Below are 247,852 nucleotides of genomic sequence, written 5' to 3'. Positions count from 1 at the left end.
TAAAAGTAGGGAGGTCTTGCTGCAGCTGTATAGGGCATTGGTGAGGCCGCAGCTGGAGTACTGTGTGCAGTTTTGGGCGCCGCACCTGCGCAAGGATATTTTGGCCTTGGAGGGAGTGCAGAGGAGGTTTACTAGGCTGATACCGGAGTTGAGGGGGTTGAGCTATGAGGAGAGGCTGAATAAACTGGGCTTGTACTCGTTGGAGTTTAGAAGAATGAGGGGAGATCTCATTGAGACGTATAAGATGATGAATGGGATGGATAGGATAGAGGTGGAGAGACTCTTCCCGCTCAGAAAAGACAGTAGGACTAGGGGGCACAGCCTCAAGATAAAGGGGGGGCGGTTTAGAACGGAGTTGAGGAAGAACTTCTTCACTCAAAGGGTGGTGAATCTCTGGAATTCTCTGCCCGTTGAAGTGGTGGAGGCTGCCTCGCTAAATATTTTTAAGACGCGGGTTGATGGGTTTTTGATAAGAGAGGGGATTAAGGGTTATGGGGAGAGGGCGGGAAAGTGGAACTGAGCCACGACAGATCAGCCATGATCTTATTGAATGGCGGGGCAGGCTCGAAGGGCTAGATGGCCTACTCCTGCTCCTATTTCTTAATAACAAATGTAATAACAGCTGCCGGAGGCTGCAGACACTCCAGTTTCACACCCTGGCACGGACAAACACGGCGTGTCACAGATCGAGCCTTTTTTTTTGCCTTACGTCGAGCTGGCTACACTTTCCTTCCGCTCCTCAAACACGCTGCCAACCCCTCAACACGAGACTCCGGCAGGGAGGCTACAGCACCACCTGGTGTATGAGAGAGAATCAGCAGCAGCAAGGGAGAGCCAAGTACTGCAGCCACTGAAAGCCAGAAGCCCCAGTCTACTTTCTTATTATTAAAGACCATAAGACATAGGAATAGAATTAGGCCATTCAGTCCATCAAATCTGCTTCACCATTCAATCATGGCTGATAGGATTATCCTCACTCTCCCACCTTCTCCCCATAACCCCTGATCCCCTTATTGACCAAGAGCCTATCGATCTCTGTCTCAATGATCTGCCCTCCACTGCCCTCTGTGGCAAAGAGTTCCACAGATTCACCACCCTCTGGCTGAAGGAGTCGCTTAGAAAGGACAGCAGGACTCGAGGGCACAGCCTCAAGATAAAGGGGGGGTGGGGTGCAGTTTAGAACGGAGTTGAGGAGGAACTTCTTCACTCAAAGGGTGGTGAATCTCTGGAATTCTCTGCCCGTTGAAGTGGTGGAGGCTGCCTCGCTAAATATATTTAAGTCACGGGTAGGTAGGTTTCTGACAGACAGGGGAATTAAGGGAGAAAGCGGGAAAGTGGAACTGATCCACTTCAGATCAGCCATGATCTTATTGAATGGTGGGGCAGGCTCGAAGGGCTAGATGGCCTACTCCTGCTCCTATTTCTTGTGTTCTTAAGGAATGCCTCGTCTCTGTTTTAAAGGAGCGTCCCTTCACTCTGAGGCTGTGCCCTCGAGTTCTAGCCTCTCCCATTAGTGGAAACATCCTGTCCGTGTCCCACTCTATCCAGGCCTCACAGTATTCTGTAAGTTTCAATTAGATCCCCACTTCATGCTTCTAAACTCCATCGAGTATCGACCCAGAGTCCTCAACTGCTCCTCATACGACAATCCCTTCATTCCAGGGATCATTCTTGTGAACCTCCTCTGGACCCTTTCCAAGGCCAGCATATCCTTCCTTAGGTACGGGACCCACGACTTGCTCACAATACTACAAAATGGTCTGACCAGCCTCAGAACTACACCCCTGCTCTTGTATTCTAGCCCTCTCCACATGAATGCTAACATTGCATTTGCCGTCTAACTGCCGACTGAACCTGCACATTAAAAGATCTACCAAAGTGCACAACCTCATATTTTCCCACGTTATATTCCATCTGCTACTCCTTTAACCAAGAAGGGCTGCCCCAGTTACATCGACAGGAAACCAATATTCAATAGGGCCCTCTTTTTAAAAAAGGGGCTATCACTGGTGTGGACTCAATGGGCTGAATGGCCTTCTTCTGCACCTTCCATGATTCAAGGACTGATAGAAAGAAACTGGAAACAAACAAAACTAAAACAATGGCTGGAATTTTCCAGCCTCTCCGGCTGATGAGATCTTCCAGTCCCGCTGAAATTAATAGACATTTGAACATGGGCATATGAAATAGAAGCAGACAGAGGCCATTCAGCCCCTCCAACCTGCCCAGCCGTTCAATACCATCATTTAAAATTTAAAATCTATTGATTAGTGTCACAAGTAGGCCTACATTAACACTGCAATGAAGTGAAAATCCCCAAGTCACCACACTCCGGCGCCTGTTCGGGTACACTGAGGGAGAATTTAGCATGGCCACTGCATCTAACCAGCACATCTTTTGGAACTGTGGGTGGAAACCAGAACACCTGGAGGAAACCCACACAGAGACAGGGAGAATGTGCAGACTCCACACAGACAGTGACCCAAGCCAGGAATCGAACCCGGGTCCCTGGCGCTGTGAGGCAGCAGCGCTAACCGCTTGCCACCGTTATGTTTCAAATTCCACATTCCCAACTACTCCCAATAATCTTTGATTCTCTCTGCCTCTGCCTTAAAAACGTTCGGGGTCATTGAATTTCAAGATCAGGTTAAAAAACGACAAGTGGCAGTAACATTAGCGCCACACAGCAGCCAGGCAATGAACATTACCAATAAGAGAGTCTCTAACCACCGTCCCTTAACATTCAATATAGTAAACATCACTGAATCCCCCACTGTCAACACCCTTGTGGTTACCATTGACCAGAATCTCAACTGGACTCACCACATAAACACAGTGGCTACAAGACCAGGTCGGAGGCTGGGAATACTGCAGTGAGTAACTCATCTCCTGACTCCCCAAAGCTTGTCCACCATCTACAAGGCACAGGTCAGGAGTGTAATGGAATATTCCCCACTTGCCTGGATGGGTGCAGCTCCAACAACACTCGAGAAGCTCAACACCACCCAGGACAAAGTAGCCCTCTTGATTGGCACCATATCCACAAACATCCACTCCCTCCACCACCGATGCTCAGTAGTAGCAGTGTGTACCATCTACAAGATGTACTGCAGCAATTCACCAAAGATCCTTAGGCAGCACCTTCCAAACCCACCACCACTTCCATCTAGAAGGACAAGGGCAGCAGATACATGGGGACACCACCTGTGAGTTCCCCTCCAAGCCACTCACCATCCTGACTTGGAAATATATCAGCCGTTCCTTCACAGTCGCTGGGTCAAAATCCTGGAATTCCCTCCCGAACGGTATTGTGGGTCAACCCACAGAACTTACCACATTCTCTTTATAAAACTGAGCAAACCAAACCAGCCACACTGGAAGTGAATTGGATTGTCACTCTGTCAGCCACCTTTAATTCCAAATAAGAATCCCGCGGGATTTCCATCTCTTCAGATTCCGCCCAGTGTAAAAGTCTCACGCAACCGTCAACATTGTTTTTAGCTGTAGGCATAAGATTGGCAAAGCAGGTGGCACAGTGGTTAGCACTGCTGCCTCACAGTCCCAGGGACCCAGGTTCAATTCCGGTCTCCGGTCACTGTCTGTGTGGAGTCTACATACTCTCCCCGTGTCTGCGTGGGTCCCCTCTGTGTGCTCCGGTTCCCTCCCACAATCCAAGGATATGTAGGTTAGGTTGATTGATCATTGCTAAATTGCCCCTTAGTGTCAGGGGGGGAATAGCAAGGGTAAAAGTGTGGGGTTACGGGACTTAGGGCCTGGATGAGATTGTGGTTGGTGCAGACTTGATGGGCTGAATGGCCTCGTTCTGCACTGTAGAGATTCTATGATTCGGTAAATGGGCCAAGCTGTGCCACCTTCACTTGCTCCACTGGGCAGTAAACAGCTGTGGTAACGTCCAGGTTGTGAACCAATTCACCCTGGTCCACTCTGGGTGAGGAATATACATCCCACGTTCCTCTCTAGATCCTGACCGAAGCCAGCGGGGAACCTAAGCTCGAGGTGAGGTACAATCAGAACACTGTAGAGGGTGGCATAACCATCAGTGTATGATGGGCAGAGCGGAGGGGATGGGAAACCTCAGCAATGGAAAGATCTGCATTTCTATAGCGCCTTCCATGACCAAAATGTTTTACAGCAAACTCAGTACTTGCAAGTGTTGTCACTGTTTTGATGTGTGAAGCACGGCAGCCAACTTGCGCAGAGCAAGTTCCCACTAACAGTAATGAAGAGATGACCTGTTTCTCAAATGATTTTGATTGAAGGATTGATATTGGTCAGAACACCAGGGAAACTCCCCTAATCTTCCTCAAATTAGTGACCCTGTGACCTGTTCACCCACTTGAGAGAGGCTTGGGGCGCGATCTTACCAGCCGTTCACACCACATTCCCATTGTAGTAAACCATGGGGAGGCAATGGCCTAGTGGTATTATCACTAGACTATTAATCCTGAAACTCAGTTAATGTCCTGGGGACCAGGGTTCGAATCCCGCCACAGCAGATGGTGGAGTTCAAATTTAAAAAAAAATCTGGCACTGAGAATCTACTGATGGCCATGAAATCATTGTCGATTGTCAGGAAAAATCCCATCTGTTTCCACTAACGTCCTTTAGGGAAGGGAAATCTGCCATCCTTACCTGGTCTGGCCTATGTGTGAGTCCAGAGCCACAGCAATGTGGCTGACTCTCAACTACCCTCTGAAATAGACGAGCAAATCACTCAGTTCAAGGATGATGAGGAATGGGCAATAAATACTGGCCAGTCTGCGCCGCCATTGTTCCACTAATTAATTTTACATTTTTAAAAAGGCTGGGAAATTTGGCAGCGAGCCAAATCTCTGTTCACTACCAGCTATGGTTGAATGGCAGCGCAGACTCGATGGGCTACAAAGTGTCATCAATGTAGCCCAGTCCATCACGCAAACCAGCCCCCCATCTATTGACTCTGTCTACACTTCCCGTTGCCTCAGAAAAGCAGCCAATATAGTTAAGGGCCCCACGCACCCCGGATATTCTCTCTTCCACCTTCTTCCGTCAGGAAAAAGATACAAAATCCTGAGGTCACGTACCAGCCGACTCAAGAACAGCTTCTTCCCTGCAGCTGTCAGACTTTTGAATGGACTTATCTCACATTAAGTTAATCTTTCTCTACACCCTAGCTATGACTGTAACACTACTCTCTCCTTTCCTTCTCTATGAACGGTATGCTTTGTCTGTATAGCGTGCAAGAAACAATACTTTTCACAGTATACTAATACACGTGCCAATAATTATAAGGCTCGGGTCACTGTCTGTGCGGAGTCTGCATGTTCTCCCCGTGTCTGCATGGGTTTCCTCCGGGTGCTCCGGTTTCCTCCCCCCGTCCGAAAGACGTGCCGATTAGGTGGATCGGCCGTGCTAAATTGCCCCTTGGCACCGGGGGGGGCTAGCTAGGGTAAATGCATGGGGTTGTGGGGATGGGACTGGGTGGGATTGTGGTCAGTGCAGACCCAATGGGCCAAAGGGCCTCAAGTTGCCTAATTCTGCTCCTATGATTGGGAAAATCCTGCCGGCATGAACAGTTAATATATAGAAACCCTACAGTGCAGAAAGAGGCCATTCAGCCCATCGAGTCTGCACTGATGGAAGATCTTGATTTAAATCCTCATCTAAAACTGGGATTTCCAAACAGGCGGTGCTCCTTCAGGGGTATCAGCCGAGGGTTTCTGTGCTCAGGTTTCCAGACTGAGATTTCAACACAAAACCCCCTGAGGTGATAAGCCCGACCTGCTGAGCCCCAGCTAACACTGAGGCTCACACGTTGCTGCGTTTTCATGGCTCTCTCACAGGCCTGGCTGGAATGATTATCCTGAGTAAATCAAACAACTGGGCAGTGAAAAGTCAAACATTGATTCCCCAGAAGAAATGGCAAGTGCTCCCGCTTCCCCCCCAATCCCATCCCGTTTCCCACCACCCCCCCCCCCCATCCCGACCCCTCCCCCTGGGCACTTTGTCCCATTTTAAACAAGTTACAGTGTTATATTCCACACAAATCGCTGCAGTGATGGTCCAGCACCTAGCTCGTGTGTGCTCCCGGGTGCACAGGATTGCTCCATAAGCTCCACTCCATCGGCTTCCCACGGTGTGAGGAGGGGATAATCGGTACGAATGGAACCGGGAGAGGAGGGAACGCTCACCGGAAAAGCAGTCACGGTTTGTCCTCGTTAACCTCGTCTAAGGATCGTCCAGCTTTTTAACCGGGCAGTCTGTGGGGCTGGCAGCAACCAGGCAGTGAGTCTGAAAGCAAATTTCATTCAGTCTGAGTATGACCCTTCCTGAATACCAAACGAGGTTCTCCAATTGTCCCGTTACCCAGCTGTAATAGACTGACTTTTCTTTGTACCCTCTGGAGCTAGACTGTAATGGTCCAGTTGGGAGGATGAAGCTCTGTGGAACTAGGTGTGTTCCCTGAAGGCCAACGTTGTAGAACATGCTACTTATTCATTTGTTCGTTAGTGTCACTAGTAGGTTTACATTAACACTGCTGCCTCACAGCGAGCCAATTCCTGGCTTGGGTCACTCACTGCCTGAGTGGAGTTTGCACATTCTCCCAGTGTCTGCGTGGGTTTCCTCCACGTACTCCGGTTTCCTCCCACAGTCTGAAAGGTGCATTGATCCGAACAGTGCTGGAGTGTGGCGACTAGGGGAATTTCGCAGTAACTTCATTAATGTAAGCCTTACTTGTGACTGATAAAGATACGTTAACTTCAATTTTAACTTTTAAGTTAGATGACGGGGAGGCGACTGATATTATCGCTACACTATTAATCCAGAAACTCAGCTAATAATGTTCTGGGGACCCGGGTTCAAATCCCACCACAGCAGATGGTGGAATTTGAATTCAATTTAAAACTCTGAAGTTAAGAATCTAATGATGGCCATGAAACCATTGTCAATTGTCGGAAGTCTGGTTCACTAATGTCCTTTAGGGAAGGAAATCTGCCGTCCTTACCTGGTCTGGCCTACATGTGACTCCAGAGCCACAGCAATGTGGTTCTCAACTGCCCTCTGGACAAGTGCAACTAGGGATGGGCAATAAATACTGGCCCAGCCAGCAACACCCACGTACCATGAATAAATAAAAATACAACGAAAATCCCCTAGTCGCCACACTCCGGCGCCTGTTCAGGTACACTGAGGGAGAATTTAGCACGGTCAATGCACCCTAACCAGCACGTCTTTCAGACTGTGGGAGGAAATCAGAGCAGCCAGAGGAAGCCCACACAGACATGGGGAGAATGTGCAAACTCCACACAGACAGTGGCCCAAGCCAGGAACGAAACCCAGGTCCCTGGTGTTGTGAGGTAGCAGTGCTAACCACTGTGTCACTGTGCCAAACTGCTGGAGGACATTTAAGAGCCCCCCCCTGCCCCCACAAACCCACAAACTACTTCCACCAATCAGTGAGACTGTGGCTGTCTAGGGGGCACAGCCTCAAGATAAAGGGGAGGCGGTTTAGAACGGAGTTGAGGAGGAACTTCTTCACTCAAAGGGTGGTGAATCTCTGGAATTCTCTGCCCGTTGAAGTGGTGGAGGCTGCCTCGCTAAATATTTTTAAGAAGCGGGTTGATGGGTTCTTGATAAGAGAGGGGATTAAGGGTTATGGGGAGAGGGCGGGAAAGTGGAACTGAGCCACAACAGATCAGCCATGATCTTATTGAATGGCGGGGCAGGCTCGAAGGGCTGGATGGCCTACTCCTGCTCCTATTTCTTATGTTCTTATGTTATGTTCTTATAACCGCACCTTTGCCACAAATCTCTTAATACCGTCAGATAACAACAATCTATCAATCTCAGGGTTAAAGTAATAAAGGAGCCAGTATCAACTGTCCCTTTGTGGGTAAAGAGTTCCAAACTTCTGCCATACTTTATCAATAGAGGTGTCCTTTTTTTTCACCTGAGTTACCCCCAAAACAAAGGGAGTAGTCATTGACTTCAGGAAGTGTAAAGGAGAACACACCGCTGTCTACATCAATGGGGTAAAGTAGAAATGATCAAGAACTTCAACTTTTTAGGTGTCCAGATCACCAACAACCTGTCCTGGTTCCCCCCATGCTGACACTATAATTAAGAAAGCCCCACCAATGCCTCTACTTTCTCAGAAGACTAAGGAAATTTGGCATGTCCGTTACGACTCCCACCAACTTTTACAGGTGCACCATAGAAAGCATTCTTTCTGGTTGTATCACAGCTTGGTACGGGCTCCTGCTCTGCCCAAGACCGCAAGGAACTAAAAAAGATCATGAATGTAGCCCCATCCATCTCACAAACCAGCCTCCCATCCACTGACTCTGTCTACACTTCCTGCTGCCTTGGAAAAGCAGCCGGTATAATTAAGAACCCCACTCACCCCGGACATTCTCTCTTCCACCTTCTTCCGTCAGGAAAAAGCTACAAAAGTCTGAGGTCACGCACCAACTGACTCAAGAACAGCTTCTTCCCTGCTGCTGTCAGACTTTTGAATGGACCTACCTCGCATTAAGTTGATCGTTCTCTACACCCTAGCTGTGACTGTAACACTACATTCTGCACTCTCTCCTTTCCTTCTCTATGAACGGTATGCTTTGTCTGTACAGCGTGCAAGAAACAACACTTTTCACTATATGCTAATAGATATGGCAATAATAAGTCAAATCAAATCAAAGTTCCAGACATCACATTTTAGGGTGGTATCTTTTAGAAAGGGCGCAGCGGAGATTTACCAAAATTTCCTGGGATGAGAGATTTTAAATACAAGGTTAGGATTGGAGAAGCTTGGATTGTTCTCCTTGGAGCAAAGGAGATTGAGGGGAGATCTGATAGGATTAGATAGACAAGGAAACATTATTCTCATTAGGTCTTGGTGCAAGGACTTGAGGAAGACAGGTTAAAGGTTGTGAGCAAGAGATACAGGTGGGAAATGTGCGGAAAATCTTTTTTTACAGTGAGTGGTAATGACCTGGAAATCGCTGCCCGTGATAGTGATGGGAGAAGGAGACGGTTAATAATTTCAAAGGAAATTGGATGGACAATTGAAGGAAATAAACCTGCAGGGCTACTGGGACAGACTGAGGAAACGGGGACTGGTGGGTCAGGAAACATAGTGTAGAACATGCCCCTGTCTATATCAATCGGGGTTAAATGTCCTCCTGCTGTTCGGCACTGCGGCACAGTGGTTAGCACTGCTACCTCACAGTGCCAGGGACCCCAGTTCGATCCCCAGCTTAGGTCACTGTCTGCATGGAGTTTGTACGTTCTCCCCCGTAACTGTGTGGGTTTCCTTCAGCTGCTCCAGCTTCCTCCCACAGTGCGAAAGACGCGCCGATTAGATGGATTGGCCATGCTAAATTCTCCCTCAGTGTACCCAAACAGGTGCCGGAGTGTTGGCGACTAGGGGATTTTCACAGCAACTTCATTGCGGTGTTAATGTAAGCCTACTTGTGACGGTAAAAAATAAACAAACTTAAAACTAAATAGAGGAACCACATAAGCTGTTCTCCAGTTCTCTATCACCTCCCCCATGATGTGGAGATGCCAGTGTTGGATTGGAGTAAACACAGTGAGAAGTCTCACAACACCAGGTTAAATCCAACAGGTTTATTTGGTAGTAAACGTCACTAGCTTTCAGAACGCTGTTCCTTCATCAGGTGAGTGGACAATTCTGATCACAAACAGGGCATATAAAGGCACACACAGTTTACAGAATACTGCAAACTAGGGAGCAATTTAATATGGCCAATCCATCTAACTCACACGCATCTTTGGACTGTGGGAGGAAAGTTTAAAGTTTATTTATCAGTGCCACAAGTAAGGCTTACATTAACGCTGCAATGAAGTTACTGTGAAATTCCCCTAGTCGTCACACTCCGGCACCTGTTCGGGTCAATGCACCCTAACCAGCGCATCTTCTGGACTCTGCGAGGAAACAGGAACACCTGGAGGAAACCCACACAGACATGGGGAGAACGTGCAAACTGGCACTGTGAGGCAGCAGCGCTAACCACTGTGCCATCCCATGACTTCTGTAATATCATCCATCCCTACAGCCTTCCAAATCCCCAAACTCTCCAGGAATATGTACGGCTTTTATTGTATTAAGAATGAATAAGCAAACACCAGAAGCAGTTGTCCCATGGGTTTTCCGAGAGATGAATAGACCAATTTTAACTCAGTCCAAGTGACTGCGTTTTGACTGAGTTATTAACGGAGTCCATTCAAAATGTTTGCTTATCTGAAGAGTTTGTCCCTTTACAACATCCAAGGAAAAGTCAGTCGGGGAGTAAATTGTGATTTTTCTTTAGTTCCGGCCAGTTTTGGGGCATCTCTTTAATTGGGGATTAGAATCAGTACACAACCCCCTGAAACTGGAATAGTTGGAAAAGGAACTATTTCCCCGATGGGGGGAAGTGCTTAAAGCTTTCACTGTGTGGATCACACAAGTGCTTCATGGAGACACCGGAAATAGGAGCAGATCCCACATCCCTGTGCCTCAGAACTCCCCAATCTATCGCTGTTATATCTTTCACCCTGGATGCCACTGGTATCTCCTCTAAACAGGCATCCTTCACCTCGAATTAATCCCAAACTCTACTGCCCGCATCCTAGATCTTACCAAATCCCATTCACCCATCAGCTCCAGCCCATGTTCCCAGCCCTCTGCTCACTGAAACAAACTGGCTTAAATACACTCAATGCCCCTGCATTCCTCTGTAGCAATGAATCCCACGGATTTACCTCCCTCTAGGTGAAGAAATTCCTCCTCATCTCGGTTCTAAAGGATCATCCCTTTACTCTGAGCCTGTACCCTCAGATCCTAGTCTCACCCACTAATGGAAACATCTTCCCCGTGTCCACTCTATCCAGGCCTTTCAGTATCCTGTAAGTTTCAATAAGATCCCCCCTCCCATCCTTCTCAACTCCATCGAATACAGACCCAGAGTCCTCAAACACTCCTTGTGCGTCAAGCCAGCGATTCCAGGGATCATTCCTGTGAACCTCCTCTGGACTCTCTCCCAGGCCAGCGCATCCTTGTTGAGATACGGAGCCCAAAACTGCTCACGATACGCCAAATGGGGTCTGACCAGGGCCTAATAAAGTCTCCACGGTACTTCCTACTTTCCTAGGGCGGCACGGTAGCACAGTGGTTAGCACTACTGTTTCATAGCGCCAGGGTCCTGGGTTCGATTCCCGGCTCGGGTCACTGTCTGTGCGGAGTTTGCTCATGTCTGCGTGGGTTTCCTTTGGGTACTCAGGTTTCCTCCCACAGTCCAAAGATGTGTGGGTTAGGTTGGTTGGCTGTGCTAAGAAATTGCCCCTTAGTGTCCAGGGAGGTGTGGATTAGTGGGTATGATAGAGGGGGGTAGGGCCTGGGTGGGATTGGGCTGGAGGGTCTCTTTCTGCACTGTAGGGTTCTATGATTCATTACCTGCACAAGCTACTGTTATTCAATGGCTGGAATCTGTAGTAAGGAGAGCTGCTGTGGCACTGTTTACTGAAAGGAAAATACATCTAAATCTGGGACTGGTATTTACCTGTTCCTGATCTTAGCAAGACAGCCCAAGAGAATTTCAGTCAAAGAGAGGGTTTAAATAAAAACAGGAAAATCCTGTAACCGTCTCAGCCGCTCTAGCAAAAGATCATGGACTTGAAAAGTTAATCCAGCTTCACCGACGCTGTCAGATCTGCTGCATTTTCTCTTTTGGTTTAATGCAGATAAAGTGTTTTGCTTTCTGTTCTGAAGTTTTCACTGTCACCAGCAGGTGGTAGTATGCTCATTATCTGTGGTCAGTGCCTGGTTAGTTTTACCCTGCTCCTTTCCAGGGACAGGTTGGTGTTGGCTGCAGCTCCCATCAGTGACGCTAGCTCACCCGTATCTCTCCCAGATGGAGGTCCTTCCTTTCTCAGCTTGAATTAATGAGCCAACTTGGCTTGGGGAGGGGGCACTGACCGGTGGGTTTAAGCTTAGTTAGTTATTAGTCACAAGTAGGCTTACATTAACACTGCAATGAAGTTATTGTGAAAATCCCCTAGTCGCTACACTCTGGTGCCTGTTCAGGTACACTGAGGGAGAATTTAGCATGCACCCTAACCAGCACGTCTTTCGGACTGTGGGAGGAAAATTTAAAGTTTATTTATTAGTGCCACAAGTCAGGCTTACATTGACACTGCAGTGAAGTTACTGTGAAATTCCCCTAGTCGCCACACTCCGACATCTGTTCGGGTCAATGCACCCAAACCAGCACGTCATCTGGACTGTGGGAGGAAACTGGAGCACCCGGAGGAAACCCACACAGACAACGTACAAACTCCGCACAGACAGGGACCCGAGCCAGGAATCGAACCCAGATCCCTGGCACTGTAAGGCAGCAGTGCTAACCACTGCACCACCCTACCTCTGAGCCAGGAGCTCTGGGTTTGAGTCAGGATTTGATGGTCAAGGACTTCATAACAAGGCGAAGCAGGTCAATTACCCCCCCAGTAAATCCCAGCACTGTGCCTGTGGCAGGGAGTGAGAGACGCAGTGTCCTGGTCAGCCACGTTTGATGCAGGCTGGCATCAGCGAGTGTCCCTGGCGACAGACTGGTGTTCTGTGAGTGCCTGCTTTGTCTGCCTCACTCGGGATGGGAATTCTTCTGAATCTTTGTATGTAGGGGGTGGGGGGGGTGAAATTCATTATGGATGATTGAACATGTTCAGCCCCTTTGCCTTTCTCACCTCCAGCACGCTCCCTCATAGGAACAGGAGGAGGCCATTCAGCCCCTCGAGCCCACTCCGCCATTCAGTAAGATCATGGCTGATCTATGGCCTAACTCCATGTTCCTACTCGAGGCCCATAACACTTGATACCCGGCTCAATAATAATGTGCCTATCTCGGACATTTCCACTGCTATTTGGGAGAAGCGATTTCCAAAGCTTCACCACTCTCTGTGTTCTCTCCTGAATCACTTGGCCTTAACTTTTAGATAATGGCCCCTGGTTCTACATCATTTAACTAGAGAAAACAGTTTATCCTTGTCCACCCTGTCCATATTTTGTAGACTGCTATCCGATCACACCTCAATCTGCTTCTTTTTTTTCATTAATTCATGGGCGGGAATGTGGAACTGAGCCACGACAGATCAGCCATGATCTTATTGAATGGCGGGGCAGGCTCGAAGGGCTAGATGGCCTACTCCTGCTCCTATTTCTTATGTTCTTATGTTCTTATGACATGGGCATCGCTAGCAGACTCCGCACAGACAGTGAGCTGAACCGGGGATCGAACCCAGGTCCCTGGCACTCTGAGGCAGCAGTGCTAACCACTGTGCCACCGTGCTGCCCCCAGTCATTTGCCAGTCAAGCTACATCTTCATGTTATAATTCTCATCGCCAGCAGCACCCCCCCCCAAAATAAAACCACGAGCTCTAGAATTCCCTGTCCATCTCTTCACCTTGCTTTTCTTTAAACCACTCCACAAAACCCACCAAACTTTTGATCATCAAACCTAACATCCCCTTATGTGGTGAGTTTATCATGCTCCTGTGACATGTCTTTTGATATTAATTATGTTAAAGGCGCTATACAAATGCAAGTTACTGTTTTATGCTCCACCTGATTCTCTTTCACACACCATCGAATCGTAGAAACATTGCAGCGCAGAAGGAGGCCATTCAGCCCATCTTGTTCATGCCAGATGCACAGGAGCCCTTTCTAATCCCACCTTCCTGCAGCCAACCAATGGCCCTGTAGCTTCCAGCACTTAGGGTCCAGATCCAGGCACTTTTTCGAAGAGTTTAGGGTCTCTGCCTCCAGCACCAACTCAGGGAGTGAACTCCAGATGCCCACCACCTTCTAACTTTGTCCTCAGGTCCCTTCTACACCTACTGCCACTTATCTTGGGTCTATATTCCCTGGTTCTAGAATTCTCCACAAAGGGAAAGTTTTTTATCCTGCTCATCTTTATCTCTTCTCCTCATAATTTTGTACATCTCCATCAAATCAGCCCCTCAGCCTTCTTTGTCCCAAGGAAAATAACCCCAACCTATCCAATCGCTCCTCATAGCTACACTTTTCCAGCCCTGGAAACATTTTTGTAAACGTCCTTTGGCCTCTCTCCAGAGAAATTACATCCTTCCTGTAATATGGTGACCAGAACGCACACAATATTCCACATGTGACCTTACCAGTGTTTTATACAATTCCAACATCATATCCTGGCTTTTGTATTTTATGCTTCTGCCAAGGAAGGAGAGAATTCCTTATGCCTTCTTTACAACCCTGACTACCCGGACTGCTGCCTTTAGGGAGCTGTGCACTTGTACGCCAAGATCTCTCACTTCTTAGTATATTCCCATTTATTGTGTATCCTATAACTGGTAGATTTGATTTATTATTGTCACATGTATTAGTGTACAGTGAAAAGTATTGTTTCTTGCGCGACGAAGCATACCATTCATAGAGAAAGAAAGGAGAGAGGAGAAAGGCGAAAAGCTGCAGCATGCTACGGTGCAGAGGGACCTGGGGGTCCTTGTGCACGAATCGCAAAAACCCAGTCTGCAGGTGCAGCAGATGATCAAGAAGGCGAATGGGATGCTGGCCTTTATAGCGAGGGGGATAGAATATAAAAGCAGGGAGGTCTTGCTGCAACCGTACAGGGTACTGGTGAGGCCGCAGCTGGAGTACCGTGTGCAGTTTTGGTCGCCGCACTTGCGAAAGGATATATTGGCCTTGGAGGGAGTGCAGAGGAGGTTCACTAGGCTGATACCGGAGATGAGGGGGTTGGACTATGAAGAGAGACTAAATAGACTGGGTCTGTACTCGTTGGAGTTTAGAAGAATGAGGGGGGATCTTATAGAGAAATATAAGATAATGAAGGGGATGGATAGGGTAGAGGTAGAGAGATTCTTCCCACTTAGAAAGGATAGCAGGACTAGAGGGCACAGCCTCAAGATAAGGGGGGGGCAGTTTAGATCGGAGTTGAGGAGGAACTTCTTCACTCAAAGGGTGGTGAATCTCTGGAACTCTCTGCCTGTTGAAGTGGTGGAGGCTGCCTCGCTAAATATATTTAAGTCACGGGTAGATAGGTTTCTGATAGACAAGGGAATTAAGGGTTATGGGGAGAAAGCGGGAAAGTGGAACTGATCCACTTCAGATCAGCCATGATCTTATTGAATGGCGGGGCAGGCTCGAAGGGCTAGATGGCCTACTCCTGCTCCTATTTCTTATGTTCTTATGAATGTTGTGTTACGGCCATAGCTAGGGTGTAGAGAAAGATCAACTTAATGCGAGGTAGGTCCATTCAAAAATCAGCAGGGAAGAAGCAGTTCTTGAGTCGGTTTCAGACTTTTGTATCTTTTGATCTCTGTAAATGCATTCACTCACACTTCTCTCTCTGCTAAAATCCATCTGCTACTTCACTGCTCACTCCACCAAACCATCCATATCATTTTGAAGATTGTAACTATCCTCTACACAATCCACTACCTGACCAATCTTTGTGTCGGCTGTAAATATTTCCCTCTGCACCTTCCACCCAATAAGAATTTCTCCGCATTTAAATTCAAACCACCCCATGACTCTCTCCTCTGACACACAGACTCTGTAATTATATTAATGATATTCCACAGTGTTGGCAGTGGCTAGCACTCGTGCCGATGAGTCAGAAGGTTGTGAGTTCACATCCTAATTCCAAAGGTTTGAGCAGAAAATCTTAGCTGACACGTAGGACACTGCACCGGGGGAGTAGCACCCCACCCCTAATACAGTGGCTACACTACGAGACTACTTCATTGGCTGGAAGGAAACTGTAAAAGGTGCTACAGAAATGCAAACGTTTGCAAACGCAATTGTCTTCTTTTGGATGAGGTGTTAAAACCGTGGACTCGGCTGCTCTCTGAGGCAGATGTAAAATATCCCAGGGCACTCTCTGAGGAAGAGCCACCCCAATGTCCCAGCCAGTATTTATTCCCCAACCAACATCATTACAAAAAGGAACAGAGACTTGGTCGTTATCTCAGGGAGTTTGTTCTGGTTGTCATTTGGGTGGCGTGGTGGCACAGTGGTCAGCACTGTTACCTCACAGAGCCAGGGACCTGAGTTTGATTCCCGACTTGGGTCACTGTCTGTGCGGCGTCTGCACGTTCTCCCCATCTCTGCGTGGGTTTTCTCCGGGTGCTCCAGTTACCTCCCACAGTTCGAAAGATGTGCTGGTTAGATGCATCGGCCGTGCTAAATTCTCCCTCTGTGTACCTGAACAGGCACCAGAGTGTGGCGTCTAGGGGATTTTCACAGTAATTTCATTGTTAATGTAAGCCCACTTGTGGTACTAATAAATAAATAAACTTTATTATATGTTAACTGTATTCTTAAATAAACTTTGATAAAAGCTCCCTAGTGAGTCATTTGAATCCGAAGTGGAGTGAAACAGCTCATGATTATCCCAGCCAAATTTAAAATGCAAAACTTCTGATCTAGGCTAACTTCATAAAGTACGTTGGAGTTTCTGAGCTGGATTATAACACCATCCCTAATTACCCTTTAGAAGGTTTTTTTCCAGCAACGCTCACATCCCATGAAAGAATAATAAGGAAAGATTACACTTCAGAGATACTTCATTGGTTGGAAATAAATATAGTTTTATTTCTTTGTGGGACATAAGTGTCACAGGCTGGGCCAGCATTTATTGCCCATCCCTAATTGCCCTTGAACTGAATGTCTCATTTGGCCATTTCAGAGTCAACCACATTTCTGTGACTCTGGAGTCACATGTAGGCCAGACAGGGTAAGGACAGCAGATTTCCTTCCCTAAAGGACATTAGTGAACCAGATGGTTTTTTTCCGACAATCGACAGTGATTTCATGGTCATCAGTAGATTCTTAATTCCAGATTTTTTTTTACTCCACCATCTGCCACGGTGGGATTCGAACCCGGGGTCCCCAGAACATTAGCTCAGTTTCAAGATTAATAGTCTAGCGATAATACCACCAGGCCATCACATGGCCATTTGCGTTGCTCGCTAGCCATGTCACCGAACCCACTGTTAGGGTCAGTTTCAGCAGGTCTGAAAGATCCCACTGGCACGACAATCCTGCCCTAAGGCTGGAATTTTCCAGTTCTGCCACGGCGGATACAGGGGGCCATCGAAACTTCCATTCACTTCAACGGGACTGGAAGATCCCATTGGTGGTGGTGGGGGGGTGGTCCAGCAAGAGTCAGATCATGCAAAAACTCTCTCTCGTCCTCTCCCATTGGGCCACCCTGTTTTTAAGTTTTGCTATATCATTATTGCAATCTCTCCCCAGCTCCCACCAATCACTGTCCCTGCTGTTCCATCCCCTCTTATAACATTTATCACATTATTCCCTCTCTTTAGTTCCGAAGAAGGGTGACGTGGACTCAAAACTTTACCTCTGTTCGCTCAGTCATAAGACATAGGAGCAAAATTAGGCCACTCGGCCCATCGAGTCTGCTCCGCCATTCAATCATGGCTGATATTTTTCTCATCCCCATTCTCCTGCCTTTTCCCCATAACCCCTGATCCCCTTATGAATCAGGAACCTATCTATCTCTGTCTTAAAGACACTCAGTGACCTGGCCTCCTCTGCGGCAAAGAGTTCCACAGATTCCCCACTCTCTGGCTGAAGAAATTCCTCCTCATCTCCGTTTTAAAGGATCGTCCCTTTAGCCTGACTCTGGTTCTAGTTTTTCCTATTAGTGGAGACATCCTCTCCCCATTCACTCTATCCAGGCCTCGCGGTATCCTGTAAGTTTCAATAAGATTCCCCCACTCCTGCCAGACCTGCTGAGCTTTTCCAGCATTCCCTGTTTGTTTCACATGCGGAATCTTTCAGACAAACATCTCATGTGGTAGGGAGGAGGATTTAAGGAATGTTTTAGAGGAGAAAAGAGAGACAGAGAGCTTCTCCGGAGTTCTACCGCCACAGAATTGGAGTGGGCAGAGACCGGACAACGGAAGTGTCCGTTGATTTCGGGTGAGAATTTCCAGACTCGCCTGGGTGAGGCCATGAAATCCCGTCCATTGGCCGAAAATCTACCAGCTCACCCACCCCGGAATCAGAGCAGGCGAGACCCAGACAACAGGAATGTCCATAGATTCCCGGAACGTAAATCTCTGTCGGCTTTGGACGGGATTTTGTGATCTTGCCCCCGGCGAGGCTGTAAAATCCCACCCTTCCCTCTGTCCTTCCCTCTCTCGTCCAAATTATTTTAACAATAAGACCGCTTCAGCTTGAAATAAAGCCGTTTGTTGCCCAATAGCTTTGTTCCTTTCAAAAAATATTTACATTTAATTTGCAAATTAACCAACAATCTACGTGTTTTTCAAGTCTGTAAAATATTATGAGATGATTTTATTTCCTCTGGAGGATCCTGGTGGAATGTCAATCAACTCATTTCCCTCGCTCACTGAATCTATTTTAAACAAATGAGGTCATGATTGCTGCAGTTATTGAACGAATACACGTTTCAGTAAATTAATCCCACTGGAACCCGATGTAATAAATCAGGAGTGACAGAGCCAGCCTTGGTTCAACCTGACATTGCCTATTCCAGAGGTACACTGTGACAATGGGCTACGGTACTCTCGGCATTCCGCCCAATTCCTCCGGGAACAAACCCCAGCAGCTCGGTTGAGAAATTAACATTTTTCTTTTCTGACTCTCCACGTCATGCATATTCCACAGTACGCATTTGCTATGGCTCACTGCCTCTCTGCAACTTGGAACAATTAATCCTGAGCAGAAGCCAGAAGGGAAAGTAGAGACCAGTCTTATTTTTGATTCCACTTGGAGGTGGCACGGTGGGTTAGCACTGCTGCCTCACAGCGCCAGGGTCCTGGGTTCGATTCCCGGCTCGGGTCACTGTCTGTGTGGAGTCTGCGCGTTCTCCCCGTGTCTGCGTGGGTTTCCTCCGGGTGCTCTGGTTTCCTCCCAGAGTCCGAAAGACGTACTGGTTAGGTTCATTGGCCGTGCTAAATTCTCCCTCAGTGTACGCAGAGAGGCAACTAGGAGATTTTCACTTCATTGCAGTGTTAATGGAAGCCTGATTGTGACGTTAATAAATAAACTGAAATCCTATCTGAAAGGCAGTGAACAAAGGAGACTGAAAGACAATTTGACGGAGTTGGACAAGATCCTGACAGGTTTAGATCATAGCGGTTTACAGCATGGAAACAGGCCCTTCAGTCCATCTTATCTATGCTGCCCCTTTTTTAAACACCTAAGCTAGTCCCAATTGCCCGCATTTGGCCCATATCATTCAATACTGATCTTACCCATGTAACTGTCTAAATGCTTTTTAAAAGACAAAATTGTACTGGCCTCTGGCAGCTCATTCCAGACACTCACCACCCTCTGTGTGAAAAAATTGCCCCGCTGGACTCTCTTGTATCTCTCCCTTCTCACCTTAAACCTATGCCCTCTAGTTTTAGACTCCCCCACCTTTGGGAAAAGATATTGAATATCTAGAGCATGTAGATAAAGAGAAGTTGCTCCCATTGGCTGATGGTGCAAGGACTGGGGGCACAAATTTAAGGTTATGTACCTTAGAGACGGATGGGGTGGGCAGATGAGCAGATGGGGGAGTGGTGAGGGGGGGGGGTAACGTGGGGAAGAACGTATTTTACACAGTGAGCAGTGATGACCTGGAACTCACTGAATATTTGTGGCAACTTAACTTGCAGGAGAACATAAAGCGAGGGAATGGGATCGAATTGATCGTTCTTTAGAGAGCTAGCATGGAGTTGATGGGCTGAATGGCCTTTTTCATTCATTCGTGGGACACGGGCATTGTTGGCTAGGCCAGCATTTCTTGCCCATCCTTAATTGTCCTTGAGAAGGTCGTGGTGAGCTGCCTTCTTAGGGAAGTTCAGTGGCACAGTGGTTAGTGCTGCTGCCTCACAGCGCCAGAGTCCCAGGTTCAATTCCGGCCTCAGATCACTGTCTGTGTGGAGTTTGCACATTCTCCCCGTGTCTGCGTGGGTTTCCTCCGGGTGCTGCTGTTTCCTCTCACACTCCAAAGACGTGCGAGCTAGGTTGATTGGCCGTGCTAAATTGTCCTTTAGTGTCAGAGGGATTAGCAGGGTAGCTGCGTGGGGTTGCGGGAATAGGGCCTGAGTGGGACTGTGGTCGGTACGGACTCGATCGGCTGAATGGCCTCTTTCTGTACTATTGGGATTCTATGATTCTTGAACCGCTGCAGTCCACGTGCTGTGGGTTGGTTCACAATGCTGTTCGGGAGGGAATTCCAGGATTCCTCCTCTATGACTCTATTGGGATGCTCATTCCAGGTGAACACACAGGAATCAGGAGCAGAAGTAGGCCATTCAGCCCATCAAGCCTGCTCCTCCATTCAATAAGATCTTGACTCAACGGATTGCAGCCTTATCACCGCTGCGCTGTCTGCCACAGAGGCCCCGACCTCTTGTCGAGCAAATATCTCACTCAGCCGAGAATATATTCCATGAGCTTTTATCTTTACCATCTCTGCCTTTCTTTACCTTCAAGCTGAGCAGTGCTCTCAGAGTGGAGCCTGGTCATTGTTTGGCTGCAGGTCCATATGTCTACACCTTCTAGGCACCATTATTGAATAGGGATCAGCAGCTGGGGAACAGAGTGTTTCAAACCCCTCCCTTGCCTTAGGCACCAGTGAAAGTTGAGCATCAGTCAGTCAGCACACGCCCAGGGATCGAACCCAAACCTTATGCGCAACTCTAAATCATCAGCTACGTTTCCTCGCTGGGAAGTCCCTTCACTCGTCTCAAGCTTGGCAGTAAAACATCATTTAACACCCAGAGTGCAGGTTTCCGAGGAGAGTACAGAGCCCACGCAAATGTTCTGTTTTTAACAAGAGAATTGAGAGGTTTGACTCAGTCTCCACTTTCCGCTGCCTCAGAAAAACAGCCAGCGTAACCACGCACCCCAGACATTCTTCCTTCCATCTTCTTCCGTCGGGAAAAAGATACAAAAGTCTGAGGTCACGTATCAACCGACTCAAGAACTGCTTCTTCCCTGCTGCCGTCAGGCTTTTGAATGGACCCACCTCACACTAAGTTCATCTTTCTCTACACCCGAGCATTTCTGTTCGGGTACACTGACGGAGAATTTAGCAAGGCCAATGCACGTAGCCAGCACGTCTTTCAGACTGTGGGAGGAAACCCACGCAGACTCCACACAGACAGTGATCCGAGCCGGATCCCTGGCATTGTGAGGCAGCAGCACTTTGCCCTGGGATATTTCACATGTAGCTGGGAGGGGGCCCTGATATTACATTTCATCCGTAAAGCACCACCTGACAAGTGTGCAGCGTTCCCTCAGAACTGGAAACCTGCTCGTGCCACACCAAGTCTCTGGCCTGAGGATTTGACGCCACAGCCTTTGAAGTCAGAAGTGTGAGTGAGTCACCCTGACACAGGCTGAATCTGGACAGAAAAGCAAGTTGGAGATGTTCCAATGCTGGGTGAAGAACAGGACATTTGTGGGTCGGATTTTTGCTGGACTGTGTGATGTTCCATTGGTGCCAGGACTCAAGGGGGCAGCTGAACTCTGACCCTGGCCCTGGTCACCACCCAGCGACACCTACCCCAGGTGCAGGGAGGACTGAAGTTATTTTTGTCATCCGTTTTGACTGTCCAAAAGAATTCTGATAATGCACAGAGACTGCCTTGTCCAAATTTCCAAAACACAGTGGTATCACCTAGAACAGAGTCCCGACAATGCAGAAGGAGGCCACTCGGCCCATCAAGTCTGCCCCAACTCTCTAGAAGAGCATCTTACCCTATCCCCGCAACATCACATATTCACTCCACTAATCCTGAGACAGTAAGGGACAGTTTAGCATGGCCAATCCACCTGCACACCAGGGCAGCATGGTGACACAGTGGTTAGCGCTGCTGCCTCACAGCACCAGGGACCTGGGTTCGATTCCCAGCCCAGGTCACTGTCTGTGCAGAATCTGCACATTCTCCCCGGTCAGGATTTTACGACCTCGCTCAGTCAAGGCTCATAAAATCCCACCTGAAGCCGAAAGAGGATTCCTTTTTCCGGTAAAATTCTGGCCCCTGTGTCTGCATCGCTTTCCTCCAGGTTCTCCAATTTCCTCCCACACTCCAAATGTTTGCATATTAGGTAGATTGTTCATGCTAAACTGCCCCATAGTGTCAGGGGGATTAGCAGGCTTTATTGTTGGGGTTACGGGAATAGGGCCTGGATGGGATTAATGTCAGTGCAGACTCGATGGGCTGTTTGGCCTCCTTCTGCACAGTAGGAATTCTATGATTCAATAACTTCACCTTATTTTTCCTACTAGAATGAGTCACTTTAATTTACATCTACCCATTGTGCCAGTCTGTTAATGCCCTGCTGAAGTAAGGATAAGCAACTACACTTCTTCCACAATTATCCACAACAGTGGTGGCCACAGCCCCCTGCTGTACTCCTTATACACCTATGACTGTGTGGCCAAATTCTGCTCAAACTCCATTCTTAAGTTTGTTGATGACACCATTGTAGTTGATCGGATCTCAAACAGCGATGAGACGGAGTACAGGAAAGAGATAGAGAATCTGGAGAACTGGAGCGACGACAATAATCTATCCCTCAATGTCAGTAAAACGAAGGAGATTGTCATTGACTTCAGGAAGCGTATTGGAGAACATGCCCCTGTTTGCATCAATAGGGATGGAGTGGAAATGGTTGAGAGCTTCAAGTTTCTAGGTGTCTAGGTCACCAACAGCCTGTTCTGGTTCCCCCACGCTATAGTTAAGAAAGCCCACCAACACCTCCAGTTTCTCAGGAAGCTAAGGAAATTTGGCATGTCCACTCCAACTCTCATTAAATTTTACAGATGCATCATAGAAAACATTTTTTCTGGTTGCATCATAGCTTGGTATGGCTCTTGCTCAGACCAAGATCGTAAGAACTTACAAAGGGTTGTGAACAATGCCCAATCCATTACACAAAGCAGCCTCCCATCCATTGTCTCTGTCTACACTTCTGCTGCCTCGGGAAAACAGCCAGCATAATCAAGGCCCCCACGCATCCTGGACATTCTTCTTTCCACCTTCTTCTGTCAGGAAAAAGATACAAAAGTTGCACAAAGCAACCGACTCAAGAACAGCCTCTTCCCTGCTGCCATCGGACTTTTGAATGGACCTACCTTATTTTAAGCCGATTTTTCTCTACACCCTAGCTATGACTGCACTCTCTCCTTTCCTTCTCTGTGAACAATGTGTTTTGTCTGGTTAGCGCACAAGAAATAATACTTTTCACTGTATCCCACTACATGTGACAATAATAAATCAAGTCAAATCAATGCCATTGGACACCCAGATTGATTCTGGGGATGAAAAGTTGATGTATGAGGAGAGATTAAACAGTTTGGCCTCATACTCACTGGAGTTTAGAAGGATGACAGTGGATCTGGTCAAGTATATAAAACTTTAAAAGGGATTGATAAAGTAAATGTAGACCAAATGTTTCCTGTTATGGGGCAATCTCGAACAAGAGGTCACAAGTATAGGTTGAAAGGTGGTAGATTTAAAACTGAGTTAAGGAGAAACTACTTCTCACAGAGCGTGGTGAATTTGTGGAACTCACTGCCCAGAGCACGGTGGAATCTGAATCATTGAATGGTTTCAAGAAGGAGATAGATATATTTTTAATAAAGAGAGGGTTAAGGGGATATGGGGAAACAGGTGGGGAGGTGGATTTGAGACCAAGGAGAGATCAACCATGATCTGATTGAATGGTGGAGGAAGCGCAAAGGGCTGAATTTGCCTATTTCTGTGCCTAATTCCAATGTTTGCATGTTCCCATGTCCCTATATCCCCATGCTCCTAAGATCCCATGTTCTTATGCTCCCATGTTCCAATGCTCCCATGTTCCTATATTCCCACGTTTGCATGTTCCTATGTTACCTTGTTCCCATGCTTCCGTGTTCCTATATTCCTACATCCCTATATCTCCAGGTTCCTATGTTCCCATGTTTGATTGTTACCATGTTCTTACGTTCATATGTCCATGTTCCTATGTTCTTACATTCCCATGTTCCTATGTTCCCATGCTCCCCATTAATATATTTTCAAATGTTTATGTTCTCATGTTCCCATGTTCATATGTCCCCATGTTCTTATGTTACCATGTTTCCATGCTTCTGTGTTCCTATATTTCCATGTCCCTATATCCCCATGTTCCTGTGTTCTCATGTTTGTATGTTACCATGTTCCTATGCTCCCCTGTTCCTATGTCCCTATGTTCCCATGTTCTCATGTCCCTATGTTCTCATGCCCCTATGTTCCCATGTTCCCATGTCCCTATGTTCCCATGTCCCTATGTTCCTATGTTCCCATGTTCCTATGTTCCCATGTCCCTATGTTCCCATGTCCCTATGTCCCCATGTCCCTGTGTTCCTATGTTCCCATGTTCCTATGTTCCCATGTCCCTATGTTCCCATGTCCCTGTGTTCCTATGTTCCCATGTCCCTATGTTCCCATGTCCCTATGTCCCCATGTCCCTGTGTTCCTATCCTGTGCTCCCCACAGGTAAACTCAGAACTGATAAAGGAGCCTGGAAATCAACCAATCAGCTGCCAGACTGAGCTAACCAATCGGATCCCAGTGTCAGCTAGCCAATCAGCGGGCCGGCACTGCGTCCAACCAATCTGCTTCGCAATGTGAGGACACAGCGCGATGTCGGCCAATCGGCGACGGCCCTTTAACCTTTGCGGGGCAGACGGACCAATCAGAAGGGCCACTTCACCCGGAGCTCCACCCCCTGAGCCGGCGACCAATCATTGTTGACCGCTTGGTGAGGGTAGCCAATCCGGGGCGGCACGGCGCGGCCAATAGGCGTCGCGGGTTTGGCTGCGGGAGCGGAGAGGGGGGGACGGCGGTCCGGGAGAGCGGAGAACGGGGATCGAGGGTGAGCGGAGGCTGAGGCTGAGGGAGCCGCTGTGTGAGGAGGGGCAGCGTGTCCACATTCACCCCGGGACCCGGGCGAAGGATCCCCCCCCCCCCCCCGTCCCCGCTGAAGGAAGCCCTCCCCCCCCGGTTCGGAGCACCGCAGCTCGGCGCCCATGCCCGGCTCCCGGCGGCACGGATGCGGCCCGAGCGCCGAGCCCTGTGTCCCCGGGCCTGAGTCCCGTCCCCAGTCGGCGGCCCCGGGCTGCGCGCCGGCCTCGAGCCGCCGCGGGCCTGCGCCGTCCGGCTGCTGATCCTCCTCGTCCGCCGCTGTCCCTGTGCCGCTGCCGTTCACCCCCTTCCTCCCCCCCCCCCCGGTTTGAGCGGGAGGCGGCTCTCCCGCCCCCACCTCCCCCGGAGCCCATGGCTTTCATCATGAAGAAGAAGAAGTTCAAGTTCCAGACCTTCTTCAGCCTGGAGGAGCTGGCCGCTGTCCCCTTCGTCAACGGGGTGCTCTTCTGTAAAATCCGCCTCCTGGATGGGGGGGATTTCACCCAACTCTCCACCAGGTAAACAACCACCACCACCACCACTGCCTACACTCTATCCATTAGTCACTTTCATTTATTGTTGTCACACGCAAAGTATTACTTGTGTATTATACAGACGAAGCATTACTATTCATAGAGTACAGAGGGGGAAGGATTTATTATTGTCACATGTATTAACATACAGTGGGAAGTATTGTTTCTTTGCGCACTGTTACAGACAAAGCATACCGTTCACAGAGAAGGAAAGAAGAGGGTGCAGAGTATAGTGTTACAGTCATAGTTAGGGCGTAGAGAAAGATCAACATAATGCGAGGTGGGTCCATTCAAAAGTCTTGACAGCAGCAGGGAAGAAGCTGCTGTTAAGTCGGTTGGTACGTGACCTCAGATTTTTGTATCTTCTTCCTGACAGATGAAGGTGGAGGAGAGAATGGCCAGGGTGCGTGGGGTCCTTTGGTTTGATTTGATATATTGTTGTCACATGTATTAGCATACAGTGAAAAGTTTTTTTTTGTGCTATACAGACAAAACGCACCATTCTTAGAGGAGAGGGTGCAGAATGTGGTGTTATGGTCATAGTTAGGGTGTAGAGAAAGATCAACTTAATGCAAGGTAGGTCCAGTCAAAAGTCTGACAGCAGCAGGGAAGAAGCTGTTCTTGAGTCGGTTGGTATGTGACCTCAGGCTTTTGTATCTTTTTGCCGGCGGAAGAATGAATGTCCGGGGTGCATGGGATCCTTTGGTTTGATGTGATTTATTATTGTCATGTGTGTTAATATACAGTGAAAAGTATTGTTCCTTGCATGCTGTGCAGGCAAAACATTCCGTTCATAGAGGGGAAAAAAAGGAGAGGGTGCAGGATGTAGTGTTACAGTGAGAGCTAGGGTGTAGAGAAAGATCAACTTAGTGCGAGGTAGGTCCATTCAAAAGTCTGATGGTAGCAAGGAAGATAGCTGTTCTTGAGTCAATTCGTACATGACTTTAGACGTTTGTGTTCCATTTCCCGATGGAAGGTGGTGGAAGAAAGTATGTCTGGGAAGTGTGGAATGTTGTTGTCTGGGTTGGAGCATTTGAGCTCTTTTATCTCCTTACAGATGCTACCAGACCTGCTGAGGTTTTCCAACGTTTTCTGTTTTGGTTTCCGATTCCAGCATCCGGAGTAATTTGCTTTTATCACAAAACACAGATCATCTGATCATTCTCATGTTGCTGCTTGTGGGATCTTGCTGTGCACAACTGGTTTGCCACATTCTCTACATGATAACAATGGCTACAGTTCAAAAGCATTCCTTTGCCTCTATAAAATATATAGTGCCTTTTACAAGCGTAAAGCAGCCTTGATTTTTTTTTACCTGACAGAACTTTATCCCACAATGGTGCCCTTGCAAACTTACTTGATTCAAGTTATGCAAAGAATAAGAAATCCCTCAGGAAACATTTCTGCAGGGCTGGGTAATCCCACAGCTTCAGCTCTACAACTAGTTTGATTAATTTAAAGGTAATTGTTTTGCTTCTAATGGGTTTGGTTTCCACGTTGAACTCACTCTGAGCAGCTCCACTCCTCTTTTCACGTTGAGCATTTTGCTATTTGTTAATGCTTGTGCTCCCTTTCTTCATTTTTAAAGCTTGTTTGAAAGCTGCACAAATTGGACCTCAAAACCATTGCGGGGTAGTCTGGGAGACTGCAGTTTAGTCTGACCAAAATAAATAAGCAAAATCCCAATAAATTGTTTCAGAACTGTCCATACAATTGCACATGCAATGCAATGTCTGGAAAGGTTTTACATGTCATATTTTTGTGCGACACCAGTCTACAATCACAGCTAAAATGGAGAGCATTTCAATGCTTTTTATATATGTGGTTTTATCTGTGCTCTGACTGCAGAGGCTCACCATTATCAGTGACTTGCTGATACACTGATCGTACTACAGCAACACTCTTCCGATTCTGCCACTGATTTGCTTCAAGATGTCTCAAAGCCCTTTAAAACCAGTAGAGTAATTTTGGGGCATAACTTTGGTTGTCGTGTAGAAAATATGGTGGCTAATTTATGCACAGTAAGATCCAGCACTGTGGTAACCTGATTGTGACTAATGGTTCATATGACAATTCAGGTGTTATCTGAACATTTAAACAAGATTATCTAGAGCACCCCCAGATACCTCTTATCTATATATTCTGAAGAGGAATTTGTCTAATTATTAGTTCACTCACATTCGCAGGATTATTCTTTTGTACCTTCAGTTTCCTTGGCGTGTGTTTGGAATGTCGCCTTTCAGTTGAGAAGGTTGAAGGGATAACTTAAATTGAGATGAGGAGAATGTTTAATGGTAGACGCAGAGAAAATGTTTCTTCTTCTGGGAGAGACAAATCTGATTTGGGAAAACCTCCTTCATTCAGAGAGTGGTTGAAATGTGAACTCGCTGCCACAAGGTGTGATTGAGGCAAATGGTTTAGATGTGTTTAAGGGTAAACTTGAGGGACACGGGAGAGAAAAAGAATAGGAAGTTATGTCAATCAGATTCGATGAAGAAGATGGAATGAGGCTTGTATGGATCGTAAACACTAGCGTGGACCAGTGGAGCCATGTGGTGGCACGATGGCACAGTGGTTAGTGCTGCTACCTCACAACATCAGGACCCCGGTTCAGTTCTAGGCTTGGGTCACTATGTGAATCTGCACGTTTTCCTCGTGTCGTGGGTTTCCTCCGGTGGTGCAAAAGATGTGTTGGTTAGGTGCGTTAGCTGTGCTACATTCTCCCTCTGCACCCAATCAGGTGCCGGAATGTGGTGATTAGAGGATTTTCACAACTTTATTGCAGTATTAATGTAAGCCTACTTGTGACAAATAAATGTGGCCTATTTGTGCGTTCTGCTCTCTGTAAATTATACTCTGTTGGAAATCTGGCAGGTTTTTACAGATTGCAGTTGCACACATGGTATTATGTCATCTGTGTCAACTGGCAAGCGATATAGAGCTTTATGGGACTGCCTCCAAAACGTGAGTTGTTATTTATTTTTGACTTGGCTAGATCTGAACCCTCTCCCACCCACTTTTTTTTTAAAGATGGTGGTTTATTTTAGCAAAGGGCAACGCAATTTGTTAGATTTAGGAAACTGTTCGGTGATTATTCTTTATCTGTGAGTCTAGATGTTTAATTATTTGGCCATGAACACATCTCGGCAAAGCTCAGTCCTGATCCTCAGTTAACTGTGATTTATTTCCCTGCCCAGTTTCTGGGCATGATCAAACCAATCACAATACACACTGTTACCCCTTCAGCTGGTATAGCATTATTGTGTGAGTGAAGGCTGGGTCCTCCTGTTCTGGATGGCTCTGGGTGGCAATAACATTCACCCTCCATCCAGGATCTCCGAGAATGAAGCTGGACTAAGTGCTCTCTTACTTGTCACTGCAAATATTTTAGCGCCTTTTATACAGATTTGAGAGTTGCACTCAATGACAGTCTTGCATTTGCCTTTGAAAACATTGTTATGCAGATTTGAAGGAAGATTTTGAATCCACACTTATCTCCCATGTGACTTTGACCTTGAACCTGCGAATACTTCAAGTCTGATTTGATGAATTAGGTTTTGTCCTTAAATCCTTCGGCAATATGGTACCTTGCTTTGATTTTTTTTAGAATTCAGAAATGGCCTGATTTGAGTTATAGTTCATTTTTGTAGTTAGCAACAGAAGTCAGGTTACGTGACAGTATTATGTTCTGTTACAGTTATAAGGGCATCAGGGCTATTTGATATTACTCTTACAGCTTTTTTTATGCTGTGACCCAGAAAATAGAAGGTTTTGAATAACTTATTGAAATGTTTTGGAAAGGAACTCTCCTTGTCCTTGTTTCTACCCAGATTAATGTCCAGGAATGTAGACAAGAATGTTTCGCAGGCCAGAAATTCTCTGGTTAAATCTGGCAAATACAATTGCACTCTGAGTTTCTTAGTTGGTAATGGAATAAAACAGGTCATAGCAAATGATGTGGTCCTCTTTCCATGAGCCCTCAAATGGAAAAAGTTATGTGTCAGCAATATTGGCTTTGTTGGTTTTCATTGAATGACTTAGAGCAGTAATGAAGAAATGTGGTGCAGATGTTATTTCTGATGTGAAGCAAAGCAGTGGCGGAATCGGAAGAGTGTTGTTGTGTGATCAGTGTATCAGCAAGTCACTGATAATGATGAGCCTCTGCAGTCAGAGCGCAGATAAAACCACATATATAAAAAGCATTGAAATGCTCTCCATTTTAGCTGTGATTGTAGACTGGTGTCGCACAAAAATATGACATGTAAAACCTTTCTAGACATTGCACTGCATGTGTAATTGTATGGACAGCTCTGAAACAATTTATTGGGATTTTGCTTATTTATTTTGGTCAGACTAAATTGCAGTCTCCCAGACTTGTCCAATTTGTGCAGCTTTCAAACAAGCTTTAAAAATGGAGAAAGGGAGCACGAGCATTAACAAATAGCAAAACGCTCAACGTGAAAAGAGGAGTGGAGCTGCTCAGAGTGAGTTCAACGTGGAAACCAAACCCATCAGAAGCAAAACAATTACCCTTAAATTAATCAAACTAGTTGTAGAGCTGAAGCTGTGGGATTACCCAGCCCTGCAGAAATGTTTCCTGAGGGATTTCTTATTCTTTGCATAACTTGAATCAAGTAAGTTTGCAAGGACACCATTGTGGGATAAAGTTCTGTCAGGTTTAAAAAAAAATCAAGGCTGCTTTGTGCTTGTAAAAGGCACTATATATTTTATAGAGGCAAAGGAATGCTTTTAAACTGTAGCCATTGTTATCATGTAGAGAATGTGGCAAACCATTTGTGCACAGCAAGATCCCACAAGCAGCAACATGAGAATGATCAGATGATCTGTGTTTTGTGATAAAAGCAAATTATTCCAGATGCTGGAATTGGAAATGTTGGAAAGCCTCAGCAGGTCTGGCAGCATCTGTAAGGAGAGAAAAGAGCTGGCGTTTTGAGTTCAGATGACTTTTTCAAAGCTAAATTATCTCTATGGGGTGCCTTAGCACTTCTTAGCCTCCCCACTTGTTTTTGGGGAATGACTCATCTTTCATTCCCTCGCCGTGCAGTATAAATATCTCCCACTTTCTATGCCTTTAAGCTTTGACAAAGGGTCGTCCGGACTCAAAATGTCAGCTCTTCTCTCTCCTTACAGATGCTGCCAGATCTACTGAGATTTTCCTATGTTTTGTGATGTTTGAGGAAAAAGTATGGGTTGACGCACCCTGAAGAGTGCCTATGCTGTGTTTTTAAACAGTGCTTTGGGGTTTTTGCCCACTTGAGAGGACAGAGGGCCTGTGGTGGAATGTCTTAACAAAACACCTCTGAGGGGGCAGCCCTTCCGCAGTACAGCACTGAGCTGCATTAGAGTGGTTCAGTGATTCAGTTTCTCCTTCTACTAAATTCAGCATCAAACCTTGGCAGCAGCACAGCTTTCACTTGAAAATGAAGAAATTCGGAATGCAAGTCTCTTGCATTTGTCAGATTCGGACAGAAATTCAGACTTTTGACTCCCTTCGTTCATGGAGTGGAGAGCCTGGCTCATTGTGAGATCATTGTCTCTCTGACCCTCTGCATTTACTTCAAATGAACAATCCTTTAAAATGAGACTGCTGGATTTATATCCTTTAGATTTATTTACACCCATGCTGTCATTTTTATTTCTCTCTTGCCCGTACTTGTAAATTTATTTAATGATCTCCCAAACGGTCTCTTGCTCACCCAGCTGGACAGGTGTTTCCTCTGCTAATGTTTACTTTTGAATCAGCGGGAGGTTGGTTAGCTTTCTGAGATTTAAATTTTTTTTTCTTTTCACCTTCTTTAGGGAAAAGTACCTAGGTTGCTCAAATAGCTTTGGACTTGCTGTTGGTGGGGGCAGTGCGATTTAGATGTGTAAACGTGTAATTCATCATTTATCACAGCATGCTGGTACAATGCATTCCCCCTTTGACACTTTTTTTTTCAAAAACCAACAAGTGGGCGGCACAGCAGTCAGCACTGCTGCCTGTCAGTGCCAGAGACCTGGGTTCGATTCTGGGCTTGGGTCACTGTCTGATTCCAGCCTTGGGGAACTGTCTGTGTGGAGTTTGCATATTCTTCCCATGTCTGCATGGGTTTCCTCCCACAGATGAAGGATGTGCAAGTTTGATGGTTTGGCCACAGTAAATTGCCCCTCAGTGTCTCAAAATGTGTAGATTAGGGGAATTTGTGGAATAAAAATGTGGGGTTATGGGAATAGGACATGGGTAAAATGTTCCATACAGTACAAGAATGCATGCAGACCCGATGGGCCAAATGGTCTCCTTCAGCAATGTAGAGATTCTGATTCTAAGTGAATTTAATTTTGTGAGCCATTTGTTGATTTTGATTGCAGTTCATTTCAGGTTTGCAAAAGGTTGAGTAATGAAAGGATATAGAACACTACACAAACAGGCCCTTCGGCCCACGAGTTGCGCCGATCACATCAATACCTACCAATCCATAGACCTATCTATAACCCCCAATCCCATTAAATCCCATATACTCATCCAGAAGTCTTTTAAAAGACCCCAGCGAGTTCGCCACCACCACCACTGACGGCAGCCGATTCCATTCACTCACCACCCTCTGAGTGAAAAACTTACCTCTAACATCACTTCTGTACTTGCCTCCCCGCACCTTAAATCTGTGTCCTCTCGTAGCGACCATTTCAACCCGGGGAAATAGCCTCTGAGAATCCACCCTATCTATTCCTCTCAACATTTTATAAACCTCTATCAGGTCGCCTCTCAACCTTCGCCTCTCCAGGAAGAAGAGTCCCAGCTCCCTCAACCTATCTTCATAAGGCATGCCTCCCGTATCTGTATAAGTCACATGATGTAATAGTTACAGTCTGCAAAGCTGCCCATTACGTCAGGAGGTAGAGATTGCTTTAATGAAATTTGTGCAAGCTGAGTGAGTGGGCAGGTGCATGGCTGATGCAGTATAATGTCGATAAATGTGTGGTTATGCACTTTGGTAGCAGAAACAGGAAGGCAGATTATTATCTGAATGGCTACAAATTGTGAGGGGGGGAATGTGCAATGAGGCCTGGCTGTTCTCCCCTTGGCGGGGGCGAGCTGACTGGTGATGATTCAACCTGAGGATCACCACGCTTCAGGCAAGTGCAAGGTTGAGAAGGTGGGGGAGGAGGAGTGGTTTCATGGATAACCTCAGCCGGTAGGGGAATTGAACCTGCACTGTTGTCATCGCTCTGCATCACAAACCAGCCATCCAGCCAATTGATCTAAACCTGACCCTCAATATATAATGCATGGATTAATAATGCTTTTACAGAAACAGGTCTTTAATTTTGTGCCAATCTGTGTTTCGCTGTGTGCGCTCTCCTCTTATTCTGTCTGATGCTCATGGCAGCTGCATGCCACACTTCCAAAATTTTCAGAATGGTTGGCAAAGCCCCAGGAGTGGTGGACCCTAAATTGAGAATCCCTGTTCGAGTGCATGTGAAATTTATTGGTATGGATAGCGAATGTGTGGAGGTTAACCACTGGGCAGATTGGGGAAGTGAAAGTTGTGGCAATCTTTGGCTTTTGTTTTTAAGACATCCTATCAAGCATTTTAATTCTGGTGAGGCTCCTGATCAGAGTCTGTAAAACTGTTGAAATGATCAGTATGTTGTATCTTGTTCTTTTGTAACGAATCTTGTCCCATTAAACTTACTGTTAAATCAGCTAGGGTAATAGTTATAGCAGAATAACATTGCTCTTAGTTCACGGAATCAGTAAGAAGCCTCACAATACCAGGTTAAAGTCCAACAGATTTATTTGGTATCATGAGCTTTCAGAGCGTTGCTCCCTCATGACTCGCCCGATCAAGGAGCAGCGCTCCGAAAGCTCATGATACCAAATAAACCTGTTGGACTTTAACCTGGTGTTGAGACTTCTTACCGTGCCTACCCTAGTCCAACGCCGGCATCTCCACTTCATAGAATCTTACAATCTACAGTGCAGAAGGAGGCCATTTGGCCCATCGAGCCTGCACTGACAATTCCACCCAGGCCCCATCCCTGTAACCTTCCTAATTTACCCCCCTAATCCACCTGACACTAGGGGGCAATTTAACAAGGCCAATCAACCTAACCCGCACATCATTGGAGTGTGGGAGGAAACCGGAGCTACTGGACAAAACCCAAACAGATACTGGGAGAATGTGCAGACTCAGACAGTGACCCAAGCCAGGAATTAGGGGTCTCTGGCACTGAGGCAGCAGTGCTAACAACTGTGCCGCCCATGGCAGTTTACATAACTTTAAGCTTTTTATTACTTTAAATATACACACAGTGCCCTTTGTTTTATGGCCTTTTAGTTTCTAGAGTGAGTTCTGTTTCTGAACCCTGTTGAATTCACAGTAGATGCCACAGTACTGGACCATCAAAGCTGAAAATCCAGAGTCTGAATCCCATCCAGAGGAATAAACTTATCACAGGAGCTACTGCATTATCACCAGCTGGTTTATTGGCTTTCTTCAAGGAAAAGTACCTGCCAACAACAACCATCTGGCCTTAATGTGGCTCCAGTCCACACTTGCTTAAAGCCTTATGACCTAGTCAACCACTTACTCTTACAATCACTATGGAACATCACTATCTTCCCAGGGCAACTAGGAGGAGGCAATAAATGTGGCCTTGCCAGTGCCAGCAAGGACAACTTGGAGGAAAAAAAAGCCTTTCACAAGATGGCCAATTTCACATGCTGTCTGAGATCTGGCTTCAGCAGTGATCTTTGGAAAGTTAGAATCATTTGTTTGAACTTGTAATCAAGTGCCCTTGATCTATTTTTATGTTTTGATTTATTCCTTTTTCAATAACAGTTTTGTGTTGATCACAGACCTTGTGAATGTCACATACTGTTTCCTGATACGACTGATATACATTGCTTTAGGTTTGCATGTTACATCATGTTTTCATTTATTTCTTTTCCTGGTTACATAAAAATTATAATCTGTTTAACTATCAGTTTGGAAGAGCCATTCTTTTCCAATGGTGTTTGTCCAGTATGAAAGCAAGGCTTTGTTTGGAGTGAAAGATGGTTCCCTTTCTCTGAGAGAAAGTCTTGACATCATGCCTGAATGAAAGGATTTATTTCTCACAGCGGAGGCCATTCTAAATTTATATTTGCATTTTTAATTTATTAGTGTCCCAAGTAGGCTTACGTTACTGTGAAAATCCCCTAGTCACCACACTCCAGCCCCTCTTCAGGTACATTGAGAGAGAATTTAGCATGGCCAATACACCTAACCAGCACGTCTTTTGGACTATGGGAGGAAACTGGAGCCCCGGGGGAAACCCACGCAGACACGGGGAGAGTTTGCAGATTCTGCACAGTTACCCAAGCCAGGAATTGGACCCGAGTCCCTGGCACTGTGAGGCAGCAGTGCTAATTACTGTGCTTGCTCCTGTTCCTTCCATTTACCGTAAGGTATACAGATAAAAGCATAAATTTGCATTTCATTTGATTTTACATACCAAGCAGGTACACGTATTTGGTCCACAAAAGCAAGATGCTCTTGTAGAACCACTTCATGCACAATCCTACAAAACTTACAATTTTTATTTTCTGTTTTCCCTCTCTTGGTGCTAGCTCTTACTAAGGATGTGAGTATAGCAAAAAACTGCCTTGTTCAAATTGTTATCTTTTGTAAGTTTTGCTAGAGAATAATCACTGGCAGACTATCTGAGCCCCTGAATGTTTACGTACGTACAGACATTCAGGCCAGAGGCAATAAATAGCCATCAGTGTTGAAACCATGGCAAGGCCTATTCACTTCCTGCCCTGAGCCCAAGGGTGCGGAGAATACTTGGAGACATCTTCGCCGCTGTTACTGCTAATGTCGACTCTCTTCCCAGATGAAAGATTAAATTCTGTATGATGGAAGTTAGGACACTGACCCATGGATATAAATAGTTGCTAATAGTAATTCTCATCCTCAAAAACCAATAGAAGGAACTTGCATTTATACAGCACTTCCATGACCTCAGTGCTTTGCATCCAATGCAGTACATAAAGATATTCTTTTTTGTAACTGAGTGGTTTGCTTCCCTGTGTGTTTGAAAATATTTGGTAATGGAGTGTACGTGTTCAATCATTGCATATCTCTTAGTTCTTCAGAAGCTGAGGTTATTCCTGTACCACAAAACCACTGAGCAATGATGGGAAAGACAATGTTAATTCTGGAGCTTTTAGTGGACTGTCACACAAACCCTCCAGTCTGTTGAGGTACATAAGAACGTAACATAGAACATAAGAAATAGGAGCAGGAGTAGGCCATCTAGCCCCTTGAGCCTGCCCTGCCATACAGTAAGATCATGGCTGATCTGAAGTGGATCAGTTTCACTTTTCCGCTTTCTCGCCATAACCCTTAATTCCCTTGTCTATCAGAAATCTATCTACCTGTGACTTAAATATATTCAGCGAGGTAGCCTCCATCACTTCAATGGGCAGAGAATTCCAGAGATTCACCACTCTGAGTGAAGAAGTTCCTCCTCAACTCCGTTCTAAACTGCCCCCCTTATTTTGAGGCCGTGCCCTCTAGTTCTGCTATCCTTTCTAAGCGGGAAGAATCTCTCTACCTCTACCCTATCTAGCCCCTTCATTATCTTGTAAGTCTCTATAAGATTCCCCCTCAGCCTTCTAAACTCTAACGAGTACAGAACATAAGAACATAAGAAATAGGAGCAGGAGTAGGCCATCTAGCCCTTCGAGCCTGCCCCGCCATTCAGTAAGATCATGGCTGATCTGTCGTGGCTCAGTTCCACTTTCCCGCCCTCTCCCCATAACCCTTAATCCCCTTGCCTATCAAAAACCTATCTACCCGCGTCTTAAGTATATTTAGCGAGGCAGCTTCCATCACTTCAACGGGCAGAGAATTCCAGAGATTCACCATCCTTTGAGTGAAGAAGTTCCTCCTCAACTCCATTCTAAACCGCCCCCCCCTTATCTTGAGGCTGTGCCCTCTAGTCCTATTGTCCTTTCTGAGCGGGAAGAGCCTCTCCACCTCTATCCTATCCATCCCATTCATCATCTTATATGTCTCAATGAGATCTCCCCTCATTCTTCTAAACTCTAATGAGTACAAGCCTAGTTTATTCAGCCTCTCCTCATAGTTCAACCCCCTCAACTCCGGTATCAGCCTAGTAAAGACCCAGTCTATTCAATCTTTCTTCAGGTGTTGACTAAATGTTAAATTGGATGACCTAGCTTCTTGCAGTACTTTGCCTGCAGGTACAGTTTGTGTAGTGACTCAAGTTTAGGACTTGTGCTGTGTATTTTCTGCATGACCACAAGTGAATTATGATGGAGGATCCAAGTAACTAAACACAACGTGCCACCACTGTTTTAATCTACCAAAGTCCAGATCCAAGATGATTGCTGTATTCTATTCATGCAGTATTTTAATTTTTAAGTTCAAACCACTTGGATGAGCTGTAGTTAGCAGGTGTATTACTGAATCTAGTCTGCCAGCCAGTTTCTGTACATAAACCCCAGCCAGGATCTTTCTGAACACTGAATAATGCAAAATCTGTGCAATTTAAATTTGCTGGTATTTGTATTTCACATTTCAGGCAGTTTTGATGTTTGTAGTCATTGTGTTGTGTCGTTTCAGCCATTGTGCAAATATAGGAAAGAACTGCACAACTGACTGTGCCTTGTTCTATAACTATAGAGTTATAGAGTCCTACAGTGCAGAAAGAGGCTATTTTGCCCATTGAGTCTGCACTGACCACAGTCCCTCCCACCCTATCCACATAACCTCATGCATTTACCCTAGCTAGTTCCTGTAACACTAAGGGGCAATTTGGCATGGCCAATCAACCTGACCCATACATCCTTGGACTGTGGGAGGAAGCTGGAGCACCCAGAGGAGAATGTGCAAACTCTGCACTGACGGTGACCCAAGCCGGAATTGAACCCAAGTCCCTGACGCTGTGAGGCAGCAGTGCTAACTGCTGTGCTACCGTGCTGTTACAATAACCTTTTTGGTATTTTCACTGAACTTTCTTCAGTTACTGCCCATTTATGGTTTAGCTTGATTTAAAAGGCTGAAATTGGAAGCCATCTGTTGCAAAGGCAGATGGTTGAGTGCATCATGCCAGTAAGCCTTTTTACCACTTGTGTTAATAACAATCACATGTCTGTAAAAATGAATAAGGGTACTTCCAAAAGGTAACAGTCTGTCAGTCCTGACTCCACCCTCACAGTTAGTGCTGCGCTGTTAAACAGGCTGCCGGTTTTTTACTTGAATTAATTCACAAGTGAAATTTTTGACTAAGCATTTGTTTTAGGTTTGCTTTGTAAGACTTTTGACTGCAATTTTTATCTTGTGTGCTAAAGTTTTTTCTTTTTATTCTTTTAATTCTTAAAATTCTAAAGGTATTATTGGTGTCCTATGCACTTGAGGTCAGTAATTCTTTCTCGTTTTCACTATTTTAAAAAAGGCTTGTGATCAGCAAGGCAGATTTGACTCTGGGGTCTGGCTCGTTCAACAATAACATCAGCTATGGTCTTGATTATTCTAAAGAATTTCATTTTAGTTGAAGATTGTCTAACCTTCGTCTTTCCCTCGATTATTGCCTTGACACAATCATGGGGTGGGATGGGGGTAGGTTCTTTCAAATTTAAAGTTAAAGCTTTTAGCTCTCCCTCTCCTCATCACTTTGCAATTTTCTGTCATTATTCTAACATTTTGAAGAATGTGGGTAACCTGCAGTACCTCAACTTTCATCAGTGTTGTTTTGCCATCAGCCAGTTCAAATGCAGTGAGATAGGTAATGCTAGTTTTTTTTTCCAGTGTAATGTACAGTACTATATTCTGGGTGATTCGATGCCACAGTGGTCAGCACTGCTGTCTCATTGCACCAGTGACCAGGATTCAGTTCTCGGCCTTGGGTCACTGTGTGAAGTTTGCACGTTCTGCCTGTGTCTGTGTGAGTTTCCATGGGGTGCTCTGGTTTCTCCCCTCAGTCCGAAAGACGTGCTGGTTTAACCGTGCTAAATTCTGCCTCGTTACCCTAACAGGTGCCAGTGTATGGCCACTACGGCATTTTCACAGTAACTGCATTGTAGCGTTAATGTAAGTCTACTTGTGACACTAATAAATACACTTCAAACTTCAGTAAGCTTCAAAATTGAAGTCCAACTTGCATTTTTGAAGCTGAAGGAATGAAATCAAAATGATCGGTCAGTGCTCAACAACTCATTGTTAGATTATCCTAGTCAAATTGCTCAGAGAATTGTGGAAAAATCTTATGTGCTTGGAAGTTCTTTGGGAATTACTGCCTGTTTGGTTTATTTTAATATGTCCATATGTCGTTTGTCAAACAAAAGCTTGCGGTCAGCAGTGGAGGGAATAATTGAACCCAAGAAATGGAAATGTTTTTGAGAGCTTTGCAATGGCAGTGGAACAATTTATGCTGTTAACAGGAAAATTATCCTGGACAGAATCCAACATTTACGCTGCCTAAATGTCAGTCCCAGATGATTGCGAGGCTAGCAACTTTCAGAAACACTTTTCCATGTTTTAAAACTACCCCAGCTTCCTACTGCCCTGTCATGAGCTTGCCCCAGTGTAATTTCTGCATTTGGGAATGGGGTGTTTATTTTTGTTGATTAGGCTTAAGTTCAGACTTGGGGAGCAGGGAGTAAAATGCAGATATAATTTCCTGAAATTTTTATTGGACTGAGTGAAGGAATATTATAACTTAATTTAAACATTATGCACTATTTCTAAGAGTCATTTCATTTGTAAAACGGACTACTTAATTTGTTCAGTTGACCGTCACATAAGTTCATAGCTTAACATCATTTAAATGGTGTGCATGTGGAGGTTATGATAAGAGTTTGAATCAAAAAAAGGGAAGTGAGTTTGTTGATGGAACTGGAAAGATTTGTGGTATGAAATCCGAATGTTGTGCTGTGTGACCTTGCATTTACGCCTACTCAACTCCCATTAGATCTCGTATTAATAGAATCATAGAAACCCTACAATGCAGCAGGATGCCATTCAACCCATTGAGTCTGCACCGACAACAATTCCACCCAGGCCCTATCCCCGAAACCCCAAATATTTACCCTGTTAATCCCCCTAGCGCGCACATTCCAGGACACTAAGGGACAATTTAACATGGCCAATCAACCTAACGTGCACATCTTTGGACTTCTTATTTTATTTCTTGTTTTGTATTCTATGTTTTTTATGAATGACCTGAAACTGTGATGTACTGTCAGGAGCGTGGGCAATGCTTTGAAACAGCTCAGCTCCCCAGTGTGGAAATAATATTCCACATAGTCCACCTAAAGTAAAAGTCAAGTTTGTTAGTGTCACAACTATGCTTACATTGACATTGCAATGAAGTTGCTGCACTTTGGCATCTGTTTGGATCAATGCCCCTAACAGCACGTCTTTCAGACTGTGGGAGGAAATTGGAACACCTGGAGGAAACCCAGAGGGAGAACGTGCAGACTCCACACAGACAGTGACCCAAGCTGGGAATCGAACCCAGGTCCCTGGCACTGAGGCAGCTGTGCTAATCACTGTGCCACCCATAGCCACAACAGATGTGAATTTGAAAGACTGAATCTTGGAAATAACTTGTTCTCAATCTGCTTAAATGTTATCATATTTAAGGACATATTTTTGCACAGCCTAGAAGGTAGGAAGTGTAGTTTCATGATTCATTGAATGGCACGGAATAGGCTGGAGGGGCTGAATGGCCTCCTCCTGTTCTTATGAAATTGTTTGTTTATACGTTTCATAAATACCACTCCAGTTTGAATTCTGAAACTCCTAACCCTAAAGAGATATTTGTGTTAGCTAGGAGGGAAGTGGTGCAGTGGGATAGATATTTGAATTTTATTTTTGAATTGAACCTAAGGTGATGGAGCAAGAATCTCCTGACAGATGTCTTGTGTTTTAGATGAAATCAGCTTGCACAGTGGTAACTGACCTCCCAATGAATATGAATCCAATGCACAAAACAGTCCTTAACTTAGTAATAGCTGGAATCCAATTTGCAGTCTTAACCCAAAGGTAGGTGCCTGAGATAGAAAATTGTCAGCCTGCAGCTGGTGTATTTGTAGGGTGGAGTTTTAGTGGAGCTCTTACTTTGCATTTAATATACCCATCATTGGCTGTGATGGGTATATTACTCACCTGACGAAGGAGCAGCGCTCTGAAAGCTAGTGGTGTTTGCTACCAAATAAACCTGTAGGACTTTAACCTAGTGTTGTGAGACTTCTCACTATATTACGTTCCTGGCCAGGGAGGGGGAGGTGGTGGAATACATATTCAATCCTCAACGTTATCATCAATGATCTTTTCTTGTGAATAAAAAAGTAAATAAAGAACAAAGAAAATTACAGTGCAGGAACAGGCCCTTCGGCCCTCCAAGCCTGCATCGACCATGCTGCCCAACTGAACTAAAACCCCCTTCCAGGGGCCATATCCCCCCTCTCCCCATCCTATTTGTGGATTTGTCAAGATGCTCCTCAAAAGTCATTATCATATCTGCTTCCACAATCTCGCCCAGCAGTGAACTCCAGGCGCTCGCCACCTTATGTATTTCAAAAAACAAACTTGCCTCGTACATTTCCTTTAGACCTTGCCCCGTGCACCTTAAACCTATGCCACCTAGTAATTGATTCTTCCACCCTGGGAAAGAGCTTTGGGCTATCCACTCTGTCCACGCCCCTCATAATCTTGTAGACGTCTATCAGGTCTCCCCTCAACCTCTGTCGCTCCAGTGAGAACAAATCAAGTTTCTCCAACCTCTCCTCATAGCTAATGGCCTCCATACCAGGCAACATCCTGGTAAATCTTTTCTGTATCCTCTCCAGAGCTTCCACATCTTGTAGTGTGGTGACCGGAATTGAAGACTATATTCCACGTGCGGCCTAACTAATGTTCTATAAAGCTACAACATGACTTGCCAATTTTTAAACTCAGTACTCTGGCCGCTGAAGGCAAGCATGCACATGAGATCCTTAAACATTTTGTGAGTTAGATAAGTCGGTTTGAAATGTTTTAATTCAGAGACTATCTTATTCCAGGTTAAATATTTTGTGAGATTGTTTCTGGTTTATTTGTTTTTTTTCCTCTTTATTTCCATGCATATACCATGCCACTTCTATATTTTTGCTGATTGGTGGTTTGCAGAAATGGTCTGGGCATCTGTGCTTTATCTTGAACATGGAAATTCTCCCCTTGTTTCTGGGGTGGGGGCGCACAGAGACTTCTTGTTTAACTGCTCCTTCCTTTAGTATAACTGAAATTGGAAATGTGCCAAAGAGGGATGGTGGGCGTCAATTTAAACACTGATATGGTAAGTACATATTTTTCTCCAGAAATGTTTTCCTGTTGGTTTAAGATTGCAGTTGGATTAAATGGATTGAGGTTTAGGACGAAGGATGTTTGTGTTATGAATGCTCATGTAATAATTAGACTTGTACAATCGTGTTTTATGTTTGGACTCTGTGGCACTTTCAGAAGTTGATTTACCATCCCCTTGGCACAGACAATATCAGTAGTCCCTTTCCCACCTCCCTCAAAAGCATTGTGTTATCAGAAAGTCTGATAAAAGATGGCCATTACTGCTTGCTTGTAGTTAGATTTATTATTTTATTATTTTCTGTAACAGCAGTAGCATGCAAAATATGTATTTTGATTTGATTCATTATTGTCACATGTATTAATAAACACTGAAAAGTATTGTTTCTTCCCCACTATTCAGACAAAGCATACTTTCATAGAGAAGGGAAGGAGAGAGTGCAGAATGTAGTGTTACAGTCATAGCTAGGGTGTAGAGAAAAATCAACTTAATGCAGGGAAGGTCCATTCAGAAGTCTGATGGTAGCAGGGAAGAAGCTGTTCTTGAGTTGATTGGTGTGTGATCTCAGATTTTTGGCTCAGCCTATCCAGATCTCTGTAGACTTTCTGCGCCCTCCACGCAATTTGCTTTTCCACTCATCTTCGTGTCATCAGAAAGAATGCTTTCTATGGTGCATCTGTAAAAGTTGGTGACAGTTGTAGCTGACATGCCAAAATTCCTTAGTCTTCTGGTGGGCTTTCTTAACTATAGTGTCGGCGTGGGGAGACCATGACAGGTTGTTGGTGATCTGGACACCTAAGAACTTGAAGCTAGCAGCAGTAGCATGTAAGATATTTATTTAAATTGTCTGTTTGATAGCATCACTTTCATATGTAGTGGATTTGTTAGAACGTTTGCAGACAATCAAGTCCTTTTTAAATGGTTTGGGGAAGTGCAGAGTGTTCAGTGGGTCTTTTGGTTTGTAATTTCTGTATTTGTAGTACTCAGTAGGCTGTGAGTAGATTACAGCAGGATTGACATTTAAGCTATGCGCACAGAATTGATTATCTAATCTTGCAGAACAGCAGGTGCATAATAAAGATAACAGGCCAGATGGAAATAGTGACAGAACGGTTTAACCTCCTCCTAAAGGATTCTTCAAATCCTTCAAATTTTCTTTTCAAGCACCCGTATTTATCAGTGCATTAAGTTTCAAATCCCCTTTTCACTCGAGTTGCTAAAACTTGGTTTGTTTTCCATCTTGTGTGTCATCTCCATTCTTTTTTAATGAGGAATAGACAATGGGGTCTTGCGGGAGATCTGGTTTTACCCTTGGGAGCAAAATATCACAAAAACTGTACTGGAACAGAGAGCTGGGTTTAAAGAATGCTATAACCATTTCAACTTGCATTGTGTTGATGCATTGCTTGATCGTGACTTGAGCCATTCTTTTAATAGGTGTCACTGTTGTTAAAATGTTTTAAGTTGTGCTGCCCTGTAGTTAAAGCTGTTGATAAGGAGAAGTATTGGGCTGTCAAACCGCCTACCAAATCTCAAATGATTGGGATGAGGGATCTGGCCAGCCAGCATTGAGGACCCCATGTAACATAGGGAAAATCTGAGAGAGAAGGGAAAGGTGGTTAATAAGCCTGCTGAAAGGTTAGAAAGTAGGAATTTGTGAATTGGATTCTTTGCTATCTTTTCTCAAAAGGGTGGCATGGTGACACAGTGATTAGCACTGCTGTCTCACAGCGTCAGGGGTTCGATTCCTGGTTTGGGTCACTGTCTGTGTGGAGCCTTCATTTTCTCCCCTTGTCTGTGTGGGTTTCTTCCAGGTGCTCTGGTTTTCTGTCACAATCCAAACGTGCAGATTAGGTGGATTGGCCATGCTAAGTTGACTTTAGTGTCAGGGTGATTAGCAGGGTAAATGTTTGGGGTTATGGGAATAGAGCCTGGGTGGGATGTGGTCGGTACGGACTCGATGGGCCAAATGGCCACCTCCAACACTGTAGGGCTTCTGTGAAAAACTTTCTATGACCATAGAATCATAGAAACTGTACAGTGCAGAAGGAGGCCATTTGACCCATCAAGTCTACACTGACAACAATCCCACCCCATCCCCACAGCCCCATACATTTACCCTGCTAATGCCTTTAACCTACACATCCCGGAACACTAAGGGGTAATTTACTGTGGCCAATCAACCTAACCCACATTTTTTTGGACTGCAGGAGGAAACCAGAGCACCCGGAGGAAACCCGCACAGACATGGGGAGAGAGTGCAAACTCTGCACAGCCCGTGACCCAAGGCTGGAATTGAACCTGGGTCTCTGGCACTGAGGCAGCAGTGCTAACCACTGCCATTGTGCCGCCCCAAATGATTAATGTTTTTCAAAAACATAGCTGGGAGTATTCACTCAATCACTGGGACTGCTGCTGTGTATCTTCTAGTCAGTAAAAAGTCTGACAAAACCAGGTTTTAGTCCAACCTATTTATTTGATAATATACTCATAAGCTTTCGAGGGGACTGCCTCTTCATCAGGTGAATGGAGAGTTCTGGCCTCAGACAGAGCATATAAAGCACAGACAGTTTAGAGATTACTGATTAATAATCAGTAATCTCTAAACTGTCTGTGCTTTATATGCTCTGTCTGAGGCCAGAACTCTCCATTCACCTGATGAAGAGGCAGTCCCCTCGAAAGCTTGTGAGTATATTATCAAATAAATAGGTTGGACTAAAACCTGGTGTTGTCAGACTTTTTACTGTGTTTACGCCAGTCCAACGCCGGCATACCCACATCATATCTTCTAGTCAACAGAATAAAGGTTTTGTGTACCCCATCCATCAGTTGCACTGACTATATATAACTAACAGAGGTAGGTAACTATTTGCTGTTTCAGACAAGATATCTATATATGCTCAAGATTTATTTGAGCTTGCCTTGAAGTTTTAGTTTTTTTTTTGCCTTAATTTGTGATCAATAACTGGAGCTGAAAATCCTGTGGTAGGCCATCTTTCAGTTTCAGGCTGGTTTTAACAAACTTTTACTTTTACTTTTCTTTACTAGTGCAGCACAATGGTACTTATCTATATTTTTTGTACCAGTTTAAACTCGTATTCCCATGTCAGACAATTCAGCTGCAAGTAGCTTTTCAGGTGTTTACTCTCCTGTACAAGAATGAAGGGAAGAAATTCTTCCAAGGCTGTGGGAGGTTGCAAAGTGTTTAAACCAGTATTCTTGTCAGTTGTAACTGTGGAAAATGCAGCAGCTAACTTCTTAACGTCACTCTCCCACAATCAGCAATGAGATAAGTGACCATATTATCCGTTTTAGTGATATTGATTTGAAAGGCGAACGTTGGCATCGTCACCAAGGGAAGTGTCCTGTTCCTCTTTGAATTATTGTGTGGAGATGCTGATGGTGGACTGGGGCGGGCACAGTAAGAAGTCTCGCAACACCAGATTAAAGTCCAACATGAGCTTTCGGAGCACCGATCCTTCATCAGATAACTCGCCTGATGAAGGAGCAGCACTCAAGCTCGTGATTCCACATAAACCTGCTGGACTTTAACCTGGTGTTGTGAGACTTCTTCCTCTTGGAATTATAGCATGGAATGCATTTCATCATGTGAAAGGGCAGATGGGGACTCCGTTTAATAGCTCATCCAGTAATGCAGCTGTCTTTGCTACGTTTAGTACTGAATGTGCTGAAGTCTTGGTGTGGGGCTTGAACCTTCTGACTCAGAGGTCGCTGAGGCTATCCAACAGCTTCCCCACTAACACTTCTTGGATGCCTCCTTTTCAGAATTTGAGAATCCAAATCTTTCCAATCTGTCTTCCATTTCTACCCAACTCCCAAACCTTCTGTTACCGCAATTCTCAGTAATGCTGCAGTTAATTCCAGGCTTGACTATTCTCTCCATCAGCTCATCCAGAACCCTGTGCCCTATTTAATCCTGCTTGCCATCACTCCTGGGCCCATTGACCGAAATTAGCCTCCCGGTGCCTCAAAATTTACAGTTTGTCCCTTTGTTTGAATTTGTTCACGGTCCTTGTCTGTTGTTGATATTGGTTGGATGTGTGAGTCTGTCATCCTATTGAAGCTGCCATGTCTCTTCCAAATTGCTGCTTTACTGGATCACGGTCATTGATGTTGTAAATACATCAGCCATTTTTCTTGCTTGTGTACAGTTCTTCACGTGCATATTTTGTCTTGAATCATTTTGCTTTTTCAGATGTCTAGGCCCTGGACCCTCCCTATAGTTCTGTCCCTCTGCATTCTTTCTTTTCAGCACGTCTTCGAACCTCATCGCAAAGCATGATACTGAGGATGCTGTGCATCTAATAGAAAATGCTGCAGATGCATATTGGATCAGGCAGTAAGAAAGAAAAGTTAATGTATTGGTTCAATGTCCTTTCATCAGAGTTTAAAGCTTACCACTGACCAAAATTTTGGTCATCTGACCTAACCATACATGGCCCATTTTATCTTATAACGGTTGTGTGAAGCCCTGTGGAGCACTTTGGAGTGTTTTATTACATTTAAGGCACTTTATAAAGATAAGTATTTGTAGCCTAGTTTGTTCTTTAAATTTGCCCAATTTGTTTTTTCATTAGTGTCACAAGTAGGTTTACGTTAACACTGCAATGAAGTTACTGTGAAAGTCTGGCGCCTGTTCAGGTACACTGAGGGGGAATTTAGCATGGTTGATGCACCTAACCAGCATGTCTTTTAGACTGTGGGCGGAAACCGGAGCGCACAGAGGAAACCCACACAGACACGAGGAGAATGTGCAGAATCAGCATATACAGTGGCCTAAGCTGAGAATCGAATCCAGGTTCCTGGTGCTGTGAGGCAGCAGTGCTAACCACTGTGCCACCCCAGTTATGAAACTAAATAGTAATGGTAATTTTGAAACATTGAGCCAGTGATGTATATCTTCACTGTTAAATGTTAACTAACTTGTTTGCCAGATTCTTGTTTTCCCCCCCTCTCTCCTGAGCCCCACCTTCGATTCAAAACTATTATTTTACAATTTACTAATTTCCCTTTAACATTTTGTTTCAATTTCTGTTTAATTGGTTTGTGTCTCCACATGATGCATGAGATTTAAGTAAAGTTTATTCCTAATTGGATCAGAACATTTCACACCCTCACATCTGCATCCACTGATAGCATTGCTGGATGTAGAAGATATTAGCTGTTAGCAATTCCTTCCCAATAAAGAGCAATGAAGCTGCTGGAGTTACCTCACACTTAATCAAAGCTCCTGTGGCTTAACAATTCTAAGATGTACACACATCACTCAAAGCAGCGACCTGGGTTAATAACCCTATTTTAAGAAATAAATCATTAAAACACTATGTTCATTTCTAAAGAGAGAGAGAGAATTGAGATAGAATAGATACCATAAAAACTTGTATTTATATAGCGCCTCAATGTAATGAAATGTTTCACAGGAACATAAAGATGATCAAAAACTTGGTCAGAGGTTGGTTTTAGGGAGTGTCTTACAGCGCTAGGGACCCTGTTACAATTCCAGCCTGGGGGTAACTGTTTGCACGTTCTCCACTCTGTGTGGATTTCCTCTGTGTGCTACAGTTTCCTCCCACAGCCCAAAGATGTGAGGGTTAGGGGCATTGGCTGTGATAAATTGCCTCTTAACATCAGAAGGATTGACAAAGTTAATGTTTGGGGTTACAGGAATGGGTGGGACTGTGGTCAATGCAGACTTGATGGGCTGAATGGCCTCCTTCTGCACTGTAGGGATTCCATGATAAGGAGAAAAGTGAGTTGAAGAGGTGTGGGGAGAGCTCTCCAGTGCTTGGGGCCCAGGCAACTGAAGACGTGGCTACCGATGGTGGAACAAAATTTAGGATGCATGAGAGGCCAGAGTTAGAAGAATGCAAATACCTTGGAGGTTTGTGGAGCTGGAAGAGATTAGAGATAGGGAAGGGATGAGGCCACTGAGGGGTTTGAAAGCAAGAGTGAGAATTTTAAAATCCATGCCATGTATGATCAGGAGCCAGTGTTGGTCAGTCAGTTGTTATGGTACAACAGTTATATTTAGGCTGAAGTGAAGCAGTGCCTTTTTACCCGCCCATTCTGTATTTGTTGCATGAGTACATTTCAAATCTCGTATCAGCATACAACTGAAACTGAGGTGAAGCTGAGAGTCTGGCTGTACTTTGGAATGAAGCCAGCCTGACTCCAGATTCATACTCCTCAGTTTAATGGTGTTATAAAGTGCAAATCATGTGCATGTTATTGTCTGAACAGTGCACTATTACTACCTCCCGGCTTTTTGGGGGCCTCTGTCATTTGACAATATAATCTGGTGAAACTCTGGTTGTAATTAGCTATCCTGATCATTTTCCAGCAAGAACACTTGAGGATTTGGGGGCGGGGAGGAAGGAAAGTAGCTCTTGTAAAGTAGCCTGAAACGTGGCATTTATTTAGATAAAGATGGTGAGTTTGAAGCACAGATGTTTTCATTTGGCTCCATTGATTCCGTAAGCCACATAACTTCAGGCGGGTAAAACTTTGTTTTCCCACAGCCCTTTACTGTTCCACCCAGAGACATCTCAAAAAGAATTTGAGTGCAGCTCAATGGAAGTTAGTAACTGTAAAGTTTACAGAGAGGGATAAAAAATTGATTCATGTTCTGTGCAGTTATTTAATTTTATAACCATTTCCCTGCGGAAATAGTGCAGTATTGTGACTGTCTACCCAAAATTATTTTTGCTTATTTCAATGTACGTATTTCCTGAGCCGTTAAGAAAATACAATATTCCGCTCCTCCTAAAGCAGTAATAAATCGAAGTGAATAAAAAGCTGCAAGTGCTGGAAAAGCTTAACACAGTGCAGGAGACACAGCTAGTCGGTTAGTATTTGTGGAGAGAACGCACAAGTTGATACTCTGGTAGAGTTTTCATCAGAACAGTTCTGGTGATGGGGGTTACACCCAAAGTGTTCATGTCTCTCTGCTCCACCAATGCTGACTGATCAGTCATGAGTTTCTAGGACTCTGTTTTTGCTTAATGATTGTCCAAGAAAACTAGTTGCCGAGAGCCGCACGTGATTTAGAAGAAGTAACACTTTTTTTAAAGCTGTTATCCTTTCATTAAATGTGTTTTAATCAGCTTTTTCTTTAATTAAATCATGGAATCCGTACAATGCGGAAGACCGCCGTTTGGCCCATCACGTTGGCACCGACCAGAGTCCCACCCAGGCCTGATTCCCGTAACCCCACACATTTACCCTGTGAATCACCGACACTAGGGTCAATTTTTAGCATGGCCACCCAACCTAACCCACACATCTTTGGACTGTGGGAGGAAACCCACGCAGACATGGGGAGAATGTGCAAACTGCAAGCAAACAGTGACCCAAGGCAGGAATCAAACCCAGGTCCCTGGCACTGTGAGGGGCCACCTGTGAATGTTTCATTTAGCTTCATCTTCCTCTGACTTTTCCCTTAACAAATATCGAAAGAAGCGTGGTGTGCCTAGGGGTGAGCCATTTACTGCGTCTTGGGTGTCTCAACCCTGCTGTTAACTATGCAGTTGGGAATTTGGTTAGTTTGACCTACAAGCTTAAAAAAATCTATTGCACTAATTTGTGAATTGTGCTTCAAGCAACTCGAGCACCAAGGGTTCCTGCTCTTAGGGATTCTCCAGGGCTTTTGGGGCAGGGCTGATTTTTTTTTTGAAGCTGACATATTCCACAGAATGGCAGTGACGTGACCTTGCCGCTGCCCTATATTTGTAAACCAACAGTGGCAGATGTTTCCTTACTCGGCCCCGTTCTGTTCAGCACTGTCTGCACAGTGACCATAACCAGATGGGATGGCTGGAAAGCAGCAAGATACTGTGGTATCTCAAGCTCAGCTTTGTCTGCAATTGTTCCCCCCCAGACTGCCTGGGGAAGAGCAGTTGCATGAAAGATTATGTCCTGTATAGCTGATGCAGCGAGCATAAATATTCCACGCTTGAGTTACATTTTGAACTTATTTCACAAATTTCGATGGATAAATGTGTAATTTGATTGCAAGCGTCAGGGTGAAGTTTCAGTGTACAGCTAAGAATTTTACATTTTTTAAGATGAAATATTGGTTGTGTCGGATCTTTTGCTCAAAAGGTGTCCTTGATCTTCAAACATAATATTTTAAATTGAGCTATTAAGAGGCAGTGCTTTTTTTACGGATCTTGTTTCCCAGATGACACTGTTTCTTGGCTAGTGCCTAGAGCATGGTTCATTGTAACTGAGTTTTGTACAGCTACATGTTTCATTTTGTCTTTGCTGTTTCTTTGTTAATCGTGAGCAGGTGTTGCTTCAGGTCATAGTTCAAAGGTGGCAAGTGTCAGCAGATGCTAGAATTCTTATGGGTGCTGTTAGATGCTTGCAGTTTAGCGATTGAATAGCTAGTAGATATGTGCATATCTCATCCGAGGGTTCCCAGTCCTGCGCCCTTCAACAACATTCAAATCCTGATGTAAGGAAATCCAACAGGATTCAGCTGTACCAAGCAGCTGATGGTAGTGCCCTTCACTGGAAAATCTCTTTTGAAAGTCCAGACAAAGCACAGATACATCACCCTGCCTGTCCTAGAATTAGACTGAAAGTTGGTGCTCTGCAGTGCTTTGTACAGTGTGACTGCTGAGACTGCACTATTGTTTGATCGAGGGTGGAGAAATGATGCACAATAACATTGCATACAGTTCCTCTTTGTTTTTACAAGGCTCCCATGTGTTTCTGTCTTGAAAAGAATGTTTTTTGTGTTGCCAGTGATGCAGTGAATTTTGAGTGTTGCTCCGAGCGGCGGACCATGGGATAATGAGTAAACAGTTTAAGATTACACAGACTGGAAAGACTGCTTTCTTTGCAGGCAGCTTTTCCTTCTGATGACAAAACAGGTGATTTAACTGAGTGTCGAAAGGACCCGGAGATTACTGCAGAGCCAAACATTCTTTGTTTATTCAAAAAGTAAAATTAATCTGCAAGGGTCAAATGAGAAGAAACTCTGTGCAGCATGGTTGTTGTTTTAAAGTTTGTTCGTTCGTGTCACAAGTTGGCTTACATTAACAGTGCAGTGAAGTTACTGTAAAAGTCCCTGGGAGATCTTGCCTGGGATGTTCTGATCAACACACACAGTATTTGATTTGACAATCAGTGTTCCGGTCCTTTTGAATTATCTATGAATTTAATAAGCTTTTATTTTGTTTTGAGGCAGAAGTTTCATTGGAAAGATATTTTTGGGGTGGTGTTGTGGTCAGCACTGTTGCCTCACAGTACCAGGGACCTGGTTTCAATTCCGGCCTTGGGTGACTGTCTGTGTGGGGTTTGCACGTTCTCCCCATGTCAGCATGGGTTTCCTCCTACCGTCCAAAGATGTGCGGGTTAGATTAATCAACCATGCTAAATTGTGTCGGGGGATCAGCAGGACAAATATATGGGGTTACAGGGATAGGGCCTAGGTGGGATTGTGTCGGTGCAGGCTCAGTGGGCCGAATGGCGGCCTCTATGGATCCAAGATTCTATTGAAAGACTTGCATTTACATAACGCCCGGTCAGCCACTGGACAGTTGTCCCACACAGTGAAATGTTTGAAGTATAGTTACTATTTATAATGTTGGCAGCCAAGTTATGCATAGCAAGCTCCCACAATCAGCAATGTGATTGATATTAAAAACATAAGAACATAAGAAGTAGGAGCAGGAGTAGACCATCTAGCCCTTCGAGCCTGCCCTGCCATTCAATAAGATCATGGCTGATCTGAAGTGGCTCAGTTCCACTTTCCCGCTTTTTCCCCATAACCCTTAATTTCCTTGCTTACCAAAAGCCTATCTACCCGTGACTTAAATATATTCAGCCCACTTCAACGGGCAGAGAATTCCAGAGATTCACCACCCTTTGAGTGAAGAAGTTCCTCCTCAACTCCGTTCTAATCTGCCCCCACCCCACCACCACCACCACCACCTTATCTTGAGTCTGTGCCCTCTAGTCCTGCTGTCCTTTTTGAGCGGGAAGTATCTCTCTACCTCTACCCTTTCCATCCCCTTCATTATCTTTGGTTCTATGATGTTGATTTGAGGCGTAACTATTGGCCAGGGCACCAGGGATAACGCCACTGCTCTTGGAAATAATGTCCTAGGATATTTTACATCTTCCCTAAGCAAGCAAATAAGGCCTGGGTTTAATGTTTGAAAGTACTGAGTGTCAGCCATGATTCTGTGCCCAGTTTCTGAAGCAAAGCTTGAACCCATGACTTTCTGACTGTTCGTTGATACCTGGGTATCAAAGTTTGATTTTTTTTTTTAACTTCTCACTTTGCTCCCAATTTCCTGACTCAAGAACAACTTCTTCCCTGCTGCTGTCAGACTTTTGAATGGACCCTATCTTGCTCTAAGTTGCTCTTTCTCTACACCCTAGCTATGACTGCAACACTACATTCTGAACAGTAAGCTTTGTCTGTATATTGCAAGAAACAATATTTTTCCCTGTATACAAATATGTCTGACAAATCAGTAGAGACTGAATAATCAATGCTCGAGACTTTGGTTGATTTTTCTTTGGTTTGATATTTCTTTAAACTGAAGCTCTCAGTATTTTATATTTTGAGATAACCTTGGTGTCATAAATCACATTTTTCTTCCGCTCTATTATTTAAGAAATGAAAATGACCCAGTCAAGATTTAAAATGCATCATGATTGGTAAAAAACCACTTGGAAGTCATCTTCCTTGTTGGCATGATGCCGCTACATAACAGGAGTGAGATTAAAGTTTGATCTTTACTGGGATTAACAATGATTTATTTTCTTATCAGTTGTCTCATTTAATTTATTTTGACAACAATACAACACCCCGAGTCTGCAAAGTGCTATGGCCCATGTTTATGTGGAGTGCACTTGAGCATATAAAGTTCCAGTATTGATATAACCATCTGTAGAGTGCGATTTATGTCAAATGTTATCAATCCTGAGCAGTCCCTGTTGTAATCCCCGTTGGGATAGGGGAAGCATGCGGTTTCCTAATGAACTTGTGGTTGGGTCTGATGGTCGGTCAATCAGTAAAGTAGCCTTCAGGATGTTACTGTAGGCAAGGTTGATAAATGGTGCGGAAGTGATTCTGCAGACTTCACAATAAAGTTCCAGGTTAAAATTGCAGCAAAGACGCATGTTCCTTCAGTTACCAGATGTTGGATGTGCAGTTTGGGGATTTTTACATTTGGAGCCACAGGCAAAAAAGCTCTTCTGTTTTTGATTCTGTGCAAAACAAAAAGTAATGAAAGCTGCACGGAAGTGGTTTTGGGTTTAACACTGGAATGTATGGGAAAAGGAGAGAATGTGCCTCAGTTGAGGGTCAGACGAAAGTGCAGTCTAGCATGGGGGATGGGAATGGCTGGATTGGGTTACACTGAAGGGGACCTTTTATGGGGGAAGCACAATGCAGAATACTGACATTAACTGGACCATTGACATTTGTTTTGTGGCTTGGTTCAGTGGTTGCTGTGGTACTAAAAGAATGGATTGCAGCTGAGTGCGTGGCTGAGGAGGTTGGGGAATCTTTTGGTAGAAGTAAAGAATGCTTTAAACTCCAGAGATCAAAGCCCAAACGTAGGATCTGTTTTATGTATGTTTTGTTTTAAGTTGCTATGTACCAAAAATCTCTCCTTCCCCCTGTTATTCTCTTCCTTCATCTCCTCCTCCTCCTCCTCTCTCCCCCCGCCCCATCTCCTCCCCTGAAGGCAAGTGACTCAATCTGGGCACAGTTCAACAGATGTTGGCAGTCCCTGATAAAGCTCCAAAGTGGCCACTCTTCAGAAATGAAATGAAGCAGTAGTATCCAGGCTTTCGACTGGGCCATCGCTGCCAAGTCCTTGTCTAATGGCTGAAAGAATGTGCTTTTCCATTTGGGAAAAAAAAGAGAAAATACTTGCATTTGCGTAGCTCCTGTCACATCCACTCAACACTAAAGTGTTTCACAACCAAGATTAGTTTCTGCTGTTCATGTAGATAAACACAGCAGCCAGTTTACACTCAGAATTAGCCCACAAACAACACTGAGATGAATGACCAATTAATTTGTTTGTGGTGATTGATAATTTCCTGGGTCACCAGGAGGTGTCCCATGCTCCTTGGAATTGTATTGCATCCACTTGAACAGGTAGACTAACGGAATATCAAAAATAAATTTTATTTATTATTCACAAGTAGGCTTACATTAACAATGCAATGAAGTTACTGTGAAACTCTGGCACCTTTTGGGTACACTGAGGGAGAATTTAACACCTAATCAGCACTGAGGGGAAACCGGAGCACCTGGAGGAAACCCACACAGACACGGAGAACGTGCAAACTCCACACAGACAGTGACCCAAGCCGGGAATCAAACTCAGGATCCTGGCGCTGTGACGCAGCAGTGCTAACCACTGTGCCATCGTGCCGCCCCAGAAAGTTTGTATCTTCAAAACTGCAGGATCCTTTCTGCACTGAAGGATCAATGTATATATAGCATCTTGTCTCACACCAGGACTTAAACCTTCTGACTCGAGTAAGATCCATGAAGCTAATGCACTGCAGTTGGAAGTCGGAATTCTAGCTGTGTTTTCTGCTCTATCCTGTATGTTTTGCCTACTTACCATTTAATCGGAACTATGAGCTCTGTCAGTTTCCACAACACAGCCTAGGCTGGAAACATCAAACTCAGTAAGAAGTCTGGCAACACCAGGTTTAAGTCCAACCGATTTATTTGATAATAAACTCACAAGCTTTCGAGGTTTCCCTCTTTGTCAGGTGAATGGAGAGTACTGGCCTCAGACAGAACATATAACAGTACAGATATGCTCTGTCTGAGGTCGTACTCTCCATTCACCTGACGAAGAGGGAAACCTCAAGCTTGAGTTTACTATCAAATAAATTGGTTGGACTTAAACCTGGTGTTGCCAGACTTCTTACTGTGTTTACCCCAGTCCAACGCTGGCATCTCCACATCATAACATCAAACTCCACATTGTTGCAATTGGATAGGGTGTTGGTGAGACCACATCTGGAATATAGTGTCCAGTTTTGGTCTCCTTATTTGAGGAAGGATGTGGTGGCATTAGAGACAGTTCAGAGGAGGTTCACCAGATTGATTCCGGGGGTGAAAGGGTTGATGTATGAGAAGAGAGTAAACAGTTTGGGCTTATACTTGCTGGAGTTTAGGAGAATGAGAGGGGATCTGATCGAGGTTTTTTAAAGGGATTGATAAAGTAAATGTAGACTAAATGTTTTCCCCATGTGGGGCAATCTCAAACAAAAGGTAACAGGTATAGTTACGAGGCGGTAGATTTAAAACTGAGATGAGGAGGAGCTACTTCTTGCAGAGGGGAGGTGAATTTGTGGAACTCGCTGCCCCATAGCGTGGTGGAGTCTGAATCATTGAATGATTTCAAAAGGGAGATAGATATATTTCTAATTTTAAAAAAAGGGATATGAGGAATAGGTGGGGAGGTGGATTTGAGGCCAGGGAGAGATCAGCCACGATCTGATTGAATGGCAGAGCAGGCTCAAAGAGCTGAATTTGCCCACTTCTCCTAATTCCTATAAATTGATTGTATTGAGTTATTATTGCCAAATGTATTGGCTTATAGTGAACAGTATTGTTTCTTGCAATCAATACAGACAAAGCATACTGTTCATAGTGTACATAAGAGAGTAGGGAAGAATAGGGTGAAGAATATAGTGTTGCAATCCTACATAGGTTAAGTGTTGGACATGTAATATTCCCTGGTATGTATAGCTGAATATCACACCCCATGGTACATACTGCTCCCTGAGGCAGTGTGACTCCACCTGCTACTGCCCTCCATTCTGTGTGTGTCACAGTTCAGAATCCACATGTTTATCACTTGCAACGTGCGCTACTGGGATTTTCAATGGTTAAACACTGAAGCCCGGAAAACCATGACATTTCCTGAGAGAGCTGTGTCTCATTCCAGTAAATATTGTGTTTCAGAAGCTGGTGAAATTATGTATGATGCACAGAGCACAAACCACTTGTCAACTTGTTGAGTTATTGCTTTCTCAAGTTACTGTTAAGCGTATCTCGACAACATTTAGACTGATTTATGCTGGTTTTGGGCTGATCTCAACTAACCCAACCTGAAGTGCTTGTCCTGAGCGTGGGTATCATTAATCTTCATGTGCTCCTGAGTATCTGCTTGTCGAGACAAGTGAGCTTTTTTTATCTAATACAGTAAGTTCATTATGAAATAGAAATCTCTTTTTTGCCTTTTTGAGAGTTTAGAAAACACACCAGGTGCATACATGAGGCGGATACAATTCAGTAAAATAATTGTAAACGTCACAGGCCCATGCACCCCAGACATACTCTCCTCCACCACCTTCTGTCAGGAAAAAGATACAAAAGTCTGAGGTCACGTACCAACCGCTTTCAAGAACAGCTTCTTCCCTGCTGCCATCAGACTTTCGAACAGACCTACCTTGCATTAAGTTGATCTTTCTCTATACCCTAGCTATGACTGTCACACAACATTCTGCACTCTCTCCTTTCCTTCCCTATGTATGGTATGCTTTGTCTGTATAGCATGCAAAAAAAAATACTTTTCACTGTATGCTAATACATGTGACAATAATAAATCAAATCCAAATAAAATCAAAAATCAGGCTAATAACAGAACGAGCATTATGAGCATCTACGGATGCATTTCCCTTCACGTTCTAAATCCATGCTACGGTACATTTATTCCTTCGTAAAATTTAACTTTTTTAAATCTGCAAGCCTCATGATTGGTTATCTATCATCCATGTTGCTCATTTTACCCATCCCAGGTGCTTTGAGAAGACCATTTTAGGAGCCTCAGCCACCCAATATAGTAGCATTGTGAAGTCTGTTGTCAATTACAAACCAGAGTGCTGTCAGATGATCAAGTTCAGTTTGCAGTTAATGCACTATTGGGGCTAGTTGCTGGCTTCCGTCAGACCCTTTTTTTAGATGATCATCAGCTGGTTTCCATTTATACCTTATTTTCACCAGCGGTTTGGATTATGATCAGAAATAAGAGCCCGGCCTGATTTCCCCCACCCTTCAGCCCGGGGATTCTGGCATTACAATTTGGAGCTCCACACCTTTGTCCCCAAGGCTACCAGCAATCAGCACAGCCTACCAAAAAAGCTTCAAACTCCTTGTGGCTCTGAGATTGCTGTAACTGTATGCTGTGCACTTGCTGTCAATCATCTGGAGGTATAATTTTAAGTGGTTTGAGTGAGTCCCCTGTATCTGGGATTTTAAAGCTGTCGCTCGGATTGGATTCCTGGACTAACGGAATGCAGGATGACTGTGGGTGGAATCCAGTGCCTCTTCGGCAGAACTGGGGATTTGCAATTTGCGCTACTTGTACCATAGCATACAACATAACATGGTTCCGTTCACAACTTGTTAAACCACTAATGAGTTTGCCATCAGTTGTGTCAGTAATATTTCAGTGTAGTTTTGCATTTTGTTTTGAGTTTTGTTCTAACGAGTGATGTTGTAGTTTGGTGAGTGATTGCCAGCTGGTGCAGAAGTGGGACCGTTTTTCTTAAACACATGTCCACTCGGAGTTGGATTGAAACTGACCTTGCACGTTTCATATAGCCTACAGCAATGTGGTACGAAATTCCTGTCCCATTAGTTTGGAATGGGTTTAAATCCAAATCCCAGGAGTGAAAGGCCAGGGTCTGCCCCACTGAACCTTCTCCCATGCCCCCATTTAGACTGCATTCTTTTTTTTGGCAAAGAAGTCCTAGTTGTCCTCCTCTGTTAAGAAAGCCCCACCAATGCCTCTACTTTCTCAGAAGACTAAGGAAATTAGGCATGTCAGCTATGACTCTCACCAATTTTTACAGATGCACCGTAGAAAGCATTCTTTCTAGTTGTATCACAGCTTGCTCAACTCTGCAAGGAACAACAGAACGTCGTGAATGTAGTCCAATCCATCAAGTAAACCAATCTCCCATCTATTGACTCTGTTACACTTCCTGCTGCCTTGGCAAAGCAGCAAGCATAGTTAAGGAACCCACACACCCTGGACATTCTCTCTTCCACCTTCTTCCATCAGGAAAAGGATACAAAAGTCTGAGGCCACTTACCAACTGACTCAAGAAGAGCTTCTTCCCTGCTGCTGTCAGACTTTTGAATGGATTTAGCTTGCATAAAGTTGATTTTCTCTACACCCTACCTATGACTATAACACTACATCCTACACTTTCTCATTTTCTTCTCTGAACGGAATGTTTTGTCTGTATAGAAGCACAAGAAACAATACTTTATACTGTATTAATACATGGGACAATAATAAAATCAAATCAAAATCGATTCAAAATGGGAAGCAGTAAAGGTCTTGGAGGTGGTGCAGAAGAGATTTACAAGAATGGTTCTCAGGGTGAAAGGTTCCAGTATGAATTGGAGAAACTTAGGTTGTTTCCCGTGGAACAGAAAAGGTTAAGGAATGATTTGATAGAGATGTTTAATATTATGCCACGTTTAGATAAAATAAGCAAAGAGAAACTATTTCCATTGGCTGAAGGGCTGATAACCAAAGGGCATAGATTTATTTGATTGGCAAAGGAGCCATAGGTGACATGAAGGAAACATTTTATTTTTCCAGAACTGGTGTTTAGGATTTGGAATGTGCTGAGTTTAAGTTCATTTTGAGTGTCACAAGTAGGCTTACATTAACACTGCAATGAAGTTACTGTGTAAAACCCCTAGTTGTTACATCCCTGTGCCTGTTTGGGTATGCTGAGGGAGGATTTAGCATGGCCAGTAGACCTAACCTAGGGGATTTTTCACAGTAACTTCATTGCAGTGTTAATGTAAACCTACTTGTGACTAATAAATATAACTTTAACCAGCATGTCTTTCGGACTGTGGGAGAAAACCTGGAGGAAACTCACGCAGATACAAAGAGAACATGTAAACTCCACTCAGACAGTGACCTAAGCTGGGAATCCAACCCAGGTCCCTGGAGTTGAGAGGCAGCAGTGCTAACCACTGTCTCACCATACTGCCCCGCTGATAGGGTGTTGGATTCAATAGTCGCTTCCTAAAATGAATTCAGTAAATACTTGAAGTCAAAAGCTTGTCAGAAAGCGATCCAGAGTGGAATGAACTGGTTTCTTTTCATAAATCCAGACCTGATGGGCTGAATGGCCCCCTTCTAAGCTGCATTATTCTGTGTTGAATAGATGACAGAAATGCTTGGTTATTGTTTGGAGTTTGAGGGAACTGTACAAACTGGTAATGGTGACTGGTGATAATTCCTCCTTTACTCAGTTCCCCTGTTTCTTGATCTGTGTGGAAGGGATTAATGAGGTGCCAAATATAATTAGAAACTTTGTATAGAAGCTTTGGGCAATCTACTAAAGCAGTGTTTTGCATGTTGAAAATTTAGTATCTGTCTTTAGTTTAATTAGACAGAAGGATAAAATACATTGTGCACATTTTACAGATTCATCCATTAGTGAAAAATTGTGCTCCACTAGCGTTGGTCACTTTCTGACCTATTATTTTTACGAAATATTAAATCGTTGTCTTAACATACAGACACGAGTATAGAACACTGTGCGTTTATCTATTTGCTTTTAAATCTGTTGTTTTTTTTTGCCCAGTACAATCTCAGAATTCAAGCTTGCATACCATCTGCAAAAAGCAGTCTGCATCCATTTTGTGTCTATGATTTGAGTCTGTGAGCAAGTGGTATATTATGTGGCCACTTTATTGCTGAAGAGATGCTCAGATCAGAATGCTGTGTGGTGTTTGAAGTGATTCTTATGGGAAGTGTTGTGTGATGCATTTTAAAAGCAAGTACCAGCCCAAGGGGTGAAAAGAAGAAAAAAGTTGCTGAACGTAAAGAAAGTCTGCTTTGGGTGCCATTTGTTTGTTCCAGTGCAAAGAATCCTTTTGATCTGTTCCCTTTGAGGTAACAGAAATTCCAAGGAAAGTACAAAGGCAGCAGCTCTCCTGAGCTTTGCTCTGAAACAAAGCGAAGCTAAAGTTTTTGTTTGAAAATAGTTCATGGCCACATTGGATGAAAAGAAATAGCACTAGAAGCTGAATCTAAATCCTTTTTTATACACAGTCATTGTAAGAAGTGTGTTTTGAGAAAGAGATTTAAGACCCGGCAAAAACTGATACCCTCCTTGGTATTGTAGTGTGGTGCTGGTGACTGCACTTTTTTTCTGAAGTTCACCGAGAAATAAATGGTTAGTTTCTCATGCCCTCAGGCGCAATGGAAATCCAGGCAAATGTCAACTCTTGAATCATGTTGGAGGTGATCAATTCACCTTCAGCATAATTATCTGGTGCAGTTAGTTTCAGAAGTTCATCCCTCTAATGTCAAAAAATGATGAGTTCCACATTGTTACCACTCACTGTTTTTAAAAAAAGATCCTTCCTCGCTACATCTCGTATCCAGATTCTTATATACCAGTCTTTGTACCACCAGTTTTTGGGAAGAGTTTTTCCTCCTCTATGTTGTCATAATCCTGTACATCTCTATTAGATCTCCCTTCCATCGCCTTTGCTGTAAGGAGAACAACTCCATCTTTTCCGTCCTAATCTCATGGTGACACCAGTGGTGCCTCACAGCACCAAGGACCCAGTTCGATTCCTGGCTTGGGTCGCTGTCTGTGTGGAGTTTATGCATTCTCCCCATATCTGTGTGTGTTTCCTCTGGGTGCTCCGGTTTCCTCCCACAGTCCAAAGATGTGCAATTTAGGTGCATTAGCCATGCTAAATTTTCCTCTGTAACTGAACAGGCACCAGAGTGTGGCAACTAGGGGATTTTCATGGTAAATTCATTACAGTGTGAATGTAAGCCTGCTTATGACAGCGATAAACTTTTCACTTCATAATAAATCATTTCCTGAACCAGTATGTTAAACCTCCTCTGCTCCTCTCCAGGACCTTCACATCTTATGTAAAATTTGGCTTTGTTCTAATTGCTTTATATTTTTCAGCATGTTCATTCAGGCTATTTGATTTGTATCTCACTGAACATATGGTGTGTGATGTATCAGCTCAGCTTCTTACTCCTGGCTGAATGAACCATTGTTTTCCTTTCTTCAGCAGTTCATTTGCATTTCTGCTCGAAGGGAATACAGAAGTGTTTGAGCGAGAACTTGAGTAAATAGAATTTCACTTGCTATCTTTGTAGTGTTCACAACAGGGGAACTGTGCTGAGCAAATTACATAAAATACATTTATAGACCTGGAGCTCCAGGGGCTGATTTTATGGTTAGGCTTTCTGATAGTCTGGATGCTATCGTGAGCTAGGCAAATCTCAAATCGCATAGTGAGATTCATTTCAGAACAGCCTCCACTTGTCAATAACCATGGCCAAATGGCACATAACTTGATGCTAACCCACCTGCCCCTGCTGTAAATAAAGCTTGTGATTTTTGCGAGAGCAGCTTCCTTCTATGGCAGTGTCCTGCTACAGCCTTTTGAGTGTTCAATCTTCTGTGGGCAGCATAGTGGTTAGCACTGCAGCCTCACAGCGCCAGAGACCCAAGTTCGATTCCTGGCTTGGGTCACTGTGTGGAGTTTGCACGTTCTCCCCGTGTTTGTGTGGGTTTCCTCCCACAGTCCAAAGATGTGCAGATTAGTTGGATTAGCCATGCTAAATTGCCCCTTGCCCCTTAGGGGGATTAGCTAGGGTAAATGCAAGGGGTTGGGGGGGGGGGCATGGCTGGGATTGTGGTTGGTGCAGACTTGATGGGCTGAGTGGCCTCCTTCTGCACTGTAGGACTCTATGAAATCTGTGTTCACTCTGTCAGCATGTGCCACGTACAAGTTGAGAATCCAGATGTATAGCATTTCTGATTGGTAAATAAATGACTGACAGACACTTGAGCATATGACCTCAATTATTTAAAAACAAAATACTCTGGATGCTGGAATCTGAAACAAAAGCAGAGACAGTCAGCCTCTGTGGAGAGAGAATAGAGCCAACTTTTTGAGTCAGGATGACCCAAGGGGATTGGTAAGGATGACCCCAGGTTCAGCCAGACTCAGTGTTGGCTCAATTCTCTCCGCGGATGCTGAGACATGCTGAGATTTTCCTGCATTTTCTGTTCTTGATCTCCGATTATTTTATTGGCATGGCATAGAATCATAGAATTCCTACAAGTGCAGAAGGAGGCCTTTCGGCCCATTGAGCCTGCATCGACTACAATCCCATCCAAACCCTATTTCCATAGCCCCACACATTTACTCTGCTTAGCCCCCTGACACTAAGGGTCAGTTTACCATGGCCAATCTGCCTAACCCACCATCTTTGGATTGAGGGAGGATGTACATGGGTACTTGAGCATTTGTGTGTTTATTGAGAAAGTGGTAAGACTTTAAACCAAACAAGCCTTTTGTGATCATTGTGAGTGTGTTACTTTGTTGCTGAATGATAGTAGGTATTTGTCATATACATGAGTGAAGTGCACTTACCTGGATTGTATATGTAATATGTTTTCTATTGAAGTTGATGTGTGTGGTTTCAGATGGTGTAGCCACACTTTGGGACAGTCAGTGATTCCTGCTAACTTGCATTGGAGCCACTTGCTTTTATTTTAGCCTCTTCCAACTCTGGGTATGAAACTGGCATCAGCACTACGTACTAAAAGTTGACAGAACTGCTTGCTGCAGGGATCAGCTGTTGGTTTTTTGCCATACAGTTGAGAGTTTATTGGATGATTGTATTTTAAATGAGCATACACTCAATATATTGTGCCAGAAAGGTGAAATTCATTGGTCACTCTTGGTTGTTAACATTCTTTAATCAAGAAGCTGTTAATTGGTTTGGCATTCCATTTTTCTCAGATCGATTTAACCAGATCATTGAGCACACTGGTTAGCACTGCTGCCTGAGCGCCAGGGAGCTGGTTCCATTCCTGGCTCGGGTCACTGTCTGTGTGGAGCTTGCACGTTCTCCCTGTGCCTGTGTGGGTTCCCTCCGGGTGCTCCGGTTTCCTCCCACTGCCCAAAAATGTGCAGATTAGGTTGATTGGCCATACTAAATTGCCCCTTAGTGTCAGGGGATTAGCTAGGGTAAATATGTGGGGTTAGGGGGATAGGTGGGATTGCTATCATTGCAGGAGCAATGGCCTAATGGCCTCCTGTACTGTAGGGATTCTATGATTCTGTGGCCTCTCATAGGCTAAGATAGGCTAAGATATGAATGACTTACCCATGAAGTGATTTGATTACTGAAGAGAGACACCTCTTCAGGTTTGGCTTGTTTGCTTGAGGTTATGAGTGCAAGTCTTGTATTTTTGGTTCCCATGTACTGAGTTAGATAATTGCTATTTTGTGTTGCTTTCAATACTGGCATCTTGAACATTTTGTTAGCTTCTTTGAAAGCTGCCATGCATTTGGCAAGATTTTTATTATTGGTCAATAGAAGGGCACTCCTGTTAGCTTTGCAGAAAAGTTTATCCTGTATGGATGGCTGTTAAAGAGTTTAAAGTTTTAGTGTCACAAGTAGGCTTGCGTTAACACTGCATTGAAGTTACTGAAAATCCCCTGGTTGCCACACTTGGGCGCCTGTTGAAGGAGAATTTAGCATGGCCAATGCACGTCTTTCAGACTGTAGGAGAAAACCGAAGCACCCAGAGGTAACCCATGCAGACACAGGGAGAACACGCAGACTCCTCACAGACAGTGACCCAAGGCAGGAATTGAACCCATGTCCCTGGTGCTGTGAGGCAGCAGTGCTAACTGTAGTGCCACCATGCTGCCCCAACAGTGGGCAGCCTTTGGACAGGGGTAAAGTGGCCTAATTGGGTTCTGACTGCGGATCACAAGACATTCGTTGACCATTGTCTCCACGGGATTGCCGCATTCTGCTGATTTCTGTCCGTGTATTTTTCCTACTGGTGTGACTGAAGTGATCCGCACGTGAAGCAAAGACGAATGAAGTGAGAAGTGTGCTGGTTGCCCACAACATTGACTGAGAGCCATGCACTCCCTCCTTGTACAAAATGTAAAGATTTCTTTTGTTTTTACAATTTGAAGTTGATAGTTCTATTATATAACTAATCAAACATTTTCAATAAATTATGAAATATTTGACATGTATTAATTGTATTTAATCTTAGTCATGAGCCATGGTTAGTGAACAAGCCTGATTTCAGTCTTGCAGCCCACTGAGATGGAGAAGGGTAACTCATGCAGCCCACTCATCACTGCTCTTAAATCACAGCCATATATTTATGCTTGTTAGAAACATTGAGAATGAGTGAGTGTGTAGTGGATATGCAGCAGGGGATGTTTATATGCAAAATATATCTATATTGTAGTAGGTGGAAGAGAGGTATGATTTTTAACTTAAGTACTCGTACATACATCATTGATGCATATTTGTGGATTGCACTGTGCTGACCAGGCAGAAGAGATTGCGTTACCGATGTTTTTATTAACTATTGTGCGTTGCAGTGTATTCAAGATAACATTGCCAGTGACTTTGCCGGATGTGTTCCTTCATGCTGTAGTGTCATTTTGCTCTGAAAATCATAGTCAAATTAAATTGTAAACTGTGCTGACACAAAGAGCTTATTGTATCCTGTTTCTAAATTCATCCTCACTGAATGAGCTGCATCCAGGTGCTGGAAGTTTCCAATGTAACAGTGATGTAATGACATTGCGTACACCCATTTGATTCATTTTTCATTTGAGGATTGGGCTAAAATTTTAAAAAAGGTTGCCTTTTATCACAGGATGGTTTTTGGAGGTATATGCAGTATTTTCACACTGCTTGCCTTTTTGATTGCTTGATACTTCTGTATTAAGTAACACTTTTATAACATAACTGCATTTACCAAGAGTGCAGAAGCAAACATACGAAAATATATGACCATGAGAACGAGGAGCAGGAGTAGGCCATCTGGCCCCTCAAGCCTGCTCTGCCATTCAGTAAGATCATGGCTGATCTTTTATGGACTCCACTTCATTTACCCACCTGCTCACCATAACCCTTAATTCCTTTACTGTATGAAAATTTATCAATCCTTGCCTTAAAAACATTCAAGGAGGTAGCTTCAATTGCTTCACTGGGCAGGAAATGTATTGAGATAAATGTGCCAAACGCATCATTGGAAATTCTGTCCCAGTTATCGTAATACCACAGTCCTGCTGCCCTTTTGCAGAAGTAGAACTGGCTTTGTCATGTTTAAACCAGCTGTCCACAAATATTTTTACCATGGTCACGTAGGGGTTGTTTTTGAGTGTAAAGATAGGTAAAATCCATTCTCTGGTCAGATGTTCTGCCACTCAGTGGGCATTCTGTAACAGCTTTGATGAACAGTCAAAGATGCGGGTTAGGTGGATTGGCCAGGCTCAATTGCCTCTTAGTGCCCAAAGATGTGACGGTTAGGGGAAATTAGTGGGATAATGTATGAAGTTACAGGTATAGAGGCGGCTGGGGAGGGGTGTGCCCTGGGTAAGGTACACTGTCAGAGGGTCGGTGCAAACTCAATGGGCTGAATGGCCTCCTGCACTGTAATTCTGTGAAATGCTAACTCATCGGTGGAAGTCTCTTCAGCGATCATTGCCTGTAAAATTGGTATTATTAATATTATTATCAATACTAATGACGTTCATATTGAATTCTAGGTGAAATATTAAATCTTTAACCAACCTCTACTCTTTGGACTAATGTACATTAAGAGTGCAGTGAAAGTACTGTTTTAATTTTTGAGGATAGTAGTTTCACAATTAGCAGACCAATCTTTGTCTTTTTTTAATAAGTAGGCAGCTGATTTGAGACTTTTTCCAATCCAAGGGTAAATTCCCCTATACAAAATCATGTTCCATTCACTCTCGTTCTAAAGAATTCCTGTCCCGGCATAGTGATTAAATGTGCATTCCGGATTCTTGGCACAAGCTGTTACCCTAATTATTTTTTCAATGACTCTTGAGTCTATCACCTCTGTACACGCTGCATCTTTCACACGCATCCTTATGAAATATGGGCTATGTAACTGTTTGAATTTCCGTTTGATTGCAGCACACATGATTAAGTGGACTGCAGTACAATGGTTACACATTTGTTTTTAAGAAACAGGCTGCACAAATGCTGATCCAAGCAGAAAGTTTCCTGGCAAGCTCATTCTGCACTTATCCCAAATTCAGCTGGACTAGCCAGTCCAATTTTTCAATGAGGCCGATTGTTTCCAGCCAAAATATTGAATCTTGCTCTTGTCTCGTCAACAGCAGCTTTTGAACAGTACAAGAGTGAATATAAAAAGGTGTCTATCTTAATGTGGCACCAGACATCCCCAACACTGTGCAGCCACTATTAGTCTTATTCTCATTCCACTCACACTCATGTTAAACAAAAACTTCTTTGTACACAAGAACTCGAGCTCTGCCTAATTAACTCCTTTAGTGCTGATGTCTCCAGTTATCTAATAAACACTTTAATCATGTGGCACAGTGGTTAGCACTGCTGCCTCACAGCGCCAGGTTCCTAGATTCAATTCTTGGCTTGGATCACTGTCTGTGTGAAGTTTGCATGTTTTCTGTGTCTGCGTGGGTTTCCTCTGGGTGCTCTGGATTCCTCCCCCAGTCTGAAAGACGTACTAGTCTGGTGCATTGGCCATGCTAAATTCTCCTTCAGCATACCTGAACAGGCACCAGAGTGTAACAACTAAGGGATTTTCACAGTCACTGCATTGCAGTGTTAATGTAAGCTTACTTGTGACAAAAAATAAATAGTTGTAACATTCTGCGATTAAGAAGAATGTGAAAGTCCTGCTCTGTAGTGTCTGAGCATTCTGTGGTACAAATTGGTTTGCGTTTGGTCACCTAATCTAGAGCTTGTGTCATGCTGGTGTACCAAATTTGTGCTCCCTATCACAGTAAAATGTGTGCAAAATCATTGAGAAATACTTTTTTTTAAGATTTGCTGCAGAACTGCTTTTGTCATCAGCTAAAGAAATGTAAGCAGTGGTTTTAATGCAGTAGAGCTCTGGCACATCGTGAGTCTTGTGATTAGTGCATTTTAAAAGGAATGAATCTAGCATTATTTTGAGTTGTAGCTTGTGAAAATAAAGACCACCCTTCAAAGCGTTGACTTCATAGGTTTGTTACAGGCTAATGTGCATAAAACATTGAAATTAATAATTGCAAAATAGTCAGAAAGGGCTGGTTACATGGGATGGTAGAAATGGGCAGATAGCTTTATTAATTGAAAGAAGGAAAAGCTTGTACATTCTCCTAACTCTTGGATGCCTCAAATGCATCAGGCAAATCGAGGTATTGGCTGATTGCATAGTCCTATTTGTAATTTCTCCCAATGAAGCAGTCACATGCAACAAGGCCTGGGTGACATTTGGGCTTGGGCAGGGAAGTGTTTGGTGACATCGTGCCAGTGCCAGGCAAGAGCATCTCCAACATGTAAAGATCTAACCAGTCCTCTGGGCATTCAATGGCATTATCAAATCCCTCATCTTCAACACCCTGAAGGCCACTATTGACCAGAAACTTAACTGGGCAAACCATATAAATATTGTGGCTACTAGAGCACACCAAAAGCTACATGTTTTGCAGTAAGTGAATCTTGTGCTGACTCCCTGAGCCTGTCCACCATCTACAAGACACAGCAGGAGTGTGATACTCTTCATTTGCCTGAATGAGAGCAGCTCCAACAACACTCAAGAAGCTCAGCACCATCCAGGACAAAGCAACCCCGCTTGATCACCCATCCATCAGCGTAAACATTATGCACCAAATACTGGATGCACTGCAGCTACTTGTCAAAGCTTCTTTGGCAGCATTTTCCAATCCTCTGAACTCTACCATCTAGAAGGACAAAGGTAGCTGGTGGATGAGAATGCTACCACTTCCAAGTTACGGGCTGATTGTTCATCGTTGTGTTGCTAAGGCAAAATTCTGGAACTCCCTCTTAACAGACTTTAGTGGTGTCTTCACTAAAATGTCTTCACCCGCAACAGTTCAAGCAAGCAGTTTTCTCACTGGCAACTGAGAATGGGCAGTAAATATTGGCCATGCCAGCAATGTCCACATACGCTTTCTTTTGAACTGCCTAAACACCACCATCTACATTGTGAAGATAAGTAAGAGAGAAGTGACTTAAAAACTTTGATAAGAATTTACATCAGATGTTAGTTGTTAGGAATCTTCCTGAGTGCTTTCAGTTTGGAATTTTGCCATTACAGTGGAATGTTGAAGACATAGACTGGCTCCTGATTTCCTCGTCTTGATACTGATGTCTTTAACCTTTTAAATACCCAAAACAAGTTATAGCAAGGCAGTATTTCTGATCTACCCAATGACAGGGTGCTCTGAACTAAGTACTTACTTTCTGATAATTTAAGATAGGTTTTCTCGGAAGACTGAGGAAATTTGGCATGTCAGCTAAGACACGCACCAACTTTTACAGATGCATCATAGAAAGCGTTCTTTCTGGTTGTATCACAGCTTGGTATGGCTCTTGCGCTGCCCCAAGATTGCAAGGAACTACAAAGGGTAATGAATGTAGCCCAGTTCATCATGCAGATCAGCCTCTCATCCGTGTACAAGTCCCGCTACCTCGGAAAAGCAGCCAACAGAATTAAGAACCCCACCCACCCCAGACATTCTTCCACTTTCTTCCATTGAGAAAAAGATACAAAATTCTGAAGTCACATACCAATCGATTCGAGAACAGCTTCTTCCCTGCTGCCATCAGACTTTTGAATGGACCTACCTCACATTAAGTTGATCTTTCTCTACATCCTAGCTCCAACTGAAACACTACATTCTGCACTCTCTCCTTTCCTTCTCTATGAAGTGCGCAAGAAACAAAACTTTTCACTGTGTACTAATACATGTGACAAATCAAATCAAAGACCTGACATTGTAGTTTTAGAGAAATGAACAGAAATTCACATCAGCTTATAGCTTTTTACTGCTCCAGTTTTGGCTTGCTTAGGAATTCTACTTCTAAAATATTCAGCTGCGAGGTTGGGTATAAATGTGTTGTTTGAGTAGTAAGCAAACTTGGGTTAGTAGAGTTTAAAGGTGGTTGAAAAAGGAAGTTTGTAAGGAGAGGAATTTGCAAATGTGCAGTATAGTTGGTACAAAATGAGTGGTGATGGACTCGCTGCTGAATTTGACGTGGCGAATGCCAGATGGTTATGGAATCGATGGGGATTTAAGCTTCAAAATTTCTGAAGGATTTCATTTACAATGTGGGAAGAATGAAAGTCCTCCAACCTTCAGTTAAACCAAAGCACTGAATAATTCTTCAAAGAAAAGGAAAGCTCCCAGGCGAGTGCTGTAGCCTTGTCCAGCCAGCCACTTGAATGTATATCCTTATTTAGAACAGAGGCCTCATGATGCATTGATTTGAAAGGTAATTCCAGTGCTGCACGACTGCACCAACTTGACATTGCAGTTATTCCTAGCAGTGCCTTGAGCTCTTTTCCATTCAACGTCCCATGCTGCTAATAAATTCTGCCAGTTATATTCTCACTCAGCACTCGTACCTGTGCAGTTTGCTCAAGGGTCAGTGACTATTGGTCTGTTGCTTCCCAATCTCATTTTGTCTTGGGACAAAGCCCAGTTATATCGGGGCCACTGCTGTCCTGACTAACACATTGTCGGCAAGACGGCAAATTTTGTATCTGGTGCATTTAATCCACTGAGTCACCAGTGGAGTCCCCAGTCCAATCTGACTTTCCCTGAAAACAGGTGATGAAACTCAAAGTTATTAAATATACCATTTACAAAAAAGAAAATTTGAAAATATATATGAATGGCTCTGAAGAAGAGTCATACAGACTCGAAACGTTAACTTTGTTTCTTCCTCCATAGATCTTTATGCATATATTTGAATATTTAGTCTCTCCAATTAACAAGCTACCTGCTTGTGCCATTTTTGTAAATGCTGTGCACTTGTTGATGCAATATTCTGTGCACCTTGTGTTTTAACTAGGAATTTAGTCAGTCTGTGCCTGTCATGCTTTCTTTCTTAATCGCTATCGCAGGAATATGACCCTCTGGAGATGTTATGACTTGTATTTAACGTAGTCGACATTGCGCTTCTAGCCATAACAGAGTAATTGTTTCAATAAACCCTGCTTTTATTTAGTTACCTGCAAAGCACGTGAGGCATTTGTATTTTTGTCTCCGCATAATTGCTTTTCACTGCTGCACTGCAGCTGCAGTAAGTATTATCTACCAGGCGTGTTGTAGCAATTCACCAAGCCTACTTCCAAAAACATAGCCGGCTCCAAGAACTCAGCCTCTGAAAAATGTAAGGACAGCATTGTCAATTGAAGCGCCATCATCTCCCAAGTCACAAAGCACCCTGACCTGGAGTGATAATCACCATTCCCACAAATTCTTTACCTAACACCTATGATACATTTTTTTTGTAGCATTTCAAGAGCATGAGCTATCATTATTATCTCAAGGGGATGGGAGCTGGTCTCCCCAGTTTCACTGAGATTTCAAGAACAAAAATGTTTAAATCTTAATGTCAGCCATTTATTGTCAGCCTCTGAAGATTTTTTGCAGCAGCTGTGACTATGGGTGGGTCACAGAAAATTTAACATGCACCCATTAAAATGAGCAATTCATTTTTTTTTAAAGCATTGATCATTGCATTGAGTGGTTCCATTGTTGACCTTGTATTGTTTCAATCTCCATATTAAGGGAGAAGGGTGAAGCAAAATACTGTGAATGCTGGAATCTGAATCAAAAACAGAAAATGCTGGAAAATCTCAGCAGGTCTACAGCATCTGTGGGAGGAGAATAGAGCCAAGTTTCGAGTCTAGATGACCTTTTGTCAAAGCTCTGACCAAGGGTCATCTAGACTCAATGTTGGCTCTATTCTCTCCCCACAGATGCTCTCAGATATGTTGAGATTCTCCAGCATTTTCTGTTTGTGGAAGAGAGAGTAATATTGGGCACTAGTTACAGAACGTTGGCCATGCTAAATTCTCCCTCCATGTACCCGAACAAGCACTGGAGTGTGGTGACTAGGGGATTTTCACAGTAACTTCATTGCAGTGTTAATATAAGCCTGCTAATTAATAAATTTTTATAAATATTATTCGTCTTTTCTTGAAATAAATTGTCATGTTCAAATTCATCCTGAGCTTTACAAAGGGTCCGGAGGGGCAATTTTTTTTTACTCAGGGTGGTGAGTACCTGGAACAAGCTGCCAGAGGTAGCAATAGAGGCGAGTACAATTTTGTCTTTTAAAAAGCGTTTAGACGGTTACTGGGGTAAGATGGGTATAGAGGGATATGGGCAGTTGGGACTAGCTTAGTGGTTTCCGAAAAAAAAGGGGTGGCATGGACAAGTTGTGCTGAAGGGCCTATTTCCATGCTGCAGACCTCCATGACTCTATTACACAATATTGCTCTTGATCCATACCCAAATGTTGAGGCCAGTGGTTCAGTTACATTTGTTATTGCTACCTCATTAATATGGTAGTGAAGAGCAGCACCATGTAAAGTGGTCCAATCTCTTCCTATGGAGGAAGACATTTAGGGATAAAGATAAATATTTCTGGCAGCTGGAACTCTCAGGAGAATTTATTTGAGAATTTATATATTAGCCTACCAGCCCTTCCTGTGACTTCAGGGAAGTTCCAGAATTGGACAAACATGACTGTTGTACACTTTTACGCAAGAGCAGTTGTTTTGCTGTTGCTAAATATGCAAAACAGTATATATAGTTCACCCGCCTAAACTGGACAAAAACATGCCAAATGCCAGTGACCTAGCCTCAATTTAACCAGTTAAACCCTGGTATCATTCATTGTTACATGGACAAAAGGAGGTGATGGTGAATTAGTCCATGCTTATGATGGCTCTGAAAGAATTGTGCAGTTTTAGTCACACTCCCCAAACTTTTTCCCATAATGAAGATTAATCCTTACAGTATCCAAGATGAAGGACATGGACAGGGTGGCTAGGGAACAGCTGTTCCATTGAATTGAAGGGTCAGTAATGAGGGGACACAAGTTCAAGGTGAGGGGCAGGAGGTTTAGGGGGATGTGAGGCAAATCTTTGACCCAGACGTCTGAATGCGCTGCCTGGGAAGGTGGGGAGAAGTGGGTTGCCTCATGTCCTTTTAAAAAGTGCCTGAATGAGCGCACAACATTCGAGGCCATGGGCCAACTGTTGTAGCTGGAATTAGGTAGATGGGTCAGGTGTTCCTTTCATGTCGCTGCAAACTTAATGGTCCGAAGGACGTCTTCTGCACTGAAAGATTCTGTGAAATAAATATCCAATTGTTTTTTCATAATTCCTATAGAATTGGAATCTGCTATCCTTTTGAGTGGTGCATTCTTGCATGAAGTCCTTTCTCCCCATTTCCTTTCTAACCCTGTCATTATTTTAAATCTGTGACCTCTGTTTGCAGGCCCATGGTTAGCACTGCTGCCTCACAGCACCAGGGACTTGGGCTCAATTCCCAGCTTGGGTCACTGTGGAGTTTGCACGTTCTCCCTGTGTCTGCGTGGGTTTCCTCCTGGTGCCCCGGTTTCCCCCCACAGTCCAAAGATGTGCAGGTTAGATGTATTGACCGTGTTAAATTCTTCCTCAGTGTACCCGAACAGGTGCTGGAGTGTGGTGACTAGGGGATTTTCATAGTACCTTCATTACATTGTTAATGTAAACCTACTTATAAAATAAACTTTGCTTTACTTTGCAAATGGAAGTCGTTAATTCTGACTTGCTCTAGCAAAACCCTTCAATTTTGAATACTGCTGTTGAATCTCCACTCCTAGGAGAATAGAGACCAACACTTCTCCAAACCCTCCACATGATAATTTACTCATCTCTGGTATCATCTTTGGGAGAGCACAAAGGATTGCCATCACTGCAACATCAGTGTGTGGTACCTATAATTGTACGCACTACTCCAGATGTAGCCTAAGCAGAGATTTTGTAAAGGTTAACATGAAGGACTTCATCCTTGTTTTAATGTTCAATAGTTCTGTTTTCTACCACACTGCTGTTTCTGTTAATTTACATCACTTCACATTTATCTGCACTGTATGCATTTGCCAATCTCTTGAATCTGTACTTGTTTCAAAAATGCTGAACAAATGATTACCCTATCACACTTATAATGTGGCTTATTTATGCTTGCTAGAAGTGGCATATTCGTACAGGGGCCCATTCTCTGCAAGCAAAAAGAATTAGTTCAAGCCTTGCATCTTTGTTTTGATTTACCCAGGAACTTGGAGCTTATGATTGATTTTGCCATGGTGATGCCTCAGTCAATCAGTGTTAACTTGCTAACCAATCAGTACACTTCTGTAGTAAAAATTATGATTATTTGAAATCTGGCATCCTTGCATTTGTCCTGATGAGTGCAGCATGAAAAGCTTCAGCAACATGTCTCTTTTCAACAATGTTCGAGTTCTGTATGACCAAGCGACAATGTATCTACCCAAAGATACAATGCCCAATATTGAACTCTGTATTTCAAATGGAATCTGATCAAGACTGTACTATTGATGCATCACTACTTCACATTTGAGTTCAAATTCTTTTGAAATAACCAGCTTTCCATTTGCCATTTTTATTACTTTCTGTACTTTCGCACCATCTTTAGTGCACCTGAATAGACGTCCCTTTACTCAACATCTCCTAGTCTCTCACTGCTAAGAAAATATTTAATTTCTCTTTCTAGGGTCCAGAATGGTGTCATTACATTTACCCCATTGAACTCCATCTGCCTCAGTTTTTCCCACCCACATCTATCCTTTTGTAACTACTTACCCTTATCTACATGATACTCTGTGCCTCCTGATTTAATACCATCTGCAAACTTGTTTATGCATATTTGTCCAAGTCTTTAATATACAGTCTACCTTCAGTTTTAATTTCTAAAAAATTAAGCCTGAAGTGAAATGTACTTTATGAAAGTTTATGCAGCATACTCTGTGGCCAAGAAAAGCCTAGCTGTTTGACTGACTTTGCATTTTCTTTGAATATAGGTCAACCTTTTATCTCTTCCTTGCTCTAAAATCCACACCACTTTAGCTAGTCTATTTCAGACGGGCTAGATAATCTATCTTCCAAATGTTTTAGATTGTGGTTTGAGGGTTTTCTTTCAAGTTGTGAAGTTGTTTCCTCATTTGTCTCTCTCTCTTGTGTGTCTGTGTGTCTTTGTGTGTGTTTCAATTTATCATCTACCCAAGTGTGAACCAGATTATGCCATTTTTCAGAGTTGCATTGCAATTATGGCTAATGGACAGAAATTTCAATGAACATAAATACTGCAAACTTCAAAGATTTTTGCTTGTCTTCGTTGAGATCAATACCTCAGTGTGCAAAGATGATGATTTCCTCAATCAAGATAATAGCCTAGATTGCTACTGCTGATAGAATCACTGTGGTTCTGCCACAGTCACGAAAGTTGGCCACATCAGTGGAGGTAGCTGCATATTGCATGTGTCACTTAGGCGCACACAACAGGAGATTTTAGTTTCAGATTCTAGTCTGTTTGGTGCCTTAATTCAAGGACAAAATAGGGCCACCAAAATGATCCTTGGTATTCTTGGACTTAGGATGGGTAATATCAGCCAATCCACATTTGTGGAACTTGTGAAGATAGGCTCAACTTTGACTGACACTACTAATTCTGGCATAGGAATGGACATTTGAAGAGATGCTGAAGCATTCAGGGAATGTTGTCAAGGCCCATAGCCTTTGCAGCATCCTATGCCTTCAGCCGTTTTAAACTTTGGGTGGCACAGTGGTTAGCATTGCTGCCTCTCCGGGGATCCAGGCTCAATTCCAGCCTCGGGTCACTGTCTGTGTGGAGTTTGCACGTTCTCCCTATGTCTGCATGGGTTTCCTCCCACAATGTGGAGATGCCAGCATTGGACTGGGGTGAGCACAACAAGAAGTCTCGTAACACCAGATTAAAGTCCAATAGGTTTATTTGATAGCACAAGCCACAAGCTTTCAGAGTGCTGCTCCTTCACATTGTCTGTACCTTTTAAGACTTGATTACCTGTAAAGACTCGCATACCAACCTTTATCTTGTAAATTGAGTTTGTCTTTATATGCTCTGTTTGTGAGCATGACTCCCATCACCTGATGATGGAGCAGCGCTCTGAAAGCTTGTGGCTTGTGCTACCAAATGAACCTGTTTGGGCTTCAACCTGGTGTTGAGACTTCTCACTGTGCTTCTCTCACAATCCAAAGATGTGCAGGTTCTGTTAATTGCAATGTTAAATTGCCCCATAGTATCAGGGAAATTCGTGAGGTTACGGGTATAGAGCCTGGGAAGGATTATTGTTGGTGCAGACAGAATGGGCCGAACGGCCTCTTTCTGCACTACAGGGATTCTGTGATGCAGGGGAACTCTCCCTGGTGTCCTGACTGATGTTTAGTCCTCCAACACGACGTTAAAAATATTAGAATCCCAACGGTGTAGAAGCAGGCCATTGGTCTTGTCATTGTCCTATGCTGTTTGTGTACTGTGCACATTAGCTGCAGTTTTCCCTGTATTATAATGATACCTGCTCGGTAGAATGTACCTAGTTGGCTGCAAATTGCACTGGGGCATCCTGAAATTGTGAAAAGTGCTGTATAAATATTAGTTTGTTCTTTTGACATTTGGCCTACATGGAAATGAGGAGGAATTTATTTGGAGCTGGGTCACTGACCTTTTTTATACTGGAATATTCCAGTTTGATAACTTGACTTCCTACTTTTAAGAGTGAAGGGAAGGCATTTTTTTGGCCCTCAGCCCTGGAGTCTTGTGCACGCTATTGGTCATGGATTGGCTTGGAACAAATATTGTATTGCTCTGACTCTTCCTGTTTGCCTGTCGAGTATCCAAGCTTGACGTGCTTGTTTAATAACAGGCAAAGTGTTAGTGAGCTTCCTTTCACGAGTATCGCTTCGTTCTGATTTTCCTGTTTACTGTGTTCCAAGCAGCTTTACGACAATTATTTTTCTTCGGCTTCCATAAATAAAAGACCAGATTTTTCAAGCTAAGTACCTCAGAGATGCAGTGCAATATATCAAAGCACTAAAACTGTCGAGCTAAAGAATTTACTGCCACAAAGTAGTTGAGGCCAAAACATTGTTTGATTTTAAGAAGAAATTAGATATAGCTGTTGGGGCTAAAGGGATCAAGGGATATTGGGGGGTGGTATTAGTATATTGAATTTGATCAGCCATGATCAAAATGAATGGCAGAATAGGCTCAAGGCCGAATGGCCTACTCCTGTTTCTATCTATCAGCTTCTCAGTTTCTATATGTGCTGCAGTTTAACCTGTTAATACCCCGTGTAGCGGGTGACCAAAAGAAATCCTTCAGATGGTTCAGTCAAGGCATGGGAATCCTCTTAAATTTGCTGGTTTTATCTGAGAAATGTGATCTTTATGCAGCACAGATTGATTGCAAATGGTGCAAAAATGTCATTGTTGTTGACCTTTCCTGCAACATGATACAGTAGAAATGACATTTTTTAAACTCTTGTACATTTTGTTCTTGTTGGAGGGTGTTATCAGTGGTCCTCTTTATCCTCTTACCTCAACCTCCCCAACAATGTGTTCGCATTTTCAATGCAGAATCACATTCCATGCAATGGTTGGCTATTTGAACGGAGACAAAACAGAAGTTGACCTTAGGGCATGGTACATTATGTTAATTAACCAGTGGGATGCATCCCTGAGCTTTGAATTTTGAAATGCAGCCAATTTCAGGATTCTATGATCATGGTCAAAGTTAGAAGAAGCTTGTTGCTCTCAGTAGCAAAGTTTCTAATGATGAAGTCCGTGCTAACATCTCAATCTCAACAGAATGTAGATATTTGATGGTGAGGGTTCGTCAAGTCGCTGGCGAACTGTCAGTCCATTGTATGATAGATTTTATGATCATACAATCTCTAAAGTATGGAAGGAGGCCATTTGGCCCATCAAGTCTGCACTGACCACAATCCCACCCAGGCCCTATCCTCACAACCCCATATATTTGCTCTGCTAATCCCCCTAAGGGGCAATTTAGCATGGCCAATCCACCAAACCTGCACATTTTTTGGATTGTGGGAGAAAACAGGAGCACCCAGAGGAAACCCATGCAGACAAGGGGAGAACATGCAAACTCCACACAGTCACCCAAGCCAGGAATCAAACCTGGGTCCCTGGCACTGAGGCAGCAGGGCTAACCGCTATGCCACCATGCTGCCCCTTTTATTGTGCATTGCTGGACTTTGACCCCAATTTAGTTAATACTGGGCTCTTCAGATTGGAAATGTTAATGTGATAGACAGACGTGGGCAGTTATCCTGGAATCCCAGCAGTGCTGAAGAGGCATTTGACCCATTGAGTCTACACTGATTCTGACAATGTGATAGCCAGGCCTTCTCCCCGCTCTACCCTTTTTACCCAAGGCACTTTTTCCTGTTAGTGTTCCGTTTATATTTTGACTTGAGCAGCTACTCAAACTCTTAAAGTTCAGATTTTAATCAAAAAGCCTTTCTATTGAAAGGAGGCCATTTAGCCCATCGTGCTTGTGCCAGCTGTTTGAACGAGCGATCCACTTCATCCCATTCATTTGCTGTTTCCCTATGTTTTTACATATTTATGCACCCCTCTTTTTGGGAGTTCCTTCATCTGCTTGCATCATTGTTTCAGGCAGTGCGTTCCATATCATTGTAACTTGCTATACTAAAACTTCTCCTGATTGCCCCCTTTTACTGTCATCCTGCCCCCTCCTGAGTGAGAGGAATCCATTTGAACAGGCTCAGTTTTGTTTGATAATGAAACTTCTTTTATTGATGCCAATTGAAACTGGTTTTTCAGAAATGCAAGTCGATTCTTGCGGGTGAGATGCTGAATGGAATTCCCATCTGCCCTCCTAGATGGATGTAGAAGATCTTGTGCCTCTATTTTGAAGCAGAGCATCAGAGTTGCACCAGATCTTGGATTGTGTTTATTCCCCCTGACCAACATCACTAAAACAGATTGGCCATTGCTGTATCCAAATTGGCTGCTGTTTTCTAACAGTGGCTAAACTTCTAAGATCCTTCATTGGATATAAATTTCCATGGGACATTATGAAAGGCACAGCATGAATAGAAATCTTTGTTTTGCCCCCATTACAGCATCTGGATCCAACCTGCCTCCTGTAAAGTAGTTTCTTGCATACTACATTGTGTTTTTGTGCAGGAGCCAGATCGTAGTAATGTTGCAGTTTACCCGAGATGTGTGGTTTTACCCTCTAACTTCTTTGGACCGTTGAGCAGCTGATGTGGATTGTGTTCTGAATGGATCTTGGGGTGCAGTTAGTGGGGTCCATGCTCTGTCTGTCTGTGCCAGGACAGAAGCTTTTGATGTATTCTGGGACCACATTCAGTGTAATCAGTCTTGATCCTTTTACCAGATGAAAGGATTTTGTGGTGAGTTTAATCTAGCTCGCCCTTAAACTGAGATGTTGCGTGCAAATTGATATGCCATCAGAAATCTTATTTATGCTATACTACTTTGAAGCTCTTTTATTTCATCAAATAATGAAACCACAAATAACATAATAAATAGGCGGTGTTAGCACTGAAATTTAAAAATCAACTAAATCCTGCAGCTTTCCTTTATTTCTGAGATCTGTTGCAGAGTTGGTTTTAAATAGTGTAGCGAAGAGAGTAATGATGAAGAATGGGTCAGTAAGCTCTGCATTGTGTCTCCTTCAGGCTTCAGTTTGGTTTTTGGAATTGTGAAATGACCCCATTCAAGCTAGCACAAAGGGCTGTTTAGAATAGTTGGAGATAGTTTGCCAAGAGCTGAAGTGATTGGTGACTGTCAGGTTACTGTATCTTTCACTTTTCTGTACTGGTGACTGGTATGTTTTTAATTTTATGGAGTGGAGTGTGAGACCAGCATTTATTGCCCATTCCTAGTGACCCTTGAGAAGGTGGTGGTGAGCTGCTGCCTTGAACGCTGTAGCCCCTGAGGTATTGGTACACCGTAAAAAGTCTGACAACACCAGGTTTTAGTCCAACCTATTTATTTGATAATATTCTCACAAGCTTTCGAGGGGTTACCCTCTTCGTCAGGTGAATGGAGAGTTCTGGCCTCAGACAGAGCATATAAAGCACAGACAGTTTAGAGATTACTGATTAAAATGCGAATCCTTACACCTAACCTGCTGTTCAAGACCTGAAGTGGCTGACAATGTGAGTGGTACACCCACAGGACTGTTTGGGAGGGAGTTTCAGGGCTTTGACCCAGCAACAGTGAAGGAACAGTGATGTATTTCCAAGTCAGGATGTTGGTTGACTTGGAGAGGAATCCCCAGATGGTTCCCAAGTATCGTGGATGGATTTGAAAGTTGCTGCCTAAGAAACCTTGCTGAGTTTATGCACTGCATCTTGCAGATGGTACATGGTTGTCACCGTCAATAGTTGAGGGATAGAATGTTTGTGGAAGAGGTCGCAGTCAAGCTGCTTGAGTGTTATTTGCACTTCACGCTTTGCATGAAGATTATGGACTAAAATTGATCTGGGTTTCAGGTGAGGACAAATGTATGTTTAGATGCATCAATTTTTGCAGGCATGCCAAAAAGTGGAGAGTATTCCATCATGTACCTGACTTGTGCATTGTAGATGGTGGACAGGCTTTGGGGAGTTAGGAGGTGAGTTACTCACCACAGAATTCCTAGCCTTTGACTGTTCTTGTAGCCACAGTGTTTACATGGTTAATCCAATTCAGCCTCTGGTCATTGGTAGCCCCCAAGGTATTGATAATGGATGATAGAGTGATGGTAATGGCATTAAATGGGCAATAGTTCAATCCTTTCTTGTTGGAGGTAGTCATTACCTTACACTTGTGTGATAAAAATGTTACTGGCCACTTGTCAGCGCAAGCCTGGTTATTGTCCAGGTCTTACTACGTTTGGACATGGCCTGCTTCAGTATCTGAGAAGTCATGAACGATGCTGAACGTTGTGCAGTCATCTGCAAATATCCCTACTTCTGACCTTGTGATGGAAGGAAAGTGATTGGAGAAGCAACTGAAGTTGGTTGGGGCCTACGACACTATCCTGAGGAACTCCTGCAGTGATGTCCTGGAGCTGAGATGATTAACCTCCAATCACCATAACTATCTTCCTTTGTGCTGATACAACTCCAGACAGCAGAGGGTTTCCTCCCTGATTTCTGACTCCAGTTTTGCTTGGGGTCTTTGATGCCATATTCGGTCAAATGCTGCCTTGATGTCAAGGGCAGTCACTCTATTCTCCCCCCACCTCTGGCATCAGCTTCTTTGTCCATGGTTGAACCAAAGCTGTAATGAGGTCAGGAGTTCAGTGACCCTAGTGGAACCCAGACTGAGTGTTCATGAATGGGTTAAAGTGCTGTTGATGACCCTTTCCGTCACTTTACTGATTGATGGGCTGGTAATTGCCTGGGTTGGATTTGTCCTTTTTCTTGTATACAGGACATAGCTGGGCAATTTTCCACATTGCTGGGTAGATGCCAGAGTTGTAACTGTATTGGAACAGCTTGGCTAGGGACATGGCAAGTTCTGGAGCGCAAATCTTCAGCCTTATTGCTGGAATATTGTCAGGGCCCATAGCCCTCAGACCTTTCTTGGATCGAATTGGCTGGGGACAGCCGGAGAAAGCTGAGATGGATCATCCACTCGGCATTTCTGGCTGAAGATTGTGAAGATTGCAAATGCTTCAGCCTTGTCTTTTGCACAGATGTGTTCGGCTCCTGCATCGCTTGAGGATGGGGATATCTGTGGAGCCTCCTCCTCCTAGTGAATTGTTTAATTAACCAATTCTGGATTAATTAATTAATCCAGAATTAACACACAACTCCACCCCCACCCCGGTTAAAAACCTACATAAATCACCATTCAAAAACGGAAGACTATAAAACCAGGAGTTGTGTGTGTGAACGTGGCTGGCATTTGTAACTGTGAATTATAACCATGTATTTCAGAAAGAACTCTGTTTTACATGAGTTCACATTCTGAAAATTGTGCATGATCGTACATTCCTGTCTCCATGTAAAGTGGAATGAGATTTACCTGTTTGCAAGGATCGAATGCTCACTGAACACTTTTTTTATAGCACTTGGGTAACTGATCCCTCCCAGCCGGGTTTCAAGTTAAAAGCAAACTGTGGTTGTCCTCGTAACCTTCAAGCACAATATGTGCTTTGAAATCCCCTAAATACGACTGTTTTCTGCTTCATCCTATGTAAAAGACTATAAAACCATAAGACACTCAGCCCATCGAGTCTGCTCCATCATTCGATCATGGCTGATAATTTTTGTCATCCCCATTCTCTTGCCTTTTCCCCATAACTCCTGATCCTCTTACTAATCAAGAACCGATCTATCTTGGTCTTAAAGACGCTCAGTGACCTTCTGCAACAAAGAGTTCCACAGATTCACCACAGTCTGGCTGAAGAAATTCCTCCTCATCTCTGTTCTAAAGGATCATCCTTTAGCCTGAGGTTATGCCCTCTGGTTCTAGTTTTTCTGACTAGTGGAGACATCCTCTCCATGTCCACTCTATCCAGGCCTGTTGGTATCCTGTAAGTTTTTTAATAAGATCCCCTCTCATCCCTCTGAAGTCTGAGTACAGACCCAGAGTACTCATAAGAACATAAGAAATAGGAGCAGGAGTAGGCCATCTAGCCCTTCGAGCCTGCCCCGCCATTCAATAAGATCATGGCTGATCTGTCGTGGCTCAGTTCCACTTTCCCGCCTTCTCCCCATAACCCTTAATCCCCTTGCCTATCAAAAACCTATCTACCCGCGTCTTAAATATATTTAGCGGGGCAGCCTCCACCACTTCAACGGGCAGAGAATTCCAGAGATTCACCACCCTTTGAGTGAAGAAGTTCCTCCTCAACTCCGTTCTAAACTGCACCCCCCTTATCTTGAGGCTGTGCCCTCTAGTCCTCCTGTCCTTTCTGAGCGGGAAGAGCCTCTCCACCTCTATCCTATCCATCCCATTCATCATCATATACGTCTCAATGAGATCTCCCCTCATTCTTCTAAACTCTAACGAGTACAAGCCTAGTTTATTCAGCCTCTCCTCATAGCTCAACCCCCTCAACTCTGGTATCAGCCTAGTAAACCTCCTCTGCACTCCCTCCAAGGCCAAAATATCCTTGTGTAAGTGCGGCGCCCAAAACTGCACACAGTACTCCAGGTGCGGCCTCACCAGTGCCCTGTACAGTTGCAGCAAGACCTCCCTACTTTTATATTCAATCTCCCTCGCTATGAAGGCCAGCATCTCATTCGCCTTCCTGACCACCTGCTGCACCTGCAGGCTGGGTTTTTGCGACTCATGCACAAGGACCCCGAGGTCCCCCTGCACTGTAGCATGCTGCAGTTTTTCGCCATGTAAGTAATAGTCCTTCCTACCATTATTCCTACCAAAGTGGACAACTTCACACTTGCCAACATTAAATTCCATTTGCCAGTTCCTTGCCCATTCGCCCAGCCTATCTAGATCCCTCTGCAGACTTTCCACACCCTCCGCACAATTTGCCGTTCCACCAATCTTGGTGTCATCAGCAAATTTCGACACCATACACTCGGTTCTCTCCTCCAGATCATCTATATAAATGGTAAATAGCTGAGGCCCCGGCACCGATCCCTGGGGCATTCCACTAGTCACCAACCGCCAATCTGAATAGCACCCATTGACCCCCACTCTCTGCCTCCTATTTGACAGCCAATCCCCTATCCACGCTAACACCCTACCCCCAACTCCATGCCCCCAACTTTCTGTAACAACCTCTTGTGAGGCACTTTATCAAACGCCTTCTGAAAATCAAGAAACACCACATCTACCAGCTCTCCTCTATCCACCGCCCTAGACACATCCTCATAGAACTCCAATAAATTCGTCAGACACGACTTCCCCTTAACGAAACCGTGCTGCGTCTGCTCTATCAAACAATTCTCCTCAAGATGCCTCGCTATTTTCTCCTTGATTACTCAACCATTCCTTATATGACAAGCTGTCATACAATCCATGTTTTGCACATGTTTTATAAACAAAGCAATATTCCTACAATTTCAGCTTCATCTGACATTGAAAGAGATCTTTTGCTGATGCAGTTTGGTGCTGCTGCTGCAGAATTGCTCCTGACAGTGTTCTGTAGGAAGTGGCGCAGATAAATAATTGTCTTCAGAAAGCCAACACAGATGCAATGGGCTGAATGACCTCCTCCCATTCTAAGACTGACTTTGCACTTGTGTCCTAATGTGATACCATGCAGATAGCGCAGTCATTAATATTCACTGCCGCAAAGCTATCAGTTTGCTAATATTGATTTTAGAAATTAAAAATGCATTCTTGTGGACCTTGCTTTTTAATCCATGCAGGGTAAATGCCCTTTTGTTATTTTGTCATTGGAAAAGTGAATATTGTCTGGCATGCTTCACTTCAGGTGATGAGCTGCTTTGAAATGTTGCAGTCCACATTTGTGGCTTGACCCATAATGCCACTTAGAAGTTTGTTTATTAGTGCCACAAGTAGGCTTACATTCACAATGCAACTAAGTTACTGTGGAAATCTTCTAGTCGCCACACTCTGGCACCTGTTCGGGTACACTGAGCATGCCTTCATGCCAGCATGTCTTCCGGACTGTGGAAGGAAACTGGAGCACCTGGAGGAAACCCATGGAGAACATGCAGACTCCACACAGACAGTGACCCAAGCTGGGAATCAAATCAGGTCCCTGCTGCTGTGAGGCAGCAATGCTAACCACTGTGCCACCTCAATCATGCCTGCTTATTAATATAAGAATATGTGGCTGAAACTACCTGCCTCTCATTGGGAAAGGTTCCTGTTAATAGCCAGGGTTCCATGTTCTCTTCACCTCACCCAATAAAAAGGACCTTATCTGTCCATTTATAGTCAGTGGACAGTGAGTTCCATTGCACAGGGCAACACTGAGATGTACTTGTCAAAAAGGCCTTGTTGTGAGGGTGTCTTGACTATTGGTTCACATTACTGATGGTTATCAACTGACTTGATATGACAAGATATTGCTTGAGGACAGAGTCAGGCTCTTTTCCAATGGCTGTCACGGTCATTAAGCTCACAATCACGGGTGAAGAATGGCTGTGATATTGGCGGGCTGCCAGCATTCGGGAAAATGTACTCTGCGAGTCATAGCTGTCGGGAGAAAAGATGAGGAGAAAACTGGGGATTTAAAATAAAAACACTTCCATCTGTCTCATTGAGAACTGAAATGTTTAGGATCGAAATGACTTCGGGACGGCATTTATCCAGATCTTATTATCTGGAAATACTATTGGGTCCTTTTTCCCATTGTGACTCTAGTTTCCTGTTGTATTTCACTTGCCCCTTTAGTGCCTTACTGGCCAGCAATCAAGTTCTCTCAAGGCCACTTCAGGGAATGCATTGGATAGCCAACACAAGTTGTAAGGTCTTTGAATGGCAACAAAGCACTTGAGGTTCATTTTCCAGAGAATCAAATACAAAAGCAGGAAGGTTCATAGAATCCCTACAGTGCAGAAGGAGGCCATTTGGCCCATCAAATCTGCACTGACCACAATCCCACCCAGCCCCCATCCCTGTTGCCTCGTATATTAACCCTAATAGTCACCCTGACACTAAGTGGCAATTTAGCATGGCCAATCAACCTAACACATCTTTGGCTGTGTTAAATTTACATAGAAATCTCGGTCAGACCACACTTGGGAGTATTATCTGCAATTCTGCCTGCCACACTACAAGAAGAGATATTGAAGCATTGGAGAGTATGTTCCAGAACTGAGAGGATGCAATTATTGGGAGAGATTGAGTAGGCTGAAGGCACTGTTCTAGTTGAGGGAGAAGACTGAGGGCAACCGGATGAGAGATTTTTAAAATTAAGTAGGAATTTGATGGAATGAGCATGGAGAAACTGTTTCCACTTTAGTGGTCAGAGCTAGGGGATTTAAAAAATATGATATCCACCAACAGATCAAATGCAAAAAATTAGGAGGATATGTTAATATAGGAGAAAATTAAGACAGTGTAATGTCAATTATATTGTTGAGATTACTGAGAAACAGGATTCTGCTGCTTATGGGGACTGGGGTTCAGCACCCTCCCAAAATGACATTTTGGTTTAGTTAATTATGGTGGCACAGTGGTTAGCACTGCTGCCTCACAGAGCCAAGGATCCAGGTTTGATTCCTGGCTAGGGTCACTGTGCGGAGTCTGCATGTTCTCCCCATGTCTGTGTGGGTTCCATCTGGGAGCTCTGGTTTCCTCCCACAGTCCAAAAGATGTGCTGGTAGGAACTCCTAGCCACCTGACGAAGGGACAGGCTGTCCCGAAAGCTTGTGGCTTTTTTTTTCCAAAAATATACTTTATTCATAAAAATCTCAAGTAATCTATTACAGTGTACAGGGCTCTGAGTAGCAAAACAATGCGGAATCAAAACATGTTTGCAGATCTGTCCAAATTACAGTGTCTACATTTCAATACTTAAAAAAAAACTATATGCATGTCTCAAATATTTACATATTTGTACTAATTACAAGAATTACATTTCAGTTCTTAAAAATATATACATGCCTCAATAGATTTCTGTGTGCCGTTAGTGCTCAGATTGGCACACAGTTACGCAGGTCGAGGGTATTCTGCAGTTCCTGGGCCCTCGGTCTGCCTCCGTTAAAAGACCTTACAGCGTGGCCTTTCCCCATTGTGCCTTTGCGGCGGCTGCCCCAAGCTTCAGCCCGTCCCTTAGCGCGTCGTCCTGGACCTTGGAATGTGCCAGTCTGCAACACTCGGTCGAGGACAGTTCTTTCAGCTGGAAGATCAGCAAGTTTTGGGCGGACCAAAGTGCGTCCTTCACCGAGTTGATGACCTTCCAGCAGCAGTTGATATTTGTCTCGGTGTGCGTTCCCGGAAACAGCCCGTAGAGCACAGAGTCCTGCGTCACCAAGCTGCTCGGGACGAACCTCGACAAATACCACTGCATCTCGCTCCAGACCTTCTTTGCAAAGGCACATTCCAGAAGGAGGTGTGCGACTGTCTCATCAGCCCCGCAGCCGCTTCGAGGGCAGCGTGCGGTCATGTTGAGACCTCGAGCGTGCATAAAGGATCTGACGGGGAGTGCCCTTCTCACCACCAGCCAAGCCAGATCTTGGTGCTTGTTTGTCAGTTCTGGTGATGAGGCGTTCTGCCAGATGACACTGACAGTCTGCTCAGGGAACCATCCGACAGGATCCGCCGTCTCCTTTTCTCTCAGGGCCCCAAGGACGTTAGGCGCTGACCACTGCTTAATCGCCTTGTGGTCAAAGGTGTGTTTGCGGAAAAATTTCTCCACGAAGGACAGGTGCTGCGGTACGGTCCAACTACTCGGAGCGTTCCGCGGCAGTGTGGCCAGACCCATCCTTCGCAACACTCGGGACAGGTAGAACCTCAAAGTAGTGGCACTTGCTGTTGGTGTACCGAGGATCTACGCACAGCTTGATGCAGCCGCACACAAAGGTGGCCATCAGGATGAGGGCGGCGTTGGGAACGTCTTTCCCTCCGTTCTCTGGAGATTTGTGCATCGCCTCCCTCCGGACGCGATCCATCTTTGATCTCCAGATAAACTTGAAGATGGCCTGCGTCACTGCTGCAGCGCAGGATTTGGGGATAGGCCACACCTGCGCCACGTACAACAACACAGACAGCACCTCGCACCGGATCACCAGGTTTTTTCCTGTCATGGAGAGGGAGCGTTGCTCCCACAAGCCGAGTTTCTGCCTGGCTTTCGCGATGCGCTCCTCCCAGTTTTTGATGCATGCCCCTGCCGCTCCGAACCATATCCCCAGCACCTTCAGGTACTCTGCCCTGACGGTGAAGCGGACGAAGGATTTGTCGGCCCAGTTCCCAAAGAACATGGCCTCGCTCTTTCCCTGGTTGACTTTGGCTCCCGAGGCCAGCTCGAACTGCTCGCAGACCTGGAGGAGCCTGCGAACAGACGATGGGTCCGAGCAGAAGACAGCCACGTCATCCATGTACAGGGAGGCTTTGACCTGCGTGCCTCCGCTGCCTGGGATTGTCACCCCTTTGATGCCTGGGTCGCTTCTGAGGGCCTGGGCAAAGGGTTCAATGCAACACAAAAAGGACGGAGGAGAGAGGGCAGCCCTGTCTGACTCCAGACCTGATTTGGAAGCTATCTGTTTCCCACCCGTTGACTGAGACTGCGCTACTGATCTCTGTGTAGAGCAGCCGGATCCAATTGCGGATTCCCTCCCCAAAACCCATTTTGGAGAGCACGTCCATCATGTAGCTGTGTGATATTCTGTCAAACGCCTTCTCTTGGTCGAGGCTGATGAGGCACGTATCCACCTGCCTGTCCTGCACGTAGGCAATCGTATCCCTGAGTAGCGCCAGGCTGTCAGAGATCTTCCTGCCGGGTACAGCACAGGTTTGATCAGGATGGATTACTGACCCCAGAGCGAAAGCTTGTGGCTTTTGCTACAAATAAACCTGTTTGGACTTTAAAGTGGTGTTGTGGGATTTCTTTCTGTTTTACCCCAGTCCAACGCCGGCATCTCCACATCAAGGTGCCATTGGCCATGCTAAATTTTCCCTCAGTGTACCTGAACAGGTGCTGGAGTGTGGCGACTGGGGAATTTTTGCAGTAACTTTGTTGAAGTGTTAATGTAAACCTACTTGTGACACTAATGAATACATTTTTAATTAAGTTTCTTCTGAAGTTTTGATTTTTTTGTTATGGTGCTCAACCATAGGCTGTCACCTCTCTTTAGTCGTTCATTTTATTGATCGTTTGTTTAGTCAAGAGCGTAAATAGGGAATTCCCTGCCCGATGGGCACTACAGGGGCTGGAATGCATTGTAAGCCACTGGAACACAAGTTTAATTTAATTCATTAAGTTTCATTAAGTTAAGTTTTTGAAGTCAGTGCTCAATCAAGAGGTTGTCACCCCTTGAACTTAATTTATTTTATTGATTTTTGTTAGGAGTATAAATGAGATAGCTGAGACACTGGGATGTGTGGGGGGAATTGAGACTGAGCAAGTCAGTAACGAAAAGTTCTGACTTGGATTCGATTAACATGCAAAAATATGAGTAGACGTTACATGGAGTGGCAGATGCTCTCGAGGGAGCAGGAACAGAAGGTTACAGGGCAGGGTGGGAAGAGGTAATTAGTGTGGAATGAGATTTATCTGAAATAGAACCATCATGAATCGGTTGGGCTGAATGGCCTGTATGTACTGTGGATTCTCCACATTGCTCTGAGATGCCACAAATCTTAGGTTTTGCTGCTATTTAAAATCCCCTTTTCCCCACTAATCCTATTCATTTGAACTCCCTAAAATGGCAGTACTTGAATGCAGATGATAAGGAAAAAGGATGCTGTTGTGACAACTATATAACATTAGGCAAAGGCCTCATCACCCATGACCATTTCCAACTGATTCTTTCTCTTTTCAGTTGTATAATTGATCTCAAACTTGAGTACTAAATAGACTAATCAATGGTGGGTGTTTGTAGTTACAGGACAAAGAGGCCCCTTGGTCTGTAATATTTAACCTTGTCTAAGAGATTGCTTGCAGGAAGGAAATGATTGGGAGTTCCATCTGTTGCATTTCAACTCTATTTTCTGCATTTTGTTTAAACCACTTTAGAAACCCTCATTCTTATTTTCCTGCGTAAATATTCCCCAAGGGACTGCCATCACACTTTTTGGTCTGTCAATTAAATAATTTTATTCACAGTGTACTTCCAGGCTACGTTTTCCACACTTTTTTAAAAAAAAAATACATATTGTGCTTCCGGTTAGTTGTTTGGATTGGCCCAGAAGTGGAAGCAACAAAACAGCTGCTGAATTCAAATAGCCAGTTAACGGTTTCATGTTGAATGATACTAAACAGCAGCTCACAGGGTTGTCTGTCTGTTCATTACTAAAGCCTTGCTGTGTGCAATCTGGCTTTCACATTTACCCGCATGACATGAATGACTGCACTTCACAAACTGTTTGTAAAGTACTTTTACACATCCTGAGGATGTGAAAGACATTGCTTAAATGTGCTCCTTATGCATCCAGCTTGCAGATAAGCATGACTCATAAAATCAGAGACTCCTTCAGTGCAGAAGGAGGCTATTCAGCCCATCCAGCCTGCACTGGCCACAATCCCACCCAGGTCCTATCCTCAGAACCCCATGCATTTGCCCTAGCTAGTTCCCCTGGCACCCCTGAAGGGTAATTTAGCATGGCCAGTGCACCTAACTGCACATCTTTTGGACTGTGGGAAGAAACATTTGGAGGAAACCCATGCAGACACAGGGAGAATGTGCAAACTCCACACAGACAATGACCCAAGCCAGGAATCGAATTTGGGTCCCTGATGCTGGGAGGCAGCAGTGCTAACCACTGTGCCACCCCATCATATGGCCACTTGTGAACTAAATAAACTCTTCAATTTTCAATGTACCCCACGATATAATCTGAAACAAGTTGCCTACTTCCCTCTACAATTTTGTACATTAGTTCTGCTACTTATTTTGTCGTCTTTATGTAACCTTTACAACAGCACCTCCCAAGCTATTTTCAGATCCAACCCTATTTTAGTACTCGCAAATTAATACAACCCCAGGTGGCAACAAGAATAAAACAGTAATAACAACAATAACTTTGCATGTTGTAAATCAACATAACACCATATAAATATGAAAATCTGTTCTAAACTATTTTAGCAGATGTTATTTTATATACTCTGGTGCCCCTTAGTTCATCTGAGGTGCTATGTGGACCTTGACCAGGAAGCAGCAGACATGTAGTTGGAGGGTCTTGAGGTAGCTGAAGTTGGGGCCCAGCTTGTTCCCTAGCACCAGGATCAAAGTGTTGGGCTCAGTCGTAGTCTTAGGATAAGGGGTAGCAAATTTAAAACAGTTGAGGAGAAACTGCTTCTCCCAAAGGGTTGTGAATTCTGTGGAATTCGCTACCCCAAAGTGCAGTGGATGCTGGGACAGTGAGTAAATTTAAGGAGGAGTTTACATAAGAACATAAGAACATAAGAAATAGGAGCAGGAGTAGGCCATCCAGCCCTTCGAGCCTGCCCCGCCATTCAATAAGATCATGGCTGATCTGTCGCTGCTCAGTTCCACTTTCCCGCCCTCTCCCCATAACCCTTAATCCCCTCTCAGATTTTTAATTGGTAATGGGTTTGAGCGTTATGGGGAGAAGGCAGGAAAATGGGGAAAAGGAGCATAGTAAAAAGTCTGACAACACCAGGTTTTAGTCCAACCTATTTATTTGATAATATTCTCACAAGCTTTCGAGGGGTTACCCTCTTCGTCAGGTGAATGGAGAGTTCTGGCCTCAGAACTCTCCATTCACCTGACGAAGAGGGTAACCCCTCGAAAGCTTGTGAGAATATTATCAAATAAATAGGTTGGACTAAAACCTGGTGTTGTCAGACTTTTTACTGTGTTTACGCCAGTCCAACGCCGGCATACCCACATCATGAAAAGGAGCATATCAGCCATGATCGAATGGCAGAGCAGACTCGATGGGCTGAGTGGCTAACATAATTCTATGCCTGTATCTTATGAACTTAAGGTGGGCCCTGTTCAGCTGCCAGATTCATGCTTGGGGCCACGGTTTGAGGAAAATGGAGGTGTTTCTGAATAGCCACAGAGCGTAAGATATGACAGTTACATGTCAGTGAGGCTTCAGTCAAGTTAGTCATAATCCCAGGTGATGGAAGACTCAGTGAAGCGGACAGGGGCAGTGCTTAATGCCAGCTGGGCCGAGGTGCTGGTGTTGGGTGAAGATTTGGAGCAGTGAGGACTTGCAGCTCCATTCACTGTTTTAGGGACCCCCCCCCCGGTTACTGCTGCTCTATATTGTTATCTAAATTAATGATCACTTTCCTACATCACCAATGCACACAAATATATACAGATATACTTAGCTACTCTGACAGCTTAACCGACGGAATGTAACATGTGGTTCTACATCAACCGTTGGAAAGATGATTTTGGTCTGCAGTTTCTGGTGTTAGGGGTGATGGTGTTTTTTCTACACCAGAGACACAACACAATGCATAATGGTTCTGAAGACATTGAATTCTGCAGATTTTTCATTTATTTGATTGTTCTTTAGAGAAACTTGTTCTCCCTCCCTGCTGAGTGTTAATATTGCCATTAATGGTACATCAGGCTTGGTATTCAATGTCTTGTTTTCTTTCTGCTGGAAGTACAATTGACTGTATAGTTGAACAATAAATGCTGCACTGGATTGTGTTGTAACCTTGCAGATCTGTTGGTGCTTTCAATATTTTGTGATGAAGTTTAACCCTCCAAATATTGCACACTATTTGTATCTACACTGCATCTTACAACTTTTTCTCCTCTGATTGTAGCAATTCTTTGAGGTGGTTCCACATGAGGCTGTCGTGGTATCTTTGATTTCCACCCCCCTCCCCCGCCCCCCAATGCTTATACTAATGGGCCAACTAGCGAGAATGGGCTGGCTGTTTCTGGGAGCTTTTGCCACCAACCGTTACGGTTGGTCTTACAGGTCATTTGGCAATTAAGAATGGGAAGTTGGGTTGTTTTCCTCCATACCCCAAGGACAACTGTACGTCTTGTACTGCCAGTCATGCTACGATTAGGTAACTTGGGTCAGATAAGAGACTTCAGAAGTAATTCTTGGCTCGTACAAATAATGTGATGCACTTAGCCTGGCTGATACAAATCAACACAGCTTAACCTTGTGGTGTTCTCAACTTCCAAGGTGATCAAGCCCCTTTTAAAAATAGCACAACCTATATTGCTTCTGCAGAATTTTTGAAAATTTGACCTTTTTTTAAAGTGCAAAGTCATCGGCATGTCTGTCTACTGATTACGTTTTTGGCTGCTTTCCATTTCTAGTTTTTAACCTCTGCAAAAATGCGGCATAGCTCAAGGGCTCATAACCTTGAGTGAAATAGCTTATGTATAAAGAATGTTGGTGGCAAATAAGTTTGAACAGGAGGTGTACTTGGTTTCCTACTGCATTTCTTTTGAATACGCCCTGCATGAAGCAAATAATAAAATAAATTTAGCTACCACAATGACTCCAGAGTACACAATCTGTCAAATTGGTTTTTGAAAAGGACAGCTCCCATACTCTTGTCTCCCCCCGCCCACCCATGCAGGTCTTCACAAGTGTTGGGCTGGGTCAGTTCTGACTCAGTAGATGGATTCATTGTGACTTGTAAGCACCAGGCTGTTTATGGTCTCCAGATTTTTGTATAAAATGTGTGTGAATAACAGCAAATCAGGAGGCTGACTAGTTGTTTATTTTTCAAAATTGAAATATATATTTTAAAACACTTTGGTGTTAGCACACTGGAAAATGTTTAAAATTGTAGGAGAATATTTTGGTAAAGGACCAGTCTGGAACTGAGAACCAAGTGTACAAGGCTGGAAATGGTAACACCTCTGTATATTTGGTCTTGGTGCTTTCCTGCAGAGGAGGAAACTGGATGTATCTAGTGAGGAAACAAGACCAGGTATTGTCTTTAGGTAAAGTGGGATTAGAGATCTCCAAACATGTCTCCACATAGCCTTTTTCCCAGGGACGTAAAATTAGAGGACGCAGGTTAAAGGTGAGAGGGGAAAGATTGAAAACATACCTGAGGGGCAACTTATTCAGACAGAGGATGGTGCATGTTAGGGATGAGCCATCAGAGAAGGTAATTGAGGTAGGTACAACAGCAATGTTTAAAAAGCATTTGGGTAGCTACATGTATGGGAAAGGGTTAGAGGGATATGCACCAAAGTGGGCAGTTGGGACTAGCCGAAAGGGCACCATGGTTGGCGTGGACTGGTTGGGCTGAAGGGCCTTTTTCTATGCTATTATTGCTCTACGACTCTGTGGATTAAGTTGATTGGCCATGTTAAACTGCCCCTTCATGTCAGGGGGTTAGCAGGGTAAACACGTGGGATTACAGGGATGGGGCTTGGGTGGGATTGTTGTCAGTGCAGGCTCGATGGGCTGAATGGCCGCCTCCTGAACTGTAGGGATTTGGTGATCACTATGAATAATTTATCCACATTGCAAAGAAGTAATTCAGTCCCATTTTAAATTGATGCATTTTGATTCTTTTTTTTATATTTCCATTCTAAATATCTAGGTCCACACGTGTCATTGAAATTACCCGTGTAAATTTGGCAGGTTGGAGGTATAAGGGTGTAATTACAGGGACATATGGTGGGAGGTATAATTACAACGTGACAAGTTTACATAGGCAGCTTCCATTGTAAATGTAGATGCAGGAATTTATCATGGAGAAAAGTTGCCAGCAAGTGTCTCCAGCTGTAAATATATATAGATAATTATACATTTCAAGTTTCTTCGTTTTCCACAATGAGTTAGTGTGGTTTTTGGGACCCCCTTAAACAGAAATATTGTTGTCAGTGCTTTCATTTTCTGTAGATTTTGGCATGGCACTCTGTTTTGGAGGTGGGCAGGAAGAGAGCGATTCTTTTGTAACATTTCTTTAATTTTTCAGTGAACTTGCTCTTGTGCACCTGTTGCACCCAGATGTATCCTTGACAAAATGAAGCAGAATGAATTTTTCCATTGCAGGGATGCAGTTGAGAATATTAGGTCAATTAGTTCAGCCGTCAACAGGAGACTTCATTTCCACCCCTCTCCCCAGCATTATTAGTAAATATTATTAATAGGGCATTCGCTATTTTGTTAGTTTTCAACATGTCTTTAGTAACTTTGAGAAGGTTTCATTGATTTGATTTAAATTGTCACATGCATTAACATACTGTGAAAAGTATTGTTTCTTGCCTGCTATACAAAGCATACCATTCATAGAGAAGGGAAGGAGAGGGTGCAGAATGTCGTGTTACAGTCATAGCTAGGGTGTAGAGAAAGAACACCTTTAATGTGAGGCAGGTCCATTCAAAAGTCTGACAGCAGCAGGGAAGAAGCTGTTCTTGAATCGGTTAGTACGTGACCTCAGACTTTTGTATCTTTTTCGCGATGGAAGAAGATGGAGGAGAGAATGTCTGGGGTGCGCGGGCTTAATTATGCTGGGCTGCTTTTTCAAGGCAGTGGGAAGTGTAGACAGCACCTGCGTTGATAAGCGCTTTAAGAGTTTTGTTTTTTAAATTGAAATGGAACTAGCAGCTGATTTAAATTTTAAACACTGATACTTAAAAGTAACCAATTTTAGTGTTGATTTGAAATAATGCAACCAACACCTGAAACTCTGCCCTGGCGGAGAATTTCAATCCCACAAGCATAAGACCTCTACAGATGTTAAAAAAAATCAAAGAACCCTACGGAGCAGAAAGAGGCCCTTCAGCCCATCGAGTCTGCACCGACCACAATCCCACCCAGACCCTTATCTCTACATAGGTTAGAGAGATTAGCGGGTAACATAAGCATTGGAAGAATCTGTCCCGCAGCACAGTAGATGTGGCGGATGTAGAGGACATGTGTGATGCAAATGTTGACATTGCATTTACTGAGCAAACTGTTGAAGCTAAGCCTATCCTGATCCTCTGGATTCCCAGTGGCTTTGCTGCATGCGTGTAAACGGGGATTGGTGGGAGGAGAGGGGAAAGTTAGATCTGGTGGGAAGATAAGGGAGGGACAGGGTGCAATCTCGTATACCCCTACATTCCTTCAATCCTCTCATAAATGGAACTTCAGTCCTGTTGCGTTTGACTTCTCTCCATCTGACTTGAGTGTCAAACTGTTCAGGAGGCTGCTTGGGGGAGGGGTGGCATCGCGCAGATTTGTTAATTTTAAAACAAAATACATTTAATGAATTTTTGATTACCAAATGCAGCATTCACGCAGAGGATTTGAGGCTGCATTTCCTTTTCAGCTGTGGTCTTGGTGTCAGGCAGGCCAGTGCTGCAGTTCTAAGTCTGTCTGCTGCCTAATAAGGTGTTTGAGTCGTCTGCGAGTAATCTGAGGACATATTTTGGTGCAGACCCATTTTTTTTTGTTCCTGCACAGACAAGTCCTGCCTCAAATTGCAGAGAGACAAACTGTGGGGGACGGCGCTGGTTACAAAACTGTTCTACACTAATTTTCTATATATAGGGCTGAAAATCGTCGATTTTGCTCCACTCCTGTCAAAACAATATTGAAATAATTATTGCACCCACTTTGTAGTTATTTGGAAATGTCCAAATTTTTAAATTAGAAGTAAGTTGTGGAGGTTGAAGGGACTTGTCAGCTGTGAGTCGGGGCTGGTCAGCCTTCAGTACCCCTCAGCCTCTCCCTTTGCCTCCAACTGTGGCTGCTGATATTGGTCCCTGCAGCTCAGCTGGCTTATTCAGCTGAGACTTGAGGTTGAATTTACTTTCTTGGGCCTCTCAGTTCTGGCAGAACACCAGGGTTGTGACACTAAGGAATTTGGACTCTTTTGTTTCAGCCTAATCACATCAACGACTGTGACCCCACCCCCTCCCCTCCCTCAATCCTGTCCCACAGAATGTACACAATTACTGTGCTGTAGTAAGATTGTTGCCCATGAGAGAGTGCACCAGGGCGCTTCAATCCTTTAGAACAGGAGGTGAATTTTGTGTTAGAGGTGTTGATGCTGTGAAACAGGATTTTTTTTGACATGTTGTTGTATTCATGTTAACTTGGAACATTGCTAACTGAGGTTTACACAACCCTCCTGTGCTCTTTCCACTCTCGGTGCTGATAAGTAGAATATAGCTGAAGGCCCAGCCTTGTACTGTGCTGTAGTGTGTTTTCGTAGAACCTTAGCATCCCTACAGTGCAGAAAGAGGCCATTCGGCCCAAAAGAGCCTGCAGCAACAATAATCTCACTCAGGCTCTATCCTTGTAACCCCCATATATTTACCCTGCTTATCCCCTGACACTGAGGGTCAATTTAACATGGTCAATCAACCTAATCCGCATATCTTAAACTGAAAGGAAACCTGAGCACCTGGAGGAAACCCACAAGACATGGGGAGAACGTGCAAACTCTACACAGACAGTCACCCAAGGCCAGAATCAAATCTGGATCCCTGGCTCTGTGAGGCAGCAATGCTTGCCAGTGTGCTGCACCACAGTGACTGCTACATTGCCTGCTGGGTTTTTGGCTAGTTGCTTAATCCTGCTAATTCTTGGCTATAATTTATTGTATGGAAAGATTCCAAGATTGCAAGCTATCCTATGTTATAATCAACACCTTTAACTTCCTGAAGCAGCTTTGGGTTATGCTGCTGTCATCCAGTACCATGGATACTCCAGTAAAACTTTCACTATTTGTGTCTTTCAAGTGTTTTTAATGTTCTTGGGAAGATTGGTTTTATTCCTTTTTTAGGGAAGCCCCTCTTTCGAGCTGTCTACAAGAGCAGAATTTGTTATGTAAATTCAATTTTTACAAAGAGATTCAGTGGGGAATTCAGAAGAAGCTCCTCTGTCCAAAGGATGAAGATATGGAACTTGCTATTGAATGGCCTTTTCCTGTGCAGTAAATCAGTGTCACCAAAGCTCGTGATATTCATTGAACCACTGAAATTTTATTACCAAAATCATACAAAGAACAAAACAAAGGACAACAAAGACAATCATGTTACTGCTTTTTACAGAATGGCATCCTGGTCAAATTGCTGACATTCTACTTGACTGTTCCATGTCCTGCTCTGTAACCTCAAGCAACCCCACACCCCTCTGCACTCCTCCAACCCTGGCCTCTTGTATATGCATCCCTGACTTTATTGTTCCACTATTGGTTGCTGGGCGTCATTTGCTTTGGCATCAAGGTCTGTGATCCCCTCACCAGCCTCATTGAAATCCACTTGCCTTGGTGTTGAATTTTGTTTATGCTTCTGTGAAGCTCCATGGAATATTTTACGATGCTAAAGGCATTAAATAAACACAAGTTACTGTGATGTGCCTGAAGAAGAACATTAATTGGCATCAATGTGAAGTGCTTGACAGATGATTTGTATTCAGCATTCAAAATGATTTTTTAACTTTGTGAATGGGTAACTTGTCCAATTCTGAAATTCATCCTTGGACCGGTCGTGCCAGTGTTCTTTTATTTGGTAGCTTTCGGTACTTCACCTCTAATCAAAAAAGCCAATCCAAATCAAGTCCAATCGTAGTCCCCTACATGAAGGACAAACCAGATCCAAGCTTACAAGACACTGCATCCCATCTTCGGCTCGATCAAAAAAACATCCAAGCTGTCAGGATGAGGCATTACACCCCCTCCCAGGTTTGATCTAACTCTTCATTTCAGCCAGAAGGCTGAGATGGCTTTGAAAAATTACGTCAGGTAAAGCCTCAGTTTAATCTCTGGCTACCTTGATCCTTTACTCTAACCTGGGCAAACCAGCATCGCAGCCATCAGCACACCCCCAGTGCAATAGGCCAGCCTTGTCTCTCCCTCATCATGGGGAGAGTCTTGTCCCCTCCCTCACAACCGTATTCCCAATCTTAGCCTCCATTTTGCACCTCTTCAGAGTGTGACTATGAATTTAGGAAGAGGCAGCTGAGAAAGAACAAAATGAAGACTCTCCCAGCAGACTGGCCAGTTGTGTGAGGACTTTGGAGCTAGCCACAGACTGGACACTTGGCTGTTGGAGGGGTGCATTGGTAATTGTGGAAGGGAATCAGACAGTAAAGAAAGGGACAGGTGATTTATACACAGAGAAAAACACACGGGACGGAGCTTTCCGTTTTGGCATGCCTGATTTTAAAAACCATACTAGTAGGAAAAGATGATGCAAGCACAAAATAATAAATCTGTCATCTTTTTTGCAGAGAGGAAGTTCAGGAGAATTGTGTCCGTTGGAAGAAGAAATTTAACTTTGTCTGCAAGATGAGTGCAAATCCAGCAACTGGCGTACTGGATCCTTGTATCTGCAGAGTATCTGTACGTAAGGTGAGTATTTGGAACTCAGAACTTCGGTTTCGGATGTTTTTGCTCTGAATTTTATGAATGTCTGTTTTGCGAAATGACGCAACCACCACGTGTTGCACAGTGCGCATCACGAATGAATTTCAGACCAAGACAAAGGACTGTGTAGCAAAACATTCTTTACCAGAGCAGGTTTTTTTTCTTAGGGTCACAGAATCATACAGTGCAGAACAAAGCCATTCAGCCCATCGAGTCTGCACCGATCACAATACCACCCAGGCCCTATCCCCATAATCCCATGCATTTACCCTAGCTAGGCCCCCGGACACTAAGGGCAATTTAGCATGGCCAATCCACCTAACCCTCACATCTTTGGACTGTGGGAGGAAACTGGAGAATCCGGAGGAAACCCATGCAGACACAGGGAGAATGTGCAAACTCCGCACAGACATTGACCCAAGCCAGGAATCAAATTCGGGTCTCTAGCACTGAGGCAGCAGTGTTAACCACTGTGCCAACCTGTGCAAGGAATAAAAAAAAATTGAACATGCATTCCCAATAAGAAATATATTTGGGGGAAGTGGAGGAGGAGCAGCAAGCCATGTATTAGAAATTAACTAGCTGAAACACAATAGGGCGGCAGCAGTGCTAACCACTGTACTACCGTGCAACCCGTCCTGATGTGTTTTACTGTTTTCTTGGGGGAGAATTTCTAACCAAATGCAATTTTAATCCTGAACTTTACTGGAATACCTGTGTACTCACGGAAAAAGATTGTTCAATTGATCGAGAAGTATGGACAGTTTAATGCTGTCTCTTCTGTTCTTGAGCCTGATTTTACAATGGCCCAGATTTTGCTGTTATAGCAACTGAGAAGTTAATATCAGGGCAAGGATATTTAGGTGTAATTGTGTTTTAACAGCATTATTGATTACTGCAGCTCATTGGCGTTTAAAAATAACTTTACAAGTTTGGAGTTTCATATCCTGAAAATAACGTTGGAGGTAGTTTTGGATTTTCTTAGTTCTTTTTTTCCACTCTTTATGCCCCCATCTTATAGGTTTTTAGATAGGTTTTTGACAGACAAGGGAATTAAGGGTTATGGGGAGAAAGTGGGAAAGTGGAACTGATCACTTCAGATCAGCCATGATCTTATTGAATGGCGGAGCAGGCTCGAAGGGCTAGATGGCCTACTCCTGCTCCTATTTCTTATGTTCTTATCTTTACTTTGCTTCCTGTGCACAGATTTAAGTATAATTTGTATTTCCTATTTTGCACTAGATGTCAAGGAGAATTCTTTAATCTTATTGGTTAGAGATCATCCTGGTGCTTTTCCTGTTGACGTATATCCTCTGCAGGGAATGCTATATTGGATCAGTTGCAGGATTAGTAGAAATCTATGCTGACGAGTCTGTGACGTATCTCTGGACAACTGTCAACAAGGTGAATGGAGAAAGCTGTTCCCTTGTCCCTCATAGTAAAATTTGGACCATCCAAGAAAAGACGTGTCTGGGATAGATTAAGTCCCAGAGCTCTAAGGATTGTGTTCTAATAGCTGTTTCGCTCTTTTGTGTTTCAGCTAGTTAATTTCTAATACACAGCTTGCTCCTCCTCCTTCACTTCCCCCCCAAATATTTCTTATTGGGAATGTGTGTTGAATTTTCTTTTTTTTTATTCCTTGCACAAGATGACACAGTGGTTAGCAGTGCTGCCTCACAGCACCAGGGACCCAGGTTTGATTCCCGACCTCGGGTCACTGGTTTTGTGGAGTTTGCACGTTCTCCCCACGTCTGCGTGGTTTCCTCTAGGGGCTCCGGTTTCCTCCCACAATCCGAAAGATGTGCTGGTTAGGTGGATTGGCCATGCTGAATTGCCCCCTAGTGTCGGGGAGATAACTAGGTGAATGCATGGCATTATGGGGATAGGGCCTGGATGTGATTGTGGTCAATGCAGACTTGATGGGCTGAATGGCCTCCGACACTGTAGGATTTGATGAATAGAAATGGCCAACTAAATAAACTGAGTTGGGCACCACGTTAGACATTTTGGATTGTTGAAGTTGGAGGTAAATATTGTAAATGGATTCATGAGTTTTCCTGATCCGTTCAAGTTTCTGACCATATTTTTCTATTCCTTTTAAAGACTCAAAGTTATCTTTCAATTCCAGAGATGCCAGCATTGGACTAGGGTGGGCACAATAAGAAGTCTGTCAACATCAGTTTAAAATCCAACAGTTTTATCTGGAATCACGAGCTTTTGGCGCATTGCCCCTTCAGGTAAATCACCTGATGAAGGAGCAGTGCTCTGAACGCTCATAATTCTAGATAAACCTGTTGGACTTTAAATTGGTGTTGTGAGACTTCTTACTGTTTCTATTCCCGGCAGTTGTGGATGCAGGGATGAGAAATTTCTGCCATTTAGCAGAATTTTGATTTTTAGACATTGGTATTCTACTCTTTTGTTTCTAACCCACACCTCCCCTCATCCAACATCTAGTCAAAGACAAGAGGGAAGAGTCTCGGTCTGGAAAGTCTCCTGTCAGTGCTAGGCTTGGAAAGGGACTCAGGCAGCTACCATTTAGCCTTGAGTCAGCTCAGACCCAGCTACTGTCACTTGTCACACCGTAAGGGTGCTTTCTGCTGGCTGCTTGGTGGAGCCACAGGTTTGGTAGGCCTGGTGGGAGTGCAGGGGGCGGGAGTGGGCAGTAAGACCTGCTGGGTGATGTATGCGTAGTTTAGGGAGAGGAGGCACTGAGTAGAGTAGGTGGTGGCTATTGGGAAGAGGGGCTGCAGAGTGACGGGAGGGTGGTAGGGAAGGGGATTGCTTTGTGGGTTTAGGGCAGAGGGACTGATAGCTGTGTGTGTGTGCACTTGTATCTTTTTTTGATTTATTAATTCACCGGGTGTGGGTGTCATTGGCTAGACCACTATTCATTATCTATCCTTAATTGCCCTTGAGAAGATGATGAACAGCCACCTTGAACTATGGCAGTACCTGAATGTTACAATGCTACCTTTATTACTGTTTTTGCTGGTGTCTGGGCTCATCTTAATTTTCAAGAGTTTGTTTTTAATCTAAAGATAACATTTATCTAAAGATAAAAGATTTTTATCTTATCTAAAGATGCACAGGTTATGTTGATTTTGGCCATGCTAAATTGACCCTAGTGTCGGGGTAAATACATAGGATTGCCAGAGTGGGGTCTGGGTGGGGTTGTAGTCGATGCAGAGACAGTGGGCCGAATGACCACCTTCTGCACTGTGGACTTTCTATAATTTGCTTGGGGATGTGGGTGTAGCCAGCAAAGCGAGCATGTATTGCCCATCCCTATGTGCCTTTGAGATGGTGGTGATGAATTAAAATGGGGCCATATTGGAAAATAGATTGCCAAACACTGCCATAGACCTTGCTTCTCTTTCACATGTATATAATCCAGTAAGACCATGTTTTGTCAATAGTGTAAGTAATATAAGATGAAGCTCACACTAACTGCACTTAATGCTGAAATACTGAGGTCACTTTGATTTGGTCAAATTCATTGGGTCGCAGTCTCTGTCTGGAAGTTAAACATAGAACATAAGAACATAAGAAATAGGAGCAGGAGTAGGCCATCTGGCCCTTCGAGCCTGCCCCGCCATTCAATAAGATCATGGCTGATCTGTCGTGGCTCAGTTCCACTTTCCCGCCCTCTCCCCATAACCCTTAATCCCCTCTCTTATCAAAAACCCATCAACCCGCTTCTTAAAAATATTTAGCGAGGCAGCCTCCACCACTTCAACGGGCAGAGAATTCCAGAGATTCACCACCCTTTGAGTGAAGAAGTTCCTCCTCAACTCCGTTCTGAACCGCCCCCCCTTTATCTTGAGGCTGTGCCCCCTAGTCCTACTGTCTTTTTTGAGCGGGAAGAGTCTTTCCACCTCTATCCTATCCATCCCATTGTTTCTACCCACTTCATGTGGGTGAAATTGATCAGATTTCAAGTGACCTAGAAATATTTGCATTTTACTGCGGATCACAAGTACTATAATTGTATAATTCCTTGTCACACAGGATTTTCAGACATTTTAAGTCTTTAACCACTCTCAACCCTGATATACCGTAATTGTTCATTCTGTAATCTATGTAACAATACAATAGTTACAACAGTCCTATTCTTCCCGTCAATGTTTTTCAGATAGGGGCTTTGCAGAAATTGTTAAGAAATATATACTTCCCTTGTTTGAAGTCCTTCATGTAAAATTAAGTTGCAGTAAGAAGGGTACCTCCTGGAGCTCCTTCAAGCACATGGCAGTGCACTAGAGTAAATTTTCCATTTGAGAATCACATGAATTGCTAAGAATAGGGTTTGTGATTTTCATTGTTGCTTCTTCCTGTTTTGTAGGAACTAAAAGGCGGAAAGACATTCTCAAAGGTAAGATCACGTGTCTATATACAGAGAGTGACATGTATGTCATAGACTGAGTGTGAGATGTTGAGTTACGGATTTCCCATAGCCAGGATGTTTGCATGACATGTGACTGAAATAAGTCATAAGGAGTGGCAGGCTTGTCATACGGGGCAACACTAAGTCGGTTAGGATTAATTCACTAGCGTTTAGAAGAGTGAGAGAGGATAGAAACTTAAAAAATTCTAACAAGGTTAGACAGGGTTGATTCGGAAAGAATGCTCCTGATGGTGAGGGAGCCCAGAACTAGGGGTCATAATTTGAGGATAAGGAGTAAACCTTTTAGAATTGAGGTGAGGAGAAATTTCTTCACCCAGAATGGTGAATGTGTGGAATCCACCACCACAGAATGTAGTTGAGACGAACAGATATAGCTCTTGGGGCTAAAGGGGTGTGGGACGAAAGGTGGGGCAGGGGGGTGGTGGTGGGATGTGGAATCAGGATATTGAATGCGATAGTCAGCCATAATGAATAGCAGTACAGGCTTGAAGGGCCGAATGACCTCTTCCTAGTTTCTCTGTAACATCTGCCAAGAAGCCACTTTTTAATTCATTGAGCCAAGTCTCCCATCATTTTCATCAACTGTCCCTTCAGTCTAAATTTCATCTTTGCCAACCCAACCACACATACGGTTTCCTCACTGGAGAATGCAACTCTACCCAGACAAAGTAAACAGATCCAGATGCTGGAATTCTTCCCTGTGGTTGGATGTTAGTGAGATCATGTCTTGCGTGCCCCCCCCCCACCCCTAAGAACTTGCAAACATACTGCGCAGTGATATCATTTGAGATTAATCTGTGCACACTGTACTTGAACAGGTGCTGTCCTTTGGACAATGTTAAGGTTCAAGAGTTGGCAGAATCAGGATTAAGATATTCATTAAATATAAATCTGTGGTAAAGCTGTGTATCTGAGCCAATGATCCTCAATTAACCAACATTCATTCAAAAGAAAACAGATGAGGTCATTCATCCCCTTCCTGTTTATGGGATATAACTATGCAAGTTTATCTGCTTGTATGTATTCACAGTAATCGTATGTGAATTGCTTTGCAATGTATTTTCAGAATAATAAGCTTCACTTAAATGCTTCTTTGTTTCCTCACCATCATGACGGTGTGTAATTAAACAATGCAGTGGATTAGGAATATTGAACCTGCTGTCACTGCCTTTATGCCAAAAATTGAAGCTCCTTGTAACTTGGCTGCTTTGCATTGCAAACTGTACATATGTTGTATGTGTATGTCTTTGTAAGAGGGTATATTGGTGATCTAATAAAAATATTTTCCAGTGATGTTTGAATATGATCGATTGTCCCTGAAAGGAATAAACTGATCCTCTGGTCAATGCAGTCTTCAACAGTGACGTAATTTTTCCTAAAGAGTCAACAGTATGTAGCAGTTACAGTTGCCATGGTGAAACTGCAAGTTAACAGTCAATGCGAACACGTATTTTACTTCCAGCATGACCTCAGTTGGTTAGTGAATATGTCCCGGATTTATCATTGGGATATTATTAAATGTTATACTTTTAAGTAATCTCTTCCCAAGCCAATAGTTTCCAATCTGTAAATGGTTGAAAAATAACAAAAAAAAAATTGCAGTGTGTAACAGGCCAGAAGGGCTGAATGGTCTCTTTCTGCTCCTATCTTCTAATGTTTTTCTACGTTTAAGCTTGGTTGGCTGTGTTGGTAGCACTGTGTGGTTAAAGGAGGAAAGAGTTCCTATTGTATGCAATGTTTCCATGCTGAACAAGCATTTTAACTTCAGTATGTTAAGATGTTGAATATTCTGTGCCAGTCTAGACTGCATCTTCATTAACGCCAGACTTTTATGGTTTGTCTTGGTTTTTTTTAAACTTCTCAAATGTTTCATTCCCACACTTTTAACTTCTTTAAAAACCGCACAATCCTATTTTGCCGTCCTTACTCTGTTGGCTTTCAGAGTCAGCTGGTCTCTGCAGCATGGTCTGCTTCAACTTGCTCATTGGATAGGTGACTTTTACTTCTGCCACGCAGGGGGCATTCAGCAATGTCCTGGATCTGACACCTTGGCTCAAAAGTTCATGGATCATAGAACCCTACAGTGCAGAAAGAGGCCCTTCAGCCCATCGAGTCTGCACCAAACACAATCCCACCCAGGCCCCTACCCCCATATCCCTACATATTATACCCACTAATCCCTCTAACCTACGCATTCCTGACACTAAGGGGCAATTTCTTAGCATGGCCAATCAACCTAACTGGCACATCTTTAGACTAAAGATCTTTGGACAACAAGTTGGCTAAATCAGGACTAAGATGCCAGTTACATATCACAGTGGTAAAGCTGAGCTCCAGAACTCTTGTGCCTGAGCAGCCCACTTGCCAACTTTAAGTTCATGAGCTTTGAAGATTTGGATCTAGAACAAGATGCCAGAACAGCAGTTTGACCAAAGCGGGTGCTGGAAAATTGGATTAAAATAAGCAGCTAATTTCTTTCCTCTCTCATGATTTTGAGTTGATTTATTTTTGTCACATATATTTATAGTGAAAAGTATTGTTTCTTGTGCACTATACAGACAAAGCATACCAGTCATAGGACAGGAAAGGAGTGAGTGCAGAATGTAGTGTTATAGTCATAGCTAGGGCGTAGAAAAAAATCAACTTAATATAGGTCTATTCAAAAGTCTGACAGCAGCAGGGAAGAAGCTGTTCTTGAATTAGTTGGTATGTGACCTCAGACTTCTGTATCTTCCGACAGAAGAAGGTGGAAGAGAGAATGTCCGGGGTGCGTGGGGTCCTTAATTATGCTGGCTGCTTTTCCGAGGCAGTGGGAAGTGTAGACAGTCAGTGGATGGGAGGCTGATGGGCTGAATGACTTCTTTCTGCGTGGTAACCTTTGTATGGTTGAGTACCAGTTTGCCTTTTGATCCAAACTTTGGGCAATGAAAGAGGTGTTTGGCTTCACAGATACGTCAAATATTAAATGGGGATTACATTGTTCTTTCGCTTTTTTGAGCCCGCATCAATCTATGGAAGAAGACATTTGATCAGTTCACAATAATTATGCATTGTACCAGATCAAGTGTATTAAACAAAGTCAAAGGTCTTGCACCCAACCAAAATTATTTTAAAACCTCTCACTTTCTTTTTCCCTTTTCAATTATCTTAAACCTTTTCTCACTTTTCAACATATTAGAAGCAGGAAAAGGCCATTCTGCCCTTCAAGTGTGCTCAGCCATTCATTTTGATCATGGCTGATCATCAAATTCAATATCCTGATTCCCCCCCACTCTCCATATTCTTTGATCCCTTTAGCTCCACGAGCTATATCTGAATTCTTCTTTAGATTTTAACGTTTTGGCTTCAACTATATTCTTTGGTAATGAATTCCACACATTCACCATCCTCTGGGTGAAGAAATTTCACTGCACCTCAGTTCTTAAAGATGTACGCCTTATCCTCAAACTACGAGCCCTAGTTCTGGACTCCCCCATCGTTGGGAGCATTCTTTCTGAATCTATCCTGTTAGAATTTTATAAGTTTCTATGAGATCTCCCCTCACTCTTCTAAACTCCAGTGAAAATAATCCTAACCTCCTCTCCTCGTGACAGACCTACCATCCCAGCAATCAGCCTGATAAACTTTCACTGTTCTCCTCCTATTTTGCCTGTTTATCCCCTACACTATTTTCTGTTGAGCAGTTACACACTTCCAGGACATTAGCTCCAATGCTGCTTCCTTGATTAACTAACAGAAAGCACTACCAGTATGTTATTTCCATGTCTTTACATCCCACCGTTGGGAATACTTTGGCCCAAAATCCCAATTGTGAGTGGATCATTGTACAATTGTATTCCACATTCTTAGCATATTCTTGCCTTCAACCTCTTTCAGTATTCTGACAAATTGCAAGGTTTCCTCCCAGCACTTGCACGTCAAGTTTGAACATCAGTTATTGAATCTTTCTTCATTGGAGTGTGCTTGTTTCTTTTGAATGGCTAGAGACTGCCTCTAATTTAAGTTTATTTATTAGTCAGAAGTTACATTAACACTGCAATGAAGTTATGGTGAAAATCCCCTAATCGCCACATCCCGGTGTCTGTTCGGATACACAGAGAATTTAGCATGGCCAATGCACCCTCACCGCGTCTTTCAGACTGTGGGAGGAAACCGGAGCATCCGGAGGAAACCCACGCAGGCATGGGGAGAACATACAGACTACGCACGGACAGTAATCCAAGCCAGGAATTAAACCTGGGTCCCTGGCGCTGAGGCAGCAGTGCTAACCATTGTGAACCTAAGATGGAAATAATTGTGCAGCCAGTGATTACTGCACCCCTTTCCTTGCAAATTTAAATGTCAAGAAGCCACTTGACTTTAGTCTGTGCCAATGTCTGGACATTGACAGAACTGTTGAGCAACTTCTGTGTCATGCTGAAACGAATGCCATTCTTGTGCCTATATGGTGATTTTTCTGTGTGCTTCTGTCCACCTCTAATTACCAGACATGTGCCTCATACAGGGAGTATGAAATTTATGTTGCCCTTCCTGCAATTGATAAAGCAATGCTTTCACAAGTGGCAAGAAAAATGCTGACATCTTGTACTAGTTTGAGAAAATCTGAAAGCTTGAATTGTCCCTTACATTGTGAGTTACGAGGGAGCTGGATTTTCTAAAACAGTATTTACTGCTCTCTCATAATAGGTTCAGAAGAGACTGGCACAATGAGTTGCTTGTTTCAAACTGAAATAACCTCCTAAACAAAAGTGCATTGTCTAAATTAGTCAGTCTAATCAACAGTGTTAACAAGGGTATGCAATTAAACCTCTTTGGTGGCAAACACCTGCTTGTAGAACTGGGATAACCCATTAACTGGTATGTGCTGCCTCAGGACATTATACAGATGGTGTTTCTTTTAAAAGTAATGAGAACAGAATCTCCTCTGTGGATAATTTAAAGAAAGCATATCAGTTTACTACAATCACAATTATTTAGCCTTGCTGTATTAATGTTCAAGTATATATTTTTTCTCGTATTCTTTCATGGGATGGGAGTGTCACTGACAATGTGAACATTCTATTGCCCATCCCCAATTGTCCTTGAACTAAGCAGCTTAATGGGGCATTTCAGACGGTAGTTAAGAATCAACCACATTGCTGTGGGTCTGGAATCACATGTAGGCCAGACCAAGTGAGAACGTAGAAACATAGAAAATAAGAGCAGGAAGAGGCCATTTGGCCCTTCGAACTTGCTCTGTCATTCATCACGATCATGGCTGATTGTTCAACTCAATAGCCTAATCCTGCTTTCTCCCCATAACCTTTGATCCCATTCACCCCAAGTGCTATATCTAGCTGCCTCTTGAATATATTCAGTGTTTTGGCATCAAATACTTCCTGTGATAATGAATTCCACAGGCTCACCACTCTTTGGGTGAAGAAATCTCTCCTCACCTCCATTCTAAATCCTCAGATTGTGACTCCTGATTCTGGACACCACCCCCATTGGGAACATCCTCCCTGCATCTACCTTGTCAAATCCTGTTAGAATTTTAAAAGTCTCTACAAGATCTCCCTCATTCATCTGAACTCCAGCAAAAACAATCCTAACCTAGTTGTTTTCTCCTCATACATCAGTCCCACCATCCTGGGAATCAAGATTTATTTCTCTATTGAATATTAGTGAAACAGATGGGCTTCTGTGACAAATAACAGTAGTTTCATGATCACCATGAATTGAGAATTAATTTTTAATCAACTGAATTTAAATTCCACCATCTGCCACCAAGTTCCAACAGGATTTGAACCTGTGTATTGAGCAAACTACTTGACATGGGATGGCTTGAAGGTCAGGACCTCCTGGATCCAAAGCTGGCCTTGAAACTTTGCAAATGTCATCTTTCCTTTGAGTAAAGTGTATTAGTTTTCAAGTTTTTGTGCTAATATTTCCCATGACGTTTTGCCTCTCTTCGCAATGGACAGCAGAGGTAGTGATTGGGGTCCTGGAGGAGTGGGGACGGGAATCTTACTAAAATGCAAACAATCTGGGCTACATGTGTGACGGTAAACTCCTTTTTCCAGTTTATAATCCAGCATCTTTCCTTGCACCAAATTCCACTTACCTTGCTACAGTTTTCCATAATGCGACTTCAGTACATGTTTGGGGTGGGGGGGTGGCTGGTGGTGGTGGTGGTGCAAGAGAGAGAGGCATTGTGGGGGTGGGGGGGGTGGTGGCGGGCGGGGAGCGGGGGGAATGAACAATGATCAAGCAGCAGATGCTTGACAGCTACTAAAGAATTGATCACTCCAAATGACCTGCTTTGACCTACATGAATGCTTGTGTTATTCAGCACAGTGTAGATCAATTTGATAATAATGTCTATCGATGTTATATATGAAATGCCCTCTCCCAAAAATATTGACATACCCTCCCTGACTGTATATATAACGTACGGGCTGAATATTTGTTTTAGGCAACAACAATCTTTATTGAAAAATCTAGCTGATATTCTTCAATATAAGACACCAGCCACTCACCATGCTAATTGGCCAAACCATGGGATAGGTCACCTTCACCAGCGCTCTTGCTTCATTCCGATTTTCAAAATATTTTGTGAAAGCACATCTATTTTGTTAACGTGTTGATGCCTTTTAAGCATAGAAGTAGGAGCAGGAGTAGGCCATTCAGCCTTTCGAGCCTGCTGCGCCATTGATTTTGATCATTGCCGATCATCGAATTTAATATCCTGAACCTGCCTTCTCTACCTTTATCCCTTTTGATCCTGATAGAAAATACATTTTCATATATATGCTACTCAGATCCAGTGTGGTTTTTTTTTGGGGGGGGGGGGGGCGGTGGGGACAGGGGTATTTCAGTAACTGTTGGATCAGTTCTGACTTGTGCTTCAGAATTTGTTTGCACGCATGCAAGCAAGATAAATCCCTGCATTTTGATTCACACAAAACTTTGACGGAACAAGTTGTGCTGATGCCAAGAGGAAGGGATGGTTCACCTTTGTCACAGTGACACAGGATGTCTGAGAGTTGCCAACTATTATCCTACCAAAAACAAGCAACAAAATGCATTTGTATAGCCCTTCAATAGAACATCCGGCAGGTACTTCATGGGATTGTTATCAAATAAAATTTTACTTCAGCCACATTATATATTCAGGCAGATGACCAAAAGTTTAAGCCATGTCTTCATTGATGGACCAAAAGAGAGAGTACTGGAAAGTCTGAGCAGGTCTGGCAGCATCTGTAAGGAGAGAAAAGAGCTGACGTTTCAAATCCAGATGACCCTTTGTCAAAGCCCATTAGCTTTGACAAAGGGTCATCTGGACTCAAAACATCAGCTCTTTTCTCTCCTTACGGTTGCTGCCAGACCTGCTGAGATTTTCCAGCATTTTCTCTTTTGGTTTCAGATTCCAGCATCCACAATTATTTGCTTTTATTCTTCACTGGGGGAATTGGTAGCGAGATGGTGGGGTGTAGGGAGAAAATTCCAGAGTTTAGGAGCTAGGGAAGTCGGGGCTTGACCACCAGTGATGAAAATTGGAGATGTTCATAAGTCCTGAATTAGATAAGTGGCAAAAGTTGGAGGCTTGTGGGGCTTGAGGAGATTACAAAGGTGTGGAGGGACAAGATAATGAAGAGGTTTGAATATAAGGATAAGAGTTTTCATATTGTTGGTTCTTGCCATTGTACATTAGTAAGCACATGTGACAAGGTGATTAGAACTTGGTTTCAGTTAAGACACTGGCAGCAAAGTTTGGTTTGGATGACCCTCCCAAGTTTGCTGGAGGGTAAGATGTAGGTTAGCAGCCAGGAGTGTATAGTAATGACCAAGTTCAGTGGTATCCGAGGCATGAATGAATATCTAAACTCATCTGCAGGTTGAAAGAAACAAAGTTTGGTAATGTCACAGAGCTGGAAATGGGTGGTTTGTGCCAATGAGCAGAAGCTCATCTCTAGTTCATAAACAACTATAGGATTTCAGTCTGGTTCAGTCAGTGTTGCCAGAAAGATGGGATGGAATTGATAACTGGAAACATTGTAGAGGGGAATAAGTACAGCTTCATTCATCACAATATTTAATTGGAGAAAATTGCTGATCACCAGAATGGATATCTGATAAAGAGTCTGAGAGTTTGGGAACAGTGGGGGAGTCGCGAGAGGTATTGGTAAGGTAGAGCTGGGTGTTGTCAGTGTACACATGGAAAACAGTGCTCTCATTTGAGATGATGTGACAAAGCATGTTGGTAAGAAATAGATGGATGTCAAGGAAAGATCCTCGGGAACACCAGAGGTAACAGAGGAATTGGCTACATTTGGGTAAGAATGGAACCACATGAGAACAGTCGCAGCAAGGAGATATTGGTGCAGTAAACTGTGTGAAAGGTTGAAAAGGATGAGGAGGAAACAGTTCACCATTTTCACAGTCACACAGGATGTCATTTGCACCTTTGATATGAACCTATTTGGTTCTGTGGCAGGGACTGAAACCTAATTGGACAGATTCACTCATGGAGTTCCAGGAAAAATGGGCATGAATTTGGGATGTAACAACACATTCGGGCTGAATGTTGACCAGGAAGTGTTGAATCTCGAATTGAGCGAGGTGATGGTGAGAGAGAGCAAGCTGTCATAAACATTCGTGTGGAAACTGACACTTTCCACATGTACATTGACAAATGTTTAGAAGAAACCCATTTTCCAGCTGAATGCTGTCAAAGATTGTGATCTCAACTTTCTGTCGACAGTTTCCAGAAGTCAAATGTTTCACCTTCACACCTGACGCTTTTTGTGGTTCAGTGTAGCTTTAAAGTGTATAGGTCACCTTTCTCTGTTGTCATGCTTAGCCAGTCCTGCATGTTCAGTTTATTTTAATAGATGTTAGCCACTGCTACATAAGCATTGTTTCACCACTTTCTGGATAAGTCGTGCATGATTGTGTAGATATCTGTGCAATGGGATTTCTCTGCCGATGCAGCTTTCTTGGGGCCCAGGAATGGGTGGGTGTGTACAGAATATAAAGCTGAGCTTAATTCTTTACATTGTTGTCTAAAATAATAAAGACCTATACATTTCCATGTTCGTGTGTGTGTGTGTGTTCCAAGGCACTGGCTCCAGTTACTTTGGTAACTTTCTTAAATTTGATTTTGTTTTCCCCCACTTCCAGCTCGGATTCGCTGACCTCAACTTAGCGGAGTTTGCAGGTTCAGGCTCCACTGCACGCTGCTGTTTATTGGAGGGTTATGACACAAAGAATACTCGACAGGACAACTCTATCCTTAAGGTACTGTTGGGGAGTGAGAAGATTCTGAGGTTTCATTTACTTTTTAAATGAGATGTAACACTAAGGCTGTATTTACTTCCTGGCATGGATGTTAAGAACACTTTAAAAATCCTGTAGATTATTTGAACAGGGGTAAGAGAATTCTTCTGTTCTCCAGTTAATGTTAAATTAACAAAAACCAGCTCCCTTTATTAATAACTCTGTGGCAGCATCTGAAAAGGGGGAAACAGTTGATTGGTGAAACCTTCTCTTGAAATACGACCCAGGTTTGAGAGCATATCCAGGTGCTGACCCTGCTCTGATTGCTAGGGTGTCTGTCCAGGAGATCTTCTAATTAAGAAGCTACGGTAGCACAATAGTTAGCATAGTGCCAGAAAGCCGGGTTCGATCCTTGGTTTGGGTCACTGTCTGTGTGGAGTTTGCACGTTCTCCCCGTGTCTGCATGGGTTTCCTCCTGCAGTTGGAAAGATGTGTAGGTTGGATAAATTGGTCATAATAAATTCTCCCTCAGTGTACCTGAACAGGGGCTGGAATGTAATTTCACAGTAAGTTCATTGCAGTGTGAATGTGAGCCTACTTGTGATTTAATAAATAAATAAATAAACCTCTGGGCCTGCTGCCCAATTCAAGGTGGTGGATGGGTGTCTAAGGCTGCAGATCCAATCAGTGGATTTGCATCCTTGGAAGGACAGCATCCCATCCCTAGAGGTGGATACTTGGGGAGGGAGAATGTAAGCCCTCTGTGATCTGACCCCCTCGGGTTAAATTTCAATTAAGTGGTGACCACAACTGTAAGGCTACCCCTGTGGAGATGTTCATGCTCCTGCCACCTGTCAAGCTTGCCCCTCAGTGGGGGAGGCCTGTCTATCAGCAGCGTGCCCAGTTAGTCCACATACGGATGTTTAATTATGCAGATTAGATTGACTACCTACCTGCAAGCCTGTGCTAGCCCAGCATGCATTTCTGTAAAATTCCCCCCAATTTCAGGTTGGCGACCTTTTGTCAGTTTTTGGAGTTGAAATGTAACCCAGTTTCTCTCTCCTCAGATGTGACATGACCTGCTGAATATTTACAGCATTTTCTGCTTCTATTTTAGATTTTTCACAGTTTATTTTTCTTGGTGGGATCCAGTGATTGCTTGTTGCGTTTGCTTCTGCAACAACAGTGACCGCACTTGAGTAATAAATATCTTTTTTGGCTGTGAAAGACAGCCTTGTCTCTTGCAGTTTAAGTTTATGTTTAAGTTTATTTATTAGTGTCACAAGTAAGGCTTACATTAACATGACAGTGAAGTTACTGTGAAAATCCCCTAGTTGCCACACCCTAGTGCCTGTTCAGGTACACTGAGGGAGAATTTCACATGACCAATTTTGCATGAAAGACTATGGGAGGAAACCCATGCAGACACAGTGACAACTTCACAGAGACAGTGACCCAAGGCTGGGCATTGAACCTGAGTCCCTGGCACTCTAAGGCAGCAGTGCTAACCACTGTTACCGTGCTGCCCATAGACTGTATATAAGTTTATAATTGCTGGTTCTTCTTTTATAGGTAATTAGTCAAAACCTAGTATTCACTTAATAGATGTTAGTCATTGCTGTAATTCTCAAGAAGTTGCTTCATTTTGTTTGAAAGCAAAGGGGTTGCATTAATGCTCTCATGAAACTTCACCTATTTTTGTTTTTAAATGACTCACTGCAGATGGTTTACTGTGTGGATCGTGTACTACAGACCCACTGATAATATACTGCACTGTAGTCAGCTACAGATCTCCATGCCACCATCAGAATACAAGCAACATGCCTTCAAATTTGCAAAGATACTATCAAAATAATGGAGAGTAGGCGTTTGAAGTAATTACAGGGTTGCGATGTTATCTTTGGAATTTAGATGACTTCTAACCTTTTGGTTTGAGCTTCTCTAAACCCTGGATGAAATCACTGCCTTTAACTATTCGTGATTTAATTTTATGGAAATTTCCCTTGCCTTCTCGCAACTACTTTAAAAGCACAGTAAGAAGTCTCTCAGCACCAGGTTATAAAGTCCAACAAGTTTATTTGGTGTCACAAGCTTTCTGCTCCTTCCTCAGTTGACTCACCTGATGTAGCGAGACTTTTTACTGTGCCTATCCCCAATCCAACGTCGGCATCTCCATGTCATGACTTTAAAAGCTGTAATGCACTTTTAAATAGAAGTCTTGTCCAATGTCTTAAAACGTTTTCTCTTCACAGGTCACCATTGGCATGCAACTGTTGTCAGGAGATCCTTGTTTCAAAACGTAAGTGTTTCAGCAATGATTACTGTAGCTTTGCTTATGAATTCAATTCCGTACGGTTACAGCTTTCTGCATGCAGTTAATTATAGCAGCCCGACTTGTATCTTTCGGTAGGCTGACATGGTTTAAACGCACTGCGCTTCCTCCATACTTTATTGTTCTCAAAAGTAACTCATTGCTCTATCAGATGGATTATTCCAAAAATCGACAATGGTTTTGTGGTCATCAGTAGATTCTTAATTCCAGATTTTTTTTATTGAATTCAAATTCCACCATTTGCTGTGGCGGGATTCAAACCAGGGTCGAATTTACTCTGCTGGCTAACCCAGCACCAAGACCCAAGGGTCACTTAAACCAGCCCAAAGCTCAAAATAAAAGAACCATAGAAAATAGAAACAGGAGTCGGCCATTTGGCCCTTCGAGCATACTCTGCCATTCATTTTGATCATGGCTGATCACCAAATTCAATATCCTGATCCACACCACCGCTCCCTGCACCCCCCCACCCCCCCCCCCCCCCCTGCAATTTCCCTTGATCCCTTTAGCCCCCCAGAGCTATATCTAATTTCTTCTTGAAATCGCACAACGTTTTGGCCTCAGTGGGGATGGCGATGGCATGCTGGTATTATCACTAGACTGTTAGTCCAGAAACTCAGCTAAAGTTCTGGGGATCCATGTTCAAATCCCACCATGGCAGATGGCGGAATTTGAATTGAATAAAAAATATCCGGAATTAAGAATCTACTGATGATCATGAAACCATTGTTGACTTTAGTGAACCGGATAGATTTTTCCTAATGTCCTTTGGGGAAGGAAATCTGCCGTCCTTAACCGGTCTGGCCTACATGTGACTCCAGGTCTATAGCAATGTGGTTGACTCTTAACTGCCCTCCAAGGAAAACTAAGGATGGGCAATAAATGCTGGCCAGCCAGCGATGCCCATGTCCCACAAATTAATTTAAAAAAAAAACTTTCTGTGGCCATGAATTCCATGGATTTGCGACTTTCTGGGTGAAGAAATTTCTCCTCACCTCTGTCCTAAAATGTTTACCCCTTATCCTCAGAATATAACCCCCCAGTTCTGGACTCCCTCCACCATTGGGAGCACACCTTCTGAATCTACCCTGTCTAAAACCTTGTTAGAATTTTATAAGCTTTTATGTGATTTTCTTGACTTCACTTAAAGGCAAGAACTCAAACAAATAGCCAGTCGTGTCCAGTGAAGGATCCTGAATGACAATGTGGTTGGAGTTTGACAATATCGCTCACTCTCTTACCAGCTTACACAACGTGACCAGATGCTGACACATTTTAGCTAGTTTACTCCTTAGTTTTTTATTTGGACGGAGGTGGTCAAAGTAAAGTTTATTTATTAGTCACAAGTAAGGCTTACATTAACACTGCAATGAAGTTACTGTTAAATTCCCCTTGTCGCCACACTCCGGCACCTGTTTGGGTCAATGCATCTAACTAGCATGTCTTTCAGACAGTGGGAGGAAACCCACACAGACACAGGGAGAACATGCAGACTCTGCACAGACAGTGCCCCAAGCCAGAAATTGTACCTGGGCCCCTAGTGCTGTGAGGCAGCAGTGCTAACCACTTCGCCGCCCACTGGTAATTGTGTGGAAGCAATAAAATGGTTATGAAAAGTTTGAAAATGATTTTACTTTAAGCGCTTAAAAATGCTAAAGACAGTTTTGTTGTCTGGGCAAAGCAATGAAACAGTGCCAGATGGTGGGTTCGTCTGAGTGTCATGAAATGTGTTGTGGACGAGTCCAATTTGTTTCAGTTGCTGAGCAATTGAAACTGTGAAGTAACACTCTTATCCGCTGTGAAATCTTTCCATGTTCAGAGTTTCTAAAAATGGAACGCCTGTTTCCTCTGGGATCCATATTAAACTTTATTTCATACCAGTTGGAGAGTCAAAATCCATGCATTAAAAGGCAACAGTTTATCAGTTATTTTTAAACATTTTACAGGGAGCAGTTGCTTATTCCAGCAGAAAAGGCATTTGTGAGATCTGTATAAATGGAATGCGAGCAAAAGACCCTTATCTGCATGGATTTTAGTGGCTGGGCTGTGAAGTGGATTTAAGTGGATGCATCTTAGGTTTGTTGCTGTTTAAAGTGGCATCTGGCTCTTCAGGGTTTATTGTGTGTCTGTGGTAGATTAATTCATTCTTTTTGGGGTTGGGGCAGAGAGATGCTGAAATGCTTTGCAATCTGACTATTCCCCTACCTGGGGAACTTGCTATGTGGATTTTTGCTTTCCAAAAATAACCAGTAAGTTCAGTGAAGCTGCAGGTTAGTTATTCTGAATGCCAGTGTCGATGTCCTACAGTGGAATAATAATTAATTAAACTTGTCTTTTAAAGAATAAGCTTAATCTCAGTTTCTCCTGAGCTATCAAGGATAAGGCTCTGATCAGACCCCATTTGGAGTACTGTGAGCAGTTCTGGGCCCCATATCTCAGGAAGGATGTGCTGGCTTTGGAAAGGGTCCAGAGGAGGTTCACAAGAATGATCCCTGGAATGAAGTACTTGTCGTATACAGGACTCTGGGTCTGTATTCGTTGGAGTTTAGAAGAATGAGGGAGGATCTTATTGAAATTTACAGAATATTCTGAGGCGTTGATAGAATGGACATGGAGAGGATGTTTCCACTAGTGGGAAAAACTAGAACCAGAGGGCACAACCTCAGGCTAAAGGGACAATCCTTAAAAACAGAAACGAGGAGAAATTTCTTCAGCCAGAGAGTGGTGAATCTGTGGAACTCTTTGCCGCAGAAAGCTAGGTCATTCAGTGTCTTTAAGACAGCTATAGATAGGTTCTTGATTAATAATGGGATCAGGGGTTATGGGGAAAAGGCAGAAGGATGGAAAAAAATCAGCTATGATTGAGTCTGTTCTGCTATTCAGTGGGCCGAATGGCCTAATTCTGCTCCTGTCTTATGGTCTTATTAATTTTGGCAAATAGTTCATTATTGATGGAATATTTTTGAGGCAGTGAGCTGATTACGTAGCGGAGGTTACTGTTACATTTCAGCAATGTGGATGATTCTTAACTGCCCTCTGAAAGGCCACTCATTTGCCAAAATGGCAGCTCACCACCACCGCCTTCTTGAGGACACAGGATGGGCAATAAATACAGCCTTAACAGAAATGTCCAATGAATAAAGCAAGTTGCTTTGTCTGAAAGTAGAATTGACCTCCCAGAGGATATTTCAACGGTTTCATAGCTTTGTATCGATTCATATTCCTTACCAAGTAATTCCTTCCAGCAATTGTCTTGGGATTAATAAACTTTTTCTGAGAATATTGATGGTGGCACAGTGTGTAAGGGATGGTTCCAAATACAGATTCTACCAAGGAAAGGCAATGAAATGTGATAGGAAGCATTTCTTGGTAGGGTTTTGCCAGTGAAGTTTGTAAGGAGTCAAGAATCTATTACTGCTGCACTGTGTGATGGATTAACCTCTGACATCACTCTCTGGTTAAATGCACGCTCAATAAATTGAACAATAGCTCGTTGACATCCAACCAGTGGTGTCGGGTGACGTTTTTCAGATATGTATGTACAGCAATTGTCCAGATAATGAACTGAATACTAAAAATACACTTCAGTATTTGTCTTGTTGGCATAGTGATACCAGTGAAACGCAGTTGGGCTGGACTAACTGAACTGGATCAGCTGTGCTGTACTATGCCATGTACATAACTGGCTGGCGTATTTGGGAAAAGTTATATTTTTTTCCTTATTGACATCATCCTTTCAGTTGATGGAAATGTGAAGAACTGAATCAGTTCTGTGATTACTTTTATACCAAAATTAACACATCATTCCAAACTCGCAGTAAAGTTGCCAATAACTTTGAACTAGGAAGACTGAAGGAAGCTGGTTCCTAATATGATTAGGTTTAAGGATTTCCCCCTCCATCATTTTTAAATATTTGAGATAATTTTTAAATTTTAATTTGTCAGGAATATATCCCCATATATCTCAGTTTTTGCATTTTCTCTTTGGTTAATTCCAGTAATATCCCATGTCTCCCTGGACTATTTACTGATTATATTAGTGATCTACACACGTGTTGTGTTGTAAAGTGATAAAGAAAAATGTTTAATTTACACCAGAATCCATTAGTTGTCACCACTTACTAATGTCTCAGTTTGCTCCATCTCATGAAACTCATGTGTTTTGATGACAGACTATTCCGTTGCTAAACAAGGCCATGACTGGATAGCCATTCCACCTGTCAGCTTGGGTAACTGAGTTTCGCAGCCATTCCTCTTGATCCTGCTTAGTGCTTGTTGACCCAATGTAGATGGAAAGCTAGAATAGTGCTAATGTGTTTGGTGCAGTGTTGCACAGAACAGCAGAATCTCCCTCATGAATCACTGGGAGGTGTCCACCCTTTCTTATAAGATGAAGGAGCAGAGTTAGGCCATTTGGCCCATCGAGTGTGCTCCGTATTCCATTTCTGCTCTAGTTATTGCAACCCTACATTGCAAGGAGACATTTTCCTGTGTTGTGTGGACATCAGAACTGGTTGTAAGAAGCTTATAATAGGTTAACACATCATCTTAAATGTCTTCCCCTCTCTTTTCCTCTTCTCCCGTTCTTCCCTTTCTCCCTTTCTCTCCCCATTTCCTTTGTGCCTGCAAGTACTCTGAAAGTACCTGGTCAGTTGATCAGACGGTTTAGGTTTGAGGTTGAGAGTTGACGTGAGGATGACTACAGTGGCCCAATATTTCTGATTCACAGAATTATTGTGAGGCTTTGAACGTCAGCAGTCAGGACTAAAACAATTGCTCTTTGTTGAAATAGTAACTGTGGCAACAGTCACAAGCTTTATAGCACCGATCGTTACGCGAAACTTTTCCAAAGCTGCATTGCTGAAGGGGCACTGAAGGTTATTCTTTCCTATCTGAGAGACAAACTGAAGAAAATCTATTGTGCAAACATCTGAAAAGTCAATGCAATATCGCAAAAGATTGAAGAAACCACCAAAACATTCTTGCCAGCACTTTGTAACCACCAAAGAGAGTGACCTTTCTTGAAAGAACAGCTATTGTGGAACATTTGGAAGTTCTACTCATGCCTGACCCTAAAGGAGGTTTCAGAATAGGTACAATGCTTTAATAAAAAATGTTGAATATATCCAAATCTAAACCAGGGCAGCAGATGGTGAGGGTGCCCCTGGCATCTCACGAAAACTTGATTTATTTTCTTGACCCATCAAGCAATATCATTTTGACCACAGCCAAAATGCTTAGTGTTCCTGTTGATGAGCATTGTATGGTGCTGGATGATATACAGCAAGAAAACCCTTTCTCTTGTGCTTAATGTGTCTGGCTGTGGAGAAGGACAGGGTTATTATTTATTTGGTGTCACAAGTAGGTTTACATTAACACTGCAATGAAGTTACTGTAAAAATCCTCTAGTCGCCACACTCTGGCGCCTGTTTGGGTACGCTGAGGGAGAATTTAGCATGGCCAGTGCACCTTACCAGCATGTCTTTCGGACTGTGGGAGGAAGCCGAAGCACCTGGAGGGAACCCATGTAGACACAGGGAGAATGTGCAGATTCCACACACCTATAGTGACTCAAGCCAGGAATCGAACCCAGGTCCCTGGCGCTGTCAGGCAGCTAATCACTGTACTACCGTGGCTATGGATGCATGAACAAGTAATTGAAGGGGTGGTAAGGGATGCCACCCCCATGTAACTCTACCCCATTAATAATTTCAGGACAGGTGAAAACAAATGGGATGAAAGAGTGGCTAAATTACATTCTGTAACAGACCTTAGTATTTCTTCTGTTCCTGGAATTATTGGCATCTTGCTTATGACAGTCTTTCTGTGGCTATTACTAAGTATAGCCTCTAACACTGACCACAAACTGTCCATACCTGTCTAATACTTGTCTGAATTTACCCAAAATTCACACATACCTCCTGCACTAAACTGCAAGCTCGTTCTCTTGCTGTCCTTTTTTCTGGCCTGTAAATATCTCATCAATTAGATCATAGAACCCTACAGAGGAGGCCATTCAGTCCATCGAGTCTACGCTGACTGCAGTTCCACCCCGGCTGTATCCCAGTAACCCCAAGCTAGTCCCTTGACACTAAGGAGCAATTTAGCAAGGCCGATTCACCTAACTTGCACATCTTTGGGCTGTGGGAGGAAACCGGAACACTCTGAGGAAATCCACATAGAAACGGGGTGAATAGAAATGACAGTGACCCAAGCCAGGAGTCAAATCCAGGGTCCCTAGCGTGGCCACTGTGCCATCAATTAAGCTTTGACTTTTCAGGATCTTTCTAGTCCACTTTGAGCTAGTGCGCGTGGGGGTTCCCAGCGAGCGTGGCTCTCCTGCATCTGATTTAAAGTCACTGAGCCATCGAAGCGTTTTGTGTACTCGAGCCCTTGATGTGGGGTTTGGTCTCTCCACCGTAAGCTGATTTAAAGAGCTGAGTGCTCCCACAGAGACAAACGCTGGTAGCAATTAGGATCACACTTAACCATGGGACCAAACTGGCTGTGTTTGCACACAATCGTGACAAAATACTAACAGGCAGCAAAGCTGTGTTGAAGGCAGCGTTTACAACAGGCAGCTTCTCGCCTGTTTGTGTTCATGATCCTCTGAAACACATCACTCATTGCACAACGAATGCCGTGAAATTTTATTAGCTCCGCAGCGCATTTAGAACCGATGCTGGAGTTAATTTGCTGTAAATCTTTCCATTGCAGTTAGAAAATCTCCATTTTGTTTCATTGTTTCTGCATTCTGTTTGTGACAATACTGAGTGTGTGTTAGTGTGTGCTGCCCTCTGGTGCCTCTGACCATCTGGACCGGGTTCAACACCAAGAGGTACGTACAAAAACAGAGGGACCTGGACAGGGTAGATGGGGAGAAACCGTGGAAGGGGAGAGAATCCGAGATCAGCAAAACAAACAACGGCAACATGAGGAACAAACTTTTTTTACACAACGTGGAACGAGGACCTGGAATACTCTGCGGTGGAGGCAGATTCAATCCTGGCCTTCGAAAGAGAAACTGGCTGATTATCTGAACTGAAGGGGCAGAGTGGAACTAATCAAGTTAATCTTCCAGAGAGCCAGCACAGGTAGAGGGGACTGAATGCTCGTCTCCTGTGCTGTAACCAGCTCCATGATTCTATGAATATCTTGTAATCCTCATCAAAAGTAAAGTTTGTTTTATTAGCCACGAGGAGGCTTACATTAACACTGCAATGAAGGTACTGTGAAAATGCCTTAGTCGCCACACTCTGGCGCATGTTCGGGTTACGCTGAGGGAGACGTTAGCATGGCCAGTGCACCTAACAGGACGTTTTGCTGAAACCAGAGCACCCAGAGGAAACCTATGCAGACACGAGGAGAATGTGCAGACTCCACACAGACAGTGACTGAAGCCGGGAATCAAACCCAGGCCACTGGAGCTGTGAGGCAGCAGTGCTAACCACTGTGTGCTACTGTGCCGTTCAAGTCCATACCTGTCTAATACTTGTCTGAATTTACCCAAAATCTCACATACCTCCTGCACTTGTCACTAAACTGCAAGCTCTACCTCTTGTTGGATTTTTTTCTGACCTGTAAATATCTCATCAATTTTATCATAGAACCCTACATTGCTGAAGGAGGCCATTCAGCCCATCGAGTCTGCACCAATCCCACCCAAGCCCTATCCCCATAAACCCATGCATTTACTCTAGCTAGTCCCCCGACACTAAGGGGCAATTTAGCATGTCCAATCCACCTAACTTGCCCATCTTTCAGGCTAAGGAAGGAAACCCATGCAGATGTGGGGAGAACGTGCAAACTACACACAGACAGTCACCCAAGCCAGGAATCGAAGCCGGGAGCTTGCTACTGTGAGGCAGCGATGCTAACCACTGTGCCACCATGCTGCCTTGCCATTTCAGGGCACAGCTATTAAGAAAAAAATAATTCCAGGATCTTTCCCACCATTAATGATTAAATTGAGTACAAAAAGTTTGAATTTTAGAGCAAAGAATTCTGGAAGAAGAAACGCAGGCTCCTTTTGGTAGACTGTACATTTGTTTTCTATTGGTGTCCTTCACTTGTTAATTTTTTAATCGAGTTCTGCTGTCATAAATGTCCAAATAAGGAAGTGAGCTTGAGTCTGTCCACGGTCTATAAAGGATTTATTTTAACATTTATTGAAGATGAGTAGCTGCCAGAAGCACAATGCTTACTGACTGCTTGGCATCTAGAGAGAGCATGGAACGTTCCCAGACTGGGGATAACACAGACTATAACTGTGATTGAATTCTTTCCCCTATCCACTAGAACTATTATTGTATGTGATGTCAGAGCACAACTGGCACTGTTATTTCCTTAACTGCATGTATCTTTCTGAATGCCTGTACTCGCAGTGATAACACAAAGATTGGCAAGTAACTCACCCATTGATTTCCCCAAAGCCTGCTACATAGAGTCAGGAGTGTGATGGAATATTCCTCACTTGCCTGAATGGGTGCAGCTCCAACAACACTCATGAAGCTTGACACCATCCAGGACAAAGCAGCCCTGCTTGATTGGTACCACATCTACAAACATTCAATCCCTCCACCACCGATGCTCAGTAGCAGCAGTGTGTCTGTACTATCTACAAGATGTACTGCAGCAATTCACTGAAGATCCTTAGACAGAACCTTCCAAACCCACGACCACTTCCATCTAGAATGACAAGGGCAGCAGATAAATGGGAACACCACTACCTGCAAGTTCCCCTCCAAGCCACTCACCATCTTGACTTGGAAATATATCGCCGTTCCTTCGATATTGCTGGGTCAAAATCCTGGAATTCCCTCCCGAACGGCAGTGTGGGTCAACCCACAGCACGTGGACTGCAGCGATTCAAGAAGGCAGCTCACCACCACCTTCTCGAGGGCAACTAGGAATGGGCAATAAATGCTGGCCACCCAGCGATGCCAATGTCCTATGAATGAATATAAAAAACAGAATGTTAGTCTGAATTTTGTGGGTAGTTTAAGGTGTAAACTTTTCTTTATCTGTAAGCTTATTCTGGGAATTATGGGAATTTGTTCTCCTCCCACTTTCCCAAAGTTGTATGTCAAACTGGGTGCCAGTTCCACACGTGCCAGTAACCATTCAGTGTCCCTCTTAAGTGGCCATTCTGTGTAGGGCAGGCATGTCAGTGCACTGGCTGTGTACCCTTCTGGGTGTTTGTTGTGACTATACCCTGGTGCACCCTGCGCGGCATAGTGGCGCTGTGGTTAGTACTGCTGCCTCACAGCACCAAGGACCCAAGTTCAATTCCAGTCTTGGGTCAGTGTCTGTGCGGAATCTGCACATTCTCTCTGTGTCTGTGTGGGTTTCCTCCAGGTGCTCTGGTTTCCACCCCCAATCCAAAGATGTGTAGGTTAGGTTGATTGGCTATGCTGAATTAACCCTAGTGTTAGGGGAACTAGCAGGGTAAATATTTGGCATTACGGGAATAGTGCCTGGTTGGGATTGTGGTCGGTGCACACTCAATGGGATGAATGGCCTCCTCCTGCACAGTGAGGATTCTATGAATCTACATTACTGAATGGCAGTCGACCTCACTGTCCCCAGACTACCTCTGGCCAAGGATGCCGAGTCCAGTGTTTATGCCATCTCGCTGCCTAATCTGAGCCCGGCAGCTAACTCAGACCAGGCCAGGCATCAAATCTGGAATAAGTAGTAAAATAAATGTTTGCTTAAATAAACAAAAATACTGGAGATGCTGGAATGTGAAACAAGCAGAATGCTGGAAACTCAGGCTTGGGGAGGGAAACAGAGCCAACATTTCCAGTGTGTTTGACTCATCGTTAGAACTGAGGGGAAAGTCTGGTAGATCCTATACTATGGCTGGAAGAGTTTTCAGCTGAATATAGTATCTCTCTCCCTACAGCCAGACCTGCAGAGTTCTTCTTTGTTTGTTTGAAATAAATATTTGTGTTTGGTTATAGCACTATCTTGCTGTGGAAACTTTTGACAATATTCATGAAACAAGCTCGCTTAGAGCGACCATTATGTGGACAGCACTCGTCATTGTTCTGTGCTGCCAACAGCTCTCAGATGCCTGGCTTATCTCTTGCTTTCGCTCAGCTGAGCAATTGGAAATTTCCTTTGGTGATGTTGTAGCTCAGCGGAGAGACAGTAATGTTATTGTTTCTTTTCGGATTTGAATCAGGTTTCAGATGAAGAGATAACGTTGTATTAATCTGCAGCCCATTCTCTTACCCAACCCCGATGGTATCTGAACTGAATTGAAACTTGAGGTCTCCCAGATTAACTTGGACGACATGTCATTTGGCCAGCTGTAAATCTCGTGTTGCCAGTCAAAATATTCCAGCCTAACGTGCAGAATTTTGAAAACATTGCAGCTCCTTCCTTGTGTTGATTTCCACAGACCTGCCTGTACTGCCAAGTCTATCGCAATCCCAGGCCAAGATAGCTCCTTGCAGCTGGACTGTAAGGGAGATGGGACCACAGAAAATGCTGCCTCCGGTGGCTTGCATTCAATGAGGCAGCCAAAGCCCCGGCCTCCACTCAGCTCAGGTAAAAGATATTCCAGTTTCTTTGTTTTTTTGTATATATGGCCTATGTAGTACCTGCTTCTTAACACAAAATAAATGATGTGTTTTCACTAAATTTACATTCTAACCTTCATTACCTTCTAATCCAACGCACTCCCACCTGATCTCCCAGATTGTACCTCTCATTTACGGGAGGTAATTCAAGACTCTGCCAGAATCTTAATTTGCACCAAGTCCCATTTTCCCATCATCCCTGTGCTTTCTGCCCTAAATTGGTCCCTGGTTGAGCAAAGTCCTGATTTTAACATCCTCATCCCTGTTGTCCAAGTGTTCCCCACTCCCTCCTATGGCTTTTCCCCTCCCTATCTCAGTAATCGCACCCAACCCTAATCTGCCCTCATTCTGATCTCCTGACCATCATTGACTTTTTAATTGGTCATAGAATCCCTACTGTGCAGGAGGAGGACATTTGCCCGTCGAGTCTGCACCAACCACAATCCCACCCAGGCCCTATCTCCATAACCCCATATATTTACCCTAGCTAATCCCCTGACACTAAGGGGCAATTCAGCACGGCCAATCTACCTAACCCACACATCTTTGGACTGTGGGAGGAAATCGGAGTACCTGGAGGAAACCCGTGCAGACATGGGGAGAAGGTGCAAACTCCACACATAGTGAACCAAGCTGGGAATCAAACCTGGGTCCCTGGCACTGAGAGGCAGCAATGCTAGCCACCGTGCCACCATTGGTGGCCATTCCTTCAGCTGCCCAAAACCTAAGCTCTGAACTTCCCTCTTTCCACTTCTCAGTCTCTCTACCTCCTTTAAGGCACCCCTTAGAAACTACATCTTTGACCAAATCTCTGTTTGTGGCTCAATGTCGCACTTGTTTTGTAATACTCCTGTGAAGTGCCTTGGGGCATTGTTAGTGAAGCTGCTAATATAGCCATTTCCATCTGTCTGGTACAAATGAAAAGGCAGTCTTACTCATACTCATTACACTCACTGTAAAGGTTAAAGATGATCTCATGCAGTAGACCCATAAATCTGAATTACTTAACCAGAGCAGACACTGTTGTTTCTTACTCATTCGTTCACCTCCATTTGGGAAATTTCTGAAATGTAGTCATCTGTACCAGATAGCCTTGATTTAGTTTACTGTTCCTTTCAACATATAGCCCTCTACACTAGAAATCCTTAAAGATGAGGGTTCCTTTTATTTTAGAAACACCTCGGATGTGGGTCCGAGGCAAGCCTTGCCTTCTTGCGAGTAAAATTGAAATTCTTTCTGCTGACTTTACGACTGTCCTTTGTAGTCAGAGCAGGTCCTGCCCACTGAGCTGCCGTTTATTGGGCTCATCACACTCATAGGCTCAGGAAGCTGAGCACAATCAATCAGACCTTCAGCTTAAGTGATCATGTTTCTAAACAGCATGTCAACCTCTTTATGGTATCTCCTTAGCATTCCTAATGGCTTCCAATTGTCCAGTCAGCGGGAATATCAATTAGTTAACTCCTGCCTTAAGGAACCATCAGATGTTGTTAAAAAGATTCAATTTTCTATTGACATGTAAAGACCAACTGCTGATTTATTGATGTGAAACACCTTGGGACATTTTATTACGTTAAAAGCGTCATATAACACAAACCTGCAGATCTTGTGTTATAGAAAGGTCATCTGCCACACACCACTTTAGGCCCAGATATGTGGGTTCCTCAGTTAGCTTTAGAGTCAGCTAGTAATGTCAGCCTTACAATTAAAATGAGAAAATATTACTCATTGGCAGCGTATAATTTGATTTATTATTGTCATATGTATTGGTACACAGTGTAAAGTATTATTTTTTGCACATTATACAGACAAAAGCATGCCATGAAGGAAAGGAGAGAGGGCAGAATATAGTGTTTTTAAAAGAGTTTGAATAAAGTTTTAGAAGCAGAGGATGAGAGTAAAAGATAGAGTTAGAAGTTATGCTGGGCACAGCTCACTACAAGTCACCACACTTTGATGCCATCTTGGATTTATATTAGGAAGCAAATAGTTTTTTTTAGTTTTAGTTTAGTTTATTCATTAGTATCACAACTAGGCTTACATTAACACTGCAATCAAGTTACTGTGAAAATCCCCTAGTTGCCACATTCCGGCGCCTGTTCGGGTATACTGAGGGAGAATTTAGCATGGCCGATGCACCCTAACTAGCATGTCTTTTGAAGTGTGGAGGAAACCCACACAGACATGGGGAGAATGTGTGCAGACTCTGCACAGTGACCCACATCGGGAATTGAATTCAGGTCGTTGGCACTGTGATGCAGCAGTCCTAACCACCATGCTGCCCCACACGTTTACTTAAGGTTTGTGGCCTCTGAAAGGCAGGCTAGTATATATAACTGCACATTAACAGCATGGTAACCATATCACATTGCATGAAACTCACTTGTTGTCAACAATAGATCATCAAGACTCTCAGAGCATGTGGCTATTGAGTCATTGTTGCCTCTTTGAAAGAGCTATTCAATTAGCTCCACTCCATTGCTCCTGTAATTTTCTTACCTTCAAGTATTTATCACATTTCCTTTTGAAAATTGCTAGTTCAGTCGGGTCCTGTTATCCTTTCAGGCAGTGCATTCCAGATCATCATAACATGTTATAAAAAGACATTTCTCCTCATCCCACCTGTGGCTCTTTTGCCAATTACTTTGAATCATCCAATTTGCCATCAGCCATTCCATGCCAAATTTACTAGAACATATATATTAACTTAAATGTCAAGTTACCAATGCACAGACTATTTTCAATGATCTTTTATATTTTAAACTTAGAATTTTATTTGTTGTGTGCCCCTTGTAAGTACATTGGACAGTACAAGGGATTCTCCTTCCCACTGTGATGGTTTTTGTTTACATGTAAAGTTTTTAAATCGTTTCCCCCCCCACCCCCACTCTCCATCTCTTTCCATTGTAATACCACAACGAAAATATTGCACTCTAAAAGGTGCAACACTTAGCACAGTCCCAGCCAGTATTTGTCCTTCAATAATTGAGCAGAAATGGATGTCTGCAAGCTGCATAGTGGAACACCTAGTTCCTGCACCCTGCCTCCCCCAACTCTGCACCGCTGTGTTACAGTTTACTATTGTCTTGAGTATGTTAAATTGATTTTGTAAGCCTGACTCACCTGATGAAGGAGCAGCGCTCTGAAAGCTCGTGATTCCAGATAAGCCTGTTGGGCTTTAACCTAGTGCTGTGAGACTACTTACTGATTTTGGAAGGACAGTGGAGCTAGTCACAGTACCATATGTCATTGTCTTGTTTCTGCTAGGCCTGACTGAAGATGCAGAACAGACCCCGTCCAGCCCAGATGAAGTGTTTCAAACTGGTCATTCTCGGAATTCCAGCTATGCCAGTCAGCATTCTAAAGTGTCAGGTAAATATTTCCTGTGTTTCTGAGTCCTCCTCCTGGGGGGAGCATTTATTGTAGAGTGGGGAGTTGAGCAAACCCAAGAGTCTAAATTATCAAATACTGAGGAATGTGATGCTGGATTTGATGAGAGGACAGTGAGCTTTCAGTATTGTTGGACTGGTTTTCTTCCAGCCTTGCTATTCAGTGCAGCCCAGATGAAAAATTTGAGGTTGGGGCTCAGTGGAATAGTGAATTTTCTCGACAAGGCGGTGGGGAGTAAAATGTGCTGTTACCCAGGGCAGTGAAAATGAATAGTGCAGCAAAGTTGACAGAATACCAGGCTAGGATTCAGAGTCCAATTAAAGTAACACAGATGGGGGAAGGCTAGTTTTTAAATAAACCTGTGCGTGACTAGAAGCTGAATGTTTGCTGTTGGAATTTTAGGAGAAATAATAATGGGGGCGTACTCTTCAACCCTGTTCTTTATACACATGTACCCTTTAATCAAAGTCTTTTAGTTGTTGCTTTGTGTACAGAGTGAGACAATGAGATGAATTCAGCTCTCCCTATAATGCAGTACGAAGACTTTGGTTGCCCTTGCAATGTTTTATCCACTGGGAATCGCAGCTTCTGAGTAACGTTTTAATCCTGTAATTGTACGACAAAGATGATTTTGATGAATGGTGACAATGTCCTTCACTTGAAGTGACATGTTGCTCCTGTAATGAAAGAACCTAACTAAGTGTGGGTAGGAGGTTGGAATTAAAAACCTTAGCAACTGAAGCAGTTTATTTATTAGTTTCAAATGTAGGCTTAAATTTCTTTGATAATCTCGCATTCGCCACACTCTGGTGCCCTTTCAGGTACACTGAGGGAGAATGTAGCATGGCCATTGTACCTAACCAGCACATCTTTTGGACTGTGGGATGAAACCGGAGTACCCAGAGGAAATCCGTGCAGGTATGGGAAGAATGTGCGGAGTCTGCACAGTCACCCAAGCCAAAAATGGAACCCAGGTCCCTGGCGTTGTGAAGCAGTGGTGTTAATCACTGTGCCACCGAGACGCAAGAAATGACTACAGTCCATCCAGTCTTTGGTGAAGCAAATGGATCACTGTCTCTGTGGAGTTTGCCCATGTCCTTCCCATGTCTGCATGGGTTTCCTCCCACAGTCCAAAAGATGTGCGGGTTAGCTTGATTGGCCACAATAAATTGCCCCTTAATGTCAGGGGATTAACAGGGTAAATATGTGGGGTTACAGAATGGGGCCTGGGTGGGATTGTGGTCAATGCAGACTCAATGGGCTGAATGGCCTCCTGCACTATAGGGATTCTGTGATTCTAAAAGAACTGACAGGGTTTGAAAATTCCTGATGGGTTTTCCCTGTGGCAGCAGCCTTTTCTGCAGTAGTTTTATACTTTTCTCATCAACGTAATCCGACCTTATTTTGGAGCGGAGTACAATTTAGTTTTTAAAATTTATTTTCAAGATACCTATCTAACCTTCCCAGTCCTATATGATAACCTGGATTACCATCATTTGTGTCTATTGTATCTGTTTCTTTAAACAGTTTTTCTTTTTGCACTCGGCAAAGTCAGCCCCAAGGAATGGAGCACTTTGTTGTTTTGGTTCTCTGTTACCGTCAGGTATTTACAACCTAATCAACTGCAGAGCCAAGCTCCTTTCATTCTGCACAACTGCAAATTCCAACCACAAAGTAGCTCCCTGCAGCACTGCTGCTTTGTTCTCCCCATTTCCCACAAAGGTTGTTCGCTGGGTGTCTCTGTTTAAGGTTTCCAGTTAATAACAGATTAGAGTTTTATGCTATGCACCATTAGGATTTTGAGATGAGCCTGGCCACCATGCATACCCATTTGACCCTGAAAGCGAACGGAGAGATGAGAGACTGTCCTTGCTGTGCTCTGGGTTGGATTCAAGATTGAGTGTCAGTATTGAAAGGGGCAACATGTTAAGCTGTTGTTTCATCCAATGCCCTGTAGAACTTTTTTCATTCATTCGTGGGACATGGGCATCACTGACCAGCATTTATTGCCCATCCCTAGTTACCCGAGGGCAGTTGAGAGTCAACCACATTTCAGTGGCTCTGGAGTCACTTGTAGGCCAGCCCAGGTAAGCCTGGCAGATTTCCTTCCCTAAAAGACATTAGTGAACCTGATGGGTTTTTCCGATAATCGACAATGGTTTCACGGTCATCAGTAAATTCTTAATTCCAGATTTTTTTTTTATTGAATTCAAATTCCACCATCTGCCGTAGTGAGATTCGAACCCGGGTCCCCAGAAGATTAGCTGAATTTCTGGATTAATAGTCTAGCGATAATACCACCAGGCCATCGCCTCCCCATACACTTAAATATCTAACTATTTGCATCAATCATGTTCATTGTCCCCACTAAACCCCACACGTGCGAAAAATGTAAAGCCACTCGCATAGAAAAATCAACCTGTGCAGATTGAAAGGAATTCAGGGTTTTCACAATAACTTCATTGTGGAGTTAATGTAAGCCTGTTTGTCTCTAATAAATAAATTTTGACTTTAACTAAACACAGTGCTGGAAATACTCTTGGTCTGGCAGCATCTATGGAAAGTGATAAAACAGAGTTGACGTTTAGCCATTCTGAAGAAGAATCGTAATCAACTGGCAACACTCACCATTTTTTTCCTCTTCCTGATGTTGCCAGACCTGTTGTATATTTCCAGTATTGTGATTATTTTCATTTCAGATTTCCAGCATCCAGTGGGATAGCATGGTGGCGTAGTGATTAGCATTGCTGCCCCACGGCACCAGGGACCTAGGTTCAATTCCTGGCTTGGGTCACTGTCTGTGTGGAGTTTGCACATTGTCCCCATGTCTGTGTGGGTTTCCTCCAGGTGCTCCGGTTTCCTCTCGCATTCCACAGATGTGCGTGTTTGGTGGATTGGCCATGCTAAATTGACCCCTAGTGTCAGGGGATTAGCAGGGTAAACGTGGGGTTACAGGAATTGGGCCTGGGTGGGATTGTGGTTAGTGCAGACTCGACGGGCTGAATGGCCTCCGGCGCTGTAGCGATTCTATGATGAGAACAAAGAAAATTACAGCACAGGAATAGGTTCTTCGGCCCTCCCACTCTTTATGGATCATACTGTCCGATTGAACTAAAACCCCCGACCTTTCGGGGAACATACCTCTCCATTCCCATCCTATTTGTGTATTTGTCAAGACACCCATTAAAAGTCATATTGTTGCCAGGAGAGGTAGTGGAGGTCTGCTTCCACTACCTTCCCCGGCAGCGAGTTCCAGGCACCCATCACCCTCTGTGTAAAAAAAAAACCTGCCTCATAACATCTCCTTTAAACCTTGCCCCTCACACCTTAAACCTTTTCCCCTAGTAATTGACTCTTCCACCCTGGGAAAAAGCTTCTGACTATCCACTCTGTCCATGCCCCTCAATCTTGTAGACTTCTATCAGGTCGCCCCTCAACCTGCATACTGACATGCAGTACTTTGATTTAATTAAAGGGAAATCGGTCATTTCAATCCCAAAGTGACTCTTTTCATCTCTGATTTTAGTCTTATAAGCTTAATCATTCAGCAATTAATTCAGGTTTACGGGGGGAACATATTACGTTATTTTAGCTGTAGGCACTGGGATCTCTAATCTACTCCACACAAGCAGCACAACCTTTAACCATATTGAAGCAAAGCTCAAGGGACAGCAGTAGTTTGGGCTGAGGGAATTTCCGATAGATGAGGAACGAAAGCTGTTTAGGATTAAGGCCATGAAGCGCATAACCTTCTCCTGCTAATCTTTTTTAATCTGCGTCCTCTTGTTAGGAGGAATACAGTGGATTGAAAACAGTTTAAGACCCCCTTCAGAATCTAAATCTGTCACAGATTGCGTTTTACCATAGTTGTCAGTGCAGCGATCTAAATGCAGAAAACCAGGTGGATTTAAAGGGACTTTTATATTTAACATATCCTCCACATGCCGATCAGTACTAAATTTGGCTACGGGATTAACCTGGTGCTCTGATGCACTGTAGTAGAATATCGTACAGCATTAGTGTGCAATAGGTTGAGGGCCTGCCAATCCACATCAATGGATCTCAATATCATGGATATGGATGTTGCTGACATTTTTTGTTCTCATTCTCTGAACTCTCCCATTAGAAGAGAATATTTCTCTCTATTAACTCTCTGTCATACTATTGCCTCTGTTGGTTCACCTTCAACCTTCCACACTCAAGGATTTACAGGCTAAATTGATGCTAAATGGGGAAAGCTTATGCAATCTGTCTTCATTAATTAACCTTTTGAGCCTTTGATGGGGCGGCACTGTGATTAGCACAGCTGCAGGGACCTGGGTTCAATTCGGGCCTTGGGTGACTGTCTGTGCGGAGTTTGTATGTTCTCCCCGTGTCTGCGTAGGTTTCCTCCCACAGTCCAAAGATGTGCAGGTTAGGTTGATTGGCCGTGCTAAATTGCCCCTTGATGTCAAGGTGATTAAGAGGGTAAATATGTGGGGTTACAGGGGATAGGACAGGACCTGGGTGGGATTGTTGTCGGTGTAAGCTCGATGGGCCAAATGCCCTCCTTTTGCACTGTTAATTCTATGATCAGTCCTGCATGGACCTCCGATCACAGACTTTCCCTTTTGTTTCCTGCACTCTGTCCCATTCCAGAGTAGTTGCTTAAAAGTATTATTTCTTTAACTTTTCCAATTCGGGTGAAGGGTCATTGACTGGAACATTTTAGATTTCTCTCCTTGGATGCTGCCTGACCTGCTGAATTTACTCAGCATTTTTCTGTTTGTTTTCAGAATCACAGCACCCTCAATATCTTGCTTTTTTTTGTTTCATTCTGGTCACTCCTCACCTGTACCTGGTTTTTGAGGCAATTATACTGTGTCTGAGTTTCTCTACTCAAAACTAGGCGCACCACTTCAGATCGGAATGGCCCGAGCTCAGTACAGCACTCTCACTTTTTTTGAATTCTAACATTTGTCTACACGATTTCCTTTGCTTATCCACAGCTCCTGGTCTCAGCATTAAGAAAACATTCGGATGCAAAATCAATATCTCACAGCACTTCTTAACATTTGAATGCCCTCAGCCACGGATTTGTCCATTCTCTCACCCTGTCTGCGCCTTTGTAACTTCCAGTTCCTATCCACACAACGTACTGTGCATCTCAACTTAGTGTTGTCTGCAAAAGTGGATATGTAACTTTCTTTCCCTCCGTCCAAGTCCTTTGTATTTGTGGTGAAAAGCTGAGGCTCCAGAAGAGATTCCTGCTTTTTATATCCTGACGACTCAAGAACTAACCCTTCATGCTCGCCCTCCTGTTAACAGGGCCATGTTGCGAGGTTACCCCGACTCCCTAATTTTACTGATAATCTTTTGGGTAGGGCCTTGAGCTCAGCCCTGCATTAAAGAGTGAAGCAAAAACAGAACGTTAGGAACACTGAGCAAGTTAATCAACGTATTTGCAGGGAACAGACGCGTTAAACCTTCTGGTACAACCCTATGTCAGAGCCGGGAAAATAATCAGGATTTAAATGGGGAAAAAAGCAAGGAGTAACAGAAGGGAAAGAGCACACAGAGTTAAGAATGCATGCTCAGGAGCAACAGGAAACGGTTAAAAGGCTGGATATGTTGTCATGAGACTAGGAAGAATAATAAAAGAAATTTAAAGACTTTGCTAGAATAATGAAACATTTGAGTCTTTATTTTAGGAAAGAAAGCTCTTATTGACCATTATTTCATTGGTAATGTTGAATAATGAGACATTTCACATCTGGTATGAATATTCCAGCTACAGTTTGTTTGTGCTTTGGGGTGATGTCATGGACAGGTTCGATGCCAGATTCTGCTCACTCCCTGCTATTTTTTTAACATGCACTGTAATCTAATGTGAAAATCATGCTGGTGAAGTAAATTAGTGCCAGGATAAAGGTCTATTGGTGATGGAGTGCAGAAGAATAGTTACCCGATTCACAGGAGAGAGCAGTGTGGTGCCAGATGTCCATGTCCCCATGAGGTGGTTTGTTCTTTAGAAAGCCTGGGGTTAAGTTGAATTGTCGAATTAGATTAGTCATGTTGGACGTATCCATGGATAGTTTAGTTCTTAGTCGTCCAAATTGGATAGCAATTTTTAACCAGTTGCTGTCAAGTAAAATTGAGCTAAAAGGGACAATGATCCCAAAATTGGTAACTCGGTGTGTGGCTTTTATCTGCAAAGAAAATTCTACATGTGGGGTGGCACGGCGGCACAGTGGTTAGCACTACTCAGTGAACCAGGTTCAATTACGACCTCCGGTGACTCTGGATTTTGCACGTTCTCCCTGTGTCTACGTGGGTTTCCTTCAAGGGCTCAGGTTTCCTCCCACAGTCCAAAGATGTGCAGGTTAGGTGGATTGACCATGCTAAATTGCCCCTTAGTGTCAGGGGGACTAGCAGGGTAAATACTTGGGGTTACGGGGATGGGACCTGGGTGGGATTGTTGTCAGTACAAGCTCGATGAGCCGAATGATCTCCTTCTGCACTGTAGGGACGCTACGATTCTATGAAATAATTTATTGAAATATGTTTTTTTATAAATTCCAGGTTACAGCACTGAGCACTCCCGGTCCTCTAGCCTTTCAGACCTAACTCACCGGCGTAACACATCCAGTAGCAGCAGTGCCTCTGGAGGTCTCAGCATAACCGTCGAGAGTGCAGAAGGGGAGAAGGAACACAAAGTGGAGAAGCCACCACGGCCCCCGAGGCCAGCACTGCCGCCTGACAGACCATCCAGGTACACAGCTGTTCTGTTTAAAAGAGGTAGTTCCCTATCTCTGGATAGTGCACATCCTGATAGCAGGACCCATAGAAGGTGAGACCACGGAACGTTGTGTGTACAGTTTGATGTGAAGGGTGTTATTGTTACCAGTTTGTGATTATTTTTCGTGTCTTTGCATTTTTCAGACTCCACACTGTCCTCTATCTGAGATCTGTCTGTTCCAAATCACAAAGTGTTTGTCTGTAGTACAACTGTTTTAAAAATAAATCTGTAGATAATGCATTCTTTGTCCCAATGAAGGTTTTCTACTTTGCCAATATGCATCTTCACACCCTGCAGCCTCTGACTGGAAAGATTTAAGAGCAATTTTCCTAGCAGATGAAATGGGATGGATATTTTACAAATCCAAACCTTGGGTTTTAAAGATATTCTACTCTCAATTCAAAGTTGTTTTATTTGAATCATTTGTTATTCAAATCAGAATTGTGCTTTTCAGTTTAATTATGTATATCTCACTTCTTTTCAAACACAAAAGCTGTTTGAATTAACAGGATACAAGTAGCTGATATAGGAGCAGAATTAGACCATTCGGCCCATTGAGTCTATTCTGCCATTCAGTCGTGGCTGATATGCTCCTCATCCTCATTTTCCTGCCTTCTCCCTGTAAATCTTCAACCCATTACCAATTAAAAATCTGCCTAACTCTTCAAATTTACTGACTGTGCCAGCATCCACCGCACTTTGGGTAGCGAATTCCACAGATTCACAACCCTTTGGGAGAAAACTAATTTCTCCTCAACTCTGTTTTAAATTTGCTATCCCTTATCCTAAGACTGTGACCTCTCATCCCAGAATACCCCACGAGAGGAAGCATCCGCTCCATGTCTACTTTATCCGTACCTTTTATCATCTTGTGTACTCTAATTTGAGCCCCCTCATTCTTTTACATTCCAGAGAATATAGGTCCAATTGAGTGCCTTTTAGTTTTAATTTGGACTGTTTGTCTTGGCATATCCAATCTGATCACCACGTTAAGGTGCTTTGAAGGTATAAATACAGAAAATAGGAGCAGGAGTAGGCCATTTAGCCCTTCAAGCCTGCTCCACCATTCAACATGATCATGACTCCATCTCAGTGCTGTATTCTAGCAGTCTCCCCATATTTGCTGATGCCTTTAGAGTCTAGGAATCTATCCATTTCCTCCTTGTATATCTTAAACGATTTTGGCCTTCACAGCTTCCTGTGGCAGAGAATTTCACAGGTTCACTACCTTCTGAGTGAAGTTGTTCCTCACCTCAGTCCTAAATGGTCTACCCTGTATCCTGAGACTGTGACCCCTTGTTTTAGATCCACTTCACCACCCGCACCCACTCTAAATCACCCCCCAAGCCAACCAGCTAGAGGAAACATTATCCCTGCATCCAATCTGTCCAGTTCTGTCAGAATTTTATACGTTTTGATGGATCCCCTCTTTTTTTTTTCCCCTTAATTCCAATGAATGCAGGCCCAATTGATCCAATCTCTCCTCATACAGCTATCCTGCTATCCCGAGGGATCCGTCTGGTATCGACTCATGCCCAAATTAGACAGTGCGGGATGAAGAGGCAACCTGCCCTCTCACCTGCACCAGCCCGAATCCAACCCAGGTTGCTTTAATCAAATTCATACAACATACTGGAAAAACTCAGCAGACTTGGCAGCCTCTGTGGAGAGAGAAACAAGTCAACATTTCACATCTTCCAGCAGAAAATGGACCATATTGGACTTGAAGTGTTAACTCTGTTTCTCTCTCTGTTGATGCTGCCTGATCTGCTAAGCTTTTCCAGCATTCTGTGCTTTTATTTTTGATTTCCAGCATCCGCAATATTTTGCTTTAGCCAGACTCCCTCCCCCCTTGCTGGCAGCAATGGTTCTGTATGGGTTGAGTGTGAAAATCTCAATCTGTATCCTATTGGGTGGCCATCTGTGCTCTGAGACTGAACTAATCTATTACTGATTGGTGTTAGATATGTAGCACCCCTCACAGAGCCGAGATTTAGGGTGGCATGGTGGTCAGCACTGCTGCCTCACAGTGCCAAGGACCTGGGTTCGATTCCCAGCTCGGGTGACTGTGTGTGGGTTTCCTCCAGGTGCTCCGGTTTCCTTCCACACTGCAAAAATGTGCATGTTAGGTTCATTGACCATGCTAAATTGCCCCTTAATATCAGAAGGTTAGCAGGATAAATACGTGGGGTTATGCGGGTAGGGCCTGGTTGGGACTATTGTCAGTGTGGCTTGATGGGCCAAATGGCGTCCTTCTGCACTGTGCAGAGTCTTTGATTCTAATTGGTACTGAAGGAATCTGGGTAGAGTAGAAAGTACACAAATCTTTGTCTCATCTTGCAAATATATTTAACTATGTAAAAAAATGGGCACAAAATTTAGAAATATCAAACCTGTAGTGCTCCTGAAAGCGTAGAAGTGAAGATAAAGCTACTTCAGCAGTTCATTAACTGATCTGTGACCTTGGTGTATTCTGTGTTTGAGCCACAAAAGCTTTGCACAACTAAAACAGTACTCTGTAAATTCCTATCTGATTCAGGATCATTAGAAGCAGCTTTAGCTGTCCTCATGGCCTGGTGAGCAAGTGGACAGCGTGGTAAAGTTAAAGTTTATTTATTAGTCACAAGTAGGCTTACATTAACATTGCAGTGAAGTTACTGTGAAAATCCCCTAGTCGTCACGCTCCGGCGCCAGTTTGGGTACACAGAATTTAGAATGGCCAGTGCATCTAACCAGCACATCTTTCAGACTGTGGGAGGAAACTGGAGCGCTTGGAGGAAACCCACGCAGACATGGGGAGAATGTGCTGACTCTGCACAGACAGTGACCCAAGCTGGGAATCAAATCTGAGTCCTTGGTGCTGTGAGGCAGCAGTGCTGATCACTGAGGTACTAGACTGGATAATTCAGGGAGGAACTGAGTTTATTTCTGTACTGTGCGGATTTAGTTGATCCTTTTGTATGGCGCGTCTTTTGCGACACTCTGCCCAGGGGAGGGAATTTAGCCAAGAATCAAGCTCCTGGTGCAGTGGCTTCCACTGGAAAAGGTACATTGTTATTGTGGGGTGGGGAAGTGAGTGGATCGATTGTGCTGCTTCACGGGATGAAATGTCTTATAGCTACCCGCATGATTTTAATAGCAACTTGGGAAAGGCTAGTCTAAGTTGACATTCCACAAGGGAATTGGACAATCAGCTGTTTGCCAACTTGTGAATATCAGGGTCCCTGTGCACTGGCTGTTGTTTTCATTGTGAAGTGCATAGTTCTGTCATCTTTAACAGATTCTCCGTCCCTTAGGCGGAAGAAGGAGACTGTGGAGAGTCAGCCCACGTGGGTTGATGACACAAGGATCGATGCAGATGACATTGTGGAAAAAATCGTACAGAGTCAAGATTTCACAGATGTCAATAATGCTGAAGGTAAGCCCTCCTAATTCAGGGGAGTGGAGTGGGCTGGGGTCGGGGTGAAGGTAAGTTCTCCTAGTTCAGGGGCAGGGGATCTGATTCTCAGGGCACCATCAATCATCTGTTACTTGGGGGAAACAGGCATAGTGCTATTGTCACTGGACTAGTGATCCAGAGACCTGGGGCAATTCTCTGCAGACCCGAGTTTGAATCCCACCACGGCAGATGGTGGAATTTGAATTCAATAAAAAATATCTGGAATTAAGAATTTACTGATGACCATGAAACCATTATTGATGGTCATAAAGACCCATCTGGTTCACAAATGACCTGTAGGGAAGGCAATCTGCTGTCCTTACCTGGTCTGGCCTACATGTGACTCCAGACTCTCAGCAATCAAATCGATCAATCAAACCCACAGATCCAATCAATGTGGTTGACTCTTAAATGTCCTCGGGGATGGGCAATACGTGCTGGCCCAGCCAGCGACGCCCATGTCCCATGAACCAACAAATAAAAAAAACTCATTCAAGTGCCCGTTCTCTAGTGGCCATTGGGATTATTAAAGGTCAATGTGCCCAAACTGGGAGCTGCCTCTTGTCAAACTGTTGCTTATTTTGCTGGTGTATTGTGAGGTTGGTGTGACGTCTAAGTTCATAAAAGGCAAAATCTCCATCGATGTCTAGCAGTGTGACTAATGTTGCTGCAGAGAATCTGGCTGTGGCTCAGCACTTACCACGTGCCGCGGTTACTCATGGGGAACAGCAGAATAGTGTGTGGTCTGTGATGAAACAACTGTGGAAAAATGTTGTCAAATCCTAATGTTAGCTGGGCCACACAAGAATTATGGAAATTACTGCACTCTGCTCTTCACATCTATACCTTCAGTTTAATCTTACCAAATCATAGAATTCCTCCAGTGCAGAAGGAGGACATTTGACCCATCAAGTCAGCACCAACCACAATCTGACCCAGGCCCTATTCTCGTAACTCCAATATCGACCCTGCCTATCCCCTGACACTAGAGTCAATTTAGCATGGTCAATGCACCTAACCCACGCACCTTTGGACTGTGGGAGGAAACCGGACCACCCGGAGGATATCCTTGCAGACTCCACGTGCAATGACCTGAGGCTGGGAATTTAACCGGGGCACTGTGAGGGAGCAGTGCTAATCACTGTGCTACTATGCCGCCCCTGTTCCCTCTCTGCTTCCTTTTTGAGTATTTATCCAGTTGCTTTTAAATCAATTTTCAGTCTGGGCCTGAACCACTTGGCAAAGCTGAAAAGACCTTTGTGTTGTAAACCAGAGTGTGCAGACTTTAATTAGCAAAAGAAGTAGAGACAAGATGAGAATTCTTTTACACTGAGTTATGATTTGGAGTGTGCTACCTGAAAGTGTATTGGAAACAGATTCTGTACAAACTTTCAAAAGGAAGTTGGATAAATACATGGTAAGGCCAAATATTTGTTGCACAATGGCATGGGATTGGAACCAATCAAATAGATCTTTCAAAGAACCCAGGATGCTGGTACAGTGGTTAGTGTTGCTGTCTCACAGCGCCAAGGACCCGGATTTGGTTCCCGGCCTTGGGTCACTATCTGCATGGAGTTTGCACATGCTCCCCATGTCTGCATGGGTTTCCTCCGGGTGCTCTGGTTTCATAGAACCCTACAATGCAGAAAGAGGCACTTCAGCCCATCAAGTCTGCACCGAACACAATCCCACCCAGGCCCTACCCCCATATCCCTACGTATTATACCCACTAATCCCTGTAACCTACACATCCCTGGATACTAAGGGGCAATTTCTTAGCATGGCCAATCAACCTAACCCACACATCTTTGGACTGTGGGAGGAAACCGGAGTACCCGGAGGAAACCCACACGGACATGAGGAGAATGTGCAAACTCCACACAGACAATGACCTGAGCTGGGAATTGAACCCAGGACCCTGGAGCTGTGAAGTAGCAGTGCTAACCACTGTGCTACCGTGCCGCCCACAGTCCAAAGATGTGCAGGTTAGGTGGATTGGTCATGCAAAATTGCCCCTTAGTGTTAGGGGTACTAACAAGGTAAATACATGGGGTTACAGGGATTGTTGTCACTGCAGATTCAATGCGTCGAATGCTTCCTTCTGCACTATAAGGATTCTATGAGCTAGCACAGCCATGATGGGCCGCATTGCCAACGCCTCCACCATATTATCCAATAACTCGCCTTTCTGGAAAGGGAGATGTGTTTCTGAGCAGTGCTGTGGCCACTCCTACCTGCAAATGGTAGATTGGCGAGGGGTGTAGCAGGCCTTTCTCCCTATTTATTGGTCCCTCATCAGCTGATGCAGGCCCAGTGTGATAGAAAGGTCCTTCAGAGACTCGGTGAAAAATGGTGCTACTGAGCAACTCTTCATGCAAGACATTGAAGATCCCCAACCACAGGACATTCTGTGCCCTTGTTACTTTTAGAGCTTCCTCCAAATGACTCAAAATGGTACACTGGTCCATCAGCTGAAGGAGGGTGGTTGGTAGTAAGTAGCAGGAGGTTTCCTTGCCCACTCGCAGGCTGAGACTATTCTCCTACCTTATCCTGGCTTCTTGGGGAGGAGTGTAATATTTTCCGCTCGGCAGTCGCTTGTCACAACTCCCAAGACTTTTGGAAAATTCTGCTTGGTGTTTCTCTTTCCCACACTCCTTCAGTATTCTGGGATTCAAGCCTGTGGTTTGTGTATGGAATCTAAATTGACAGAGTTCCTTATGACATAAACAGCCAAAGATTGTGAATGTTTCCATTCTTTTTATGGGTGTAAAACCTAAATATTTGTTGGTAGTCCTGCCCAATTGTTGTGTAAGGAGTGAGTGTTGCAATGGAGTTGAGATGGGTTACCCAGTAGCTTACCTTTTTAATGTTGTACTTGTGCCTTGTTGGATGGACAACGTTAACCCTTATTCGCATGACCTGCTCTTTATACTATATTAGTCAGGGTAGATTTCAGACAATTTTGTGGTTCCTATCTAAAGGACTTTGTTTAACTCTAAAGAGCCCTTTACCCCTTTCAAAAAAAAACATGTTGCTTAGAGGCAATGCAGTGAAGACTTAGTTGGTCCACTGGGATGAGAGGCTGAGTAAATTGGGTCGATATTTGCTGGAGTTGAGAAGAATGAGAGGAGATCTCATCGAAACGTTCAAAAGAAGCACCCGGAGGAAACCCACGCAGACACGGAGAAGGTGCAGACTCCACACCAACAGTCACCCAAGCCAGGAATCAAAGCCAGGTCCCAGGCACTGTGAAGCAGCAGTGCTAACCACTGTGCTCAGCAAATGCTGTCAAACAGTAACAAACAGGCCATGTATCCCCTTGTTGCTTGTAAGAAGAGGCACAGTGGTTAGCATTTCCCTCGAATCCTCTGCCGTTGCTACATTATCGTCAATCATAGAATCCCTACAATGCAGGAGGCCGTTCAGCCCAATGTGTGCACCGACCACAATCCCAACCATGCTTTATCCCCATAACCCTACATATTTACCTGCAAATCCACTGACACTAAGGGATGCGTAAGTTAGAAAGGTTAGTGGGGTAAATATGTAGGGTGACAGGGATAGAGCCTGGGTGGGATTGTTGTCAGTGCGGACTTGATGGGCCAAATGGCCTCCTACACTGTAGGGTTTCTATGATCCTATGAGCATGCCACCTTTTACCTGGGGAACAGCAGTTGTTGCACAATGTAATGAGAGACATGTTGAGGTAGGAGCTGGAGCGTAGGAGCCTCTCTGGGGCATAGGAGGTTGAGGGGTGATCTTATAGAGGTCTATAAAATAATGAGGGGCACAGATCAGCTAGATAGTCAATATCTTTTCCCAAAGCTAGGGACATCTAAAACAAGAGGGCATAGGTTTAAAGTGAGAGGGGAGAGATACAAAAGTGTCCAGAGGGGCAATTTTTTCTGAGGGTGGTGAATGTCTGGAACAAGCTGCCAGAGGCAGTAATAGAGGCAGGTACAATTGTCTTTTAAAAAGCATTTAGATAGCTACATGGGTATAGAGGGATATGGGCCAAATGTGGGCAATTGGGACTCACTTGGTTAAAAAAAAAGAAAGGGTAGCATGGACAAGTTGGGCTGAAGGGCCTGTTTCCATGCTGTAAACCTCTATGACTCCCAGCGTTATTTGAATGCAAGTCTTTGAATCAATGCTGTCAAAATGAGAGCTGTCGCCAAGGGCATGGTTTCTGGATGTGGAGATGCTGGCATTGGACTGGGGTAAACACAGTAAGAAGTCTCACAACACCAGGTTAAAGTCCAATAAACTTGTTGGACTTTAATCTGGTGTTGTTAGACTTCTTACATGGTTTCTGGAGCCAGGAAAGAGTCTTTTTTCCTTTTGCAGTTTGCTAATGCTGTGTCCTCTTCTTTTTCAGACAGTAATTTAAGGCTGTTTGTGAGCAGAGATGGAACAACAGCACTCAGTGGCATTCAGCTGGGAAACAGGTGCGTTTATCTCATTTATCCTAGATGCCCAGACTATTTTAGTGTGGGATTTTCTTGTAAATTAACCTTTGATGCTTAACCTTTTCAAGAAAAGAACGCTTCTGAAGTTCCTCCCCGAAGTCGAGCCCTTTCCACTTGTCTGTCTTTGCACTGAGGAATGCTTCAGAGTAATATCTTTGTCCCTTTAAGTGTTTTAATGCAACTTAACGATATCGGTACCATGCAGTCCTCTGATCGAGGGGTTCTGTTTAGCAGGGCCTCCACACCACCTGAGGGAAGTGTTCCCGCTGTGCCAGCTGTACTAAAATTGTAAATAAATTCCTTATAAAAGCATCGATGGTTTTAAACAGAAGGAATTCTTCTCCCGCTCCAAGATCAACTAGTTGTCTGATAATACTCCGTGAAATGTTTTGGGATTTTTTTCACTGTTTGGAACTAAATACCATTTTTTCAAAAAGTCATTGTTGATTCAACAAACTCAATCTCCTACAGCAATGCCGAATTTTATATTTTTTTAATGGGATGTGGGCGTCACTACTTGGGCCCATCCCTAACCGCCCTCCATTTCAGAGGGCATTTGAGAACATTGCTGTGGCTCTGGGGTCATGTGTAGGCCGGATCGGGTAAGGACAGTAGATTTCCTTCCCCGAACCAGATGGGTTTTTACGCCAATCAACAATGGTTTCACAGTCATCCATAGACTTTTAATTCCAGATTTTTATTGAATTCAAATTTCACCATCTGCCGTGGTGGGATTCGAACCCAGGTCCCCAGAGCATTACCCTGGGTCTCTGGATTGCTAATCCAGTGATAATTCCACAGTGCCACTGCCCCATTAATCCAAAAATGTGCAGGTTAGGTTGATTGACCATGCTAAATTGCTCCTTAGTGTTCCAAGATGTATAGGTTAGGGGGATTAGTGGGTAAATACATGGGGTTATGGGGGTTAACCTGGGTGCAGATGATGGATCGAATGGCCTCCTTCTGCACTGTAGGGATTCTGCGATTTAATAGGTTTGTTTCTTTTCCTGTCCAGCCTGAGGAATATGGCATTTTGTGCCCTCCAACCTAAAACATAACTCTCATTAGCTGTGCAGCGGTAGCAGAAAATACTTTATATTGCACAATGTCCGGAAGACGTTGAGATAAAGATTGAGAATAGCTTTGCTACAGTTGTTTTCTGTTTTCGTGTCAGCTGCGCAGCCCTGGAAACGATTCTGGAAACCTAATCAAACAGATTTTCTCTCCATTGTGCTGTATTCAAATATGGATTTGTAATTCTTATGCTAAAGGTGTCATGAGTTTCCTCCAGGTGCTCCGGTTTCCTCCCACAGTCTGAAAGACGTACTGGTTAGGGTGCATTGGCCGTGCTAAGTTCTCCCTCGGTGTACCCGAACAGGCGCCAGAGTGTGGTCGCTAGGGGATTTTCACAGTAACTTCATTGCAGTGTTAATGTGAGTCTATTTATGACAATAATAACAAAAAAGTGTGAGTAACAAACATTGTTCCTTTCTCCACAGGGTGTCTGCAGGTGTCTTTGAACCTGTTGTTATTGAGAGCCGTTGAGGAGCTTCTGAGCCACTCTGCCACCTACTTAACCACTTTCCATTTGAGCTCCTTGCCTACTGCACATCTAGTCTTATCCATCAAGTCATGCTGCCCACCAGCCCAGCTGGACTGAAGGAGGAGGGTGGCCATTTCTATCCAACAATCCCAGGAAGTGGCCGATGTTGATTCTGACCACATTGGAGTAAACTGAATGGGACGCAGGTCCCAAAAAAGGATGTCCATTCCGACCGTTCTCAAAATCTTCTCAACCAGTACAGATATCGGAAATTAAGTCGAGGAATCATTTTCCTGCGACTTTGAAATGTTTCAGAAAGCCTTTCAAAACACGACGCTTAAACACCAAAACTATCTGGCAGTGAGCCTGTTTAAAAAGGTGACGGTTTTTCCTCGCGATGTTGCCGTGGCAGCGTTATTCAATGCTAAACCTTTCTCCCAACTCCCTGCCCATTTACCCACCAGGGCTAAAAACTGTACGTCACTCTGAATCCTCGACTGTTGCACCAAAAGGAAATGTATTTTTAAAAGCTTTTAACAATTTTATTCTGTTCAGCCCCGTACACTTAAGCTGCCATGTGTGCGCGCGGAGATCAGTTTGTTCTACAAAATTGGTCGTCACCTCTTTGATTGTTAGGAGAATCACACCAGTTTGTTTCATTTGATTTTAAAAATTTCAATAGCATAATTGCCATTTGGAAAAGGACAGGTCGTTATGATTTAACAACAAGATGGTCCGATTCCAGATCAAATAGTGATGAAGCTAATTCCAATCCAATGAATCAACTATGACGCCATCAGCAGACACATCAAATACGGTGATGTCTTGCACAGAGTATTGGTGTACCTGTGGACTGTTGGATTTCTCCTGAAATGAAGTAATAGGATGATTTTTTTTTTGTCTATTCGTGACATTATTCATGTTTTTTTTTGGACGCTTCCTACACAAGTCAGGGACTCGACAGTTCTGATGCACATAAATGTTCCTTTATTGATGCATGTTATGGAGCACTTTTCTTTACAGGCAGGGAGCAGATTCACTCAACTTCATTTTTTTTTTGAAAAATCACTTTTGCAAATCTGCGCTTCAGCAGAAAAAAAATCTAGCGTGTGTTTTACCCTGTACTATCCAAACACTTAAAAAGACTGGCTCAAGAAAAATATTGAAGTGAAGTGGCGTGCTGTTTGTAATAACAGTAACCTAGTCAGAAACTTTTCTGAAGAAAAGTCCATTTTGTGTGCTCCACTAGCACAGACCAGTGAAGCGCCACTTGAAACAGGCATTGGATAGCTATTAGTAACCTTTGAATTGTTACCTAGCTGTTCAGAACATGGGTGGGCAAGTCCTACCTTTGCAAAAGTTCTGATGTTTTCCTTACAGCTGAATTATAATCCAAGTGCAGGCAGCTGATTCTAAAACTGGAACCTGTCTCAACATCCATTTGGTGAGTGGCCTTTAGTACTGGCCTTTCCTGCTTTCAGACAAGGTTCCTGTAAACCTTCAGGGTTGAAAAATGTGTTTCTTTTTCCAGAACTGATTCTGGGACAGTGGGGCGGAATTTACTGTCCCCTTGGTCTGAGGGATGTGTTAAAGAAGTGCCACAGATATCTGCTGCACGGCGTAAACAGCTGACTGTTTCTCTGAATGATTCAGTGCTGTGCCAACACTCAATCCTTGCCCATTGAAATATCCAGTGGTGAGAATTGAGCACTTGTATAATGCAGCACTCTGTGCTGGCCCGTGAGGGCATATCCTGATGGTCCACATCTTGGACTTTCCAGTGCTGAGCCCAAATGTTGTGAGCAGCATCTGCCACCTCTGATGGGACAAATGACTCCAAGAAGCTGTAGCTCTTTAATGATGTCATTTTTCTGTTCCTGTCAGAATGTCCTGGCATTGGTAAGCTATGCACTTTGAAGACTTGTACATTTCCTACACTATTCTTGTCGTCTTGCTTAATGCATGCCACCTGTGAATATTGTGGCTCAGTTTGACGTAATGTGAACGGTTAACTTGTCCACTATCTGTATCTGTGGTATATGAAGGCCTAGAATACAAAGGCTGTGATGAATCTTATCTCCTGACTTTTGTACTGTTTTAATAACTGTTCTGTGACAGCTCGTGTAAGGGAAACTCTTGCTTTAAGTTATTTTTTTTCAATGCAGAGCCAATACTAACACTTCACCTGCTGGGGCATGAATTCAGACTGGTTCACAAAGGACTAAGCACACCTCCTGCAAGTTCCTGCAAATTGTTTGAGAAATCTTGCTGGGCATTTGTTCAGCTGCAGAACTGAAGTGTAGCCTGCTTGAAGGAATAAAAGGAATCCCATTTGTTGGGTGGAAATGGAAGGTTTGCCCTTTTCAACAATAGTGAATTTTGTACTCATCCACTTACCAGCACTGGGAGGTGGAGACCCAGTTTCTACGCGAGGCCCACTTTCCTATTTTAGTGTAAGGACACTGTGCGTCGTGCCAGCCTGCCAGAGCAGGTGTCTATCTAAAACGCAGAGTAACATCAAAGTACAATGAAGTGGGATGCTTTCTCCATTGTTTTGCAGTGATAACATTATCATATATTGTGCAGGACACAAAGCAGGGACTGCTGCAGGCTTTTAATCTAAGCACAGAAGTGTGCTATGCAGATATGCTCCCTACAGATATCATTACAGTGTGGCTAAAGTAAAATGCTAGATTTAATGCCCAATATGTTTTCTTGCAGTTAACTATCCACGCAATACAATGCTGCCCCATCGACAAAGCTGTAGTGAATGAATATATTTTTCATTCTACTTAACTGGGAGAAAATGTTAAATACCTTGTGCAGTTGTATTTTCAGATTTTCAGCTGTACAAAATAAAATTCTCACTGACATCCCTAAACTTCACTCAGTATATGGGCAGCACAGTGGTTAGTGCTGCTGCCTCACAGTGCCAGGGACCTGGGATCAATTCCCAGCTTGGGTCACTGTCTGTGCGGAGTCTGCACGTTCTCCCCGTGTCTATGTGGATTTCCTCTGGGTGCTCCGGTTTCCTCCCACAGTCCGAAAGACATGCTGATTAGTGCATTGGCCATGCTAAATTCTCCCTCAGTGTACCCGAACAGGCGCTGGATTGTGGCGACTGGGGGATTTTCAAGTCATTTAATTGCAATGTTAATGTAAGCCTAGTTGTGACGCTAATAAACCCAAACTATAATGAATATGTTTTGCGACCCCCCCCGCCCCCCCACCAAAGTTTTAATTTGGTTCATGACTGCATAGATCAGAGAAATATTTCTCACTTCATCCATTTTAAACATCATAAGCAGCCTTCTAAATATTGAATGGGGAGAGTGCAGTGCACACGTATGGCAGACTGGCAGCTCAGTGCATTCACGTAGCACATAGGGATTTCCATAAGAAATCTTTGCTCAGACTGAGCTCCAGGCGTATCAGAGATCTGGCACACATTTGATCCTAAATGTGTGTGTGTGTGTAATCCTGTATCAATTATTTCATCAAAAGAAGTTAAACCTTTCAGGAGGTGTTGAAAAGCAACCACAAAACCCAGCAGATCAAGTGTTAAAATTAAATGAGTTTTATTGCGTTTTAATAACATTTGATTCTTGGTGATCAAGTTGTTCAGTTAATCATACTTTTTGGAGTCCATTCACTCTGAACGGTTTTGTAATGAGATCCTTTTCTAGCAGTTTTTCCTGTTTTTACTTGCTGTTTTAGGAGTTAGGATCACGCGTTACTGCAGAACTTACTGACAGAGCTTCAATTTGTACAATAGATGCAGGGATTGCAAACTGAATTGTCACCAACTTGGAGCTCCACTTAACCCTGTGGCTTGCTGTTGCCATCGAGAGAGCCAATTCTACTCAACCAAAGCAGAAAGTCTTGGTAACAGAGACATGAAGCAGTAGTCTTTTAATTCCAATTTTCCTTTTCCCCATGACTCTTCCCCTGCATCCCATTTTAATTTCTTCCCTTCACACCATTCCCTAGTTGCAAAGCTGGCCTACTACCAGACCCCTGCCCCACCATATTACCCCGCACACCCCCCCCCCGCCCCAAACTTGTGTGGACTCCTGTGCCGCCTGTCCGTGGTATAGCAATATTGGAGTACCAACCCACCATGTTACGCCCAAGGTCTAAGTCTGGAGATGCCGGCGATGGACTGGGATGGGAGCAGTAAGGAATCTCACAATACCAGGTTAAAGTCCACCAGGTTTATTTGGATTCACGAGCTTTGGGAGCGCTGCTGCTTCATCAGGTGAGTGACTCAGCTGATGAAGGAGCAGCGCTCTGAAAGCTTGGTGTTGGGAGATTTCTTATTATTCTCAGTGGTCTTGCTTGCCACCTGGGACTCGGTGGGAGCAGGCTTGCAACGCTGCCTGCATCTTTTTCAGTTACATCGAAGGGAAGTCAGGACTGCCCTAGATACCAGTAACACGTGAGGTTCCTTGTTAATGAGGAACTGGAGTCCTCAAGATCGCTAGTTGAGAGAAAGAGCCTTATTCCTGTTTGGACGTGGTTTGTAAGTTTGCTTTACCTAATTCACACTATAGTTTCCATTTATCCATTTCCGAGCTCAGGTGTCTTGCTGCATCACCCACTCCCTCCCCTCAAAAAGTCATATTTAATCGCTTATTCTGCCAATCAAATATTGATCACAGATTTTAAAAGAGAGTAATATTTGGTGATTGTTTTTATTTGTAAATCTGTCCAAAATTGACCACTGTTGTAGGAGTTGTGTTTTTTTTAAGCTGTTTCTGAAGTGTTCTGGTTCTTTTTGCCGTGTCTCACAGTGCTTATGGCCAGCGGGCTGGCTGTGTGCTGTGTTGCTGCCGCAGTGGGAGGGTGGCCCACCGCCATGGGGCATCTCCCAGTGCGACATTCGAAAAAAAAGTGTTTAGAATATTTACACGTTGGTGCCGATCGTGTTTCAGATTTTCTTTTTACTTGTTAACAAGGCAGCATTTCTTTTTTTTTCGGTATAAGTGCAAGAGAGAGAGAGTTTATATTGGACTGTTTGTAACCTCTGACTAAAGACATTTGCATGATGGAGTGCCTCTTGGCCACACTGACAAAGGCGGTCTCTGCTCAGTTAGGTTAAAGATAATTAACTGGAATGTTCCGGTGCCCCTGTTTTTAGTTCCCGTGGTTTACCCACAGCAGGTGGGGAAAATGTTGATGAGCAAAACCAGGTTTTTCTGGATCATTTATTCAAGGTTTAATTGCAGCAGTTGAATGCAGTCACTCATGAGTAGTGTCTGCAGTTAATTGTGATGTGAAACCTACAGTATGCTCATCTTATCCTGGGTAAATCAATCAAAGCTACTTTCATTGCATATCCTTGCTTGGATTGGGAATGGATGGGAATCAAAAATATAAACTTTAAATGATGTTTAAACCAAATCAAACCGAAAGCCTTTAACTCCTTCGGTCCTTCAGTTTTGTCAGGTGTCTCCCTGTCTATTCCCACTTCCACCAGAGGCTGCTTCAAGGAGCAGCAGAAAGCCTGGTTAGGATACACCCCCAGTGCACAGGAGACCTGTGGTTACACACACTCCCCTGAATTAGCAGAATTTCACACTTCGATCTCACTCAATTGAACCAGAAACAAACACACACACACCACATTCCAAAGCTTCTTCATTCTCATTTGTTTCAAACTAATCCACACACCTCCTGTATCTGAGAGTGGGGGGGAGGGGGGACAGAGTGTATGAAAAGTTTGGGGGGGGGAGGGGAGCAGGGTGTGCGAGAGAGAGTGGGGTGTGTGTGTGCGTGCGAGGCAGGGTGTGTCAGAGGGGGCAGTGTGTGTGTGTGTGTGTGTGTGTGGGGGGGGGGTGCGAGAGGGAGAGAGGGCGGTGTGTGAGAATGGGGGCAGTGTGTGTGTGTGGAGGGGGGGGTGCGAGAGAGTGGGGGCAGTGTGTGTCTTTGGGGGGGGGTGAGTGTGTGGGGGGGGTGCGAGAGAGAGAGGGGTGTATGTGAAAGAGTGGTGGTGTGTGAGTGGGGGTGGGTGTATGTATGATGGGTGGTTCGGTTTGGGGGTGAGTGGGGAGGGTGAGGGTCATGCTGGGTGTGTCCTGGTTTAAACCGAAAAGGCGGATAATTTTCAGTTGAGATTCTGCAGTTTCCTCAGCATTGTGGGGGGGAAATCATTGAAAAAGAACCCAGTTAAATCCAAGCAGATTGCCCATTTCCTGTGAAAAAGCATATTGCTAAAGCCATTCTAACAGTTAACTGGCTAACTCCAGCACCTAGTTCACAGGTTACCTTTAGGATGAGTGCTGGAAACTCCACTCCATTCCGCCAGAAATGAGGTAGATTGAAATTCGCTTGAATGTTCCATGAAATACTTGCTAAAGGTCATGTGTTGTGATGGCCCGAGGCTGCTCATTGCAGGAACACAGGCTCAGTGTCACAGTCAGGGGTGATCTCTGCGACTTGTGCTTTATTCCAGCACCCAGTTACCAATGGGACCGTTTTATTATTAAATATCCGATTGCTGCTTGGGTGAAGTGTTGCTTGCATTTCCCGTTGAAATATATATATTTTTTTGAGATTACCCTACTTTGTACGGGAGCTACAGGGAACCTTGTAGATTCTCTGTTCCAACTAACGAGCAGCGTCACCTCAAACGGGGATCGATCTTTGAAGGTATTTGATGCTAACTTTTAGCACTAGCTTATTAAATGCCAGCAGTATAAGCTCACACCAGTGACCGCTCGCTGAAGGTGGCAGAATTGTTGTTAACCTGAGCAGGTCGCACAATAATTAAAGACCCTAATCCAATCCTTTAACCAGCCGTATTCGGGCAAATGACGTGTGGTTCCCTGGTACTCTACTTGCCTTAAGTAAATCTGTATATTTCTGTAAGGGATTTGAAACTATGCATTGGGAGATTAGGCGCTTCTTTAAATGGGTTTAACCTTTATTCGAAATGACCTAACTCTGAACTAAAGCTAAATGATGACGAGAGATTTTTATGATTTTGTTAAGAGTGTTACAGAATGAATTCTGAATGATATATTTAGACACTTATTTTTGTGATCCCACGGAGGTGCGTGTACAGGTTTCTTTAAAAATGCCCAGAGGATGTGGAATTTATAGAAATGTTTATCAGCTGGAATATTGTATAACATTTAGATATGTTTAGAATGCACAATGTACTGTAATTGGTTAAAAGATATTTGTATTAAGGTTATTTGTTTCATATTTTAAAGTGTAACTATAGGAGCAGTATCATGTAATACTGTTTTCTGGGAAATAAATGATATTGGGTACCTGTATTAACAATAAAACTGTTATTTTGTGTTTAGTGTGCAGTGTCTTATTTTAAACACAGTCACTTGGATTTTCCTGTTCACTGTAGTTTGCACTTTTTACACCTTTCTCACCTCTTGTGGTTCTATGAAACACCTGTAACTTTCTTGTGCCTTGCTCAATTCAAAGTGACATTCTGTGGGTGTGTGTGTCTGGGTCGCTTTTCTATACCCCTCTCTCTCTCTTTGTCCCCCCCCCCCCTCTCTCTCTACCCCTCTCTCTGCCATTCCCTCTCCCTCTCTCTTTTGCCTGTCTGCCTGTATTTTTGTGTGCATCTGTCCATATGTACTATTGACACCACAATCTGTCACCAGTTTACAGGTCAATGTAACATTGGCATTTTAGTCATAGTTTTACAGCACAGAAAGAGGCCCTTTGGCCCATTTGTGTCTATCCCAGCCATCAAGTAATAAATCCCATTTCCCAGCACTTGGTCAGTAACCTTCTACACTATGGTGTTTCAACGCTGCTTAAGTTCAGGCAGCAAGTTTCAGATTCCCACCACTCTCTGGGTGAAAATGTCTATTCTCAAATCCCCATAATTTCCTGCCTCTGATTTTAAATCTCTGCCTCCCTGGTTATTAACCCCTCATAATTTTGTACACCTTCATCAGGTGCCCCCTCAGCCTTCTCTGGTTCAAGGATGGAAAACAACCCCAGCCTAACCAGCTTCACAGCTGAAACACTCCAGCCCAGGCAAACCAATCTCTAGTGCAATTATACCCTTTCTACAGTCTTGCTCTAACCTTACAAGCATTTTATACAGCTCCATCATAACTTCCCTGCTCTTGTACTCTGTGCCTCAGCTAATAAAGACAAGTATCTTTTATGTCTTAACCCCCTTATCTCCCTGTCCTGGTGCCTCAGGGATATTTGAACACCCACCACAAGCTCCCTCTATACTTCCACTTCCTGGTGTTCTGCCATTCAAAGTAAAGTTTATTAGGCACAAGAGAGGCTTATATTAACACTGCAATGAAGTTATTGTGAAAATCCCCTAGTTGCCATGCTCTGGTGCCTGTTTGGTCAATGCACTAACCAATACATCTTTCAGACTGTGGGAGGAAACTGGAGCATCTCGAGGGAACCCATGCAGACATAGGGAGAATGTGCAAACATGTAGACAGTGACCTAAGCTGGGAATCAAACCCAGATGCCTGGTGCTGTGAAGTGGTAGTACAAGCGTTGTGTATTCTCTTGCTGCACTAGTCCTCCCAATTTTTGGGTTGAATTCCGAGTTGGTAGTATCACATAATGGGAATCCAGACAGATTTCCTCGTTTCTACAGACAGGACAGAGTGGCTTTGCCAGCTGCCTAGATTGGCTAATTCAGCATGAGAAGGATGTGATCCTGTGGTCTTTGTAGTTGGTTTAGTTTGGCAATATGCCAAATACTCAACAGAACAACCCTCCTTACTTAGCAGTGTCATTGGGTTATTCTCCTTGTCGAAGTCTTCACGGCTAACCTCCAGTCCTAACTTGTAGAATGAGACAGCATAGGAAGTGATCAGTTCAGCGTGATTGTTGAATTACTGTAATGCATCCAACCCTTAACAATACTGAAGACATAGAGCATGATTGTACAATTATTGTACTATGCAAAAATTCTAAATTTAAATTCTGGAATTGCTAGTGGGATTTGAACACTTTGATATTGCAGAAAGGAGAGACATGTCACTCTCTCACACTCATCAGGACAAACATAAGAATACCAAATTTCAAACAATTCGTTCAAAGAACAAAAAGTACAGCACAGAAACAGGCCCTTTGGCCCTCCATGCCTGCAACAATCGTGATGCCCTAACCAAACCAAAAAAAATCCTGTCCTTACTCAGACCATATCCCTCTCCTTCCCTCTTTGTGTACCCTTCCAAATGTCTCTTTAATGTGCCTGTTTCCACCCTGCCTCTGGCAGCATGCTCCAGGCACCCACCACTAACCTACAAAGGAAAGGGGTGTTGATGGGTTGGCAAATCTCCACAGCGATCAGCCAATGTGCCAACCAATCACAAGAGGGGATCTCATGGCAACTTGTAAAATTCTAACAAGGTTCAACAGAGTAGATTCAGAAAGAATGTTCCTGATGGTGGGGGAGTCCAGAACTAGGGGACATAGTTTGAGGATAAGGGGTAAACCTTTTAGAACTGAGGTGAGGAGAAATTTCTTCTACCCAGAGAGTGTGGAATTCACTACCACAGAATGTAGTTGAGGCCAAAAAGTTGTTTGATTTTAAGAAGAAATTAGATATAGCTCTTAGGACTAAAGGGATCGAGGGTATGGGGGGAATGGGGAATCAGGATATTTGATAATCAGCCAAGTTAGAAATGAATGGCAGAGCAGGCATGAAGGGCTGAATGGCCTACTCCTATTTTCTATGATCCTTTTCTCTTGTACAAATCGTTGAGATTGTTTGAAATCTGGCATTCTTGCACTTCACCTGATTTTGTGCAAGGTGAGAAGCTTCAGCAACATGTCTCTTATATAGTGAAATGCAAAGCAACGCTACCCTGCCATGCTACTCTCCTCGTCTTCAGTGACAGGACTGGGAATCTCTGGAAGCAAGTTAGCACGGCCTCAGAAATGCTGACAACCGCTCGGTTAATGGCTCCAGGGAGCAGGGGTTTTAGTTACAAAGCTGGAAAGGCTGGTGGTTATCTTCGCACAGGTTTAGGGGAGATTTGATTAGAAATGTTCACGTTTATAGCAGGCAAAGATAAGGTCGGCAGAGAAAACCTATTTCCATTAGCTGATGATAAAAGGCCGAGGGGCCTTTGGAAAAGTGGGTGGGGGATGCAAGGGGGGAAATGAGGTTTTTTTAAAGTAGAGACCTGGACCTGTTTGCTCCTGAGGCTAGAGGAAGGAAAACAATGATTTCGAGCAGAGGGTGTGGGGATCGTTCAAGAGAGCGGGAGTACCGGTATTGTTTTGCAGGGGGCTGGCATAGCCTCGATGGGCTGAATGGTGGCTTCCTGTGCTGCCAAGTTCTATTTCCACTTCTGCTTCTCTCATTCAATCCATGAAGAACTGCCTTTGGTTCATAGAAAATAAGAACAGGAGTGGGCCACTTGACTCTTCAAGATTATTCCGCCATTCGGTGTGATCCTGACTGATCATCCAGCTCGAATTAGAATCATGGAATCCCTACAGGGCAAAACAGGCCATTTGGCCCATTGAATATGCACCGACCACAATCCCACCCAGGCCCTATCCCCATATATTTACCGTAGCTAGTCCCCCAACACTAAAGGGCAATTTAGCATGACCAATCCACCTAACCCACACATCTTTGGAGTGTGGGAAGAAACCCATGTGGACACGGTGAGAATGTGCAAAATCCACACAGACAGTGGCCCAAGCCAGGAATTGAACCCAGGTCCCCAGCGCTGTGAGGCAGCAATGCTAACCACTGCGCCACCATGCAGCCCTGTAGCCTTACCCCCCTTCTCTGCTCCCCCCACCCCCACCCCATACCCTTTGATCCCTTTCGCCTCAAGAGCCAAAGACTTAACTTCTTGAAAACACACAATGTTTTGGCCTCAACTGCTTTCAGAAGGGTAAAAATTGAGAACAGTGATGAGCAGATTTGGAAAATATTCCCCCACAGAATCGGACTTATGCACAGACTGTTTATACACAATGTCCATCGATACGTTTCTCCAGAGATGTGAGGGTTTGGTTGATTGGCCAGGCTAAATTGCCCCTTAGTGTCAGGGGATTAGCAGGGTAAACATGTGGGGTTATGAGGATAGGGCCTGGTGGGATTTGATTTATTATCGTCACATGTATTAGTATACAGTGAAAAGTATAGTTTGTTGCACGCTATACAAAGCATACCGTTCATACTGAAGGAAACAAGAGGGTGCAGAATGTAACATTACAGTCATAGCTAGGGTGCAGAGAAAGATCAACTTAGTGCGAAGGGAGGGGGGCAGCAGTGAAGGAGCTGTTCTTGAGTCGGTCGGTACGTGACCTCAGACTTTTGTGTCTTTTTCCCGACGGAAGAAGGTGGAAGAGAGAATGTCCGGGGTCCTTAATTATTCTGGCTGCTTTTCCGAGACAGCGGGAAGTGTAGACAGAGTCAGTGAGTGGGAGGCTGGTTTGTGTGATGAACTGGGCTTCAATCGTGAAGCTTCGGAGTTCCTTGCGGTCTTGGGCAGAGCAGGAGCCCAGACCAAGCTGAGATACAACCAGAAAGGTTGTTGTCGGTGCTAGCTTGAAGGGCTGAATGGCCTCCTCCTGCACTGTAGGGATTTCTATGATTCTAATATAGTTTGTGAAAAATGAAATCTGACCATTTTACAGCAAGTCCTCACTGTAGATCTCCAGCTCATCAAAACTGTTGATGTTTCCTCTGCTTTCTTCCTTTCCATTCTACACAAGCTCGGCACAAACTGCACCATATATTCTCCTTGGGAATGATTTCGATGCCGTTGGGAGTTCTGACTGGGTTGAGTGCGCAGAAACCTGAGAAAATAAACAGAGGGATTTCAGATTCCTCACTCTGATGTTCCCATTAGTAAACTCTCGCTCACTGAGGGAGCGCCTTGGATTCTATTCACGACCTTAGTAAAAAAAAAATGTCAAAAGTAAAATACTGCAGGCGCTGGAAATCTCCAACAAAGACACTTCTTGTTTCTAAGTGGGGGGCGGCCTGTGCTCAGTGAAGGTGGCTCAGTGATGGAGGACATGCTGATAAACTTGGTGACGGAATTTAGACAATTAGACATAGCAGCAGAACTAGGCCACTCGGCCCATCGAGTCTGCTCCACCATTCAGTCATGGCTGATATTTTTCTCATCCCCCATTCTCCTGCCTTTTCCCCATGATCCCTGATCCCCTTATTAATCAAGAACCGATCTATTTCAGTCTTAAAGACACTCAATGACCCGGCTTCCCACAGCCTTCTGCGGCAAAGAATTAATTTAATGTTAAATAGACCAACTTGGTTCACATTCTCCTTTGGACACACACTGACCAAAGTGCTTTACAACCAATGAAGTGGTCCTGAAGTCTAGTCGCTGTTGTAATGTAGACAGCGCCACACTCAATTTGAGACTGGTCCCAGAAACCAGCAATGTGACAAATCACCACTTCCTCTGTTCGTAATTTTATGGGGAACAGATTGGCAGCGACATTGAGAATTCTGATGTGGACAAGAAGACAGATTTGCATCAATCCAGGCCGGCACGGTGGTTAGCACTGCTGCCTCACAGCATCAGGGACCCCCGTTAGATTCAAAGATTGGAAGTGTTGCTGATAGTGCCGGGGATTATCAGAGGATACAACAGGATACAGATAGGTCGGAGACTTGGGCACAGAAATGGCAGTTGGAGTTTAATCCGGACAAACGTGAGATGATGCATTTCAGAGGATCAAATTTAGTTGTGAATTATACTGTAAATGGCAGAACCCTTTGATGCATTTCCATACAGAGGGATCTGGGCGTGCAGGTCCACAGTTCTGTTACAGTGGCCAAGGTGATTAAGAAAGCAGATGGCACGCTTGCCTTCATTGGCCAAGGCACTGAGTACAAGAGTTGGGAAATCATGTTGCAGCTGTATAAAAGATCGGTTAGGCCACATTTGGAGTATTGCGTGCAGTTCTGGTCACCACACTACCCAAAGGTCTTGAAGCTTTGGAGGGAGAGAAAAGAAGGTTCACCAGGATGTTGCCTGGTCTCGAGGGTATTGGCCAGGAGGAGGTTGAAGACAGAGGCTGAGAGGAGACCTGATAGAGGACAACAGAATTATGTGAGACCTAGACAGGGTGGATAGTCAGAGGCTTTTCTCCCCAGGGTGGAAGGGTCAAATACAAGGGGGGGCACAGGTTCAAGGTGAGAGGGGGAAAGTTTAAGCAAGATGTGCGGGGGGAGGTTTTCACGCAGAGGGTGATGGGTGCTGGAACGCGCTGCCAGAGGAGGTGGTGGAAGCAGGAACATTAGTAACATTTAAGAGGCATCTGGGTGGGTACATGAATAGGGAGGGAATAGAGGAATACACACCGAGTAAGGGCAGAAGATTTTTTAATTAGTTTAGCTAGGGCATCATGAACAGCACAGGCTTGGAGGGCCGAAGGGCCTGTTCCTGTGCTGTAATTTTCTTTGTTCTTTGTACTGGGTTTCACGCAGAGCAGTTGTTTCAGGGACTGGTGTCAGACAAACAAGCCACACCTATCACCAGCAGAGCCGGCTCTGAGCGATTAGCACCTCGATACTGAGCAACTTCATTTCCTTCTCCCCACCATTGGTGACTGCACCTCCAGACAGTTCGACCCCATTCTCTGCAGTTCCCTCCCCTAAGCCTGGGTGGCACAGGGGTTAGCATTGCTGCCTACAGCGCAAAGGACCTGGGTTCGATTCCTGGCTCGGGTCACCGTCTGTGCAGAGTTTGCATGTTCTCCCCGTGTCTGCGTGGGTTTCTTCCGGGTGCTCCGGTTTCCTCCCACAGTCCAAAGATGTGCGGGTTAGGTGGATTGGCCAGGCTAAGTTGCTCCTTGGTGTCAGGGGACTAGCAGGGTAAATCCATGGGGTTATGGGGATAGGGCCTGGGTGGGATTGTGGTCAGTGCAGACTCGATGGGCTGAATGGCACTGTCGAGATTCTGTGACAATATGGTTCTCCCCCCCCTTTCTGTAAGACATTCCTTAAAGTTTATTTATTAGTTACAAGTAAGGCTTACATTAACACTGCAATGAAGTTACAGTGAAATTCCCCTGGTCGCCACAATCCGGTGCTTGTTCGGGTCAATGCACCCTAACTAGCACATCTTTCAGACTGTGGGAGGAAACCGGAGCACCCGGAGGAAACCCACGCAGATATGGGGAGAATGTGCAAACTCCACACAGACAGTGACCCGAGCCGGGAATTGAACCCGGGTCCCTGACGATGTGAGGCAGCAGCGCTAACCCACTGTGCCACCTCTGCTGAACACGCCCACTGATGTGTCCTTGAACATCTACAGTCGTGACGGTGTCTGCCCAGGTAATCCAAGCTGTTTCACCCACCGAACAGGAAGTAGGCAGTGAAGGTTACGCTGAAGACTATCAAGATGATGGTTCCTGGACCCACATCCTGAGGTTTGCAGCCGTTGGGACAGGCACACGGACTGGCAACGGAAATCTGCAACAGGTTGGGACTTTCTGGATTGCGAGAGGCGACCACCGAGTGGCTGGAACTGCAGTTAAACTGAGCCACGGTGTGAAGCAGGCTGCTGTCTGAAGCTGCAACGTAACACAGAAGGAAAGTTTAGTTTACTTATTAGTGTGACAAGTAGGCTTACATTAACACTGCAATGAAATCACTGTGAAAATCCCCTAGTCGCCACACTCCGGCACCTGTTCGGGTACACTGAGGGAGAAAATGATGAAAATGTGGGCGATCTGGGAGGGGACAACAATTGCAGCTTATTTTATATACAACATAAATATATTATACAGCCCCGACAATGAGAAAACCTCCCCAAAGCTGCTTCAGAAGCCAATATCACACAACATTCATTGAATCAGAGAATAATCAGAGAATCCCTACAGTGCAGAAGGAGGCCATTCAGCCCATCGAGTCTGCAATGACCACAATCCCACCCAAACCCTATCCCCATATCCTCACGCGTTTACCCTAGCTAGTCCTCCTGACACCAAGGGGCAATTTAGCCTGGCCAATCAACTGAACCGCACATCTTTGGAGATAATATTGTGGACACTTTTCCTGGGACTTTGTTCTGTTAATTGCTGATCTTTGCCCCATTGGATTGTCTCTTCTTAATAAACCTTCCTTTCGCAACAATTTCAAACCCCTTTCTTTCTTTGGTTCCCTCGCGGCACCTCCAGTTTATCACCTAGCTTTTCCTGGTGACCCTAACACACTAAGAAGTCTCACAACACCAGGTTAAAGTCCAGCAAGTTTATTTGATAGTAAACCCACTAGCTTTCGGGGTTTTCCCCTTCGTCAGGGGGGCACTTTAGTATCAAATAAACCCGTTGGACTTTAACCTGGTGCTGTGAGACTTCTTGCTGTGTTTACTCCAATCCAACGCCGGCAGCTCCACATCATGACCCTAACACGCTCAGTGAGGGACAAGGGGAGACCATTCAGCCCCTTTGACCTTTCATCTCTGGTCAACACCTCGCCCTTTACTCAGGTTTCGGGCGATGAAGAGCTCCTACCAGGGTAGGTGACGGTGAGCGTTTGCGTGCTGTTGTCGTAGCTGAACTCGTTGTACTGATGCGTTCCAAAGTTGAGGAAATCCAGCCTGACCTCGCCGCTCTGGGTCTGGTATCTGGTAACGAGACACGCCGCCACATCCACACACTCGAAGGCAAACTCAACGGGTTCGCTGAACGGGAGGCAAGGACTAAACGAAAACCGAACATCGGGATTGGATTCCCCGCCCAGACCGGTTAATGGCTTATCCCTCCCCAGAAATCCATCGGAGACCCCCATCGTCGCCAGATTAATCACCCCCGATCCGTCCTCCATTATACACTTGCAGGGGTTCAGTTTAATGCATTCGCTTTTTTGGGAGATTGAGGCAGGAGGCCGGGATACCATCAGCAGACACATCCAGCAGAGAGTCCAAACACTCAGCATTCCGGACAGGAATTCCTCACACTAACTCCACGTTTAACTATCACCGGAGTGAGAAGAGGATTTGAAGCCAGCTACAGTCTGTCATCATTCATTGGTGCAAAAGTCTCAGTTACTAAGTTACCTCATGAGGGTGGGGGTGGGGCTGGTTGGGGGTTGGTGGGGGGGTTGGGGGGGGGTTCCAGCTCTCTTGTTTGACTCTTCCTGTCCCCACTTCCCTCTCCAATCACTCTCCTGGACAGCTAACACACCCATTGCCAAAATTCTCATTTGTTTCTTCAAATCACTCCACTGCCCCCCCGAGCCTCCCCCCCCCGAAGCCTTCCCCCCCCCCCCCAGCCTTCCCCCCTCTCCCAGCCCTGCCCCCAGCCTCTCCCCCTCTCCCCCCAGCCTCTCCCACTAATCCCCCCGCCCCCCCAGCCTCTCCCCCTCTGGCTTTCCCCCCATCCAAGCCTTTCCCCCTCCCCCAGCCCCGCCCCCATCCTCTTCCCCTCCTCCAGCCTCTCCCCCCTCCCCTCAGACTCTCCACTTGCCCCCCCCCCACCCCGCCTCTACACACCCCCCCCCTCCCCCTCTCCCAAGCCTCTCTCTCTCTCTCTCTCTCTGCCTTCTCTGAAATTATTTTGACATTTCCCCTGGGGGGGGGTACCAGAACCAGGGGACACGGTGGAATTTTCCTGTCCCGCCCACATGGCAATCGTAGTGAGTGGGACGCAGCCCATGCATCTTGACCTTGGGCAGGATTTTCCAGCTTTGGGGGCGCGCAGGGACCAGGGACAGTTGAGTTAGGTTGGAAACAAGGAGGAATTTATTCATTCGGAGGGTGCGGAATGTACTCCGGGAAGCTGGAAGGCTCAGTCCCTGAGGATGTTCAGGATTGGAATCAATAGATTTCTACATATTAAAAACATCAGGGGATACGGGGACAGTTACAGAGAAATGGTGTTGAAGTAGAATCTCAGCTACACTGGCAGAGTGAGATTGATGGGCTGAATGGCCTACTCTTGCTCCTGTTTAATGTTCTTACAACTTTCAGGGATCTCTGATTTCCAGTCCTACACTCTTGGCATCTACAATTTTAATCACTCCATCATTAGTGGCCAAGGCTGAGTTGAAATGGGCTCTGCTGGGCTGTGGTGGGCTGGGCTGCTGGGTTGTGTTGAACCCTCCTAGCCGCAAGAGGCACTGCAACGTCAACCGGGCGCTGTCGGTAGCGCATGCGCATGTGGATGATTAGGGGCGGAGACTGCGACTGACAGCCTGACCGACCAATTAAAAAATAGATACACATACCAAACCACCCACGATTACTTTAACTTCAAGGAGAAAAGAGAAATTAAAATCAAATGAAAATTAAAACGAAATAAATTAAATTAAACCTAAAACAGAAATTTAAATTTAAATCCAAACCCGCCCAGCGACTTCCGGCGGGCACCGCGGCGGCCACTGATTGGTCAGAGCCCGCCTGACCTTTCCCGGTGATCCCGGATGTGGAAGATACTGCGGCAGAAACACTGAGAATGGTGAGAAAAATAAATCAGTGAGAGAGTGAGGGTCAGTGCTGAGGGAGCGCCGCACTGTCAGAGGGTCAGTGCTGAGGGAGCGCCGCACTGTCAGAGGGTCAGTGCTGAGGGAGTGCCGCACTGTCAGAGGGTCAGTGCTGAGGGAGCGCCGCACTGTCAGAGGGTCAGTGCTGAGGGAGCGCCGCACTGTCAGAGGGTCAGTGCTGAGGGAGCGCCGCACTGTCAGAGGGTCAGTGCTGAGGGAGCGCCGCACTGTCAGAGGGTCAGTGCTGAGGGAGTGCCGCACTGTCAGAGGGTCAGTGCTGAGGGAGTACCGCACTGTCAGAGGGTCAGTGCTGAGGGAGCGCCGCACTGTCAGAGGGTCAGTGCTGAGGGAGCGCCGCACTGTCAGAGGGTCAGTGCTGAGGGAGCGCCGCACTGTCAGAGGGTCAGTGCTGAGGGAGTGCCGCACTGTCAGAGGGTCGGTGCTGAGGGAGTGCCGCACTGTCAGAGGGTCGGTGCTGAGGGAGTGCCGCACTGTCAGAGGGTCGGTGCTGAGGGAGCGCCGCACTGTCAGAGGGTCGGTGCTGAGGGAGCGCCGCACTGTCAGAGGGTCGGTGCTGAGGGAGCGCCGCACTGTCAGAGGGTCGGTGCTGAGGGAGCGCCGCACTGTCAGAGGGTCGGTGCTGAGGGAGCGCCGCACTGTCAGAGGGTCGGTGCTGAGGGAGCGCCGCACTGTCAGAGGGTCGGTGCTGAGGGAGCGCCGCACTGTCAGAGGGTCGGTGCTGAGGGAGCGCCGCACTGTCAGAGGGTCGGTGCTGAGGGAGCGCCGCACTGTCAGAGGGTCGGTGCTGAGGGAGCGCCGCACTGTCAGAGGGTCGGTGCTGAGGGAGTGCCGCACTGTCAGAGGGTCGGTGCTGAGGGAGTGCCGCACTGTCAGAGGGTCGGTGCTGAGGGAGCGCCGCACTGTCAGAGGGTCGGTGCTGAGGGAGCGCCGCACTGTCAGAGGGTCAGTGCTGAGGGAGCGCCGCACTGTCAGAGGGTCAGTGCTGAGGGAGCGCCGCACTGTCAGAGGGTCAGTGCTGAGGGAGCGCCGCACTGTCAGAGGGTCAGTGCTGAGGGAGCGCCGCACTGTCAGAGGGTCAGTGCTGAGGGAGCGCCGCACTGTCAGAGGGTCAGTGCTGAGGGAGCGCCGCACTGTCAGAGGGTCAGTGCTGAGGGAGCGCCGCACTGTCAGAGGGTCAGTGCTGAGGGAGCGCCGCACTGTCAGAGGGTCAGTGCTGAGGGAGCGCCGCACTGTCAGAGGGTCAGTGCTGAGGGAGCGCCGCACTGTCAGAGGGTCAGTGCTGAGGGAGTGCCGCACTGTCAGAGGGTCAGTGCTGAGGGAGCGCCGCACTGTCAGAGGGTCAGTGCTGAGGGAGTGCCGCACTGTCAGAGGGTCAGTGCTGAGGGAGTGCCGCACTGTCAGAGGGTCAGTGCTGAGGGAGTGCCGCACTGTCAGAGGGTCAGTGCTGAGGGAGTGCCGCACTGTCAGAGGGTCAGTGCTGAGGGAGTGCCGCACTGTCAGAGGGTCAGTGCTGAGGGAGTGCCGCACTGTCAGAGGGTCAGTGCTGAGGGAGTGCCGCACTGTCAGAGGGTCAGTGCTGAGGGAGCGCCGCACTGTCAGAGGGTCAGTGCTGAGGGAGCGCGACAGTGTCAGAGGGTCAGTGCTGAGGGAGCGCGACAGTGTCAGAGGGTCAGTGCCGAGGGAGTGCCGCACTGTCAGAGGGTCAGCGCTGAGGGAGCGCCGCACTGTCAGAGGGTCAGCGCTGAGGGAGCGCCGCACTGTCAGAGGGTCAGTGCTGAGGGAGTGCCTCAGTGGAGTTGTCATCTTTTCAGATGAGATGTTAAACCAGTTCTTCCTCTCAGATTTTACCTAAAAAGATTCTGGTGAATGGGAATAGGGCCTGGATTGGATGTGGTCGTTACAGACTTGATGGGCCAAATAGCCTCCTTCTGTATTGTAGGATTCTGTGACCTTCACTAAAACATTCAAATCTTCATTCTTTGTCTGTGGGATTTTGCTGTGTTAAAATTGTTGCTGCCTTTCTGTATTAGCTTCATCACTCTGCCTTTACTTTGTACTTTGCATTGAAGCTAAACACCTACAGGAATCTAAATCAGAATAATGTTTCCAGGTTCCACTGTGTAAACCAAAAGACTGGTATTTTTGTGATAGTTTACACAACCTCAGGTCACCCAGCAACCACTGTAGTTATTATTGTAATGTAGGAAACACAGCAACCAATTTGTTCACAGCAAGCTTCTTTTACATAGCAGTGTGATAATGAGCAGATAGTTTTTTGCGGGGGCTGTTGATTGAGGGGTAAATGTTGATCAGAACTTCTGTGAACAACTTCAAAATAGTGCCATGGAATCTTTTAAATTATTTTTTATTCTTAAAGCCAAACTATCTTTATTTAATTTTCAGTCCTGTTTATGTATTGGAGTGGAGGAGGCTCACGTGGAGTATGAACCCTGAGATGGATCAGTGGAGCTGCATAGTTTATGATGTGTATCTGATCTTATAGAAAGATATGATTACACTTGGAGGGGTGCAGAGGAGATTCACCTGGACCTGGGTCGGAACATTTAACATTCACCTGAGTTTGAATATTTAAGTTATGAAGAGAGGTTTGATAGGCTTGGGGTTTTTTTTTCTGGAGCAAGGAAGAATGAGGAGTGACCTGATTGAGGTGTACAAGATTATGAGGGACATGGACAGAGTGGATAAGGAGCAGCTGTTCCCCTTAGTTGCAGGGTCAGTCATGAGGGGACATGGGTTCAAATTGAGGGCAGGAGGTTTCGGGGGATGTGAGGAAAAATGTTTTTACCCAGAGGGCACTGACGGCCTGGAATGCACTGCCCGGGAGGGTGGTGGAGATGGGTTGGCTCACTTCCTTTAGAATGTACCTGGATGAGCACTTGGCATGTCATAATATTCAAAATGATGGGTCAAGTGCTGGTAAATGGGATTAGGCGGGAGATCAGATGTTTCTTGCATGATGGTGCGGACTAGATGGGCTGAAATGTCTCTTCTGCGCTGAATGATTCTTTGATTCTGATTCTGTGGATGCTGTGAACAACATTCTTACAGTTTGGTTCAAAAGGCTGTCTATATTGCACAGTGTTTTTGGCGGTCTGAGATATCCACCCAAGTCTCAGGTTAGAATCCCTGAGTTGTGGGTTCTGAGCATTGGATTATTTCCTATGCACCATTCTTCCCATAACGTGCAGCATCTGTTGGGTCACTGCCTACCCGATATCTTTGTTTCATAGGATGCTGAGCCCCTAATGTAGTAGTAGAATTGCATCTGGAGCCCCAGCTTGGCTGTATTACAGACGTTTTCTTTTTTGGCTTGTGTCAGAAGAAAGTCCTTTAGTATATTCTGGCTATCCTGCAATCATATCCATCCTGGAAAATATTTTATCAGCATCTTCCTACCTCACTGAATTCATTTCTTCCTATCTTGACTATGTCTTGTCTCCCCTTGAGCAGAGGCCCAAACAATCCCCGTCCACCATCACCTTCCTCTGCCTAACTGAACTTGTTCTGTCACTCTACAATTACTCCTTTAACTTGTCTCACTTCTTGGAACTAAAAGATGTGTCTATGGGTATCCACGTGACCCCCAATTATACCTGTCTTTTTGTGGGTTATGTGGAACATTCCTTGTTCCAGTCTCGCCTCAGGCCTTCTTCCACAACTCTTCCTCCATTACATCGATGATACTATCAGTGCTGCTTCAAGCTCTCATCTGGACATCGAAAAATTTATCGATTTTTAGTTCCAGTTTTTACCCCCTTCTCTCCTTAACATGGTCCATCTCTGACACTTCCCTTCCTTGGCCCCTCTGTCTCTATTTCTGGTGATGAACTGACCACCAATATTCATTATAAACCCACCGACTCCCGGAGATACCTTGACTACAGCTGCACAAACCCTGCTCCCTGTAAGGACTTCCTCCCAGTTTCTCCGCCTCCGCTAGATCTATTTCAATGATGCATTCTTTGAAAATGGTGCTTCTGACATGTCTGCCTTTTTCCTTAACAAGGTTTCCCTCCTACTCAGGTTGACAGGGAACTTAAATGTGTCTGACCCATATGCTGCACATCTGCCCTCACTCCTTTTCCCCACCTCTTCCCCCAGTAACGTTATAGGGCCCCTGTCCCCATCCTTACTTTCCATACCACCAGCCTCGTCATTGAAAGGATCTTCCTCCACCTCCAGCAGGATGTTACCATGAAATGCATCTTCCCTTTGCTGTCTACGTTAGCATTCCACAGGGACCACTCCCTCTGTAACACTCTGGTCAACTCTTCCATCACACCCGACTCCCCATCCCTTTCCCACAGCACCTTCCCTTGCAATCGCAGAAGGTGCAACACCTGACCCATTACCTCCTCACTATTGAAGGCCCCAAACACTCCTTTCAATTTAAGCAACGTTTCACTGGCACCTCCTTAAATTTGGTTTATTGTATTCATTGCTCCTAATGCAATTTCCTCTACAATGGACAGACTAAATGCAGACTGAGTGACTGGTTTCCGGAACACCTTTGCTCAGTCCGCGAACGTGATTCCAACTTTCCTGTTGTTTGCCATTTTAACTTAACATCTTACCCTCATGCCCACATGTCCATTCTTGGCCTGTTGCAATGCTCCAGTGATGCCCAACACAAACTGGAGGAACAACATCTCATGTTCCAATTAGGCACGAGAGGCTTCTAGACTCACAACCCTAATCTGTCAACTTTCCCCTCCATCTTGACCCCTTTTTTGTTAGAACATAGAACATAGAACATTACAGCGCAGAACAGGCCCTTCGGCCCACGATGTTGCGCCGACCAGTTACAAAAACAATGACCCACTAGCCTATACCAATCCCTTTTCGTCCATAAACCTATCCAGAGATCTCTTAAACGCCCCCAAACTAGACGCATTTACAACTGCAGCAGGCAGGGCATTCCAATCCCTCACCACCCGCTGGGTAAAGAACCTACCCCTGACATCCGTCCTGTAGCTACCCCCCCTTAATTTAAAGCCATGCCCCCTCGTGCTAGCTTTCTCCATCCGAGGAAAAAGGCTATCACTATCCACCCTATCTAAACCTCTAATCATCTTATATGTTTCAATAAGATCCCCTCTTAGCCGCCTTCTTTCCAACGAAAACAACCCTAAATCCCTCAGTCTCTCCTCATAGGACCTCCCCACCATACCAGGCACCATCCTAGTAAACCTCCTCTGCACCCTCTCCAACGCCTCCACATCCTTCTTGTAATGCGGGGACCAGAACTGCACACAGTACTCCAAGTGCGGCCGCACTAGAGTAGTGTACAGTTGCAACATTACACTGCGACTCCTAAATTCAATCCCCCTACCAATAAACGCCAAGACACCGTACGCCTTCTTAACAACCTTCAGATGTTTTCTTTATCTGTCCCAAAGCGATTCTCCCCTTCTGTCCCCTGCCAACCCCCATTGGGCTATCTGCTACTTGTTCTTTAGCTTTACTTTCACTGACCTTTGTTCTCTATTTGCACCCTCTGCTATCTTATCTTCATGCCACTATCAGCACCTCCTTTAGTCCTTAATGCTACCTTTAACACTGTGTTTTGTATCCATGGCAATTTTTGTCAAACTCTCCTTAGCTCCAACCTTCTATTCTGCTCCACCTCCTCCTGTACCTCTTTGAATATATAATCCATTACATTTCTATCTCTCTTCAGCTCTGAGAATGACTGGAGATCAGCCATCATATAAGCAACCTATGGGGCATGATGTCCTACCCATGTTCATGTTTCTATCATTCTTACAACTGCACTTTGTTTTCGGTAGAACTCTTGTCTGACTTATTCTTAATTTCTCTCTGATTCTATTATAGTTTCATGCCTTTCCACTCTTAGGAACTTGTCGTCTTATGATGTGAAGGATCCCCAGACTCTTTACAATACATGGTTGGTGTTTTCAGTTGAATGATATTCAACTTAACCAAGTTTAAAACTGAGGTTGGCAGATATTTGCAGGGCAGATATTTATAAACTAAATTACAGCAGGGGAACAGGCTCTTTGGCCCTCCAAGCCTGCACTGACCATGCTGCCCATCTGAACTAAAACTCTCCACCCTTCCAGGGACCATATCCCTCTATTCCCATCCTATTCATGTATTTGTCAAGACGCCTCTTAAAAAAAATCACTATCGTATCTGCCTCTACTACCTCCCCATGGCAGTGAGTTCCACTCTGTGTCAAAACAAAACTTGCTTCATACGTCTCCTTTAAACCTTACTCCTTGCACCTTAAACCTATGCCCCCTAGTAATTGACTCTTCCACTCTGTGAAAAAGCTTCTGACTATCCACTCTGTCCATGCCAGTCATAAACTTGCAGACTTCTATCAGGTTGTTCCTTAACCTCTGTCGTTCCAGTGAGGAGAACAAACCAAATTTCTCCAACCTCTTCTTGTAGCTAATGCCCTCCGTACCAGGCAACATCATGGTAAATCTTTTCTGTACCCTTTCCATATTCGTCAGGTCATGTGGCAACCAGAATTGAACATTATATTCCAAATGCAGCCTAAATAAGGTTCTATAAAGCTGCAACGTGACTTGCCAATTTTTAAACTCAATGCCCCAGCTAATGAAGGCAAGCATGCCGGATGCCGCCTTGACTACCTTCTCCACCTGCATTGCCACTTTCAGTGACCTGTGTACCTGTACATCCAGATCTCTCTGCTATCAATACTCATAATATTGCCATTTACTGTATATTCCCCATCTGTATTAGACCTTGCATTTGGTGGATTAAACTCCATCTGTCATCTCTCCGCCCAAGTCTCCAACCGATCTGTATCCTATAGCTAGTCACCAACTGATCTACATGAAACCAAGGTGAGTGGATGGAGCTTGGCTAGAGATCAGGTATGATCTAAATATGGCGAAAGAGGTTCAGGAGGATAACTGGCCCCCTCCTGTCGCATTGTTGATGTGGTGTCCGATTTCACAAAGTATTTCATGAGAGAAACTTCAACATCCTTTCTGAATCTTGACCTTGTTTTTGCCTAAGGTTTTCTATGTCTCGTTTGTGTTCAACAAAGCTGATAACCTCCATCTGGAACAATCCATCCAATATCCTCCCGATGTTCTTGGACATTTTATGTTTTACCTTTTGTAGTATCTGCATTTTTCAAATTTCAATGTTTTCAGTGTTTAGGCATGATTTCCAGAAAATGGGGAAATTTAAATCAATTCCGGAAATGAGTCCAAATATCTTGTGTCTTTCTGTTTGGTAAAAGTTCTCCAAATCTATACAGCATTCACATCATTTATAAAATCAAACTCACCATAATAATGAGACAGATTGTGTAATACATGAAAGCTACTAAGCTGAAGCCCACTATTATTCTCTGCTGATCGACTTCCTGCTAATCGTTTTCACTGTAAAGTAGCTTTCAGCTGGATTTGCACTCACTCATATTGATTTTCTAAAGAATCCTCCCAGGGCAGCATGGTGGCACAGTAGTTAGCACTGCTGCCTCACAACGCCAGGGACCCAGGTTCAATTCCCGGCTTGGGTCACCGTCTGTGTGGAGTTTGCATGTTCTCCCCATGTCTGTGTGGGGCTCCTCCGGGTGCTCCAATTTCCTCCCACGGTCTGAAAGACGTGCTGGTTGGATATATTGACCATGCTAAATTCTGTCTCAGTGTACCCGAATAGGTGTCGGAGTGTGGCGACTAGGGGTTTTCACAGTAACTTCATTGCAACATTAATGAAAGCCGACATATCACACTAACAAATATATATAAATCTAGTGTCACTCTGAATAAATAAAGGTAACACGAATTCTGCCTCCCGATTTTTCTCCTGAGTGACTTGATTTTAAGATTATGTCCCTTTTTGATTTTATTCCCCCTGAGGGGAAATTGTTTCTCTGTATCTAGCCCACTTGATTGGATCACCCACTCAATTTTGGACCTCAGGGGAATGCAAGTCACATCTACACACAGCTAACGTCTCTGTCCCAATCATTCAACCTCAGCATTATTCCAGTAGACCTCCTCCAGGCCCAGTATATCCTTCCTGAGGTTGTTTCCGGAACGAATGCAGTTACTTCTCCAATTGAGGTCTGACCAAGTGTCTTACAACAAGTGAAACAGTAAGTTGGGACTGCCAGAGACTTGGCTTTGGTGATGGTAGACTTCCTCTATGCACACCATTCACGATCTTGTTTTCTCACTGAGGTATAATCAGAGGTGGTGTCTCTCTGGGCTAATCTTGTCCTGAAGTGGTAGGCTTCAGGACAATGTTTGATAAAGGCGTTAAGAACAAGTTGTCAGCGCTCTCAGTTGGATGTTGCTTATTCTTTATCTCTAATCTCCGATACTCAATTTGCTAAGATACCATGCTGCTTCAATTCTGGTCTGCCTCATGTGCCCCATTTACTGCACCACTGGCAAACTTTCTGGGTCCTGATCTCTGGAATTCCCTCCCTAAACCTCTCCACCTTTTGTATCAAACTAAGATACTCATTAAGACCTACCTCTCTTATCAATCCTAATATCGCTTTGTGTGTCTTGGCATTTAATTTTGTTAATCACTCCCATGAAGGACCCTTTGATGTTTTGCCACATTAAAGCTATTATATCAATACATGCTGCTGTTGGAGCAGTTGATTAGTTTCTTCAGGGGCTGTGTGGAACTTGTAACAGTTTGAGGTTTTATTAGGTATATGGCGATGTGAGGCTTGGGCATTACCCAGTCCACCAGAATTTTTAAAATGAATTTGTTCTTGGAATGTGGATTTTGCTGGCAAGTCTAGCATTTGTGTATTTCTTTTGCCCTTGAGTTGGTGGTAGTTCACTCTGCAATCTGTCTGGTGTAGATAAACCAACATTGCAGTTAGACAAGTGGTTCTAGTATTGTGACCCAGTGACAGTGAAGGAACAGCGATATAGTTCCAAGTCAGGATATTGTGTTGCCTGGCTGGGAAATTGTAGTTGGTAGTGTTCCCATGCATCTATAGCCTTTGACTTTCTAGGTGACAGAGGTCATGGGTTTGGAAGGTGCTATTGAAGGAACCTTGGTCAATTACTGCAGCGCATCTTGTAGATGGTCAATTACTGCAGCACATCTTGTAGATGGTACACATGGCTGCCATCGTGGTGGTGGAGGGAGTGAGGGTATAAGGTGATCGATACCAAGCTTTGTCCAGAATGGTGTTATGAATTCTTGGAGCTACATTAATCCAGGCAAGTGGAGAGTATTCCATCACACTCCTGACTTGTGTCTTGCAGATGCTGGACAGGCTTTAGAGAAATGAGTTACTCTCAAGTAATTCTCGGCCTGACCTGCTCTTGTAGCAAGAGATTTATACAACTGGTTCAGTCAGTGATAAGCTCTAGGATGTTGATGGTGGGAGATTCAGCAGTGGTAATGCCATTAAACGTCATGAGGCGATGGCTAGATTCTTTCACGTTGGAGCTGGCCATTGCCTGGCACTTGTGTGACGTGAACATTACTAGCTACTTATGACAGAGTTCTTTAAAGCAGGTATAGAACATAATGTTACAATGTTTTTTGCTTAACCACCTCTCATTGCTCGCTCTGTCAGGCTACAGGAGCAGACCAAGTGGTTGGAATGGGCCTGGTGGTCTTCAGCTTGGTCGTTTTCACCTACTACACAGTCTGGGTCATTGTCTTGGTGAGTGTTGATTTTATAAATGAAGTGATACTGTATGGATTGAGATCATGGTAGTTTCAATGCTTACATCATTCGAGAAGATACTAAGTTTTTGGATTCATTTCTAACATTGTTCTCAAGTTCCTCAGTCCAGGACCACCATTCAATACAGTCATGGCTAAACTACACCTTTGTTCCACTTCCCCTGCCCCTTCCCCATATCCATTAATTCCCTTTATACTCAAATCATATCCATCTCGAACTTGAATATACTCATCTGCTGACCCTCTGGGTCTTCAACATATGTCATTTAATATTTTGCATTAAAATAACATGTAAATGTTAAACTATTTCCACTGGCAGGGAAGGGTCAGTCCAGAGTTACAACAGTTGGGAGGAAAGTAAGGGGGAGATGAGAATGTGAATGAGTTGTTGTGATCTGGAAGACACTGCCTGAGAGAGCAGGGAAAATTCTGCGGTATTAAGAACATAAGAACATAAGAAATAGGAGCAGGAGTAGGCCATCTAGCCCTTCGAGCCTGCCCCGCCATTCAATAAGATCATGACTGACCTGTCGTGTCTCAGTTCCACATTCCCGCCCTCTCCCCATAACCCTTAATCCCCTCTCTTATCAAAAACCCATCAACCCGCTTCTTAAAAATATTTAGCGAGGCAGCCTCCACCACTTCAACGGGCAGAGAATTCCAGAGATTCACCACCCTTTGAGTGAAGAAGTTCCTCCTCAACTCCGTTCTAAACCGCCTCCCCTTTATCTTGAGGCTGTGCCCCCTAGTCCTACTGTCTTTTTTGAGCGGGAAGAGTCTCTCCACCTCTATCCTATCCATCCCATTCATCATCTTATACGTCTCAATGAGATCTCCCCTCATTCTTCTAAACTCTAACGAGTACAAGCCTAGTTTATTCAGCCTCTCCTCATAGCTCAATCCCCTCAACTCCGGTATCAGCCTAGTAAACCTCCTCTGCACTCCAGAAGGAGATTAAGTCTGTAGCTGAAGCAGAAACCACCAGGAAAAGGTAGCTAAGTGGGACTAACTGCCTAGCCCTTTCAAAGGGCTGGCACAGGCGCATTGGGCTGAATGGTCACTCTCTGTGCTGCTTTTTCTTGTACATGATAGGAAAACAATTGGAGTAAGTGTCTGTTTGGCTCTATTGCCACGAACCAAAAAGTAGTCACAATTTAGAATCCCTACAGTACAGAAGATGGGCCATTCAGCCCATCAAGTCTATACCGACCTCAATCCCAACCAGGCCCTATTCCCGTGACCCCACACATTTACACTGCTCATCCTCCTGACACTAGGGTTAATTTAGTATGGCCAATCAACCTAACCTGCAATTCTTTGGACTGTGGGAGGAAACTGGAGCACCGGAGGAAACCCACGCAGATATGAGGAGAACATGCAGACTCTGCGCAGATAGTGACCTGAGGCAGGAATCGAACCTGGGTCTCTGTCAGTGTGAGGCAGCAGTGCTAACCACTGTGCCACCGTGCTGCCCTGTCTCTGACAATCAGTTGGCTGCAATGAGACACCTTTATTTTGTCCTTGTCGGCGTGGCTGAGGTAGAAATCTCCATTTACACGTGCAATAATCACCATTAAACAGTCCCAATATCAGACACTGACATCTTGCAGCCTCCTGCTGGAGTAAAGTGGCTTTTCACCCTGAGTCCTGCCTGAAACATTGTGAATAAGTGTCTGCTAACCAAAGCCATTCTTGTGTTTCAGCCATTTGTGGACAGCAGCCACGTTCTTCACAGCTACTTCCTGGCACGCGAGTATGCTGTGATACTACCTGCTGTCGCTGGTCTGCTCCTGGTCTTATTAGTAGGTGAGTGCACTGACTTCTCTCTCTGTTGACCAGTAATCGTTTCATTAAGGCATTCGAGGGACTTTCAGTTCGAAGTTTATTTATTAGTGTCACAAGTGAGCGTACATTAACATTGCAATGAAGTCATGCCACACCCCAGTGCCTGTTCGGCTATGCTCAGGGAGAATTTAGCATGGTCAGTGCAGCTAACCAGTGCTTCTTTCGGACTGTGGGAGGAAACCGGAGCATCCAGAGGAAACCCACGCAGGCATGGGGAGAACATGCAGACTCCACACAGACAGTGACTCAAGCTGGGAATTGAACCCAGGTCCCTGGCGCTGTGAGGCAGCAATGCTAACCCCTGATCCCTTTAGTTGGCTGATTGATGGTGGAAATTGATCCCTGTGAGAGGGGAGGAAACAACAGTCCAGGTTCTAGTTTCATACAGAGTCGTGGTTGGCCTCTTTGTCCACAGATTAATGCTGATTGGCACAATGAGAAGACGTGTGCTTAAACTTGATCCATCTGTTTCTCCATTTCCAGTTACAATGTCTCAGGATTCAGGGGTGGCGGGGGGTTGTTTTGACTTGGAGAAAGCATCAACATGCATTGTATTGTTGATGCGAGAGCCCAGGGGAGGGAAATGCTATCCTTGTTTTAAAAATTCTCCTATCTTCGTTTCATAATTGTTAATTTTGTGTCCCTCCTGGCCCTCTCCCAGAGTAAGAAAGCAGATATTTAGCCTTCTCCAAGGTCGGTGTTCCAGAACTCGGAGGTACAAGGTGTTCTGGAATTCTGTTTAAAGGCTTGCATCACCAGCAATAGAAACTATTATTTTTCTCCCGTGTGTTTAGATTTGATTTGATTTATTATTGTCACATGTATACAGTGAAAAGTATTGTTTCTTGCGTGCTATACAAAGCATACCACTCATAGAGAAGGAAACAAAGAAGTGCAGAATATAGTGTTACAGTCATAGCTAGGGTGTACAGAAAGATCAGTTTAGTGCAAGGTGAGTTCATTCAAAAGTCTGACAGCTGCAGGGAAGAAGCTGTTCTTGAGTCGGTTGATACTTGACCTCAGACTTTTGTATCTTTTTCCTGATGGAAGAAGGTGGAAGAGAGAACGTCGGGCGTGCATGGGGTCCTTAATTATGGTGGCCCACTTTTTTGAGGCAGTGGGAAGTGTAGACAGAGTCAGTGGATGGGAGGCTGGTTTGCGTGATGGAAAGGGCTACATTCACAACCCTTTGTAGTTCCTTGCAGTCTTGGGCAAAGCAGGAGCCATACCAAGCTGTGATACCAGAAAGAATGCTTTCTATGGTGCATCAGTAAAAGTTGGTAAGAGTCATAGCTGACGTGCCAAATTTACATGCCAAGTAGAGGTAACCATGCCAAATCAGCCCAACATCGAGGGAGTTTCAACTTTCAAACACTGTATTAAACAGCCTGTCCTCTTGGGTGACGTAAACGATCACTTGGAATTATTCATAAAGAGTAGAGGATTTATCTCCGGTGATCTGGCAATATTTATGCCTTATCCAACGTCAGGAGAACAGATTATGTCAGACCTTGCTGAGTGCAATTCCAGTGTTCCCCATGATAACTGCAGTGACAGCACTTCACAAATGCTCACTCAGCGCTAAAATACTTTGGGAAGATGTGATTATAAATTCAAGTCCTTTCCTTTCAGTGCCTCTTAGAAAGCCAGCGAGAGTAGAGTTTGCATCTACTTCCTGTCGGATATGTGTAACAGGCAGAAAAACGGGTGCTGTGGAAGGAAATGCAGTACAGTTGGCAGCTGGGAAGGAAATGAGCAGTTAGAATTAATCAGGGAAGATTGACCAGGCTGGAGTTCTTTCCTGTGATAGTGAGGAGGCTGGGGGATGTGTGGAACGGTGACATAATTGAGCTTTTTAAAATTCTGAAAGGATCTGAATGTGTAAATGTAGAGATAGAGTCATAGAGGTTTACAGCATGGAGACAGGCCCTTCAGCCCAACTTGTCCAGTTTTTACCACTAAGCTCGTACCAATTTGCCCACATTTGGCCCATATCCCTCTATACCCATCTTAACCGTGTAACTGTCTAAATGCTTTTTGAAAGACAAAATTGTACCCACCTCTACTACTGCCTCTGGCAGCTCGTTCCAGACACTCGCCACTCTTTGTGTTAAAAAAAGTGCTGGTGTTACAGTAGTTAGCACTGCTGCCTCACAGCGCCAGGGACCTGGGTTTGATCACCGGCTTGGGTCACTGTCTGTGTGGAGTTTGCACATTCTCCATGTGTCTGTGTGGGTTTCCTCTGGGTGCTTGGGTTTCCTCCCACAGTCCAAAGACGTGAGGGTTAGGTGAATTGGCCATGCTGAATGGTCCCTCAGTGTACCCGAACAGGTGCCGGAGTATGGCGACTAGGGGAATTTAACAGTAACTTAATTTAGCGTGAATGTAAGCCTACTTCTGATTAACAATAAATAAACTTTACTTTTGTATCTCTCCCCTCTCACCTTAAACCTGCCCTCTATTTTTAGACTTCCCTATCTTTGGGAAACGATGTTGACTATCTAACTGATCTATGCCCCACTTCATTGAAACCCTAACCCTACTCTAACCTTTTGTAGTTCCTTGCGGTCTTGGGCAGAGTAGGAGCCATACCAAGTGTGGTACATCCGGAAAGAATGGTTTCTATGGTGCATCTGTAAAAGTTGGTGAGAATTGTAGCTGACATGCCAAATTTCCTTAGTCTTCTGGGAAAAAGTGGGCTTTCTTAATTGTAGTGTCGGCATGGCAGGGCGGTCAGGTAGGTTGTTGGTGATCTGGACATCTAAAAACCTGGAAACGTCTTAAATTCTGTGGACCAAGAGCAGATTTGTACTGACACTGTCCTCTTCTCTCCTCCTCCCAGGAACATTTGTTGCTGTGGTTACGTGGACAAACAGAAAACCTGCGAAGAAAGTTGATTAAATTCGAATCAGAGCTACGGATTATCCCAATGTCAACTCGTCCAGGTCAGAAAAGGGCTGAAACAGAGGATTTAAATGCAGACAGAGACGGATTAACAAACTTTTCTGTGTCGAGATGCTATCGCAGATTGTTATTCTTTGACTGTCTGGTGTATTGTATTCCAGTCTGTAATGGGATTACAGCAGCGCCAGGTTTGGACACATTGCCCCCTTGTGGTAGTCTATCAATACTGTAATTACATTGTACCTAGTCTCAGAGAAACATGTGTATATGAGAAAAAAATCAGTCTTGTCTTGAAATGTTAACATAAAATTGTGATATGCCTGATTAAAGGAGAGGCTGAATTGCTTAATTGTTGTACATCGGAGAAGCTGTCACAAATAATTGCTGTTATGGGGAGGAATTAACCTGCCCTTGGGTTTCAATGACATTACCACCACTGAATCCCCCACTATCGATAGCCTGGGGACTGACTGGGAACTGAACTGAATACTGTGGTTACAAGAGCAGCACAGAGCTTGGGCATCCTGTGGCTTGACACTATCCAGGACAAAACAACCCACTTGCTTGCTACCCCTTCCACAAACTTTCAGTCCCTTCACCACTGATGCACTGATACACTGGGCAGCTGCATATGTTATCTACAAGATGCACTGCAGGAACTCACCAAGGCTTCTTTGATAGCACCTTCCAAATCCGTAAACACTACCATGTAGGGGAACAAGAACAGTTGGCACATGGGAACACCACCACCTTGAAATTCCCCTCTAAGCCAGTCGTCATCCTAACTTGGAAATATAATGCCATTCCTTTGCAGTGGCTGAGTCAAAATCCTGGAAATTCCAGAGACATGGTGGCACAGTGGTTAGTACTGTTGCCTCACAGCGCCAGGGACCCGGGTTCAATTCCTGGCTCGGGTCACTGTCCATGTGGAGTCTGCACATTCTCCCCATATCTGCGTGGGTGCTCTGGTTTCCTCCCACAGTCCAAAAGACATACTGGTTGAGTGCATTGGCCATACTAAATTCTCACTCTTTGTACCCTAACAGGCACCGGAGTGTGGCGACTAGGGGATTTTCACAGTGACTTCATTGCAGTGTTAATGTAAGCCAACTTGTGGCACTAATAAATAAACTTATTTTAGGGGTGATCTTACTGAAATCTATAAAATAATGAGGGGCATAGATTAGCTAGATAGTCAATATCTTTTCCCAAAGCTAAGGGAGTCCAAAACTAGAGAGTATAGGTGTAAGGTGAGAGGGGAGAGATACAAAAGGGTCCAGAGGGGCAATTTTTTCACACAGGGTGGTTAGTGTCTGGAACAAACTGCCAGAGGTAGTAGTAGAGCCGGGTACAATTTTGTCTTTTAAAAAGCGTTTAGACAGTTACATGAGTAAGATGGGTATACCACATGTTAGGTTGTTGCGTAAGTTTAAATCTCACGGGATCCAGGGCGAGATATCTAAATGGGCCTGTTTCCAAGCTGTAAACCTCTATGACTAGAGGCATATGGGCCAAACACGGGCAATTCGTTCTTGCTTAATGGTTTTAAAAAAGGGCAGCATAGACAAGTTGGGCCGAAGGGTCTGTTTCCATGACTCTGCGATAAATGGCATTGTTGGTCAACCCACAGAACATGGACAGCTGTGATTCAAGAAGGCAGCTAGCTCACCAACAGCTTCTCAAGGGCAATTAGGGATGGGCAATAAATGCTGGTCTGCTGGCGATACCCACATCCCATAAATGAATTTTTAAAAACCAATCTGGAGCTTGAGAAAGCACTGGAAAAGACTTTAACACATGTGCTACATTCACCAATTCCAAAGAACATTTGTCAAAATTTCTAATGTTATTGAAAATGTGCCGTGAAGCTAAGGCTTTACCACGATTTAGTCTGCAGTACAGAAAACACAACTTCCCACACCCTAGGAGAATACACTGGAGAATAATGTCATTGTTGTCATGTGCTGTAGATGTTGAGCTAGCTCGGAGCTGAGTGGGTCCAGCAGCTGCTGACTAAAATTTGTACCCCAAACCTGATGTGGAGATGCCGGTGTTGGACTGGGGTGGGCATAATAAGAAGCCTCCCAACACCAGGTTAAAGTCAACAGGTTTATTTGGAATCACGAGCTAACTGTCCTGGCTTGAGACAATTCACACCTCTTTAACCTGTGATTATCCCTCTCTCCAGTCACATTGTCTGTACCTGTAGAAACTTGATTACCCGTTAAAAACTTGCTCGCATTCCCATCATTATCTTGCAGTTATGTCTCTGCTTATATATATGCTGTGTTTGTGAACCCACCTGTCCACTCATTTGATGAAGGAGCAGCATTCTGAAAGCTTGTGATTCCAAATAAACCTGTTGGATTTTAATCTGGTGTTGTGAGACTTCTTACTGCATCCTAAACCTATTTGGGAAAGAATGTTCAGCTGGTTATGTGGAGAGCTACGTGCCTGCCTGACAGATTTTTAAAACATAGAATCTCTACAGTGTAGAAGGAGGCCATTCAGGCGATCGAATCTGCAGCGACCACAATCCTACCCAGGCCCCATTCCCATAAACCCTCATATTTACCCTCCCTTCCCTCTGACACTAGGGTTAACTTAGCATGTTCAATCAACCTAACCCGCGCATTTTTGGACTGTGGGAGAAAACCCACGCAGACATGGGAAGAATGTGCAAACTCCACACAGTGACCCAAGCCGGGAATTGAACCATGTGTGTGTCTGCCTGCCTCTCAGTATAATGCAGCACTATCCTTTACAAACATCTTGACTTGTTGGAGAGAAATGCTGAAAGAGATTTGTGTTTTTTTGCTATTGCAAAGTGCAGTTTGTATCATAAATTGACCTGAATTGAATTATCACTACATAAGTGTTGGTATATAAGTCAACCTTTGAAACATTGAAAAATCCTTTGAAAAACAGGGTTAGTTTATAGATCGGGTGGAAAAGTGAAGCACAGGCGGGGGAGCGGGCTGTTGCCATTTTGAAATGGCATCTGCACCTAATGCAAAGTATCTAAAACTCCCTCACATCTTCACAGCACAGTCTGTATCATCTGCCCGATTCCCTGCACCCACGTCTAAGGTACTGGTAAAGAAAATGTGCGTTTCTGGGGTGAGAGATGGGGTCTGTCAATGCAAGTAGAGCATATTGTGGCTCCCAAGGCAGGGGTCAACTTATACAGAGTGTGTGGAAAAACAAGGTTTTTGGGGCCAGAAAAATGGAGCCATACACCACGTCAGCTTATATGCTGTGATTTACAGTGTATAAATTTCTGTTCAGCAGTATGGTAGGAGCTCTGCTGTTACCATTCATTGTAAAACTGGGTATGGCATGAAGTGGCTTGTAAATCCAATTGACGTGATTGACAAGCCTAATAGCAATGAGCAATAAAATCATTCCAAAGTGAGGGAAGAGGATGTTGTGCTTATTAGAAATGACAGTTTCCTGAGTGTGAATGACATTATCGAGACTCACTGAAATGGGGCCAACCAAGGAAATGTGCCGTTCAAATACTGTGTCTTGATCTTTGTTCCCAGTTCCTTTCCTCTGCCAGAAACATTAGTTTATTTAGATTGAAATGGAACGTACTGAATAACTGGAAACCTTGGTGTTCTTTTTTCCATAGCTGCATGCCCATGCTACCCACCTAGCTAGGGGCAGCATGGTGCCACAGTGGTTAGCACTGCTGCCTCACAGTGCCAGGGAGCCGGGTTTGATTCCAGTCTCGGGTCAGTATCTGTGTGGAGTTTTCACGTTCTCCCTGTGTCTGTGTGGGTTTCCTCCTGGATGCTGTGGTTTCCTCCCACGTTCTGAAAGATGTGCTGGTTAGGCGCATTGACCCGAACAGAGCCGGACTGTGGCGACTAGGGGATTTTTACAGTAACTCCATTGCAGTGTTAATGTAAGCCTTACTTGTGACTAATAGATAAACTTCACCTTGTCAGTAAGGGTGAGTGGATATTAATAACCCAGGATGTGATACTAAAAAAAAAATCAACACGCCTCATATCCCTCCTTTTCCAATTTCTCTTTTGAAATGAGGATTCTTTGCCAGAGCTAGTGTCTACTGATTTCCCGAGTTATTCTCTCATGGAGACAGTTTGCTAGGCTGATTCCTGGAATTAAGGGTTGCCTTCTAAAGGAAAGATTGAGTCCATAGAGTCATAGAATTCCTACAATGCAGAAGGAGGCCATTCAGCCCAAAAGGTTGTCTTCAACTCTCTGACAGCTTCTTACCCCAGCTCATCCCCCTGCCCTATCCCATGCATTTACCCCACTAATCCCCCTCACTTACATACCTTGGGGCACTAAGGGACAATTCAGCATAGCCAATCCACAAAACCTGCACGCCTTTCGAATGTGGCAGGAAACCGGAGCACACAGAGGAAACCCACACAGACACAGAGAATGTGCAAACACTGCACAGGCAGTGACCCAAGGCCAGAATTGAATTCAGGTCCCTGGTGCTGAGAGGCAACACTGCCACTACTGTGCCCCCGTGCACCAGGTTGGGACCTAGCTCTCTGGAGTTTAGAAGAATGAGATTTGGAAAAGGGCAGTCATGCTTGATGAATCTATTGGAATTTTTTGAGGATGTAACTAGAATTGACTGAGGAGAACCAGTAGATGTGGTTTATTTAGATTTTCAGAAAGCTTTTGAAAAAGTCCCCCATAACAGAGTGCTATGTCAAGTTAAAGCACATGGGATTGCAGGTAATGTCTTGAGGTGGATGGAAAGCTGGTTAGCAGATAGGAGGCAAAGAGTTAGCATAAGTGGATCTTTATCTTATTGGCAGTCAGTGACTAGTGGAGTTCCGCAGGCATCTGTGCTGGGACCCCAACTGTTCATGTTATATTTAATGATTTGGAAGAGAGAAATGAATGTATCTCCAAATTTGCAGATGATACAAAGCTGGGTGAGAGAGTGAGCTGTGAGAAGGATACAGAGATGCTTCAGCATGATTTGGACAGGCTGAATGTGTGGGCATCTGCATGGCAGATGCAGTATAATGTGGATAAATATGAGGTGGCTACTCAATGAGACCTTGATGTCCTCGTGTATCAGTTGCTAAAAGTATGTGAGCAGGTATGGCAGGCAGAAAAGAAGGCAAATGGTATGTTGGCCTTCATAGTGACAGGATTTGAATATAGTGATAGGACATTTTGCTGCAATTGTATAGGATGTTATTGAGGCCACACCTGGAATATTGTGTGCTGTTTTGGTTCCTTATCTGGGGAAGGATGTTCTTGCTATATAGAGGGAGCACAGGCTCCCTCTATATAGCAAACCACAGGCCAGGTTTACCAGGCTGATTCCTAGGATGGCAGATCTGTCAGAGAAGAGTCTAAGTCGGTTAGGATTATATTCGCTGGAGTTTAGAAGAATGAGGGGGATCTCATAGAAACTTATAAAATTCTAACAGGGTTATACAGGGTAGATTCCGAAAGAATGTTCCCAAACTTATAAAATTCTAACAGGGTTATACAGGGTAGATTCCAAAGAATGTTCCCAAGAACGTCCAGAACAGGGGGCATTGTTTGAGGATAAGGGGTAAACCTTTTAGAACTGAGAAATTTCTTCACCCAGAGGGCAGTGAATGTGTGGAATTAACTACCACAGAATGTAGTTGAGGCCAAAATGTTGTCTGATTTCAAGAAGAAATTAGATATAGCTCTTGGGGCTAAAGGGATCAGGGGATATGGGAGGAAGGGGGGATCAGGATATTGAATTCGATGATCAGCCATGAAAAAGAACAGGTGGCATGGGCAAGTTGGGCCGAAGGGCCTGTTTCCATGCTGTAAACCTCAATGACTCTATCATAATGAATGGTGGAGCAAGCTCAAAGGGCCAAATGGCCGCCTCCTGTTTCTATGAGAGGTGACCTTATTGAAACATATATGAGTCTGAGGGGGCTCGACAGGGTGGCTTCTAGGAGGATGTTTCCCTTTGTGAGTGACTATAGAATCTGGGGAAAAGGTTCAAAAAGGATTTCCCATTTAAGATGGCGATGAAGAATTTCCTCTTTAAGAAGATGGTTAGTGTTTGGAATTTACTACCCCAGAGAGCAGCGAAGGTTAGATCATGGAACACGTTCTAGGCAAAGTTGGGCAGATTCCCAATGTGCAAAAGAGTCAAGGGTTATGTTGCGGGCTAGGTGGGAAAGTGGAGTCAAGGACACAGTTCAGATGATCAGCCATGGTCTTGATGAATGGCACAGCAACTTGGTGGGCCAAATGACCTGCTGCTATTTCTAATGTTGTGTCATGGGGGTGCAGCACAACGAAAGCAGACTCACCCTGTTCCTGCCACCTACAAGACCATTCCCAGTTGGATAGTAGTCTGGCCTGCAAATGCTGCTCATATTACTTTCCACCAATCTACCTCTGTCCAGGCCAAATATCATAAAATCCCTACAGTGCAGAAAGAGGCCAATCAGCCCATCAAGTCTGCACCCAATCTCTGACAGAGCATCTCACCCAGGCCCTATCCCGATAACACATTTATCACAGCTAATCCATCTAATTTTTTGATCTTGGACCAGTTTAGCATAGCCAACCTGCACATCTTTGGACACTAAGGAGCAATATAGCACGGCCAATCCATCTAGCCTGCACATCTTTGGACACTAAGGGGCAATTTGGCATGGCTAAACCCTCTAACCTACACATCTTGGAACAGTGAGGGGCAATTTAGCACTGCCAATCTACTTAAGCTGCACATCTTTTGACAATGGGAGGAAACAGGAGCACCTGGTGGAAACCCATGCAGACACAGGGAGAATGTGCAGATTCTGCACAGACAGTGACTCGAGCCAGGAATCGAACCCACGTCCCTGGAGCTGTGAGACAGCAGTGCTAACCACTGTGCCACATCCCTATTGCCCAGCTGGCTGAATTAGGTTTACCCACAGATTGAATTTGGGGAACTCATTGGTTTACTTGACTCAGCTACTCCCCTGCGTGAGATTTAAAAATATTTGTTTATTTTGCAGCCAAAGTGTCTTTTCTGTCTGGATATTGAATGTGTGAGGACTGCAGCAAAGTGTTAGATGTTTACTGTAATTGTGGAAAGTGTTACTACCTGTTGTGGTTGAAGTTGTTTTATTTATTTCAGTTATAGCAGGTGGGCTGGTTGCGAGCAGAGAGTGTTGTGGAAATTTATTATTAGAAACATTAGTTAATTATAGACAGAGTTCTATTGTTCCATCTGAATGATTGTTTATTGTCAGGTTCTGTGGAAGATGTGTTGTGACAGAGGAATAAGATAGAGATGAGGAGGAATTTCTTCTCTCAGAGGGGAGTGAATCTGTTGAATTCTTTGCCACAGAGGGCTGTGGAGGCTGGATTAAGTATCGACAGATTTTTAATTTGTAAGGGAATCCAAGGTTATGGCGTTACAGCGGGAAAGCGGATTTGAGAATTATTAAAACAGATCAGTCCCGACTTCATTGAATGGCAGAGTGGACTCAATGGGCCGAATGGCCTTACTTCTGCTCCTACATCTTATGGTCAGAGTCTGACTACTGACAGCTGTACTACACTGCACAAAATAGGTTTCCAACAACATGAAATGTGCAAACAAGGAGCAGGTGTAGGCCATTCGAGCCCTTGAGTCTGCTGCCCCATTTAATAAAATCATAATTGATTGGATAGTAACCTCAAATCAGCATCCCGCCTACCCTCGATAACCTATCTCCCTTTCACTTACCAGGAATCTATCCACCTCCACCTTAAAAATACTGAAAGACTCTACTTCCCCCACCTTCTTCAAAACTGTCTTCCTGAAAGACTCTGAGAGAAAACGGCAGCACAGTCGTTAACACTGCTGCTTCACAGCACCAGGGACTTGGGTTCGATTCCCGACTTAGGCCACTGTGAAGTTTGCACGTTCACCTCGTATCTGTGTGGGTTTCTTTTGAGTGCTCCGGTTTCCCCTCACAGTCTGAAAGACACGCTGGTTAGGTGCATTGACCTGAACAGGCTTCGGAGTGTGGTGACTAGGGGAATTTTACAGTAACTTAATTGCAGTGTTAATGTAAACCTTACTTGTGACTAATATATAAACTTTAAAAAAAAATTTCTCATTCTCTCCATTTTAAATGGACAACTCCTATTTTTAAACAGTGACCCCCCTAGTTAAGGTTCTCCCACAACAGGAAACATCTTCTCCACATTCACCCTGTCAAGATCCTTCAGAGTCTTGTATGTTTCAATCAAGTCAGCTCTTACTTGTCTAAACTCCCAACAGATACAAGCCTAGCTTGTCTGACCTTGCCTCATAAGACAACCCACCCATTCCAGGTATTAGTATATACATATCAAGCCTTAATTAGACCACACTTGAAGTACCGTGCATAGTTTTGGCCTCCATGTTATAAGAATGTGTAGCGGTACTGGCGAAGATGCAAAGATCTACAAGAATGAGAGATAAAAGACTGGACAGTCTGGATAGGTACAGCTGCAACAACACTCAAGAAGCTTGACACCATCCAAGACAAAGCCACCCATTTGATTGCTACCCCTTCCACAAAGACACTAGAGTTAAGAAAGCTCACCATCGCCTCTAGTTTCTCAGAAGGCTAAGGAAATTTGGCTTGTCAGCTAAGCTGTCACCAACTTTTACAGATGCACCATAGAAAGCATTCTTTCTAGATGTATCAGAGCTCCTGCTCTGTCTAAGACTGCAAGAAACTACAAAAGGTCGTGAATGTAATCCAATCCATCACTCAAACCAGCCTCCCATCCATTGACTCTGCCTACACTTCCTGTTGCCTTGGCAAAGCAGCCAATATAATTAAGGACCTCACGCGCCCTGGACATTCTCTCTTCCATCTTCTTCCTTTGGGAAAAAGATACAAAAGTCTGAGGTCATGTACTAACCAACTCAAGAACAACTTCTTCCCTGCTACTGTCAGATGTTTGAATGGACTTACCTTGCACTAAGTTGATCTTTCTCTACAACCTAGTTATGACTACATTCCGCACTGCTTTCCTTCTATGAACGGTGCAAGAAACGATACTTTTCACTGTATGCTAACGCGTGACAATCATAAATCAAATCAAGCACTGAATGCCTCCACCAACAATAAACAGCAGCAGCTGTGTGTACCATCTCCAAGATGTACTGCAGGAACATGCCAAGGTTCCTTAAGCAGCACCTTCCAAACCCATGATCACTACCACCTAAAAGGACAAGAGCAGCAGATACCTGGGAACACCACTACCTGCAAGTTTCCCTCCCAGTCACTCACCATCCTAACTTAGAAATATATCGCTGTTCCTTTACAGTTTCTGGATCAAAAACCAGGAACTCCCAGCCTAACATTTGAGTGCACCTACACCACATGGACTGCGGAGGTTGAAGAAGGTAACTCACCACCTTCCCACCTTGCATCAATGAATAAAAAAGCAGCCCTCCTAGAAAAGGGAAGACTAAAGAATGATCTTTCAGATTATGAAAGGGTTTGATGGATTAAACAGGGATAATGTTTCCGTTGTTGAGTGGACCAATAAGATTGTCACTAATAAGTCCAATATGAATTTCAGGAGAAATTATCTATGAGGTGGTTGGAGTTGGAAAGGAGGAGTACTTATGGTTGTAGGTATTGGTGTGCTTAAGAAGAATAGTGATAGACACAAGAGAGAGAAAGGAATAGAAGGTTATGCTGAAAAGGGCAGTTTGGTGATAGAGTGGTTAGCACTGTTGCCTCACAGCTCCAGGGACCTGGGTTCGATTCCCAGCTTGGGTCACTGTCTATGTGGAGTTTGTATGTTCTCCCCATGTCTGCGTGGGATTCCTCTGGTGCTCACAATCCAAAGATGTGCTGGTTGGGTGCATTGACCGTGCTAAATTCTTCCTCCGTGTACCCAAACAGGTGCCGGAATGTGGCGACTAGGGGGATTTTCACAGTAGCTTCATTGCAGTGTTAATGTGATTAATAAATAAATAAATAAACTTTAAGAGAGATGGGAAGAAACTGGTGTGGAGCATAAACACCAGGATAGCTCAGTTGGATTGAATGGCCTAATTCTGTGCTGTACAGTCTATGTAACAACTTCAGACTGGCAGAATGACCACTTCCTGGTAGTTAATTCCCCACTGCCCCATAGTACAACTCTAACTCTTCTAATACTGGAATATTCAGAGAATCGCTACATTTCAGAAGGAGATAACTCATCGCACCAAGTCCATGCCGCATCTCTGTAGAACAATCCTGTCAGTTTGGTTCCCCTGGTCTATCCCCGTATCCCTGCAAGTGTACGGTCTCCATCCAATTTCCTCTTGAAATAATTGATCACCTCTGCTTTCATCCACCCATCAACACCACCCCACACCCCACCCCACCCAAAGAACAAAGAAAATTACAGTACAGGGATAGGTTGTTCGGCCCTCCAAGCCTGCACCGACCATGCTGTCTGTTTGAACTAAAACCCCCTACTCTTCTGGAGACCATACCCTTCTATTGCCAACCTATTCATGTATTTGTCAATACAGCCCTTAAAAGTCACTATTGTATCTGCTTCCACTACCTCCCCTGGCAACGAGTTCCATCCTCCGTGTAAAAAATCTGCCTTATACATCTCCTTTAAACCTTGCCCCTCACACCTTAAATCTATGCCTCCAAATAATTGACTCCCCTCGAACAATACCTTTAATACCTTAGTCTTATTACTATCAGCTAATGGGAACAGTTTTCCTTTGTTTACTTTGTCTAGACAATAGCCTTCATCTCTGGAACCATTCCGATCGATTTTTTTTAATATTTGATTTATTATTATCACATGTATTGGCATACAATGAAAAGTGTTGTTTCTTGCGTGCTATACTAGACAAAGCATAGTGTTCATAGAGAAGGAAAGGAGAGGGTGCAGAATGTAATGTTACAGTCATAGCAAGATGTAGAGAAAGGTCAACTTAATATATGGTAGGTCCATTCAAAAGTCTGACAACAGTAGGAAAGAATCATAGAATCCCTACAGTGCAGAAGGAGGCCATTTGGCCCATGACATCTGCACTGACCACACTCCCACCCAGAACCTATTCCCATTTATCCCAGCTAATCTCCCTGATACGCTGGGGCAATCCACCTAACCTGCACATCTTTGGACTGTGGGAGGAAACTGGAGCACCCAGAGGAAACCCCATGCAGACACGGGGAGAACGTGCAAACTCCACACAGACAGTGACCCAAGGCCGGGAATCGAACCTGGGTCCCTGGCGCTGTGAGACAGCAGGGCTAACCACTGTGCCACCATGCCACCCTAAGAAGCTGTTCTTGAGTCGGTTGGTACATGATCTTAGACTTCTGTATTATTTTCCCAGTGGAAGAAGATGGAGGAGAGAATGCCCGGGGTGCGTGGAGTCCTTGATTATGCCGGCTGCTTTTCCGAGGCAGCGGGAAGTGTAGACAGTGTCAATGGATGGGAGGTTAGTTTGCGTGATGGTTTGGGCTTCGTTCTCAGTATCCTCTTGAGAACCATTCCAAAATGCGGTGACCAGAACTAGATGCAATACTCCAGTTGTGGCCTAACCAGGACTTTTTAAATGTTCTTCATTACGTCCCTGTTTTTGTATTCAATATTTCTATGGGGCTCAAGATCCCATATAGTTTAATGGTGGCAGGACATTTTGAGCTAGTGAGCAAAGATCAGTGCAGAGGCCCCCTTTTCCCTGCATATCCTTAAGAATCCCACCATTTGGCCTTCCCATTCCTTCCGCCAAAATACATCACGGTACATTTCTCAGAATTAAATACATCTGTCGCTTGTCTGCCCATTCTGCTAGGCCATCCGTATCCCATGTAACTGATTGCTTTGGGTGCTTTGGGACCTCTCTACTCATCGTAACCTCCAAGTTTGGCACCATCGGCAAATTTTGAAATGTTACTCTGTATTCCAACACTCAAGTTGTTTATGTATATATATGTCAGTAAAAAAGCAGCGATCCCAGCACCGAAACTTAGGGGAGCAACATAACTACCATCCTCCAGTCTGAATAACATAGAACATAGAACATAGAACACTACAGCACAAACAGGCCCTTCGGCCCACAAGTTGCGCCGATCACATCAACACCTACCAACCTACAGACCTATCTATAACCCTCAATCTCATTAAACCCCATATGCTCATCCAGAAGTCTTTTAAAAGACCCCAGCGAGTTCGCCTCCACCACCACTGACGGCAGCCGATTCCATTCACTCACCACCCTCTGAGTGAAAAACTTACCCCTAACATCACTTCTGAACTTCCCTCCCTGCACCTTAAATCTGTGTCAACCACAGATAACAACCACTTACTGTGACTCACTATTTTCTGCTTTAAGCAGCATTTTATTGGTGTTGACAAAGAACTTCCAATTCATGAGCCTCAGTTTTGTGAGCCAACCTTTTTAAATATATTTAGGGTTTTTTTTGGATTAGCGCCTCAGAATGTGGTTTAGGAAAATCTTTTGTTTTTGAAGTTTATTTTGCCATTGTTTTTCCAAGTGACTGTTCCAGGCCTGTCTCTCTTCAAGTGTGAAATGCAGTCATAAACATGCCTGTTTTTCCACCAAATTGTATGGGCTATGCAAGGAGAGTTCTGACATCTCTACATAAGCTGCGTTCTGTCACTTCACATCTCGGATGGAGCCAAGATCTGGTTTGTTTCGTGAAGTTCCACAAAGGGTTTTTAAAATCCTGGGACCAATCTCAAGGTATCTCTGGTTGCACACCGATTCCGCACACCAGCTTGTTTACAACACACGCCCAAAGCCAGAAGATGATTCTATAAACTGGACTGTCTTGGGAATCGTAGGTAGTCTCCAGCATCTTCTTTTAAATCAAAATATCTGGCATCACTGTCAAGGCTGGTAATTATTGCTCATCTCCAGTGGCCCTTGAGAGGTTAGTGGTTGCCTAAATCTTAAACTCCTGCCATTGGTTTGGTGACGATACTCTTAACAATGATATCAAGTAGGAAGTTCCAGGGTTTTGACCAGGTGACAATGAAGGAACAGTAATTTATCCAGATGGGCGTGATGTGCACTTCGGGGGGGGGGGAGCATGGCAGTGATGGTGTCCTCATCTGCTAGCTGCCTTTGCCCTAGGTGGTGGAGATCGCAGGTTTGGGAATTGCAAAGTTTACACAGCAAACTGATCGAAACCAATCAATAGATTTTTGTACTTGCTATCCAGAAATACAGAAGTCTGAGGACACATACCAACCGACTCAAGAACAGCTTCTTCCCTGCTGCTGTCAGGCTTTCGAATGGACCTACCTCGTATTAAGTTGATCTTTCTCTACACCCTAGCTATGGCTGTAACACTACATTCTGCACTGTCTCCTTTCCTTCTCTATAAATGGTATGCTTTGTTTGTGTAGCGTGCAAGAAAGAATACTTTTCACTGTATCCCAATACATGTGACAATAATAAATCAAATCAAATCTAGACAAAGGAGCAAGGACAGAAAGAGCAGAAAGGAGCTCCTCCCTTTCCCGTTCATCCATGTCCGTCTTTAAAAAGGAATTTTCTTTTTTTAAAATATTATTCGTTCAGTGGATGTGGGCGTTGCTGGATAGGTCAGTATTTATTACCCATCCCTAATTACCCTTGAGAAGGTGGTGGTGAGCTGCCTTCTTGAACTGCTGTACATACGCCCAGAATGCTGTTAGGGAGGGAGTTCCAGGATTTTGATCCAGCAACAGTATAAGACACGGTGATAAGATTCCACTTCAACTCAACTTTCAGATTTGCTGATGACACCACCGTAGTGGGTTGGATCTGAAACAATGATGAGACAGAGTATAGAAAAGAGATAGAGAATTTGGTGAACTGGTGTGACGACAATAATTTCTCCCTCAAAGTCAATAAAATGAAGGAGATAGTCATCCACTTCAGGAAGTGTAGTGGTGAACATGACCCTGTCTATGTCTACAGGGATGAAGTGAACATCGTTGAGAGCTTCAAGTTTTTAGGTATTCAGATCACCAAAAACCTGCCCTGGTCCTTCTATGAGATGCTATATTTGAGAAAGACCACCAATGCCTCTACTTTCTCAGGAGGCTAAAGAAATTCAGCATGTCTGCTACAGCTCTTACTAATTTACAGATGCACCATAGAAAGCATCCTTTCCAGCTGCATCACAACTTGGTATGGGCTCCTGCTCTGACCCAAGATCGCACAAAACTACAAAAGGTTATGAATGAAGTTTAGTCCATCACTCAAACCAGCCTCCCATCCATTGACTCTGTCTACACTTGCCACTGCCTCAGCTAAAGCAGCCAGCATAATTAAGGACCCCACGCACCCTGGACATTGTCTCTTCCATCTTCTTCCGTCAGGAAAAAGATACAAAAGTTTGAGGACACATACCAATCAACTCAAGAGTAGCATTTTCCCTGCTGCTGTCAGACTTTTGAATGGACCTATCTTATATTAAGTTGATCTTTTTCTACATCCTGGCTATGACTATAACACCGCATTCTGCACTTTTTTCCTTCTCTATGAACGGTATGCTTTGTCTGTATAGCGCGCAAGAAACAATACTTTTTACTGTATCCCAATACATGTGACTATAATAAGTCAAATCAAATCAGGATGGTGAGTGACTTGGAGGGGAACTTCCAGGTGGTGATGTTCCCAGGTATCTGCTGCCCTTGTCCTTCTGGGTGTTAGAGGTCATGAATTTAGAAGGTACTGTTGAAGGAGCCTTACTGTGTTGCTGCAGTGCATCTTGTGGATGGTACACACTGCTGCCACTGTGCATTGGTGCTAGAGGGAGTGTATGTTTAAGGTGGCGATGGGGTGCCAAGCTGCTTTAACCTTTAATTGAAATGACATTTTTGTCTATGCTGAGTTTGATGAATTCACCCAACATCCAACTGGCCTGGCCGGAATTGGTGATCTTTAAGTTTAAAGTTTATTTATTAGTGTCACAAGTAGGCTTACGTTAACACCGCAATGAATTTACAGTCAAAATCCCCTAATTGACACATTCCAGAGCCTGTTTGGGTACACTGAGGGAGAATTTAGCATGGCCAATGCACCTAACCAGCACGTCTTTCAGACTGTGGGAGGAAACCGGAGTACCCGGAGGAAACCCACGCAGACACGGGGAGAATGTGCAAATTCCACACAGACAGTGACTCAAGCCAGGAATCGAACAGCAGCATCCGGAGGAAACCTACACAGACACAGGGAGAAGAAGGGCAGATTTTCTTTCCCACGTTCAGCGGTGACAGACTCCTCCTCTGCACGTTCTCCCCGTCTCTGCATGGGTTTTCTCCAGGTGTTCCGGTTTCCTTCCAGTGTCCAAAGTAGTGGGGATTAGGTGGATTGGCCTTGCTAAATTGCCCCTTAGTGTAAAGGGTACTAGCTAGGGTAAATACATGGGGTTATGGGGGTAGGGCCAGGGTGGGATAGTGGTCAGTGCAGACTTGATGGGCTGAATGGCTTCCTTCTGCACTGTAGGGATTCTATGAAGGTCCAGACTCCACACAGACAGTGACCCAAGCTGGGAATCGAACCTGGGTCCCTGGCACTGCGAGGCAGCAGCGCTAACCACTGTGCCAACTTATCTTGATTGCTGAATTCATTCTCTGCTCTGACCCATGCCCCTCGGTTAAACCTGCCTGTCTGGTATCCTGGGGCGGGGGGGATAGTCACTTAGAGGAGCTGCTATCCGTGAGTGAGGAATGTGCCTCACTGTGAGCTTCAGGAGAGGAGAGGAAGCTATTGCAAGGAATTGCTGGTGATAATATTTAACGTTGCAGTGAAAGTACTAGAAATTTCAGGAGCGACTGAGAGTGGGAAATAAATATTCCTTCAATTATTGTTGATTCTGAAATATCCAGAACTATAAATAGAATACTTAAGTGGAATACTATCTTTCAAAGCACTTGTCCTATCTCCTAGCAACCTTTTATGAGGTTTAAATATTTAATAGTAACACTGATACTATTGTAGCTCAGCTTTGCTCGAAGCCATTGAAGAATGTAAAATGATCAGGAGAGGATTTGTTCATGCTCGCTCAATCCCGCGAAGAACCTTGTTCTTCAGAATGATAAAGCAAGGACGGAGATCCCCTCACTGGGACTAAGGAGATTATCACCTTCCACAACTTGGAGGGACAGATTTTCTTTCCTGCGTTCAGCGGTGACAAGACTCCCCCCTCGCAAAGCAACTGAGAAAATAGGAGAGTGAGATAAAGGTGCCAAATTTTCTTTCTCACGGTTGTTGCCGAGAGAATTAATCTTATCGCGGCGTTGACAGGGGCAAGCAAAGAGGCAGGAGGACATCCTGACACAGCCAGTCATGACAAAGGAAACAGTAAGATGGTCTTACACCTGATGAAAGGTTTGGATATAGCCTCCCCCGCACAGCGGAAAGCCATGGGAAATTCTCTTGCTTCAGTTACACCGAAAAATGGATTGAAAGTCAAAGGATAAATTCTGGATAATCCAAATCAGTCATGAAGGATAAAACATTTCTGTTCAACTTTGTATTTTAGAATGGGACTCTTAATCTGATGAGAATTCCTGTGGATAATGGCTTTGGTTTGTGCTGCTTTCTGCAGCCTGTTTCTACTATTGACCTTGTTGACTGTCTCCATATCTCTTCATCCATACAGCTTGGTGTCCTATATTTACCCGGAATCAGAAATCGCCTCTTTCATTCCCAGGTTGTAGGTTCTGTGTAAGGGCTGCTATCCACTTGTCAACGGTTAGTCGCTTCTGAGGACTATCAAAATTTCACCTGGTGTATCTGACATCTCGCAGACCTCAGGCGATGGTGAGGGTGTGAGGAAACTGTGACTAAACTGTCCAATGCAATTGGTTCTAACCAAAGGATTATGAGCTCAAATCACAAACATGTCATGGGTAAAGGCACGCAAAGTGGTAAGTCAATAGTAATATGTGCACTGGAAAATTAAGGTTTACATAGAATTATATCTAATTTAGAAGCAGCCTATTTGACCCATCCCACCCCTCCCCATCTTTCATCTGGACGACACGGTGGCACAGTGATAAGCACCGCTGCCTCACAGCGCCAGCGACCTGGGTTTGATTCCCAGCTTGCGTCACTGTCTGTATGTGTGCGGAGTTTGTACGTTCTCCAGTGTCTGCAGGGGTTTCCTCTGGGTGCTCTGGTTTCCTCCCACAGTCTAAAAATGTGCAGGTTAGGTGGATTGGCCATGCTAAATTACCCCCTTAGTGTCCAAAGATGTGCAGGTTAGGTGGATCGGCCATGCTAAATTACCCCCTTAGTGTCCAAACATGTGCAGGTTAGGTGGATTGGCCATGCTAAGTTGCCCCCCTTAGTGTCCAGAGGTGTGTAGGTTAGGTGGATTGGCCATGCTAAGTTGCCCGTTAGTATCAGGGAGACTAGTGGGGTCAATACAAGGGGTTACAGGATGATAGGGCCTGAATGTCGGTGCAGGCTTGATGGGCCAAATAGCCTCCTCCTGTACTGTAGCGATTCTATATTTCTATTCTCTTAGCCCCAGCTGCTCCCTGTGGTTGTGCGTTCCGTGTTCTCATGACTCTCTGGGTCAAGAAGTTTGTTTGTGAATTTGCAGTTGGGTTTATTGGTGACTCTCATTCAGTATGCGTGGCCCAAATGTTTGGTTTACCTAAACGTGAAAGCATCATTTCAACGTCTGATTGCAAAGGGTTTGACGTTTGTTCCCCTGATGTCTCCACTGGGGTTTTGATGGTAATGCCAGCAGTTACCTTCTTGGAATATTCCTGAAGTCCACTTTGAATTTGGACTCTCTATGAAGAATGTGGAATTCAAATGCCTTCTTGCGTAACACTAGATTTCTTCCTTTCGCCCTGACTGATTGCTTTGATTTGGAAGATGGGAACTTCAAATTTAAAAGCCAGCAATGCAGGAATTCTTGCCCATTGTACAAACCTAAAAATCTTCAATGATGGTCCTGTGGTGCAGTGGGTTAGCATCCCTGCCTCTGAGCCAGAAGCTTCGGGTTCAAGTCCCATCCCAGGATGAGGCAGCACAGTAGCTAGCACTGCTGCCTCACAACGCCAGGTACCCGAGTTCGATTCTTGGCTTGGGTCACTATCTGTGTGAAGTTTGCATGTTCTCCCCATGTCTGCATGGGTTTCCCGTTTCCTCCCACATCCTGGAAGATGTGCTGGTTAGGTGCGTTGACCCGAACAGGCGCTGGACCGTGGTGACTAGGGGAATTTCACAGTAACTTCATTGCAGTGTTAATAAAGAGGTTTGACAGGGTAGATGTAGCGAGGATGTTTCCTCTTGTGGGCATTCTAGAACAAGAGGTCATCATTTTAAGATAAGGGGTAGCAGTTTTAAACCAAAGGTGATGAGGAATCACTTCTCTCAAAGGGTGGTGAGTCTGTGGAATTCTCTACCCTAGACCACAATGGAGTTTGGGACACTGAGTAAATTTCAGGAGGAGATTGACAGATTTTTAATTAGTAATGGGTTGATAGGTTACGGGGAGTGGAGTTAAGGCCGAGACAAAATCAGCCATGATCATATTAAATGGCAGAGCAGGCTCGAGGAGCTGAAGGTGTTGCTGAGGCCACACCTGGAGTACTGTGTACAGTTTTGGTCTCCTTACTTGAGAAAGGATACACTGGCACTGGAGGGGGTGCAGATTCACTAGGCTGATTCCGGAGTTGAGAGGGTTGGTTTATGATGAGAGACTGAGTAGACTGGGACTATACTCAATGGAATTCAGAAGAATGAGGGGAGATCTTATAGAAACATATAAGATTATGAAGGGAGTAGATAAAATAGAAGCAGGGAGATTGTTTCCACTGGCGGGTGAAACTAGAACTAGGGGGCATGGCCTCAAAATAAGGGGGAGCAGATTTAGTTCTGAGTTGAGGAGGAACTTCTTCACACAAAGGGTTGTGAATCTGTGGAATTCCCTGTCCAGTGAAGCAGTTGAGGCTACCTCATTGAATGTTTATAAGGCAAGGATAGATAAATTTTTGAACAGTAAAGGAATTAAGGGTTATGGTGAGCGGGTGGGTAAGTGGAGCTGAGTCCACGAAAAGATCAGCCATGATCTTATTGAATGGCGGAGCAGGCTCGAGGGGCTGGATGGCCTACTCCTGCTCCCAGTTCTTATGTTCCTAGTTCTTATGTTCTTAATGTTTCAAGTCCAAAATGACTCTTCTTCAGAGCTCAAGACAGAATAGTTGGGCCGAATGGCCTGTTTCTGAGCTGTACATTCTCTGTAATTTGAACAATTTACTATTTTCTTTCTGTCCGGTTTACAATAAAATTCAGACACGCAACTAAAACACTGGAACAAACTGACACAACCTTTCGTAATCTGGCAACTCATTCGAATGTACTCTTTGCCACTTTAATTGTCAGTTAATTTAATTTCGAATTTGCACTGAACACGAACATCGATACTTATTCAATTCAGAAAAGGAAGGGAATGTTTGTTGAGTTTTATTAAAAACTTCTATTGTCCCATTTGAGAGTGAGTCACTTTAAATTTTAATTAATTATTGACGGTGGAAAAATGTTTTAGGTATTGTTCTAATTGCTTAGTAACAAGCAGAGAATTCAAATCCTGTCTAATTCATTACATTTTTGTAAATTATCAGTTTATTATGTCTTGTTCACCACTGGCTGGTCCAGTCAGAGAGATGGGTAGCATTTACAAAATTCCACGCATAACCGCGCAGTGCAGTTAACGGGTTACAGTTGAAGTGTCATGACAACCAGGTCTGTGCAAGAACCTAGAAAGGTTGTGAACGTAGCTCAGTCCATCACGCAAACCAGTCCATTGACTCTGTCTATACTTCCTGCTGCCTCAGCAAAGCAGCCAGCATAACTAAGGACTCCACGCACCCCAAACATACTCTCTTCCATCACAAAAAAATACAAAAATCTGAAATCACCTATCAACCGACTCAAGACTGCTGCTGTCAGACTTTTGAATGGATCTACCTCACATTAAGCTGACCTTTCTCTGCACCCTAGCTATGACTGTAACACTGCATTCTGCACTCTCTCCTTTCCTTCTCTATGAACAGTATGTTTTGTCGATATAGTACACAAGAAACAATACTTTTCTATGTATACTAATACATACGACAATAATAAATCAAATCCTTCCCCACTTTGAAGCGTTGTCCCTGGCATTCCTCCAATTTTGCACAACCTTTTAAAATGTCGAGAGGAATAGATAGGGTGGATTCTCGGAGGCTATTTCCCAGGGCTGAAATGGTCGCTACGAGAGGACACAGGTTTAAGGTGCTGGGAAGCAAGTACAGAGGAGGTGTCAGGGGTAAGTTTTTCACTCAGAGGGTGGTGAGTGAGTGGAATCGGCTGCCGTCGGTGGTGGTGGAGGTGAACTCGCTGGGGTCTTTTAAAAGATTTCTGGATGAGTGTATGGGATTTAATGGGATTGGGAGTTACAGATAGTTCTATGGCTTGGTAGGTATGGCTGTGATCGGTGCAACTTGTGGGCTGAAGGGCCTGTTTGTGCTGTAGTGTTCTACGTTCTATGAAACCTCCCCATCACATTCACCTTCCGGCCCAAATGCCATTCCTCTCTTCTTTCTCATTCTCTCAGTTTGGCTGTGGACCTTCTGTCTGAACCTTGCCGCTATGCCGAGATTTCCATAGCGCACTGTGGGTGTGGACACCTTTGTGATGATTGTCCCTTTAAGAATCAGTCAAAAGGGCAAAGATCCCTTACCCTGCAGACTGATCCTTAAAGGGACAATCACCACAACCTTTATCTCTCAAGACGCCCTAGCCTAGGGTATGTAGGGATGGGAAGCACTCAGGGCAGCTGCAATGTTGTTTGAGCCAGTGCTGAGGATGCTTTAAGTTTTAAGTTTAAGTTTATTTATTAATGTCACAAGCAGGTTTACAGTAACACTGCAATGAAGTTACTGTGAAAATCCCCTAGTAGCCACACTCCAGCGCCTGTTCGGGTACACTGAATTTAGCAAGGCCACTGCACCTAACCAGCACGTGGTTCAGACTGTGGGAGGAAATCGGAGCACCTAAAAACTCCCTACCCTACCGGGGACCATATCCCTCTATTCCCATCCTATTCATGTATCCCTCAAGACGCCCCTTAAAAGTCACTATCGTATCTGCTTCCACCACCTCTCCTGGCAGCGAGTTCCAGGCACCCACCACCCTCTGTGTAAAAAATCTATCTCGTACATCTCCTTCACACCATACATGCCCCTCACACCTTAAACTAATACCCCCCAGTAATTGACTCTTCCACCTTGGGAAAAAGCTTCTGACTATCCACTCATAATCTTGTAGGAAAATCTTAACCACGGGCTACATAAGAAAGCTCCTTATCATGCTGTCATTGGTCCTGGACCTGTGGGAATATCCGTCACAACACTAGTGTCAGCTTAATAGTGGATGGTTGGCAGATTTGAAAGTATCTCCAAAATTGGGGTCAATAAATTGAAAAGAAGTGGAGATGAGTTCAGTACAGCACAGGCAGAGAGGCAAAGGAACCGCGGGGAATGTATAACTCAGGCTAACAACATGTTTGGTAAATATATTTTCACTTCTATCTGAGAGCATTGCTACAGAAGGTCAAAAATGTGTTTAATCTAACTAGGGATCATAGTTTGAGGATAAGGGATAAACGTTTTGGGACTGAGGTGAGAAGAAATTTCTTCACCCAGAGCATGGTGAATGTGTGGAATTCACTACCACAGAAAGTTATTGAGCCAAAGTGTTGTGTGATTTCAGGAAGAAATTAGATATAGCTGTTGCGGCTGAAGGGATTGAGGGATATGGGGCGATCAGGATATTGATCAGCCATGATCAAAATGAATGGCGGAGCAGGCTCGAAGGGCTGAACGGCCTCCTCCTGCTCCTATAGTCTACATTTCTAAAAATCTTGATTGATGTGCCTTTTCCATTCAGCTATGTTACAGTTCAGAGCAACCACAGGGACAGGGCAAATAGAGTCATAGAGATTTACAGCATGGAAACAGACCTTAAACCTATGTCCTCTAGTTTTAGACTCCCCTATCTTTGGGAAAAGATATTGACTATTGACCTTGTCTATGTCCCTCATTATTTTATAGACCTCTGTAAGGTCACCCCTCAGCCTCCTACGCTCCAGAGAGAATGGAGGGGTTTGATTACGGCAGCAATCATTTCAAATTGGGGAGAGTGGGAGCCAACATGGGATGGCAAATGATGGATGAGGGGGACTTGGTGCGAGATAGAATATGGGCAGCAGAATTTAGCTGAAGTTTGCAAAGTGTGCAGGAAGGGAGGCTGAACAGTACAATATAAAATGTAACTCTTTCTTTATCGTTGAGATTCCACACATTTCCATTTATTTGACACCAACATACACTGCACAAAACTGTAAAGATGTATCATTTGTAACAAGGTTCTTTTGAAAAGGAGGATTGCCAACAGGCAGACTTATATACCTAGACTGGTTACTTCAGCTGAGATTAAAGTTGGAGTGCTCCATGCATTTCTCCTGTACTTTCTGGGGTGGCACAGTGGTTAGCACTGCTGCCTCACAGCACCAGGGATCTGGGTTCGATTCCCAGCTTGGATCACTGTCTACGCGGAGTCTGCACACTCTGTGTTTGTGTGGGTTTACTCCGGGTGCTCTGGTTTCCCCCCACAGTCTGAAAGACGTGCTGATTAGGTGCATTGCCCATACTAAATTCTCCCTCAGTGTACCCGAACAGACGCCAGAGTGGGACGACTAGGGGATTTTCGCAGCAACTTTATTGCAATGTTAATGCAAGCCCACTTGTGACACTAGTAAAATAGACTTAAAATTTGCTTGCATAGAGCATTTGCTAATCCACATTTCCATGAAGGTGGATTTCAGTGCTTTAATCTATGCAAAGGGAAGCATTCCTGCAGAAGTGAGAGATAAAAGGAATATTCTGCCTTCTTGTTGCAAGTTTTACGCTCTCTCCCCCGTATGTAACCAAGGATTCTTGCCAGTGAGAGATTAGCAGAGTGCAGACTGGAAATAGCAATGAGAATGGGCAGGGTTTGCATGGCCAGTTATTATTTTATAACATGGAACTTTGCCTGGGACTGAAGAGATATCAGGCTTTCTGAAAGGCCAATTACATGCTGGGTATAGTTTGAACACTTAGCAATATCCTTTCGAGAATGGAATCAGTTTACACTGATGGAAGGGCCAGTAACCAGAGTGAAGAAATTCTCAGATTAAGTGGCATAAGAATCAGAAACCAAATGAGGAGATTATTTTCTTTTACAGAGTGTGATCCAGGCTTCACTGCCTGGCAGGTGCAGATCCAATTACGCTCACAAGGGAATTGGACAAATATTAACAAATAACTTGTAGGAAAGAGTTGGGGTCAATGGGATAGCTCTTTCACAGGCACATTTGGGCCAAATGACCTCCTGCTGTGCTATTTTTTATTCATTCACGGGATATGTGTGTCGCTGGCAGGGCCAGCATTTGTTGTCCACCCCTAATCGCCCTTGAACTGAGTGTCTCACTTGGCCATTTCAGAGGATGTTTAAGAGTCAACCATGTTGCTGTGGCTCTGGAGTTACATGTAGGCCAGACTGGGTAAGGACGGCAGATTTCCTTCCCTAAAGAACATTAGTGAACCAGGTGGGTTTTTACAACAAATGACAATGGGTTTCATGGTCATCATTAGACTTTTAATTCCAGATTTTTATTGTATTCCAATTTCACCGTCTGCTGTGGTGGGATTCGAACCCAGGTCCCCAGAGCATTAACCTGGATCTCCGAATTATTAGTCCGGTGACAACAATACCACTACATCAGTGCCTTCCCTATATGATTCTATGGGTAGGATTTTCCAGCCACTCCCACCAGCGGGATCCTCTGGTCCCACCAATGTTGACACCTGGGGCGAAGGTGAGCCTCACAAAAATCCATAGAACTTGGTGTGGGGGAAATCCCGTCTTATGTTTCGTGCTCAATCTTCCTGTTAAAAGTTATCAACTCTGTCAGGAGTCTAGGCGGCGTCTGGCTTGGCTCCAACTTCCACTTAGAAATGTGTTGAAGTGAGTTAGAACTGGTTGAGTTATAATCATGGACGACACTCTGTCCTCTAATCCGACTCATAGCGTGGGATATTCCGGCCACACTCACCCAAGACCGGAAAATCCCACCTGAGGACAAGGGCAGTGGAGGAAAACACCAGCAGAACTCAAAGAAAAGCTGGAGTGAAGAAAATCTATGGGGAATATCCTACCTTCACCAGAACACGTCAACCACATGGAAGGCACAGATGAGCCTGAGAAGTGGCGGGACATTGGACTAGCAGAGAAAACCAGCAAGAAACAGGTCAGTACCTTTCTCTACACCACAGGCAGTGATGCAGATGATGTAATGGTCAGACAGGATAAATAACAAGAGACAACGTAATATGAAGATGCTGTCAAAGCCTTTTATCCATATTTTAATCTTAGAGGTAACACCTTCATAGGCTCCAAAGGCCAGGAGAGTGAGAAGAGGGCTGCGCGGTGGCACAGTGGTTGGCACTGCTGCTTTACAGTGCCAGGGACCCGGGTTTGAGTCCCAGCTTGGGTCATTATCTGTGCAGACTTTGCACATTCTCCCTGTATCTGCGTGGGTTTCCTCCAATGATCCAGCTTCCTCCCACAGTCTGAAAGACGCGCTGGTTAGGCACATTGGCCATGCTAAATTGTCCCTCAGTGTACCCGACGAGGCGCCAGAGTGTGGTGACTAGGGGATTTTCACAGTAACTTCATTGCAGTGTGAATGTAAGCCTACTTGGGACACTAATAAATAAATAACATTCTTTCATTAATGATTCATAGCTGAGAATCTGAGAATTGTGAAAATGGAGCCCTGAAAGACAAAATAAACTGGAGTCACGTTGTTGTCTTAGAGGAGACATTCTAATATTTTGAAGTTGAGAGAAGGTGTAACCCAACGAAGACTGTGTTGTTAATCAGGCAGGCAGAAGTTTGAAATTGCATCCACACAATAACAGTAAAGAGGATGTGAGTGCCTCCATTACTCAATGTTCTCACTGTGGTCAACAAAACTGTATTGTCGCAAAGTATCCCTCGCCAAAAATGCTGACCTCCATTCTCGTAAAAGGAGAGGACATTTAAATCTGTATGTTGCAGCAGAATGCTACTAACACAGAGGGTAAAGTAGAAACAACTTAAGAGATGTAGCATTCAAGAAATTGAAGATGAAAAAGTGCCATTCTTTAGAGAAATTTCAGGATTTAATCGGAATTATTGGAGTGCAGACATTATGATCAATGGATCCAGACCAAGCCTCAAATTAGACACTGGAGCAGAGGTTTCAGTTCTTTCCAACGTAGAATGGTGGCAAAACCAAAATCTTGATAAATAATGGGATCAGGGATTGTGGGGAAAAGGCAGGAGAATGGGAATGAGAAAAATATCAGCCACGACTCAATGGCGGAGCAGACTCGATGGGTCAAGTGGCCTAATTCTGCTCCTATGTCTTATGGTCTTATCTCCTCCAACCATCAACCATATGACTCCATGGTTCAAGAGACGTTCAACATGGGTTCAAGTTCCCATTGACACTTGAGCCCATGATTCAAGCTGACATTCCCACCGCAGCACTGTGAGGCCCTACCCCATATCCTTACATATTTACCCACTAATCCCCCTAACCTACGCATCTCAGGACACTAAGGGGCAATTTTTTTTAGCATGGCTAATCAACCTAACCCTCACATCTTTGGACTGTGGGAGGAAACTGGAGTAGTCAGAGGAAACCCAGGCAGACAAGAGGAGAATGTGCAAACTCCACACAGACAGTGACCCAAGCCAGGAATCAAACCCAGGTCCCTGGTGCTGTAAAGCAGCAGTGCTAACCACTGTGCCACTGTGGAAGGGAATACATTTACAGGGCTTCGGAGATAGATTAAGTGGATGGGCTGAATGGTCTTATAGAATCCCTGCAGTTCAGAAGAAGGACATTTGGCCCATTGAGACAGCACCAACGGTCCAAAGATGTGTGGGTTAGGTTGATTGACGGTGCTAAATTGCCCCTTGGCGTCAGGGGAATTAGCTAGGGTAAAAATGTGGGGTTGGGGGAGAGGGCCTGGGTGGGACTGTTGTTGGTGCAGGCTCGATGGGCCAAATGGCCTCCTTCTACACTGAAGGGATTCTATGACACTTACACAACCTTACCACATAACCCCACATATTTACCCCACCAATCCCCCTAACCTATACAATTTGGGACACTAAGAGACAATTTAGTATGATCAGTGCACCTAACCCGCATATCTTTGGAGCGTGAGAGGAAACTGGAGCACCCGGAGAAAACCCTGGACACAGGGAGAATGTATAAACTTCACACAGACAGTGACTCAAGCCAGGAATAGAACCCAGGTCCCTGGTTCTGCTAACCGCTGTGTTACCCAGCGCTATGTCACTGTATGATTCCATTAAAAAAAGGATGTGAAAGACATTATGTAAATGCAAATGTGTGTATTCTTTCTATAAACTCTGCCTGAAGAGTTTCTACCAGTTGCATTGGCTCCCTGTCTGAAATCACAAATTGGATAGAATCATAGAGTCCCTACAGTGCAGAGAGAGGCCATTCAGCCCAACAAGCCGACACCAATCCCACCCAGGTCCTATCCCTATAATTCCATGTATTTCCTCTGCTAGTCCCCCTGACACTAAGGGGCAATTTACCATAACCAATCAACCTAACCCACACATCTTGTGACACTAAGGGGCAATTTAGCACGGCCAATCAACCTGACCCCCACATCTTTGGCGTGTGGGAGGAAACCGGAGCACCCGGAGGTAACCCACGCGGACACGGGGAGAACGTGCAGACAGTGAGCCAAGCTGGGAATCGAACCCGGGTCCCTGGCGCTGCGAGGCAGCAGTGCTAACCCACTGTAGCAGCTTTAAGGATTTCCCCACACAGCTTTCAAGAAACACACCTGTCACCCTGAGGTGAGTTGTTGTGTTGTTGTAAGGGTATTTTTCTGCGAGATGTTTTGTTAGCACACACCTGCCCCCACTGAAAGAAAGTGGGTGTTGGAAGTTACCTGGCAACATGGTTGTTTATCAGCGAGTGCGTGATGATGGGGTGGACCGAGAGCAGCAGCTCTCTGCAATGCTGTCGATAATAATGCTGCTGACTAGAGTTATTTATTCCAGTAGTGTCTGAAAAGGCTGTGCTGCACTAGCCCATTGTTGGAAAGTGACACAAAGGATCATTTTTATTTATCTATTGTAGAAGAACAGGCAGCAGGCTGTCAGACCAAAAAAGTTTTGCAATTGAGAAGAGGGCGGCGTCATTTAAAGGAAGGCTTTTATTTCCAGGGGTACCTTCCCGTCCATCTGTCTGAAATCTGGCCACCCCTGCCAGCCTTTAAATAAAGGTTCGGCCCGAACAAGTGATGGATTTTCTCACGCTGCCGAGCCTCTTGTACTGCCGGCGTGTCCAGGAATGAACAGGCGGCCGGTTAAGTGGGAGCCACTGAGAAGCTGGAGAGACTGGGCTGCACCCCCAAGCCTCAGGAGGGATTGACTAACGAGGAGGATGCCAGGAAAAAAGGAGGGCGCCTGACAGCTCAGCCTAACCCCAGGGAACTCCCCAAAAAAAAGAATAGCTGTGTAGATCCAGGCAGATCACAGGGAAGCCAGTTTGCTGTCAACATCCCTACAGAATGGCCGAGGAGGTAAGATTGGCTGAAATCTGTAAAATGCTACCGCAGGGCCAGGAGGGGAATATTGCTGATTTTAATTGTTTTCACACTTTTCTGTTCGAGATTCATTTGCAACGTAATTAAGAATGAATGTGAATTTTGTAACCAAACTTCCATCCGAGAGCAGCTTTGGGATCAGTTGGCGGATCCCAATCCAATTGGCTGATCCCTGGATGGCTCTGCATATCTGTAATGTAACAGAACGGACCTTTCCCTAGATATTGCTGGGAGTGAGATTAAAAAAAACCATCCGTCTCCAAAAGCTGCAGTGCTCAAGTTGTTTTAAAAAAAAATCTATTCCAGTGCAAAACAGAATGACTCAGGAGTCAGTTTGGAAGGTGGTTTGGGGGCAAATTAAAATTGATGTAATTGAAATGCAGCCAGGAACTCGGAACACTTGCATAATGAAATTAGAAGTCAAATGTTTGTATACTTTCAGAGGAAAACGGCAAATGTACAGCACAGAACCCCAATGGTTCAGGCTGGAGCTGTTGCCAGCCCTCGCCCCACTTCCATCTCACTCACTCAGTGTAATTTTCTGTTCCTTCTCCCCCATGTACTTAATTCCTTTCAATATATCAATTCTATTTGCCTCAACTACAGCATTCTATGTGGTATTAATGCCTGATGCTGGTCACTCTTTGGCTGTAACAGTTTTGCTGAATCGTTGAGATCAAGGGTTGGAAATTGATTTTTTTTTTGTAAGATATTTGATTTATTATTGAGGTGGAGATGCTGGCATTGGACCGGGGTGGGCTCAGTAAGAAGTCTCATAACACCAGGTTAAAGTCCCAACAGGTTTAAGAATAGGGTGGCACAGTGGTTGGCACTGCTTCCTCACAGCGCCAGGGATCCAAGTTTGATTCCGACTGTCTGTCTATGTGGGGTTTGCAGTTCTCCCTGTGTCTGTGTGGGTTTCCTCCGGGTGCTCTCTCAGTCCAAAGAGGGGTGGGTTAGGTTGATTGGCCATGCTATGTTGCTCCTTACATCAGGGAGACTAGCAGCATGGTACATGGGATTACAAGAATAGGGTTGGGTGGGATTATTGTCAGTGCAGACTCGATGGGCAGAATGGCCTCCTTCTGCACTGCAGGATCCTATGATTCTGTGCAGGTTTATGTGGAATATTATCCCTCTCTCCACTCACACTGTCTGTATCCCTAAAGACTTGATTACTTGTAAAGATTCGTATTCCAACCATTATCTTGCAGTTGTGTCTTTGCCTATATGTGCTGTGTTTGTGAACTGACCTCTCCACTCTTCTGATGAAGGAGCAATGCTTCGAGAGTTCATGAATTCCAAATAAACCTGTTGGACTTTAACCTGGTGTTGTGAGACTTCTTACTGTGATTTATTATTGTCAATGTATTGGGATACAGTGAAAAGTATTATTTCTTCTGTGCTACACAATTAAAGCATACTGTACACAGACTACACGGGAGAGAAGGAAAGGAGAGGGTGCAGAATGTAGTGCCCTAGTTATAACTAGGGCATAGAGAAAGCTCAACTCAGTGCAAGGTAGGTCCATTCAGACGTCTGATGGTAGCAGGGAAGAAGCTGGAAAGATTGTTGAGTTGCACAATACTTCCTACAATCCACTCGTGGAGTGTTTTGGTGTGGATGAGCGTTGTTGAACTATTTAAGGGTGGGAAGGTCTGCTTGTACTGAGCAGGTTAATGCCAACTGGAACAGTATTCCACCCAGCTGCTAAAACTTGAGCTCATCCTAGACCCTGCAGCTATCCCAGCTGCCACATCCCATCCCATCGCTCTCCTCTCTCTGACCCACATTAGCTCCCCAATCCAGTAACACCTCCATTTTAACAATGTTCACCATCGCTTTCCAATCTCCTTCCCTACCTCTCTAATCTCCTCCAGCCCTACAACCGTACCGCATCAGTGCCCACCTCCATTTCTGGCATCTGTGATTTCAATCGCCCTGCCGGTGGTGGCCGTCCCTTCAGCCACACTCCAAGCTCTGGAATTCCCTCCCTAAACCTCTCCACCTCCTTTAGAACACTTTCCTAAAGCCTAACTGTTTGACCATGCATTTGCTTACCTGTCTGAATTTCCCCCTTGTGTGGTTCAGAGAACATCTCTGTTTCAAAATACTCCCTGCACCATTTTCCCAAGTTGTAGGTGCTACATAAGTGCAAGTTGTTGTTGTTGTAAACTTGGGTTCTGGGCAGTGCCAAGTGTGTGGACCTTGGGTCAGAATAGAGTAAGATATGTGGTGAAGTAACCTGGCTGACTTGCAGGTTCAGGTACAATGTCCTGAGTAAGATGTCAGCGATCTCATAGTGCCTGTACCTCCAGAACAGCAGCACGTGTGGGAGAAAATGGGTGGAAATGAGGGGGGATTGCAGGAACGGTGGGAGGGATTGATCACCCATCCTCCGGGACTCAACTTACAGAAAATTCCCACATTCCTAGTGAGATGTATCTAGTGTCTCACATCCTGTCTAAACTCAACAGTTACTCACTCTCATGGTGTGCCTATGCACGACCCTCAACTTAGAGTGCCTCAGCTCCTTTGCCTCTTTCCCACCTGGCCAGGTCTGAAACAAGACAAACACAGGAGGGGAAATATCCTTTCCTACCAACTAGCAGCCTCACCGCATCTCCAATATACCACAACAGGTGACAGAGTTAAGCCAATCCTCCTCTGGTGGGAGTTAGAAAGAAATGACTCGGTTGTGGGAGCAGAGGGAGGCCAAAGATGTGTATCTAAGAGGAGCATGTGAATGTACTATGGAGTGGTAGGAGGTGGGTTTGTTTCTGCAATGGCCTGTATTGTGGGTGACGGAAGTGTGCCTGTCTATGTAGAATTGCAGCTTTACATTGAACGTACAGCAAAGAAAAGGCCATTCAGCCCAACTATCCCAAGTCTTTATGCTCCAGTTGAGACTCCTCCTACCCTCTCTTTTCTCCCTCATCCATCCCTCCCTTAAACACATCTGTTCATCTCAACTATTGCCTGGGGTGGCATTCTACAATCACTGGATTCCATGTTGGCTCATCAGAGGCAAGTTGTGGCCCTTAGTTTAGGTCTCCTTCAAATGTGGAAAATCATGGAATCTCTGCAGTGCAGAAGGAGGCCAATCGACCCACCCACTCTGTCTGATTCTCCAAAGAGCACCTTACCGAGGTAGAAAGGACCTGGATATGTGCCAGAATGCTGTAATCTACAGAGTCACAGGGCAAATGTCAGAAGCTTCTAGTGGGCCAACAGGTACATATGGACCAAATGGCCTCCCTCTGTAATGTAAATGTCTTGTACTATGGTTCAGAGGGGAGTAAGATTTTTGTGTTGAAGAATTACTAGAGCAAGGGTCCAACCATAGAAATATCACTCTGGGATTGGGAACTTGGGAAAATTTGATAAAGTGAGCATGACACCAAAGGGAGGGAACATAGCAAAGGCCATTCAGCCCTTCAAAACTAGTCTGCCATTTAATAGATCATAGCTAGTCTGAATTCACAGCTTCAGAGATGTTAAAATGGAACTCATGATAACATTGGTTACATTACAGCAGATCCAATGGTAACAAATTGTAAGGGGTCAGCTGACCCAGTAAACCATGTAACCAATGACAGAATGATGTGATGACCAGCTGACTCAGTATGAATTAAAACATGTTAGGAATTGTGGAGGGCTTGAATTGGCCTGAGGGTGAGGCCTCAAGTGTTGGGGTAATGAAGTTTCTTTATTCAATGTTGTTTTTGCTTTATAAGTTGGAGTAAGTTTTGATATATTTTTATTGTCTACACTGGAAGAGTGTTCCTTCTGGATCAGCAACACATTCCCAATTATAAATGTCCTTATGCTCCCTCGGCCAATGTAATAACTCCACGACTTATTGCAGAGCCCAACATTCCGGCATTATAGTGGTGTTTTTGGAAAAGTTTCTCCCTGGGAATTAGCTCCCCAGTGACATTTTGCATTCTTAATGATCCCTTTCCCAATGGGACCACGTGTTTGGATCGCACCGTCCGTGTTCAAAGCATCCAGTGGCATTTTAAGGTGTGAGAAGGGGCAAATAAATCAAAGGTGTAATAGAACAGAGGGCAAAACAAGATGAGGGAGTCAGGAGCAGCGAGGGGTTTAACGTGAGAGTTTGAGAGGCCATAATCTCTACGGACTTGGTCACCCGTTTTGGGATGCAGAGCAGGGCCAATTCACGTGGGGAAAGTTGAGAGGTGACAAAACCCAAGGAGGGGGCGTGAGGCTTCAGAGAGAGGCAAGGGATCGGGATACTGAGAGGAGACATCCATTGTGATGCAAACAGGAAACCAGTGTGGATGAGCCGGGGATTGGGGTGATGGACAATGGGTTGGTGGGGTTGGGAGGAGTGGGCGAGGGGATGGCTGTGCAACTGGAGCTGTGATGAAGGTGAAATTCAAGGAAGACAAAGTATGCGGGGGCTTTCGGGAGATTGAGTCTACAGGTGACGAAAGCAACGATGAAGGTTCGGGGTGAGGCCTAAGCAGAAATGGATGATGATGCAGAGGTAGACAACCTGTCTGACTTTCGAAGATTAGCTCTGTTTAGCTGATACCAACCATTCATTGTACAGAGTTTGTGTCTGAAAATGGACTAAATCTATCATTCCAACATTGTACAAATTGACAGGTCAGAAGGAACCCATTCAATGCCTCATTGTCTAATTCCACTGCTCTGCCCTCTCCTATTACCCTGTCCTATTGTTCCTCATCTCTATCTGACTCTAACACTGACACATTTCCTTCCCTCTGCTCCCAGCCAGCTCCTGCATAAGAAAATTTCTCCTCTCTTTTCTCTCAATTCACTTGTTTGCCATTTGCTCAGTAACCAGTGAAAAGTGTTTTTATCTATTACTCCTTTTCAAAACTTCATTTTAAGAACCTGAAAAAATCATCTTGCGGCCTTCTCCGCCATTAGAAAGGTGCCATTATCACAAGTGTCTCCTCATGGTTTTTCATTCATGGCCTCACTCTGGTGTTGTCTGCTCTTCGTGGTTTTAATGGCCTCTGTGTAATAGGGTTCCCCTGCCTGCTCTGATGATACTCTGACCAATGTTGCTATGGTTATTGTCCCTTTAAGGATCAATCTACAGAATAAGGGTCACATGACTCAGGGAATCACCTGGTGAGCTCACATTTCAGTTCCAGAGCCTTCTTGGGAGCTGACCGGCAGCCACGAGGCTGTAAGCCTCTGTATTGTCATCCAGACTCGAGACATTGGCTCCAATCTCTCCTCCCAGATGTTGTCAGACTTGCTGAGATGTTCCAGCATTTTCTGCTTTTTGTTTCAGATCCTAGCCTCTGCAGTATTTTGCTTTTAGCCTCCTGTATTATAGTTATATGTAAATAAACCTTGCAGTTATTATTTACAAAACTGGTAAATTGGATTTATTACATTGGCAATGAGGGTAAATGAAAAAAAAGGCAGTCTTATGACTGTGAGTATAAAGCCAGGTTGACGTTCAGTTGGAGCTGAGAAACAGGAGAGTGTTTGCGGATATGCCCTTACGTGGAGTGATAGATTCTTTTGATGCCTCTGTGGAGGATTGGATACAATACATTTGAGCCAAATTCTGATTAGCTAAAACCATATTTTATATGAAAAGATAAGTTGGGTTGCCAACATGGTATCATTCTTTGGGGAGCATGAGTAGTTATCCCTGTGACCGAAAGTGATTTGCTCCTAGCCAAATTGCACAGTGCCCATCTGGGAATGTCTAAGACAAAGATGTTCAACCAGGAGTTACATCTAGTGGCCTGGCATTGATGCCAACATTGAGAGCCTTGTCAAGCACTGTGAATAGTGCCAATAGTTAAGAAAGCCCACCAACGCCTCTACTTTCTCAGAAGACGAAGGAAATTTGGCATGTCAGCTACAACTCTCTCCAACTTTTACAGATGCACCATAGAAAACATTGTTTCTGGTTGTATCACAGCTTGGTGTGACTCCTGCTGTGCCAAAACCACAAGAAACTACAAGGAGTTGTGTGAACATAGCCCAATCCATCACACAAACCAGCCTCTCGTCCATTGACTCTGTCTACGCTTCCCGCTGCCTCGGCAAAGCAGCCAGGATAATTAAGGACCCCAGCCACCCGCACATTCTCTCTTCCACCTTCTTCCGTCAGGAAAAAGATACAAAAGTCTGAGGTCACGTACCAACCAACTCAAGAACAGCTTCTTCCCTATTGCCGTCAGACTTTTGAATGGACCTGCCTCGCATTAAGTTGATCTTTCTCTACACCCTATCTATGACTGTAACACCACATTCTGCACTCTCTCCTTTCTTTCTCTATGAATGGTATGCTTTGTACAGCAGGGAAGAAACAATACTTTTCACTGTGCGTTAATACATGTAACAATAATCAATTTCAACAAAGGTTGTCCCACTTCACTCTTGAGCAGCCTGGCCAACCACGGGTACAAGTCCATATTGATTATGTTGATCCATTCGTGGGCGCAGTATTTTTGCTCCTTGTCAATGCACATTCAAATTGGGTGAAGTGTTTGAGGTGAAGACTCCAACATCACATGCTATACCACCCACGGAATACCTGAAGCCATAACAGAACAGGCTTCACGAGTGCTGAGTTTCAGAACATCACTGCCTTCAATGGTACCCAGCACATCAGGACTGCACCTTACCACCCGGCATCCAACGAGTCAACTAAACCTCAATCTCTGGCCTAAAGAGGCCATCAGGAGGAGCTCTGGTGACCAGAATCTCTCAACTCCTCGGGGCTGCACAACCACTCCACATGTAACAATGGGAGTCCCACCAGCAGAGTCATTAGCGATTCGTCATCTCAGAACCAGACTGAGCCTGGTGTTTCCAAATTTGCCAGGAAAGGTGGAGACCAGCCAAAGCAGTCCGAAACCAAACCATGATTCATCTTCAGTGGATGAAGCTGCGGATGTGAAGAATTTTGGTAATGGGTTGAGCTGCATTCATTGTATCCAAAACTGGAGCCCTGTCTTATTGAGTGGACGGAGAAGGAAGGATTGTCCAGAAACTCGAGACCATTTTGAGAGGGTGAGAATTGTCCCAGAAGACTGTATTGCCACCTGGGAATGTCGTTGATTATCCAATCACTGAACTACCTGGACAGGCACAACCAATATCTCCATGGAAACAGAACTGGACTGCCTGTCACTGTGGGTTCAGCTGACAGCAATCCTGTGCCCCAGACAGAGGAGGTACATCAATAGATTTTTTAAAGTGTGTTTATTAGTGTCACAAGTAGACTTGCATTAACACTGCAATGAATTTACTGTGAAAATCCCCCAGTCGCCACACTCCAGTGCCTGTTTGGGTACACTGAGGGAGAATTTAGCATGGCCAATATAACTAACCAGCACATCTTTCAGATTGTGGGAGGAAACCAGAGCAGCTGGAGGAAACCCACCCAGATACAGGGAGAACATGCAGACTCAGCACAGACAGTGACCCAAGCTGGGAATCGAACCCAGGTCTCTGGTGCTATGAGGCAATAGTATTAACCGTCGTGCCACAGAGCTGCACTCCCCAAGAACTTAATTTATAATTGACTAACTTCATGTATTAAATGTGTAATTGTCTTGTACATGTGTAAATTGAGTATTGATATTTTTATAAAAGGACTTAGAGGGGGAGGGATGTGGTAATTGTCCCTTTTTAAGGATCGATCTGCAGAGTAAGGGTTGCATGACCCGTGGAACCACTTGGGTAATAGGGTGGGGAGAGAACCCTGGAGAACTGAGGTTTCTGTTCCAGAACCACCTTGGGAGCTGACTGGTAGCCATGAGGCTGGAAGCCCCTGTACTGTAGTTATATATAAATAAACGTTGCAGTTGTTATTTACTAACTGGTGAACAGGAATTATTACAGGCTGCATACAAATTCGTCACCCACTTCCCTACTCTTGCACTCAGTGCTCCTAACTGTTGGACTTTTTAATAGGGGCTGGTGGCGGAGTGGTGACGAGCAATCCAGGTTAGAGCTCTGGGAACCCAAATTCAAATTCCACCATGGCAGATGGTAAAATTTTAATTCCAGATTTTAGGGCGTCGGAAACCCGAGTTCGATTCCAGCCTCGGGTCACTTTCTGTTTGCACACTCTTTTCCCCCCCCACATCTGCCTGTGATTCCTCTGGGTGCTCAGATTTCCTCCCATGGTCTAAAGATGTGCGGGATAGGTGGATTGGCCATGCTAAACTCCCTTCTAGTGTCAGGAGGATTAGTGGGGTAAATATGTGAGGTTATGGGGATAGAGCCTGGGTGGGATTGTCGGCAGTGCAGACTCGATGGGCCGAATGGCCACTTTCTACTCTGTAGGGATTCTATTCTATTCTATTCTATCTTCCTCCACTTTCAAGGAAACTCATGTTTGAATTTTTAGGTATTTCTATTTGGGGGTTTCAGTGGAGAGTCACCATTCTTGCCATCCCCTAGTTGCCCTTGAGAAGGTGCTGTTAATGAGGGATTTTAACCAAGCAGTATACACAGAGCTACGAAGGAGATTGTCATTGTCATTGTCATTGACTTCAGGAAGCATAAAGGAGAACATGCCCCTGTCTACATCAATGGGGATGAAGTAGAAAGAGTTGAGAACTTTTTGTTTTTAGGTGTCTTGATGCCCACCCCCCCACCCCCCCTCCATGCTGACACTTTGGTTAAGAAAGCCCACCAATGCCCCTCAGAAGATTAAGGAAATTTGGCATGTCAGCTATGACTCTCTCCAACTTTTACAGATGCACCATAGAAAGCGTTCTTTTACAGTTGTATTGCAGCTTGGTATGGCTTGTGCTCTTTCCAAGACCACAAACTACAAAGGGTTGTGTGAGTGTAGCCCAGTCCATCACGTAAACCACCCTCCCATGCATTTGAGTTTGTTTACATTTCCCATTGCCTCGGAAAAGCAGCCAGCATAATTAATTTCCCCACGCATCCCAGGACATTCTCTCTTCTACCTTCTTCCATCAGGAGAAAGATACAGAAGTCTGAGGTCACGTAACAACCGACTCAAGAACAGCTTCTTTCCTGTTTTGAATGGACCTACCTCGCACTAAGTTGACTTTTCTCTACACCCTAGCTATGCCTGTAACACTGCATTCTGTTCTCTCGTTTCCTTCTCTATGATCAGTACGCTTTGTCTGTATAGCACGCAAGAAACAATATTTATCACTGTATGTTAATACATGTGACAATAATAAATCAAATCAAAAAAAGCCACTATGGTGTGAGTTGGTATGGAACTTGCAAGTGGTGGTTTTACCTTACTCCTTGCTGGGGGTAGGGTCAGGGGTTTGGGAGGTGCTGTTTACCATTTTCTGGCCCTCCTCACTGGAAGGGGTGGGGAGATGGAGTTGGGGAAGTTGGGTGGTGCTGATGAACGAGCCTTGGTGAGTTTGAATTGCGGAAAGGCTATAGCACAGTGTGAGGCTGGCTGACCTGCTGAGTTGGTGCTTCCTCTGTGTATCCCCCTCTTGTGATGAGTCATACTTGCTACGCCAGCATTTACTGACCATCCCTAATTGGTCTGGAGAAGGTGGTGTGAGCTGCCCTCTTGAACCATTGGACAAATGTGAGGTGATGTATTTTGGAAGATCTAATACAGATAGAAAATGTACAGTAAATGGCAGAACCTTTAAGAGTATTGATAGGCAGATGGATCTGGGTGTACAGGTACACAGGTCACTGAAAGTGGCAACGCAGGTGAGGCTGGGGCATTGAGTTTAAAAATTGGCAAGTCATGTTGCAGTTTTATAGAACCTTAGTTAGGACACACTTGGAATATAGTGTTCGATTCTGGTCGCCACACTACCAGAAGGATGTGGAGGCTTTGGAGAGGATACAGAAAAGATTCACCAGGAGGTTGCCTGATATGGAGGGCATTAGCTATGAGGAGAGGTTGGAGAAATTTGGTTTGTTCTCATGGAGCAACAGAGATTGAGGGGAGACCTGATTGAAGTCTATGAGATTGAGAGGCATGGACAGAGTGGATAGTCAGAAGTTTTTTCCCAGGGTTGAAGAGTCAATTACTCGGGGGCACAGGTTTAAGGTGCAAGAGGCAAGGTTTAAAAGAGATGTACGAGGCAGATTTTTTTTAAAGTTTGGTGGGTGCCCTGTGGTAGTGGAAGCAGATATGGTAGTGACTTTTAAGGGGCATTTTGACAAGTACATGAATAGGATTGGAATACAGGGATATGGTCTCCGGAAGAACTTAGAACATTACAGCGCAGTACAGGCCCTTCGGCCCTGTACTAATGAACTTCTGATAAACTATTCCAATGTTATCCATATGCCTATCCACTGACCATTTGAACGCCCTTAAAGTTGGCGAGTCCACAACTGCTGCAGGCAGGGCATTCCACGACCTTACTACCCTCTGAGTAAAGAACCTACCTCTGACATCCATCCTATAATTACCAACCCTCAATTTAAAGCTATGTCCCCTTGTGTTAGCCATCACCATCTGAGGTAAAAGGCTCTCACTGTCCACCTTATCCAATCCTTTGATCATGTTGTATGCCTCAATCAGGTCACCTCGTAACCTTCTTCTCTCCAATGAAAATAACCTCAAGTCCCTCAGCCTTTCCTCATAAGACCTTCCCACCATACCAGGCAACATCCTGGTAAACCTCCTCTGCACCCTTGCCAATGCCTCCACATCTTTCTTATAATGCAGCGACCAGAACTGCACGCAATACTCCAAGTGCAGCCGCTCCAGAGTTTTGTACAGTTGTAACATGACCTCACGGCTCCGAAATTCAATCCCTCTACCAATAAAAGCTAACACACCGTACACCTTCTTAACAACCTTATCAACCTGGGTGCCAACTTTCACGGAGCTATGCACATGTATCCCGAGATCTCTCTGCTTGTCAACACTACTAAGAGTCCTTCCATTAGCCCTATATTCTGTACTCGTGTTATTCTTACCAAAGTGAATCACCTCACACTTTTCCGTATTAAACTCCACCTGCCACCTCTTGGCCCAGTTCTGCAGCTTATCTATGTCCCTCTGCAAACTGTAATATCCATCCTCACTGTCTACAACTCCTCCAACTTTGGTGTCGTCAGCAAATTTACTAATCCATCCTTCTACACCCACGTCTAGGCCATTTATAAAAATGACAAACAGCAGTGGCCCCAAAACAGATCCTTGAGGTACACCACTTGTAACTGAACTCCAGGTTGAATATTTCCCATCAACCACCACCCTCTGTCTTCTATCAGCTAGCGAATTCCTGATCCAAACTGCTAAATCACCCTCAATCCCATGCACCTGCATTTTCTGCAATAGCCTACCATGGGGAACCTTATCAAACGCTTTGCTAAAATCCATATCTACCTCTTTGGTCACCTTTTCAAAAAACTCTAAGGTTTGTGAGGCACGACCTACCCTTCACAAGACCGTGTTGACTATCCCTAATCAATTTATTTCCCTCTAGATGATTATAAATCCTATCCCTTATAATTCTATCCAAAACTATGCCCACAACAGAAGTAAGGCTCACTGGTCTATAATTCCCAGGATGGTCTCTACTCCTCTTCTTGAACAAGGGGACAACATTTGCTATCCTCCAGTCTTCTGGCACTATACCTGAAGCCAATGACGACATGAAGATCAAAGCCAAAGGCTCTGCAATCTCCTCCCAGAGAATCCTAGGGTAAATCCCATCCGGCCCAGGGGACTTATCTATTTTCACACTCTCAAGAATTGCTAACACCTCCTCCTTATGTACCTCAATCCCGTTAGCCTACTACCTGGTATCACAGTATTCTCCTCGACTACACTGACTTTTTCCTGTGTGAATACTGACGAAAAATATTCATTCGGAGCCTCTCCTATCTCTTCAGGCTCCATGCACAACTTCCCACTGCTGTCCCTGACTGGCCCTAATCTTGCCCTAACCAATCTTTTATTCTTGACATACCAATAGAAAGCTTTAGGATTTTCCTTGATCCTATCTGCCAAAGTCTTCTCATGTCCTCTTCTAGCTCTTCTTAACTCTCTCTTTAACTCCTTCCTGGTTAATTTATAACTCTCCAGTGCTCTAACTGAGCCTTCACGTCTCATCTTTACATAAGCCTCCTTCTTCCTCTTCACCAGAGATTCAACTTCCTTAGTACACCACGGTTCCTTCGCTCGACCACTTCCTCCCTGCCTGACAGGTACATATTTATCAAAGACTCGCAGTAGCTGCTCCTTGAATAAGCTCCACATTTCAGATGTTCCCAGCCCCTGCAATTTCCTACTCCACCCTATGTACCCTAAATCTCGCCTAATAGCCTCATGATTACCTTTCTCTCAGCTATAACTTCTGCCCTTCGGTATATGCCTATCCCTTTCCATCACTAAGGTAAACGTAACTGAATTGTGGTCACTATCACCAAAGTGCTCACCTACCTTCAAGTCTAACACCTGGTCTGGTTCATTACCCAGTACCAAATCCAATGTAGCCTCACCTCTTGTTGGCCTATCTACATACTGTGTCAGGAAACCTTCCTGCACACACTGGACAAAAACTGACCCGTCTAACGTGTTTGAACTATACCTTTTCCAATCGATATTTTGTAAAGTTAAAAGTCCCCCATAACAACTGCCCTGTTACTTTTGCACCTATCCAGGATCATCTTTGCAATTCTTTCCTCTACATCTCTGGAACTTTTTAGAGGCCTATAAAAAAAACTCCCAACAGTGTGACCTCTCCTTTCCTGTTTCTAATCTCAGCCTATACTGCCTCAATACACAAGTCCACATCAAACGTCCTCTCTGCCGCCGTAATACTGTCCTTGACGAACAATGCCACGCCTCCCCCTCTTCTACCGCCTTCTCTGCTCTGACTGAAACATCTGAACCCCGGAACCTGCAACAACCATTCCTGTCCCTGCTCTATCCATGTCTCTGAAATGGCCACAACATTGAAGTCCCAGACACCAATCCAGGCTGCAAGTTCATCCACCTTATTGCGTATGCTCCTCGCATTAAAGTATACGCACTTCAAACCACCCTCCCGCCTGCCAATACACTGCTGCAACCTAGAAACATAAGAACATAAGAACATAAGAAATAGGAGCCAGGAGTAGGCCATCTGGCCCTTCGAGCCTGCCCCGCCATTCAATAAGATCATGGCTGATCTGTCGTGGCTCAGTTCCACTTTCCCGCCCTCTCCCCATAACCCTTAATCCCCTCTCTTATCAAAAACCCATCAACCCGCTTCTTAAAAATATTTAGCGAGGCAGCCTCCACCACTTCAACGGGCAGAGAATTCCAGAGATTCACCACCCTTTGAGTGAAGAAGTTCCTCCTCAACTCCGTTCTAAACCGCCCCCCCTTTATCTTGAGGCTGTGCCCCCTAGTCCTACTGTCTTTTTTTGAGCCTTATCCATGACCTCCCTATTCTCATCCTCCTGTACATTGGAGCTACAGTTCAAGTTCCCATCCCCCTCTGAATCAGTTTAAACCCCCCCGAATAGCATTGGCAAATTCTCCCCCCAAGATATTAGAAAGGTGGGGGGGGTTTTAGTTCAGTCGGGCAGCATGGTCGGTGCAGGCTTGGAGGGCCAAAGGGCCTGTTCCCGTGCTGAAATTTTCTTTGTTCTTTTTTCTCTCACCGTCCCAGGAGGTGTAGGTACAGCCATAGTGCTGTTAGGGAGGAGGTTCCAGGATTTTGACCATGGTTATGGTTAGCTGTTCCATCCCCAATTCTTCAGTACAACTCAGTACTGGGGGAGGGAGTGAATGATTAAACTGATGGATATGGTACAAATCAAGCAGCTGCTTTGTCCTGGATGGTGTCGAGCTTCTTGAGTGTTGTTGGAGCTGCACCCATCCAGGCAAGTGGGGAATATTCCATCACACTCCTCCTGGTTTGAAGATTGTAGGTGATGAGGCTTGCGTAGGTGATTTAAATAGTGACCCCTTTAAAATTCCTGGTGTGACCACACATCCTCAATACCATCCAGGCCAAAGCAGCCTGCTTAATTGGCACCCCATCCACCAGCTTAAACAGTTAACCCCTTCACCACCAACGCACAGTTGGAGCCATGTTACATTTCCTCCGGGTGTTACAGTTTCCTCCCACAGTCCAAAGATGTGCGGGTTAGGTAGATTTGCCATGGTAAATTGCCTCTTAATGCCAGGGGACTAGCTAGGGTAAATGCACGTGTTTATGGAGATATGACCTGGGTGGGAATGTGGTCAGTGCAAATGGCCTTCTTCTGCACTGTAGGATTCTATGAAAACCCATTTGGTTCACTAATGTCCTTCAGGGAAGGAAACTGTACCTGTGTGGCCTACCTATGAGCCAGGGCATAGTAGTTGCTACCCCACTATAGTGGGCCAGATTTACTGCAGCAACTCACCAAGTCTCTTCCAACAACACCTTCCAAACACACAACATCTACCATCTAGAAGGACAAACCTAGGGGACACCACCACTTGCAAGTTCCCCTCCAAATCGCTCACCATCCTGACTTGGGGAAGTATCTCCTTCACAGTCGCTGGGTCAAAATGCGGCAACTCTCTCCCTAACAGCACTGAGGGTGTACCTACACCTCGGGGGCTGCAGTGATTCAAGAAGGGGGCTCACCACCACCTTCTCAGGATGGGCGATAAATGCCATTCCCAATTAGACTGTGACCATTAACAAGAATACGGAGAGCTTTACATGGATTTTTTCCACAGTGAGAAGTTTTGATTCTGTTCTGTCTTTGGTGAAAGATCTGCTCTTGGAACAAAGAAACTAACTGGACCACAAATGTCTCTGGGTCTCTGCTCATATTCTATATAATTTCATGATGTTGAGTGTCAGCTGTCTGCACACAGATAGGATCAATTCAATTCCTTCACCAGACATGGGCCTTTGGGCATTGCTGGGCAAGGCCAATATCTGTTGCCTACCCCTAATTGCCCTTGAATTGTGTGACTTGCTCAGCCACTGCATGGGGACAGTTAAGATTCAGCCACTATGCCCCGTGTAGACCAGACAGATACAGTTTTCTTCCCTAAAGGACATTAGTGAACCAGAGGGGTTTTTACAACAATCAGCAATGATTGAGACCAACTTTATAATCCAAATTTATTAACGAGCATCAGATTTCACCCACCAATGCGGTGGGATTTGAACCCATGTCTCCAGTGCGCCAACCCAGGACAGTACCATTACACCACCATCTCCCCTGGAGTGAGTGTGAGAGGAGTAACAATGATTTATTATACAGCCAGAACGTTCCGTGTCACCTCTGTTCTGTTTATGTTGGCTTGTTGTGAAGCTGATTATATTGTGTGTCACAAACCCCCCACACACACACACACAGGCCACTAATGAATAAATGAGCTGAAGAGAATGGAATATTCTGGCAGCTTTTGCGGGGGATGCCATTGCAGCTTTTCAGTAACATTCCTGGGGAAGTGTCTGAATCAGCAAGATTTCGAGGGAGAGCTATCCTCCTGGATTACTCATGTTTGGGGGAACTGAATTAGTGTCAGATCCATGAGCAAAGGCAGGTGATCATTTCCCAGCTCTCTCAAGTAGGCTTTTCATTGGAATTAATCCAAAAAGTCCTTTTGTAGCAATAATGTTTGAGTAAAATTTGTCATCTCTCCTGGTGAGATATATCACAGTGGTTAGTGCTGCTGCCTCACAGCACTAGGGACCTGGGTTCGATTCCCAGCTTGGGTCACTGTCTGTGCAGAGACTGCACCTTCTCCCCATGCCTGCATGGGTTTCCTCCGGGTGCTCCAGTTTATTGATTATCAGCCTGTAAATCCTCCCAGTATACCTGAGGCCAGGCAATCCAAAGATGTGTGGGTTAGGTGGATTGATCATGCTAAATTGACCCTAGTGTCAGGGGGTTTAGCGGGGTAAATATGTGGGAGTTACAGGCATAGGGCCTGGGTATGATTGTGGATGGTACAGACTCAATGGGCCGAATGGCCTCCTTTTTGCACTGTAGGGATTCTAGGAGTCCGTGAAAGTTTGGCACTGAAATGTTCAAGGAGATTTTAGGGCAAATGACCAACAGTTTGTTCACCAGAGGTAGGATTTAAGGAGTGTGTAACGGAAGGAGAGCAGGAAGAGAAGCAGAAAGAGCCTCATGGAGTGAGCTACCGAGATTAAGACCCGGGCAGCTGAAGATGTGACTGCCAATGATGGAGGGACGAAAATTGGGGAAGGCGTAAGAAGCCAGAAATGGAGGCATTCACGATCTTGAGGATCACAGGGATGGAGGAGAGCAGTGTTACCATGAGCAGTCTTCTGTTATTTGACTCCTCTGGCTCACATTCAATGTTGTTGAACAGAGTGTTGTACAAGACTCTGTCTCACAAATTAACATACTCAACCATGGAGCTCACGTCAACTCAATCTCTCCAAGGGCCTGTTCTGCGCTGTAATGTTCTATGTATTACAGCAAAGGATAGACGGTGAATGGCGTTCCTGCCACTGACACCCATGTCTGAAGAAGGAATAAGAACTTTTGCATCATGGATTTGAGGGATGCAGTAAATGGAAAGCTCCAGCATATCCCAGTATTTTATCCACATTGTGTTCGAGCCAATGTTTTGCTCATAAGGGGAGGCGATGGCCTAGTGCTATTTTCGCTGGACTATTACTCCAGAAACTCGCCTAATGCTCTGTGGATCTCTGGAATTAAGAGTCTACTAATGACCATGAAACCATTGCGGATTTTCAGAAAATCTCATCTGGTTCACTAATGTCTTTTAGGGAAGGAAATCTGCCGTCCTTACCTGGTCTGGCCTACATGTGATGGGCAATAAATGCTGGCCAGCTGGTGATGCCCATGTCCCATGAATGAATAAAACAATGGTTGGAAAAATGGATATTAGATGCTCCGTTCCTCAGATTTTCCTCCCTTTTGTTGAGTGAGTGGATGATCCCCTCAGCTTGTAGTTTGACCAGATTTCAGAATGGGAGATTTAAGAGATAATACATAAGAACATAAGAAATAGGAGCAGGAGTCGGCCATCTAGCCCTTCGAGCCTGCCCCGCCATTCAATAAGATCATGGCTGATCTGAAGTGGATCAGTTCCACTTTCCTGCTTTCTCCCCATAACCCTTAATTCCCCTGTCTATCAGAAACCTATCTACCCATGACTTAAATATATTCAGCGAGGTAGCCTCCACCACTTCAACGGGCAGAGAATTCCAGAGATTCACCACCCTTTGAGCGAAGAAGTTCCTCCTCAACTCCGATCTAAACTGCACCCCCACCCCCCTTATCCCCGATATTTTGAGGGGTTCACTGATGTCCTTTTAGGGAAGAAAATCTGATGTCCTTACCAGAGGCAGTGATTTGCATGGCTGCCTTACTGCTCCAGGGTCTTGGGTTTGAATCCTGGCTTGGGTGACTGTGCGGAGTCTGCACATTCTCCCCGTGTCTGCGTGGGTGTCCTCCGGGTGTTTCCTCCCATGCTCCCAAAGATGTGCGTTGGCCATGCTAAATTGCCCCTCAGTGTCCCGGGATGGGTAAATTAGAGGGATTAGTGGGATAAATGTGGGGCTACGGGGATGAGGCCTGGTTGGGATTGTATTTGGTGCAGACCTGTTGGGCCGAATGGCCTCCTTCTGCACTGTAGGGATTGTATGATTCTACCCGGTCTGGCCTACTTGTGACTCCAGGGGCACAACGATGTGGTTGAGTTTCAACAGCCCACTGATATAGCTGAATAAAACACTCAGTTGTCCACAAGATAGGTCATCAGCATCTTCTGAAGAATAAGAGGCGATGGGCAATAAATGCTGGCTTAATCCTGCAAAGCCACGTCCTGTGAATGAATTAAAAACAAGACCATTCAAGTATGTTTTCGGTGTTGTCAATGCGATGTAATTCCTTTTGTAAATATCAGTAATGTGGATCCTTACAGATATCAGCATCCCTTTCCTTAACTCTGCAGAAACCCTTATCTGTGCTCTGATACATTCAGACTTCCTTACAGTATAGATTGTTACTTTGATTCCTTCACTTTTTGTTCCTGAACTTTATTTTCTTGGTATTATGTATTCTTTAGAAAAATCTTTCATATTTGTGAGGCGGGGTTATTTAGAATTATTGAGCCAAACCATTAATTGGAACTAAGATGTGGATCAGCCGTGACCTAATTGAAAGGTGGGCCAGGCTCGAGGGGCTGAATGGACTCCCCCGTTCGTACATACCACTGCCTATGGTTTTTATTCATCTGTGGGACATGGGCTTCGCTGGCTGGCTAGCATTTATTTCCCATCCCTAATTGCTGTTGTTCAGAGGGGAATTCAGAGTAAACCACACTGATGTGACTCTGGAATCACATGTAGGCCAGACTGGGTAAGGAAGGCAGATTTCCTTCCTAAAATGGCATTTGTGTACCTGCTGGGCTTTTTCTGACAATCGACAATAGTTTCATGGTCATCAGCACACTCTTAATTCCAGATTTTTTTTATTGACTTCAAATTCCACCGTCCGCCATGGCGGGATTCGAACCCGGGTCCCCAGAACATTAGCCGACTTTCTGGATTAATAGTCTAGTGATAATATCACTCGGACATTGCCTTTCCTATTGTTTCTCCCTCTCCCTTGCCTCTTCAATCTGGATCCTCCAGTTGACCTACACGGCACGGAGTGTTATCCCTCCTCCCTGTGCTGAGCTTGACCATTCCAATCCACTCTGAGCCAAAGTCCCCCCCCTTCAAGATCTTGCAATCATTCAGAAAACTGCCGCTTGCACACTAACTGGCTCCAAGGGGGAAAAAGACCGTAAAACATAGGAGCAGAATTAGACCATTTGGCCCATCGGGTCTGCTCCACCATTCAATCATGGCTGATTTTTTTTTTTCCTCATCCCCATTCTCCTGCCTTTTCCCCATAACCCTGACCCCCTTTATTAACCAAGAACCTATCTATCTCTGTTTCAATAATCTCCAGTCTTCTGCGGCAAAGAGTTCCACAGATTCACCACTGTCTGGCTGGAAAAATTCCTCCTCATCACTGTTTTAAAGGATCGTCCCTTTTAACCTGAGGTTGTGCCCTCTGGTACTAGTTTTTCCGACTAGTGAAATATCCTCTCTACATCCGCTCTACCCAGGCCTCGCAGTATCCTGTAAGTTTCAATAAGTTCCCCCCCCCTCATCCTTCTAAACTGCCCCAGTGGTATTATCACTACATTATCGCTATGTGGGTGGCACGGTAGCACAGTGGTTAGCACTGCTGCTTCACAGCTCCAGGGTCCTGGATTCGATTCCCGGCTCGGATCACTGTCTGTGTGGAGTTTGCATGTTCTCCTCGTGTCTGTGTGGGTTTCCTCCGGGTAGTCTGGTTTCCTCCCGCAGTCCAAAGATGTGCGAGTTAGGTTGATTGACCATGCTAAGAAATTGCTCCTTAGTGTCCAGGGATTAGTGGGTATGATATGGGGGCAGGGCCTGGGTGGGATTGTGTTCGGTGCAGACTCAATGGGCTGAATGGCCTCTTTCTGCAGTGTGCAGTTCTATTCTATTCTATTATTCATCCAGAAGTTCAACGAATGTTCTGGGGATCCGGGTTCAAATCCCTCCACAGCGGTTGATGGAATTTGAATTCAATAAAAGATATCTGGAATTAGGAATCTACTGATGACCATGAAACCATTGTCGATTGCCAGAAAAACTTATCTGGGTCAGTAATGTCTTTAGGGAAGGAAATCTGCTGTCCTTACCTGGTCTGGCCTACATGTGATTCCAGAACCACAGCAATGGCAGTAAAAATGACCAAGGATAAATCAACTTTTTCCTGTTTTTGTTTGAAATGCTTTTCGGGTGTGACAGAGATTTACACCTGGGTGCATCTCTACTTCAGTAGATTGATGTTCAAAAGTAGCACTTTCTCAGATGTTACTGATGGTGAAACATTCTCTATTGTGCTTTGTTCTTCCACAGAATGTGGATGTTGCTGGCTGGGCCAGCATCTGTTGCCCATCTCTAACAGCCCTCTATTTCACAGGGCATTTAAGCCAGTGGCTTTGGGTCTGGAGTCACATTTCAATGCCAGCATCTCCACATCATGGTCACATGTAGGCCAGACCATGTAAGAATGATCGCTTCCCTTCCCTAAATTCTCCGTCAGTGTTCCAGATGGGTTTTTACAACAATTGACGATGGTTTCATGGTCATCAGTAGATTCTTTAATTCCAGATATTTTTATTGAATTCAAATTCCACCATCTGTCCTGGTGGGATTCGAAGTTGGGTTGAACCATTACTCCGGGCCTCTGCATTACTAGTCCAGTGACAATAGCATTATGCCACTGCCTCCCCTGTTGCCCTTGACCTGTGTGGCTTGCTAGACCACGAGTTAAGAGTCAACCACATTGCTGTGGGGCAGACTGGGTAAGAATGGCAAATTCCCTTCCCAAAGATGTGCTGGTTAGGTGGATCAGCTAAATTGCCCTTTTGTGTCGGGGATTAGCAAGGTAAATATGTGAGGTTACAGGATAGGGTCCAGGTGGGATTGTTGTTGGAACAGGCTCGATGGGCCAAATGGCCCCTTCCTGACCTGTAGGGATTCTATGATTAGTGAGCCAGATGTATTTTTTGCGAGAATCAGTGGTAGCTGTCATAGTTACCATTACCGAGACTAATTTTCAATTCCAGTTTGTAAAACAGTGATTCTGTCTCCAGCCCTGTCCCTGCTCTGCTCCAGTTGAGGACTCGCACAATAACCTGCATTTAGATAGCTCCTTTAACAAGAGGAAAACATCCCAAGGTCCTTTGCAGGAGAGCTATCAAGGAACAACATTGTCAGTAAGTCACGTATGAAATATTACAACAGGAGCTTGGCCAGTGAGGGTGGCTTTTAAGAAGAACCTTCGTGAAGGAGAGAGGAGCAAAGGGGGAGGAAATTGCAGAGTTTAGGACCCAGATTATTGGAACCGCAGCATCAAGGATGGAGGAAGTAAATTGGGGATGCACAAGGGGCCAGGAAGAGCCAGAAATATCGGTCCCAAGTGCCTCCATTTTTAAAGTTCTCATGTTTGTACTCCAATCCCTCCTTAGCCTCATGTGATCACCTCCAACCCAACAACCCTCCACCCTGCCTATAGAATCATTGGTGTCCTTCTCTGTTGTATTATTCATTCGGCCCATTAAATATGTACTATCCCTTCCAAAGAACAATCCAGTTAATTTCCCAGCTTCTTCCCCACATCCACGCAGTTTATTCCCTTTCTAGTATTTATCCAAATCGCTTTTCAAGGGAATACCATGGAATCTGTATCCACCCCCACATCAGACAGAGTGTTCAAATCCGAATCACTCCTCCTTAGCCTTTTCACTCACTGACAGAGAGTAGGCCATGGACAAATCCTCTCCTGCTAATCCAAACTCTCCAGATGTTGCCATGTTTAGCGCTCTGATCTCCTTTTCTGTATCGCGTCTCCATGTTTTTCTTGGTCTGCTGTGCTTTCCCTTTCCTTGTGGGTTCCATGTGGGAGCTTGCTGTGTAATGTCCTGCCATCTCCTCGAAGTGTAGCTTATCCAATTCCACTTTCGCCTTTTGATTTGAGGGACAATTCAGCTTTTGTTTTGTTTCTGGCCTAATATTATTGAGGGTATTTGGCCTGTGGATAGTGACCATAGAAGATTAGTGACCATAGAATCCTACAGTGCAGGTGGAGGCTATCTGGCCGATTTGAGTCTGCACTGACCACAATCCCACCCAGGCCCAATCCCCATAACCCCATGCACTTACCCCAGCTAGTTCCCCCCACTATGAAGGGACAATTTAATGTGGCCAATCCATCTAAACTGCACATCTTTGGACTGTGGGAGGAAACTGGAGCACCTGGAGGAAACCCACACAGACACGGGGAGAACATGCAAACTGCAAACAGTGACTCTAGCCAGGAATCAAAACCAGGTCCCTGGCGCTGTGAGGCAGCAGTGCTAACCACTGTGATACCATGCTGCCCAATCAGTAATCTCTAGTTGAGTACAAGAAAAGTCTTTCCTCGCGACACAGTTAGTAAGGATATGCAGCAACACCCCCTCCATGATCATCCTCAACATCGGTGCTATACAAGGCTGCATTCTCAGCCCCCTGCTATACTCCTTACACACCTATGACTGTGTGGCCAAATTCCTCTCCAATTTGATTTTCAAGCTTACTGATGACACCGCCATAGTGGGTCAGGTCTCGAGCAGTGATGAGACAGAGTACGTGAATGAGAGAGAGAGAACCTGGTGAACAATAATCTCTCCCTCAATGTCAACTAAAGGAAGGAGATTATCATCGACTTCAGGAAGCGTAAAGGAGAACGTGCCTCTGTCTACCTCAACAGGGATGAAATAGAAATGGTCGAGAGCTTCATGTTTTTAGGTGTCCAGATCAACAACAACCTGTCCTGGTACACCCCCACCCCCATGTCGACACTATAGTTAAGAAAGCCCAGCAACACCTCTACTTTCTCAGAAGACTAAGGAAATTTGGCATGTCAGCTACGACTCTCACCATATGCATATGCATCATAGAAAGCATTCTTTCTGATTCAATCACAGCTTGGTATGGGCTCCTGCTCTGCCCAAGACCACAAGGAACTATAAAGTGTCATGAATGTAGCCCAATCCATCACGCAAACCAAACTCCCATCCATCGACTCTGTCAACACTTTCCGTCGCCCTGGCAAAGCAGCCAGCATAATCAAGAACCCCACGCACCCCGGACATTCTCTCTTCCACCCTCTTCCGTTGGGAAAAAGATACAAAAGTCTGAGGTCCAGTACCAACCGACTCAAGAACAGCTTCTTCCCTGCTGCTGTCAGACTTTTGAATGGACCTACCTCGCGTTAAGTTGGTCTTTCGCTGTACCCTAGCTATGACTGTAACACTACATTCTTTATGAATGGTATGCTTTGTCTGTATAGTGCGCAAGAAACAATACTTTTCACTGTATGTTAATGCATGTGACAATAATAAATCAAATCAAATCAAAATCAAAATCCTTGGTTATTTCACCAATTTACGTTAAACCTGTGCCCTCTGGTTACCAACCCTTCAACAGCTGGGCAGTTTCTTTATCTAAACCTTTTATAGCTTTTATCAACTCCATCAATCTCCTTCTATAAGGACAGTAACTGCAGCCTGTCCACATCACTGTAATTCTCATCACTCTGGTTGGCGAGGCGGTGGTATCATCACTGGACTAGTTAACCCAGAGACCCAGGGTAATTCTCTGGAGACCTGGGTTCGAATCCCACCATGGCAGAAGGTGAAACTTGCATTCAATTTCTTTTTCAGTCTGGAATTAAAATTCTAATGGTGACAATGAAGTTTTAAAAGTTTATTTATTAGTGTCACAAGTAGGCTTACATTAATACTACTGTGAAGTTACTGTGAAAATTCCCTGGTCAACACACACTCCAGTGCCTGTTCGGGTCCACTGAGGGAGAATTTAGCACGGCCAATGCACCTAACCCGCATGTTTTTCGGACTGTGGGACGAAACTGGAACACGCAGAGGAAACCCACGCAGACATGTGGAGAACATGCAAACTCTGCACAGACAGTAACCCAAACTGGGAACTAAACCCGGGTCCCTTGGTGCTGTGAGGCAGCAGTGCTAACCACTGTGCCCCAACCATTGCTGATTAATGAAAAAAAACCCATCTGGTTCACTAATGCCTTTTTAGAGAAGGAAATCTGCTGTCCTTACCTGGTCTGGTCTACATCTGACTCCAGATCCACAGCAACACGATTGACTCTCAATTGCCCTCGGCTGAAAATCAATTAGGACGGGGAGTAAATTCCAGCCAGACAGAGATGTCCATGTCCCGTGAACAAATACAAAATACTCTCTTCAAAGTTCTTTCTTATAATGGTGTGGAGATGTTGGTGTTGGACTAGGCTGTGCACAGTAAGAAGTCTCACAACACCAGATTAAAGTCTTAACAGGTTTATTTGGAATCACGAGCTTTCAGAGTCCTGCTCCTTCCTCAGGTGAGTGGAGATTAGGTTCACAAACATGGCATATACAGACAAAGACACAATTGCAAGATAATGGTTGGAATGTGAGTCTTTACAAGTAATCAAGTCTTTACAGGTACAGACAGAGCAGATGGAGAGAGGGATAATTTCCACTCGCACTGTCTGTACCTGTAAAGACTTGATTACCTGTAAGGAATCGCGTTCCGACCATTATCTTGCAATTGTGTCTTTGCCTATATATGTCGTGTTTGTGAACCTAATCTCCAGTCACCTAATGAAGGAGCGGCACTCTGAAAGCTCATGATTCCAAATAAACCTGTTGTTGTGAGACTTCTAACTTTCTTTATAATGTGATGCCCAGAATTGGATGGTCTTGGTCTCCGGTCTCGCAGCGGGATTGGATCTGGGTGCGTTTTGTGTTGAGGATTTAAAGCTCATTTTGTAGCCTGAGCTTTCCTCCATTATTTGTGGAGGACCCATGGCAGCTCTGACATCAGAAGATCCTTCAGATGTGGCACTGGAAGAAGAAGCTGTATTTCTAATCAGCACTTTGTTTCATCTTTCCCCACACAGAATGGAAGCAATGGGAAGAGAGATTGTCACCAACAGTACAATAACTTGCTTTCAGAGTTACAACAGCACAGTGTTTACTGGCTTCAATTAAATGTGACGCATTGCACTTTGTGAAACACAGCTTTGGAGACACAGCCTTATTCAGAGTGCAGCCAGCTCCTGTTGCTCAGTGAAGGTTCTAGTCCATGCTTGGTAAACGTATCTTTTCCTGATCTGTAATAATGAGTTCATATTCTTTAAGTCCACGATGAATAACTAGGCCCTGCAATCCTTGTAGGGAAACAATGACTTTCCCGGTTTTATCCCAGGAGGAGACTGGAGGAATGCCCAGGGTGTAAAGTAGGAATGGTGGAAACAGCATAAAGTAGGCACTGCCTGCTTATGGTACTGTCTGCACCGTGCCCACCACCCCAGTGGCCCGCCTTCATCTCAGTGGTCACAAGATTGCAGTCGAGCTTGTTCACTCACTTTGACCTCATGAATAACGTTGAATACCTTCAATACACACGGAATATTTCATAATCATTTATATACTGATAGAACTGTCATCAACTTCAAGTGGTAAAAACTAAATAAATATTTAAAATTTGGACGCTCAATGACGTGAGTTAGGATATAAGACATAGGAGCAGAAATAGGCCATTTGGCCCTTTGAATCTGCTCTGCCATTCAATGAGGTCGAACAGTTTAACTCGCATCTTACAATGTTGTGCGGGTCAAGTTGATTGGCCATGCTAAATTGACCCTAGTGTCAGGGGTAGATATGTGGGGTTAAGGGAATAGGGTCTTTGTGGGATTGTGGTCAGTGCAGGCCTGTTGGGCCAAATGGCCTCCTTCTGCACTGTAGGGAGTCTATGATTCTATTGTAAGCAATCACCAGACAGCTCACTTCACTTAAAACTACACTGACGGAAGTTAGTGGAATGTGGCAACCCTGTGTGTGGACAACAGTCAATAAAATGTCTAATGGGTCATGCTCAGAACCTGGGTGGGCCACACATTACCCCACAGGTGGCCCACCGCTGATGTGGATGGTGCGGGTTTCAGTTTTGTGAGGTGTAGCTGAAGTTGGCATGACGGAGGGAGTGAATGTTTAAGGTGATGGATGGGAGGGTCAACCAAACGGGACTGTTTTGCTCTGGATGCTGTTGAGCGTGAGTGTTGTTGGAGCTGCACCCATCCAGGTAAATAGGGAGTATTCCATTACACTCCTGACTTGTGCCTTGTAGATAGTAGAGAGCTGAGTTGCACACCTGCAGAGTTTTGAAGGGTACTAGAATCATAGAGGTTTACAGCTTGGAAACAGGCCCTTCAGCCCAACTTGTCCACGCCACCCTTTTTTGTTAAACTCCTAAGCTAGCCCCAACTGCCTGCTTTTGACCCATATCCCTCTGTACCCATCGTACCCATGTAACTATCTAAATGCTTTTTGAAAGACAAAATTGTCCCTGCCTCTATTACTGCCTCTGGCAGCTTGTTCCAGACACTCACCACCCTCTGTGTGAAAAAATTGCCCCTCTGGACACTTTTGTATCTCTCCTCTCTCACCTTAAATCTATGCCCTCTAGTTTTAGACTCTCCTACCTTTGGGAAAAGATATTGACCATCTAGCTGATCTATGCCCCTCATTATTTTATAGACCTCTATAAGATCACCTTCAGCCTTTTACGTTCCAGAGAAAAAGAAGTCCCAGTCTATCCAGCCTCTCCTTTATAACTCAAACAATCAAGTCCGAGTAACACCCTAGCAAATCTTTTCTGCATTCTTTCTAGTTTAACAATATCCTTTCTATAATAGGGTGACCAGAACAGTACTCAGTATTCCAAGTGTGGCCTTACCAATGTCTTGTACAGCTTCAACAAGATGTCCCAACTCCTGTATTTAATGTTTTGACCAACGAAACCAACATGATGAATGCCTCCTTCACCACTCTGTCCTCTACTTTCAAGGAGCAATGAACATGTATCCCTAGGTCTCTTTGCTCTATAACTTTCTCCAACACCCTACCATTAACTAAGTCCTGTCCTCTTTCAATCTACCAAAATGCATCACCTCGCATTTATCGAAAATTAAACTCCATCTGCCATTCATTAGCCCACTGGCCCAATTGATCAAGATCCCGTTGCAGTCTGAGATAACCTTCTTCACTGTCCACTTGCCACCAATCTTGGTGTCATCTACAAACTTACTAACCTTTCGTCCTATATTCTCATACAAATAATTTGTATAAATGACAAGTAACAGTGGACCCAGCACTGATCCCTGAGGCACACCACTGGCCACAGGCTTCCAGTTTGAAAAACAAGCCTCTACAACCCTCTGTCTTCTGTCATCAAGCCAATTTTGTATCCATTTAACTACCTCACCCAGGATCCCATGAGATTTAACCTTGTGCAACAACCTACCATGCGGTACCTTGTCAAAGGCCTTGCTAAAATCCACGTAGACAACATCAACCACACTGACCTCATTTACCTTCTTGGTTACCTCTTCAAAAATCTCAATATAAGACAATACAATATCTTCAGTTTAGTGGTAACACAGGTGCCCATGTTATGTCAGATTATACATTTGGACGGCATGATGGCACAGTGGGTAGCACTGGTGCCTCACAGCACCAGGGACCTAAGTTCAATTCCCAGCTCGGGTCACTGTCTGTGCAAAGTCTGCACATTCTCCTCGTGTTTGCCTGGGTTTCCTCCGGGTGCTCCAGTTTCCTCCCACAGTCCAAAGATGTGTGGGTTAGGTGGATTGGCCATGGTAAATTGACACTAGTGTCTGGGGATTAGCAGGGTAAATATGTAGGGTTACAGGAATAGGGCCTGGGTGGGATTGTGGTCAGTGTAAACTTGATGGGCCAAATGGCCTCCTTCTGCACTGTCAGGATTCTATGAGATCAATCGTGATCTCACTGAACATTGGAACAGACACGATGGGGCAAATGGCCTACTTCTGCTGCTACGTCTTATGGTCTTGACTCGCATCAAGTCCTGTTCATCCACCACCCCAGTGCTCACTGACCTACTTCGATTCCCTATCCAAATACCCAGATTTTAAAATTATTTCTCATTACCATGTCCCCTGGCCTCACTCCTCCCTATCTCTGTCACCGCTCACCGAGGGTGTTGAACCTGTGGAATTCTCGTTCACAGAAGGCTGCGGTGCTAAATCACTGAAGAAGTAAATAGACTTCCAGACACTGGAAAGGCTTCATGGGGTTTGTGCAGAGTGTAGGAGTATGGCTTTAAGATAGAGGATCAGTCATGCTCATGTTGAATGACAGAGCAGGCTCAAGTGCTGAATGGCCTACATTTACTCCTAGTTTCTATTCTTCCACCCACTCCAGTCCTATAACACACCCCCCCCTCCCCCACTCCCCTCCCCAATGAAATTCCTCCGTTTCTGGCCTCCTGCACTTCCTCAGTTCTTTTCTTTCCATCGTTGTCCTAAGCTGCGCAATGTCCTTCCTGAACGTCTCCACTTCTCTACCTCTCCCTACGTCTATAATGACTTCAATCAGGCCATTGAGGTTGGCCTGTTAGAGTATGAGCTCCCTGATTAAGGAGTCAATTTATGGGCCAATCAGGGAGTCTTTTCCTTGTCTTTAACTGGGAGTGTCAATTCCTCTGGCACCCTGGAAGGTAGACTGCTGACTGCGAGCACTCTGTGTTAGAGTTTGTAAATAAAGGGATTCTGGTGAAGGGATTTCTGCCATCAATGAGTTATTACAAAGACCCTCCTTAAAACCCCCTGACTGAACCCTTGGTTGTCTTTCCTAACAACACGTTCTTTGGTTCAGTGTCAACGGGTGGAACTCCCTGGCTCTTCACACCCCATTGGCACTCAGCCCAATCTCTGTCCGTGGCAGCGGGTCTGGAGAATCCCGGCAGGAACAGCTGGAAGATTCCGGCCAACATTTTGTAGAAAGCGCTCCTGTGAAGCACCTTGGGACATCTCACTGTTAGCCGTGGAATCAAAATACTTCAGTCTTCCTCTGTTTAAAGTTTGTTTATTAGTGTCACAAGTAGGCTTACATTAACACTGCAATGAAGTTGCTGTGAAAATCCCCCAGTCGCCACACTCCGGCACCTGTTCGGGTATACGGAGAGAATCTACCACAGCCAAAGAGCCTAACCAGCACATCTTTTGGGCCGTGGGAGGAAACCCATGCAGACACGGGGAGAATGTGCAGACTCCTCACAGACAGTGACCCAAGCCATGAATTGAACCCAGGTCCCTGGCGCTGTGAGGCAGCAGTGCTAACCACTGTGCTGTTGGTGAGCTGACTTAATTCTGAGGACTTGTCATCTGAAATCTTCACTCCTGATTTGTCATCAGCCATCCTTTTCCTGATTTCGAGTGAAGAGCTGAATTTATCAATCTGAATTCCACACTATGTCAATCTTTATGTCCCTTGTCTTCTGAGAGCCACGAGAAAGCTGCACTTTCGCTGACCTAAATTAACCTCGCAACATCAGGCTGGCTGGTGTTTCTCCGAATCATAGAATCCCCACCGTGCAGAAGGAGGCCATTTGGCCCATCAAGTCTGCATCAACCACAATCCCACCCAGGCCTTATTCCCATAATCCCGTGTATTTACCCTGCCAATCCTTATGACACTAAGGGCCAATTTAGCATGGCCAACCCACCTTGCAGCTTTATAGAACCTTAGTTAGGCTGCAATTGGAATATAGTGTTCAATTCTAGTCACCACATTACCAGAAGAATGCGGAGACTTTGGAGAGGGTACAGAAAAGATTTACCAGGATGTTGCCTGGTATGGAGGGCATTAGCAATGAGGAGAGGTTGGAGAAACTTGGTTTGTTCTCACTAGAACGATGGAGGTTGAGGGGAGACCTGATAGAAATCTGCAAGATTATGAGGGGCATGGACAGAGTGGATAGTCAGAAACTTTTTCCCAGGGTGGAAGAGTCAATTACTGGGGGGGGGGGGCACAGGTTTAAGGTGCGAAGGGCAAGGTTTAAAGGAGATGTACAAGATTTACACAGAGGATGGTGAGTGCCTGGAACTCGCTGCCAAGGGAGGTAGTGGAAGCGGATATGATAGTGACTTCTAAGGGCATCTGGACAAATACATGAATAGGATGGGAATAAGAACATAAGAACATAAGAAATAGGAGCAGGAGTAGGCCATCTAGCCCTTCGAGCCTGCCCCGCCATTCAATAAGATCATGGCTGATCTGATAGTGGCTCAGTTCCACTTTCCCGCCTTCTCCCCATAACCCTTAATCCCCTTGCCTACCAAAAGCCTATCTACCCGCGTCTTAAATATATTTAGCGAGGAAGCCTCAACCACTTCAACGGGCAGAGAATTCCAGAGATTCACCACCCTTTGAGTGAAGAAGTTCCTCCTCAACTCTGTTCTAAACCGCCCCCCCCCCCCCCCCACCTTTATCTTGAGGCTGTGCCCCCCCTAGTCCTACTGTCCTTTCTGAGCGGGAGGAACCTCTCCACCTCTACCCTATCCATCCCTTTCACCATCTTATACGTCTCCATGAGATCTCCCCTCATCCTTCTAAACTCTAACGAGTATAAGCCCAGTCTATTCATATACAATCCCCGGAAGGGTAGGAGGCTTTAGTTCAGTCGGGCAGTATGGTCGGTGAGACTTGGAGGGGCCAAAGGGCCTGTTCCTCTGTTGTAATTTTCTTTGTTCTTTGTTCTTTAACCCGCGCTTCTTTGGACTTTCCTCCCCTGCTGCAGGTATTAGCTCTGTAGACACTGTAGCACTCAGGGTGAGATTGCTGGTTGAGATTGCGTGCCTCGTGCCCAGGTTAATTTCTTGGTTTCTTGCTTTCTGAAGGACAACAACCCTGCAGTAATTTATCACCACCTCTCTGGGCCCCAGCTGCGTAAATAACGGAGAAGGATTCGAGGCACTAACATATTTTGATGTTTGTTTCCTCTTTGCAGACAGACAGCCAAGAGGCCAATGTCAACCAAAGATCAGCTGCAAAGAGAAAGTTTCTGTGGCGAGTCAGACAGAAGTGGAAACTGCTGGGTCTGTTTGAGATTGACCGTGATCATGAGTTTTATGAGTTTACCTGTATGCTGAAGGAGGGACTGACAGCTGCTGTGCAAGTCTCCATCGACAATCCACAAATGGTAAGGTTAACCAGCGTGTCCACTCGCATCGCCACGCCAGCCAGTGAGAGGGCAATGGGTCAGGCTCTATGGCAAACAGTCTGCTTTACGGCAAACAGTGTCTATTTGTTCGGAGCACAGCAAACAGAGGGTGGCACGGTAGCACAGTGGTTGGCCCTGCTGCCCCACAGCGCCAGGGGATTTGATTCCCCAGTTTGGGTCACCACCTGTGTGGAGTTCGCATGTTCTCTGTGTCTGTGTGGGTTTCTTCCCACAGTCTAAAGATGTGTGGGTTAGGTTGGTTGGCCATGCTAAATTGACCCTAATGTCAGGGGGATTAGCAGGGTAAATATGTGGGGTTATGGGGATAGGGTCTGGGTGGGATTGTGGTTGGTGCAGACTCAATGGGCTGAATGGTCTCCTTCTGCACTGTAGGGATTCTATGATAATACTTACCCAGCAGACTCTGTTTATTTGACAAATGGAGGTTCCATCAACTACACCATTCACTTTTAACCAAAGCTGCTTATCCTGATAAAAAGCAGGGGTTGTTCCCCCAGCAGAATGCAGCGAGTCAGAGAATCCTGACAGTGCAGAGGGAGGCCATTCGACCCATCCAGTCTGCACTGTCTACAATCCCAGCCAGGCCCTCTCCTCATAACCCCGTGCATTTACCCTGCGAGTCTTCTGCCTGATATTAGGGTCAATTTAGCACAGCCAATCAACCTAACCCGTACATCTTTGGACTGTGGGAGGAAACCAGAGCACCCGGAGGAAACCCAGGCAGACACGGGGAGAATGTGCAAACTCCACACAGGCAGTGACCCAAGGCCGGAATTGAACTCAGATTCCTGGTGCTGAGAGGCAGCAGTGCTAACTACTGTGCCGTCATGCCACCCCAATAGTAGAGACTAGTATACCTCATTCTGCACCTAACCTCAATCAGAGCCACATACAGCAGTGTGGTTTCTGAGGATGATTGACAGGAGAATAAGCCATCATTTCCATTCTGTATACAGCCAAGTAGCCCTGAAGCAGAATGGCCTTTCCTCAGATCCAATTTTGAACCCAGTGCAGAGAAAGAGAGAGAAACATAAGAACATAAGAACATAAGAAATAGGAGCAGGAGTAGGCCATCTAGCCCTTCGAGCCTGCCCCGCCATTCAATAAGATCATGGCTGATCTGTTGTGGCTCAGTTCCACTTTCCCGCCCTCTCCCCATAACCCTTAATCCCCTCTCTTATCAAAAACCCATCAACCCGCTTCTTAAAAATATTTAGCGAGGCAGCCTCCACCACTTCAACGGGCAGAGAATTCCAGAGATTCACCACCCTTTGAGTGAAGAAGTTCCTCCTCAACTCCGTTCTAATCCGCCTCCCCTTTATCTTGAGGCTGTGCCCCCTAGTCCTACTGTCTTTTTTGAGCGGGAAGAGTCTCTCCACCTCTATCCTATCCATCCCATTCATCATCTTATACGTCTCAATGAGATCTCACTATTGTCAACTTTCCAGCTTTGTCCTGGGCGCTGCAGGAGTTAAGGATGAATTTCCTTTGATATTGTTTCTGGCAGCCCTGGGGCGACGCTGATAATCTGTTTTTTTTTCATTTTCTTTGTCCTGTTTTCCAATTGAGTTATGAAAGTGTCAGAAATGGAAGGGGGGGAACGTCATTCTCGCACAGTTATAAAGCATCCAGTTGGGTAAAGGAGAATCTACTAAACTTTCTGATTGGCTGGAGGAAGGCAGTGGGCACCTTGGGTGGGAGTTTGGGCGAAGGGTGGTCACTCAGCCTCAGTCCAGGAATATGTCCAGCCACAGTTCAGCGAGCTGGTTGCCAGCGAGCAGCTGATGTGGCACCGTGGTTAGCACTGCTGCCTCTCAGTGCCAGGGATCCCGGTTCGATTCCGGTCTTGGGTCACTGTCTGTGTGGAGTTTTCACATTGTCCCCACGTCTGTGTGGGTTTCCTATGTTTGCTCCAGTTTCCTCCCACACCCCCAAAGATGTGCGGATTAGGTGGATTGGCCGTGCCAGATTGCTCCTTAGTGTCCCAAGATGTGTAGGTTAGGGAGATTAGTGAGGTAAGTATGTGGGGTTGTGGGGATCAGGTCTGGGTGGGATGTGCTATTGGAAAGTCAGTGCAGACTTGATGGGCCAAATGGCCGCCTTCTGCACTGTAGGGATTCTATGAATTCCATGAGGAAGCATCCAACTAGATTTGGAAAACCTGAGAGAGACGGTGGATGCTTGCTGTCTCTCTGTGGGTATTCTATTAACTCCAGCGCTTTACTCATATCCAACTCCATATCGAGGGATTGGAGTTTCCTTGTGCTGACTGAGATGGCAACTAACAAGGCCAGCACACGTAGATCCAATCCAGTTTGTCTTGGACAATGAATGCTCCACACTGCATACTAATGGAAATCTCTATTTCTATTCATTACAAGCACAAAGATGTGTAGCTTAGGATGCATAACTGCAGATTGATTAGAAACCAGTATACATACACAGGTTTCCAGTCTCACGGCAGAGTTTCTACTCCATCTTTGGGAATCCTCCTGTTCTATGGAGAAGTGTTCAGTGTTGTTGGAGCTGCGCTCAGCCAGGCAAGTGGAGAGTATTCCATCACACTTCCTGACTTGTGCTTTGTGAATGGTGGACCCGCTTTGGGAAGTCAGGTGGTGAGTTACTTGTCGCAGAACTCCCAGACTCTAATCTGCTTTTGCAACCACAGTATTTACATAAGGACATAAGAACTAGGAGCAGGAGTAGGCCATCTGGCCCCTCGAGCCTGCTCCATCATTCAATAAGATCATGGCTGATCTTTTTGTGGACTCAGCACCACTTACCCGCCCATAACCTTTAATTCCTTTACCGTTCAAAAATGTATCTATCCTTGCCTTAAAAATATTCAATGAGGTAGCCTTCACTGGGTAGGGAATTCCACAGATTCACAACCCTTTGTGCAAAGAAGTTCCTCCTTAACTCAATCCTAAATATACTCCCCCTTATTTTGAGGCCATGCCCCCTAATTCTGGTTTCACCCACCAGTGAAAACAACCTCCCTGCTTCTATTTTACCCATTTCCTTCAAAATTTTATGTTTCTATCAGATTCCCCCTCATTCTTCTAAATTCCAATGAGTATAGTCCCAGTCTACTCAGTTTCTGTTTATAAGCCAACCCTCTCAACTCCGGAATCTACCTAGGGAATCTCCTCTGCATCCCATCCCCCTTGTCAGTCTATCCTTCCTTAAATAAGGAGACCAAAACTGTACTCAGTACTCCAGCTGTGGCCTCACCAGTACCTTATACAGCTGCAACATAACCTCGCTGTTTTTAAACTCCATCCCTCTAGCAATGAAGGACAAAATTCCATTTGCCTTCTTAATTACCTGCTGCATCTGCAAACCAACTCCTAGTGATAAATGCACAAGGACACCCAGGTCCCTCTGCACAGCAGCATGCTGCAATTTTTTATCACTAAATAATAATTAATTTTGCTGTTATTCCTACCAAAACGGATGACCTCACATTTACTAACATTGTACTCCATCTGCCAGACTCTCGCCCACCCACTTAAACTATCTATATCCTTTTGCAGACTTCCAGCGTCCTCTGCATACTTTACTCTGCCACTCATCTTAGTGTCATCTGTAACATTGACACACTACACTTGGTCCCCAACTCCGAATCATCTACGTAAATCGTACACAATTGCAGTCCCAACACTGATCTCTGAGGCACACTACTAAGCACTGATCCAAAACCAGAAAAATACCCATTTGTTTTCTATTAGTCAACCAATCCTCTCTCCATGCTAATACATTGTCCGTAACGCCATGCACCTTTATCTTATGTAGCAGTCTTTGGTGCAGCACCTTGCTGAATGTCTTCTGACAATCCAGATACACCACATCCACAGGTTCTCAGTTGTCCACTGCATTGATAATGTCTTCAAAGAATTACAGTAAATTAGTCAAACATGACCTTTCCTTCATGAACCCATGCTGTGTCTTCCCAATGGGACAATTTATATCCAGGTGTCTCACTATTTCTTCCTTGATGATAGATTCAAGCATTTTCCCCACTACAGAGGTTAAGCTAACCAGCCTATAGTTACCTGCCTTTAATCTACCTCCTTTTTTAAACATGGCATCACATTTGCTGTTTTCCAATCTATGGGAACTGCCCCAGAGTCCAGCGAATTTTGGTAAATAATGAGTGCATTTGCTATTTCTCACGCCATCTCTTTTTTTAGTATCCTTGGATGCATTCCATCAGGGCCAGGAGACTTGTCAACTTTAACCCCATCAGCTTGCCCGACATTACCTCCTTAGTGATAATGATCATTCCTCACCTGCCATAGCCGCCTTCTCATCAATTTTTGGCATGTTATTTGGGTCTTCCACTGTGAAGACCGACACAAAATACCTGTTCAATGCCTCAGCCATTTTCTCATTTCCAGTTATTACATCCCCCTTCTTGTCCTCTGAAGGACCAATGTTTACCTCAGCCACTCTTTTTTTTGTTTTATATATTTGTAGAAGCTTTTGCTATCTGTTTTTATATTCTGAGCTAGTTTACTCTCATAATTCATCTTACTTTTCTATAGCTTTTTTGTGGCTTTCTGTTGACCTTTAAAGATTTCCCAATCCTCTCAGTCCCCACTAATCTTTCCCACTTTGTATGCGTTTTCTTTCAACTTGATACCCCCTTTACTTCTTTAGATATCCATGGCGAATTACCTCTTTCTCTACAGTCCTTCCTTATCACTGATATATACTTTTGCTGAGCACTGTGTAAGATCGCTTTGAAAGTCCTCCCCTGTTCCTCAGTTGTCCCACCATAAAGTTTTTGCTGGAATCTACCTTAGCTAACTCCTCCCTCACCCACTGTAGTTTCCTTTCTTTAAACACAAGACACTGGTATTGGATTTTACCTTCTCCATCTGTATTTTAAATTCAACATACAGTGATCACTTCTTCCAAGAGGATCCCTAATTGTAAAATCATTAATTATTCCTGTCTCATTACATAGGACCAGATCTAGGATAGCTTGCTCCCTGGTAGTTTCCATTACATACTGTTCAAGGAAACTATCGCGGAGACATTCTATAAACTCCTCCTTGACCAACCTGATTTAACCAATTGACACGTAAATTAAAATCCCCTATGCCAATTACCGTTTGATCTTTACATGCATCAGTTATTTCCTGGTTTGTTGCTTGTCCCACCGTGATGTTATTATTTCTTTTAATAATTAATTATGTAATTCTTAAATTACGTCTATTTGTGACCTTTTCTTCTTACTATTTCTAACTTTCACCCAAATGGATTCAACCTTTTTCTCCATAGAACCTACATCACCTCTCACTACTGCCTTGATGCCATCCTTAAATATCAGAGCTACACCACCTCCCTTACCTTCCTGTCTGTCCTTCTGAATAGTCTAATACTCCTGGATATTTAATTCCCAGTCATGATCACCCTGTTTTATATTTATGTGAGTTATATAGCTGGTTCAGTTCACCTTCTGGTCAATGGTAATCCCCCAGCACGTTGATAATGGAGGATTCAGTAATGGTAATGCCATTGCATATCAACGGGGATGGTTAGATCCTGTCTTGCTGGAGATGGTCATTGCCTGGCATTTCTGTGGCATGAATGTTACTTGCCATTTTTTTTTTTAGTGGTAACTCCCAGTACGTTGATAATGGGGGATTCAGTGATGGTAATGCCATTGAGTGTCAAGGGGAGATGTTTCGATTCTAATATAAAAGCAAAATATTGCGGATTCTGGAATCTGAAACAAAAACAGAAAATGCTGGAAAAACTCTGCATCTGTGGAGAGAGAATAGAGCCAATGTTTTGGAATCAAGTTGACCCCTCGTCAGAGCGGACGTTGGCTCTATTCTCTCTCCACAGATGCCGTCAGACCTGCTGAGATTTTCCAGTATTTTTTCAACGTTTGGATTCTCTCTTGTTGGAGATGATCATTGCCTGGCACCTTGTGTGATGAAGATGTTGCTTACCACTTGTCAGCCCAAGCCTGGATATTATCCAGATCTTGCTGCATTTGGACATGGCCTGCTTCAGTATCTGAGGAGTCACAAGTGGTGCTGAACACTAGTGTAATCACCGGCGAACATCCCCACTTCTGACCTTCTGATGGAGAGAAGGTCATTGATGAAGCAGCTGAAGATGACTGGGGCCAGGACGCTATGCAGAGGAACTCCTGCAGTGATCTCCTGGACCTGAGATAATTGGCCTCCAACCACCACAACCACCTTCCTCTGTGCCAGGTACGACTCCAACCAGCGGAGAATTTTCTCCCTGATTCCCATTGGCTCCAGTTTTACCAGGGCTCCTTGATGTCATATTCAGTAAAATGCTGCTTTGATGAAAAGAACTGTCACTCTCACCGCACCTTGGGAATTCAGCTCTTGTTTGAATCAAGGCTGTAATGAGGTCAGGAGTTGAGTGACCCTGGCGAAAGCCAAACTGGGCGTCACTGAGCAGGTTATTGCTGAGCAGGTGTTGCTAGATAGCGCTGTCAATGACCCCTTCCATCACTGATGATCGAGAGTAGACTGACTGGGTGGTAATTGGCTGGTTGGATCTGTCCTGCTTTTTATGTACAGGAGATACCTGGGCAATTTTCCTCATTGTTGGGTAGATGGCAGTGTTGTAACTGTACTGGAAGAGCTTGGCTAGGGGAGCAGCAAGTTCTGGAGCACAAATCTTGAGTACCAGTGTCAGGGCCCATTACGTTTGCAGTACGTAGTACCTTCAGCCATTTCATATCATGTGGAGTGAATTGGATTGGATGCCGACTGGTATCTGAGATGCTGGGGACCACTGGAGGAGGCCGAGATGGATCATCCACTCAGCACTTCTGGCTGAAGATTGTTGCAAATGCTTCAGCCTTATCTTTTGCACTGATGTGCTGGGCTCCTCCAGCATGGGGGTGGCACGGTGACACAGTGGTTAGCACTGCTGCCTCACATCATCGGAGTCCAAGGTTCAATTCCAGCCTTGGGCCACTGTCTATGTGGAGTTTGCATGTTCTCCACATGTGTCTGCATGGGTTTCCTCCAGGTGTTCCGGTTTATTCCACACTCCAAAGATGTGCAGGTTAGGTTGATTGGTTATGCTAAGTTGACCCTTGTGTCAGGGGATTAACGATGGTAAATGCTTGGGCTTGCAGAGAAAGGGCCTGAGTGGGATTGTGGTCGGGACAAACTCGATGGGCCAAATGGCCTCTTTCTGCACCGTAGGGATTGTACGATTGAGAATGGAGGTGTCTGTGGAACCTCCCCCCCCAGTGAGTTGTTTAGTGGACACCACCTGGAATCTCGCCTTCGGTTCTGGGCACCGTAATCGGGGAAGGATATACTGGCTTTGGAGGGGTGGAGTGCAGAATCATTGGGATGAGATCAGGATGGAGAAGGTTCAGGCACTGACCAGGCTTGTATTCCCCATGGAAAACTCAGGGGCTTATCACAGAAAGAGGAACAATCTCCTTTAGTGGGGAATCAATACTAATCTTCCGAGCCAGCTCATTTCGGTGGGAATGGGGAAACACATTTTCACAGACAGGATTGTGGAAATTTGGAACTCGCTTATGCAGGAAGCTGTGGATTCTGGGGAGAGTTGAAATGTTCTCACCAGAGACTGAAAGATCTTCATTAGTAAAAAGGTAAAGCCACCGTAGGCTGTTCCCCCCACTTTGACGGGGAGAGCAGACTGGTGGCGATCTAACCTCAGGCAAGGGGCAAGGTGGAAAAGGCAGGGCCCTCCTGAATAAGTTCAGCCGGCACGGGAATTGAACCCACGCTGTTGGTATCTCTCTACATCACTAACCAGCTGAGCCGAACCAACTCCCTTCCCTCCATTATTGCAGAGCAGAGGGGACCTCATTGAGTGTCAGAACACTAATTGAGGGCCTGAATGGCCTCTTCATCTTCCTAATGTACCACTGTCGCACAGTGATAGAGCGAGGGAGTCCCTGCTCCTGCCTCCCGGTCAGTTTGTTATGGTGATCAGCAACACATGTCTCTCTACCTCCATTGGAGAGTCAAGAGGGGACCCTTGTTGACTAACACAGAGCTGAGACTATCCAATACCCCAAGGATTAAAGCTGCCCTGTTATTAACACTCTCAATTCTCCTGGGTTTATTGTGTTGGTATCAACATAATAAGAGGCACGGGTTTTAAATCTCTGGAGGAATGTTAAGGCCTTTCTGACACAGATTTAAACCCTGGAATATTACCCAACATCAACAGGCTAATTGAGAGATATTTATTGGTCAACATGCAGGAAGAGGAGGCCACTCAGCCCATCTAGCCTATCCCACCATTCAACGAGATCGTGGCTGATGTATACCTCAAGTAAAGTTTATTTATTAGTCACAAGTAAGCTTACATTAACACTGCAATGAAATTACTGTGAAGAGACCCTAGTTGCCACACTCCGGCGCCTGTTCAGGTACACAGAGTGAGAATTTAGCACTGCCAATACAGCTAACCAGCACGTCTTTCAGACTGTGGATCCAACCACAGGGATCTGGGTTCGATTCCCAGCCTTAGCTCGCTGTCTGTGTGGCGTTTGCACATTCTCCCTGCATCTGTGTGGGTTTCCTCTCGCAGTCCAAAGATGTGCGGGTTAGGTGGACTGGCCGTGCTAAATTGACTCTGGTGTCAAGGGGATTAACAGGGTAAATATGTGTGGTTACAGAGATCGGGCCTGGGTGGGATTGTGATCAGTGCAGACGCAATGGGCCGAATGGCCTCCTTCTGCACTGTTGGGATTCTATGATTCTATGAATATGACTCTTGTTGAAAATTTCTTCTGAATCCCTGGATTCTCTGAGAGATCAAAAATCTGTCTGTTCCAGTCTCAACGCTGGGGCATTCACAACCCTCTGGGGTGGAGAATTCCAGGATCCAGGTGATTAGTGAAAGAAGGGGCCAGAGGAGGAGATGTTAACCCAGCGAGTTATTATCGAGAATGCGCTGACGAGAGGGTGGAGGAAGCAGCAATTTTCGTGTGGGATTTGGATAAATACTTGTAGGAAAGAAAAATGTCGGGATTGGGACAGAGGGACTAACTGGAGAATTTTTCCCAAGAGCCAAGTGATCACCTCCTGTGTACGGAGACTCCAAAAGGAGGACCTCTTCCTTTCCTGGACATGAGCAGAATGAGGACAAACCAGACTCGAGCATCTCAGAAACTGACCTTTTGAGTGTGACTGTGCTTCACCCTGTAACACTCACTCCACTACCATAGCTGCTCCTCTTGTCAGCTCTGGCTCAGTGAGGTAACTCTCAATCCTGGAGGCTGTAAGCCCCACTCCAAAGATCCGAGTGCAAAATTTCTGTGCCATACGGCAGGGGCAGTGTCAGCAGTGCAGTCTCCTGGCTGAGATATTAAAGCTGTCTCCTCGTTGGGTGTAAAAGATCCCATGGTTATTATTTTGAAGAGCATAGAATAGAACTATAGAACCCCTACTGTGCAGAAGGAGGCCATTTGGCCCATCGAATCTGCTCTGACTCTCCAAAGAGCATCTTACCCAAGTCTAAACTCACAGCCCTATCCCCGTAATCCCACACATTTACTATAGTCAATCCACCTCACCCACACGTCTTGGGACACTAAGGGGCAATTTAGCATGGCCAATTCATCTAACCTACACAGGGGAGAGATACAAAAGGGTCCAGAGGGGCAATTTTTCACCCAGAGGGTGGTGAGTGTCTGGAACAAGTTGCCAGAGGCAGTGGTAGAGATGGGTACAATTTTGTCTTTTAAAAAGCATTTGAAAGGTTACATGGATATAGAGGGATGTGGGCCAAATGCGAGCAATTGGGACTAGCTTATTGGTGAAAACTGGACAGCATGGACAGGTTGGGCTGAAGGGCCTGTTTCCATGCTGTAAGCCTCTATTTTGGAACTGAGAGGAAACTGGAGAATCCGGAGGAAACTCACGCAGACATGGGGAGAATGTGCAGACTCCATACAGAAGGTGACCTGAGGCCGGAATTGAACCTGGATCCCTGACGCTGTGAGGCAGCAGTGCTAACCACTGTGCCACCACAGGGAGTTATTACCATCATCTTGGCCAAAATGTATCCTTGGACCCAAGATGGTTATTCTAAGTTTCCGCTTAGAAAGGAAACAAGAACGAGAGGGCACAGCCTCAAAATAAGGGGGAGTCAATTTAGAACAGAGTTGAGGAGGAACTTCTTCTCTGAGGGGGTAGTGAATCTTTGGAATTCTCTGCCCATTGAAGCAGTGGAGGCTACCTCGTTAAATGTGTTTAAGTTACAGGTAGATTTCTGACCAATAAGGGAATTAAGGGTTATGGGGAGCAGGCGGGTAGGTGGAACTGAGCCACGACAGATTAGCCATGACCTTATTGAATGGCGGGGCAGGCTCGAGGGGCTAGATGGCCTACTCCTGCTCCTATTTCTTATGTTCTTCAGATCATCAAAGGCAATTGCCAGAGCGAAATACACCAAATCTGGAAGTCTGAAATAAGGCGAGAAAATGCTGGAAATCCTCAGCGGGGAGGGAAACGGAGTCAACAACCTGTCATCAAAGCAGCTTATCTGGTTATTACCACATTGCTGTTTGTGGGATCTTGCTGTGTGAAATTGACTGTCGCATTGTCTACATTCCAACAGCAATGACCTTGTTTCATTATGGGTAAGGCACTTTGGGATGTCCAGAGACCACACTGTTGGCATCTTTCCATGTACAAGAGTTGATGAACATGGAGCGAATGATCTGTTTAGGGCACTGGGGGGGAGGAGGGGTGATACCACACATCGCTGTGGGTTGTTATTGGCCTTGGTGCCTGTTGGCAAGTTGCTGTAGCCACTGGTCGCCATGGTGACACACGGGAACCCCACAGGGCTTTCCCTCTTTCATCAGCCGGTGACTCCCAGGCGCAATAGCCAATGTTTGGGGCCTTCGAAGGATCATGAAAGGTGCTACAGAAATGCAGGTCTGTCTTCTGTTTGCTTGACAATGAGAGAAGGGGAGGAGTTGCCTGACTGTAACCTGGTTTGCTTTCTTTTCCAGGGCATTCTGAGTGACCCAGATTTCAGCGCTGAGCTCACTCAGGTACACAAGGTGGGTCTCTCCAATTCCTGCAGCCACGTTTATGAATGGTGCCATCTCGGGGATAGTAGGATGTTTACTTAGAATGGCCTCTGCCCCCAAGAATGTTTAGGGGAATGTTAGAAGCTGCTTTCCTACCTGACCGATCCAAACCTTGTTACTACAGAATTGTCAAATCACAGAGCTGTTTATAGAATCTACAGTGCAGAAGGAGGCCATTCGGCCCATCGTGTCTGCACCAACCACAATCCCACCCAGATTCTATCCCTTTAACTCCGCATATTTACCCTGCTAATCCCCCAGATACGAAGGAACAATTTATCATGGTCAACTAACCTAACCCGCACATCTTTTGACTGTGGGAGGAGCCGGAGCACCTGCAGGAAAAACCCACACAGACACGGGGAGACTGTGCAGACTCCGCACAGACTGTCATCCAAGCTGAGAATTGAACCCATGTCCCTGGCGCTATGAGGCTACCGTACTAACCACTGTTCCACTGTGCTGCCTAAACTATTACAGAGCAGAAGATGGCTATTTGGCCCGTTGTGTCTATGCTGGCTCTCTGAATGAGCCATTCACTTAGTGCTGCTCCTTTGCCTTGTCCCTGGTTACCCTTACCAATTCCCTTTGGAATATCTGGATTGAATCTGCCCCCACCATGCTGTCAGGCAGTGCCCACTGCTCACTCTGTTAAGAATGGTTTCAATCTGTCTTCTCATTCTGGACTATTTCATGTTGCGAATCACACTTTGTATTTCCCCCAGCTTTGGGGACCCCGTTGATTCTGAAACTTGTAAAAATAAATAGCCGCACAGTTTCAATGAACAATATTTTTTTAAATTCATTTTGGGACATGGGAGTCGCTGGCTGGCCAGCATTTGTTATCCATCCCTAATTGCCCTTGTTCAGAGGGCAGTTGAGAGTTAACCACATTGCTGTGGCCCTGGAGTCACATGTAGGCCAGACCAGGTAAGGATGGCAGATTTCCTTCCCTAAAGGACATTAGTGAACCAGATGGGTTTTTCTACCAATCAACAATGGTTTCATGGTCATCAGTAGATTCTTAATTCCAGATTTTTCTTTTATTGGACTCAAATTCCACCATCTGACGGGATTTGAACCTGGGACCACAGAGCATTAGCTGAGTTTCTGGATTAATAATCCAGCGATTAATACCACTAGGTCATCACCTTCCCAGCAACAGGTCAGGGTGTTGAATGGGAATATAATATTGCTTCACCATAAGGTGACTGACTGATTGATAGAAGCTCCTTCAGTTGGCACAGCTTTTCTTTGTGTTTGGGATTGTCACTGTATCAGCAATGGGCTCAGAGTCTCTCTGCGTCTTCACTCTCACAGGGCTTCGAGATGCAGACGTTTGCTGGGCCTGTATTTGCAAAGTTCCGGGCCATGTTGGGGTTGAGTGAGAAGGAGTACCAGCAGTCCATCAGTTCGGAGGGATTCTACCTTCAGTTCATCAGCAACTCCAAGAGCAAGGCCAACTTCTTCCTGACGTGAGTCTGCACCCCCTTCTCCCCCTCTGCACCCCCTTTTCCACCCCCCTGCCCCCCCCCCTTTTCTCTGCACCCCCTCCCTCAAGTGTCAGATTAGATAGGTCTCAGGAACTGCTGCATCCTTACTGTTTTTGAAATGAATTGTTTGTTCTCTTTTTTTCAGTCTTTTTAAATTTCTATAAACTTTTTTTTATTTCTCTACGTTTTAAACAGATAGTCCCAAGCAGTCATTTTACTGAAATTTATTCAAGTTGGGAGTTCTAGATTCAGATGGGAATTCTGAAGAGTACTTTGGATTTACTGCAGTTTCTTGAAGCCAAAAAATTCTTCCCCTCACCCCCTTGCAGTGCACCCACTCCCTCTGCATCCCCTCCCTGCACCTCCTTCCCCCTGCACCCCCTCCCCAAGTGGTAGACCCCTCCCCTTGCATCCCCTCCCCTGCACCTCTTCCCCCTGCATCCCCTTCCCCCTGTACCCCCTCCTTTTGCACCCCCTCCCCAAGTGTTAGACCCCTCCCCCTGCCCTGCACCCTCTCCCCTGCAGCTCCTCTCCTCCCCCATCGGACACCTTCCCCTGCACCCCCTCCCCTTGCACCTCCTCTTCCCTGAGTGCCAGATTTCCCCCTCCTGCACTCCCTCCCACAAGTGTCAGCCCCCACTCCATGTGTCATGTGCTGTCCTGAGACTCGATGTCCGCCTGCAACCCCCCCCACTCCGAATGTTAGTCCCTTCCCCGCTCCCACATGTGGTCCCTGACCCGGTCCAAGAACATTAAATTCTAGAACGTCCCAGAGGATTGGAAAACTGCCAAAATTACATCCTTATTCAAAAAGGGAGAGAGGCTAAAAACAGGTAACTATAGTCCAGTTAGCTTAACATCTGTCATTGGGAAAATGTTAGAGTCCATTATAAAGGATGTAATTTAGAAATACATAATCTAATCAGACAGAGTCAGCACGGCGTCGTGAAGGGAAATCATGCTTGATAAATTTAATAGAATTCTTTGAGGTGATGAATTACT

At 44.7% G+C, this 247,852-nt stretch overlaps 3 protein-coding genes across 4 annotated transcripts in view; all 3 read left to right on the top strand.

Moving 5' to 3' along the window:
- The first annotated feature begins 25,308 nt into the window (after positions 1–25,308).
- Positions 25,309–145,018, top strand: LOC145358089 (early estrogen-induced gene 1 protein-like). 2 transcript variants are annotated; one of them, XM_080211763.1, is made up of 11 exons: positions 25,309–25,497; positions 97,624–97,744; positions 102,102–102,131; positions 111,327–111,443; positions 113,675–113,721; positions 124,163–124,311; positions 127,611–127,715; positions 134,295–134,484; positions 137,808–137,929; positions 142,329–142,398; positions 143,919–145,018. In XM_080211763.1, exons 1-11 carry the CDS (start codon positions 25,352–25,354, stop codon positions 143,962–143,964), a joined length of 1,143 nt encoding a protein of 380 aa, XP_080067889.1. In that variant the 5' UTR covers positions 25,309–25,351; the 3' UTR covers positions 143,965–145,018. The 2 variants fall into 2 exon arrangements, with proteins under 2 accessions (XP_080067889.1, XP_080067888.1); XM_080211762.1 differs by having other exon boundaries at positions 134,295–134,562.
- A 16,302-nt stretch (positions 145,019–161,320) lies between these two features.
- dpm2 (dolichyl-phosphate mannosyltransferase subunit 2, regulatory) lies at positions 161,321–176,228 on the top strand. The gene is made up of 4 exons (XM_080212309.1): positions 161,321–161,383; positions 171,010–171,099; positions 172,826–172,928; positions 175,810–176,228. The coding sequence occupies exons 1-4, from the start codon at positions 161,381–161,383 to the stop codon at positions 175,866–175,868; spliced, it is 255 nt and encodes an 84-aa protein (XP_080068435.1). The 5' UTR covers positions 161,321–161,380; the 3' UTR covers positions 175,869–176,228.
- A 57,776-nt stretch (positions 176,229–234,004) lies between these two features.
- pip5kl1 (phosphatidylinositol-4-phosphate 5-kinase-like 1) overlaps positions 234,005–247,852 on the top strand; it is a 35,442-nt gene continuing 21,594 nt past the window's right edge. The window contains exons 1-3 of the mRNA XM_080211774.1: positions 234,005–234,217; positions 245,277–245,327; positions 246,678–246,832. Coding sequence (XP_080067900.1) covers positions 234,005–234,217; positions 245,277–245,327; positions 246,678–246,832 — 419 coding nt within the window. The remainder of the gene's footprint in view (positions 234,218–245,276; positions 245,328–246,677; positions 246,833–247,852) is intronic.

The sequence above is a fragment of the Carcharhinus amblyrhynchos genome, chromosome 25 (assembly GCF_965287045.1).
Source record: "Carcharhinus amblyrhynchos chromosome 25, sCarAmb.v2.hapA, whole genome shotgun sequence".
Classification (NCBI taxonomy): domain Eukaryota; kingdom Metazoa; phylum Chordata; class Chondrichthyes; order Carcharhiniformes; family Carcharhinidae; genus Carcharhinus; species Carcharhinus amblyrhynchos.
Note: the sequence above shows the minus strand (reverse complement) of the source record. Positions and strands in the feature narration are given on the sequence as shown.

Coding starts and splice junctions, on each gene's coding strand:
- LOC145358089 (XM_080211762.1), top strand. CDS start 25,352: ATGGCTTTCATCATGAAGAAGAAGAAGTTCAAGTTCCAGACCTTCTTC. Junction 113,722..124,162: donor GGAGATCCTTGTTTCAAAAC/GTAAGTGTTTCA, acceptor TGATTTCCACAG/ACCTGCCTGTACTGCCAAGT. Junction 134,563..137,807: donor GATAGCAGGACCCATAGAAG/GTGAGACCACGG, acceptor TCCGTCCCTTAG/GCGGAAGAAGGAGACTGTGG.
- dpm2 (XM_080212309.1), top strand. Junction 171,100..172,825: donor CAGTCTGGGTCATTGTCTTG/GTGAGTGTTGAT, acceptor CTTGTGTTTCAG/CCATTTGTGGACAGCAGCCA. Junction 172,929..175,809: donor GCTCCTGGTCTTATTAGTAG/GTGAGTGCACTG, acceptor TCCTCCTCCCAG/GAACATTTGTTGCTGTGGTT.